This window comes from Erpetoichthys calabaricus, chromosome 1, assembly GCF_900747795.2.
Source record: "Erpetoichthys calabaricus chromosome 1, fErpCal1.3, whole genome shotgun sequence".
Lineage (NCBI taxonomy): Eukaryota > Metazoa > Chordata > Cladistia > Polypteriformes > Polypteridae > Erpetoichthys > Erpetoichthys calabaricus.
Genome location: NC_041394.2, coordinates 158,130,763 through 158,419,120, shown reverse-complemented (window position 1 = coordinate 158,419,120; position 288,358 = coordinate 158,130,763). Strand labels below are relative to the sequence as shown.

Sequence of the window (288,358 nt, the reverse complement as noted above, 5' to 3'; positions counted from 1 at the left end):
GGGTATCTATTGTCCCCCAAAAACAGCAACAATTTCTGGGTATTCATTGTACAATTTTTTTTCTTCTGTAGCGCTACTGTATCCCGTCCGGCCAAAAGCCTTCTATCTACATACTGTATCCCGTCCGGCCAAAAGCCTTCTAAATTTTTGGGCAAGAGCTTAACCATAAACACAAAGGGCTTCTCTGTATCCCTGAGGCATGACGGTCCATGTCCATCGGCGGTACCGCGTTTGACGAGATCGGGATGTACGGCGAAGATGCCAGCCTCTGCTTCGGGAGACAAAGGATATTGGGCACGGTGCGGGCGGAAGGAGGATTTCGGGTGGATCACCAGAGGCTCACAGTGGGCTATCCTTTGAAACACTACTTTAGTTATTAAATGGTCAGGAGTATCAAAAATACCTGGAGTAACTTGTAACCAGTCTGTTCTTTCAAGGCATTTTTCCACCCATGGCCCTATTTTCTCCCATTAACAGTGTGTGATTTAGCTAAGGAAAAATGAGGCACTATGCTGCCAAGATAATATATGTGCTGTGAGCATGTAAGATGAACAGAAGCAGCTGCCTTTGTGGATGAAATAAAAACACAGTAGATGTGAAGGGTTTCGGGGCAAGTACCAGAAATAAGGAAAGATTCTAGCCAGGTGGTGTCTACTTCTATAGGGAAGTATTGGGCAGTACAGTGTAAAATGTCAGGGGCCTGTAAATTGGGAAAAAGACAAGGGGAAAATGAATGTAGGGCTTTGAGGAGAATGGTGTGTGGGGAAAATATCTAAAGTCCATGCTGCAAAAGAGGGTTTGGGGTAAGGGGTAATTTGACACAACAACTTTGGGGTTGAACAGAAAAAACAAAGCTGATTCAAAAGAAAACGATGCAGTAAGGTATGTCCGCCAGGACGTGACTGGACTTGAAGAGGTTTTGATACTTGAAGAAGATGAGGTTGTCCAGAAGCAGTAAGCACAGTAACAGTTTTGTTCGAGGTAGGGACCTTTGCCAGCAAGCGAGTGGCACCAGTATCGATTAAGAAAACAGTCTCAGTGCCATCAACAAACAATGTCAGTAAAGGATCAGTCTCTGAATTATGGGTGAGCAAAGGTAGTTGAAAAGAGTGGCTGGAGGTCCCAGTGTTTTCCTATGGCCAGTATTGTTAGTCAGGGGTGTCAGAGGAAACAGATGGAATAAGGGGAGGTGGGGGCTGTTGCTGTCTGTGAGGGCACTGTCGATGAAAATGTCCAGTTTCACCACAGGCGTAACAAGAGTAGGAATTAGCATTGGAAATAAAGGGAGAGGGAATAAAAGGATTCTTAGTGTGGTCAACAGGAGGAGCTCTAAAACCACCTCGTCCTCTTCCTCGTCCTCGTCCCCTTCCTTTTCCTCGACCTTGGTCAGGAGCATTCCTGGTATAATAGTTCATCTGTGCTGCCAATAATTTGGCATGAGAGTCCGATTCGGCCTGTTCAGCATGTCGTTTGACTTCATCAAACGTGGCACTTTCCCACTCAATACAGGAAGTGCGGACTTTGTTTTGTATATCAAGGCGCAAGCCGGAAACAAAAGGTGGAACTGCAGCTCGGGTGCGGTCATCAGCATTTCCCAAGCCCGAGTGATTAGCCATAAGGTCTTGAATCCTATGTGCCCATTCATCAACTGTTTCGTCTCTCTTTTGTTTTGCAGCAGAAATAAGAGACCAGTCCGTTCCTTTTTTATATGTTTCTGCAATATTTTGTCTCAACGCCTCCCATTGTGAGTTAAATTCGCCTTCTCCACCTATCCCCTGTCCTCGAGTTAAAGCTGGGTTCCATACCCATGGAATGTCATTGCGGACACCCCTGCTAACAGTGGCCCATGTGGTCCCAAACTTTCGACGAAGTACCTGGGTCCATTCAGCAGCATTAGGCTTATACATGCTATCTAATTGATCAAGTTGTTCAACAAATTTTAGTCCTCCTACTTCCTTTGGATCTGGAAGTGCATTCACGACATCTTTTAGTTCTTGGATGTCCCAATTCCGATTTATCATAACTGTTGTGGGATTTTGGGGTCCAGCTGGATGGGCAGGGTTATAATGGGGATTGGGAACTTCTATTAAAGGGCAAGTAAGTGAAGGATTAGAGGAGAAAAAAGTTGGAGCTGGTTTGTGAGTGGAGGTTTGACTTCGAGTGCATTTGGAGACGGGGGTTTGTCTAGTACAGGGTGAGTCTGTGCCTGGGGAATCATCAGGGGAAACTTCTGCTAGTTGTAGTGCAGGGGGGGACAGTCGGAATGGGGAATAGAGGAGGGGATAATAGAGGTGTCTGAGGTCGGTTCTGAGGAGGGGAAAAAAATAATAGGATAAATCTAAACCTGTCTTCTTTTCTATAAATTTTCTAGGAGACCCATTTTTACGGAGCGTCTGTTGATCCTCCGAAAATAATCCCTCCAGCACTAATGATTTTGATCCCCCTGTGCGGCGATTAACAGGCTTACTGTTATAAATTCCCATTATGTCCCCTTGCTCTCCTGGGTTCTGTATTTAATTTTCCAACTATACACTGATTCGCCTAATCCCTTGTACGTATGAATCAGCAAGGCATTAAGTGTGCCACTCACTAAACCTAAACTGTTCCCTTCTTAGTCCCAAGGGGAGACACCTAACTATCGGTCCTGTCCCAGTTCCCAGGAGAACACGGTTTTGTTGCTTATTCTGTATGTAGATTTATTTATTTCGTCCTAACAGCAATCCTGTAATCTGTGCTCTTTTCGGTTTATATTTCCATACCACCCCGTTACTCGTCCCGTTAGCCTGTCCGCTCACATCCCTGGATTCCAGCTCAGGTGACTTCGTGTCCGATTCGGTTCAGCAGAATACTACATCAATACGTCCAGCCGAGTCTAGGATATGGGTGAGGCCAGTATCCTTTCGTCAGACCTTTCGTATGCGTCAAACTGCTTGGGTCAAGTCTCCATCACCTTAAGCAACCCGTTGAGATATGAGTATGACTAGACGGTCAACAGGAAACTCGCCCTCCCGTTATTTAGAAAATAAAAAATATTCGGAAATCCCCCGGTGCTTACCCCAGCCTGGAAATGTGCAAGCTCTGTCTGGAAATCCGTTCAGTCACCGTGGATGTAGCAAAGAGGAGACCAGGGGCTCCTCACGCAAGAACTGTTTCAGGACAGGGCAGTCCTAACTTTTGCCGGAGCTGCATGCTCTGCTGCCGGATATCTCAAGTTAACGGCAGTCCGCTGGTAAGACGGATCACTGAAATGGTCTCGCTGGAGGAGTCGACCGGCCGTCTCTTGCCCCACGTTGGGCGCCAAAACTGTGGACGATTTTTGTGACTGAAGACAGAGAAGAAAATTAAAATTAGTCAAAACCTTTTATTAATACATACCAAGCAAGGGTAAAATGTCAGAGAAACACAGTCCTAGGACACCGCACTTCATCTGCCTCGAGCGCAGATGTCCTTGTTCTTTTATACCTTTCTAATCTCCTGATCGTTGACCACGTAAGCAAAAAATAGCATCCTGACTCATTGTACTTTTCCAATTTTGTAAAGTCATTACCCTAAAGGTATATTTTCTTGTCACACACATCATGAAAAGAAACTTCCAGAAAGTATACATGCTTCTTGTCACGTACGCAAAACACAAACAAGTTTCATCACTCTGTCCTATTTTCTATACACACATACATTTTGTTCAATTACATCTTTTTTTATTTCCACAAACCCAACTCAAATTCCCTCCAGCTTATAACCCCCTCCTCTGCCATTTGTACATACTTATAAGGAACAACCCTCACCCCACCTCCCAAAAATTTTTTTTGCTGTGTATCATTATACCAGTGACTGAAGGAAACTTCTCAAATTTTAATTGGTGCAGAACTGTTTTATGTCTTCTTGCCAATTGACACCTTTGTTCACTGTGTAAACATGCACAGTATATGTATAAACTGAAAGTAAAAATATCAGTCTGTTGCCATTGATGCACACACATTGTACCTCCATCAACAATAGCTTTTCAAAGTGAACAACATAGACAAAGAACTTCAGCAATTCACATCCATTACTAGTTTGCAATAAGAATTTGCTCCACGTTTCTCATGCCATCTTGTAAACAGGCCCAGTTTTCTTTGCTGTGAATGTTAAAAGGTGAATATTCCTGCCTCCTTTCCACGTGTTATTCTTAATATCTTTCTTTGTTGTCTGATTGTGACTTGCTAAGTACAAGTTTGATCCATTATCATTAACAACATATGTGTCTGAAATACCTAATAAAGCATTGAAATGTGTTTCGCTCTTTACTTTATTGACAAAAATGTTTCTTTCTGTCTTTAGTCACTTTTTTCACATTGCTAAAAAGTAGAAATTGGAAAGGCAAAGTGATGCACAGAAGCGATGCCCATAAAAACCAAAAACAATATGCATAAGTACATGGGTTTTTCACCAGGTACTCAAGTTTTCCTCCCATATGCCAAAGGTATACAGTTTATGTGGACTAGCAGATCTAAATTGATCAGTATGAATGTGCATTGAGGGTATGCATGAATGGACCCAGCAACTGACTTTGAGGTTTGGTTTCTGCTCTGTGCCTAATGCTACCAGGATAGGCATTGGAACCCCACAACCATGACTTAGGATAAGTGGTTTAGAAAGTAGGTGATTATTTTATATATCTTTCATGTTTTAAGTATATTATATTTAAAATGTTTACAGCATTCTCAACCTGTACAGTTCAAGTCATTATTATGAATTGCACATCTGCTTGTAAACATAATGTGATAATTTTCAACAAAATGCACACTGCATAATATAAATAACTTTAAAGTGATCAAGCATGTAGCTTATGAGTTAGTGACTTGCAATAAATAGATTTTTTTTAAAACTTGGATGCACCGGAAGATTTGTGGTCTACAGCAACGTTAGTACTGAGGTAATCAATCTTTTAGTATCACCTTTCTACATAAGCTACAGTATATAGCTAGATAAATGAGTCTAATAAAGAAGGGTCTGATATGGGAAATATCATACAAGACATGTGATGTGTACCTCATAGGCTCAGATGCTCTCAATCTTGTGCTGTCATCTTGTGCACAACATCTTTTGAACCATACCAATATATAGCTTGGTTTCTGCTATGTATGTCTAAAGGAATTTAAATTGGTGAGAAAAATTAAAGCTGTTGCTTATTTTAAGCTTAAATTGACAGTATTATCAGCCACACTGGTAATAGAAACCATAAAGTATAACGTGCATGTACTTTAAGCTTGTTAACTGGCTTTGAAAGATTTTGAATTGGTTCCGAAATATGAAAAGCCACATTTGTAAAGAAATTAAGAAAGGCACTGTGAACTGAAATTCTGATTTGGAGGTTTGTTGTAAGGTAGGTTTACTCCAATGGAAAAACTGGCATACTGCTCATCATGAAACAAATTTTTAATGTAAAAGGAGCAGAATGTACATAACCCTAAAGGTTAGGGTAAGGCAGAGATTATTCTGTAAGTCAGTTTTCTGGAAATGTTCTAAAAGTGTTTTAGAAAAATATTTTTATGTGAGTCTTTTCAAGATAAATTGTGTGCTTCAAATTGCTTATTACTTAATTGTTTTTTGAGAGTGATCATTTCCCAGAGTGAAAGCTAGACATAATTTTTATTTCAGCTTTAGAAGATGTATAATATGTCTGATATACTGTAAATGTCTTAATATTCTGAATTGTATGTGTGCACTTCTTACTGTCCCATTAAGGAACCATTCCTTAATGGGACAGCAGGACATTGCCACACTTGCATATTCCAGTTTAGCATTGGTAGTTGAGGTAGGATGCACATCTTCCAGGGGAGACTAGGTAACCAGAGAAAGTGCACATGAATCTGCAAAGTTCCTTCCTGGTACTGTGTGGCAGCAAAACTGTGTAATCATTTTTATATTCATTGTAGACTTGTCTGTTTCTTAATTTGCATGTTTTCTTTAGCCTTGGCCAGACAGATGACATTATATTTGTAACATGACTCAAAAGTAGAATATTCATGTAAAATGTTTTTCCACCAAAATATCATACAGTACAGTATTCAAATGGGGAAAAAGAGAATGTTTAGATATTTTAAAATGTGTAAATCATTTTGAAAGACAAATTGGTGCTGTGGCCTAATGGATTCAGCATCCTGGGTTTAAATTCCACACCCAGTCTCTGTCTGTATGGAGAGTGCACATTTCCCGTTTGTCTGTGTTGTCTTCTCTCTGGGTTTTAACATTTAACATTTACATCATTTAGTAGACGCTCTTATCCAGAGCGACTTACAACAGTGTTTGTTAGTTTTTTCGCATACCCCTTGGGGTCAGAGCGCAGGGTCAGCCATTGTACAGCGCCCCCTGGAGCAATTACAGGTTAAGGGACTTGCTCAAGGGCCCAGCAGAGTAGGATCTCTTTTGGCAGTGACGGGGATTCGAACCGGCAACCTTCGGGATACCGGCGCAGATCCTTAGCCTCAGAGCCACCACCCACGTCCTAAAGATGAATGTGTTACTTACATAGATTGATTGGTGATTCTAAATTGGCCAAGTTAATAAGTGTTTGTAGTTGTCATGTGGTGGACTGCCACCCTGTCCCTGTTTGGTTCCTGCCTTGCACCGAGTACTGCTGGGATAGTCTTTGACCACTCTGGATCTGAATTAAATTAAGCAGGTTTTAAAATGTTATGTTGTTATGTAAGTATATTCAAAGCAAACAGTTTTCTGTGGTAAATGCAAAGGTATTTTTTTGAAATTCTATCCCTGTAAAACTGCTTATATTAGAAGCATTTTTATAATATTATTATTTTATATTCTTATTGAATCTTCATTATTTCATATATTGACCAATTCCTATGCTATTTCTTTTTTTTCCACTTGTATATCAGAGTGCAATAGCCCTAAAATTTCAGAGCAGAACTCTCTACCTTCCGATGGAAACACACTGAAGACAGATTGCCTTGCTACTGGGAGAAGAGATGCAAAAGGTATAAATGGAAGGAGTCCAGTCTGCAGGCTACCCCAGCAGCTGTCTGCCTCTAAGCCCAGTGGTGAGTTTTTACATCCTGTAATAAAAGGTCTTTTCTGGCATGGTTCAGTTTTAAATTAATCTTCACTTTATATACAATTCAGAGTAGTACAGTAGTACCAGCAAAAATTACAGGATAATTCATCCATTTTCCAATCTCGCTTATTCAGAGCAGAGTCACAAGGAAGTTGGTGCCCAGTAAGCACCGGACAAAGAAAAGGAACAATCCCTAGATAGGGTGCCTTCCCATCATAGGGTGAAAACACACAAACACATACACACTCCATAACTAATTTAGCATCACAAGTTCACATAAGTCCATTCAGGGAGCACCAGGACCTCAACCCCAGTTTTCTAGTTGCAAGGCAGTAGTGCTACCACTACCCAACTATGTCACCCTAATGTAATTCAAACACAGGGAAATAGTTAAAATAGTGAAAGTTATAAAATTGATATATTATATCAATATATATTAAATTGATAAATTGGCAGCTGACAAAGCATCAGCATGATAGGTTAAAAAAAAAAAAAAAAAAAACTGATTTAAAAATGATATACATGAATGACAGGTTTGCAATGCAGCAGATATTCAGTGGCATTCAGGCAAGACTTCAGTGGCAATGGTGCTACAGAGACTGACCACCTGAGGAAGTTTCATTGATTAGGTGCAATCAAGATTAGAATGACACATGACATGGTGAGCTGTGTCTATGGAAGAAGTTACTGAAAAACGTTTGATCATTTTTAAGCATGCTGGCTTGTTGCAGGACAAAAGACAACAGTTGTGGTCAAGGCTGTGAAATCGGAGTCATGAAGCTGGAGTTGGAAGCTATTGTTCACAAAATTGCCCAGGAATTTTCATGTTTTTGATAGAAATTCATACCTTTTTTTTCTAGATACCATGAAATTGATTAAAAAACATAGGCAAGGCATTAATAGACTGTATAATGGCCTTTAGTGTTTGAAATTATTGATTTTTAATGTATTATTCACTTATGGCTGCTAAACCCCATTTTCAACAGCAATTCCTTCATTGTCCTAATGGTAAACTTCCTTTCATGTGCAATGCTACTTCAGTATGTGAATGACTTTAGGTACGGGTGGAAGCTCCCGTCGCACTTTACACAACTGTTGTTACAGTTCTACCTTTGTCCAGAAACGGTTTTGTAAGCTTTATGACCTTAGTCTCATAAAGTCTTTCTCCCGTGGGATGACTGGTATCTTTTCCTGAATAAGGAGTGGCATTGAACGTGTACTTTGTCAGCATTCCCGTGTTTATCAAACACAGGAATCTCTGCAGTCTGCTTGTGACTTTATGCTGTAGGTAGATAAGTAAATAAATCAAGGTAAATAACATTCGATCTGGCTTTTATATAAGTAACATATAAATGTTTTTTTATATAAAGACCATCACAAAACATAATTGTAAACAGGAGTTTGCACAATACCTTGGAAAGCTCTGTAAACCCTGCAGTTTCGCTGAAGGACATGCATGCGTCAGATTCACTGGCAGGATGATGCCCAACCTGTTGCTGCATCCAAACGGTGGCATCTTTCCCCTTTACGCCTGGTGCAGCTGCATTGTTCTTATATGCGAGTGGATGTTTCTTGCGAGGAGGATTTTTGTTCTTCTTCTCCGATGTAGAACCCTTGTCCTCATCTGAGTTCACCTCTGTTATTGCAGTCTTTATTAGAAAACTAGCAGTGTCAGATCGGGGGGAGTGTGAATGTGACTGAGAATAAAACTGAAAAAAAAAAAAAAACAAAATGGTCATTTTTGCAAGTACCATAAATTTACACAGGCTATTACAGATTCAATTTAAATGTATGTTTTTATTATATAATAGTAATAAAAATAGCAGTTCACTACTCAAAATGGTAAATGTTGGAGGACCACCAACCTCTTGATTATGAGACAGCGGTTGTTACTGCTGCACCAACCAAGCGGACGTATCTACTTTGTACCCAAAGCCAACTTCTTTTTCTGCGATTATATTCTTGAATAAAAGCACACTTGTTTTGTTATACACTATTTGTACCTTTTGTGAAAGCGTTTATTTGATATTTGGAATTCAGTCTTCACACATTATACACTATGTGTCTACATTTTGTCAATTATTACTAAAACCTCAAAAACATAACATATTTTGGTTATGTGTTCAGTAATTCCTGCCTCACATTTCCTGTCATCCTACATTTACATAGATCATTGTAGACACAGAACACACATCAAATGTATGTATTCCAAATGACAATATATTATTTACCCTATACAGCTCCAAGCACTTCACACCCAGGAAAAAATTACTTGAGCTGGGAGAACTTGATGTGCAAGTAAAACTGAGTCGGTAGGGGATAGGATAGCAAGCTGCTTGTGCTGATCGAAACATTTGCAAAACAGAAGACGCTGATGGAGAGTTGTGAAGGAATTTAAGGTAGCCCAGGATTACGAGTTTTTTCATAGGCTTCAGTGATTCTGGTGTTAAATACACGTCAAATACCAGTGTCATCTTCAACAGAGATATCACGGCTCTGGGATGCTGGCCTTAGAGGTAGTGCTTCAAAGAAAAAGCCATTTGTGAAACTGGCAAGTAAAAAGAAAAAATTAAAATGGGCGAAAGAACAAGACATTGGACAGAAGATGACTGGAAAAGTGTATTATTCTCAACATCCTGGAGTCATTTTTCTCTGTTGCAGACAACAGTGATACATTACCAGTCTGAAGTTTTACAACACCTCAGTTTTTTCAGTTTTTCTTAAGATGTAATCAGTTGAAATACAACCTTTACCTAAAATCGTGAAAAGGTAAGGAGTAAGTTGGTATGCAGGTTATGTGCTGTGTATTTATGTTAGTTAATATGAGTTGATAACAATTACCTTAATGCAAGGGTGGGCAAAGTCAGTCCTGGAGGGCTGCAGGTTTTTGTTCCAACCCAATTGCTTAATAAGAAGCCCTTATTGCTCAAGTAACACTTCTGCTTCATTTTAATTGTCTCAATTGCTAAGATTTTGAATCTGTATTACTTGTTTTAGTCTTATTTAGCTGTATTTTGGTTTTTAATTGCTTCTTATTAGCAATAAGATACAAATAACAAAAGAAACCAGCATTTCTCCATTTAGTTTGTTTCCATTTACACCTGTGTGTATTTATCATGCACTATTTGGTTTTATTAAATACTTGGTAGGAAATTGAAGAGAAAAAAAGTGAAGGACTGAGAATTAATCTGTTTTGAACTTCAAATCATTTAAGTGATATCCTTAGAAAGGAAAAAAAAATCTAGGATTTGAGAAAGACCTGACATGGCAGATTTAAAGCACTGACAAGTCATGAAATTAAATTATTGGTACAGATTGTTTTCTAATTAAGCAACTGGGTTGGAACAAAAACCTGCACCAACTGCGGCCCTCCAGGACTGACTTTCCCCACCCCTGCCTTAATGATTAAGAAAAGATATTTAAGTTCAACAAATTTTATGTCATCTCCCCAATTTGTGCCCATAGCAAAGTCATTTATAATCTACCCATTGATGGTGGAGCCATTACACTATGCTCCTGTTTCATCCGTAGAAAGTTTTGAAGATTTTCTTGTTTCAGTCAGGATGTTAAGGCTCCTTACAGACACTAAATGTTCAGCAGTGGCTTTTACTTTTCATGCAAGGCCTATCCCATGCCACTCTCTTAAGTCTTTTCACCAAGGGGGCGCTATACAGTCTTTTTAGTCTAATAAAGAAAAACAACCAATGAACAGACATTTTCTTTTGATGAGCCATAATTGCCTCCTTAATTGTATTAAGTTTTTCTTTGCTTTGCTTTTCTTTGCAGAGTATGGCCTTAGCTTCTGGCATGACCTGCAATATCTCTGGAATTTCTTTGAGTAAAGGCTGATGAAAACCATCCAATACAGAGTCACGGAAACATTAAATGAAAGTCAGGAAAAGCCCTGAAGTTGGTAATACATTGCAAGGCACACACACACACACCCAAACTCACACTCACAAAAAACCCATTAGGAGTCACCAGCCAACTCTCCCTCCTTGTTTCTTTTTCTGTGGAAGGAAAATCAAAATACCTGGAGGAAATTCGAAAACACACGCAGACTCAAGGAGAGTATGTATACTACACATAAGCATGGTCCAGATGTAAGTTTTGATCCCAGGTGGCTAGATCTATAAGATGACAGTGCTACCCACTGTGCTTATCAAATACAGTATTATTAAAGAATACCAAAAACAAAACACAATTTGTTAGGAGATTTGAAGTGCTCTGCTCAGAAATGTAGTGTAGCCTTATTCTTTTCATTTTGCCTTTCTTATTTGCTTATTTAAGAGAGAATGAAAAAGCTGGGGCCTTGTGGGTTCCAACTAAGCTTCCTTCAGATTGTTGCTTAATTGGATTCTCTGAAGCCTGTTCTGTACCAGGAGACAAACTCTGCATGCTCGATTAGTCACAGTATGTGTGAAGTTCAACTTACTGCAGAACACAGGAGTTTAGAGAACACAGAAGAACCAGCCTGCTGTGAAAAGTCTTACATAATATATACAGAACAAATCGACACTCTTCAGGCTGTGAGTACCAGATATGCTGACAAACACATTCCTACCCTGTTCGCTGCTTCCTCCAGTGCTATGTAAACTGTTTGAGTAAAAGAACACAGATACTCTTCATAAGACTGGCAGGGCTCAGACCTTTCACGATACAAAATAGAAATGAAATGCTTGCTTTCAGTGCTTTGAAGAATGCCATTCTCTCAAGACATACTAAAAGTGCTAAATTGTCAAATATACTAATTCACTTGTTGCTGAAAATTGGAACAAATTCAACCACACTTGCAAATGTGCCCTTATATGATGTACAGTAGACCTCCCGTGAAGACGTGGTTCAGGGTTTGCGGATTTTTCCTTAGAACCTAACTATTAATTGTTAATTAATAGCGGAAAGTGCAAATATCCTCTGCAATTTTTTATGGCTTTTTTCGTAGCAATACTGTGCTGTAGAGAGAACGGGAAGCAACCGCTGAGGGAAACGTGTGTATCTATGTATAATATATAAAATAATATACAGAAGGACGGAGGTTAAGGGAGAGGAAGGCTGGAGAAGTGGGGAGCCAGTGCGAGCGAGCGAGCGACAACAGGCTCGCTTGAGCAAAGGCAGGCAGCTGGAAGGAGAGCCCTGAGAGAATGTTTGGCCGACACTCAGGGTGGATGGATTGGGTCACTCCTGCTGAGCTTTTCAGAGGAGCAGGTGTGACCAGGATCATGGATTGCTCGCCGTGTAAGGCCAAGAAGGCAGTGGCAGTCATGGAGGCTTTTGGTGTGTTGAGCCCCAGCGTGAGCACCCTGGCCGCTGGGGGAAGAAACCCAAGTCTCGGTCTGGCTGGAGCCCGACATAGCGAGGGATTGGAGGGCTACCGGACCAGTATTGAAGGAGCTGCATTTTGCTGGTAGGGCGACTCCCCTGTTGCGGGGCCCGGAAGGGAGAAGCAGGGGAGTAGCCGGGGTAAAGAAGTATGCACCGAATTTTTTAAAGAAAGACTGCTTCCAGCCTTTATTTTAACCTCGTTATTTTTAAAAGGATGTATTTATTGGATTTTAACCTCCATGGATTCACATCTGTTTTAATGGATAAGTTATTTAAATATTTTTGATGCACTGCACTTTAATTTGGACACCTTGTTTTTGTTTGTTGATTTTAAATAAAAGCACTTTTGCACTTTTTGCACCATCCCCTTGCTTTGTTGTGCCTCACTGCCTAGCTCATCGGTGACATTACCAACGGTGTCGGGTTCAAGAGCTCCCAGAAGTCAGATGGGAGCATGGAGCGAACCTGCATCGTCACAAGTCTGACAACCAGGCCTTAAAGGAAAAGAGATATCATATATTTTTTTTACATTTATTATATTCCCTTTCTTCAACAGTTGATGCAGCTAGTGCATTATAAAAACATGCAGACACAAAGATGCAGATATGCTTTAAAATACACTCTTTTCTATTGATGCTAATCCAGAAGACATAAATTAAACATCTAAGACAAATATTTTTCTAAAGTGCCTATAAAATATATTTATGAGTTGAGACACAAAAATAACCAGATTGGGAGAAATAAATATTTATTGATGAATTAAATTACAGCATTCTAAACATTGTCACCTTCTATATACTCCTTCTCCCGATCTCTACACCACTCCATACGTATCTTTCATTGATTGAAACAGTACTGGAAGTCTTCTTGCTTGAGGCTCTTTAACAGGCTTGCCGTTTCTGTCTTCACTTCATCCATTGAAGAAAATGTGTTCCCTTCAGGTCACTTTTGATTTTCGGGAACAAGTAAAAATTACAGAGAGCTAAATTGGGCGAATAGGGAGGATGGTTGAGGACAGGAATGTTTTTGTCAATCAAAAACTGCTTTACGGAAAGAGCATTGTGTGTGGGAGTGTTGTCTTGGTGTCACCCCCCTGTTGACCTGGGCATTGAACATTTTCTTGTCCTTCCTTGAAGCGTTTGTACCACTCAGAAACTTGTGTGCGAGACAAACTGTTATCACCATACACTGTTTTTATCATTTCATAAGTTTCTGTGGCCGTTTTGTTCAATTTCGCGAGTAATTTGATGTTAATTCGCTGTTCGATTTTTTTTCACCCGACATTATAGCGGCAACTCATGTAGCAATTATTGTGCAAATACTGACTGGGCTATTTACAGGATATAGCTGGTCGGATGGTTTGAGAGGGCGTGTAGGATGGGATGTAGTTCTATGATTCATGTTCGGCCAACCTCCATTTTTTTGTGTCTCACCTCGTGTGTGTATATATATATATATATATATATATATACACCCACACACACACACACACAATAGAACCCCGTGAAGATGCGGTTCAGGGTTCGCAGATGTTTCCTTAGAATCTAACTAATAATTGTTAGCGGAAACCGCAAATATCCTCCGCAATTGTTTATGGCTTTTTCGTGGCAATACTGCAGTGTAGAGAGAACAGGAAGTAACCGTAGAGGAAAACACAGCATAGGATGATGAAAGTAGCCAATCCGAGAGCGTGCTCTACTAGAATTTGAAACTGTAATTCCCAGTAGTCCCTGCAGTGGCTCCGATTGGTCTTCTGCTGAGGGTGCAGGGGCTGTTGGGGTCAAAGGATGTCAGTGCGGCTTTTAAAAAGGGGGCCGGTGACCAAAAGAAAAAAAAATTTTTGTAATTTGTGTTTCAAGTTCGTGTCTCTCTGCCTGCCTTCTGTTGGGTTACCTGTACTTATTCGTTTTATCCTGGATCGTTTCGTGGTTGGGGTCTGGATTGTCTGCCTTCTGCCTGTGTGCATGAGGACTATAAGTGGATTCATTGCTACATGCTAAATTTTTCATGATAACTTATATTTAAGGCATTAAACAGATCCTAGAACATTTCAGAGAAAATCATATATATATAAAGTAACTAGCTGTGTAAGCCAGTGCTGCCCAAGGGGAGGAAAAGTAAAAGGGATACTGTTTTGCCAATGTGCTTGTCTCGCTTCTGTATTAGTGGCTAAGTGAGCGACTTTCTTTGGAGGTTTCGTTTTACCGACGTGCTGGACTCACCCATACCCCCACTCCACCTCTCACTTCCGGGCCAGACAGACATACTTCCACGTGTAGACGTTTCAATACAAGATGTTCGTAAGAAGTAATTGTATATACACAAATTATATGGAGTCAAATGTCCATTCATCTACTTCCTCCATAATACCACATTATTTTTTCTTATTGCTATATTACATAATCATCATTTCCTCTCCACTCCTGATGATGGTTGTGGTGCAATACAACAAGCTGTACTGACCAGGCCACTTTTTCCCTATAGCCTGGTATAAAAAGTTTTCCTAGCTCAAGCCTTGATTATCTGGGAGTGAAGTGCTGGTGTTTTAGAGGGTATATCGTTATTTGGAACACATGCATTTCATGTGTGTTACGTGCCTACAACAATCTATGTAAACACATCATTAAAATAAAAATATTTTTTATGTTTTTTATACATGAAGTGTATAATGTGTGAAGGCTGAAGTCCAAATATCAAATAAACACTTTCACAAAAGGTACAAGGATAATATAACAGCTTCCGTGGTGCAGCGGTAAGAACTGCTGACTTGTAATCAAGAGGTCGCGAGTTTGATACCAGCTGCCTTGCAAATTTACCGTACTGAGTAATGAGCTGCTCTTATTGTTAATATTATACAATAAAAACATACATTTGATTTGTGTCTGTAACCGCCAGTGTAAGTTTATAGTACTTGTAAAAGTTAGCATTTTTTTCCACTTTTTGTTCTCTCAGTCACGATCACAATACAACAAGCACACCACCCCCATTCATCCAAACCCCTTCCATCTTGCACTTGTAATCAGTGACTGCATTTTTTTTTTTTTTTCGATCTTGTCAGTGTCCACTTTTTGTACTCCAGAGCATGCAGAGGAAAGAATAGTACAGAGAGGTCAGTTCCGCGCTATAGGCAATCATCAGATTCAAATGTTAACAGTTCCCACACACCCAGTAACATCAATGTGTATACACACACACATACTGTATAAATGTATGATACTGTATATTAGCTAGAAGGACATACCCTCAAAACAACTCGCCAGAATAGATACTTGAGAAGTCATGATCACGATACAATCCCCCACCACCACCACCCCAGATCTGATGCTGTTAGTTTTTATTTAAAACTGAGAATAATTGTAGATGTGAGTGGTGTTTTGAGAAAATGGAATTGGAAATTCTCTGATCTGGAGGGATTAAAAGCTGACACACAAACGCTGGTGAATCATGCCATACCCTATACAACTCTAGGTAGCTCACTCCCAGATAATCAAGGCTTGAGCTGGGAGACCTTCTCGCCCTTTCTGTGGCAGTTGGGGGGGTTGGTGGCTTGGAGATGGTATAGCAGGCTGCTTGCTGCTTGTGTTGATCAACATATTTACAAGACAAAAGTTGCTGACAGAGAGGTGCAAAGGGTTTAAAGGTGGGCTGGAATTACAAGTTTTTTCGTAGGCTTTGGTAATTCTAGTGTTAAACTGAAAGAAGAATCAGAATAACAGGATAAGTCAAATGCCTTTCTGAGCAATTTCTATGAATTTTTTTTTTTATTTGAGTGAGCTGATCTCATTAATTTAGGGAGGTAGTTTTGTTCAGTGCTGGGGTAACGTCAGTGCAACTGTGTGAACAAATTTTATGTTTTCTGTAAATATGACTAAAATAAGGGTTAAGATTTGTTTATGTTCTAGAGAGTGTGTCTTATAATTTATGACATGCACTGAAGCATTTTTAAGGTGCAAGTTGTCATTTGCCACTGTTGTCATTATCTGCATTTACTTCCAATTAAAAACAAAAATTGTATTGCTTACTTTTTCTGTTAAATTACCTTTTGTTAAATGACAAACATATTTACATTGGGTATGCTTTCTGACTTACTTTTGATTCCTGTCTCATTAAAAGATATTTTCAAAGGTGACCATTTTCATTTACACTTTTATAACAGATGAGAAAGCACAGATTTAATTTTATGTGTATATGTAATATATATTGTTAATTTGTCATTTACTGTACCTTTGTAAATATTAATTTTCTTGTAGCCTATTTTAAAATTGCTCTGTATTCGATAATTCTTTTGTACAATTTATTGCAAATGTATGAGTGTGTTTGAATTCATCATTGTTATTAATAAAGCTCATATGTTATGATGTCCTCTGTTGTAGTGCCTCCAAAACCTTCTCACCTGCTTAGTCCGGCAACAGAGCCCTTAAGTCACCCAGCTGTCTTAAGACAACAGTACGCTGCTAGAATCAGAATGGAAGAACTCACTGCACTAGGAACTTCCAAGGTGTCCAGCCTCATCAGCCACTTTGAAGGAGGCAGGTAGGAGTGCAATGTTCTCTGAAGGGCACTATTATGGTTTTATCTGATGACACTTTAACCGGGTATGATATGAGTGAGACTCCTGCATATTATTTCTTTACAACCTGGTTATTTTAGTATATCTTATCTTTTACCATTCAAGAACTGTTTTAATGTAGCTTTTTGTGTTTATGAAGTAAGTCAAGTGAAGTAGCTTTATTGTCATACCATCCATATACAGTATTTCAACACACAGTGGTTTGGAATAACACTCTCCAGGACCTCAAAGCAACGTATACATAAACAAAGGACAAATCCAAGACAAGTAAACTACTATACTATACTATAAATACATAATAAATAAATAATAGGTAGTACTTAGAAATAGCATTAAATAAATGTATAATAACAACAAACAATAATAAAAACAACAGTCATAAGAAATTTACTGCATATATTGGTTCAGATGCTATGATACTTTCTGCCAAATGGAAGTGTGACAGAGGCCATGGGAAAGGTGGGAGCTGCCCTCCATAATGCTGTAGGCTTTGTGAATGCAACACTTAATAAAGATGTTTTATTGGAGGGTAGAGATGTCTTAATGATCTTTTCTGCTCTGTATATTATCAGTTGTAGGACCTTGCACTTAGAAACACTGCAGTTCTCAAACCAGGTGGTGATGCAGCTGGTCAGAATGCACTCAATGGTGCCCCTTTAATGTGTGATGAGAATGGGAATCAGGTAGGCATGCCTTCCTCAGCTGCCAAAGGAATTGGAGATAACACTGTGCCTTTTTGATTATTGAGGAATTTGTTGTTCTTGAATAATTCTTCCACAGAGCCCTTGATGTGCAGTGGGATCCAGATAACATGGGCCTTTCTGAAGTCAACTATCATATCTTTCATCTTGTCAATGTTAAGAAACAGACTGTTGCACCTGCACCAGTCTGCCTATCGTCACAACTCCATTCCGTTTTGCCTAAGTTTTAATTGACGTGACTCAGACCCCTTAGTTGTTTCTTTTTCCTTAATGAGCAGCCAAACAATAATGAGACACAAAGCTAGCTGCCACATGACCAGCTAACCAGAAAATAAAGAAAGGTGAAGGTCTCAGTCATGTTGGTCTGCTCAGGTCACCAAAACATCTTTATGGTGGTCTTACAAAAAACAGAAAATCAACAGTCTGCTGTGGCAGAATGAGAGCAGCAACAAGTCATGATATTCCATAACGACTTTAATTAACAGCAAGAATTGGCTTCTCATTAAGAAACTAGTTGGAGTGAAATTGGCAGGAGTTTGACGTTCCAATTTAGTTGGTCATCTGTTGGCTCGTTTCACATCTTATTTCTGTTTGGCTGCCATTTAATGAGGAAAAGAATAAATTCAGAGGACTGAATCATTAAAAACAGGGCTATTAAAATGAAAGGAAAATGAGTTAATTAGCAGTGAAAACTGTTCACTGATTAGGAAAAGGGTTAGAATGAAAACCTGCAGCCACTGCAGCCCACCAGAACTGGAGTTGGACCCCCTGTTCTATAGCCATCACTTTTACTGCAGTTATCTGTGTCACTTTTTAAATAAATTACATACAGCAAAGCTGTTCTTCTTGATGATTTACTCCAATTACACTCTCAGTTGCATCAAAAATGAGGAACCTTGTATTTGCACTCTTTAAGGCCCAAGTCCATCATATCCAGCCTAAACTCTTTTAAATGTTTACTGACTTCAGCATATGCTTAGTCATATTTACTTTCCAATGAAAATTGGTAACCTGACTATGACACAAAATGATATAGTGTTAAATGAGCCTGTGTTCATTTCCTGTAACCATCATTCTTTTATTGATTTAAGCCTGAAAATCAATCCTTGATACAGGTATCATACAGTATAACAGTAAAATATTTTAGCAGTGAGTACTATTAATAAATCTTAATAAATACATTATACCCCCAAAGGTACAATGAAATACAAATCTTTGCTGATTATGCATTCCATTTAGGTGCTTTACAGTGGAAAATGCTAATCCCAAATGTCCAAATGATGCACTTAAATTGCAACTTTTTGATACCAAAACCCTTTTGCAAGCTAATGTTTAGGAACACTGAACATGCTGGGTCATTTCTATGCATTTTGTCATACTGTAAAGCATATTCTCAGTTTAACAGACCAACTGGGTTAAATTGTAGCGGGGCTACATAGTAATAGTGTTTTTAATGTATGTGCTGAGTGCGTTTTGTTTCCATCGTCCTGTTTGCTGTTTTTAATGTGTGCGTCAGTGAATGTTGTCCCCATAAATACAGAGGGGACAGATGAGGGAGAGAGACCGCAGCCCCAAGATGGAAAGCACCTGTTCACAATCAATTACATCCGGCTCTTTACTATTTAAACCAAGAGTTCCCAAAGTGGTCGATATTGACCCCCTGGGGTCGATTTGAACTTTCTAGGGGTCGATAGTTTCAATGAAAAAATTTGGGGGTCAACGACAGCAAAAATAGACCCCCTTACTACTGCTATTTGTTTGTTACTTCAAAATATCTATGATTCCAATAGGTACCTAATTAAGAAGTAAAATCATTTAAAAAAAACACATTACATACCAAATATGCGAACGAAAAGGTAAAATGTGTCATTAAAAGAGTCACTCGTAAGAATGCATGAAAATACATGTAGCACAAACATGTCTGTTCATTGTCTTATCGAACATATCAAAGCAAGTGCGGATATGAAAAACCATTGCATGTAATTAGGGGGTCGACGGTTTTAAAAGTTTTTGGTAAAGGGGTCTGCGGCTGAAAAAAGTTTGGGAACTCTTGATTTAAACGATCAGGAGGGAAAGAAGAGTAGGAGAGAAAGGAGAAAGACGGAGATTCCAATTAACAACAACGAACCACCATTACCTGCTATTTTTCACATAGCGCTTTGTATCCAGTTTGTTTTTCATTCCGCTGGATTTACTTCAGTTCAATCATCGCCAGAGACCCCGGGGTTGGACTTCATTATCCACCACACACAGAGGAAACATGGTGAGATTGTTCCATTTTTCTGGGAGATTCAAACACATCCATTCTTTGTTGACCAGTCATCCGTATTCAGGACAGTAATATACCTGGACTCAAGTTCACGATCATTGTCATTTCCGTATTCATCCATTATTGTTATTTGTGTTGTGTGTGTTATGCGTTACAGGGGCAAGGGAGGATTTGTTATTGTATATATGGTGTTTTCACGTTGTTGCTTTGGTTGTGGGATATACATATCTATATACATATATTTTCTATGTGGGAAATGTGCAGTATTGTTTTATTATTGTGTTTAATATATTTATTCACTTATTTGACATACCTGCTTTTGTGTGCTTGTGTTTAAACCATCGATTGAGGGGAAAATATTATTTGTTAGAGGCACGGCTTGGTATATGTAGATTCATCTCAGGAATTTATCCAGGCCACAGGTCTTGGTAGTGTAGCTGCTGGCTGGGTAAGGGGTCGGCTGTTACAAAAGGGTGTCCAATATTAGAACATTAGAACAATCTAGATGAGAATTCACCATTCAGCCCAACAAAGCTCGACAGTCCTATCCACTTAATTCTTCTAAAACAAATATCAAGTCTAGTTCTGAAAGTCCCTAAAGTCTTACTGTCTACCACGCTACTTGGTAGCTTATTCCAAGTGTCTATGGTTCTCTTTGTAAAGAAAAACTTCCTAATGTTTGTGTGAAATTTACCCTTAACAAGTTCCCAACTGTGTCCCTGTGTTCCTGATGAACTCATTTTAAAATAACAGTCTCAATCCACTGTACTAATTTCCATCATGATTTTAAACACTTCATTCGCGTCACCTCTTAATCTTCTTGTGCTTAAATTGAAAAGGCTCAGCTGTTTTAATCTACTCTTCATAATTCATCCCCTGTAGTCCTGGAATGAGCCTAGTTGCTCTTCTCAGGACCTTTTCTAGTGCTGCTATGTCCTTTTTGTAGCCTGGAGGCCATAACTTCACAGAGTACTCCAGATGAGGCCTCACCAGTGCGTTATAAAGCTTGAGCATAACCTCCTTGGACATGTACTCCACACATTGTGCTATATAACATAACATTCTATTTGCTTTCTTAATGGCCTCTGAACACTGTCAGGAAGTTGATAGCGTAGAGCCCACTACAACTCCTAAATCCTTCTCATAAGTTGTACTCTTTATTTTCAGACCTCCCATTGTGTATTCAGACCTACATTTTTTACTTTTGATGTTAAACTTTACATTTACTGACATTAAATTTCATCTGCTACAAATCGGCCCAAACCTGTATGCTGTCCAAGTCCTTCTGTAATGGTTTAACAGATTCCAAATTATCTGCCAATCCACCTATCTTGGTATCATCTGCAGACTTAACCAGCTTGTTACTTATATTCTTATCTAAATCATTTATATGTAATAAAAGTAGCAGCAGCCCTAGCACTGACCCCTGTGGAACACCACTCTTAACATCAGCCAATTCTGATAAAGTTCCTCACAACATCACCCTCTTCTTCCTGTGTCTGTTTCAATTCTGCACCCATCTAAAAACATCACACTGAACTCCCACTTCTTTTAGTTTAATAATAATAATAATAATAATTCTTTCCATTCCCAACCACTCATGTGGCACCTTATCAAATGCTTTCTGAAAGTCAAGATAAATAATATCACATACTCCACTTTGATTATATCCTTTTGCGGCTTCCTCATAGAATTCCAGCATTCTAGAAAAAATTGACCTCCCTCTTCTGAACCCATGCTGACTTTTCAGAAAAACTCCTGTACTTGCCATGTGCTGCTCAATCTTATCCTTAAAAATTCATTAATTTCCCTGTGATGCATGTTGAGCTTTACTGGCTTATAGTTGCTTGGTCACCCTTTTTATGCAACGGGATAATATTTGCCATTTTCCAGTCCTTTTGGAATCTTCCCAGTGTGCAGTGACTTCCTAAAAATACGTGTCAGGGGTTTATGTGTGTACACACTAGCCTCCTTAAGAAGTTGAGGGTAAATATTATCTGGTCCTGGTGATTTGTTTGATTTCAGACTATTTAATTTGAGCAGCACTTCTCCCTCTACAATTTCTACATTACTCCGAACCTCCTTAGAAGTCTCATTTACCGCTTGGAGGTTATCCACTTCCTCACTTTTGATGGCCTCCTAATAATGCAAGTTTAGAGCATCCACTGTTTCACTGTCTGTATCTTTTAATTCCCTTTTACTATTCCTGATTCACTTTACCTCCTCCTTGACTGTTCTTTTACTACTAAAATACTGAAAGAATCTCTTAGGGTCATCTTTCGCCTTATCTGCTATATTCCTCTCCAACTGCCTCCTTAATATCCTTCTTTTCGGTTGCCCTCTTGTTCTCATAAGCCCTGCGAATCACTTTGGAATTATTAGTCTTGTATGCCTTAAACAGCTGTTTTTTTCCTTTGCAGTTTCTTTTTTAACTCTTTATTAACCCATTTCAGAGTTTTTAAATTTCCTTTTACTTCAAAATTTAGGTATGTACCTGTCTTGCATTACATATAAAACATTTTTAAACCTGTTCCACTGCTCCTCGACTGTCTCCACACTTAAAAGCTTATCCCAGTAAATCCTCCTTAGACTTTGCCACATCTGCTCAAAATTTACCCTACCAAAGTTAAACCCCACAATTTTAGTCTTTGCATCCACACTCTTACAAAACACTGAGAACTGTATTATATTATGCCCATTTGATTCAAGTGGTTCAATCACCTTCTCTACACCCTCAATTATATCCTGATTATTACAAAATACTAAATACAGATAAGCTTCACCCCACGTTGGTGCTTTAACATACTGGGTTAACAAACAGTCGCTGATTACTTCTAAAAACGCTTTGCCATTTGCAAGGTTATCCCAGTTAATATTCAGATAATTAAAGTCCCCCATGGCTATAATAGCCCCCTGAGTACTTGCCTTTTTAATATTACTGAAAAGATGTGTGTTGAAATTACTGTCCGCATTGGGTGGTCTATAACACACTCCTAAAATAAGGCTTCTTTCCCTAGTGCTTTCCAGGCGAAGCCACATGTCCTCACTAAGATGGGGTTCATCATCCAACTGAAGAGGACTTGCATTTAAATTCTTTTTGACAGCAACCCACCTTCTTTTCTGTTCTGTTTATCCTTCCTAAAAAATGTGCACCCTCTATGTTATACTCATTCCCATCTTTGTTATTTAGTCAGGTTTCCATTATTGCTATAATATCATAATTATGCTCTGTTACATTCAAACTCCAACTCACTTGTCTTGTTTTTGATACTCATAGAATTAAGGCAAGCTATTTTTAATTTGTTACTTCTTCCACATTTCAATGTTGGGTTAGAATTTACATTACTGCGCATTTTTATTTCTACACTATTGTTTGTTCCTCCATGTATAGTTCTAAACCCAACCCCCAATCCCTAGTTTAAATAATCCTCGACTAAAATACACATACGACTTCCCAATACATTGGTGCCCCTCCGGTTCAGAAGTAACCCATCACGGCAGAACATGTCCCATCTGTTCCAAAAGGAGTCTCAATACCCCATAAACCTCTATACCCTTCTACCCTGCACCAAAATTTGAGCCACGTGTTAAGCCTTCTAATCTCCTTAGTCTTACCTGGATTGGCACATGGGACAGGGAGAACTTCAACAAAGACTAACTTGTCAGTTCTGCTCCTCATCTTGGCACTTAACTCTTTGAATTTGGATCGCAGAACTGACAGACTACCCTTATGTATGTCATTTGTTCCAATATGGACAATGACAACTGGATTCACCCCCGCTCTGGCCAAGAGCCTATCCACCCTTTCAGGGAGGTCTCCCACCTGTGCACCCAGAAGGCAACACACCGTTTGGAGCAAACCTGTGCTTCTGTCCCCTAATGACTGAGTCCCCAACTATCACTACCTCTCTCTTTCTGGGAACTGGTTTTGAGGTGGCCCACTGGGGCTCCTCATTCCTACCTAGCACCTCAGAATCATCAGAGACACCGTCCAGCTCTGCAAGGACCTGAAAATGGTTTGATACTTCTAATTCTGGGGTTGATGCCCCAGGACTGTGTGCACCCTTTACCTTATACTTTGTGACCGTGACCCACCTATCCCACATAGACAATTGGCTCCTCTAAGCCATCATCTAAAAAGTCAAACATCCAACAGGGCTTGAATTGCATGGGACTCATTATTATAATTTGATTTAGGATTTCTAAAACTGCTTTAAGGTTTTCTTTTTTTTAAAATAAAATTAAATGATGTAACTTAAATGGTAAAACTGAAAAAATAAGCCAAAAAGTGGATTATAGAACTGCTACTGCTATTTTACACCTTCTGGCCCCTTAAGCACCTGTAATATTCTCCCTATCATCTGCCTGCTGTTTGTCCTTCTATGAGGTTAACTTTTCTCTTGCCTGTTTTTGTAACTTTGAGCTTCCCTTATTCCTTACTTAAAAGCTCTCCACTTGCACTGTTTGTATTTCCCCATATAAATGAACCCTTGCACTGTCACCCACTTAACTGTTCTACCTCCGTACCGCTCAGAACTGTTCAATCTAAAAACAAATGAATAAAACTTGCTTAGTGAATATCTTCCGCTCGTTAATTTCTTACTATTTTATCTGCTCCTACAGCCCTTTTTGCCTGATCGGGCGTCTTAACACTTGCTGCTTACCTACACACCCCTGTTCCTTTCCCTTTTTTTCAGTTTCTGTTTCAGTTACTTATTAACTATGTGTTGCTATGACATAGTTATTTATTTACAGATGCAGATATAAATTACTGCTGCTTTCTGCCCTGCCTCTTCAACGCTAATTCAAATACAAATAAAGAACAACTACACATACAAGTACAAGTAACTTTTCCAAGTGCACCTTCCAAACACCTAGCGACCTTTGCTCCTGTGTGGGTGAAAAAAAAAGCCTTCTAAAGGCTTTGCTTGCAATTTCTGCAACTCTCAGCAGCCCCTCTCATTCGCAAAATATTGCTAAATATCAATTAAATCCAAATTTACATAAAATTAGGTCTGTATGTACACATGAAATTAAACCTGTATGTAACCTATATATAAGTCTGTTAAATAACAAATGATGATTTTTTGAACCACAATTCCACCCATATTTATCTGTAAACTGACTACTTATTTCAAGTATTAACTGGAAAATCCCAACGAGATACCAATATATGAACTGTAGACTTTTTGTCTATTAATTTCAAAATCCATTAAAATCAGGGTCTATTAAATCAAAGATTTACTGTGCTGTAGTGATTTTTGTTACACTCTAAACTACACAATCCTGTACAACAAAGGAGCCATAATAAGGTTTATTGTGTTGTCTTGTATATGCCTCACCAAAAATAATAATACTCACTTTCCTTAGAGCTGCTTGCTACAACTACCCCCGGCTCTAATCACATAGTGAATTTCATTGCAGTATGCAGCACTCAGGATTAATGGATCAAATTCAAAGATAATCAATGTTAAAGATTCTATAGATTACTATAAAATGAAATTAAGTTTAAATTACTATAAACACAATATCCTGGTAAAATTGGTCAGACTAAAAGATGTCAAAACAAAACACTAACAAAATGGTCTAAATAGCATACAACCAAAAAGTAGCCAAGCTCTACAATACACATAGTTTGTTTTATACTGAATATTGATGGAAACTGAAGGTCAAACAATCAGACTAGTCAGCAAAAATAAAGCATGATAGTAGTCTGCTTGTCAGATTAGTGGAGAACAATTTGACTCAGAAGTAATTTGTGGTGTGTGTGTGTTTTTTTTCTTTCCTGATATTGCTCACCTGTTCATACTGATAATTTTTTATGCAAGAATATGTGCATAGCTAAAGTAAAAGAATGCTCTTGAAGTACTTTCTTCTATTGGTAAAAATATTTTTTTCACACCACTGAATTTTTTTTAATCATGTGTTATGTGAACAAAAAAACAGTTTATCTTCACAGTTGCTCCCACAAACAAAACAAGAAATTCAGAAACAAAGTATTAAAAGACAGTACTTAAGAAACATGGCCCAAGTAACATTTATAGTATTTACTCATATTTAAAGTTTTTTGTCAAAAATCTGTGTTTAAAGACATCCTTAGATGATAGCTTCCCACAGTACCAAGGGTCTCATGGCCCCTTGCCTCATTTTCATGTTCATTCTTTCTAAAGTGTCAATATTGTTCTATCAGTCATGCTTTTCATTCAGTCATTAGGAGGACAAAATTCTTCTAGTAGTTGTTAATTCAAGTTCAAGTTCAAGTAGGCTTTATTGTCACTTCAACCATATACAGTTAGTACACAGTGAAACGAAACAACGTTCCTCCAGGACCAAGGTGCTACATGCAACATAAATTTACAACATAAATTAACAGAAAAACTAAACTAGCTAACTAAGAGGCCTAGTTAGCTGGCTAGCAGAGACAAGACAGATTGACCTAACATAAATTACCTAACATGAATTACAGCATAAATCAACAAAAACTAACTAACTATCTAAGGAAGACTTTTTTAACCAGACAGCAGACAACAAAGTGCACGTGCAATGTGCAAACAAAAGCAACAAGTGACAGTGCGACAAAAACACAAACGTAACATAATAATATGGTGTTGTGGTGATGAGTTGAGGTAGTGGAGAAACAGTAAACATTCCTTAGTTTAGCAATGATATCCCAGGCAGCTAATGCTGCTCATTTGCTAAAGGTATTCCCTGCATGAGATGGGGTCTGCCATCAGCTGAGACTCATTTCTCTGGTACCCTCCACTACAGGGCTCTCCACATTTGCTCTGATAATTTTATTGTCCGGAAGCTTGTTGGAGGTTAGTCATGCTGTTTAATGAAGCCACATACTGCTTCACAGTACGATAAAAAGGCAGCATGATTTCCCTGTCAATTTTAAATAAGCTTAATTAAAAGAAATAATGTCTGATTTAAGTTAGAGTTGTTTGTAGTAATATTTCAAATAAGGGAATTAATCTCTGAGGCTTCCCATATATTTATATTGAATAAGTGTTTCCACCTCCACTTCCAGAAGCATCAACTATGAGTATTACAGATTTGTCTCTGAAATTCAAATAGACATTTTTTGTTAAAATTTGTTAAAAAATACATTATTCCACTAGACATTAATGCTTCATGATATCTGTTGTGATTTTCCACTGTGGAAGCTAGTTGCATTCAGTGCATTTGATGTGACTTGGCATTTTCTTTTTCTGCGCTTTTATTTTATTTTCTGCACAACTTATTCAAAATTGATTGCTAAATATCAAAACACAGAAGTTAGAAGTCTCCTGGGGCCCTCCTAGTAACCATTTTTATTAATCCAAATGGCATATATGAAGTTGCTAGTTTAATTATTCAGTATACTGTAGTTGACTTGGTGAAGTCTTCGGAGAGTTTCCCATTTCTTTTATTTCTTTGCAAAGTCAGTTCAACTTCTTTTTCTTCGAAAGCACCTTTATCAGTGATGGCAGTCTATTTCTTACATTTTACACATCTATAACACTTTTGTTTCTAGGCCCATCTGATCTATTCTTTTTGTTTCTATGTCCTATTCCATTTGCAATTAACAGTATGTCTGATAGATCCTCAATTGTTTTCACTTTATCTCTTTCTGTTATCTTCTACTTTGAAATATAACTCTCCATTTTTACATTTTTACTGGCTAACCATTTTGCTGCTATTTTATCTTGATTCCATTATGCCAGTTTATGTTGCATGCATTTTGTTTAATTGTCACTTATTCTTCCATTTTTCAGACATTGTTCCTTTCTCTTCCTTTCTTTTATATACATTCTCTCAGACACTTCATCGTTTTCAATACTGTATGCTGTATTACTGTATGCTTGTATTCTACATTTCTGGTTTTCCACCCTATTCTTAAAGGTGCACTGAGAACTGCCTTCTCAAACTGCTTGTTTTTCAGAATCAGCACTGCTTACATCAGTTCTATAATAATGCTCTTGCCTGATATTAGCTAGTGTACTTTTTCAGTTTGTTGAACTAATATGCAGCCATGCTGCTGATTCTCCTCTATTACAAGGGCTTTCCTGCTGTTAGTTTTTATTGCATAAAGACCACTCTGTCTCCTATTGTTTCTTCTTTGGTTATATCTGCCAACATCTTTGACATCCGTTACCCCCTTAGACTCCTCCATATTGACGCTCCTGATATTTCTTGATTTGGTGCTACCCCCAGCAGACCAAAGCATACAACAGTACATGAGCCATTGTACATTGGTGGAACATCTTTAGTCTGTTGTAATAATCCTCTTTTTTGCTTGAACTACTCAGTACATCATTGATTTCATATACTGCTTTACCAATAATGTGTACCACCCACAAACAGTTAATATTTTGTTAAGCCCCATTCAGAGTGTGTAAACTTGCAATGCATACAAAAAGAAAGGTCAATATATTTACACCTGAGATGTTACAAACATCCTATTTATTATAAAAGAAATCTAGATGAAAGACATGTATGTGAAAAATAGTGTTAAGTGTGTTATAGCCTGAGGTTTGAGTTGTATTTTTTTTTTATAATCTGGTAATGTTTTAAATGTTTTCTACATCAGATTCACTACTTTATATCTGATTTCTAGTTTACATAACTTCCCATTATGTTCACGTTGGTATAATATACATCTTTGTAAAAGTTTACCATCAGATCCTTCATATGATATAATCACTAATGTTAGAGTTGATCTGGATCTTTCATACAAAGACATGCTAAAGAGCAAATATATGCTGTTGGCAGGTCTGGAATAATCTAGCATTGGTGACAGGTTTTAAACATTAGGCTTTGCTGTGTACTACAAATGTGTAGCAGCATTACTAAAAAATGGTGTTCAGTTCCTAGTAGCCCCAGGAGTACTAAGCCATTGGGCAGCTTCAGGGGTTGCTGATGGAAACAAGGTATGGCGCAGAATTTTAAAGGGAGCCATAAGAAACTGGTGAGATCAGAATCATTGGATGTCTTTTTGTTTCAACACTTCACCCTGCCAGTAAATTACAAATACTATCACCCATTGGATTACAGTTTTTTCTGGAATGATTATTTTATCCTGTGCCTAGTGATACATGTGAATATTGTCTGTTTTAGAAAATGTCTTTGCCTGGGAAGCGCTCTCAATCATTATAAATGTTCACTTACATTGGCATTATGGCAGGGCAAAACTTTTCATTTCATTCAGGGGTCTGTTGACAGGGGTTTTCTTGCCAATCATCACCATCATTTGCATCTATTGGAAAGAACTCTTTGTGGACTTTGATGTGGGTGTTTATCATTTTATGCTTAGTGGTTTTTCATGCATCATTTGTTCTGTGTTAGTTAATCAATTATCGCTGTTGGGGTTATTTGGGTGGGATTTTGCATTTACAATACTTGTTTGTCTTTGCTTCATTATTTATTCAATATATTCTTTTTCAATTTGATTGATCTGTTGTTTGTGTACTTGTGTTTGTTAGGATGCAGTCTGATTCAAGGGTGTGTTCCTGACATCCCCAAAATAAAATAAATAAATCACTGTTTTAAAGACAGTGATAATGTCAGTGCCTCATGGCCGTCACATGTGAACTTATGTTTAATGTACATACGTTTTTTTTTAAGGCAGGTTCATGTGGCATAAATGACTCAACAGAAAAGCCCATGGCACACTTCTGCTATAGATAGGAAATCTTTCAAGGAAAACTAGAAATCCTACATCATTAATAACAGGTCTTGAATTGTGGTAGGATTGCAGAACCAAACTGTGGTCATATAGTATCTCATGATGTATAAAACTATTCTGTGTAGATTTCTACTTCAATCTGCCTACTATCCTTAGCAACAGACTCTAGATAGTTGTATGGAATTCCCAAACACAATAAAGACAACCAGGAAATACTGTTAGTCTTGCGTGTCCTGGGTTTTCCCTCAGCAGGCCTTGTCCCTGTAGAACTGACTCAGGCGGCATCCTTATCACATGCCCATGCTGACACTCCTCAGTATAGAAAGGCAGAAGGTTTACTCTTAGCCACCTTACAACTGTACGGTACCTAGCATGGAGATATCTGCTCACCCTCTCACAGCCTCTCCCATATATATCCACTACATCCATTAAACAGTGTCATCTCCAGACAGAGGAGCAGTTTCAGTGACAGACTGCTGTCACTGTCCTGCTCCACTGACAGACTGAGAAGATCATTCCTCCCCCAAACTATGCGACTCTTCAATTCCACCAGAGGGGGTAAACGTTGAACATTATTCAAGTTATTGTCTGTTTTTTTATCTGCATTTTTTTTTTTTTTTTTTTTTTATTACTCTTTAATTTAATATTTTTGCTGCTGGAATATGTGAATTTCCCCCTGGGATTAATAAAGTATCTATCTATCTATCTATCTATCTATCTATCTATCTATCTATCTATCTATCTATCTATCTATCTATCTATCTATCTATCTATCTATCTATCTATCTATCTATCTATCTATCTATCTATCTATCTATCTATCTATCTATCTATCTATCTATATAACAGCTTCTAAAGAATTCTGGTTCCACAGGCAGTGATGTGTGTAGAGACACATGCGGCTAGGTTCAATCTGTAATTTTCACTCTCTTACATAAATTCCCATTCTGCCAGTTCCTATGGCAAAGATACTAGCAGATACAATCACAGGTGAAAGACTGGACTATGGTTCCACTTTTTAAAGCTGATTCAATTACAGAAAACAGACACTTTCAAACAGGTAACAGTTTGACAGTGTGAGATAAATTTCTGGCAGCTGTAGGGAGGCGTGTGCAAAGTCACATATCTCATGCAAACTGGAAACTTACTGTACAATCTGTTTATTACCCGGCTGAGTTTTCTGTCCCAAAGAATGTAATGTGCTCCATAGATTGTTCACGGAGCACATTAGGGCTGATGAAGACATCTGTGAATTCTCTTAATTTCCAGGAGGAGAGAACTAGAGTCAAGTTTTTCATGTTTGTGGTCTGCTTTTAAAAGACTCCAATATTGTTCTTTCAAGTTCAAGAATAAAAGTGTTTAAAAGGACATTTCTGAGTATTCTTTGTGTAACTTATATATAAAATCTAATATCCATCTGTATGTCTATCCGCTTTTCATATGAGAACCTCTTAATGGATTTAGTTCAGGTTTTTTGTACAATTTGCTTGAACATTCCGGTTGATTTTGCGACTTCTGTCATAGTTCGCTTGCAGGAGCAATTTATTTTCGCTAATCCGAGACAGAGTCTGCGGGTCGTGGGGAGGGGAAAGTGTGATGTCAGGAGTGGGTAGCTGGGCAGGACCCTCCTCAGTCACGCACCAGCCTCCGTTCAAGTCAGTCTGCTTGTCACCACGTTTTGGAGCGTACCTTGCCTCCGCTTAGCTAGCGATACTGGTTTATTGATTTTTAGTTATATATGTAGTGTGTGTGTGTGTGTGTGTGTGTGTGTATATATATATATATATATATATATATATATATATATATATATATATATATATATAGTACTGTAGAGTCTTGCTTATCCAAACTTCGCTTATCCAACAATCTGTATTATCTGATGTCCCACCGCAAAAAAAAAAACAAAAAAAAAACGCATCAATCGGCAACAAGAACTGCAAGTTGCGAGCATGAGCGTAGTCTTTTTTGTTGCTAAGTTCATTTTTTCAGTTACATTTTTCTGTTGTTTTGTTGTAAAACATGATTACAGTGGATTATGTAGCTGGCCATCTCTGGCGTGCATGTTTGCGTGTGCGTGTCTCTCATGCGCATGTGTGTGCGTGCGTCTCTTTCTCACGCGTGCATGTGTCTCTCTCTCACGCGTGTGCGTGTGTGTGTGTCTCTCTCGTGCGTGTGTGTGCGTGCGTCCCTCTCTCGCACGTGTGTGTGTCTCTCTTTCTCTTGTGCGTGTGTCTCTCTCTCTTGCGTGTGTGCATGTGTCTCTCTCTCTTGCGCGTACATGTGTCTGTCTGTGTCTCTCTCTCGCGCTCTCTCTCTAATGCTGCACAGGGAATGCACAGGGAGAGACTGAACACGTGCGGAAACCATCGGCGCGCACAAACCGAAAGGGAAACTGGCTTGTTCCTATACCGAGTGTGTGGTCGTGCACAGAGGCAAAAGTTTGGCAAACTTTTTGGTCATAACTCGATTTGTACATGTTCAGAGATGTTCGTGAACTGAGGTTCCACTGTATTAAGCTCGTAATGTGTGAAATTATAACATAGTTTGACGTTTAATAGGCTTTTTCTTAACACCTCCCATTATCCGACATTTTCGCTTATCCGATGTTCTGCCGGCCCGTTTATGTCGGATAAGACTCTACTGTGTATATATATATATATATATACTGTATATATACAGTGGAACCTCGGTGCACGAACGCCTCGGTACATGTACAACTCGGTTTACGACCAAAAAGTTCACCAAACTTTTGCCTCGGTTCACGACCACACACTCGGTATACGAACAAGCCAGTTTCCCTTTCGGTTTTTGCGCGCTGATGATTTCCGCACGTGTTGCATTGTTCTCGGTCAGACGTGAACTGCTGAACTGCTGCAATGTAAGAGAGAGAGAGAGCAGGCAGGCTCGTGTGCTGATGAGAGATAGAGAGAGAGAACAGGCAGGCTCGTGTGCCGATGAGAGAGAGAGAGAGAGAGAACAGGCAGGCTCATGTGCTGATGAGAGAGAGAGAGAGCAGGCAGGCTCGTGTGCTGATGAGAGAGAGAGAGAGAGCAGGCAGGCTCGTGTGCTGAGGAGAGAGAGAGAGAGAGATCAGGCAGGCTCGTGTGCTGATGAGAGAGAGAGAGAGAGCAGGCAGGCTCGTGTGCTGATGAGAGAGAGCAGGCAGGCATGTGTGCTGATGAGAGAGAGAGAGAGAGAGAGTGAGAGCAGGCAGGCTCGTGTGCTGATGAGAGAGAGAGAGAGAGCAGGCAGGCTTGTGTGCTGATGAGAGAGAGAGAGAGCAGGCAGGCTCGTGTGCTGATGAGAGAGAGAGAGAGAGAGAGAGAGAGAGCAGGCAGGCTCGTGTGCTGATGAGAGAGAGAGAGAGAGAGCAGGCAGGCTCGTGTGCTGATGAGAGAGAGTAGGCAGGCTCGTGTGCTGATGAGAGAGAGAGAGAGAGTGAGAGCAGGCAGGCTCGTGTGCTGATGAGAGAGAGAGAGAGAGCAGGCAGGCTCGTGTGCTGATGAGAGAAAGAGAGAGAGAGAGAGCGAGCAGGCAGGCTCGTGTGCTGATGAGAGAGAGAGAGAGAGAGAGAGAGAGCAGGCAGGCTCGTGTGCTGATGAGAGAGAGTAGGCAGGCTCGTGTGCTGATGAGAGAGAGAGAGCAGGCAGGCTTGTGTGCTGATGAGAGAGAGAGAGAGAGCAGGCAGGCAGGCTCGTGTGCTGATGAGAGAGAGAGCAGGCAGGCTCGCGTGCTAGAGAGAGAGAGAGAGAGAGAGAGAGCAGGCAGGCTTGCGTGCTAGAGAGAGAGAGAGCGCGTGCAGCTGAGAGCGAGCCTGTACGGGCAGCTGAGCAGGGAGCCTGAGTGTTTGTCAGTGTTATTCAATGTTTTTACATTAGTTTACTATTACACTGTGCATTCTATGGTGTAATTAACTATATTTGTGCTTAAAAATATTTTAAAAAATATATTTACATACAGTTCGTATGGACTGGAAGGGATTAATTGTATTTACATACAATCCTATGGGGGAAATTGCTTCGGTTCACGACCAATTCGGTTTACGACCAGAGGTTTGGAACGAATTATGGTCGTGAATCGAGGTTCCACTGTGTGTGTGTGTATATATATATATATATATATATATATATATATATATATATATATATATATATATATATATATATATATATATATATGTAGTATTCTATTTGCACATCATGACATCATTTTAAGTTACCGTAGATACTCGCATATTAGTCGATCTCGCAGATAAGTCGAGTGTATTGTTTAAGACGAAAATTACGAAATTTGTTATGACCCGCGTATAAGTCGAGGGTAAAACTTGACAGCTATCAGAGATAGAGGGCGACAATCAGCTGTTAATGGCGACAAAACTCACTGTCACGTCACAGGCATTCCCTCTGTGCTTGGAGAAATGCTAGACTCGTTGACTTGGCAACTAATTCTTGCGTGTGCGTGAGTTGCGAAATGTAAACAAAGGCAAGATGGCGTAGATATGTCACAAGGGAGCGAAGCGAGTGCAGAAAAGAAAACACTCGGCAGACGATGTTTTGCACATTATCGCTGAGTCGGACTCTGATTTTTCAGAATCGGATTTTATTGAAAGTGATCAGGAATCGAGCAAGAGAGTGAGAAGCCAGCATCAGCTGATCGGACACCAGCCGATGCCGCGCCAGCTGATGGGCTGCCAGCTGAACGCATTCGCGCAGCCGATGCAGCTATGGCAAGGTTCGCGTGGGAGGAATACCCAGACATTGATCCGTGGGAGCCGAACTGGCTACCGGACTTCACAAGACTGCATAGCATGGCTTGCTGTTGGACACGACAGATCACCCGCTGCTGGACTACTTCAGGCTGCTCTCTCCTGATGCTGCTTTTCAGCCACTGTCAGACGAGACAAACAGGTAGGCAGAGAAATTTTTTGAATCGCGGGCTGCGCTTGCATCGCATTGATAGCGTGCGTTGCCTTGGTTCTTTTGATTCCAAATCTGGTTGCACGTGGCAGCTAATGGTATGTTTGTTATCCAAAACCTGCAAAAGCCAATGCTCAAATTCAAGTATTTCACAGTTTAAAGAATTATTTAATGAAATTAGAAAAAAACTAGCTAATTAGCAATAGTATTGCTGGCTTATAATTATTTCAAAGACCATGGGAAACGGCAGATGACCAGTGACTTAACACCGTGAAGCGTTGAGTGTACAATGTCATTACCCAAATTCTATGAACATTTGTGTTGCCCCGCGGATAAGTCGATCCTGTTTTTTTGAATGAATTTTAAGGCATAAATTTTTCGACTTATACGCAAGTATCTACGGTAATCTTAAAAGTAAGTTGAGAATGGCACACCTATTCTGGGTAGCGCTGCTGCCTCATGCATCAACCGTCCTATTACAGTGTTAACTGTGTGCACTGTGTATATTCTGCATATGTCTCCAGGTTTTCCTGTGAGTACTATGGTTGTTTTCCTCCCAGATTCCCAAAGGCATGTGGCTGAGGTTAATTGGCAATTCCAAAATGACCCCCTTTTAAGCATGAGTGTGTGCAACAGGGGGCACAGTGATATCCTGTCTAGGGCTGTGCCCTGTTGAGATAGGATTCAGTGCTGCATGCCCCTGAATTGGATTAAACAGGATTGAGGTTATTAAGACCAATAACACTATTTCCATTCTTGTTAGTAACATTTTTCTAATGTAGCTAGACTTTTTTCACATCCTAACTTTGGTTTCTTCCCTTTTCTCCTCTTCCAGTGCCTAATGAGGTATAGAAAGAACACACCCGCCATCTAGTGGCTGTTTGAATCATCAAGTACTTTATTGCATAAACCTGAACAGCGTTATGTCTAAAACAAGCAAAATGAAATGATAAAGTTGTCGTTAAATTCAGGTCAGTCAGTAGACTAAATCTAAAAATACCTTTACAGACACGCAAAACAAAAGGTGCATATGTGTGATTATTCTTTCTAATTCTTACTGGATTCTTAAAGCATTGATTTAGTCTGCCTTATCACAAGTCTTACTCTTTCTACAGTTTAGTCTCTTTCAGGCCCAGTGCCACATCAAAAAATGTGATGCCCTAGTGGCATCCTGCTATACTTATTTACTACTCTTACTTATTATTTGGCTGATGCCTTTATCCAAAGTGACTTACAACATTTGAGATACAGTTGGTTCCATTTGTTTTGTTTTTCCATTTGGAGCAAAGGCAGGTGAAGTGACTTTCTCATGATCACACAAATTCAGTAGAGAGATTTGAACCCACAACTTCAGGGGTAGAAGATTAAAGCCTTAACCACTATGCCACACTACCATTGTAGCACCATTGCATTATTAGAGCAGGCTACCATCAGCCTTACTGTAGCAAAGGGGCTCTTAACCTGATGGGTTTCAGGGGGTCTTTGAGGGTCAGATAAAAATTTAAATTAATATTCAATATACAGCCCGGTACTGTGGATTTAGAGTAGATGTTGTAGTAGTAGTAGTAGTAATGGTAGTAGAAAACGTAGTAGTAGTAGATCTGTTTTAATTTGCTCAAGGGGATTATATTTCATAATTTTAATGAGTGGTCATTACTTTTTGCATAAAAAGGAGTGTTTTTTTAGATTGTTTACTTTAAACTTTAATAATACTTTGTGTATGTCATATATGTATGAGACAATCAAATCTCGATAAATAAAGTACATTATATTCATTGCATGCAAAGTTGTGTTTATGTGAATATTTCTGGGGATGGGGTCCATAGCATACATCAGGTTATTAAAGGGATCTGTGACTCAAAAAATGTTAAGAATCACTGCTGTTACAGCAGTTCCTACATAAATTATAAGAAACAAGATAACACCCTGTCCAGGCTCCACAGAAGAGGACAGTGTCCAACCAGGGTTTAAGTTTGTATCTAAGACGTTGAAGACATTGATTATTTAAAGCAATGTCACATTAGGTAATGATTTCATTTTTGGTTATGCACAGTGTATGTGACCATACCACAGCTAATTTAAAAGCGATAGGTAGCCATGTGCACCATAGCATATTACATATGTATACCTGGTAAATGTTCTTGGAGGAGATTTAGGTTAAAGAATTTTCTAGCAGAGTTTTTTAATATTGATTCACAAGTTACCTTTTACAGACCTTTTATTTCTCCTAGGGATTAAAATGGCTTAATAGTGATTAATGTCTCACTACAATAAATGCCTGCTGTGTGTTTGTGTGCCTTTTTTTGGCTGTTATGCAGTTTTGTAAGTAGGCCAACCTGTCCCAGAGGATTGCAGTGCTTATCATCTGAAGGTGCAGCTCATGAAAGTATTTTACTGCTTCACTATTGCTGCTATACCAGGAAATGTTTCAAACAACTTCCTTTTTCTACTGCAGCTTTCCAGTTTAAGGCTTAGTACCGTATTCACCTTCTCTCTCTCTTTTTGGTTTTATCTGCAGTGCGTACGAAGCAAAAAAAGACACCACTACTATTGCAAACACTTCCTGGCACCCAATGAAGTCTCCAGGCAGCGTTTCCCCTAGTTCCAGATTCCGGCAAAAGAGTTCCAGTGACAGGCTGTCTTCGGCGGCACCCAGTGGAGGCACAAATCTGTCACATACTCTGTCTGCTCCTGATACACCCAGACCCATGGCAAATGGAATGTTAGCGCAGCCAGAGAACCCAGCAAACAATTCCCCACCACAAACTTCTGAGAGAACCACAGACTCAACTTTGACCTCTGAAGACAGCAGTATTGTACATGGGGGCAGAGGGGACTTTCCATTACCAGCGGAAAACAGCATTTGTTCAACATCGGAAGAAGAGACTGTACTACCCTTGACAACAGTCTGTGAGGAGAGTGTGGCTCACAACAAGAAAACCAAGAATGACATACAGCAGGTGATGGAAATCAAGGTAAGACACATTAGGGCCATTGGCAAATAGACCCTTCAAACAGTGATGCTCAGTTTCTAATGCTTGCAATTTCTTAAACATACAATGAGCTTAATTGTATTTGTTTATTATTAGTTGGGACTTGAAGCTTGTCATTTGTTTCTGACTCACAGTTGACACAGAGGAACTGTGCTTCCTTATTAAGATAACATTGTTACCTATCAATACAAAATTTTTATTTTTGTTAAATTAGCCCTGTTGCAAAACTGAGGGCTCTTCTCAATCTGGCGTATAGTGTACATGCTATAGTCTCTGAAAAGGAAGGGCATCTACTAAATATTCAGGTAGACTAACCCCCCTTCTAAAGCTGTTCTGACAGCATAAAGAGTTCTGTATCACACTAGCAAAAGTAGTTATGGGGAGTATTAGTCCAATTAGAAATGAACAGCATCAGTGGTTCTTCAGCTGAATGAAAATTAATTTGGTATGTGCTTGTTATGTTAAGCAGAAACTCACTGATACAATTAGTATAATTAGTATAAGCTAATAGGCAGGAATGTGTTATTGTTTAGAAAACATACAGATGTCTAAAATGAAGAGGATTTTCAACAAGGTGCAGAAGAGGACCTTTGTTTTTGTTACTGGTGTGAGTTCTCAGTGTCCTGAATGCCATACCCTCCAGCCTCTTTATCCAGATTATGTAGATTTTCATTGTGATTATCTTGGTTTTCATTTTAAAGATTTGAGGGGAGAGGGCAGAAAAAGGCCATGCACTACTTTTGTAATGCATCACCAATACAGGAAGTGCCCTTTAGCATTTAGACTTTTGTGAATGAGAAGTACAGTGAGCCATGGTATAGTTGCTAAACATTTTTTTCCATTTTTTCCATTGCTCTTGATTGTTTAGTAGTATGTAGACCAATTAACGTTTTGCCATTTTAATAATAATATTATTATTATTATTATTAATACATTTTATTTATACAAGGCGCCTTTCAGAGAACTCAAGGACACCGAACAAACAATAAATAAATAAATAAAAGACACAATTATAAACAACTTAAAACATCAGAAAATCTAAAAATTAAAACCAAACAAAACCACTATAATCAGGAGGAAAAAGAAAAAGCCATTTTAAACAGATGTGTTTTAAGTTTACATTTGAAGGATGAATAGGATTTGATATTTCGGAGATCCACAGGTAATGAATTCCAGAGCTTGGGAGCAGAACGGCTGAAAGCTCTGCTCCCCATGGTGGTTAGACGGGCGGGAGGGATGGTCAGTTGGGTGGACGAAGAGGATCTAAGCTTACGGGATGGAATGGCAACATGAAGACAGATATGGCAAAAGGTCAGACAGATATGGAGGGACGAGGTTATGGATGGCCTTAAATGTTAATAGCAGAATCTTAAAATCAATACGAATCAATACGAAACTTGATCGGGAGCCAATGAAGCTGCTGCAAGACCGGAGTAATATGGTGAATAGATGGGGTTCGAGTGATGATACGTGCTGCAGAATTCTGGACTAACTGAAGCTTATGAAGAGATTTATTAGGGAGACCAAAGAGGAGTGAATTGCAATAGTCCAGCCGAGAAGTGACAAGACTATGAACAAGAATGGCAGTGGTATGAGGAGTGAGGGAGGAGCGAGGGAGGAGCGAATGCGATGAATATTACGTAGGTGGAAGTAAGCAGACCGGGTGATGTTATTAATGTGATATTGGAAAGATAGAGTACTGTCGAGGATGACACCCAGACTCTTGAACTGAGATGATGGGGAAACAACAGAGTTATCAATAATAAGAGAAAGATTATTGGTTTTGGATAATGATGATTTTGAACCATTGAGGAGAACCTCAGTTTTGTCACTGTTTAATTTAAGAAAATTCGAAGAAAACCAGGATTTAATTTCAGCAATGCAGTCAATAAGCGAGGGTGGTGGAAAAGAGTAGGTGGGTTTACCAGCAAGGTAGAGCTGGGTGTCATCAGCATAACAGTGAAAATTAATGTTATATTTGCGAAAAATATTGCCAAGGGGAAGAAGGTAAATAATAAAAAGAAGAGGCCCCAGGACAGAGCCCTGGGGCACACCAGAAGTAACAGCGGTGGGTTGCGATGTCCAGGTTTTAAGCTGTATGAACTGAGTGCGGCCTGAGAGGTAGGATCTAAACCAATCAAGTGGAGTGTGAGTAATGGCAATCAAAGATAATCTATTAAGGAGAGTGGTATGACAAATAGTATCAAAGGCCGCACTCAGATCAAGGAGGATGAGAATAGTGATTAGACCAGAATCAGCAGCCATAAGGAGGTCATTGGTAATTTTAACAAGTGCCGTTTCTGTACTATGAAGGGGGCGAAAACCAGACTGGAACTTTTCATATAGATTATTGTGAGATAAGTGGGTGTGAAGTTGGATAGCTACTATTTTTTCAAGAATTTTGGAGATAAAGGGCAAGTTAGAAATAGGGCGAAAATTATTGAAATTAGTAGGATCAGCACCAGGTTTTTTTTAGTATTGGGGTTATAGCAGCAGTTTTGAAAGATGAGGGAATAATACCAGTAGTAAGAGAAGAGTGAATGATGGCAGAAATGAGAGGGACTAGAGAGGGGAGGCAGGCTTTAACCAGAACTGTAGGCAGGGGGTCCAGCTGACAAGTAGATGACTTGGATTTGCAGATGAGATTTGAGATTTCAGAGGAAGTGGGAAGCTGGAAAGAAGAGAGAGTGAATAGGCGAGTGTAGTTCAGAAGGAATACAGAGAGGATCTGGACCAAGGTGCTGATGTATCTTTTGGATTTTCTCATTGAAAAAAGACATAAGAGAACTGCAGAAAGCAGTTGAGTAAAGGTAAGATTGTAAAGAGTCTGGAGGTTGTGTAACATTATTAAGTAAAGAAAACAAAGACTTGGTGTTACTTGTATTTCGAGTAATTAACTGAGTGTAATAAATAGATTTGGTTTGAGCTATACAATCCTTGTAATAGAGAAGATGATTTTTATACATCTCTTTGTGGACAAAGAGTCCGGATTTTTTAAACAACCTTTCAAGTTGCCTGCCCTTAGCTTTCAGAAGCCAAAGTTCAGGCGTAAACCAAGGGGCAGAAAAAGAAAAAGAAACAGATCGGGTTTTTAGCGGAGCCAGAGAATTAAGAATTCCATTAAGACAAGTGTTATAATATGAGACCAGTTCTATGGGAGTGGATAAATTATAAAAGTCCATTTGGGAATCAATTCTATTAGACAGCAAATTCAAGTTAATATTCTTAATATTGCGAAAGGCTATGAGACGTGGAAGCTTAGGAACAGAAAAGGTAAGTTTGGCATTGAATGAAAGGAGAAAATGGTCGGTTATAGTGAGTTCATCTGCTATGAGATCAAAAGGAACAACACCAGAGCAGCTGATCAAGTCCAAGATATGTCCTTTACAATGGGTAGGAATATCAGTGTGCTGCTGGTATCCAAAACTCTCCAGGCAAGATAAAAAGTCTGTGAGAGGGATATTGATATTGTCCAGATGTATATTAAAATCCCCCAGCAGAATTATATTTGGAGTAATTACAGATAAATGGGTAAGGAAGGTAGCAAGATCGTTCAAAAAATTGTTGTTTGACTTAGGAGGACCGTAGACAGTTGCAATGATGGTAGGAACTGGCCCAGACAGTTGACACACAGTCGATTCAAAAGAGCTAACAGCAGGAGCAGACAATGGCAGGACTTTCCTCTTCTCTCGATAAATTATCGCGACACCTCCTCCACGGCCAGAGGCATGGGGTTGACAAGTGTAAACAAACCCTGGGGGGGGTGCATTCATTAAGTTGTGAAAAGTCTTGAGGTTGCTGCAGTTAAACAGAGAAAGTCAAACTTACGGTCAATGAGGAGATCCTGAATGAGATGTCCCTTGCTCGTGAGTGAACGGATGTTCAGTAGACCAAAGCTGACAATGTTGCTGTCGCATTTGACAGTGGTGTTAGTTGACCGAGCTAAGCTGGCCAACACGCTATGGTCAGTGTTCCTATCTGTGTTATGTGGAGGGTGCCGAAAATCAGACCAAAAGGAGTTAATTCCTTTTGAGACATCCGTTTGGAATCTCCGGCGGGACCCACGGTGGATGTATCTCCGACGAGGATGAAGTATGACGTCCGGGTTGAAATACAGCACCGACAGCAGAGGCACAGACTGGAGAAGACGCAGTCGAAGAAGCTCAGCAGCTGGGTACTGGAGGAGGCCAGTCGCAGGTTGGATAACGAGCGACAAAAGACTCCAAACAAACATTAACCAGGCGAATATCCTACCAGTCCACATTGTAGGCGAGGAGGCCACAGGCAGCTCAGACGTCCAGAGAATAAGCCAGTAAGTTTCAAACGAAACGGAGGTTAGGCTGAAGCTAAATGCATATACAGCATATACAGCCACGCAGAGATGTCAGCAGAATGGCAAAAAATACCATCAAAATCACTAGTCTAGCAAAATCACATAGTCTAGTTACCGGCGAGCAGCGGCGACCAGTCCCGCCAGTGTTCACTTAAACCGGAAATCCTGAGGCTATAATTCAATTTTGGATACATATTGGAATCACCTCCTATGTTAGGCCTCAAAGAGCGGTGCAGCAGTCTACACAAAGATGTCCAGACATCCATTTTCCCTTGCCTCTTTTTCCAACGGTATATACTAAGGCTTTTCCAGGCCAGTTGAAAGATATAATCTCTCTAGCATGTCCTGGGACTGCCCCGAGGCATCCTGCTGGTTGGACATGCCAAAAACTTTCCCATCAAGACATCCAGGAGGCATTCTAATCAAATGCTCAAACCACCTCAACTGGCTCCTTTTGATGTGGAGGAGCACCAGCTCTGCTTTGAGCTCCCCCATAATGCCTGTGTTTCTCACCCAATCACTAAGGCTGAGCCCAGACACCCTGCTAGGGAAGCTCATTTCTGCCACTTGTATCCACAACTTAATTCTTTTAATCACTACCCTAGCTCCAGACCATAGATGACGACAGGGGCACGGATTGACCAATAAATCATGAGCTTTGCCTTTTTGTCTCAGCTCTGTTTTTTCAATAGCCAGCTGATACAATGCCCACAAATCTGCAACTGAGAACACCGCTCCAGTCTATCCATCAATCTCTTGCTCCTGTCTTTCCTCAATTGTGAACAAGACCTTGAGATACTTAAACTCTTCTGTTTGAGGCACCAGGCCATCCAAAACCTGAAGAGGGCACACCACCTTTTTCCAGCTGAGAACAATGTTTTCAGACTTAGAGGTACTGATCCTCATCCTGGCCACTTCACACTTAGCTGCAAACTGCCTCAGTGTGCATCTGAGGTCACAGGTTTATGGACCAATAGGACCACACTATCTGCAAAAAGCAGAGGCACAATTTTGAGGTCACTGAACTGGACACCCTCCACTCCTTGGCTGCATCTAGAAATTCAATCCATAAAAATTATGAACAGAAGTAGTGACAAAGGGCAGCCGTGGGGGAGTGCCACACTCACAGGTAATGAGTCAGACAGACTGCTAGCAATGTGAACCAAGCTTTTGCTCTGGTTGCGCAGGGACCCAAATTACCTTCCCACTGTTCACCCAGAGGTTGTATGCCTTTTCCAAGTCCATAAAACACATGTAGATTGATTGGGAATACTGCCCCGAATGCTGTAGAATCCTTGAGAAGGTGAAAAGCTGGTTCAGTGTCCTGCCATGGGAACAAAATCTTCATTGGCCTTCCTGGATCCAAGATTCAACCAACAGCTGGACCCTTCTTTCCAGAAACCTTGCATAGGCCTTCTCAGAGAGGCTAAGGAGTGCAATTCCCCCTAAACTTGTAACCCTCCAGTCCCCTTTCTTAAAGATGACAACCATCACCCCAGTTTGTCAAGCCGGAAGCACTTTCCCCAATCTTTATGAAGTGTTGAAGAGGAGCCAAGACAGCCCAACAGCATCAAGAGCCTTCACGAACTCGGGGAGAATATCATCCACCCCTAGAGCCGTGCCACCAAAGCGTTTTTTTAAATACCTCGGTGACCTCCGCACCAATGATGGGTGAGTCCACCTTCAAATCTCCTAACTCTGCTACCTCAAAGGAAAGTATGCTAGGTAGGATTTAGGAGGGCCTTCCTTTGCCTGAACATATCCACATTCGAGTTTAATAGCACTCCGTGCCAGCTGTACACTGGATGGGTGAAGCACTGCTTCCCCCTCCCATGTTGTCTGACAGTTTGCTAGAGTCGCTTTGAGTCCAACCAAAAGTCAATTTCCATTGCCTCACTGAACTCTTTACACACCCAAAGAGAAAGACAAACAGAATAAAGCCAGCAAGCACACATTTAAGATAGAAACCCCATGACTACAAAGGTTGTCCTTTAATAATACATTTTGGAGTCTTTAGTTTCCCACATGGAATTCACATGAATGTTTCCGTTTAGAGGTGTGTTATATCTGTGTCTTTTACAGAAAATTCACAGTCAATATGGTCAAGTCTACATGTACACAAAAATTTGGAAGTATGTATTCAGCTGTCCAGATGAGCGGAATTGTAGAGTGTATATAAACTGTTAGTAGACCTACTTGAAACCCCAGGGTTTCCTCTCAAAGCTGATTTTCTTTGTGAACCTTATAGAGTAGTATGATTAGGACTAAATGTGAAACTTGTTTCATTATTGATATAAATTACTTTCAGTGTTGTTTACTGTAACAGGTCATTTATAAGAATTTGTTATTTAAACTAACTTCACTGATGGTCATCAGGGACTATTTTCTCTTGACTGTGAGCATTAGATGGCATCAGCAGCATTTGGATGCCATTTTGTCTGTGCTAGAGGTATCTGTCTGTCTGTCTATCATAGTATCTATGTAAACTGTTTTTCCATCATAAAGTAAGTAGAAATTATATTTTAAGATTTCTGCTTGTAAGATACAGGGAGCTATAAATGAAATGTTTCTTCCTCCCACATGTATTTCCTTTTGCCATCATGGGTGTAAACACTGTCAAGAGAAATGGCTGTAACATTAATAGATCAAAACCCAGCTTGCCTCCTACACTCTGTGGTTTTAAAAAAGTTCTTTTTTAATCCAGAAAGGTAAAATATGATCAAATCTGTCAACCAGTATGTTAAATAGTAATTTTTATAATATTGTTTGTATGTAATGTTGTAACAGAGTTTAAAATCTGCCTGATGAGCTCTTGAATCAAGCAAGGTACAAAGTTGTAGTTGATTCATACTGTGATTATCCACTTTTTTGTTTGCCACTTTCTTTTCATTGCCATGATCTTCATGGAAAACGTTAGAACAAGGTGAAATAGTTTGTTTTATGGTGTTTTGTAAGTTCTGAGAAGGAATACAGCTTACAGTGCAGGATCTCAATTCACAGTAAAAAAAAATGAACTTAACAAATATCAGCTTCTGACAGCAGGATCTAGTAGTAGAGGTGCATTTTCTTTATAATTTTTTTCTTTATTTTCTTCCTTATTGTAAATGTAATTATTATATTTTTCTGTAATTTTGGATAGCATAGCAGAATTTCTTAAAAGTAAATCTCCTATCTCCACCAAAAGTAAGACAATTAACATAACTTGGTTATTTGATGCATAAGTACTAAATAGGTTAAGTCATTATATGTCTTTAAAACATTTACATTTATTTAAATTCCCTTTGCTGTTTTCTGATGTTTGGTTTCTGATTTATAAAACACATTTAATCTCTAGTGCTAAATTGTTTTTGTATAGACATGGTTATTACAAGAAGCACAAAGTAAAAGTATAAATGCCAAGGAGTGGTGAGAAGTAGGTAGTTGGTAGGCAGTAAACATTTTTAATGGAATATGTGATGGTAGTTAAGTTTACTGGTGACATTAAACTACTGGAATTAGTTGATAACCTGAAGTAAACAAAATGGTTACTGTACATGTGACTCTAGACAAATATTTATAGTTGGGTAAATAAAAAAGGAAGACAGATGGGTAAATTAATTCAGTTCAATTTATTTGTTTGGCACAGAAAGTAAAAATATGTACATATTATTTTACAGTGGGGGAGGCGCAAACCTAGTAGATTACTATGTTAGTGTCTTAGTTAGATTGGTCACTGGTCAAAACTACAGTGGACAGTGTACAAAAACAATGAAGAAGGGCTAATAGGATGTTTAATTACTTATATTGACTATATACCAAGAGAGGGTATGCTTCTTTGAACAAAGTAATTGTGAACCCTTTTTTAAATAGTATGCCCAATCTTAGACACTGTACCATAAACAGACATAACAGTGTTCGAGAAAGTCTAGAGATGAGCTGAGAGAGTGATGCCAGAACAACAATCTGTGAAAGAATAGAAAAGATATATCTTTTAAGTTTAATTGGTTCAAGATTAAGAGATGGCATGATAGATGTTTTTCACATTATGAAGGAAGTTTGTAATTTAGATACAAGCTCACCACAGATGAAAGCTGGTAAATTTTCTCACAGATATTCGAAGGTATTTCCTCTCATTGAGAAAAAAACTTAGAATTACTAAGTAGTGTATTAGGTAATATTACTGTACTTTGGATAATCCAGATTTTTTTAGGTGATTAGAGTTCCATAAGCAAGTTTGTGCTGAATGTCCTGTTCTGGTCAAAGCTTTTCTTATTTTTCATCTTGTAAAGACTGCCAGGATAATGTGGATGCACAATCAGGCACGAAACCAACAAATAAAATTGAAGGGAAATTTTTAGAAGGCTACTTTTACTTGGGGAGCAGTCAATTTGTATTTCCTATATGAGCAAGATGACACAAAGAAGTACCAGGAGGAAGATTCAGCTAGTTTAAATGAGAGGGTTGGGGAATAGTTCAAGGTCACTGGCTACGAAATGCAGACCCGATGCAGAAGATCAAAGAGCTATTAAACAAAACATGCCCACTGATTTCAGGACCGTTGATTGATTGGATGTCAACCACAGAACAGAATGTCCTCATTGAATCTATGAACATGAGGTGGCTTTGGCCATATGCTGCACAGATAGACAAGTAGGTAATGAGACTACTGATAAACAGATGCAGACAAAGATATTTGATTTTGTAGATGTGTCGAGGTAGCAAATATTCTTTTTTTTTTTTCTCACCCATTATGTGAAATCCATGACCATTTTCCAAAATATAGAAAATACATTTTACCTTATCAGAAAAGTGAAAGTGACTTTTTTAATCCCATCAATGGCAGAAATAATTAGAAATTAAGCAGTTTATATGTTCAGATTCTGCCCTTTTATTAGTTATTAAAAGTAATAAAGTATTTTTTTCAGTTTCTTATTAAAAATCAAAAATAAGCAGTAAGCAATATATTGATTAAATTAAAAAAAACATGTTTTGTCCAAGTTAGTACTGTATTTAAAGTGTTTCAGACTGAGGACCTATTTGCCAAGTAAAAGATATAGCAGACCAACTATGGCCAACACGGTCCCTTGTTAGCTTAATTCCACATTTCACAGATTGATCAAAATATGACTAAAGGTTTTTATTTGAAAAAATACCAAAATTCTAACCCTAAGCTAGATTTTTCATTTTAAAGCCCTAGATTTTATCCAGTGATTCATAGTAATTCCCTAGCCATAAGTATAAAATCAGACAGCCTGATAGGACTGATTTAGAAGTAGCAGTGCATGTCACCGGGCATATAAAATTGAAGGATTACAGTTCTCAAAGATGGACTCTCCTGATTGAATTCAAATATTAAATTTAAAAAAGAGACCTCCGTAGTGACTGGAGGAGGACTTAGTTTGAAGAAGTGTACAGCGAGAGATTAAGAGGATGTAATCACAACAAGAAGACAGAAGTAGGGCAGAAAGGAACAACACTGAACTAAAAGTTATATATATGGTAGTGTATTATTTTACATTTGCATATACTACTGGTAATATAGCAGTGTAAAGCTTACTATAGGAATTACAGTAACATGGAGTGTTGTCTGAAGTGAGTGCTGGCATGATGAAGGAGGCATGCATACTGTGTTCCTGTTGTTTAGTAATAAAGTTCTTAATTCTTGTTCATTAATCGTGTTGGTTCATTGTGAATCCCTTACAAATTCCCATGCTCAGCAAATTAAATTTTATAGGTACTGCCTCCAAGAAAATCAGGTGATGACCTGATTGTTGTTTTAGATCTGTGCCTCATGGACCTCATTTCATTTTGTAGTGTGGAACTGGAGGAGCAGCCAGGTAGTTATAAATAAATACTTATGTATATAATGAACTGATGTATTTGAATGATTTAAAAATCAATTTACTCTAGTACAATGACATGTCATCTTGCAGACCACATATCTAACACTCATGGACCACAGGTGGTTAGCAAACCACATTTTCCGAACCATGGACATAAGTTTTCCAACCTAGTTTGCTAAGAATGTTTTAGCTAACTTAGTTAATTAAATTGGCCCATTCATAAACTATCATCAGAAAGATTAAACATTACTTATTTTATGCAGACTTGTGATGCTTGGACAATTGTTAATTAGTGCCAGAAAGCCTTGTATTTGTTTTTATGGAATCCATGCAATACATTAGAGGTATTTAAACAGCATGAATTTCTATTTTGAGACCATCTGGCATCCATTTCACAGTGGTTGGTATAATGGCTTATTTAACAGTTATGGGCTTTGAGCTGGTGGTAGCGTTATTGTGCAGTTGCTGAACGTGCAAAGAAGTGATCAATTTTAAAAATGAGACCGCTTATGTAGTCAGTGCATGAATGTGGGATGGGGGAAAGAAGGAAAAAATTGGAATTGGAGAGTCAAAGCCAAGTTTTAATACAATAGTGCTAGTGTTGCCTATTAAATTATTACTAACTAGACAGAGCCCGTTTCGACAACGTAAGATAAAACGGGCACGAGTGGAATAATAAGTATAAGCACCACAAACCTGATATAGGTGTATTGAATGAATGCATAATTAGGCCTGGAGCTGTAGTCGAAATCGCCTTTCAGGCCTCTAGAGCTTTAATCGAAGTCGCCTTTCTCTTTGAATTTTTGTGGCCGTAAATCCGCCGCCTGCCGCGATGTTGGCCGAAGTCACCTTTCCCTTTGAATTTTTGCGGCCGTAAATCCACCGCCTGCTGCGATGTTGGTCGAAGTCGCCTTTCTCTTTGAATTTTTGCGGCCGTAAATCCGCCGCCTGCCGCGATGTTGGTCGAAGTCGCCTTTCTCTTTGAATTGTTGTGGCCGTAAATCTGCAGCCTGCCGCGATGTTGGTCGAAGTCGCCTTTCTCTTTGAGTTTTCGCGGCCGTAAATCCGCCGCCTGCCGCGATGTCGGTCTCATAAGGTTTTTCAGGCAGCTGCGCAGAAGGCGACTGCACATTCGGCTTTGGACGTGCGCAGAAGGCAACTGCGCATTCGGCTTCGGACAGGAGTGAGTGAGTGAGTGAGTGAGTGAGTGAGTGAGTGAGTGAGTGAGTGAGTAGACTGGCGAATTATATATAAGATAATACAGTATTATTTGTAATTTAGGGGCATTTTTGCTCTTGATTATTTCAGATTCAGGTTTAGATGGGCTTTCTGATATTGTGTTCAGTACATTTGATCATTAGTTTGTCGTGTGGTGGGTGCAGCAACCCGCTGTATCAGTGCATGCTTCCAACTTCCTCCTCCCTTCCTTGGCTCATAAAAGAAAATCCCTTTTGATAAATTTCCTTATTTTTGCCCTAGGCTAGGGAGGCATAGGGGTGTGTTCTCAGTACAATTACTATATAACATACACATAAATACTTTAAATCGTGACGTAAGAGGCTAAAAATAAATATGGTTGTAAATGAGTTTTTGTGAATCATGTAATTGTATTTTGATTGACAGAAGCAAATAGGGATTAACCCTTAACTGCTAACACCATTTCTCATCTCATAAGTACTCGCATGGTGTACTTTATGCACATGTATTAAAGTGGCTATTTATATGCACACTGTGAGGTAATAATATAACATATTGCAGTAATTTTAAATTGTACATGTTTTTAATGTAATTTAATACTATATTACTGAGTATGACACAGTCTAGGACTATCTGAAAATAAACCTGATCCACTTCTCCAGTGCTCATTTATCACCAGTCACGCTTTCATCCACTGCAGGATCTACACAGGTATCACATTTCACTTCAGTTCTTAAATGTTCTTTGCAGACAAAGTCATTGCAAGAAGAACATCTCATTGTTGTCATACATATGTAAATACCTGCACCGTGTACCAAAAGCACCATATGTAACTTGCAACTGTGCATCCACTAAAAAATCTGGCTGGGAGCACACTGGAAGGAAACCATTGCAACACTGTACTTGTAGTGAATCAAGCTAAGGATAAATGGCGGATGCTGCTGGTAGGTTCAAGTTGATACCACACTGCAGCTAACTGGAAACTTGGAAGCTTCTGTTTGTTTACCAATCCTAAATTACTTATACTCCATAGAGCAGAACATAATAATAAAAAAAGATGTAAAAGAGAGCATTATTGGAGGGGACAAAGACCAGAGAAACCTCTAAAATGAATAAAAAGCCAAATCAGAAAGAAGAAGTTTGAAATAAATCTAGAAAATTAGTTTAGCCTCTTATTTTGTGTTCAAGGGTATCGTTGACTTCCCATGGGCTCACCACCTATGGGAGGGGCCAAGGAGGTCGGGCGCAGTGTGAGTTGGGTGGTGGCCGAGGGCAGGGACCTTGGCGGTCCGATCCTCGGCTACAGAAGCTGGCTCTTGGGACGTGGAATGTCACCTCTCTGAAGGGGAAGGAGCCTGAGCTTGTGCGTGAGGTTGAGAAGTTCTGGCTAGATATAGTCGGGCTCACCTCGACACACAGCTTGGACTCTAGAACCAATCTCCTTGAGAGGGGCTGGACTCTGTACCACTCTGGAGTTGCCCGCGGTGAGAGGCGCCGAGCTGGTGTGGGTATACTTATTGCCCCCCGACTTGGAGCCTGTACAGTGGGGTTTACCCCGGTGGACGAGAGGGTAGCCTCCCTCCGCCTTCGGGTGGGGGTACGGGTCCTAACTGTTGTTTGTGTGTATGCACCAAACAGCAGTTCAGAGTACCCACCCTTTTTGGAGTCCCTGGAGGGGGTGCTAGAGGGCATACCTTCTGGGGACTCCCTCGTACTGCTGGGAGACTTCAATGCTCATGTGGGCAATGCCAGTGAGACCTGGAAGGGCGTGATTGGGAGGAATGCCCCTCCCCCCGATCTGAACCCGAGTGGTGTTTTGTTATTGGACTTCTGTGCTCATCACGGATTGTCCATAACAAACACCATGTTCAAGCATAGGGGTGTTCATATGTGCACTTGGCACCAGGACACCCTAGGCCTCAGTTCGATGATCGACTTTGTGGTGGTGTCGTCGGACCTGCGGCCACATGTCTTGGACACTCGGGTGAAGAGAGGGGCGGAGCTGTCAACTGATCACCACCTGGTGGTGAGTTGGCTCCGATGGTGGGGGAGGATGCCAGTCAGGCCTGGTAGGCCCAAACATGTTGTGAGGGTCTGCTGGGAACGTCTGGCAGAGCCCCCTGTCAGAAGTAGCTTCAACTCCCACCTCCGGCAGAACTTGGACCATGTCCCGAGGGAGGTGGGGGACATTGAGTCCGAATGGGCCATGTTCCGTGCCTCTGTTGTTGAGGCGGCTGACCGGAGCTGTGGCCATAAGGTAGTCGGTGCCTGTCGTGGCGGCAATCCCCGAACCCGTTGGTGGACACCGGCGGTGAGGGATGCTGTCAAGCTGAAGAAGGAGTCCTACCAGTCCCTTTTGTCCTGTGGGACTCTGGAGGCAGCTAATAGATACCGGCAGGCCAAGCGGAATGCGGCTTCGGTGGTTGCTGAGGCAAAAACTCGGGCATGGGAGGAGTTTGGGGAGGCCATGGAAAACGACTTTCAGATGGCTTTGAGGAGATTCTGGTCCACCGTCTGGCGTCTCAGGAGGGGGAAGCAGTGCAGTGTCAACATTGTGTATGGTGGGGATGGTGCGCTGCTGACCTCGACTCGAGACGTTGTGGGTCGGTGGGGGGAGTACTTCGAAGACCTCCTCAATCCCACTAATATGCCTTCCAATGAGGAAGCAGAGCCTGGGGACTCGGAGGTGGGCTCCCCCATCTCTGGGACTGAGGTCACCGAGGTGGTCAAAAAACTCCTTGGTAGCAGGGCCCCGGGGGTGGATGAGATACGCCCGGAGTTCCTCAAGGCTCTGGATGTTGTAGGGCTGTCTTGGTTGACACGTCTCTGCAACATCGCATGTACATCAGGGACAGTGCCTCTGGATTGGCAGACCGGGGTGGTGATCCCACTCTTTAAGAAGGGGGACCGGAGGGTGTGTTCCAACTACAGAGGAATCACACTCCTCAACCTCGCTGGAAAAGTCTATTCGGGGGTTCTGGAGAGGAGGGTCCGTCGGATAGTCGAACCTCGGATTCAGGAGGAACAGTGTGGTTTTCGTCCTGGTCGTGGAACAGTGGACCAGCTCTACACCCTTAGCAGGGTCCTGGAGGGTGCATGGGAGTTCGCCCAACCAGTCTACATGTTTTTTGTGGACTTGGTAAAGGCGTTCGACCGTGCCCCTCGGGGAATCCTGTGGGGGGTACTCCGAGAGTATGGGGTACCGGACCCCCTGATAAGAGCTGTTCGGTCCCTGTACGATCGGTGTCAGAGCTTGGTCCGCATTGCCGGCAGTAAGTCGAACCCGTTTCCAGTGAGAGTTGGACTCCGCCAGGGCTGCCCTTTGTCACCAATTCTGTTCATAACTTTTATGGACAGAATTTCTAGGCGCAGCCAGGGTGTTGAGGGGGTCCGGCTTGGTGGACTCAGGATTGGGTCACTGCTTTTTGCAAATGATGTTGTCCTGTTTGCTTCATCAGGCCGTGATCTTCAGCTCTCTCTGGATCGGTTCGCAGCTGAGTGTGAAGCGGCTGGGATGGGAATCAGCACCTCCAAATCCGAGACCATGGTCCTCAGCCGGAAAAGGGTGGAGTGCCCTCTCAGGGTTGGGAGCGAGACCCTGCCCCAAAGTGGAGGAGTTCAAGTATCTCGGGGTCTTGTTCACGAGTGAGGGAAGAATGGAGCGTGAGATTGACAGGCGGATCGGTGCGGCATTCCGCAGTGATGTGGGCTCTGCATCGGTCTGTCGTGGTGAAAAAGGAGCTGAGCCGTAAGGCAAAGCTCTCAATTTACCAGTCGATCTATGTTCCTACCCTCACCTATGGTCATGAGCTATGGGTAGTGACCAAAAGAACGAGATCGCGAATACAAGCGGCTGAAATGAGTTTTCTCCGCAGGGTGTCTGAGCTCTCCCTTAAAGATAGGGTGAGAAGCTCAGTCATCCGGGAGGGGCTCAGAGTAGAGCCGCTGCTCCTCCGCATCGAGAGGAGTCAGATGAGGTGGCTCGGGCATCCCAGGGAAGACCCAGGACACGCTGGAGGGACTATGTCTCCCGGCTGGTCTGGGAATGCCTCGGGATTCTCCCGGAAGAGCTAGAAGAAGTGGCCGGGGAGAGGGAAGTCTGGGCATCTCTGCTCAAGCTGCTGCACCCACGACCCAACCTCCGATAAGCGGAAGAGGATGGATGGATGGGTATTGTTGAACCCCTGTGAAGGAATATAAATAATTTTAACAAAGAGCTGTGATTAATTTACCAATACAATAATAAATGTGAGATGTAAAAATAATTTATATGAAAATCAGTCAGTCAGTCAGTCATTTTCCAATCTGCTATATCCTAACACAGAGTCACGTGTATCCAATCCCAGCCAGCACAGGATGCAAAGCAGGAACAAACCCTGGGCAGGGTGCCAGCCCACCACAGGACACACCAAGCACACACTAGGGACAATTTAGGATCGCCAATGCACCTAACCTGCATGTCTTTGGACTATGGGAGGAAACCAGAGCACCCGGAGGAAACCCACGCAGACATGGGGAGAACATGCAAACTCCACAAAGGGAGGACCCGGGAAGCGAACCCAGGTCTCCTTACTGCGAGGCAGCAGCACTACCACTGCACCACCGTGCCGACCTATATGAAAATCATTAATACATAAACATAAATTTACAGCACATTTACAGTTGAAGTCAGAAATTAAAGTGAATTCTTTAAAACTCACATTATAACCCCTCCACATAAAATTGACATATCATTTAAGACATTTACTTTGTACAGGGCAAAAGTTGTCTTTACCAGCAATGTTCACAGAGAGAGTATTTCACTTTTTATTGGCTATATCACAGTTCCAGTCGGTCACAAGTTTACATACGATTTGTTGTTATTTAGTAGCATTGCCTTTAAATTGTTTAACCTTCTACAAGGTTCTTATAATAAGTTGATGGAGTTTTGGCATATTCCTCCACACATAACTGATTTAACCGGAACAGGTTCGTAGGCCTCATTGCTCACATATGCTTTTTCAGTTGTACCCCCCAATTTTCAATCAGATATGAGGTCGGGCCTTTGTGATGGTCACTCCAATACCTTGATCTTGTTGTCCTTAAGCCATTTTGACACATCTTCGATGTATGTTTGGGGTCATTGTCCATTTGGAAGAACCGTTTGCAACTGAGCTTCAACTTCCTTGTTGAGATCTTAAGATGTTGCTGTAGTATAACTACATCATTTTGCTTCCTCATCTATTTTTTGAAATGCACTAGTCCCTCCTGCAGCAAAGCACCCCCACAACATGATTCTCCACCCACACCAAGATGGTGTTCTTTGGCTTGCAAGCCACACCCTTTTTCCTCTAAACATAATGGTGATCATTATGGCCAAACAGTTAGATCCAGGATTCATCAGACCAGAGGACATTTTCAAAGTCAAAGTGAACTTTATTGTCATCTCAACCATATACAAGTATACAGATAGATGAAATTGCGAAGCTCAGGGTCCACAGTGTAACAACATGACGTGCAATAAATAAATTAAAAATAGAATTAAAATTTAAAATGTAAAAATTTTAAAATTAAAAGTTAAAACACAAACAAGACATTGTGCAAAGATAGGACAAAGAAGTAGCAGAAATATTGATGTGTAAGATATGTAATATAATAAATAATTTCTGTATTTTCTATATCTATTATTTATTATCATCCATCCATCCATCCATTTTCCAACCCGCTGAATCCGAACACAGGGTCACGGGAGTCTGCTGGAGCCAATCCCAGCCAACACAGGGCACAAGGCAGGAACCAATCCTGGGCAGGGTGCCAACCTACCGCAGTATTTATTATCAGTGTATGCTAATAGTTGTTTAAGACATGTGTAAACAATGACCGGTCAGAATGTTTCACAGCAGAAGGATAACAAGAGTGTCAAAATACTTAAAGGTCAGTATGAGATTTTCAGTTCTTTTCTACATGCACACTCGTCTTTGCAGGAAAGTGGCTCGCATGTATAAAATTTCTGTTTTTAGCGGTGGTTGAGGCTGTGTGGAAGGTCCCAGGGGGCAGCCTGGTGTTAAAGAGTCTAACAGTTTGGGGGTAAAAACTCTCCTGCACCCTGGCAGATCTGGCTTTGATGCTGCAGTATCTTCTCTTGGATGACAGAAGTGTGAAAGTCCATGTGAGGGGTGTAAGGGGTCCTGCACAATGCTGCAGGCGTTGCAGACACTGCATTTGTAAAATATGTCCTGTAGTGAAGGGAGAGGCACCCCAGTAATGTTCTCTGCTGTCTTCACTATCCTTTGCAGGCGCTTACGTTCAGATATGTTGCAGTTGCCATACCAGACAGTGATGCAGCTGGTCAGAACACTCTCAATGGTGCCTCTGTTGAACATGGTGAGGATGGAAGGGGGAAGACTTGCTCGCTTCAGCCGCCTCAGGAAGTGTAGTCTCTGCTGGGCTTTCTTGATTAGTAATGACGTGTTATGTGTCCACGTAAGTTTCTCAGTTATGTGCACACCAAGGAACTTGGTACTCCTAACAGTCTCCACATCTAAACCGTTGATGCTGAGTGGGATGTGCGCAGGACGTGATCATCTGAAGTCTACGATTATCTCTTTTGTCTTGTCGACATTGAGAGATATATTGTTGTCTTCACACCATGCAGACAGCCATTCCACCTCATCTCTGTATGTCGTTTCATCATCCCTGCTTATCAGTCCCAGCACCATCATATCATCCGCAAACTTGATGATGTGGTTGGTGTTGTGCGTGGCTGTGCAGTCGTGAGTCAGCAGGGTGAACAGCAGTAGACTAAGCACGCAGCCCTGTGGTGCTCCAGTGCTCAATGTGATGATGCTGGAAGTGTTGCAGCCCATCCAAACTGACTGGGGCCTCTCTGTCAAGAAGTCCAGGATCCAATTGCAGAGGGTGGTGTTCAAGCCCAACCTGCTCAGTTTTACAACCAGCTTTGGTGGGATAATTGTGTTGAAGACAGAGCTAAAGTCTATGAATAGCATCCTGACATATGTGCATTTCTCCAGAAGGTAAGATCTTTGTCCCTATGTGCCATTGCAAATTGCAGTATGGCTTTTTTTGTGGTGGCTTTGGAGCCATGGGTTTTTCCTTGCTCAGTAGCCTTTCAGGTTATGTCGATATAGGACTTGTTTTACTGTGGATATAGATGCATGTCTGCCTATTTCCTCCAGTATCTTCACAAGGTCCTTTGCTGCTGTTCTGGGATTGATTTAAACTTTTCGTGCCAAAGTACGTTTTTCTCTAGGAGATAGAATGTGTCTCCTTCCTGAGCGGTATGATGGCTGTGTGGTCCCATGGTGTTTATACTTGCGCATTATTATTTGTACAGATGAACATGGAACCTTCAGGTATCTGGAAATTGTTCCCAAGGATGAACCAGATTTATAGAGATTCACTATTTTTTTTTCTGAAGTCTTGGCTAATTTCTTTTTTGGCATTATGTCAAGCAAAGAAGGAATGAGTTTGATGGTAGACCTTAACATACATCCACATGTTGACTCCAAGTAGGCTAATTGGCTATCAGATTCTATTGTCTATTTGATTAAAGGCTTGACAATGTTTTCTGGAATTTTCCAAGCTGTTTAAAGGCACAGTTAACAAATTGTGATATAGTCAATAAAAACTTAAATACTTTGTCCGTGAGCATTGCTGGAAAAAATTACTTTTGCCCTGCACACAGTAGATGTCTTAAATGATATGTCAAATTTATAGTTTGATAGTATAAAATCTGTGGAGGGGTTATAAAGTGAGTTTTAAAGAATTCACCCTGTTTGTAAGCTTAGGCTTCAAACAACAAGATTTTTGTGAAACATGTAATTCATAAAATCCTCCATACATTTCTGAAAGCTGTTGCCTTTTCATTTCAAATCCTACAGTCATGCATGTGCCTTTGGATTCTGTCTTGCTAAACTTTATAAACATACCCTAAGTATAGTTTCCAGAGACCACTTAGGTTAGGTGCTGTGGTCAAAAAACTATGCAATATTTTTACAATCTACATCCCCAATATGCCACTATTAATAATTATAATAAGAATATCACCATAGCTTATACTGAACTTTTCACTTTTGATATAAATGAGGTGATTGTACCCTGCTACCACTAGTAAGCCATTACAGAATCATTACTTGCTTGTTGTACAAATATGCTCATTGATTTATTGGGTTTCATCTTCATTGACAACCTAAGCAATCATCTTTTGATGCTGTGTTTTATTCAGTTTTCCTTCCATGTATGTCAGCCAGAATTGTCTCAAGTGGTTACTCCAAGTAAATCAATGGGTAAGCCATACAAAAACTGGTGTATATGGGGTTCTGTGCCATCTTAGGCTCCTTGTTATGTACTATATTGGCAGAATACTCTGAAAAGCAGCATAGAATTATTAAAAACTTTTAAGTACTGTATGTAGGTAAACATTTTAAACAATTTATGAATGACCCCACTTTGTTGTCCATTAGCATTTTCATTTTGGAACTGCTCCTCTACATGCCACAACTTGTGTTCCACACTAGGTCAATCAACATGACAATAAAGAAATATGTCAAATAATTGCATACACAGCATTACTGATGTGTATTTAAAATACACCAGTTTCAAGACCAGTTTTGAGAGTATATCCTCTACACCAGGGGTGGGCAAATTCATTCCGTAGATGGCCGCAGTGGCTGCAGGTTTTTGTTCCAACCCAGTTGCTTAATTAGAAAACAATCCTTGCCAATAATTACATTTCATGGCTTGTTAGTGCTTTAATTCTGCTATGTCAAGTCATTCTCATATCCTAGCTTTTTTTTTCCATTCTAAGGATATCATCCAAATACTTTGAAGTGTAAAACGGATGGGTAATTCTCAATCCTTCACTTTTTTCTCTTTTCTTTCCTTCCAAGTATTTAATTAAACCAAATAGTGCACGATAAATACACACAGGTGTAAAGGGTAACAAGCAAAATGGATAACTGCTGGTTTCTTTTGTCATTTGCATCTTATTGCTAATAAGGAGCAATTAAAAACCAAGAATGCAGCTGTTTAAGACTTAAATAAGCAATAAGGGTTCATAATCTTAACGAGGGAGATAACTAAAATGAAGCAGAAGTGTTTCTAGAGCAATAAGTGCTTCTTCTTAAGCAATTGGGTTGGAACAAAAACCTGCAGCCACTGCGGCCCTCCAGGAATGAATTTGCCCACCCCTGCTCTACACACTAATTGAAAATGAAATACTGTATGTAAGATATGACAATATTATGAGTAAATTGGACATACATTTTATTTTTGTCAGATTTCATGATTCTATATTCTTCCATTATGAAGGATTTAGGGTTTAAACATGGTGGATAAGAATGGGATGAAAACTCTGCAGGGGCAAAATGGACTCAGCATTTGAAGTAACTTTCCCCATAAAGATTAGTATGATTATAACCCTGTTCAAGATAAGCGTTTTCAAAACGGTTGAATGGATGCTTTGGAGATTAGAAATTTAGAGAAATGGAGTTAGATAGATGTGTTTTTTTCTGACCTCCTCCTTGAAATGGTCTGATAGTCTCCTACAAGTTTCATATTTGTAAATTATTCTGTTCTTCCTGCAAGAAAGTTATTTAAAGTGATTCCTGGAAAAGTATATGTGAGTATTGGTCATTTGGAAGTGGCTACAGGGAGCACATGGTCTTGTTGAGAGCATATTTATATACATAATATAATATTTATTTAATATTTAATGAGATTTAACTGTTAAGCTATGCTCATGTAAAACTGTTGCATATCTACAAGGATAGCTGAGCTGAGGCACGATATTGAACTTAATTTCTTCTGTTCATGCTTGCAGAATGTATTTTTATTTATATGTAGATGGTAATTGATTTATTTACATTATGTTCAATGGGTGCTTTTTTGCTAGTCTCAGGTGGCTAAAGATGTGCTGTTTATGAAGAGATGAAATAATAGAAAAAAGATAAAAGAACTTAAAATAAGAGTACATTGCATAACATAGGCATGGATCAGAAAAAGCAAATTCACATTAGGTTGGCTATAAAAAATAAATGCATTCCTCTGTAATCATAGCCCTGCTTTTACAGTATACAGATTTGCAAACTTTTCTAAGCATAATGGAACCATGTGTTTTTTCATGAAGTTCTCACTGAGATTTTTCCATCCATTTGCAAACACCTATTGCTTGGTGGTGCCATTTTAAAACGTGCCATCCATGCCTCTGCAGGGTTAAATTTGGCCCATTTCATTCATCTCCAGCTACCCCAGATGAAAGCAGCGTGTATATACAGTAAAATAGATAGAACAAACAAATTTTATGTGTCCCCATGAGATTTTATATTTACATCTCACTGAGCTCATAAAGATATCAATTATGTGATCAGTTTATTTAATTAGAACTTCTTAAGTGTGGCCTTCAGCTTAAAACACAGCTGCATTTTAAGATCTCAGAGTATGAGGCTGAAATATTTGATGAGAAAAAATAGAATTTAATCTTGCGATAGTCCCTTTAGGCACCAGACGTCTTGCCCTGCTTTTGTTGCAAATGTAAGCATGTGCCATTTGCCATTTTATTTTTATGAGGGTTTCAGGTGCATTCTGTATTACATTTACAACTTGTGTGGTTATTAACAGTAAATCAGTGACTCCCAAAACCATGTAACGGCAGTATTCTGAAACCTGCCTGTGCTGTCTGTTTTTCCTGATTCATCTGGTTAGCCCTCCAGCATTGTGGATACCTGTGGATTAGACTGACTGTAAACTCTAAACACCATATGAGGGATCGAGGGTGCATGCATGAGTGTGTTCTCCATTCGGGTTGAATGCTAGCTCCCAAATTTAGAAACAAATTTATGAATAGGTAAATTATAACTATTGTTTACTGTCATAGCTAACAAAGGATAATTTTTAAAAAATCAAAAGTAAAAATTTTACAGCAAATTTGAAATGTAAATGACAAACAAGAGTATTCTGCCACTACAGGACAGGCAATTGCAAAGTTTTATGAACTGTTTCAACTTGTGTTGTCAAAAATGACATGGCTCTTTTAGAGTATGCAGAGTAGAGAAATAAAATAAGTCAATCTCAAAGAATGGTACACCTTTAAGATTTCAATCCATTATGGTCATGCAGTATGTTGTTATAATTAGGTAACAACAGATTGTGTACTGTAAGTTATGCCGTACTATATCACCTCATTTCCCAGTATTTAAGTATACATAATACATATCATAATAATGCATGGCACAGCATGTCTCTGGGATGCGAGTTGTAGCAAGAGCCTCTGGATGAACACACAAACTCCATATTCACCAGTGCATCAGTTGCTTTTCCAAGATCCGTGAGAAGGCACCCACTGAGCTCCTTATTATTTTATTATGCCATCGTTTTATGTCACATATTTTGTTTTATTTATTTATTGTTTGGCCTTTATGCACATTTTTCCTCAAAACATTTAAATGAGGTCTGTGTTCTTTAAGTCACAGATAATTAAATTTTTATTAATTTATCCTAAATTATGTTATTTTAGTAAATACTGGAAATGTAATGTTATACCGTACCTTGATATAAAAGTGAAGTTCAATTTATTTTAATAGTAATTATGATTGTTACTTAAAAATCCTTTTTCTTTGGTAATATTTATTAAGGGGTGCTTTAATTTGAGCTGTGCCACTGCGTTTGTGTGCTGTTTCTTCAAAAAAGTGTGGATTTCCTTCCTGAGTTCAAAAATAGGTGGACTGAATATTTTAAATTGCAACACCAGTTTTCCAGTACAAAGTGGGGGTGAGGAAGGAAGAGGAACCCCCCAATAATGTATTGAATAACTTCTTTTTCCTAGTGTGTTTATTGTAATGTTCTAAGTTTTACCACTACCACTCATTTCACTCCTGCTTCAGACTACTACCATGTTTAATCCCTTCGGACATTTAAATAATCTCATCTCATTTCACTTTAAATGAATTAAACTTTTTAAAAAATTTTATATTATGCCATGTTATGTTTTGTAATTTTAATTACTTACACCAGGTGCAGTGTTGGTTTTGTTCTATTTTTGACATCCTTTCATTGGGCTATTAGGAGTATCCCCCACATGTTATGCTGTAGATTCCAACATCAAGTCAGTGTAGTCTCTAGTATTCACATTACCCAGATGAAGATAGACCTGTCCTCCATTACATAAATGTTCAATGTGTACATGTTAGATGTTCTTTGTTTCATCTCACAAGTAAGTTATTCAATTAGTATTGTCAAATATTGTGTTAGTATACTTTGCTGCATCTAATAGCCAACTGTGTTTGAACATGTTGCCTCTGTTATTATGAAACACTTAAGACTTAATTTTATATTATTTTATGTTACAGTATGTATGTGATTTATGTTATGCCTACTTAATTAATAAGACTTAATTTTATGTCAAAAACCTCAGTTAAGATGTAACCAAGTGACTTCAGTTTCTTTTTGGTTAAGTGCTTTGTGTGGTCTACACTTTTCTATAAGAGAAAAAAAAATCCTTTTTTTTTAACGCTGTAGTATAGGATATTCCATTTTCAGGTTCCCTGTTTCGCTATCTTATTTCCTCTTTTACCTCTTTACATTTTTATGTGAACAAGAAGGCTTCTTCTGCATTGTTTCTATCTAGTTCTCTAAATTATGGTTTGTTGCATTAGTTCTTAACATTTAAAGCATTTTCCAGGTCATTCAAACTGCTTCCTTAATTTACTGTTTCACACTACTGGGTTAATTTTTTATGTTTCTGTGTTAAATTGTCACTGAAAACCCTCACATTTTTCAGCAGTGTTAACTGCCAAATTTGGCTCCACTTTCAGTTCCTAGCTCATGCTGCATTTCCGTAAATAGCTTAATTTTTATTGTTTTATCTATTTTTTAAGTATAGGTTTTTTTTTAACACAGTATTTCTCCACAGCTTTACAGTGATAGGAACCATTTACACAGAGATATAACATCCAAAGTGCTTATCTATATTGCCAGCTGTCTGTTTTTAGTTGCAGCCATAAGCTAAGTGCAAGTCTCATTGGCTCCTGAAGCTGCCTGCAGGCGCTTTCTACATATGCTGTAGACATGCTGCAGCCATACGCAAGAATTTTACTTTGTGGTGTGGTGATGATCTAACTCTTCATACCTAAAGTAGATTAGGATAAGAATGTTGTATAGATTACATTTTAAGATAGTCTTCTTGATTCATAAGAAAACATTAAGGTTATTTATGAATAATGTATATTAATACAACATTTTAAAACCCTCTTTATCCAATTAAGGTCAGCAGCTTCTGTATCACAGTCTATTGTATGACCCACTCATGCACACACTTATATTCCCACAATGCCTGATTGTACATCTTTGGGGATGTGGGAGGGAAAGCAGGGAAGACAACTGCATGGGTGATTTGCACCCAGGACTCTGGATTCATGTGGCAGCAGCACAGACCAACGCACCACTGTATTTCCACAATTTTACCATTTTGTATTAGTATAAAATGTCATGTGTGTCAACATCAATTGATGTGTGTGTAATTCAAGAAAATGACTTGTTCACTAGCACTAGGTTTAAGAAATAGAAATAAATTGTACCTTTGGTTTGTCTTCCAGTGCTAAGAGTTACCACCAGTGTCTTTGCTGCATGTAGTAAACTGCTTTAACCAAGATTAGAAAACATTCAGGGATTGAAGGGCTAGGCAAAATTGTGTGTTTTTTACATACTGACTCACTGAGTAATAAGACAGGAAAAATTTGAACTCACTGAATGGTTTCAGAATTATGGCATACCTTGTGCTTTCATGCATTTTAAAAGAGTCACATGAAAGCCCACTGTTGGCGTGAGCGTGCTAAAACATCAGATTATTTCAAGTTTTTCCACTTATAAGCGTTCAGTATGAAAATTCATAAGATAAGGAGGTTCATTAATCCATTCATTAATTTTTTTTTTTTTTAACTTGAATTTTTCAGTTCAGTTGACAAAGTAGTTTCTTGCTAACAGTTATTTCATATAAAAAACAAGACATTTTGAAGTAAGGTTGTCATATTCTTTAATTATTGCAACTTGTTGATTTTCTCGTGTAAGTAAGAATTTCACTGTACTCTGTACATGTGAAAATAATGACCCTATCAACATTTAAAGCAAGAACAGTAAATGACCATTTTTACCAGGGCTGTACATAAACACACCCACACTCGCTAACATCAGGCCAGATTAGACTCGCCAGTCCATCAGACCTAATGTATTTGGATATTTGGAGCATCAGAATTCAAACAGACACCTGATCTTGATAGGTAAAGCCACACAGATTCATACAGTACAAGGGTGATATAGATTGAACAATCAACCTAACAGTGCTCATGTTTAGGATGTGGGAGGAGAACTCACACAAACATGATTGAATATAAAATGACTGGGCAACATTCTATGTACACAGAAAATCTCTGTTAAAAAAAAAGTATGCACACTCATTATCAGTTATGTGGATTTACATAACTGGCAGTCTCTTCACTATGCCCTAAACTAAATAAATCTAACCTGTGGTGACTACAACACATAACAAATTCTATTTTTGCATTATGTAAGCCAACATGCCGAAGGCATGTGTGAAAATGTAGGTACATGTTATAGAACTATCTTTAGCAGGAATAATTAAAAGTAATTGTTTTTCTGTATGAGTCTCTTTTTTACATTGCATTAGAGAATAATAATGCTGCATTATTGCATTGATGTTTAAAGACAACATTCTTAGGATTCACCTCGGTATCTCAATGAAGATGAGGCATGATTTTGACTTGACCATTGATTCCTTTGTTTTTAAGATCAGTTTTATCTGCTGCATTATCTAATTACCAATGAGTTTTACTTCCTAAAAAGATGACTACACATTTTCACCTAGAATACTATGGTTTTAACAGGAGTTCATGGTGGGAGGACTCAGTCATTGTAAGGTTTTAAGGTTCTTTGGATGCAGATCAACACCATTTTATCACTATCCCAATAAAGTGAATATTGGTTGGTATGAGGTGATACACATTGTGTTCTCTGTGATTTGTTAGGCCATCATATAATGTTGTCAAGATTATTAATTATCTTAAAACTGATGAGCAGCAGCAGTAGTTGCTTCTTCAGCCTCATATAGTCATTGAGTCTTATTGTCAATAATCCATCCATCCATCCATTGTCCAACCCGCTGAATCTGAACACAGGGTCACGGGGGGTCTGCTGGAGCCAATCCCAGCCAACACAGGGCACAAGGCAGGAAACAATCCTGGGCAGGGTGCCAACCCACTGCAGGACACACACAAACACACCCAGACACCAAGCACCCACTAGGGCCAATTTAGAATCGCCAATCCACCTAACCAGCATGTCTTTGGACTGTGGGAGGAAACCGGAGCGCCCAGAGGAAACCCACGCAGACACGGGGAGAACATGCAAACTCCACGCAGGGAGGACCCAGGAAGCGAACCCAGGTCCCCAGATCTCCCAACTGCGAGGCAGCAGCGCCACCCACCGCGCCACCGTGCCGCCCATTATTGTCAATAATTCCTCACTGATATTAGGATTAGTTACTTTTGTTACAATAAGTTTAAAAATGCTTGACTAAGAAAGCACTACATCCCTTTTAATGTGTGTCTGGCCAGTTGTGTGGGTTCAGTTATCCAACAGTATTATTAGCCTAACTTGTTTAAACACTTATTTATATTGTCAGTTTGCCTTCTTAAAAATGAAGATTGGTGGGTACAAATATTCTTTTTGTACTGTAACCAACCAAGCTAGCTAGCTAATACAGTTAATCACTAACACACATTTATCTTTCAGGCAGCTGTCATTTTGCTACTTGTGTATAGTACAGTATCTGAATTCATGAGAAAATCTATGATGAACAAGCTTAGCTAGCTACACAATTATTCAAGGAAATTATTTTACCGTAGTATATGTAATGGTCCCTACCTAATCTGCTTTACTGTGGTATGATGTTAATCCCTGCCTTGATGTTAAGTTACAACCTGACTCACTGAAACAAATTTGTACTATTTGTATTTAAACAATAATCCCACTGTCCAAAAGAGTAGGTTAAGGTCCATTGCTGTGATATCTATGAAATTAATACTGCCACTGCTGAACAGTAGAGGTGACCAGCTATCACAAGTAGTCCTGTCAGGCCAAGACTACTGTGGTCAGGCGGTGGAAGGACAGACTGGAAACAGTCAGAATGTTGGGATGCCAACTGGGTCATCCCTTTTAATCATCGGGAGACAAAACAAACAAAATAAACAAACGTAACAAAAATAGTGCCAATGCGCTTTCCCAATCAGGGATTTCTTTCTCTGGAGGAATTTTTTTGAGAGTCACGTGCTCCATTGTGTGGCTCATTCTGGTCTCCTGGCAAAAGACACCTTTCTCTTTTCCGGCGCTTCTTTTATAGCGCCACATCCAGAAGGGGCAAGATTAAGTGCCCTTACTGGGCAGCTTCTCGGTGCTGTGAGGGAAGAACAACAACAGGACAAAGTCAGCGGTAGCCCCCCCTCTTATCTAGGCGGTTACTGTGTACCTTTCCCCGGCTCTTAGAGGAGTCCTCCAACGCCCATGCGTGACACTACTTTGGGGGTGCACCAGTTGAGACCTTTGTGCCATTGATCATGATCAGCATGTGGGATACTTGGTTATTATCCTCAAAGGATAACTGGGACTCTGCACTGATGTGACCCTATACCAGTCCATGGCAGAACAAGCTGCATGAGACAAGCCACAGCTGGTGTCAAGAAGGGGTTAATGGCAAATGTCCTTATACAGTATGTATGCTGTGCTGTGTGTGTTATCTGTGAATAGTGCCCAATTTCTTTGAGTGGTAGAATCTTTGACGCTGGTGCTGTGATGATCTCAGTCATCCTAGTGAGGTATTCCTCTGAACGTCCTGTTTCCTTCCTCAGCAATGTGAGTCATTTTTTTTTAACCTCATCTCCAGTGCATTCTCACTGCCATTTACAATATAGTCAAAAGGTGCCACATTATGAATCAGGTTGATTACATGGCTTCACGGGAATCTCCAGTTAAGCTTGTGTATTTGTTTGATCATCTCATGTCAAAGTATCATTTTAGTGAAGTACAGTTGTCATTTTAACCAGACTGTTCAGTTTTTACTAATTTAGTTCATCTCTATAGTGGCACGATACAGAGATACAAACCTAATTTTTTACTTACCTGGCAATATTGTCATCTTATACCACTGTTCATGCAAATCAGACCACCTGTCCTCGTTTCTTTTCTTTTTTTTTTATTTCCAAAAATATACATTAGAAAAGAAACATTATAATATGACAATCAATTATACATTTAAGTGAAACAAAATAGACAAAGTAATAATCTATTAATTTAGAAATACAGTATAGTCAATCACATGCAGAAATAATCAAGAATTGCAGTTATAAACTGCATTAAACCCCTGTTCAACCAAAACAGAGTTAATTAGCAATAAAAAGATGGCAACTTTGTTGTACATAAAACAACAGGAGTTTAGCCAAGGCACTGGCAAGAGTCCAGCAGATTTATTTAACAATAATGGATTCTTGCCAAATTCTACAGAAGCTCTGCAGTTTACACAAAAATATACAGATTTTTTATAGATTTAGATTAATTTCCAATTGGGTTACAGTATGAAGGGTGCATTAGTATTCTTGCACTAAAAATGTAGTGTTGGAAATAATGGTAAGATTATCACTAGATAAATGGTCCCTGAACACGGTGTCTGTCCTAACATGCTACTTGTTGGAGGTGGTTTACAATCATTGTAACCCAGATTTTTGATCAATTAGAAAAAGTTTTAACAATATTAGATGCTTTTCTAGTATAGTTCATTAGTTCTTTATATCTAGTGTTTCTAAAATGCTTCTGATATTTTACGTTTCCTAAAGGTGCTGTTTTCAAACACATTGTTATATGCTAGATTGGAAATTTGTGCATTTTCCATTGCGAAATGTATTTTTCTGTGTTTTTGTGTAGAATATTTATGACTTAACTTTTGTTAGATTAGGTTAAAAAGACACCTTTATTTTTTTTATACGAGCTGTGCTTATACCTAGGTTTTTCATATGTTATGTTAACAAACACAACCAAAGGTAAGATGATTATACATGATACCTAACTGCTAAAAGCTGTTTCAGGGGGGATATTTGTCTACAACAACAACAACATTTATTTATATAGCACATTTTCATACAAAAAGTAGCTCAAAGTGCTTTACATAATGAAGAAAAGAAAAATGAAAGACAAAATAAGAAATTAAAATAAGGCAACATTAGTTAACATAGAAAAGGAGTAAGGTCCGATGGCCAGGGTGGACAGAAAAAACAAAAAAAAAACTCCAGAAAGCTGGAGAAAAAAATAAAATCTGTAGGGGTTCCAGGCCACGAGACCGCCCAGTCCCCTCTGGACATTCTACCTAACATAAATGAAATAGTCCTTTTTGTAGTTAGGGTTCTCACGGAGTCACTTGATGCTGATGGTCATACAGACTTCTGACATTTAATTCATCCATCATTTTTGGAACATCATGGTACTTAGAGTAGATGGTGGTGGCGCAAGCCACCACCAAAAGGACACTGGAAAAGGAAACAGAAGAGAGAATAGGGGTTAGTACAGATTTTAGAGCCACCATGAATGATTATTATAATGAATTGGATATACAGAGTATCAGGATTAAATTACAGTGAAGTTATGAGAAGGCCATGTTAAAGTAATGTGTTTTCAGCAGTTTTTTAAAGTGCTCCACTGTATTAGCCTGGCAAATTCCTACTGGTAAGCTATTCCAGATTTTAGGTGCATAACAGCAGAAGGCCGCCTCACCACTTCTTTTAAGTTTTGCTCTTGGAATTCTTAGGAGACACTCAGTTGAGGATCTGAGGTTGCGATTTGGAATATAAGACGACAGACATTCCGATATATAGGATGGGGCAAGATTATTTAAGGCTTTATAAACCATAAGCAAAATTTTAAAGTCCATCCTGAATGACACAGGTAACCAGTGTAGTGACATCAAAACTGGAGAGATGTGCTCGGATTTTCTTTTCCTGGTAAGGATTCTAGCAGCTGCATTCTGCACTAGTTGCAAACGACTGAAAACAAACGCATGAACTAATTTCTCAGCATCAATGATATAAGAGGTCTGACTTTTGCTATGTTTCTTAAGTGAAAAAATGCTGTCCTAGTGATCTGATTAATATGTGATTTAAAATTTAGATTACAGTCAACAGTTACCCCTAAGCTTTTTACCTCCATTTTGACTTTTAATCCTAATGCTTCCAGTTTATTTCTAATAGCCTCATTGTATTCATTATTGCCAATCACTAAGATTTCAGTTTTCTCTTTATTTAACTTGAGAAAGTTACTATTCATCCATTTTGAAATACAAGTCAGACATTGTGTTAGTGAATCAAAAGAATTGGGGTCGTCATGTGCAATTGTTAAATACAGCTGTGTGTCATCAGCATAGCTGTGGTAGCTCACGTTGTGCCCTGAGATAATCTGACCTAATGGAAGCATGTAGATTGAGAAGAGCAGCGGACCCAGGATAGAGCCTTGTGGAACACCATATAGGATATCATGTGTCTTTGAGTTGTAATTACCACAACTAAAAAAGAATTTTCTCCCTGCCAGGTAGGATTCAAACCAATTTAAGACACTGCCAGAGAGGCCCACCCATTGACTAAGGCGATTCTTAAGAATATTATGATCAATGGTGTCGAATGCGGCACTCAGATCTAAGAGGATGAGAACAGATAAATGGCCTCTGTCTGCATTTACCCGCAAATCATTTACTACTTTAACGACTGCATTTTCTGTGCTGTGATTTGTTCTAAAACCTGACTGAAATTTATCAAGAATAGCATGTTTATTAAGGTGCTAATTTAACTGCATAATGACTGCCTTCTCTAGAATTTTACTTAAGAAAGGCAGGTTAGAGATGGGTCTAAAATTTTCAAGAGCAGAGGGGTCGAGGTTATTTTTCTTAAGTAGGGGTTTAACTACAGCAGCCTTAAGACAGTCTGGGAAGACCCCCGTATCTAATGACGAATTTACTATGTCAAGAACATTATCAATTAGCACGCCTGATACTTCTTTGAAAAAATTTGTTGGTATTGGGTCAAGGACGCAGGTGGAGGGTTTCATTTGAGAAATTATTTTATGTAAATCAGGTAAATCTATCCTAGTGAAAGAGTTCAATTTGTTTATAACAGAATACTGGGGTTTAGGAGGATCCTTAGTGTTGGGGAGATATACTATGTTATTTCGAATATCATTAATTTTTTGATTGAAAAATACAGCGATAGCCTCACAGGTTTTACCTGAAGTACTTAGGAGGCATTCCTTTGAGTTACTTGGGTTTAACAGACGATCAATCGTTGAGAATAAGACTCTGGGATTACTAGCATTGTTATTTATAATCTTAGAGAAACAGCAGCGCCTCTCAAGATGGACTGTGTTATTGTATTCTGTTGTTTTAACTTTTAATATTTCATAGTTGATAGTTAGTTTTGTTTTTCTCCATTTACGCTCAGCTCTACGGCATGCTCTCTTTAAATCAGACACTCTTTGGGTCTTCCATGGTATAACAATGCTAGAAGATTTTTTAACTGTCTTTTCAGGTGCAACTATATCAACAGCACCTCTTACCTTAGTATTAAATCTTTCCACCTTACTATTTACATTATCCTCGCTATTATAGTTGGCACTATAAACGGACTGACTGCTTAGAATGTTTGTAAGTTTTAAAGCTGCTGATGAGTCAAAGAAGCGTTTTTTAACAATATGCTTCTCATGAGTGTTTTCTATCATTATTTCTATATTAAAAAGTCGAAGAAAATGGTCTGATAGACCAATATCAATGACCTGTTTTATATCAACTTTTAGTCCTTTAGTAATCACTAAGTCTAACGTATGACCTGCTTTATGTGTAGGCTGATTAACGAGCTGTCTCAAATCAAAAGAGTCCAGAAGGTTCATAAATTCTTTTACTTTTTGGTCACACTGATTATCTATATGAAAATTAAAGTCGCCGACTATTAAGAGTGTGTCATAGTTCGTAATTAAAATTGACATTAAGTCAGAGAATTCCTCAAAAAAAGACGCGTTGAATTTTGGAGGTCTATACACGGATAATACTAGAACGTGAGAATCTCCATGGATAACAACGGCGAGATACTCAAAGGACTTGAATTTACCAAAACTGATATCTTTACATTTTAACTGGCTTGAGTAAATGTTTGCCAAGCCACCGCCTCTCTTTCCTTGGCGATCTGCACGAGTAAAACTGTAATCCGGAGGCGCAGATTCGATTAAAACAGCTGCGCCATCTGAGCTAAGCCACGTTTCACTTAGTGCAAAAAAGTCTATTTTTTTATCACTAATAAGATCGTTGATAAAAAAACGTCTTGTTAGTTAAAGCTCTAATATTTAATAGTGCCATATTTAATGTTTCAGAGGGGCAGAGATGAGTACTATGTACGTTATTGATATTTGGAACAGGAACTAAGTTATTTCTATTAGCACCGTTCTGTTTGTATTTTTTGTTTAATCTATAATCTGTTTTTATAGTTTTAATACATTGTTCATCTAAAGTAGTAATTTTAATTAAATTATTGGTGTTTATGCCGTATTGCCTAGATTTTCTATGTGCATCGAGATTGGTAACTACAGTATTTATGTTGTGCACTTTAATGGAAGATTTTATTAAACAATTATCATGCCCTAGCACAGCAGTAGCATTTCGGAAGGGGTTAAGAGCAGAGATGGATATTCAAGATAAACGAATTACCTTAGATATATTTTCGGAGAGGACCCGGGCGCCGAAACTGTTCGGATGCAGGCCATCTCGCTTGAAAAAACGCAGTCTTTCCCAAAAGAGGTCCCAGTTGTTGATGTACCCGATGTCTTGATTCTTGCAGAAGCCCTGCAGCCAGTTGTTTAAACCTAGCAGACGACTGTAGTACTCGTTTGATCGTCTGACGAGAGGGAGTGGACCCGAAATGAAGATCTTTGCTGATGGGGTCCTCTCCTTTGTGTCTTTAATTAATGCTGTGAAGTCTGCCTTGAGGATCTCCGACTCTCGGTGCCTTATATCATTTACGCCAGCATGCAAAACAATTGCTCCAACTGCCCTGTTCTTGTGCTTCTCGTAGATTGCCGGCACACGTCTCATCACACCTCGGACACGAGCACCGGGAAAACAAGAAACAAAAGATTTTCTATTAGGGCAAGTAATATTAAGGTTTCTAACAATAGAATCACCTACCACTATTACATCACCAGGAGCTGAGGGTCGAACCGGTTCTGAGTTACGATGCTTGCCTGTGCCGAGGAGGTATTCTGGCCTTGAACCCCCGCCTGCATAGCTGAAATACACCGAGGTCATCATCAGTGTCGCTCCTACGAGGCGCGGGGGTGAAGTTGACTTGAGCGGCACAACGCAGGGTTGATGTTACGCCGATAACAGATGGCGAGGATGGTTTATCCAACAGCCGAGCCTAAGAAAATGAAAGAATGGTTCTTAGACTTGTCAATGACAGCTAGATCTGAAATCTCACAGAAATTAGCTAAAAATATGTTATTTTTGTGTGATATTCTTTGATGTAATTTCTGCATCTTCGCCTAACTTTTGGAATTTACACCATCCTTTATGCTTTCTTTGTTTTCTAGTAGGGAGAAGTTATTTGAACTAATTGTATTCTCTGGTTGTAAAATTTTAAATAACTAGAATCAAATCTGCCATTACTGACAATCCACCCATTTCCCACACGTCTTTATTCCATTTATGAGAACTATTGTAGCTGCTTTGGATGCAAGGCAAACTTGTAATGGCACACCTTGCATTGGCAAAAAAACACACTAAAACTAAATATATATATTCACCAATTACCCTAACAAAAATGTGGAAGGAAATGTAATGTCTTTTTTTTAATCACAATGCAAACAGTTTGTAGAATAATTGTATTTAACGGTGGTTTTCAACAGCAGTATATTCTCTGTACAATAGCTCATGTTCTAGCATGCAGCCTCTTAGACTGCCTCAGAATATTGAAATGTTTGTTTATGAGGCATCATTTCACAAGCATCTATATAAATTTTACAATGAACATATTAACTAAAATTAGATTAAAATGTCAGGTTATATTTTGGATGGAGTGTTATGAGATGTAAAATATGCAAAGCCACAAAAGTTATTAGTATATTTGACTGTGCAATTGCTAATATGTTAGCTTACATGGCTCTAAGAAGAACTCTTACAATAAAGCTGAATGATTCAATGATAATTATTAGTATTGTTTCTTTTGCTCTGTTTTTAATTTCAAGATCTTTTTTTCTCAAGGAATCAAATGAGCAGAAACTTTATAATATCGCCAATGAACTTTTACACACAGAAAAAGCTTATGTGAACAGGCTAAATCTCCTGGATCAGGTGAGTTCTTGTTTTTCAAATTCATGTTAAAATTTATTATGGTACATGGATCAATGATATTCATATCTCCTACAGACTAGAGATAATACTGTAATGCTAAAGATAGGCAATGAATCTAACACGGACGATAAATAACACACTTTTGAATAACACACAATTGCTAAATGCAACACTAAATAATACTGTATATATAAAAATTGTAATTGTCAGAATGAAGGAGAGGGAAAAGTGACTGTGAAGGATGCCAGAGCTTCTTAATAATACTGTATGCCTTTTCAAAGGCAGTGTGTATTGTATACAGTATGTCCTAGACAAAAGGCAGCTGCGTCCCTGTAGTATTCTGTACTGGCTTCATTATTCTCCATATGTATTTTTTTTTGTTCTGGTTTTCTTCTAAACAACAAGAATGGTATGCACGAAGACAGTTTTGCTCTAATAGAAGTTAGTATTATTTGCATAGATCGAGACATCCGTGCTTCCTCTATATATCTGAGAGAGTACAGGCATTGGTGTACTTTTTTGATGATAGTAAAGATATCTTCTGCACACTTCAGGTCAGCAGTGATGACACCAAGAGACTTTAAAGCTGTTACCATCTGCACAGCATCACACCTGGAGTGCATTCTGCCTTCTGTTTGCTGATATCTATAACCATTTTCATGGTTTTGTTAACATGAAGGATGAAATTATTGTGGCACCTCTGTGTCACTTAGAAGTCTGAAAACCTACCCCTGTTGCTTTGATTTACTGGTCAGTCTTACAGTCATCTCTGCATTCACTCATGTACCTGGCCCTGAGGTACCTAAACTCATTAATTTGAGGCAGCTGTTCACCCTTCACCTAACGAAAGGAAGCCATTCGTTTTCAGAAGAGGACCATGTGCCTCCAGTATGAAGGTGCCCAATCCTTAAATACCTAAATTACATTATTTCCAATCCTGTTCCTTATGTCAATAAAAATTATGAACAGGAGTCAAAAACACACCTAAAGAACACTTTGAGTGGATTTCCTAAAACATGACTTCACTCTGCAAATACAGGAGGTCAATTTTACATGACAGTGGCTTGCAAACTATACTTTAGATTGCAGTACAGTGGAACCTCGGTTTGCAAGTAACTTGGTTTACGAGTGTTTTGCAAGACAAGCTAAAAATTTTTAATAAATTTGTACTTGATAAACAAGAAAAGTCTTGCAATATGAGTAATATGTATACGCTTTGTCTGCTGAGTGTCGTGTGATCACAACTGAGCTGATGGTTCTTCTCTCTCTCGCTGCAGGATTGTGGGTAATCGTCTCCTATTCTCTGTCTGAGTCAGCTTGCCTCACTCATATAGTCAACATCCATACGAGCGTAAACTGTTTACTGCAGCATTGTGACTGTGTGTGTGTGTGTGCTGTGATGTGCGAGTCCCCACCTTGCACCCCAAAACATGAAGCTGAGTCTCAGTACTTTAGCAACACCAGCTTTATTCAGCTTGAAACAGCAACAGCACGGTTATTTATTGTAGCGGGATTTGCCACTCTCCTATACACAGACACAGCAGTCAGGCAGGGTCGTGGCCAAGTAGTACTGTGCCCTGCGCATTTATAATGTTCCTTGTTCCTTGTATCACCCATCGACGGCATGCGTTTATAGCATGTCCGTGATCTTTTCGGATTCACTTTTACGGCAAACTGCTACAGCGCTGGGAGACTGCGATTGCTTTGGGACGCTCTTCCGCGTGTCGTCTCATTGGGTGGAATCCCACAAGAGTTTAGAAACTCACTCACACCAGCCATGATTCTTTTCAAAGGTAAAGTGCAGGTTAATTTGTTTTATGTATTTTTACTTTATATTTTGTATTAATCATTTTTATATGAATAGTTTTGGGTTGTGGAACGAATCATCTGAGTTTCCATTGTTTCTTATGGGGAAATTCACTTTGATATACGAGTGCTTTGGACTGTGAGCACGTTTCCGGAACAAATTATGCTCACAAACTGAGGTTCCACTTTATTTGGTTAAACAACCCTTCAAATTTATGAAAGGGTAAAGATTAGCTCAAATGTTCCAAAGCCAGCACACTGTAGAATCTGTATTTCTGTATTGTTCCTTCTAGATATGATGATCACCTTGTCAGTCTTCTTTCTAATACCACTGCATAGGATTTCCTTGGGAGGCAGAGGAATGGAATTCCATGGTAATTGGAATATTCCCTCTTAACTCCCATTTAAAAGTAGGAACCACCACTCTAGAATGCCATTTCCCCACAACTCCACAATATTCAGTATGTATAGCATTTCTGATCTGATCTCCTTCACACCTGTGGCATTTGCCCCTGCAAAATCTTTCTATCACTTTGGCCACAAAAATCATCTGAATCCCTGCCAGTGCTTCTAGCACTATCCCCTGTGTGGACCAAAGATCCACTGAATTGAGGAATTACTCAAAGTGCTACTTTCATCTCTCAACCTTATACCAAGTTGAGGTTAACATTACCATTGCCGAGAACAACCTAAGTGACATCCTGAGTAATGAAATTGTTTGTCAAAATCTCTTCAAGGCTGTGTAAACGTCAGTTTCCATAGGCTCACCAAACCACCCATGCAATGTCTTTCCCTTCAGGCACTGTTGTACATTCAACATTTTGGCCTGCCTTTACACAAACAGCCTCGGTTTTCTAAATTAATCGCTTCCCTTACCGTTGGTGTTCACAAGTTGGTCCTAAGGTTGCCACCATGACAGCCACTAATAATCTTCTGGTCATAGCTCCTTACTGTTATTTCCACTATTGATATCTTAAACATTATTCATTCAAACTCCGTGTTCTTGATCTCTCTCAAGATGCAGAAGAAGCTCTTCTGAAGGTAAAAATTGAACTCATCCCATCCCACAGGGATTTACTAGTTGTTCCCAACAAACCCTTAGTACCTGTTTAGAAATTCCAGGTCTGTCCAAGGGTGTATCATCTGTCTTAACCACCTCAGCACCAAGCTAAGATCAGTTGGCAGCCCCACACCTGTCTTTGCTCAAGACTGCAGAACATTCCGCCTCAGATCAGATAACACAGCTATGAAGTCATTCACTGACTTTTGGTCCAAGGTACACAGATACTGTTATGAGCATCCTTATGTATGAATATGTGTTTGTTACGGATAAATGGCGATTAACACAGAGATCCAACAACAATTCACCCCTTGGCTTCAGATTAGGAAAGACATTCCTCTCAGTTACATTCCTCCAGGTATCTTTGTCCTTTCCCATGTGACTGCTGAAGTCTCCCATTAGCTCTATACCTTCAGTAGTTAGTGCACCTTAAGCTGAATGCATTGTTAATTGTTTGGTGCATATATGAAAAAAGTAGACAGACTTTTCCTTTTTTTGATGTGAATGGACCTAGAAAAATACTTTGTGAATTGAGTTATTGTTTAAGTTAGTTATTTGGTTTTAATATTACTTTATGGTGCATGTTCGCTGTAGCTTCAGCGTTTTTTGTTAGGCTACTCACACTTATCTTTTTTTTATTGCGTGGTCTCTTTTAATATTTGGACATAGTGTTTTTTCTGTGGCAGTATTTTAGTGATCCTTGTTGCTTCATATTATAGCTGCGATTGCAGAGTAACAATTTTAACTTTTTTCATGGGATGAGGACCAGCATGCAGATAAAGATATGGCAGCATGGTACTATTTTGGACTCTTACCTGCCTATGGATGTTTGCTCTGATGAAGCTAGCTTTACTCTGTGTTGTGTAAGATCTCCCTGCCTGAGTCCCATTTTACTTGCTTATCCTGCCATGCCAGTTGTCTGCTTGTGGTTCTGGGTGAGTTGACGTGCAGTTCACAGAGGGAGGAACACCACTCTGTTGCAGGAACATTCCCGTGCTCCAGGACAGGCTGTTGCTGATCTCCAGTCATCTTCAGTTATGATGGCCATTTCAGGACACTCTCTGTTTCCATGACTTATTCTACATTGAGAACCTGAATTTTATGTTTGTGACTGAGACCTGGCAGAAGGGCATGGTTTTTATTTATATTAATGAACTCTGTCCACCAGACTGCTCGTCTGTCAGCATACCATGGTTATCAAACTGGAAAAAGTGATATTGTTTGGTGATTTCAATCTTCATGTTGATGATCCTTTGTGCAGTGTAGTTTCTAAATTCGTGAGTATCACTGAAGACTTTAATTTTACACAGCATGTTTCAAATCCTGCTCGTAGAGGAAGGCATATCCTCAACCTCATTTTTCCCATGGTGTAAATATTGAATGCATTGTGTCCTAAGATATCCCTTTCAGTGATCATAAGTGTACTTTGTTTAATCTCTCTTTCAGTCTTGACCCTGCTCAGTCCAAGCTGGCAAGACAAGCACATATTAATAATGAAACGATGGTTGCACAATTCTCTTACATGTTTTGCAATACTGCTGTTGTGAGTGACAATGTTAAGGTCCTGGTTCAGTCTTTTAATGTTCATTGCACTGATAAACTGTTGCTCCTCTAAAATTGAGACATGGGGTTACTGATAACACAACACCTTGTATGGGTGATAATATCCATAGTTTTAGACTTAGTTGCCGGCCGATTAAGTAATTATGGAAATCCACTAATTTGGAGGTGCATCGCCTCCATCTTAAAGATCTGCTTTATATTCATAACAACACGATGACAGCAGTCAGGGCTTCCTGTTTTGGTAATGTCATATCTAATAACGAGCGCAACCCCAAGGTTCTGTTTGATACAATCTCCAGCTTTATTTCTCCAACCCCATCTAATATTTTGGTATCTTCAAACAGTGATTGTGATGACTGAAATATTTTGTTCACAAAGTCACAGGTGGTAGACCTGCTTTTCAATGTCTTATTATTTTGGAGGTGGTTCTCCATGTTCCTTATTTTTTTTAACCTTTTACTCTAGTGTCTCCTGATAAATTAGTGTCTCTGATCAGGAAAATAAACCATCTTCCAGCATTGTAGATGTTTTACCAGATGCTTTGTTTTTAAAAGTCCTTGACTGTATTGGCCCCAGTCTGGTGTCTGGTACCCTTTGTTGAAAAAAACTAATTTTGATCCTTCCATTCCTAAAAGTTACAGACCTGTTTTTCTCAAAAATTTTAGAAAAGGTTGTTGAGCAACAGCTGGCTGCTTTCCATGAGAAACATAAGCTTTTGGATCCCTTCCACTCAGGCTTTTGAAAGAATCACTCCACAGAAATAGCTCTCCTTTAACTGACCCACAATTTATTAATGGCTGTAGACACAGGCGAGTGTTCCAGGTTAGTAATACTTGATCTTACTTCAACCTTTGACATGGTTGATCGTAAGACCGTCTAATGAAGGTTTAAATGACACTGTGGGTTTCACTAGTTCAGCCTTGGCATGGTTTACCCTATATTTATCTGATAGGAATTTCTCCATCTGTGTGAGCGAGTGTATTTCTGCTTCTTCCTCTTGGACTTGTGGGTTGCCCCAAGAATCTGTTCTTGGACCTATCTTGTTTTCATTGTTTTGCTTCCTCTAGCACAAATTATCAATTATTTTAATGTTACCTCCTAACATTTTTATGCCAAAGATATTCAGCTTTATTGTTCTTTTAAGCCACAACTACTACACAAGTTGTCTTCTTTGGTTGACTGTCTGAAGGAGGTTAATAAATGACTACTTAAAGTTAAATGCTCAGAAAACTGAAGTTTTAATTTTGCACTAAAATAGCAAATTGCACCCAGAAGTGCAAAAACTTACTATCATCTCTACTTCTTCACATTTAAGTGTCATATATGATAAGTCTCCGAGTTTTGAGGCTCACATCAGGGTATCTCAGTTGCTCTCGTTTTTTCATTTTTCATCACTTGTGGATTATTGCAATTCCTTCCCTCTTTACCTGTCTGAGTTTGTCTTGTCTTCAGTCTGTCCAAAGGGCAGTGGCCAGGCTTTAAACACATTCACGCAAATGGTATCCCATCTCCCCACTTTTATTCTCTCTACCAGTGGAATTTAGGATCCAGTTTAAAATTCTGTTACTCACTTACAGAGTTCTGCATGGTCAAGCTCTCCAATATACTATGAACCTCCTACAGCATTATACCACAGGCCACGCTCTGAGATTTGATGAGTTAGATCTCCTTTCAGTTTCTTGTTCCAGACTAAAGTCACAAGGGGATCACACATTCCACTCCATTACTCCAATTTTATGGAGCAGTCTTCCATTGACATTGAGATCAGCAGAATCTATTGAATTGTTCGAGTGTCAGCTGAAGACACATTTGTCCATTCAAGCATTTGGGTAGCTTTGCCGTCTGTGGTCAACTTTTATATTGTCCTAGTATTTTATATTGTTTTTATTTTTTGTTTTTATTATTTATTTTATTATTCAGAGCTTTGTAACGTTTGTCTGTGATAGGCACTTTATACATAACTTTTCACTTACTTCCTTGTAAATATATAAAATACAACTCTTAATGAACTTTAAATTCAAGATTTTGCATTCTTTATGATGTGTGGAAATTGTAAAAGTATGCTTTAGTACTTGTTTATGTTTGTTTGATCTTCAATGCACCTACCGAAGCATACCAAATTGTAGCTTAATTCCTTATTGTCAAATATGAAATTATAAAAAAGTTTAACTGCTATGTATATATATATATTGCATCTGATAAATTAGTTTCTTAAATTAGCTTATTATTTTTTGCCCATATTTACAGGTATTTTGTTCCAAGCTAACGGAAGAAGCAAATAAGGGGAGTTTTCCTTTGGAAGTAGTAAAAAATATTTTTTCCAACATATCATCAATAACTGCTTTTCACAGCCAATTCCTGTTACCAGACCTTGAAAAACGAATGGCAATATGGTAATGGTCACCTGACTTTTAACATTAAACAGTAAAATGTACTTTTTTATTCAAGTGTTTATTAATGTACTTAATTTGACATTTTATAAATAATAAGAATTGGATTTGAAAAACATCAATCGGATAAATAGAAGCATGTGGTTGAAAATAAATAAAAACCTTCTATTACTGTTCAAAGAACTTTATGATTACAATAGGATGCTATGGTAAATAATCCAGTATAAGTATTTTATTTTGTTGCTGTTCTTTTCGGTTGCATATATTTTTATATCATGCCACTCTTTTGATTAGTAAAGGCTTCCCTTTGTACTGAAATTTTATGTATATATATTAACCAGAAGGGTGTGTCACTGAGCCCCAAACCTCAGACACAATATCACCCAGCATAACACCAAATTTAAAATATTTTTATTTTCACCAACCTATTTTATAGTGCACGCAGCCACAAATGCCCCAATTATAAATAAATGTGATTCCTGTCCTTCCACTCCTTCTGGTGAGTTTTGCCTGCTGCCTCCTTACTCTGATTTCATGATATGAGGCAGTGGCCTCATTTTCAAATAAGACCATGGAATAGTCTTCATGTTCAGTATTCATGTTCACCCAGTCCATTCACTATTCCATGATCCCAGGCAGAAGCAAGATTACAAGGCATTCCAACCAGGTTGTGTCTCCACTCTTGCTGTCCTTCCATTATGGCCTTCCGGCCGGGATGGAGGTTTATGTCTTGCCCGTCTATCCTCCATGGCACTTCATATAAGTGTATGTGTATATGGTGTGTGTGTATGTATATATATATATATATATATATATATATATATATATAATGTTGCATAGTTTACTGTCAAATAATGCAGAGTATGCGACACGTGTTTTGCCCTTATTTGGGCTCATCAGGCGTACACACTCTGCACCCCACATATATATATTGTGGCAGGTGGCCAGGTCCCATGCCCGGCCAGGACGCCCCTTCTACATATGTTCCGGGGGAGCAACCATGGGTGTCTCAGTACCTCCCCCCGGGACGCTTGGTGGCAGCCTCCCTGGCTGACGATGGTGCCTCAGTTTCCCGCAGGGCTCCATGGGAGATGGAGTTCTCCACAGCCCTGTTGGGATCTGGGGTGGCCGCCAAGGGATGCTGAATGAGTCCCTGAGTCGGCCTGGAAAACTCTACAGCCCCGCCCGGAAGTGCAATCAGAAACAGGTGATCAAGCACCTAGAGCACTTCCGGGTGGGCTATAAAAAGGGCCAGCAACCACCACTCAGGAGCCAGAGTCAGGAGGTGGAGGATGAAGCTAGGTGGGAGGAGTGGTGGTTCCAGGAGAAGAGTGTTTGGTGGTGGTGTGTGCTTATTTGGACTGTGTTATGCCTGTGGGGTTCACGGGGAAGACGTGCCCCACAGGTGAAGAAAAATAAAGTCTTTCTTGGATTTTACATGTGCCTTAGTGTGAGTCTGTGCCGGGTTGGGCGCTATACAGCGTCTAATTCACAATATATACAGTATATATATGTGTGTGTGTGTGTATATGTATATATAATATATAAAAAATCCTAAGCCTAAAAGTGCAGTGGTGACATTTTTTGTCACACTTTAAATCGGGCTTATTTTAAAACCTACATATATATGTTTGGTATCATTCTTTTCAGAATTTATTGAACTTTAATGTGATGTTAGATTTTCAGATTCTTATTACGTTTTTAAATTATAAACTAAAAAATATCAAGAACTCACATCCTGTGAGATGAGACTTAGAGATTTAACCACACCCAGGGCCGTAAATAAAAGACAAAGAGTTGGACAGCTGCTGTATAGGCTTTTAAATGTTTGAAGCGCCGTGCAAGATGCATATCACGCAGCACAGCAGCAAGCCAGCAGCTGATCAAGCAAAGAGGAGGTAAAAAATAAAAAACTAACTGGTGTGTAGCACAGGCCGGGGGGTTGTCGAGCAATGTGAGTAGGGGGCGAACCCCCTAGTGTGTGTGTATGTATGTATGTATATTATATATATATATATATATATATATATATATATATATATATACAGTTAGGTCCATAAACATTTGGACAGAGACAACTTTTTCTAATTTTGGTTCTGTACATTACCACAATGAATTTTAAATGAAACAACTCAGATGCAGTTGAAGTGCAGACTTTCAGCTTTAATTCAGTGGGGTGAACAACACGATTGCATAAAAATATGAGGCAACTAAAGCATTTTTTTTAACACAATCCCTTCATTTCAGGGGCTCAGAAGTAATTGGACAAATTAAATAACTGGAAATAAAATGTTCATTTCTAATACTTGGTTGAAAACCCTTTGCTGGCAATGACAGCCTGAAATCTTGAACCCATGGACATCACCAGATGCTGGGTTTCCTTCTTTTTAATGCTCTGCCAGGCCTTTTACTGCAGTGGCTTTCAGTTGCTGTTTGGTTGTGGGCCTTTCTGTCTGAAGTTTAGTCTTCAACAAGTGAAATGCATGCTCAATTGGGTTAAGATCAGGTGACTGACTTGGCCATTCAAGAATTTTCCACTTCTTTGCTTTAATAAACTCCTGGGTTGCCTTGGCTGAAAGGTTTGTGTCATTGTCCATCTGTATCATGAAACGCCGCCCAATCAATTTGACTGCATCTAGCTGGATTTGAGCAGACAGTATGTCTCTGAACACCTCAGAATTCATTCGGCTGCTTCTGTCCTGTGTCACATCATCAATAAACACTAGTGTCCCAGTGCCACTGGCAGCCATGCACACCCAAGCCATCACACTGCCTCCACCGTGTTTTACAGATGATGTGGTATGCTTTGAATAATGAGCTGTTCCACGCCTTCTCCATACTTTTTTCTTGCCATCATTCTGGTAGAGGTTGATCTTGGTTTCATCTGTCCAAAGAATGTTTTTCCATAACTGTGCTGGCTTTTTTAGATGTTCTTTAGCAAAGTCCAATCTAGCCTTTCTATTCTTGAGGCTTATGAGTGGTTTGCACCTTGCAGTGCACCCTCTGTATTTACTTTCATGCAGTCTTCTCTTTATGGTAGACTTGGATATCGATATGCCTACCCCCTGGAGAGTGTTGTTCACTTGGTTGGCTGTTGTGAAGGGGTTTCTTTTCACCATGGAAAAAATTCTGCCATCATCCACCACTGTTGTCTTCCGTGGACGTCCAGGTCTTTTTGCATTGCTGAGTTCACCAGTGCTTGCTTTCTTTCTCAGGATGTACCAAACTTGTAATATTGTAGCAATTTCTCGGATGGGTTTTTTCTGTTTTCGCAGCTTAAGGATGGCTTCTTTCACCTGCATGGAGAGCTCCTTTGACCGCATGTTGTCTGTTCACAACAAAATCTTCCACATGCAAGCACCACACCTCAAATCAACTCCAGGCCTTTTATCTGTTTAATTGATAATGACATAACGACGGACTTCCCCACACCTGCCCATGAAATAGCCTTTGAGTCAATTGTCCAATTGAGCCCCTGAAATGAAGGGATTGTGTTAAGAAATGCTTTAGTTGCCTCACATTTTAATGCAATCGTTTTGTTCACCCCACTGAATTAAAGCTGAAAGTCTGCACTTCAACTGCATCTGAGTTGTTTCATTTTAAAATTCATTGTGGTAATGTACAAAAAAGTTGTCTCTGTCCAAATATTTATGGACCTAACTATATATATATATATATATATATATATATATATATATATATATATATATATATATATATATATATATATTCTCTTTCCATATGCGATATTCCAGGGATATTACTTGCAATTTAGTAGTGTACAGTGCTTTGATCTGACTCTGTTTTCCTATTTACTTTACTTAAAGGACATCCACACCTAGGATAGGTGACATCCTACAGAAACTAGCACCCTTTCTGAAAATGTATGGAGAATATGTTAAAAATTTTGATCATGCTATGGACCTACTGAAGGTCTGGAATGAGAGGTCGCCACAGTTCAAAGCCATTATTCAAGATATCCAGGTATCTTTTTTCAAGTAAATATTAATATTTGTTCATTTAATGTGATTTAAGGAAAAAAGTCTTGCATGTTAAAATATTTAGATAAATAAGGTGAATTCAAGTTGATAGTGTATTTAGAACAGGCTGTGTGTCTTTAATGCTTTTCTTCAGGGCAAGTGTATTTTATAAAATTATACATCTTGAAGCTACTCTAAAATGGACAAATTGTCAAAAGTTAAAATATACTCATAATGACATAAATATTTTGAGCATAATATTGATGAGTTCTTCAAACAGTAGTCTCTTCTTCTTCTTTTTACTCATTTCAATTCTTAACTATTTTTCTTCAGAAACAAGACATATGTGGGAGTCTGACGCTACAGCACCATATGCTTGAACCTGTGCAAAGGATTCCCCGATATGAGATGCTTCTCAAAGACTACCTGAAAAAGCTGCCTCGGGATTCCTCAGACCGCAAGGATGCAGAAAGTGAGATTCAATTTATGCTTACTTGGACTAAAATTTTTTTTTTGATAGGCAGAAGTGAAATGCTAAGATTTTTTTCAATCTCACTCATAAATTTCCAAATTTGCATAGCTCTAATGTGCAGATTCATTTAGTTCTGCTAATATAATGTGTTTCCATTGTTCTCATGGGCTTCTAGAAGTTATCGACGACCATGTCATGCAGGTTTAATTATTGTCTTTATTGTCTGCATGCATCTTCTGGTACTTTTCACCCTCGAAGGTTTAATTGATACTTTTACAGCTGAAGATGATTCTACTACATGGGAAATGGTTATTTTAGACACTCCATTTATCAACTTCAGAACTCTAGCATCAGTAGTTTTACATATTTAGGGTTTCTAGGTAAATCTTTTTTCACATTCTTACATTAGCTGAATCTAAATCATATAAACAATTTACTACAAGCTGCCTTTAACATTTGAAATGACTAAGTTATACTGCGTTTTGCCATTTCCTTTCTCATGTTGTCTTCCTTGGATTATATTATTATTATTATTATTATTTATCTTTGCCAGTGTTTGCTCACATGGATTTTCATTGTAGCTCAGGCCACAAAGATGAACTTTGGCTAATCAGGGCAGGGGAAAAAATTCCCACAAAGCAGGTGTGAACACTGTCACCCAATATGATAAGTTGATTTCACTTGAATGTGTTTTTTTTTTTTTTTAACACATCAGAGCTAACATTAGAAGAGCAGTGACTTTTGTAAAATAGAAGAAATGCATTTTGTTGTGCTTATATTTGTACTTACATAACAGATATCTAATTAGTAGAAAAGTTGAGTCCTTATATATAATATTGTACTGTAAATCTCTAAAGATGAGTACAATGATAAGGTCAGGTGTCAGGGAGGATAGGGGGGAAAAAGACCATCCAGCCCCCACTGGCCATTCTGCCTAACTTAAATGTTCTTAAGTCATTCCTCCTTTTTTCCAGGCTTTGTCCCAGAGGATTCATTGCAGTAGGTCTGGTGGATAGTTGGGGCACCCGCCTTCATTTGAGCAACACAGACAGCTGCACAGGGCCATGATCAGGTGGTGGTGGTGCAGAACGCTACCACAGAAAAAAAAAGAAAATAAGCGGAGAAAAGTAGATATTGATAATGATTGCAAATCTGTGAACAATATGATAATTCTATGCATCTACAATTTATTACAAGTAGAACTTCGATGCTTTGTAGCTATGAAAAATGCAAATTAAAAAAAGTGTGCTTTTCAGGGTTTTTTTAAAATAATCCATGGTGTTAGCCTGGCGTATCTATATTGGTAAAGTGTTCCAAATTTTGGTGCATAACAGCAAAGAACCACATCATCACTTCTTTTATGCTTGGCTCTTGGAATAATAGGCAACCCGCTTTCAGACAATCTAAGGTTACAACTTCGAATGTAGGGGGACAGGCACTCCAAAATATAGGAAGTCCAAATACTTGTCCTCCATGTGTTTTTGTTGTTGTATCATAATGGAAAGTATTGTAATATACTGTATTAATTTTTTCCCTGCTTTCAGTCCATATGTACATTCAAATCTCATTATATTTATTATCTCATTATTATTACAGTCATCCCTCCTCCATCGCGGGGGTTGCGTTCCAGAGCCACCTGCGAAATAAGAAAATCCACGAAGTAGAAACCATATGTTTATATGGTTATTTTTATATTGTCATGCTTGGGTCACAGATTTGCGCAGAGAAACACAGGAGGTTGTAGAGAGACAGGAACGTTATTCAAATACTGCAAAACAAACATTTGTCTCTTTTTCAAAAGTTTAAACTGTGCTCCATGACAAGACAGAGATGACAGTTCCATCTCACAATTAAAAGAATGCAAACATATCTTCCTCTTCAAAGGAGAGCGCGTCAGGAGCACAGAATGTCACATAGATAGAGAAAACAATCTCTAGCAAACAAATCAATAGGGCTGTTTGGCTTTTAAGTATGCGAAGCACCGCGGCACAAAGCTGTTGAAGGCGGCAGCTCACACCCCCTCCGTCAGGAGCAGGGAGATAGAGAGAGAGAGACAGAGTTTGTTTTTCAGTCAAAAATCAATACGTGCCTTTCGAGCTTTTAAGTATGCGAAGCACAGTGCAGCATGTCGTTTCAGGAAGCAGCTGCACAAAAGATAGCAACGTGAAGATAATCTTTCAGCATTTTTAGACGAGCGTCCGTATCATCTAGGTGTGCGAACAGCCCCCCTGCTCAATCCCCCTACGTCAGGATCAGAGAAAGTCAGCGCAAGAGAGACAGAGAAAAGTAAGTTGGGTAGCTTCTCAGCCATCTGCCAATAGCGTCCCTTGTATGAAATCAACTGGGCAAACCAACTGAGGAAGCATGTACCAGAAATTAAAAGACCCATTGTCCGCAGAAATCCGCAAACCAGCAAAAAATCCGCGATATATATTTAAATATGCTTACATATAAAATCCGCGATGGAGTGAAGCCGCGAAAGGCGAAGCGCGATATAGCGAGAGATCACTGTGTGTGTATATATATATATATATATATATATATATATATATATATATATATATACTTGAAAATAGTAAGATACAATATCATATACAGACAAAAATAGTATAGTGATCAAAAAGTAATAAAAACCAGTCGAGACAGTTACCAACACTGTAAAACTAGGTTTTCTCAGGCAGTTAGTTATTACAAAAATAAAAAAAAAATGTCTCTCTTGCCCATTCTTTGTAGTTATTCTGTATTTTATTTAATGGATTTTTGACCTGATGAAAGCTTGTTATTCCTGAAGCATATTGACAGTTCCTATTTTTCATAATTTTCTGTTTTTAACTTTTTATGTCAAGTTACTATTATTGGATTCCATTTTTCCTTTATTAATATTCATTACCAGCTTGCATTTAGTTGATACAGACCATGAAGACGTGTATATTCTGAATTGAACTTTCTCTTTAAAGTGAGTGTATGTTACTATTAAAACTTTCTTTGCTAAAAGTAGAACAACCTGTTTTATGAGTACATTACCCTCATTAGTTTAATCCTTAAATACAATGGTTTCCTCATTGTTATACAGTAGTTCTTATCAGTGCATTTATCATCAAATACCATAGTATATTTAAACCAGTTAAATGATGATCTGAAATGGCTACATCTTACAGAAGAACTATATATATTTTTTGAATGTTAACACTGAGTGATTATTAGCACTGCCGTATACAAGTAGTTATGAGGAAATATGGGACTTGTAAAAAAAAATCTTACAAACTCCATCAGACATAGAAAATATTTGCAGAAGGTGTCAATTTGTCGGTGTCTCACCCATCCAAACTAGGATATCATAGTTCTGAGGTAATTGAAATAAAAGTTGCTAAAATGAACAAGGCATAGGGACTGTTGTTTACAAATAATAATATGACTATCTGTGAATTGGCATTTTATGTCCAAAATTAGGAACTCAAGACAGAAACATCTCATAAACTTTCTGGAAGTATTTGAAGTTTATAATTACAAATAACTTCAAATTTGCCTTAATGGCTAATAGTTTACTGTTCATGAATGAAGGAAAAACCATCCAATAAGCCTTTGCCTAAGAGAATGGTAAATTGTATGTTAATTTAAAGTAAGAAAAGACTGTATCATGGCTGCTTTACAGCATTTCGTCTAGAAAAAATGCTTATTCTTTGTGAAATGTAATCTATGAAATAGTAAAAAACTATAATGGTCACTATATCTGCACCCTAGATGGTGCACAGTTTTATTTCATGTCATGGATTAAAACAAAACAAAAGATCCCCCACCTGAAAGATCAAAAGCATCTTTCTTAGAAAGGTTAGATTGTGAATAACTGGGAAAATTTCTGAGATCATACAATGTTTACCACAAACACTATAGGTCTTTAGATGCAGCTCTCTGTGAACAGTACAGCAAATAACCTTTGTAAAGGAACAGGAGCAATGAAGTTACGTTTTCTTTTTGCCTGTTTTACATATGTACATTAACTTCATCTTTTAATAACTTTCATTTCTGAACCAGAATATCATTAATGCTAAAGTGCACACAACATTAGAATGAAGACTACTATGTATTGCTATGATGGCTGTCAAAATTAGCTACAATGAACAAAATGGCTCTAAGAAAGAATTTTCGGCAAACAGGCAGCTTATAGAGCATCTCTTGTAAAACAATGTCTAATCACAGTCAATCTACAGTTTATCACTTGTGAACAAACACGTGTAACCACTCTTACTCCTGCCTAACTAGGGTGATTAGACTTCATGGTTTTGACACATTTGTGGACAGACAGTATTAGAATAAATGTATTTTAGATGTGCAGGTTTTAACCAAATAACAGGAAAGCCAAGTCTCTCACATTTTCAAGTATCAAAAATATAGTATTTAAAATATGTTCATCTTAAATCTAATAATTCTCTCATATATTCTTACAGGAATATAAAATATTTCTCAACACTTACACATTATATTATTAATCTGAATGCTGAGATCTATTATTGTAGCCAAAAACAACCTGTCAGCTTTCATATTCTGTTAGTTTTATAAACATTTATTTTTTCTCATTATTCTATACTCCCCAGGAGCAAAGCGTTTCACAGCTTCACAGCTCTCACTTACGAAGTATTCATAGCTGACATCTTAACTGCTTATCTTACAGAAGAATGCAAATGTTAAAGCTTCCTGTTTTTAAGATTTCTATTTTTATTATCAAAGCAGACTTCCATTTTTGTTCCTGTCTGCAGTGCTCTGAGCTATGTTTGCCCATTTTTGATTTCCTCTTATTGCAAATTTCAATGCTAAATGATTTCAGATCATCAACCAAAATGTAATATTAGATAAAGAGCAATTTAGTGAACAAATAACCTTTTTCCTAGTATTATTTAATAAATTAACATTTAATTTATAAATTATCAAGACTGGCAATATGTGATTGACTAATTGCTTACTTACACTTAACTAAATGTGCCATTTTTATCTCATTTAATGCAATTGTACACTTCCAGTAATTCAATATCTGCCATTTACATTACTATAAAGGAATTTTAGTTGTTATTTGCGGAACTGCCTTAATTAAAAAACATGTAGGTTTTTGAGCATGAAATGCTCGGGTTCATGTCCTCCCACAACACCTATTGGGTTTCGATCTGGATTATGAGTATGCAAGTTCAGGATTTTAATATTGCTTCCACAACTTAACGTGGACATGCTTTTGTGCTTTGATCATTGATATGCTGCATGACCCAACTATACTTCAGCATCAGTTCATGGATGGATGACTAGTCATTCTTCTTAAGAATATTGGTATACAGGTCAGAATTCATGGCTCCTTCAACTATAGCAAGTCAACCATGTCCTAAGACAGCAAAGCATCCTCACACCAGCATGATTTGTCATGATATTCTTATTGTGGAATAATGTGTTTGTTTTTATGCCAAACATAGAGGGATCTGGGATATCTCAAGAGGTTTGCATTTTATTTCATTAGCCTGTTGAACATTTTTCCAAAAGTCCTGTGAATCATCCAAGTGCCTAAAAGACAAGCATTTATGATGATCTTGGTTAGCAAATTTCAGAACAACATAAAATCGTTGTTGGGAATGATTGGGCTAATCCTTTTTCACAGTACTGTATATCCACAGTTTAGATGCCTGTCCTTTGGTGGTAATAGCATGCTATTGTGAGAATTTGCCCCACTTTAATATTTTCAATTCAAAATGCATATAATATAATTTGTAGCAGTCACAACCTTCCATGTAGGAAATAATACACTATTCTTATAAAGGTTTTTGCCAGGAGCACAGTGTGCCAATCTAGAAAGCATTTACACGTTTCATTTCAACCAATTAATTTCAAAACTCTCAAATAATTACAGCCAGTAGTGGGCTTTTAAAGTGTGTGTGTGTCTTCCATTTCTGACTACATTTTCCAGTTTAGCCTATGGAGTGTACAGCTGATATTTTTGTGTTTGCCATATAACTACCCTGGCACCTTTTTATAGTGAGTCAGGCAGTTGAGTTTTTGTCTGCTGGTATATCTTTTTACCTTTAAATACAAATACGTTGGTGCCTAATAATGAAAACGGTTTTCTTTTTAAATGATTTTTTATACATCATTATGGAGTGTTTTTGATCAACTGTTCCACCGCATCTTTATTGTTCATCTATTCTTGCTTTTTTAAATAAAGTATCCTTTTCTTTTTAGAGTCACTAGAAATTATTTCTACAGCTGCCTCACATTCCAATACTGCAATTAGGAAAGCGGTGAGTATTTACTGTAGACGAACAGGAAAATGGTAAAAATGGTATTAGGGGGCCTAAAGTAAACTGTGGCAGATTGTGCCATTTCCAATTAAATCCAGAGTGTCTCATACACTACCGGTGTAATGCTTAGATTAGTTGTTTAAAGTATGGAGTAATAATCATTATTTGTGTCACAGGAGAATCTGAAGAAACTGATTGAAATCTATGAGATGCTGGGTGAAGAAGAAGACATTGTCAACCCTTCAAATGAATTTATCAAGGAAGGTCAAATATTAAAGCTTGCTGCACGTAACACTTCTGCTCAGGAGCGCTATCTGTTTTTAGTAAGTACTTGGTATACTCCTTGGTAAACTAATTTGTACTTGATGATGTTTGTACAAAAATCAGCAAAAACTTGGGGTGAGGATTTCAGTGCACTCAGTAGCCATCTGGAAAAGAATACACTGCCATATTCAAAACTTTAAAAAGTAATCTCTCAATGTTTTAGTCTAGATGACAGTTTTATTAATGTGTTGTTAACTTATACAAAACCAAATGTGTACTAGGATAGGGAAAAACCTGGTACAATGCACATTGCCCCCCCCAAACTTCCAAAATTCTTCCTGAAATGACCCGTAGTCATAGCACTGCTTAATACTGCAGCAGACCTCAGATTTAAATGGTGAGGCTCCTTGTCACTAGAATTACCAGAGCCTACGCAAAAACTCTTAAATCCATTTGCACCTCTCCGCCAGCGTCTTTTGTCTTCTAAATGTGCATATAAAGACAACCTGCATGCAGCCGGCTATTCCATCCCCCCACCGACTTAGAACGTGCATGAACTTCTCCCAGCTCATGCCTTGATTGATTATCTGGGAGTGAAGTGGAGTTTTAGAGTGGAAATAATAGATTGTTATTTGGAACACACGCATTTCATGTGCGTTCCGTTTCTACAGTAATCTGTGTAAACACTTTTTTAAAACAGAAACGTTTTTCATATTCTAGTAGTAAATGACAAAATGTAGGCATAAACTATATAATGTATGAAGCCTGAAGTCCAAATATAAAATAAACACTTTCACAAAAGGTACAAATATAACAGAACAAGTGCGCTTTTATTCAAAAATATAACTGCAGAAAAAAAAAAGCCACCTTAGTGTGCGACATTGACACACATTTACTACGACTGCTGCCGTGGTGCAACAGTATCGATTGCTGACTGGGAATCAAAAGGTCATGAGTTCGACCCTACACGACTCCCTTTTTGAGAAGTGAGCTGCTCTTATTCTTACTATTTTAGAATTAAAATATACATTTGATTTCAGTCTGTAACAGCCGGTGTAATTTATGATACTTGTAAAGGTTAGCTTTTTTTTTTTTTTTAATAATTCACTTTTCATTCAGTTGTGTTCAGGATTAACCCCCCCCCCCCCATTTGAAACTGCTGTTTTCACATAAAGACGCGCTATAGCTCTGCAGTATATCACGATACATCAGTGTTTCCCAAACTCGATCCTGGGGAACCCCTGTATCTGCACGTTTTTGTTCCAACCAGCTTCTGTTTTTAATTGAACTCCTGGACTAATTAAGTGAACTGATATTTCTCAAGTTCTGTGTTTAGGGAACAATATAGAAATGAGAAAACTAGGTTTGCTAAAAAAAAAAATATTAAAATGTACCAAGCAGTTATATAGGAATAATGTATTTTTTTTTCATTTTAACAGTATTTTCATCTTGATTTTCGTTCTACTTTTCTAGGTCTTCTAATTGTTTAATTAATCCATTATTTACTAATTAGTGGGTCTGACTCTAAAGTAGTTGCAGCCTTTGATTATTCAGTGTTGTTTGCCTGTGTGTCTGATCTGCTCGTTTTAAATTGTCATTATTAAGATACAACAAAGGGGGAAAAACTGCACAGAGAAAGGGCAAAGTATAATGAAATCAACAAAAGAGAGTTAAGCATTTAAATCTATAGTAAAAGCAGAAATATTTCTAAATGTCTTATAAATGTGAAAATCATGCTGCTATGCTTTTCTGAATGTCGAATAAAAGAAAAAAAAATACCAGCTAATTAAATGAGATCAGTGCTATCAGGTGTTGTCACTGATAAGGAATCCGGTTGGAACAAAAACCTGCAGCCACAGGGGTTCCCCAGGAATGAGTTTGGGAAACACTGCGATACATACTATTGCCCCACCACCACCCACGGATCTGACACACAAACGCTGGTGAATCTGCCTTCTTCGTATCTCACCGTCACTTGATTTTCTATTTATCAAGTTATGGTCCATGATGTCAAAAAAAAACAGAGACATAGGTATGTATGATATTTGGAAATATTCGTTTTATGACCTGTATAGTACATTTCGAAAACGTTTGTGGCACAGATGCAACATTATTCATATTATTCATATTCATTCGCATAACATCTTGTGGTTTGTAATCAGTGACCGCGTGTTTTTTTTTTTCCCCGATCTTGCTAGTCCCCACATGTTGCTGTATGCTGTTTCTTTTGTACTCCAGGACATGCAGAGGAAAGAATAGTACAGAGAAGTAACTTCAGCGCTATATGCAATCATCAGACACTCCCCATCTGACACTGCTGTTTTCACATAAAGACGCGCTATAGCTCTGCAGTTTACTTGTGACTGCATTCTCGTACCAATGCTTGCGAACTGAAGTGTCTGCGTGCACTTTTCGTGGCATTACACGTTTATTTTTTGTATCCAAATGGTGCCATCTTTTGCCTTTATGCCTTGTGCAGCTGCGCTATTCTTATGTTGGACTGGACGTTTCTTGCGGGGAGGGCTTCTGTTCTCTTTCTCTGATATAGAATCCTCATCTGGGCTGTCCTCTGTGTCTGTCTCGTCGTCTTCCTCGATATCAAAAATAAGCTCCTCGCCACAGTCTGAGTCACAATCATCCATTTCTTGCAGCAGAGCCAAAGCCTCAGAAGGGGGACAACCTCCTCTTTCGTGACAGAGCTGTGGCCATTGCGGTGTCTTGTTTGCTCAAAATAATAATCAAGCACAACTGATTCACCTATGTTTGTGTGTCAGGTTTTATCTCGCCACATCAGAGAATTCCACATCTGAGAATTCCCTGTAATTTGCAGCTCTATTCATTATCTCAAAACACCACTCACATTCACAGTAATTCCCAGTTATGCCCAACACTCACACCCACGCCCACAACCATACAGAACTGATTCCACATCAGAGAATTTCCAGTTCCAGTATAAATTCACACCCGATCTGACGCTGTTCATTTTCAAATAATATTGCATTAGTGCGCTGATATTTTCACATATATTGTCTCTTTCTTTCAGGTGTGTAATAGAAACCACAGCATAGACAGAAGTGTGTACATTGTAACAGGTACACACGTTGTAAATGTAGGAAAAACGATCCTTGCGTGTGTGTGAACTGTTAACATTTGAATCTGATGATTGCATATAGCACTGTCTTATTCAGTGCGCACAAGAACATGCAGGTGGCCAGTTGCTGTGTGCTACAACATGCTGGCAGTGATCAATGCACATTTTAAAAAAAGAAAGAGACAAATATATGTGATGTTTTGAAGAAATCATTTTATGATGCGAATAGTACCAATCAGAAAACATTGTCGAAGTAATGCAATATTATTTGAAAACGAACAGCGTCAGATCGGGTGTGAATTTATACTGCCGTTGTTAGAGTCAGATCAGAAGCTGAATAAGCTCCTGTTCTGACTCTAAGTAAAAAGCATGAATTAATCAACAGAAATAACTGCGATCAACATTTTAAACTTAACGATTTACAGTGCATATTAATATATAAATTTAGTGTCCGTTTGAGGTTAAAAAGAAAACAAAATTACACTTTCTCCCCAGTGGGGAATCGAACTCTGGTCTCTGAGTCACAGCAGGGCTGCTGCGCTTTGAGTCAGCAAATCTTAGCGTTACCCCACAGAAGGTGTTGTGCTGTTCTTGAACCTTTTGTGAAAGTGTTTATCTTTGCACTTCAGGTCTCACACATCATATAGTTTATGCCTACATTTTGTAACATTTATTACTAAAATATGAAAGTTTCTGTTTTAACAATGTGTTTACACAGATTACTGTAGAAACGGAACACATATGAAATGCGTGTGTTCCAAATAATGATCTATTATTTCCACTCTAAAACTCCAGTTCAGTCACTCCCAGATAATCAAACAAGGCATGAGCGGGGAAAACTTAGTGAACGTTCTGCATTCTGCGTCGGTGGGGGATGGAATATCCGGCTGCTTGCTGTTCGTCTTAATCGGCACATTTAGAAGACAAGGTGAGAACGGTTTTAAGGTGGGCCGGATCTACGAGTTTTTTCGTAGACTCTGGTAATTCTAGTGTTAAAGATTTTAGTGTTTGCATTTTCACCTCATGGAGTCTCTTCTCGTAGTGAAAGGTATTGTAAATGTTTTTCCATCTTTTTTCCTGAGGCTTCCATTTGCAAGGATTTTCTTTCCAAACTAAGCTTGTCAATTAAATATCCTACATAGCACTATTAGGAGAATAATCTAATAGTTCAAAACCAATAGAAATTTGGTTAACCATTCAGGAGAGGTACTACAGATGAGTATACTAAGGAAGGCAAAAAAGAATTTACAGTCAGGTCTGTACAGTAAGTATTTGGACAGTGTCACAATTTTCATAATTTTACTTCTGTATGCCACCACAATGCATTTGAAATAAAGCAATCATTATGTGAGTGAAGCATAGACTTTCAGCTTTAATGTAAGGGGTTTACCAAAAGTATTGTTTAGCAGTTTAGGAATGGCAGCCATTTTTCTGCATACCCCCCTAAATTTCCAGGGGCAAGTATTTGGACAAACTAACATAATCATAAATATAATGGTCATTTTTAATATTTGGTTGAAAATCCTTTGCAGTCAATGACTGCCTGAAGTCTGGAACCCATGGCCATCTCCATATGCTGAATTTCCACCCTAGTGATACTTTGCCAGGCCTTTACTTCAGTTATCTTCAGTTGCTGCTTGTTTGTTGATCTTTCTACCATCAGTTTTGTCTTCAGCAAGTGAAATGCATGTCCAATTTGGTTGTGGTCAGTTGATTGACTTGGCCTCTGAAGAATATTCCACTTCTTTACTTTGAAAAGCACTTGGTTTGCTTTCACGGTACCTCCAGCTTTACAGCATTTAGATGAATCTGAGCAGATGATATATCCCTGTACACTATGCCAACAGTCATATCTGTTATAAACTGCCTCCACCATGTTCACAGATGATGTATTCATTGAATCATGAACCTTTTCTTCTCTTCTCTATACTCTTCTCTTTCCAACCTTCTGGTATATATTGATCTTAGTTTTTACACCTTGTGGCAAACCCTCTGTCTTTATCATGAAGTCTTCTCTTGATTTCAGACTTTGGCAATGATAGGTCTACTTCCCGGAGAATGTTCTTGGTTTGGCTAAGTGTTGTGAAGGAGTTCTTCTTCACCAAGGACAGAATTCTGCAGTCATCCAGCACAGTTGTCTCCTGTGGTTTTCCAGACCTTCTGGTGTTGCTGAGTTCACCAGTGTGTTCCTTCTTTTTAAGAATGTTCTAAATCAGGGGTACCCAATATGTCGATTGCGATCGACCGGTAGATCGGAAAGGTAGTGCTGGTAGATCATGTTGCATTCAAAAAAAAATTTTTTTTTAAATGTTAGTCTATCATATATTCTCCCTGTGGCATTTGCCACTTGATTGACATACATGGCGGCCAGTCTGAGATCTCTTTTCTTCTAACACAATGGTCATCCCGCACGCACGATCAAGCACGCGAGCTACTGCAAAACACCGGCTATCTAAGTGATCTAGTTAGCCTTCTAATTTATATCGACTAAAGAAGGGATATGAAAAAAAAAATTGGTGTGGGAGGGCTGGATGTGGAATTGGAAGAGGATTTTTTTTCTGACTATGTCACAATCGAAGTGCGTTTGTCTGATCTGTCAATCTATCATTGCTATTCCAAAAAAGGAAAATGTGGAAAGGCACTTTTGAACTGTTCATAAAAACTATGAAACTGACTTCCTTCCGAAAAGCGATCTGAGAAAGAGAAAGGAGAGGGAACTAAAATCGCAGTTAATCGGACAGCCGTCATTTTTCACTCGGCTGAATTCAAAAGTAAAGTCAAACACACCGTAGCATTGTTCTGGGTGAGTCACTCGATCATTAAGAATAAGAAGTCCTTCCAAGATGGAGAGATGATAAAAGAGGCCTTCGTTGAGACAGATGGCTAGGAAGAAATTCCTGCTGAGATTTCGAGACCCCTGGCCAGAGAAAAAGGAGTTTCTCCTTGTCATTAAACATGCAGAATACAAGCAACTTAATAATGATCAATGGCTGCTAGACTTGGCATTTTTTTACCGATCTGACCAACATGTTGAATGAGCTTAATTTACAGCTGCAAGGAAAAGACAAAAACCATGGTCAATATGATTTGCTCAGTTAATGCTTTCAAACGAAAAATGCAACATCTGTCCTCAAAGCTGCAGCGCCTTGATTTGGGGAACATCCAAAACCTCGCATCAGAACTGGAGACGCGACAGAAGGTGTTTGCGCAACTTGACAGCATACGCTACACAGAGCAGATTGAAAATTGTCTGTCAGACTTTGACAGATGGTTTCAAGAATCAGCTTTACTTGAGCCAATCGCTACATTTAAGTGCTATCCATTTAGGGAAGATGTTGAGGGTAATTCACCCGCATCAAAAATTGCAACACTGTTTCACCTAAAACTCCTCTACAGTGGAGGATGAGATTTTGACACTACAGGATGACATTCAGCTGAAGTCTGGGGCTCTTGGACAGTTTTGGAACTTACTCACAGAGGAAAAGTACCCAAACATGAGGAAATGTGCTACCTCCTTCACTGCATTATTCGGCTTTACTTATTCATGCGAGTCAGCCTTTTCCCACATGAAGATTATTAAATCCAAATACTGTAGTGACCATAATATATATATATATATATATATATATATATATATATATATATATATATATATATACCATTTTTAATGTAGGTAGAGCGTTTTGACCTGGTCATTTTAAAAGTAGCTCGCAAGCTAAAAAAGTGTGGGCACCCCTGTTCTAAATGGTTTATTTGACCACTCCTTGTTTTTTCTTTAAAGGGTTTATTTTGTTTTATCTGCCTAATGATGGAATGTTTTTACTTACTTGGACAGCTCTTTGGACCTCATATTAATTGTTCATAGTGACTGCTTCCAAATGCAAATTCCACACTTAAAATCATTTCCAGACCTTTTACCTGGTTAGTAGTTAATTAAATAATGAGGTAACCGCTCCCACTTACCTGTGGAACAACTTGTCAGTCAAATGTCCATATACTTTTCAGCCTATGGAAATGGATGGAGGGAGTGCTATTCAGAAAAATCATTGTCATTCCTAAATTGCTCTTATGACATTATTGGTAAACCACTTAAATTAATGCTGAAAGTCTACACTTCAATCACATAAGGATTGCTTTATTTCAAATCCATTGTGGTGGTGTACAGAACTAAAATTAAGAAAATTGTGACACTGTCAAATACTTATGGACCTGACTGTAAGCGTTACTGCTGGAGAACTGCAGGGTCTGTTAGCATACTGAATTCAACAATGTCTTAATTTACAATTAGATTGAAAGTCCATGATGACAGGATATTTGGAAGAGGTTCTAGAAGAAAGTCCTTACTAAGGGGTACCAGATGTCATCAGGACTTTATTGTTGTAGGGATTACAAAATTGAACTTTGTTCCTATCTCATCTTCAACATACAGTATTTTCCATCAGAAGAAAGAGAGAGACATACAACAAAAATTTCTTGTATTCACTACTTGTCAACATCAGTAACATCATGAGTTATACTAAGCATCTGGATATTCTCTCCAAATACCTTGTCACTTGTGCAAGAAAACAGCTTCAGAAGAACTCTTAAACACCTCAGGCTTAACAAAATCATTAACTGAAAACAAAATCAGCTTTTCGTAATAACTCTTTCACACTTTGGAGTTAAACTAGAATGAAAAGCTGTAGTCTGAATTGAATAATGCAGTCCCTAAGCACATTAAGGATCTGGAAACTTTCTTATTTAGAATGATCCATGATACCTCTCTATTATCATCAAGTATATGTGACTTTCAACAAATATTGCACATGTTTTATATTTAAATCAAGCCACAAATATCCATAACAGTCCAAACCTTTATTGAAATATCTTCCCTGAACACTTGGCTTCTTTTTAAACTAATTTTAATACCTAATTACTTTTAATGTTTAATATTAATCTATAATTACGCAATTATATTCTACTACTTAGCACAATAATCCCAGACCACTGTTATATTTTTGTGGACATTGCAGTGTGGCACACACTGCAGCGATCAACTGTTTTGCACTCCAGTGATATGGAATATATGTGGCACCCACTGTGTTATTTGTCCACTTTTACTTCTGTAAGTAGCTGCTTCAGGTGCTGTGACTTATGCAGTTTCACTCGGTTCAGCTGCAACAGCTCTTTGTACCCTTTTCTTTCATTGTCCTCATCTGAGCTCTGCTTCTCTACAGTTTCCTGCCCATAGTTTTCATGATTTGATGGCCTCTAAAGTATTACTCTGCACTACGTTTCTGCTGTGCTGACAAGCATGAGGCACTTCCTATTTCTTACGTTTCTAAACTCGTAAATGCCTACATAAACAGTAACAAGATAGAAATGCAGCTGTAATGAACATACAGAAATACAAATAAATTCTGAAGAAAAACTGTTTTTGTTCAAGTGCTGTTTACAAACACAGAACTTAAAATGAGGTGGTAAATTGTTATGTGTTCAGTTTATCATATGACCACCCTCAAAACCCCCTTCCCCCTACCCCATCCCCTGGTTTTGTGCTCTTATCTGTAATGGAAGAGGTTACACTTAACATTAAACTCAATCAGTTCAATTATTTTAACACTTATGTTCTTGTGAGAAAATCTCTTTTAAAATCATTTGCTTTAACACTAGAATTCCTGAAGCCTACGAAAAAAACTCATAATCCCAGGCCACCTTAAATTCCTTCACACCTCTCAGTCAGTGTCTTTTGTTTTGCAAATGTGTCGATCATCACAAGTAGCAAGCAGCCTGCTATCCCATCTCCCCCACTGCCGGAGCTGAGTCCATCGAAAAATTCTTAGAGTTCAAGTCTTTTTATCTGGGAGTGAGGTGCCTAGAGTTGTGTATGGTAAATAATATAGCGTTATTTGGAATACATGCATTTCATAATGTAACTGTAGGATGACAGGAACTGCTGAACACATAGCTAAAACAGAAACTTTTTCCATGTTATACTAATAACGTGAAGTATATAATGTGTGAAGACTTTAGTCCAAATATCAAATAAACATATGTGCTTTTATTCAAGAATATAACCAAAGAAAAGAAATCACTCTATTTTCATGTTGCTGTCAATGAGCTAAAAACCCAAGCTCAACTGTTAATTGACAGGAAGTTGACATGTATTCTTTAATGGTGTAGAGGTAAGAACTGCTGCCTTATACCTCAAAGGTTCTGGGTTCAAGGCTGGGCACTTCACATTTTGAGTAGTGAGCTGCTATTATTATTACTATAATATAATAAAAATGTACATTTGATTTGAGTCTGTAAATTTTGGCTACTTGTAAAAGTTAGCACTTGTTTTTTTATTATTCAGTTTTATTCTGTCAGTGACGTTCACATGGTACAATGAACTTGCCTCTCCGTCTCTGAGTTGATGGCATTTATTTCCATTCTTTTCACAAGAGCAGCAATGACCACAGTTGGTGCTGTGATTGATGCCTTCTCAGAACTATTTGTTGTACCGGCAATCAAAGATACAATGTCCTGTGACTGCTATCAGACTACCATGTGGCATTTGCACTTTGACAACAAAGACACCCGTGCAGAACGTGTAAAAAACAACAAATTTGCTGCAATCTTGAAAATCTGGCAACATTTTGTTGAGAACTCTGTTTTGAGTTACAACTCAGGGCAAAGACTTTCCGAGTCTGTAATCATAAGGCTTATGGAGCCGTTTCTGGACAAAGGCAGAACCATAACAACAGACATCTTCTTCACAGTGATTTCGCGCAACTCTGCTTGGCACCATAAGTAAAATGGGATTTCCACCCACAGCTAAAGTCACTTCAGTATGTGAGCAATTCACCACGCTAGTGTTTAGATCTCATAGTGCCGTGCTGACGGTGTATGCGCCCAAAAAGAAGAAGCCTTTGATTTCAGTCTGTAACAGCTGGTGTAAAGTTTTGCGCGTACAGGCAAGATTGAAATAAAGAGGAGAAAAAAAAATGTTCAAATAGATAGATAGATAGATAGATAGATAGATACTTTATTAATCCCAATGGGAAATTCACATTCTCCAGCAGCAGCATACTGATACAATAAATAATATTAAATTAAAGAATGATAATAATGCAGGTGAAAAACAGACAATAACTTTGTATAATGTTAAATGTTAACGTTTACCCCCCCCCCCCCCAAGGGGTGGAATTGAAGAGTCGCATAGTTTGGGGGAGGAACAATCTCCTCAGTCTGTCAGTGGAGCAGGACAGTGACAGCAGTCTGTCGCTGAAGCTGCTCCCCTGTCTGGAGATGGTACTATTTAGTGGATGCAGTGGATTCTCCTCTGCCACAGATGTTAAACTGTCCAGCTCCATGCCAACAATAGAGCCTGCCTTCCTCACCAGTTTGTCCAGGCATGAGGCGTCTTTCCTCTTAATGCTGCCTCCCCAGCACACCACCGCGTAGAAGAGGGCGCTCGCCATAACCGTCTGATAGAACATCTGCAGCATCTTATTGCAGATGTTGAAGGACGCCAGCCTTCTAAGGAAGTATAGTCGGCTCTGTCCTTTCTTACACAGCGCATCAGTATTGGCAGTCCAGTCTAATTTATCATCCAGCTGCACTCCCAGATATTTATAGGTCTGCACCATCTGCACACAGTCACCTTTGATGATCACGGGGTCTATGAGGGGTCTGGGCCTCCTAAAATCCACCACCAGCTCCTTGGTTTTGCTGGTGTTCAGTTGTATGACAACTCATGTTCAAATCGCATAGCATTTTCAAATAGTGACGTTTTCATGTATGAATGTGTGTGTGCGTGAGAGACAGAGACAGATTCAATCTTATTCAAGTAGTCATTGGAATACAAAAAATAAACACTTTCGCAAAGGTATAATGAAACAAGTGTGCTTTTATTCAGGAATAAAACTGAATAACACAAAATTCAAGTGACAGCAAGATACCAAGAAGACATGATTCACCAGTGTTTGTGTGTCTGCTTCTATCCCTTCAGTGATATCTTTTACAGGTAGCAAAACTTTACACTGGCTGTTATAGACTGAAATCAAAGGCTGCTGCTTTTCGGGTGCATACACCATAAGCATGGCACTGCCAGATCTAAACACTAGCATGGGTAGTTAGGGTAGAACTCGCATACTGAAGTGATTTTAGCTGCAGGTGGAAGTCCCATTTTACTTATGGTGCCAAGCAGAGTTGTATCGCAGTGCAGCAGTCTATTAGCCAGTGAAAGCTCTGTGAATAGGCTGTCTGTTGTTACGGTTCTGCCTTTGTCCAGAAATGGCTCCATAAGCTTTATGACCACAGACTCGGAAAGTCTTTTCCCTGAGTTGTAACTCGAATCACAGTTCTCAACAAAACGTTGCCAAATATCTGAGATGGCAGCAAATCTGTTGTTTTTCACACATTCTGCATGGGTGTCTTTGTTGTCAAAGCACGAATAGTGGTCACGAGACATCATATCTGCGATTGCCGGTACAGCAAATAGTTCTGAGCAGGCATCAAACACCGCATCAACTGTGGTCATCACTGCTGTTGTGAAACAAATGGAGATAAAATGTCATCAACTCAGAGAGGGAGAGACAAGTTCGTTGTACCACATGAACATTACTGATAGAATAAAACTGAATAATAAAAAAAACAAGCACTAACTTTTACGAGTAGCTAAAATTTACAACGGGTGTTACAGACTCAAATTAAATGTATGTTTTAATTATGTTATAGCAATAATAATAGCAGGTCACGACTCAAAACACGGAACACTCGGCCTCGATCCCAGAACCTTTTGGTTATAAGGCAGCAGTTCTTACCTCTGTACCATTCAAGAATACATATCAACTTCCTGTCAATTGACATTTGAGCTTGAGTTTTTAACTCATTGACAGCAACATGTAAATCGAATGATTTTTTTTTTCCTTGGTTACATTCCTGAATAAAAGTGCATGTGTTTATTTAATATTAGGACTAGTAAAGTCTTCAAACATTATACACTTCACGTCATTATTAATATAACATGGAAGTATCTGCTTTAGGTATGTGTGCAGCTTTTCTTGCCTCGCATTTCCATTCATCCTACACTTACACAAATCATTGTAGACACGGAACACACATGAAATGTATGTATTCCCAATAACAATATATTATTTATCCTATACAACTCCAGGCACCTCACTGTCAGATAATGCGAACTGAGCTTTGAAAATTTTTCAACAGTCTCAGCTCTGTCGGTGGGGGGGATGGGATAGTAGGCTCCTTGTGCACGACACATTTGCAAAACAAAAGATGCTGATGAGGAGAGGTGTGAAGGAATTTAAGGTGGCCCGGGATTACACGTTTTGTCGTAGGCTTCAGGTATTCTAGTGTTAACCTAATTTTAAGCTTAAAAAAGTATGAAAGTCTGGTTTGAGAGAGGATCTATCTAATTATATATTTGTTTATGTCATGCTGATTTTTTTTTTTTTATTTCATCTTTATCAGTGGTGTTGTCTGGCCAGGTGGTCCCATTGAACATCCAGGGATGGCAGAGACTGAAGAAAAAATCATCTAGATTTTATATCTTATTTCTTTCTCTTCTATTTTTCTGTCTCCATTTTCTGCAGTTTAACAACATGTTGCTGTACTGTGTGCCAAAATTTAGTTTAGTGGGCCAAAAGTACACTGTTCGTACAAAAATAGGCATTGATGGGATGAAAGTTCGGCAAACAGGGAACGACGACTATCTACACACATTTCAGGTATCTGGGAAGGAGAGGACCCTGGAGCTACAAGCTAGGTAAGATTGTACTGGTGGTCATTTTTAATAAGGACACACAGGTCACACATTTAAGTTCTCCATACTGCAACATACATAAAAGCTAAAAGAAAGCAATCTTATTCCATCCATCCATCCATTTTCCAACCCACTGAATCCGAACACAGGGTCACGGGGGTCTGCTGGAGCCAATCCCAGCCAACACAGGGCACAAGGCAGGAACCAATCCTGGGCAGGGTGCCAACCCACCACAGAAGCAATCTTAATGTCTTTGTGAAATAAATAGAATATATTTTAGTTGGTTTATTATATATCTATTTGTTAGTAAAGTTTCTATGTAGCCCTCCCCTTTCCACTCTCAATTATATTATATGAGCCTCTATATGAGCTGTAATATATTTATAATATTTGCCACAGCACAATATAAAAGAGTGATATTTATACCTGTGGGTAGATTAAAGGAAATACAAACATAAAGACTAGAGTTTCAATTCATTCTCTCTATCCCTGGTAAGTTCTTTTTGTGCTCACTCCAAAAGTAATTGCTGTAGTCCAAATGATCACCTGTTATTAATGTGGTCCACAGTTTAAATAATTATTTTAGCCACATAATCAAGATTTTTAATGACATTTATGTCAGTATCACCCACGTGGTACATATACTATAATGCAAGAATAATTAAGGCTGGAAAAGATACAACATTCAGAAACCAAAAATGCCATGGTAATCTCATGAAATTTCTTTTTATTTGATACTTCATTTCAAAGAAGAAAATAAGATAGGAGATATAGTCTCAACATCATTAAATAATTAAATGTGATTTTAATTAAAACTATTTTTTATTCCTTATGCTGTCTTTCTTTTTGCTAATTTTAGTTCAGAACAGGACAAGTTGGACTGGATCAAGGTAAGCTTTTCTGGTTTTATCTTTGTTTACTTTTTTGTAATGTGTATAGCTAAAATTATTACTGAAAAGCAGGATAAAGGCTGCAGTAGCAGAAGTCAAACATTTGGAAGAGTAATAATGGATAACACCAAGGCTGATTTGTCGAAAAGTCCTTAAAATTGTGCTCTACTATGAATTTAGCGATCAAAGATTAGTATAAACAGCCAATAATCATTCAGCAACTGGGTAAACATAGTGAAGAAAAACAAATTTACCTCTTCTAGTTTTCAGGTGTGAGAAAAACATAAGTTCATTGAAAAAAATAGATGCTTTTACTAAATAATATATTTAATAATGCTTTTCAAAGAATGTGTAAAAAAGATTATTAGGTTTTTGAAGTAATGTTAATGCTGTGGTGGTGGCTGAGCATTTGCTAAATTGTGATTTAGCATTCACGTAGCATGACCTACCTCAGTGAGTGTGATCAAATCTGTTCTGCGCAATCATTCAGATCATATGTTTTTAAATAATGAACTGAACAGTCCTCATATAACTCATTTACTTCTTTCATGTGAAACTATGAGACAGACTATAATGGCTATTGTAATCTTGAAATACCTTTTGATACCTCCGTGTTTGTAAACATAATATGAATTACAAAGAGCCAAAATATACCAACTTAACCTACTTGACATTAACCCAGAGCATGATTTGAGCCTGGAATTCTGTGCATTTATGGTAGCCAAGAGCCACACTCGGGGTGATGTGTAATGTCCCACTTTGCATTTTTAAGCCGAAATAATGATTGGGACAATATACTGCTGGTATCTAGTAGATAGAAAAAACATTTTGATGCAAAAAATCATATTTCTATGTGTTTTGCCACTTTAAGGTAACTCCAATATTTATGAGTATAGCAAAAGAAGATGCAGTTTGAGATAGCATCAGATGATTTGTAAAAAATGATTCTCACCCCAGAGGATTCCAGAACCGTGAAGAGGCAATGTAAGGAGCAGAAGAGAACCCACACTAGCAGGAATGCCTGATGTCAAGGCAGTGCGGAAGGTTGGGCAACAGCAGAGGATAGTGCTAGAGATATAAAGGCTATAAAGAGAAACCATCAGCTACTATTTGTGGTTGAAAAAACCTATCCAGCAGCAGGAGTTGGTTCAATTTTCCATTTGTATCTGTACCTATTAATCATATTCTTTTATAAAAACCAACTTGTAATCAGATTAACCTCAGTGCTAGATATGAGCGTTACTCGGGCTGCGAAAACTGTGCTAAAAGTTTTAGTCCCGAGTGTCAAATGCATCTTATGTAGGCGTTAGAACCAAGAATCACTCGGGCTGTAAAATTGCTGTCGGCATAAGTCCAGAACATTACTCTGGCAATGTTATAGGCAGGCCGTGTGTGAGCGTTACATCCAAGCCTCACATGGGCAAAGGGGTCAGTGCATCTTTTTCTCTTACCTGTAAGTGTGATCAGTAACCTCCTCTGTAATAATGCCGTCTCGGAAGAAACGTTTTTCCAGAACCCCAGGTGCTGCATGCTCTTGCTAGTGATACAAGCAGTGATGCTGAGGATGCTGAAGATGTTGAGGAGCTTCTCACCAGCAGTGACGAGGAAGTGAATTTGTCCTCAGGTGGTTAAACTGAAATGGAAAGTGAGCCCAAAAGTGATTCTGATGAATCCAAAAGTGGCCCTTGCATCTGGCTGTCTGTTGACCCTTCTTCAAATAAACCAGTGCCACCTCGTTTTGATTTTGTGGAGCAGCCAGGAATAAAAGTGGACATTGACAGCCAAGATCCACTCACTTACATGAAGTTATTCCCAGATGATGACATGATCGACAGAAATGTTGTCGAGACAAATCATTATGCTGAACAGTGTTGGGCAAATAACCGTATACCTAAGCAGTTTTCCCTTTCAAAAAGATGGTAACTGCTGATGATATCTGGACTTTTTTAGGCTTATTGATATTGCATGGACTTGTAGTAAAATCTGAGAAGCGATGGTACTGGTCCATGAACAAAATTTTGGCAACACCGTTCTTTGGAGAAATTATGTCTGAGTGTAGGTTTTCACTAATTATGAAATACAGTAATCCCTCCTCCATCGCGGGGGTTGCGTTCCAGACCCCCCCGCGAAAGGTGAAAATCCGCGAAGTAGAAACCATATGTTTATATGGTTATTTTTATATTGTCATGCTTGGGTCACAGATTTGCGCAGAAACACAGGAGGTTGTAGAGAGACAGGAACGTTATTCAAACATTGCAAACAAACATTTGTCTCTTTTTCAAAAGTTTAAACTGTGCTCCATGACAAGACAGAGATGACAGTTCTGTCTCACAATTAAAAGAATGCAAACATATCTTCCTCTTCAAAGGAGTGCGCGTCAGGAGCAGATAATGTCAGAGAGATAGAGAAAAGCAAACAAATCAATAGGGCTGTTAAGCTTTTAAGTATGCGAAGCACCGCGGCACAAAGCAGTTGAAGGCGGCAGCTCACACCCCCTCCGTCAGGAGCAGAGAAAGAGAGAGAGAGAGAGAGACAGAGAAAAACAACCAAAAATCGATACGTGCCCTTCGTGCTTTTAAGTATGCGAAGCACAGTGCAGCATGTCGCTTCACGAAGCAGTTGCACAGAAGGGAGCAAAGTGAAGATAATCTTTCAGCATTTTTTGACGAGTGTCAGTATTGTCTAGGTGTGTGAACAGCCCCCCTGCTCAATCCCCCTACGTCAGGATCAGAGAAAGTCAGTGCAAGAGAGAGAGAGAGAGAAAAGTAAGTTGGGTAGCTTCTCAGCCATCTGCCAATAGCGTCCCTTATATGAAATCAACTGGGCAAACCAACTGAGGAAGCATGTACCAGAAATTAAAAGACCCATTGTCCGCAGAAATCCGCGAACCAGCAAAAAATTCGCGATATATATTTAAATATGCTTACATATAAAATCCGCGATAGAGTGAAGCCGCGAAAGGCGAAGCGCGATATAGCGAGGGATTACTGTAACTGCACTTTACCAACAATGAAGACTCTGATGAGAATATCCAAAATTTGAGAGATATACCAGGCCATTGTAGCAAATTTTCGGAGCGTTTACATTCCAGACCGTGATGTCAGCATTGATGAAAGTCTCATGGCTTATAAGGGTAGACTCATGGATACAGTACATCACGTTAAAAAGAGCAAGATATGGCATACAGTTTTACAAGCTTTGTGATTCTAAAATGGTATATTTTTGGAATTTGGTTCTGTACACAGGGAAAGGAACAGTGTTTGATCTGAAAAACAATCAGTACAGCATTGCTATGTCATTAGTATTGACTTTGATAGATGCTCTGCTGGATCAAGGTTACTGTGTAGCCATGGACAATTTTTATACTTCGCCAGAGCTATTTGACATCTTGCTGCAAAGAAAGACTGACGCGTATGGAACACTGCGTCCCAACCATAGTGGCATGCCTGAAGACTTTCGCTAAATTACAGCGAGGTGCGCTAATAGCTTGGCAAAAGGGTAAAGTGCTTGCACTGAAATGAAAAGACAAGAAAGATGTTTGTCTTCTTACCACTGTACATAATGCAGCTACTGCCACTTTACAGGCAAAAGGCAACACGAAGGTTATGAAGCCTTGTGCTGTGTCGACTACAATAGCACAATGGGCAGCATAGATTGCACAGATCAGGAATTGACTTTCTGTCCCGTTATGCGGAGGCAACAAAAGAAATATTACAAAAAGGTATTTTGTCATCTGGTGGAATAATGCATTTGGAATGCATTCGTGTTAAACAAACTAAAAGCTGTCAAAACTGTATCTCATGCAAACTTCACATGTCAGCTTGTAGAACAAATCATTACCGCACATCCACCATCCACAGTACCACTAAAGAGATGCAGTCGACACAGCACATTGTGGATCAATCCAGAGCGTCTTATTGGTAGACATTTTATTGATTATATACCTCCAACAGAAAAAAAACAGAATCAAACTTGTACCTGTGCAGTGTGCTCTTCAAAAACTGATAAATCTGGAAAGAAAATCTGAAAATAAACATGCTATTATTGTCCTGACTGTGATTTTAGATTGTGTCTTTCACTGTGCTTTAAGATTTACCACACAAAGTACTCATTTTGAGATTATATACTGTTTTGGCATCATTAGTAGTAATATTATTGCTGTTGCTATTTTTGTTATTATTGTTCATTTCATATTTTTATTCATCATTACTATTATTATTTGTATCATTATTATACTTTTGAGATTTAATACAAATATAATTTTGTCATGCCAAAAAAATGCTACACTTATGTTTTTTTGGAATGAAATGCAGTGCTCAGGAGGTTAAGTAGCACTGACACAAAGTGAAAGATTACAAGGAAACAACAGTTCGATTTTACAAAGAACAATTAAATATATTTTGAATAATAATTCTAAAGAAAAACCGGGAAGGCAGGTGAATATACATTAGAAATGTAAATTATTTTCATAGTGTATGGGTCTGACCAACATGGGCCGTGTCATGTACCAAAATATACTGTATATATAGATAATTAGTGAGAGCTCCCACACAGGTGTGAATTTCCACACACAGGAGTAGCACCAACTTTCCTTTTTGCAAATATTTTACCTGTCTCTGAAATTATTAACAAAATATATGGCAAAAGAAATAAACTTGTTTTGCAAAGTTTTATAAAATCAAGAGCATTCTCTTAACCTCTACAAACAGTTTTGAGTGACATTATCCTAACTTTCACAGGCCTTCCAAAATGTTATTGATATCTATCAGCAGAAGAATGAAACCTTCAAACTGGCAAAGGAAATTGAGCAACCTTGTGAAGTTTCGGTAGGTTTTGGAAGAAGCCTTGCATAATGCAAAGTATTAATGCCTATTCCAGTTAGAGCTTCCTCTGTAAAATAGCTATTTGCAAGATCTTTATTTTCTCAGCTGTTATCTATATGGCTTATCTATACTGTGAGTATGATCATAATCTAAATCAAGGGTTTGTCATGTGAAGCAATAGAAACAGTTTAATGAACATCGGCATGTATTGCTCACACAAGTTATAGCACAAATATCTTTTTCTCTTATTTTAGTCTTTGCAATGTTAAAACATGTTTTCATTTGAAATTGTCTTTCTCTACCTCTTTCCAGAAAGAAGAGCTCGGTAAAAGAGCTCCACGATGGATCCGTGACAATGAGGTGACAATGTGCATGAAATGTAAGGAGCTGTTCAATGCTCTAACACGGAGGCGGCACCACTGTCGGGCCTGTGGATACGTATGTTCCTATTTAGTCCACTTAAATTCATATTAGACTGGGATTTGATCGAGGGATGATCCGATCGATCAGCTGATGAACAAATTTAGCTGATTTTAACTAAAAAATGAGACTTGATCAGTAAAAAGGCAGATCTCCAAAACTGATATTTTCAGCCCCTACTTTTCCAAGCTTTATTATAATTTAGTTGCAGTGCTCCTTTACGCAAATTAATACAGTAGTTGAGCCAGCAAACCACCTTTATTTTTTTTATTTTTTTTGTTTTGCAGCAAACGTCCTGCAGTATAAACAAAGGGCAGCGAGTGGAGACTTGTTTTATCAGTGAATCAGAGGCAGTTGATATATTAGTCTTTATAGTCTTTACATTAAATAAAGTGAAATAATAAACTAGGGGAAAAAAGGTAATCAGCAAGGTCATCTTGTGCAAATAGCAAAATGGCAAGAAAACCTACTTTAAGGAATTCACACCTTTAGCAATTATGACCTTTATTTTGTCCTTTAAATTAAAATGGACACTGCTTGAGTTTGGACAGCGAGCTTGTTTAATTTGCAGAAGCTTACACGTTTTAATTGGAAAAAGAAAAGATAAAGACAAATTTGAAATTGCTACTTAGTAAACCGTAGGCTTTTTTTTAAAGATTTGTATTGTGTTTATTATTTGTTGCTGTGTGTTATACAGCATAAGTTTTGGTAAGAAACAAGTATCTCATAATTAACATATTAATCCATATTTTATAATTACACCTCAAGAATTACAAATGTCTAGCTTGATACACTAAATGGAAAAAAAACACACCTGTATAAATATTGTGCGGCCTGTAGGGAGTGCACCAGCCGCCCAAACCTGACACAAGCAGACACCACGCACAAGTTTTGCACAGGGGACAGACCTGTCACATTCCCTGGACAAACCATCCCAGGGACTGGCACCTACCTCCTTGTGAATCCTGTCCTCCGGAGCTTCCTTCCTCCGGGTGACCTCTTTTGCTGGCAAGCCAATCTGTCTGTGAGCTATGGCGGAGTGCGTCGAGCCACCTGCTGCCTTTAGGCTGCATCTGGCCTTTTTCTTCCCCATCCAGGTGGGAACGGTGTTTCCTCAATTCTCTTATCTGAGGCTGTGTGTGTGCTGCCACACTTTTGTGAGTTGGCACTGTTGTGTCGGGATGGCCATGGATTTTAATGTGCAGGTCCCTGCCTTGCAGACCACCAGGATTCCTGCTGACTACACCACTTGTGGCCTGCAGGGTGGTGTACTAGTCACCTAAACCCGACACAAGCAGACACCAACCACAAGTTTTGCACACAGCATGCATTTTTAATTACGTGGGGAAGCGCTTTCCCTCACTCCCCACAGCAGCACAGTACAGTCAAGCACCAATACACAGTTCCAAAGCACTTTCTTTGCTTTCTTCTTCCTCTCACCCAATGAAGCAGGGGTCCACAGCCCCTGCAGCACCCCCTGGCAGCACCCCCAGAACCCAAAAGGGCTGTCCCGAATTCCATCTCCTATGAAGCTCTGTGGGGTAGTGTGAGAGACAGATGTGGGCCTTGCCCGGTTGTGACACCCTTCTGATGGAAGAACCGGGGGAGAGGATATGGCCACAATGATACCTCCCTAGGGACACAAGAGGACAAACCACAGGGCGCCTGGTCAGTTCCAGAGCCCTGGACTGCAGCACTTCTGCAACACTCAGATAATCGTCAGAGGGCACATGGAGTGCTTCTGGGTACAATATAAAGGAGGTCTCCTTACCCTGCGCAGAGAGTGGAAGATGGAGGACAGAGCTTGCGGGAGAGGAGTGGAGGAAGCAGAAGAGAAAGGGAAAGAGAAACAGAACAGAAAGAGAAGGGACAGAGTCTTATATTGGGAAGAATTGTGTGCTTAGTGTGCTGTAAGAACAAAAGAAGAAGTAAAAGTGTGTTGCTTGCACTTGTGACTCTGTGTCTGTCACATGGTGAAAACTACTTTATTAATTAAGCCTGGTTTCAGATAGATACATTACAGGAAAAAATAAAACAACATGACAGCTTGTAATTGTGAGAAGCATTTTTTTTCTTTTATGCCATATGTATCATGGATAAATATTTTTGTACATAATTTATTACTTAAAAGTATGTATAGTAATGAAATGTTTTATTTTAATATTTTTTGGTCACTGAACAATAAGCCTACAGAATTTCATTTTGTTAATAAAAAATGAACAGTTAACATCAGTGGTCTATAGTTTAATTATAAAAATACACTTTAATATAGGACATAAGGCTTCTAAGTGACTGGTTATGCAAGAGCTTTGTGTAAAGAAGTTTTTTCAAAGGATAAAGAAAAAAAAAATCAGAATCGGAATCAGCTGATCAAGTAACAGGAATATCATTGATACTGCCTTAAAAAACCTGATCGGAATCTCCCTACTTTGATCCCATAGGGTATAAACTTAATCCATATTCTAGCATCACTTTTTAACCCTTGCAGCTGCTCTTTGTCTATAACTTAAATGAAAATGTGCAGTTATTTAATTATTTCTTTCTAGTAGGTCGTTCTGACACACTGCTTTATGTTTTAACACCAGAATTCCTGAAGCCTACAAAAAAACTCGTATTCCCGGCCCACCTTAAATCCATCAGGTTCTTTTGTTTGGTAAATGCATCGATCAGCACAAGCAGCAAGCAGCCTGCTGTCCCGTCCCCCGGGTTGACGGAACTAAGCTCAGCAAAAAGTTCCACCAGCTCAAGCCAAGTCTCCTTATCTGCGTGTGAGATCTGGAGTTGTATAGGATAAATAATACAGTATATCGTTATTTGGAATACATGCATTTCATATGTGTTCTGTGTCTACAAAGATCTGGGTAAGTGTAGGATGAAAGGAAATGCAAGAAATGCTGAACACATACCTAAAGCAGAAACTTTTTCCATGTTATACTAGATAATGACGTGAAGTGTATAATTTGTGAAGACTTTAGTCCAAGTATCAAATAAACACGTGTGCTTTTATTCAAGAGTATAACCAAAGAAAAAAAAAAGCATTTGATTCACATGTGGCTATCAATGAGTTAAAAACTCAAGCGCAATTGTCAGTCGACAGGGAGTTTACACGTATTCTTGAATGGTGCAGAGATAAGAACTGCTACCTTATAACCTGAAGGTCCCAGGTTTGAGACCCAGGCGCTCTGTGTTTTGAGTAGTGAGCTGCTTATTATTATTATTATTATTTCTACAATATAATAAAAACATACATCTGATTTGAGTCTGTAACACCCGGTGTAAATTTTAGTACTTGTATAAGTTAGCACTTGTTTCTTTATTATTCAGTTTTATTCTCTCAGTGACATTCACGTGGTACAACAAACTTGCCTTTCCCTCTCTGAGTTGATGGCATTTATCTCCATTCTTTTCACAAGAGCACCGCTGTGGCTGATGCCTGCTCAGAACTATTTGTTGTACTGGTAATCAAAGATACGATGTCCCGTGACGCTATCAGACTGGACAAAGGCAGGGCCATGGAAACAGACAGCTTCTTCACAGTCCTTTCACCGGCTAATAGACTGCTGAAACACAACGCAATTTATTTATGAAGAAAACTAGTTATGGCATAGACTGATACAGTATGTAGCATCCATCAAAAAGGCATTGATGGGATGGCGTTAACAGTAAGAAATATTACTGAATGCTACAGACTTTGTCTCCATTTTGAATCATTTTATGCCCTTGTGTCCCAGCCTGTTTTACAGTTTAGTAGTTGGTTTTAGTAGCTGGCTATTTACCTAAGCAGCATAAGCCACAGCTTGTAATTTCTGTTCAAGCACAGGGGTGTTCATATGTGCACTTGGCACCAGGACACCCTAGGCCTCAGTTCGATGATCGACTGTGTGGTCGTATCGTCGGACTTGCGGCAACATGTCTTGGACACTCGGGTGAAGAGAGGGGCGGAGCTGTCAACTGATCACCACCTGGTGGTGAGTTGGCTCCGATGGTGGGGGAGGATGCCAGTCAGGCCTGGTAGGCCCAAACATGTTGTGAGGGTCTGCTGGGAACGTCTGGCAGAGCCCCCTGTCAGAAGTAGCTTCAACTCCCACCTCCGGCAGAACTTCGACCATGTCCAGAGGGAGGTGGGGGACATTGAGTCCGAATGGGCCATGTTCCGTGCCTCTATTGTTGAGGCGGCTGACCGGAGCTGTGGCCGTAAGGTGGTCAGTGCCTTTCGTGGCGGCAATCCCTGAATCCGTTGGTGGACACCGGCGGTGAGGGATGCTGTCAAGCTGAAGAAGGAGTCCTACCGGTCCCTTTTGTCCTGTGGGACTCTGGAGGCAGCTGATAGGTACCGGCAGGCCAAGCGGAATGCGGCTTCGGTGGTTGCTGAGGCAAAAACTCGGGTATGGGAGGAGTTTGGGGAGGCCATGGAGAACGACTTTCAGATGGCTTCGAGGAGATTCTGGTCCACCGTCCGGCGTCTCAGGAGGGGAAAGCAGTGCAGTGTCAACACTGTGTATGGTGAAGATGGTGCGCTGCTGACCTCGACTCGGGACGTTGTGGGTCGGTGGGGGGAGTACTTCGAAGACCTCTTCAATCCCACTAACATGCCTTCCAATGAGGAAGCAGAGCCTGGGGACTCGGAGGTGGGCTCCCCCATCTCTGGGACTGAGGTCATCGAGGTGGTCAAAAAACTCCTTGGTGGCAGGGCCCCGGGGGTGGATGAGATACGCCCGGAGTTCCTCAAGGCTCTGGATGTTGTAGGGCTGTCTTGGTTGACACGTCTCTGCAACATCGCATGGACATCGGGGCAGTGCCTCTGGATTGGCAGACCGGGGTGGTGGTCCCCCTCTTTAAGAAGGGGGACCAGAGGGTGTGTTCCAACTACAGAGGGATCACACGCCTCAGCCTCCCTGGAAAAGTCTATTCGGGGGATCTGGAGAGGAGGGTCCGTCGGATAGTTGAACCTCGGATTCAGGAGGAACAGTGTGGTTTTTGTCCTGGTCGTGGAACAGTGGACCAGCTCTACACCCTTAGCAGGGTCCTAGAGGGTGCATGGGAGTTCGCCCAACCAGTCTACATGTGTTTTGTGGACTTCGAAAAGGCGTTCGACCGTGTCCCTCGGGGAATCCTGTGGGGGGTGCTCCGAGAGTATGGGGTACCGGACCCCCTGATAAGAGCTGTTCGGTCCCTGTACGATCGGTGTCAGAGCTTGGTCCGCATTGCCGGCAGTAAGTCAAACCTGTTTCCAGTGAGAGTTGGACTCCGCCAGGGCTGCCCTTTGTCACTGATTCTGTTCATAACTTTTATGGACAGAATTTCTAGGCACAGCCAGGGTGTTGAGGGGGTTTGGCTTGGTGGACTCAGGATTGGGTCACTGCTTTTTGCAGATGATGTTGTCTTGTTTGCTTCATCAGGCCGTGATCTTCAGCTCTCTCTGGATCGGTTCGCAGCTGAGTGTGAAGCGGCTGGGATGGGAATCAGCACCTCCAAATCCGAGACCATGGTCCTCAGCCGGAAAAGGGTGGAGTGCCCTCTCAGGGTTGGGAGCAAGATCCTGCCCCAACAGGCAGATCAGTGCAGCGTCCGCAGTGATGCAGGCTCTGCATCGGTCTGTCGTGGTGAAAAAGGAGCTGAGCCGTAAGGCAAAGCTCTCAATTTACCAGTCGATCTACGTTCCTACCCTCACCTATGGTCATGAGCTATGGGTAGTGACCGAAAGAACGAGATCACGAATACAAGCGGCTGAAATGAGTTTTCTCCGCAGGGTGTCTGAGCTCTCGCTTAAAGATAGGGTGAGAAGTTCAGTCATCCGGGAGGGGCTCAGAGTAGAGCCGCTGCTCCTCCGCATTGAGAGGAGTCAGATGAGGTGGCTCGGGCATCTGATCAGGATGCCTCCTGGACGCCTCCCTGGTGAAGTGTTCCGGGCACGTCCAACCGGGAGGAGGCCCCGGGGAAGACCCAGGACATGCTGGAGAGACTATGTCTCCCGGCTGGCCTGGGAATGCCTCGGGATTTTCACGGAAGAGCTAGAAGAAGTGGCCGGGGAGAGGGAAGTCTGGGCATCACTGCTCAAGCTGCTGCCCCTGCGACCTGACCTCGGATAAGCGGAAGAGGATGGATGGATCATTTAAAGTGTGGTAATATTTCTGCACAGTCATTTTCTTTGAAGTTTGAACTGTTTTTCTATAAAACAAGGGGGCTCCGCCCCCTGCTCGCTTTGCTCGCCTACCCCCGGCGTTTTGAACCCGTGCCCACTGGTCAGCTGTAGTTTCAGACGCGTGTTGTAGGAGCTTGCGTTGTTTTGAACCCGTGCTTGCCCTGCTTCTGCGGTTTGAGACGCGCGTTGTAGGCGTATATCCGTCAGTTGAGCTCGTTCGGTTTGAACCCGTGCCTGTTTTGCCTCTGCAGTTTCAGACTGTGGATAGGAAGTAAAGAACACATTGTATGGTAAATCACAAAGATTTATTGGAATATCTCTTTATATACAATATTTGTAGTAAAGATGGTTTGTTGTCCTTGAATGATTTTTCCTTGGTATTGGAGTATTTATAACTTTAAGTTTAATGTCAGATGAACACCGAACTCCTGAGAAGGCTACATAAAGTTGTCCATGTCCAAATATGCGCTCAGAGAGGTATATGCCAACTTTGTCCATCGTCTGTGCTTGGGATTTGTTGATTGTCATGGCATATGCAGGTTTACTGGGAAATTGGCGTCGCCCAAGTGTAAATGGCAATTCAAGGGCAGAACTTGTAAGGTCAATTCTAGGAATTAAAACAGTATTGTCAGTATGTGATCTTGTAAGTATTTTTGCTTCAATAACATTGTTTGTCGTGGTGTTGATGACTAAACTTGTACCGTTGCATAATCCCTGTTTAGTATTAAGGTTTCTTAATAGCATGACAATTGTTCCGATTTTAAGGTTTCCGGCTGGGTTAATAGTGTTCAGATATTGTAAAGGGAAATTAAGATGTTCAATGTCGTCTTCAGAATCAATTTTGTCAGTACTTAGAAAGAGGTGGCTTTCTCCAGGAAGTAATGCAATGACTTGGTTATTTATGTGATCAACATCAATATTCTTTGGACATAATATAGCCTGTCACGTTAACAGTGGTATCTGGTCTATTGTTTTGGAGGCGTGAGCGCAACTCCATTAGTTCTTCCTTGTTTAGTGTTAGTAATATGGATAATGGATTGCACTTACTGTTAATACGTAGTGTTTTCTGTGGTTGAATTGTTAAAAATGTATGACTGTAATGTGATGATTAACTTATGCTGTATAGTCTTCACGTGTGAGGATGACGAACCTTTAATACGGAGTGTTCGTTTATTCTTATTACCCATCAGGTGTTGTGCCTGTGTCTTGTGTGGTTGCACTGTTAATATTGTATCACTGTAATGTGATTCAAATATGTTGTGGAGTCCGTATTTGTGGAGTTTCTGTACTATATCGTGTTTTTGCTGGCGGGTTATTAGAGGTGCGTGGATCATGCATGTGTAGTGTGTTTGCGTACTGTCTGGCGCTTTCTGTACTCCAATTGATTTGTGACCCTTCCTGGACTCCGTAGTCTGTCCCGTTTTACTTTGGGGTGGCGTATCATGTCGAGTTTGATTTGTGAACCTTTCTCGACTCCGTATTCTGTCCCGTTCTACTATGGGGTGGGGCGCTGACTCCTGTTGTTTGTGTGGTTATGTCGTTTGTAGTCTCCATGGACTCCGTAGTCTGTGGGGGGGTTTGTGTGGCACACCAAGCAGCACATTATTCCTAACTTTACTCAGCAGTACTGCCACGCACAATATGGCGGTGACGCCTGCGCCCTCACTACGCATTAGTGCCACTCACAATATGGTGGCAACGCCTGCGCCTTCCGTACTATGTCAGGTTTCACTATGCTGTGTAGGCGCCTTTGCCTTTCGTACTTTCCCGCGCCTTCCGACGCACGATGTAGGTGCCTGCACCTTCCGGGTCTGCCTCCGTTGTGTGGTGTGGACGTTTAACTGTCGTTGTTTCCGCCTTTATATTCTGTCCCTCGGTGTGCATGTGTTTTGTGCCTAGGTTTTTTTGAAGCTGTTGCATTCCAGTTTTCATCATCTGTAACCTGGTCTCCATGTGTTTGGCCCTGTTCTGTAACCTCTTTATGACGTTTTACTTTGTTTCCTACTCTGTCTTTTATTTCTGACCTCGCTTTATCCTGCTTGCGGCATGTCAGACGGTTCGTAATCTCTCCCATTTCACTCTGGGGAGGGGGGCTTTGTGTGGCGCCTGCGCACTATGTCTCCTGCGTCCACGGGCAGGTCCCTGCGTCCATATCCGGTTTACCATTCTCTTTTAGTAATATGGATATGTAATACAGCATTATTGTATATACTTTTGCCAATAATCCCATCAATGGAGATCTGCATTTCAGTTTCCAACTTACAAATATCTATATATAGTTCCTATAAAATGTATTCACTCCCTTTGAACTTTTCACATTTTATTATTACACAACATTGTGTCACTGTAGTTTGTTTTTTTTTTTAACATTGATCAACAGAAAAATACTTTAATGGCAAAGTAAAAACAGAGGTCTAAAATTATTTTTAAATATAAAATACAGCCTTTTTCCAGTCCATCCACACATTTTGAATTGGATTGAGATCTGGACTCAGACTTGGCAACTCCAGGACATTAACATTGTTCCTTTTAAGCCATTCCTGTCTAGCTTTGGCTTTATGCTTGTGGTTGTTATCATGAGAATTTGTGAATTGAGTTGAAAGTCTGTTCACTTACGATGCCCAAGCAGTCTGACAGAGCTTGAGCAGTTTGGCAAACATGAATGGGGAAGAATTGCAAACTTCCGAATAATGACTTAAATGGGCTGATCACTTGGCAGAGGTATCTTTTTAATTTGACATTAAATAGTTTTTTTTTCTGTTAATTTGGGATTTTGACACTGATCAAGTCTATTGTGATTCAATGTTGTACAACAATAAAATGTGAAAACTTCCAGAAGAGGTGACAGGCACTGTAGATGAAAAAGAAAAACAAGATTTAATGCTAACAGTTTCAGAAATATTTCTGAAACTGATCAAAAGCAAAATGGTTAGCAATCATTTTTGTGCTTTATTTTCAGGTTGTATGTTGGAAATGTTCAGACTACAAAGTGAAACTTGAGTATGATGGCAACAGGTTCAATAAAGTGTGCAAAGATTGTTACTTAATAATGACAGGTGGTCCAGACATTGAAGAAAAGAATGACAACAAGAAGAAAGGAATCCTTGAGGTAACAGTATGTTCTGCTGCAATAAAAGAAATGACAAACTTTACAAATTCTACAACAAAGTATAAAGTAACAATGTTAGGTAAATGTCAACTGATTTTACGTGGAGCTCTAATAAAGGGATGGAGGCTCACCTTTTAAATGATAGGATGATTCTGTCTGAGCATTCAATGCAAATAAGCTTAATTTCATATTGTTTCACCCAGAACTTCTCTGATTTACAGATTGGATCTGCACAAGTGTCAGAAAACAGTGTAGTCTGTGGCTTTTTGCAGTATTTGGAGAAAAATAAACCCTGGCAGAAAGTCTGGTGTGTGGTCCCAAAAAATGAGGCTCTCGTTTTGTATCTGTATGGAGCACCACAGGTAAGGAACCTAGCTGTCTTCTCCTTTAGTGCAACAAAACGTTCAAATCAGTAAATTCTATGTAATAACTTCAAAGATGGATGAGCATAAGTAGAATCAATTGAGTATGTAAAGGCCAAAACATCTGCAGATTAACTAATCCCCTGGACATGTTCTCATTTGATCTTATAAGCGTTGGAAACTGGCTTACTTTAGCAAAACAAACATATAATTGGGAACTAAGCGTCACATTTAACAAGAACAACTAAACAAATTCTTAAATTTGGAAAACAAAAACCTGAATTCCTAAAGCTCAAATTCTGTGACTGAATGAAAAGACATACACAGAAATTTCTTACCCAATAATTCATTGTACAGGCCTAACCGTTATAAGAGAGGATTCCCAAACCAAGCAATCAATAACAGTAAACACAAAGCACCCACTAATACAATGCACTTTTGTTTTTTTTAAAGTAGGCAGAGGTGGAAGGTGAAGCCAATGCCCAGCACAGAGCTGAGGCTTCTCTTTATAAACGACTGCACCTCTAAAAGCTGCAAAGCCATTTGAAGGCCTGAGTACTTTTTGGCTCCAAACTAAATTTAAAACAATGAATAATAATCTTAAGGCGCTAGATGAAAATTCATTGGATGTCAGTATAAAAAGAAAAATTTACGGGTTTTATGTACTCGTTCATGTTTGTCGAATTCCTGTCAGCTGAGACAGCTGAAACCTGAGACCCATCTGTATGCAGAAGTAATTCCTAAGTATATGCAAGAGTTAATGTAATGTTTGGGAAAGTTGTTCAGGAATGATACAATTGCCTAACATATACTGTATATATACACAACTTCTGTTTCAAAGTAAATTAAAGAAGAGTTTTTTTTTTTGTACTTCCAGGATGTGAAAGCTCAGGCCACCATTCCGCTTTTGGGCTACACTGTAGAAGAACACCAGCGTATTCCGGAGATGCCCCACAGCTTTAAGCTGACCCAGTCTAAATCTGTGCACGGGTTTGCAGCTGAAACAGATGAGCTCAAGCAGAAATGGTTAAGGGTGATCAAAGCTGCAGTAATCGGAGAAATCTGTCAACTTGAGCACAAAACTGAGGCCCCTCCACAAGAGAATTCCGTACCAGAGAGTGTATAAAACTATGCTGGGTACCACCACTACGTTAGATCCATGGAGCCTCTCTTTAACTAGCTGGACCTGGCCTGCCAAGGAGGATGCCATTCTCATCATGCTCCCCATTTACAAAGGAGTGAGTTCATTAAAATTGTGTAACACTATTAATAGGTTAAAAAAATGGCCACCTCACATGCACATCACAGCTCAATTCACTGGCCTACAGTGAAGGTATCAGTTGCTGCTGTATTTCAGAGAAAGCCCCATTGACAAGTGCAGATTTGGCATTGTTTTTGTAAAACTCTTTGACCCAGGAGAAGATAGTGAGAACTTAATTTCTGTGTACTCAACAATTTTTTAATTTGGTTGGATACAAAAGTACAATGCAATGGATTATCCACTAAGTAAGACCCAAAGAGCCTGGTTTTGTTGGAATTGAGAATTACCCAGGAAAACGGCACATCAGGAATCCATGACTTTTGATGTAATGCTGCCTTCATCATTAAAGCTGCAACTACATTACCTGAACTGTGTACGCTTCAAGAAAAAGCAAGTCCAACTGGAGCTAATTCCTAGTTTGACTCCAGATAGGAGTCGCCATAAGCACAATAGTACTACTTTGATAGAGGTGGATGTCATTAAATTGCTAACTCTGTTTTTGTACTTGACACCAGATGCACGTTTCTACATTTAAAACTGCAAGATACATTCAGACTTGAATATTAATAAATGCTAGTAATGTTTATCTCAAGGAGTCAATTTGCATCAGGATTACAAACTATCAATTTTGCAACTGTGAGATTACAGAAAGCAAGGATAAATAAATCGATAAGAAAATAAATTCTTGCAATTTAAAACTTTATTAATTCATCTCTTTCAGCAGAAAGTGTTTTTGTTTTGTTTTAAATTGTATGTCTACCTTAATTATTTTCATGTCTTGTAAATTTAATCTTTTTTGAAACTGAAGTAAATTATAGAATGTTTGACTTGTGTGTAATGTATTTAAATTTTTTGTTTTTTAACAGACGCACCATATCATATGTATGGTGAAGATCTAAGGCCAGGAATATACTTAATGCTACTCGACACATGCTCTTTGAGGACACTACTGCTGCACAAGCAGAGCACTGCCTATAATTGCGTGTGCAATTTAAGTACCATATATACTCGCGTATAAGTCGGGTCTTGAAACCCAAAAAATCGATCATAAAATTAGACCCCGACTTAAACGCCCATTCAAAAATGCAACATTTTTTTTTTTTTTTATATATCTTCTTGCCTCCCCCAATCTCGAACCAGTTTCTCAGATGCATCAAATTTTGTTGCAGCAGCGCAGTTACCAATTTCTTTTGCTACTTCAACAACATTTAATTTAAAACCAGCTTCATATTTTCTTCTGATTGAACGCTCCATCGTAGATGAGGGATGCTTTTACGATAAAGGTGTATGAGGGTGTGAGATCCAAAAAACACAAATCATTGCAAACATTGCTTTGGAATAGTTCGAGTATTACCGTGTGGTCACGTAGGCACAATAGAGAGAGAGGGGTTAGGAGCACACACTAATACAGCGCATTGCTGCACCCACATAGAAAAAAAAACAGTGTGCTCCATGGTTACTCTCTCAGGTGAGCGTTAGCATATCATAATCTCTTGGACCAACTGCTATTGGTCCAAGAGATTATGATATGCTAAAACCAACCTGAAAGAGTAACCACCTTTTGTTTCTATGTATTGTGCCTCATTTGCTGCCCCAACCTAGACCTCACACCAGCCTGATATAATTCATGAGATGATGCACTTAATCCACACACACTACTATTGCGATCCAGTTCTCAAGATACAATGCATCCTCATAAATACACTTGCACAAAGTCAGGGATTTTGTAGGATTATAGTCAGGCGTATGATCAACCAATTATACCAAACAGGTGCTAATGATCATCAATGTCACACGTAGGTTGAAACACAGTCATTAACTGAAACAGAAACAGCTGTGTAGGAGGCTTAAAACTGGGTGAGGAACAGCCAAACTCTGCTACCAAGGTGAGGTTATGGAAGACAGTTTCATGTCCTCACAGGTGGCGCAGTGGTAGTGCTGCTGCTTTGCAGTAAGGAGACTGTGGAAGATTGTGGGTTCAGTTCCTCCCTGTGTGGATAGCGCTCTGAGTACTGAGAAAAGCGCTATATAAATGTAATGAATTATTATGTCATGGCAAGACTGAGCACAGCAACAAGACACAAGGTAGTTATACTACATCAGCAAGGTCTCTCCCAGACAAAGATTTCAAAGCAGACTAGAGTTTCAAGATGAGCTGTTCAAGCTCTTTTGAAGAAGCACAAAGAAACGGGCAACGTTGAGGATCGTAGACGCAGTGGCCGGCCAAGGAAACTTAGTGCAGCAGATGAAACACACATCAAGCTTATTACCCTTCGAAATTGGAAGATGTCCAGCAGTGCCATCAGCTCAGAACTGGCAGAAACCAGTGGGACCCAGGTACACCCATCTACTGTCAGGACAAGTCTGGCCAGAAGTGGTCTTCATGGAAGAGTTGCAGCCAAAAAGCCATACTTCCGACGTGGAAACAAGGCCAAGCTACTCAAGTATGCACGAAAAAATAGGAACTGGGGTGCAGAAAAATGGCAGCAGGTGCTCTGGACTGATGAATCAAAATTTGAAATATTTGGCTGTAGCAGAAGGCAGTTTGTCCGTCAAAGGGCTGGACACTCAATAATGAGTGTCTGCAGGCAACAGTGAAGCATAGTGGAGGTTCCTTGAACGTTTGAGGCTGCATTTCTGCAAATGGAGTTGGAGATTTGGTCAGGATTAATGGTGTTCTCAATGCTGAGAAATACAGGCAGATACTTCTCCATCATGCAGTACCATCAGGGAGGTGTATGATTGGCCCCAAATTTATTCTGCAGCAGGACAACGACCCCAAACACACAGCCAGTCATTAAGAACTATCTTCAGTGTAAAGAAGAACAAGAAGTCCTGGAAGTGATGGTATGGCCCCCACAGAGCACTGATCTCAACATCATCGAGTGTGTCTGGGATTATATGAAGAGGCAGAAGGATGTGAGGAAGCCTACATCCACAGAAGATCTGTGGTTAGTTCTCCAAGATGTTTGGAACAACCTACCAGCCGAGTTCCTTCAAAAAGTGTGTGCAAGTGTGCCTAGAAGAATTGATGCTGTTTTGAAGGCAAAGGGTGGTCACACCAAATATTGATTTGATTTAGATTTCTCTTTTGTTCATTCACTGCATTTTGTTGATTGGTGAAAATAAATGGTTAACACTTCCATTTTTGAAAGCATTCTTTGTTTACAGCATTTTTTCACACCTGCCTAAAACTTTTGCACAGTACTGTGTATTAATAGAATAATTTTTAGAAAAACAAATGTGACAAAATTAAGATTAAAAATAATAAAACGTACAATGCAGGCATTTGCATACTCCCTTCAATGCTTCTGTTTGATCCCCTTCTCCAGAACGCTTTCATTTAGTTTAGCGATTGCGAAATTCCATGTGAAAAAAATACTTTTGTTTATCTCACATGCTTCTTTAAAAGGTGCCTTTGCTTTTTAATTAAAAAGTGTAGTCCAAATTTTAAACAATGCATAATTGACATTGTACATGGACATGCTTTAACAACATTTGAGAAATTAACAAAATTTTACAAAAATTACCTAATCAATAAATCCACAGTACGATTGTAACAACATAATGTAGCGTCAAAATGTGTGTTAGCTGTTTTAAACCTGAGAAACATATGGTGTGCAAAATTTTAAACTTTAAAATGAAAATATTTCTCTATATGTTTAAAAACATTGTATAAATTTGTCATTGTAAATAATTCTTATTTTTTTTTTGTATAGTTTTGCTTTTTCACGTGGGTGTCTACAAGGACGATATCCATCAGGGAGCCTTTACAGGACAACTGTGCAGCATCCAGAAGCCTTTGGCAACAACACAAACTTTGTCAAAGTGGTCAGACGGTGCTTTACAGCCTGCTGCTCTAGCATCTGGTACGAAGCGCACTGGACAGGCGTTCACACCCCAGGTCTGTGACCAATCAACAGTCCCGCACTCCTCCTGCTCATGACAACTAGGAGAACTGTGCTGTAATTAAAAATTACCTTTGAACATAGAAATAACCAAAGGAAACCCTCAAACTTTCCTGGTCACTGCAGTATTATTTTTAAAATTAAAAAAATATATATATATACTGTTGTATCAAAGTGTGGCCTGAGGCATTCACCTCCTTGCCTCACCTCACCCATGAGCCCTGAGTAAAATTCTCCTAAAGATGGAAAAAAACAAAGCATAGGTCTCCACTGTTTAGGGTACTTCTCATTAATATTATTATTATGAAGTTCAGACTGCACATTTAGAAAATAAAAGAATTTAAACATGCTCTCCTCTATTATAAATTTTGAAGTGGGAAAAATGAAACATACAGGTTCTCATTTTTAAAATTTTGTGCCCTTTAATTTTGGTAATTGGTCAAAATGGTCCTACAAATAAACTCTTAATTGAATTAAAAGTATCCTTAGATTTGCTGTGTTTTCCCCACCACTTTGTTCACTATGCACATGAATCTAGAAGGTAGGTTCATGATCAGTGTTGATTAGTCCAGGACAAGGTATTACTGTATTTAAATAGCATCACTGTGTCCATTACAGAGTTGCGGCACGGTGCAGATCAGAAACTAACCCAAATCCATAGACAGTCAGGCAAAACAGAAAAGGCCAGGCTGCCAGTCACGTGTCAGTTTATTGTTGAATGAGCCAACAACTGAAGATGCATGATCAATGACAGAGAGAGAGCGATCACACTTGATTTGTCTTCAGGGGGAAATGCAGCTTTCTACAGAAGCACTATAAATCGATAAGTATAACAAATGAACTATAACCCACTCAAATACACACCAGAAGTGCTCAAAAGTAATAATAATAAATAGTAATAAAAAACTTCTGCCTTGGCTAAAGATAAAATGAGCAGTTGCAGTCCCAGTGAGGCATTAGAAAGGCATATTGTCATTGGTATAAAGCAGCAGTCTCCTCTGCCCTTTCTTATATAGTTCATCAGTGTAATGAGACCAGTCCATCATGTCACTGATGTGGACCCCCAACCATCTGTAACAATGCACCACCTTTGCATCCACTCCCTGAACAGTGACCGCGTGGCATTGAGGCTGTCGATAGCCAACCACTTAGTGTTCCTGATGTTAACTTGCAGACAATTCTTTCTGCACCAAGAAACAAAGTTCTCCACCTGACTCCTCTCGTCTTGTCTCATCCCCCTTATCGATGATCGTGAAGACCTTTTCTGTTTTCTCACTCACTTGGTCTTTTTCTGACACTCTATCCAGTCTGCTGCTGCATTCAAGGACTGTGGGAATTTTGTGTTTTATTTTTCATAACATCTCACCAGCCCACTTTGTTGTGTTCACAAGAATGTTTGGTTGCTGTTAACAAAAACCAATTAAAGGTGTGAGAGAAAAAAAAAATGAACTTAAAGCATGAAGTGTGTATCGCATCTCTCCAAACACAGTGTGACCACAAAAATGCTATTTCTGTCTGGTTGCCATTTTATAAATTAAAATAAGGTGAGGAGGGTTAACATTTCATGACAATTAGGTGAATTCTGATGGCATTTCTTTCTACGAATTGTCTTATTGGGGATACCACTTTGAAAGACATTCACATAAAATTTCCCAGAGTGTGCCATAGCAAGCAAATGCAGCATGCCTCCCATTGCCATTCTTTCAGAGAAATCCTTGTCTCTGACGTCATTTTAGAGATGAACCTGTGGGTGAAGTTACAGGCGGCCTTTTTCTCTGAAGACAGGAAGAAGTGCTTACATATGTGTTGGCCTTAGTCAATGCTGTCTTCCCTTATCATATGTCGAATTGTGTGAATGTGTCCTGCACAGGGGTTGAGGAGGGGACTTTACCAGTAAGCAGGACTCATTTCAAAGGATAAAGTGCAGAGTTGAAGGATGTTCAGAATTTCAGGCAGAGAGGGGCATAGGGACTGTGATTTAGGTGGAGAAACTGCTTCATGCCCAGAGAAAACCAACCTGATGGGAAAGACAGCAATGTCCATGCCAAGCAGAAGATCCGTTCAAAAGGGCTAGCAGGCTTTGATGATGCTGTGCTTCTTACTGAGAAATTAGCCCACTTCTAACTGTGCTTCACCAGTTTTTTGATTTTCCTAATTTCAATAAGACAATAATATTGTGGGACTGCTAATAAGTTTTGTGTGGTTTCCTCTGTGTTGTGATTCTCTTGTGTGTGTGTGTGACTGATTACTGTCCATTTTGTCATGGCAGGCCTTGGCTATGGCTTTATTTCTACAAACTCACTTTAATGGTTTCATATTGTTCTGTTTTATGTGTTATTGGCACAACAAAGTAAAAACTGTACTAAAGGGCAATCACTCAATGAGAGAGGCAAGAAGAACTCAATAAGGGAATGCCAGGCAAAACCGGAATTTTCTGTAACATAAAGCAAAACTAAGATAGAATAAATTCAAGCAATTAAAATATATACTGTATATACTAGACATTAAGCCCATTACAATAACGGGCGCTAGAACAGTAGTCCATAAACATTAGTAGGAACAGTCTATATTAAATGGCAAGAGACCTTTTACCTCATTAAATTTTTTCCGTAAAATGCCTGTAATTTTCTCTGACAGTAATACTGGCTTTGCTGTCCGTAATATGCGTTTAATTTTCTGTCACAACAGTGCGCAATCAGCAGATTCTCCCCAGCAACTGATGTAATGTGCGCGAAAATAAATCTACTTTTACTTTACACTTTATCGGGCCAAGCTTCTTAATTGCAAATCTGACATCCTCAGAGTGAACACTTGCACAACAATAAACACTAATCCCACCTCTTTGGGGAAGCTGGTCTCCGCGTCTCAGTACCCGATTGGATTTTTCGTGTTTTCTGTTTTAGGTCTTACCTCATTTACCGAAATCCGATTGGATCTGCTGCGCGATATTTTATAGGTCCCACCCTCTCTGTCTTGTGTGACGCATCTGGCGCCCTTTGAAGCAGCGCCCCGTGCATGCACACCTCACCAGAAGACACACACACACGCACGCACGGACACACACACACGGACACAGGACGCACACAGGGGTTTTATTAAAGAGGATATGTTCTTTGTTATGCATAAGCATGCAAAGATACCTCAAGTAACTCCTCTTTTTGTATGTTCAGCTACCTTGTGCCCTTGCCCTGTATAAGAGGGCTTGGAAGATGGATGGATTATTATTATTCTGCTTATAACAGAGAAAAAAATATGAATGGATTAATGAATGGAAGGTATTGAGGACTGCAATTATTACCTTCATTGGACAGCACAGTGGTGCCTCTCGGTGAGAGAGACGTGGTTCTTGTCCCAGGCGTTTCCTGAGTGATGTTTGCATGTTCTCCCTGGATGTTCATTCGTTTTCTCCCCTAATTCAAACACTTGCCATTGCTAAAGTGGCCCTTAAAGTGCGTGTTTGTGTGTTTGCTCCATGATGGACTGGTACCCTGTCTGGGGATTGTTCCTGCTTTGTGTCCAGTGCTCAAGCAGTACTGTGGTCCCACCCTAGTTAAGCAGGTTTGGAAGATGGGTGGATGCCTATAATGTCTGTTTACCATCGCCAAATCCCTTAACCTTCATTCCTTTAAAAGGAAACTGGAGCACACCAAGGAAACCCAAGAAGAAAGTGTGCACAGTTCAGGCAGTGAACACCCAGGACACGGCCCCCTTACTATGAGGCAGCAATGCCACCGCTGTGCCAATACACTGCCCACATGTTTAATTATCAACAGTCTAAATTATTAGCTTGCTTTAATGCATGTCATCATCAAAATGATATCAAGTATACATCTTGGTATTCTAAATGTTCAGAGAGCTGTAATATCATGAATTTAATGTACTCTGTGTGGTGATCGCTGCCTGCGGCTCCTGTCAGCACAAGAGGAAGCCTGCAGTGATTAACAACTGGATCAGGGAGCACCTAGAATATGAAGCATTAAACATGCTGCTTTAGCTACGGTGGGGTTTAAGACATTCCAGCAAATTAAACATTGATTTTAAGATGGAGATTTTGACATTTTACCTTAATGACAAAATAAGCTTTAACGTGAAATGTCAAGATTAATGTTGAAATGTTGTCATTAATGATGAAATAAACCTTTAAAGTGCAAATTTAGCAGTTAAAGCTGAAATTTCGACTTTAATCATGAGATAGTGAAGAAGGAAAGAAGTCTATGTCCCTAATACTCTTCCTTAATTTTCGCTGTGGTCTGTGAAAACTGGAGTTTAGTTTTTCTTTCCATTTTGACAACTAACTTTAAGTAACCTTCACTTACAGTGCATTTTCATCTCACATGAAGCAAACTAAAAGGAAAACTATCTATCTTCTTGTTCTTCTTTCTCCTTTCCCACTTACATTTGGGGCCTATATGATTGATCAATATATAATGCAAAGTTGACTAACTCATTCACTCACACACACTTCAACAAAAACCCTGTTTCCCGTTTAGCTATAAAGCTGATACGTGGCAGGATGGTACATCTTGGGCAGTAGCTATCTGCTAAGAAAGGACAGTTTGATATATCAATATTTAGAGGTAACCCCACCACTGTGGCATAGCAATGGATTATGCAGATTGTGCAAACCACAAGGACCTATGAGCTTGGGGGGCTCACTTGTGGCATACAGAAAAAAAAATTGAATAACTTAAATCACTTGCACAGTTCATTGCGTTAATAATTCACTGTTTCAGTGACATGTTTGCACCATCACAATGCAAGTCCAATTCAATCCATGATGATATTACGTATTCAGCAGGCCTACAGTTTACACAAATTTAGACTTTGGGAGTTCAGAGGCTCGAAGCCTAATTGGAGGCACAACACATCCCAGTCCACCTTACAGAGAAGTGCACATTCCCAAATTTGGCGACTTTGGCATGCCATAGTGGACGTGAACGGAAGTAGTTTTGAAGGACGTCACATGAATAATGTAAATATACATCACCAGTAATGGTGCACTGCGAATACACTTGACTTAAGCATTCCTAGTTTTCATCCTCTTTCTCTGTCTGTTTAGCATTTGTTTGCTCAGAGGTTGATGTGCTTGCTGTTTCCTGAGCAGCTCTTCTTTTCTCCACCATAGCGGCCCACTTCTTCCCTTCTTTCATCGGTATCTTTTCGCATTAAAACTGATGAAGTCAGTGTTTGTGTTGCAATTACTTAGTACGTTTCCTTTAATTTTTCATTTAAGCTGACACTTAAGTCTTCAATCTGCCTCAAGAATGGTTTAAGATGTGAAGAGGTAGGGGAAGTGATGGCAAAGGTGGTAGGAATGAGAACGGTGCCCATACACATAAGCTGCACGACTGCCCTGCAGGCCACTGCCAAGAGTTGATTCTACATTAAAATAAAATAAAATAAAAATAAAAAGATAAATAACCTTGGAGGTCAATCATCACCCTGAAAGCAGATAGTAGATGTCACGTAGTATATGTGTACCAAATTTCAGGTCAATAGGTCAAACGGTTTGCGAGCTACAGGTGATTTAAAATCCCGGACAAACAAACAGACAGCCATGGTAGTGTATTATATAAGATTATCGTAAATAATTGTTACTTTTGTACTTTGATTTGATGTCAACAGTTTTTGAAATTCGAACTCGTAAACGGTAAATCATAGCAATTCTGTTGTTAAGTTATGGTCCCCGTTAGTTGGCAAACGCTGAATATTTGAATAATTTGATGCTTTTTATACTCGCATGTCTGCTAGTATCAGCGGATCCAGCAAACATTATAAGAGTGGTGCTGCTAAACATTTTGCACGCCTGCAACAGGAATTGAAGAATGCTAAGCTTACCAAGATTTCTACCTTTCTCAAAACTGAGGAAGGGCCAGCGGTGGTAATGCTGATGATGGTGAATTGTTGCAACGGCCGCAAGCAGATTAGGCAGACAGTGCAGCGAGTGAAATAGTTGCAACTACCGAGTCTGGAAGTAACGATACAAGGCTTCAGATCAGGTGCTATCTGCTGAAACCGTTCAAACCAGAGAAACTACTGAAGACAAACAAGCAATATACTGTACATGACAAAGCAATTTCGTACCAACAAGGTAAATTTCTTGGAACCATCGACAGCTCACTTTATGATTTTCTCAGAACGTGTATAAAACAGGTCGATTGTGTAGTAGTATCCTGTCAGCTGGTGTTGTCATTTAATTTGTTAGAAATTGAAATGGCTTCATTTTATAGCACAGAACAGTTTCTACTTTCTAGCTTATGTTCCATTTTAATCATCTTCCCTCACAAAGTTGTCTTGGAAAAATAAGCGGGTCCACGTCTTACATATATTTATGTACTACTACCCACACCTCCCACATTCCATCCCACAATTTATTTTATTTTTGCTAACTTAGAGCTGCTGTATTAAAGCGATTAAAAAAGTTATTACAAATTCCATTTGGAGAGCCGGTTTGTTTGTCACAAGCGTGTGATCTGATAGTGTCGCGGTCGTGGTCACCAATGCTCAGCCGACTCCTAGGATCTCATTGCAAATAAATTACTAATAGTTATACCAGACAGGAGGGGGCACTGCATAGGGGCCTTCAGCAAGCTAGCTATGCCACGCCACTGCCCCACCCCCTGAGAAACTAAATACTCAAAATAAAAACACTTTGACTGATTTGAATGAAATTTGGTGACATTATAGAATAAAGAACATTTGTTCACCTTTATGGGTTTATTTTTCCATATTTGTCAATAATAAAACTATACCAACTGTACCACTATGCTAACGTGCCAAACAGCACTAATAGAAGCTGGGAGACAAAGAGTAGCAGCGTCCTGCTTGTGGTGTGCACATTGAAGTCTGATACGAGTCCAGGGTAGTAAGAAAGAGGGCCACAAAGATCATTGCTGATCCGACTCACCCAGGGCATCACCTGTTCCAAAGTTTTTCCTCTGTCAAATGTTTTTGTGCAGTGAAAGCTAAAACAACACGTCACCTAACCAATTTTTTTCCATGTGTAATTAATCTGACTAAACAGATCAGAGTTTCTACTCAATATCTGTGTCGACCTACAGAATGCAGTACCTGGACTTTTTTTTTTATCCTATTTTGTCTCTTTATATATGTGATGCGTGAGTTGTGCTTTGCACCCAAAGGGCGAGGCTGAGTCGGATTTCAGGAAAATCAGCTTTATTCAGCTTGAAGCAGGAACAGCAAGGTTATTTATTGCTGCGGCAGCTACCACTACCACACACGGACATGACAAATGGGCAGAGCTGGGGCCAGGTTAGTGACCAAGTTATAGTGTTCCCCGCATCACCCTCCGGACGACAGACGCGTTGTGTGAGGAGGTGGTGAGCTCGTTGTTCCCTCTGTGGTGCTGTGAACCTGCGGTTGCCTCTGTGATGGACAACCAGCCTTTGACGGATGCATCAATTGCATTTAGGCATGTCATCCCATTGGGGAGGGTCTCAAAAGAGTTAAAAAATCTCACATTCCCATTCCTCTGCCTTAACCGGTGTGGGCAAAGCAACTGCCCAAGGAAGGCTCCACTAGGCATGAGGGAACTTAAGCATTGATGTGCACAGGCCCGGGCTGGTGGTGAACATCAAAAGCAAATGGCTGTAAACTAAAACACCACCAAGTGAGCCGGGCATTCGCATTCCTTCTGGCTGTAGAGCCACAGGAGTGGGGCAGGATCAGTCACCAGGGTATACCACTGCCCCACAAGTAGTACCAGAGGGCCTCTACTGCCCACTTACTCGCTAAACATTCCTTCTCTATTGTTGAGCAATTGCGCTCCCTGAGAAGGAATTTCCGGCTGAGAAACATGCTGGGGTGTTCTTCCCCCTTGAAACACTGAGAAAGCACCGCTCCTAAACTTAAAAAATTTGCATCCGTCTGCAGAACAAATTCCTTCAAAAAGTCCAGATTCCGCAGAATGGGAATGAGGATAAAGCAGCTTTTAAGTCTGAGAAGGCTCTGTCACAGGCACCGGTCCAGATAATACTACAGATCTTTCTGCCCTTTGTCAAGTCAGTAAGGGTGGTCGGGGCCCAATGTTCAAAATTGGGAATGAACTTCCTGGTGTACCCTGTAAAACCCAAGAAATGCACTAACCTGCCTCTGCATTTCGGGACGTGGATATGCAAGCTCCTCTCCTACCTTGTCCATCTGAGGCTTGAGCAGACCCTTCCCCATGGAATACCCCAAATAATGGGTTTCCGACATACCCAGCCTGCACTTCTTAGGGTTAGCTGTCAACCTTCCCACGATCAAACTGTCAAGCACTGCCCGCAGGAGGTTGAGGTGAGATCTCCAGTCTTTAACGTAAATGACCACATCATCGAGATACGCTCCCACATATGCGGAATGGGGGTGTGGGCCCTGATCCATCATGGATTGAAAAGTCAACGGAGCCAAACTGTTCTTGGATGGTTGGGAAGAGTTGCTCTCGAAGGATGAAAAAAGGGCCAACACTGCAAATATTGACTCTTTGCGTAAACTTAATTTAATTGGCAATAAAAAGCCTTTGAACTTATGAAATGCTTGTACTTATACGTCAGTATACCACAGAAACATCTGACAAAAAGATCTAAAAACAGTGAAGCAACAAACTTTGTGAAAACCAATATCTGTGTCTTTCACTTTTGCCCATGACTGTATGCTCGCTTGGCACCACCAATTGCTTGATCTGCCCATCCTCCATGCAATCAGAAATCACACGATACAAGAAACCATTCTTAATTGAAAAGCGTGGTGTTTTAAAGTTCGGCTGCAGATAGTAAGAGTCATTCACAGCGTGGGCTTGTTTGAGTGCAAAATCCAAGTTGCAGGCGGGCAATCTCTGTTTGAGTGGCAGTTTCTGCTTCCTCCAAACCCGACACAGCATCGCACTCTCCCCCTGCTGCTACTTCGACAGGGTCTGTAGCGGGTGTCCAGTCTGGGGGGGTTGTTGGCGCAAGTGACAGGGGGGGTAAAGTCTGCCAGCTGTCTGGGGTCCTCACTTGAGGATTTGTCTCCCATCTCACTGGGCAAATGAGGTTAATTTCAAACCAGGCTCCTTGATTGATGTTGCCAGCATCTGGCCCCTCTCTATCTACTACAGAGGGAGGAGATCTGCAGGTGGCCAAGACCCGTGGGAAATGGGCATTCCTCTTTTCCATTAAGAGGTCAGGGTGAAGTGTCTGATATGGCAGTCCAAACCCTAAAAGTTCTTCCCTTTAAAGTTCAAAGAAAGTGAGATAGTCTCATATGCTTTAATGTCCCCATGGATGCAGTGAAGTTTCACCCGGTCTGTGCTCCTATAAGGGGTCTGCTGGAGCAAGTCACAGCGAACTAACTACACAGAGGTCGCTACCAGAGTCCAACAGTGACAGGATTTCACGTCCAGACAACTTAAAAGAGGCCTTAAAATTGTCCTTGACTAACAACTTTGTGGAAACTTGCAAGCCGCATACCTGGGCCAGAGCGATGTCCATGGTTTGTGCAGGTGGGAGGTAGCAGTGCTGAGCCAGATTTCCCAGTTGATCACAGCGAAAGCACCTCCGCTCAGTTCCCACTATGGAGCTCTTATGATGGCATCTTCCACCCGTGGTGTCAGCGACCCTAGGAGCCTCTACTGTTTGGATCGAAGTCGGGGCCAAGCCTGGATAGCCTCTCTGCTTCCAGATGGCTTAGGCGCCCTCCAGTCTGCGGGTCAAAACACAATATGAAACACTCCGGGTCGTCCGAGGGAGTCATCTTCATCAGCACATTCTTTGGGCACGCAAAGACATCAGTGCCCGCAGGAGTCTCACCTTGCTCTGCCGGTATCGGGAAGTTATGTGCCCCTTGGTGCGAGTGCCCACTTCTGGTACCATGTGACGCGTGAGTCGCTGCCTTGCACCCAAAGGATGAGGCTGAGTCTAAGGATTTCAGGAAAATCAGCTGTATTCTACTTGAAACAGGAACAGCATGGCTACTTATTGCAGCGGGAGCTACAACTGTACTACTACACACAGGCACAGCAAATGGACAAAGTCAGGGCCACGTCAGTGGCCAAATTGTAGTGTTCCCCACATCAACCATCGAGCATCAGACGTGTTGCGTGTGGAGGCGGTGAGTTTGCCTTTGCCTCTGTGGCGCTGCAAACATGCGGTTGCCATGGCAATGGACAAGCAGCCCTTGACAGAAGCAGCAACAACGTTTTGATGTGTCTCCCCGTTGGGGAGGGTCTCAAAAGGGTTAAACACTCTCACAATATATTGTGTTGCCCATGCCATTATGATGATGCATCATAATCTATCTTTTTATATTTATCTTTCCGCATTTTGTGTTGTCCTTGTATGTTGCATCAATACTATCAAGGCAAAGTCCTAGTAGACAATAGTGTATCTGGACAATAAAGTGAATTCTGATGTTGACAATATATTAAAATAGGAACTAAGTTAAAAATCTGAATTGTTTGATCTAACACTTTAATAAACAAGCCAACTCTCAGGACCACCTGAACTTTTAACCTTTTGGAACTATTCACAGACCAACTCTTGAGTACCTTTTAAAGGACTGTTATAGATGGATTTAAACTTTGTATCTCTACTGACATGAACCTTGCATAGTTTAGATCAATCTTTGAGAAAAAATCCTCTTGATTATTCATATAATGATAGCTAATTCCATGTGAAGTGAAGTCTTTAAGTTTGGGGTGCCCGGGTCTGAAGATAACTGTTTGGCCTGCTTGTGCTGAGCTAGTAAGTCTCTAAGGTGGCTGTCCAAATGCAGGTAACACGCAGGGCACTATAATGTAGATATACCTAACACATATTTACACAATATAGTAACTATGGTGTAGGTGAGCCAAAATAACAAACATAGGAATCTCCATGATCATATATTCAAGGCATAGTGATATGAGAACAAGAGGGGCTCATTTACAAAGCTTATGTACTCAGAAAAAGAGACTTGGCATCTTCCCATGCAAACGTTGGGATTTATAAAAGAAAACTTGACGGGAGAACGTACATATATTTACAGCAACTGTGACCGATACGTATGCACCATTTTGTAGAAACTGGGAAATGTCAACACCTTAGATCAAGTAGAGAAAAGAAGCGAATCAGCTAAATGATGAATCACATGTATAACAATTCATATCACTGTGCAGTTATAGGGATATGCATTGATGTATTTTTAGTCTGCATTTTACTTCCGTTAAATGGGGCCAATGCTGCGTATTTGCACCGAAGACCTTTTTATCTATTTATTTATTTATTGCCAAATATCACCTACCTGTTGTCACTTCTCATTTAACTGGACAACAGGTCAGGAATATCTCGGCCCAAGCGTCACTCCGTCATGCCGGCTGTGCTGGAAGTCAGGCACTACATCCAGTTTTCGTATGGTGTGGGTACACATGCACAACACATAACATGTTGTTACCAACATCAAAAGGCAATTTGCACCCATGTTCGTTTTCTAAACATAATCAGAGCACTTTTACACGCTAACATTGTAAAGCTGCTTTTTTTTAATCTGTAAGCAGTTCATGCAACTCATCTGTGATGCCAAGATGAGAATGACAATGGTCAGGACTGCTCTGGCTTAAGTAATGGCAAATAAAATGGCATCTTCAGTTATAGATTAGTGTTGGTGCGTTTTTTTTTTTCTCCCTTCCATTCACACTCTGCTGATGACTAGAGAGCCAATTTGCTGCAGAGATCATATCTCCCACCACCCTTAATCTCAGTCACAGTTACGGCTGGACCTGACAGCATTTACAGCAGCAGTAACATGCTGCCATTAAACATATTTGCACTTGTTGCTGACACCCATGCTTAGGCCACCATATAAAGGCTCCTTGCATGCCTCTAATTTGGAGAAGAAAACTTATATGTATGTTTTGCTACTGCCTGTTACCGGCTGTTTTTCTTAAGAGTATTGATTAAAAAGCTCACTTCCCTCGACAGGTGTTGCTGACCTACTACTGCTGCACCACCGAGAGCATTTTAACCCATTCTATGTGTGGGTGGTATCACAGCAGCTGATCAGAAAGCTCTACAGTGGGTTGTGTCAAGAGTGCAGAGGATTATCGGGATACAGCTCCCAGCCCTGGAGGACCTTTATAGAATTCACTGCCTCAGGAAAGCCACCAGCATCTGCATGGATTCCACTCAGTCATGTGACAGTCTGTTTCAACTTCTCCTATCCTGCAAACACTTCATAACCTTTCCTGCACGGACCTCAAGGCTCAGAAACAGTTTCATCAAAAGAGCTCTAAACGCACTCAATCATTCCATCAAGTGCTCCAGTAGAATTGTTTATACATATAATTACAATTATAGTAGAACCTCTGGTCCCGAACGTTTCCGAATACGTTCAAATTGGGTTACGATCAAAATGTTTGCCAAAATTTTGCATCCATTTACGACCACACGCTCTGGTAGCGAACAAAAACACTCCTTTTCCCATTTTCTTTTGTTTGTGTATACTGTATTTGGCCTAAAAAAGCAGCTGATGTTGCAAAAGGAGTTACAATGTTAACCAAGTGGTGCTGGAAGAAGTGAAAAAATTGTTGCTAGTGTGGTTGAACGAGAAGCAACTTGCAGGGGATAGCGTAAGCGAGGCGATCATATGCGAGAAAGTCAGGAAGATTCATGGCGATTTGCTGAAAAAAAAAATCCTTCTTTGAGTAGCGAACGTAAGGAATTTAAAGCGAGTAGAGGATGGTTTGAAAAGTTTCGCAAGAGAAGTGGCATTTAATTTTTTTCCCTGTGCTTAAAACTCATAAAAAAAATGTTTATAGCGAGCGGTTTGTAACGGCCTAGTGCGAACTCTTACAATGTTAGTTTTCTCTGTTGTTCAAGGTTTTCAGTGTTATTCAATGTTTTTGTATTTAGTTTACTATTACACTGTGCATTCTATGGTATAATTAACTATTTTTGTGCTTAAAAAATATATATATTTACATACAGTTCGTACAGTCTGGAACGGATTAATTGTATTTACATACAATCTTATGGGGAAATCGGGTTGCATCCAGAGTTTTGGAACGAATTACGGTCATGACCAGAGGTACCACTGTACCTCACTGTAAACTTGCACTACAACTGTAATGTTGTACAGCATGAGCCACTTTATGGACTATCTGCACTATATGTACATTGTACTTATGCTTTTATATTGTATATTTTTCATTGTTTTTTATTGTATTATTTTATAGCAGAATTAGTTTATGGAGAAGTTGCATATTGAACCTCATTGTACCATACAATAACAATAAAGGAATTCAATTCAGTTCAATGTAGTGGGCACCTCTACCAGTTAATGAAGGTCTGCAGCATCATGATTGTGTATGTACTGTATGAGGTTGATTAGCGTGGTCCATATATGGTTGTTTCAGGGTGTAACCGGTGAGGTTTGAGACACATTTGTGAACGCACAATTACAAGAAGAAATATGAAGAATTGTGAAGAAATGTGCAAATGTACAGTACATTTTTTTTTTGCCTTATGTGCATTTGAACTCTCAAAATCACGCACTGTAGCACTGCCACATAAATTTATGTTCTGGTTTGTCTTTGGTCTCTCTATGTGAATACTGTCTCCTTCTGAGCACAACTGTAGCATTGAGTGGAGGTTGTGGGATATTTTTAGGTACCTGATTTTTTGGTATTTGTTTACTGTACTGTATATGTTGGGAGAGGAGAGGTGGGGCAGTTTCGGAATCAGCTTATGTCTGGGGAGTTTGGGGGATTGCATATAAATCATTAATTACATTTTTTCTCTGCACCTTTTCTCTGGGTCATTTCTGTAAAATATACTTTTATTAGTGGATGTAATTTTTGGCGCCACGGAAAGGGGTCTGAACACAGTTTGGGGTTGACATGCAATTCGTAGTTAATTTTTCACTATAAACTTTGTGAAGTGTCACAGTTACGATCGCTACAGCAGAGTTTTATGAATGAGGCCCCTGGTGTGGGTGACTGCCATATTCCAACAGGGGAATAGCAGCTGAGGTTTGGAGCGTGCACTGATACAGGGCATTGCCGCACCCACCACATTGCAAACCACTGTGGCCTGCAATAAAAAGCAGCGCGGTGAGCGGGCACCTGCTTTGGTGACTGGCACGGGGGCTGCTTAACTGTTTGGTCTGCTTGTGCTGAACTAGCAAGTCTCTTTGCTTAAAGCAGATGTCCACGTGCAGGTAAGGTGTATACATGGCACACTACAATGCAGCTATATTAAAGAAGAGAGTTCCTTAACAATACAAATATATTCAGAAATGTCCAAAATGCTTTGAATTTGTCAATGGGAAGCGAGCCATATAAACTGGATAAAATAATTATATTAAAGTGTTTTGCTGAACGAATGAAGAAAAAAAAGAGAAATTTTGGGAGAAGTGCAACTTTAGAAAACATTGGTTTCCAAAGAATTTTTAAAATATATATTATTTTTGCATGGGTTTAATCCCAAAGGTGCATATATATATATATATATATATATATATATTCACTCTCGCAGATTGTCTGGCTGACGTCCTCTATTCACGTTCATTTGTAGCAGATCTACAGCCCCCTACCCCAGAGTCAAAATCCTCATCCCTGTACTTTTGTTGAGCAATCAGGACAAAATGGAGTACACTAAGAACCAACAGCCTCACCTCCAGGAGATGTTCCACGAGAAAAACATCAATAGGGTGGATAAGCCTGCAGCTGACCAGAAGGCACTGGCATGTCCAGTAATGCCCAGCAGGTATGACATCTACCTGCAAGTCTGATCAAAGGGCTGGTGCTGTTTTTTGGTGTGAACTGGACTAATGAGACGATTTTTTTTTTTTAGTGGTCTGTCAATAGGAAGCAGATGTGGTCGTCCTCAATGGCAAGCCAAGATAATAATCTGACGGTAGAAGTTAGCAACATGAAAAGAGAAGTCAGAAAGCCACAGCTGAGCTGCATATGTGCAGTTATTTCCAGAGCTAATGAGTCAGAAGTCTGAGGTCTAAAGATTTTATCAGCAGTGAGTAAGATACTCTCGGATGGCCAGTTAGAAAGCAGATACAAGTCCATCTTTGGTATCTTAAAAATAATCAGCCAGCAATTCTTTTTTTTTTTTTTTTTTTTTTCTCTTTTTTTATTAAAAAAGGTTCACATTCATGAATCCCTAGTCTCCTTGCAGTTGCTTACTAGTTATGAAAGAGCTGTCAGAGTCTCCTGTGCAGGTTAATTCAAGAACATTAAAAGGTGAGACCAGTGTGTTGTAAATTGTTATTGCGGCCCTTTCTGTGAAACAGGCTTAGACTGTTGAAGCATGCAGTGAGTGATCACAAACTCAGTGTATTTGTCTGGCTTGAGGTCGTTATAATTGTTAGGAAAACAAGATGCTAACATGCGCTTTGACCACAACTCTTTATAGGCATCACAGTGAGAATAACGTACACCGCTCGATCTCTTTCCAGAAGAAGACGATAAGGGCAACCTCCTCCGGCAGAAGGTGCTAAATTCTAAAAACCCACCAAAGGACATGAGACTGACGTGAGCTAATTATTCACACAGCGCTGTGGTAACTGCAGGAAGAAACACTTTTTTTTTTTTTTTAAGTAATAAAAGCCTTCACTTGGCTGCCCCTCTACAAACATTATCAGATATAAATAAATGTGACCTGCATAGTTCATAGTTATTAGCCTACATGCCAGACAGCAACCAGACAAGCTTATGCCACTCACCTTTGAGTTTGTAGTGGGCGTCTCCTTTTCTTTCTGTTTTTAGTGGAGATCAAAACATCTATCAAGTAACATAGTATTCTGCTTGCCCTTAAATGGAATCAGACTGTATTTATTTGCAGCAGCACATAACCATTGATACTCCTCTTAATACTTTTCCAATGTTGTTCCCATTTTATTGCTTTAATTGAATCCTTTTTTTGATTGCCTAGAACTGCAGCAAGTAACACAATACGACTTTTCTCATCAACGCCGCACTCTCAATCTCCTTGACTGCTGAGGATTTTGCAACCATTTTTTTCAAGTAAAGGTGGCCGTCACCAGTAGTTAATTCATCTCATTTCCTTCATCACCAGTACATCCTCCTCTCTCCACCACTGATGGTTCTAACCCTAACCCTCTCTAGTCACCCCACTACCTGTCCACTTGAGCCCATTCCCTCATGTTTCTCTCCATCACTCATCTCTACATATGTCATCAACACTTCACACAGCACAGGCACTTTTCCCACGTTGTAGCGACTCCTCTCCTCAAGAAGCCAACTATTTGACCAATCTCAAGCAGGTGTTTACAGACTAGTCCTTCTCCTCACCTTTTTATCCAACACACTGGATCAAGTGGACCAAGTCTCTTCATTTCTTCTACAGAACCGGCTGCTTGATCCCAATCAGTCAGGCTTCAAGAAGGGTCATTCCACAGCAATGGCTCTACTTACCATTGTCAACACGTTACAGCAGGCCATGCCTTCTGTCCTCATCCTGCTAAATTTCAACTTTGCCTTTGACATGGTCAACTACCAGATACTTCTTACTGTTCTCTCTGACCTTGGCAGGTGCCCTCAGGTGCTTTAAGACGAACCTCTTGGTTGGAGAGATGTCTTTTGGGTGGTTTGAGAGCACCTGAAAATGTCTTACTTAACCTGGAAATGTCTTAGTTAAATCTGGAGATTGGGCTAAGCAGGCCATGCCATCCTATGTGATGCCATTGAGACCATGACTGGGAAAAGCAGATTGAAAGTGATTGAATTTTGTGGCCATCAACAGAGGAGATGCAATTGCTAGGTTCAGAATTTGGATATTTTTCAAGTCTTGTCTGTGCCATGATCTCCTCTCTATTAAAGATTATACAACATGCCTTTTACAGTATCCTAGACCAACTGAAATGTCTTCAAGGTAGCAGCACATATGCAAAGAGTGCACACTGTGTTTAAGCCCCAGCCTTGAATATTACTGAACATCTGCAAGGAAGTTCCAGCCATGTAGGACAGACAAGCTGATCTACAGTAGGAATGTTTCTGAGGTAAAACAGGGGTGCAAACATTGTTAAGTAAGAACATAAGTAATTCAAATGAAACACTTAGAAGCTGTGACATCTGCCAGAAGAGCTGTAACTAAGGCTGACAAGGCTGCCCACGTCACTTGCGCTTTTTTAAATGCCACTTTCACAGTTTATTTCTTAGTCTATTGAAGTCAGCACATAAACAGTAATTGTGCATTAAACTGTGCAGAAATATGCCCGTCAAAGTTTATGTGAACGTCTTTACTCAAACAGGTTTAAAATTGCATACAATTTGAAGAGGAGTGCACAAACTTTGTCTACCACTTGTCATACATGTGCATATGGGAGGCAGTCAAAGGACTTAACTGAGGGTAAGATATCAGCTCGAGGGTTGATAAAGTGCACTAACCTCTCTTCTCCCTTTTCCACAGATTGCATTTGGAAGCTGTCACTGTGAACTCTCAATATGAGGTCCAAAGAGCTGTCCATTCAAGTAAAAACAGGCCAACAGGCTGAGAAAACAAAACAAACCCTTTAGAACACAGATGTCAAACTCCAGGCCTGGAGGGCCGCAGTGGCTGCAGGTTTTCATTCTAACCCTTTTCCTAATCAGTGACCAGTTTTCACTGCTAATTCACTTTTTTTCCCCTTTTATTTTAACAGCCATGTTAGAAGGATTCAGTCCTCTGAATTGATTCGTTTCCTCATTAAATGACAGCCAAACAGAAATGAGATATGAAACGAGCCAACAGATTACCAGCTTAAACTGGGGCTTCAAACTCCAACCAGTTTCTTTAATGAGAAGCCGATGCTTGCTTGCTGTTAACTAAACCCGTTATTTAATTCCACGGCTTGTTGCTGCTCTCGTTCTGCAACAGCAGACATTTCCAAAACTGATGATTTTCTGTTTTTTATAAGAACATCGTCATATTGTGTGATGTGGCGGCTTGTTTTGTCTCATTATTGTTTGGCTGGTAATTAAGAAAAAAAACTAAAGGGCCTGAGTCAAGTTAATTATAAGAAGTAATTAGCAGCAAAAATTGGACACTAATTAAGAAGATGTTTAGAATGAAAACCTGCAGCCACTGCGGCCCTCCAGGACTGGAGTTCGACACCCCTGCTTTAGAGAGATAGAAGAAATCAACCATCTGGAACATTCTTAAAAAGAAGGTACACACTGGTGAGCTCAGCAACATCAGAAGGTCTGGAAAACCGCAGAAGACAACTCTGCTGAATGACTGCAGAATTCTGTCCTTGGTGAAGAAGAACTCCTTCACAACATGTAGCCAAACCAAGAACACACTATGGGAGGGAGAACTATCATTGTCAAAGTCTACAATCAAGAGAGAACTTCATGAAAGTAAAGACAGAGGATCTACCACAAGGTGCAAACCACTGGTAAACCTCAAGCACAGGAAGGACAGATTAGACTTTGCCAGAAAACATTTTTAAAAGCCTGTCCAGTTTTGGAACAGTTTTCTTTGGACAAAGGAAACTAAGATCAATATATACCAGAATGTTGGAAAGAGAAGAGCAAGGAGAAGAAAAGAAATGGCTCATGATCCAATGAATACCTCATCATCTGTGAAACATGGTGGAGTGCGTTATGGCACAATCATGCATGGCTGCGAATGAAAGTCTGTCACTAGTGTTTATCAATGATATGACTGCTGGCAGAAGTAGCAAACCAAGTGCTTTTCAACACAACCACAACCCAACTGGACATTCATTTCACTTGCTGAAGACAAAACTGATGGCAGAAAGTCCAACAGACAAGCAGCAACTGAAGACAACTGCAGCAAAGGCCTGGCAAAGTATCACTAGGGAGGAAACGCAGCACTTGGAGACAGGTTTCATTAGAGCACTCATGGACTGTAAAAGACATTCAACCAGATATTAAAAATGATAATTATATTTATGATTATATTAGTTTGTTCAAATATTTTTGAGGCCCTGAAAATAGGGGACCATGTATAAAAATGTCTGTCTTTTCTAAACAGCTCACACAATATTTTTGTTAAGCCCCTTGAATTAAAGCTGAAAGAATATTCTTCAATCACATCACATTGATTGCTTTGTTTCAAATCCATTGGGGTGATGTCAAAGACCCAAAATTATGCAAATTGTGTCACTGTCCAAATACTTATGGACCTCGGTGTGTGTGCGCGTGTATATTATATATATTTATATATATATATATATATATATATATATATATATATATATATACAGTATATATATACACATACATATATACATACATATATACATATACACAAAAGCTTTAAAGAGCTTAAGAAACAATAGTAAATAAGAATGTTTCATATTTGCCTACCCGACACCCATATAAGTGAAGTCATACAATCCTGACTTGGCATCTAAAAAAAACCAAAAAGAAACATTTGGTCACTGTTCTTCTTGTGTCTGCTTGGGTCTCCTCCGACTGACCAAAGACATGCAGGTTAGGTGAACTGGTTTGCCCTGTGATGGACTGATGCCCTGTCCAGGATTTGTTCCTCTCCAAACACTGGTCTGGATTAAGCGGGTTAGAAAATGACATGACGTTGGCCACCTTAACCATTCCACAATGCTCTATTATATCAAACAAAAAAAAATCACAATTAAGCTCATCTGCTCAGTTGCTGGGCTTCTTCCATAAAACCACAAGCCTCTACAAAAACCATTTAGGAACTGATATTCACAGTTCAAATGAGGCAGCAACCCATTGGCAGTACATGTGGCCTATCAGGCATAGCCTGTGAAACTGCACTGGTACATTTTTGAACGTAAAGAAAACTTCACAAACTTGACACCACTTAATACAAATCCCCAAAATGCACAATTTCATCAAGCACATTGTCAAGGAAGTCGATCACCGCTGGGTGGACTGCTTTTTAATGGTGAGCAGTCAATGTATGCTGGTGTGGCATACTCTATGTGCACTTTTATGTACAATATGTAGTTCAGTTTTATTTTAGGGTTTGACCTCTTAAGAATCTAATTTTGGTATATTTTTTTTTTGTCAATGTGTGTTGAAATTTTTCTTTGCCACCTTGATTTTGTTTACGTGATGTTATTGGAATGAATAGGGTGACAGGATCATGACTTCACAGGAAGCAACACTATATATATATATATATAGCAGCATTTACATTTGGTGGGATCCCTTGGTGGATGTAAAAGCTCTTTCTTTTTAATGCTTGTTATGTTTATTACCACGTGTTAGATTATTGGTGTTTTGGTTTTGACTTTTCTTCAGTATTTTGACTTGGGATTTCATTTTGCTCCTGTTCTCGCTGTCCTGTTTTGATTTGCTGATATTTTGACCTTTGCCAGCTGCCAACTGGGAGCCTGAGCTGTTCTGTCGTGTAGTGGGTGCAGCAAAACGCCGTACCACTATATACTCCACAACCTAAGCTGACCTGACCTGATGAAACTGCTAGCCTTTTATTATCACAGATTTCTCACTGCTTTTGTCATCTGCTGGTCATTGTTTTGCACCCAATAATCCTCGGCACCCTGTGTGTCTTAACAGGCAGCTTCATGTCTAATTTCCATCCACACAAGGGAAATGAATAACTTTCTGTACTGTCCTGTCCAGCCATTTTAGATTTCAAAATACGTGTCTGTTCAACTGAAACTAAGCCTACTTTTTTAAAGGACGCTTGGTCAAAGATTTAAACGCAAAACGTTTGTTAAAATGCAAAAGGTGATCCAAGTTGTAAAGAAAAAAGAACCAGAGATATTATCATCAACAAAGTATTAATAGATTAACATGACGTTAACAGTGAAAATAAGTGCTCCACAATGTGCATATTTTTATTTACATTCAGTTCAGTTCATCCATTTTCAACATCACTTTTTCATATACTCATTTACAGAAGCTCCATATCACAGTCAAAACCAAACAAAAATGAGACTGCATTTACAGAAATTACTGGTCAACAATCCTGATCAGAAAATCATTACTCTCGGGAATTCATGCCACAAGCCAGGCAGTGGTCTTATTTTCTTGCATGCTGCTGCAGAACAATATTTGGATGAGGTATAATCCCATATTATAATATTTTTTAACTAAATTATTTAGTGTAATTTTCACAGTTGAACAGGACAAGAAAAATTACAAAAGATGGAAGCTGGGACATTGACTCAGGCTAGAAGACATATTTGGATTAACTGCAGGTATATGAATATAGAAAGCTATTTCTTTTCTCTGAACATGTCTACTTGTAATAACTACTTTAAGATGACCATTATATAACTAGCACCTCTGTTGGCAGTAAGGCATATCTTCTACACCTTACACAATTGTACTAATGGTTGGCAACCTGGTACATCAGACAAGTGGCACAAAAAAAATCTTGAAGATCAACTGTGTCCCTCTTAAATGATGCTCAAGTTGGCAGCAGAAGGGGCTTTTAAATGTCTAACATAAAGTATAATAAAACCAAGTTTACAGTTCATGTGGTGGACATAAATATGCTAGACCTGAAGTACTAAACGCCTTGGTTGTGTCGCAGTTGTGCAACCAGTCTTCACAGTTCAAGCTGCAGACTGGTACTTAAATTTCCAGGACAACAAGCATATATAAAAGACACACTTTTCTGGGGCCTTATAAGATATGTTCTATTGTCTACAAAACTCTGCAAGTTTACTGGGAACACTTCACACTAAACTCTAGGGGATTTTCTACCAACACTAATGTCTGCACATCCTTGAACCTTATCCACAGCAGAAGATGCTTCAATTCAGAAAACTGGTAACACAGAGCGACCCTGCATAACACTGTTCATACAGTAGGCCTCTGTGTTATCCATAAACACTGGTCATGATATCACACCAGGACATCACAAAAGAAGACAAGAGAATATAGGGCTTGGCACAAGAATAGTGGAGAAACAGGTAAGTGCAGCAGACTCGCGCTGACGCAACTACTTTTCACTGTATGAAACCTGAAACGACTGCACAAGGAGCAAAATTGAATACTTAATGACAACAACAGACTCTCTAATCTTTATCATGTTATTACAACAGTATGAAGGGTTCAAGTGTTATCCTATGTGAATGTGCACATAATGCATTTGCATATAAATCATGATGGACTCATAAATATCTACAGAATATTCGGAAATAAGTATCACTTGGAGAGTTCTTAACAAAACAGGATAAATTTGAAAGAACAAAAATCTCATTTGTGGCAGACTTTCAGAGATAGAGATAATACTCAGATTGGAATCTTTAATTGTTAACAAAGAAAATCAACACACAAAAGCATGTCTGCTCATTTTTCCTCATCATAAGAAGACCGTCTTGGGTTGCACAAATTTCTAAACTTTACATCAAACATCTTATTGCCATTTGTTTTTTTTTCTTGTTGTGGGCCATTTTTGTATCAAGGATATTACTCTGAATATTTTTCCAATTTTCCTCCAAGTTGATCTTTTTTAATTCACAAGTATTGCAGATGTATACAATATCATAAATCATTAGCTCCTAAAGCAGCAACATTTTGAAAGTTATTTACAAATAAACTAGTATACATCATAATATGGCAATGCTGTTAAGAATACCATAAATTATAGATTATTATGAACTTAGAATCTGTACAATTTAGGACGGCTGTAATTTGATATTTTTAGTTGACTTAAACACCAAATCTATATCTGCTCAGACACTGGCCAGAGTACATTTCATCTGATAAGAAAAAAGACATGTTTTTTATTATTCTAAATTTAAAAAGTGTAAAAATGGTTTCTCACAAATATCTTGATCTTCCAAAAAACAAATGACAATACATGCAGGCCATCTTAGTATAATCATCACCCAGACACACAATTAATGTAGTCTGGAAACATACTCTCCTAGAAGAGATGCTCAGGGACAAATATTCAATCTAATATCTGGACTTAAATATAAAATATAGTTAGCAATATTTTTTTTCTCTCAACGTACAACATTATGGCAAAGGTTAAAGGTAAATTATGAATACTTGCAATTTTGTGAATAAGATGCAACATTAGCACCACTGTCCTTAAGCAACAGCTACATAACCAACATATTCATCAAGTGGGAAAGTCAGAATCAGTTTCTTCTATCAGAAATGACCAGTTTTGCATGTGCTCTTAGACCCTGATAGTCCTGGTGACATCATGTAATGCTTAGTGTGCCTTTCACTTGCAGTACACACCATTGCCACTAGAGGGACAGCTACAAAACAATGTCGGTTTACGGCTGAGGCTCAGAGTATCTTCCCAGACACCTCCACTCTCTACTACCATAGGTGTACTTGTCTATCTGTGATTCCACAAAAGACCCTAAGCCAGGTTAGCACTTACTTTAGATCTGCTCTCCCGTCAGCTTCTAGATTTACTGCATACTAATACAGCGTATACAACTACATTATCTCCCAAAATCAAAACAACAAAAAAAACGTGTTGCATCACCGTATCTTGGTTCCACTACTACCTGATCGATTTACACTTTTGCTTATCTGTGGAAACTGCACACTGGGTGTTCGAGATGTAGGCCCATAAAGTCCAAGGTTACGAGCTGCTGCTGATTTCCTGGGGGGCTTGACACTAGGAAAAGGGCTGAAGGCTGTAGCTTTTACAGAGCCTGCTGTGGACAGCTTTAGAGAGGAGTTGCTTTCAGAGCCTGATGAGTCCGACACCTTCCTCTCACTCTTTGACATGGTAGACTCTGTGTTTGGCAGTCCCTTGGGCTTCAGCTCTAGGGCTTCAAGTTGACACTGTATCTCAGTGATATTGGCATTAACATCCTTGTAAACTTGTTCTGGTGATTTGCTTTCAGCCTCTTCTCCAGAATTCTCTGGCTTCTCCTCCTCCACATCTTCCTTCACCACCTCATTCTCCTCCTCCTCCTCCTCTTCCTCTTCCTTCTCATCCTTAATTACTAATTTTTCTGTAATATGAATCAAGTCTGCTTTTGGGCTTTTTTCTCCCTGTTCTTGAATTAATCCTATTGTATCTCCATAGCCAAGCTGACCTTTTGCCCGGGCCAGATTTTTTCTATGCACCCTCACATGGGTGCGCCATGGAGAATTCAGTTTTGACTTCAGGTCTTCATGGGTGCCAGGCATGTGCACAATGGTATTCCTAGAGCCTCTCTGATTTGATTTAATCTTTTTGCCCAAAAGCAGATGATTTATAACTGGGGTCTGGTGAATCTGAGAAGGCAGAAGACTTGTGATGGGTCCTTTATCTGTAAAATATAAAAAAAATACATATATATAGTAATTTTTTTGATTCTTGCCAATAGACATTAAAAGAAACAATGATTTACATATACTGTATATTAATGTGTGTGCATGTGTTATGCTTAGTCATCACAATTGCCCAGGCAAGTAAAAATAGAAAAAAAAACAAAACAACCGTGACCTGTTCCAAATGCATACTATCCAAAAATCAAAATAGAAAGGTTTTGTATTTTTCTAAACAATTAGCAGACATTCACAACATTTAATTAATGCCAGAACATAAAGCGTATCACTGCACCACTGAATTCAAATAAACACCGTTCCATTTAGAATTACCAATTTAACTGAAATAGCCATCACTGGGATGTCGGAAGGATAAATGCAGTGCCAGGAGAAAAAAAACAAGGAGACTTGTGGAGAGCATTCAGACTCCACACTGACAATAACTAGGGCAGGATTTGAAGCCAGTCTTCTGGAGATGGTAGACATCAGTGCTAATTGCAGTAACTGACTCTGCTGTATAAGATTTTATGATTCAGCATATTTAGACATATCTTGCCTTCACCTAATCCTTATGCAGAAGTGTTGTCTTTAATTATAAATAAAAAAAACATACATTTAATAAATGCAGGCTTTTTAAAAGAAAAAAAAGACCCTCGAAGACCCAATCAGGCCCTTCTGGCAGGAATTCAATCATGGTTTTCTTTACAGGACTGTGAAGCTTGACGGCTTTTTTCTATACACAGCTCTCCTGCTATAGGATATCTTTAGTATTTAGGTATGGACTTTGACTTGACCATTTCAACTTACTTACTTGCTTTTTTTTCAGCCTTAAGAAAAAGTGTCTTTTTTATCTTTGCAAAATTTCCTTTTGTGTTCTGAAATAATGTACAATTCATAGCAGTAATAATACTAGCAAAGCTTTCAGATTCTGTCATAGGAAACATACTCTGCAATCACATGATGCAAGTCTTCATAATAAACCAAGTATAGGATCTACAGGCCTTAGATGTATGACCTTAAAACTCTTAAAACCTTAAAACGATCTTATCATTATAAGTCAAAGCAGAAGACTCATAATTTTAGTATGGCATACTGGAGCAGTCAGTGAGGCATTTCATTCACTGGGCATTACTGTTATTTTAATCAGGTTATCCCTGTAGGCATTGGAATGACACCTGGGTCCATATTTATCAAGTGTTTCTTAGAATCACTCACTCATGGCAATTGCACTAAAAGTCAAACTAGGATAAGATTTCGTCCTACCACAGAATAGGAAATTAGAAATATTTATGAATATCCTACACTTATTCCCAGCTATGAGTAACAATTTGTATTTGAGAATGAATGACATCACAATTTTACGGCAGCCCAAGCCACAATGTGCAACTCATGATGACGTTTTTTTAATTTACTTGGAAAATCATGATGATGATTTATAATGCTCTGGTACTGATTTTAGGGCTATAATAACAACAACAATAATAAAAATATTATTAAAAGAAGGAAAACATAAAAAAGTGGGAAATTGCACCACGTTGTGCACAATTGTTTGCCACTTTGCACCATCATCATAAATAATACTGCAACAGTCTCGGAGATCGCGACACACACTCAGAGTAAGAGTGTTTATTTAACATTGAATGATCCACCACCATACTTGGAGAAGAATCAGCTTCATACTGTGATGGCCAAGTGAAGCACCTTGTAAGATAACACCTACAGTATACTGAAACTAGCCACAGCTATAAGTCACATTCACTATTCCAGTGTACTGTGGTGTGACATGCATCTCTCCTTGATCCCCCTTTATCTTCTGTGAGTCTATGCCTGCTTTCTTGAACATTTCTGGACTTGTAAAATGTAATGCTAATGTTATGGGGTAAATTTAATGCAAAGCTCTGCGTACCTATGTGACATTTCGTCATCAATCACTCATCCTGCCATGCATATTTTCAAGGTAATATGCTGGCTCTATGATACAGTCTGCATATATAACCACCTGTGCATTGATACTGTGATATCACTTGTGATTCAAATATGTTTGTTCACACTTGGTGTAATGATCTTTATACGTATGTCAACATGCACGCACGCACGCAGCTTGCTTTATCATTATCTCACAAAAAGTGCTGGGGAAATATATGAATCTGTGTATTAACACATACATTGCAAGGTCATTCAAAGTTTGGTGCAAAATTCAAGAAGCAGTTGGTATTACTATACCTAATTCATTAAAAAATTGAAAAGATGCATTTTACAATAATAGCAAAACTTTAATTTTAGCGGACTGTGCATGGCTTCTCTGAACAGATGAAGTGATCACGTAATGTAAAAGATTTGATATGAATATTTTCTCTCTGTCAAATCAATATCTATTTACAAGTTCATTGTTGTCCAGCGTTTCCAAATTATTCTGCCTTTCCTGAGATGTGTATGCTGCTATCTGCCTGAAGCTAGAAATATTTTCCGAAATTAGGAAAAGAGTAGGATCAAATTTATATCATTCTGATATATCTGAGCCAGTTAGGACTATTTTCCTAGAAGAAAAAAAAAAAACAACTAGAAATTACAATTTTGTGAAACTAATTTGTATATTATATGCACTCAATAACCCATAATGACAATGGTAAAAGAGGTTTTCAGAAAGGTTAACAAACAATAAAAACAAAAAAACAAAAACTGAAATCTCTCATTTATGAAAATAATCATAAGCACCTATAATTCAATGCTTTGTAGAAGGCCCTTTAGCAGCATTTCCTGCTTTGAGCCTTCTAGGGCTAATTTCTACAACCTATGCACATTTGGATTTGTGCAGTTTATCCCACTCTTACTGGCAGATCCTCTCATAGCTCTCTGTACTTGGCTGCTTTCATCTCTCTCTAAATTCTAACCAGTCTCCCTTTAGTTCCCTGCTGAGAAGCATCCCCCATTGCACGATGCTGCCACCAGTATGCTTCACTGGAGTGATTGTATTAGGCAGTTGGTAAGCAGTGCCTTGCTTTCATTAGACATAGTATTTGGAGTTGTACCCAAAGAATTCAATTTTAGTTGCATCAGTTATCAGATCGGGAAATCTTTTCCTTATGCTCTCTGAGGCCTTTAAATGTTGTTTGGCAAACTCTAACCGGGGTGTCAAATGATTTTTAATCAAGAGTGTCTCCTGTCTGATTGATGAAGCACACTCATGAGATGATCGTCCTTCCTTTACTTTTGCTTTGTGCTTTTAAGTGTTATATGTGTTAATAACATATTAAAAAAGAATATTAATATAGTGTACTATAAGACTATCCTGAGGCCTAGAAGGTCAAATATGCCTAAATATTTTAAACCATAAAATCTTATGAAATGGAAAAACTCTATACATACACACACACACACACACGCACACACACACACCTTATATACAGTATATATACAGTTTAACATTTTCATGTTAAAGGTGAATTTTACCCCAAGGTTTGTTGACTTTTTCATCAAAAAATGTTAGTTGTAAGAAAAATATTAGTAAAAGTGGGATGCAGGTTTAGATTACATTCCTGGATAGGCAAAATAATTATTAAAAATGGAAGATAGAATTAATAAGCAAGACCGGAGCATTTTCACTAATATAAATACTAAATTATATTTTTATTAGTATACCCTGCCAAATAATAATATGTCATTATGCTTGTAGAAATGCATCACTGAACAGCAATAATTTGCATTATTAAAAAAATCTATTTCCTATTGTAAAGACCAGTCTCCTAGCATCCTTTCATTGGTGCATTCATTCCCAATTTTTCTTGCTTAAAGCAAAATCAGCTGCCACCAAAAGTTAAAGCCCCATCTCAAGCACATGAAAGATATTCTCAGTACCATGATTCAGCTGGCTCCCAGGACCACTCATGATCCCAGGATTTTTTTTCTCCTCAGCTCCTAATAAAACAAAAACACAAATGATAAAAACATTTAAGGAAAGAAAAAAAAAAACACATTATGAAATGCCGGTGCCTTTATTCTTCTTTAATTCCTTTTTATTTTGTCTTCAAAATTAAATTTTATAAAAATGGGGTAAAGGAATTAATGATAAGTAACACTTGAAACAAAAATCAAACAGAGCATGGGCCATTTATTTACTTTAATTTTAAAAAATCAGTTTTTCTTATATTTCTGTTTCAATGGTGCACATTATTTGATCACAAGGTTGCAGTTCCATTGTGTGTCAGCAGATGTTGCTGTATATTGACCTTTACTGCTAAAAATAAGCAATGCCATCAAGTTTACTACTACTCGATATGGGGGCGTGTTTAGTTCTTATAAAGTACAATGACCTAGATAACTTCTTATTTAATGCCAATGTCAGTTGCACACAAGCTGATTGCCGGAATACTTTTACTCATCTAATTAAATTTTTGTCAAAAAAGTGATGTTTGCTTTCAGATTCTCACTAGTGTGACAGCCTCACATGGCAAGCTCCCTTGTGGTGACAGGATAATTGTTTAAAATGAGGACAGCAAGTATGGTGGATATCAGCTGCTAGTTTAAAATAAGTTCAACAGGATTTTAGTTGCACAGACTGAAGCTGGTAGTGAATTTCTCAAAAATCTTATGAAATATTTCTTTACAAGTGTGTGGTAATGAGAAACATGTTACTGTGTAGTGTAGTTGAAATCTTGACTTGATGACATAGGTGAAGAGAAAATAATAACCTAAAGAATGTCAAATGGCCTGTAATAGTCAAAACATTTCTTGCGTGCTGTTGGTTTAACTTGCAACATGTTCTGTCACCAGGGACTAGTACTGAATCAATACTAAAATTTTAGCTTTGGTGCCAATACCAGCTTTTACACCACAGTACTGGTACCAAAATGATATTGAAGCAAATAATGGATAACTCCAACTACCCAGACTCCCAACTGCTTTATTTCCCCGGCCTGCACACATGCACACGACCAGGCTCTGCTGCACTTCGCATGTCCAGGGTCCAAGGAAACCTGACTGCCATGCTATTCCCTGGTTCCACCAGGGTCTGTCTGAGGCTGATAATTTCTTATTCAAGCTTTCCCCTTTGGACTTTTGAGTGCATGGATATAAGCATATTATAACACAAAGGTGGGGACCTTGGAGTTTTCAAGCATACTAATATACAAAAACTGATCTGATTAGCTGCGGTGGGCTGGCGCCCTGCCAGGGGTTTGTTTCCCGCCTTGTGCCCTGTGTTGGCTGGGATTGGCTGCAGCAGACCCCTGAGACCCTGTAGTTAGGATATAGCAGGTTGGATAATGGATGGATGATTTGATTAGTGGGTTTTTCGAACATGAGGTGCCAGTATGAGTTTAACATAATGCTAGTAAAGTAGCATTTTAAAAATCTAGAAATTATTTTTTTTAGTGTTGGTATACCATGTAACAATCCCAGTGAATTCACCAAGAACAATGCTTTGAAATACTGTATAAGATAAAAATGTTATTAATTTTTTTGAACTGTAATGGAGTTCATTGAGGTTGACCTGGTCATGGCCCAAACTAAACAAAAGAAGAACAGTGTTGCATTTTACATGTAGGAAATGGGATGAGATCAGGCATGAATCAGATGTTTGCACAAAGTCTCTCAGACTAACAGGGGACTGACAGAGACACCCCACCTTTTGAGAACAACTGAGCACTTAAGGGGTACCAGATTACAAGGAACTATAAGAAGGAGTTCTAGTTTGGTGTCACTGGAATAGAAGTAGGATCAATGCTGACCATGGATGGGGGTTAAAGCCTCCTCATAGTTAAAGGACAATTAAGTGAAATGTCGACAGGTAAGTTTGGGCAAACACTCTTTGATGAAAAGAAGCCAGGGCTGAAAGGGGAAAAGGAACCACTTTTGGTACAGAAATAGTGGGCAACTGGATATGCCAAACCTCCAATAGATAGGGGGAAAGTCCAGAAGGACAGCAGGTTCATACGTTTTTTTCTTTATTTTGTACTTTGTATATTTGTTCTATCCATCATCTCTTCTGCTTTAACACTTTTAAAAAAGTATCATTCTATATTTTGTCATTTGCCAGATCCTCTCTTGTTCACAGTGTATTGAAACTTTTAGAACAGATCTATATTCATGCATTATTTGATTTTGTGGCAGATAACTCATTAAATATTTACAGAAAATTCACTATACAAAAAAATACATAGATAAAAAAACACCAGTAATTCATGTCAGGATGCAGGAAACACACTGTTTGTCAGACTCTGCACTGTGGTATAGGTCAGAAATAAATTGAGCTGGTAATCCATCTTGCATGTAACAACTATTCCCATACAATAAAATTATAAACTTATAAACAAACAACTCAGGAAAAAAATGTAAAAGAAACTAAAAACAACACTGTTATGCCTTATGTCCTTTCGACTCTGGGGAAAAGCTAAGAAATTGATGGGCCCACTGCCAAGATTGCACCTCCACACAACTTTGTTTCATAACTTGGCCTTGACTTCCTTCTCCTCGTGGTCCCATAGTAAGGAATCTCCACTCCAGTCCTTCTCCTACTTTTCCTCTATGCAGTTGAGGAGCTCAGAGTTTGTGAAGTCTCAGTATCTCGTCCCCTATATTCATACTCATCACTTGTATTCATTGGCTTCAACTCAAGGTATGGTTTCCATTCCCTGCTCTGCAAAGCTTCCTTTGGACCTCAATCGTATGTAATTGTCTTACTGATCTTTCTCCAATTCCCAAATCAGGATATTAAATCATTTTCAAATCTTCAAATATTGTTTCACAAATCATAATCACCAGCTCATGCAATTTAAATTTGTCTGCCTTACCCCCACGGAGACACCACCTTATAGGTTTAGAATGAAGCCTTTTAAGTCATCTCTGGCCTTTTCAGTTCCTTGGCATCTCTCTCTGGCACTATGGCCAAATCCTTTTCCATGATCCTTTCCTTCCGTTTCCTTTGTCTCCTCAAAGCTGTCTCCTCAAGGACTTTGCCCTACTCTCAACCCAGCAGAAGAATCTAATGTCTTGCTGCTTCTTCAGTCTTGAAATCTTCATTTTATAATGTTTGCCTTCTTGAATTCTGTGGATTAATAATGCTTCCAGGTCTACCATCCAAAATTGGCTTTGTAATAAAGTTTGTGAGAGGCTGGTCTGTGATGTTTTTTTCTCCTTTTTCACTATTTTTTACCTCTTTTTCTCATTTACTTTCCATTGGGCACCCTTTGTGGGGTGCACAAGCCATTACTGCCTTCAGCCTGGTTTCTGTTTCCCTTTTTTTTTTTTTTTTTTCACTGTCTCAGGGTGAAACTGGAAGCCAGCGGGGTAGGGTGGATTATTAATAAGAATTTGATAACAAAAAAATGTAAAAACTACAAATGAAAAAAAAATTATAGATATCATGGTAGAACTGATTTCTAGATATGAATAAACTCAAAAAGCAAAATCATACTTCTGATATTTTGAAAAGTAAAAAAAAGTATAAAATACATCAACATGAAAAAAATATCACTTTCATCAGAGAATATATTGGATGAATGTGTAATTGATAAATTCAAAAATATATATTACTGGTGATATGTGATCATGTAACTTAACTGTCTAATACAGACTTAACTCTAGTTTACATACATTCTTAATTTTTTATCAGATTACATTGTCTTTAGTCAATTTTTGCCAGCAACTTCTAAATGCTACTTTTAGAAGTCTGGATTTCATTTCCCAGGTGCTGCCAAGTTCAGTGCATGAGGAACACCTACCCTAGTGTACTCACATTAAACTCAAATGCATGTTTATAGATTACTCCTGTATTCTCTGAAATCACTTCTCATGTACTAAATTCTAAATATTTTTTAAATACTTTAAAAGTTGCAAAAATAAGGTGAAGAAGTGACTTTTGTTTTCTCTACCTGCTTTAATGTAGATAAGGTTGGCCTGCTGTTGCTGTCTCAGTTTAATCCTAGAGTACTGCCTCTTGAGAGCGTTGATATCTGTGGTCATCCTCTCCATCATCATGCTATTGAAAGTTGCCTGGTATTCACTGCGACTAGAGTCAATTGCGCCTGGACTCAGCTCTGCAATGTTACTGCTCCGCACACTGTTTTCTTCTGCTTGGTCTGAGAGGAAATAAGAACACAAAGGTTCATATATTACATTATTCCCTAGCCAATCACACTTATTATTATTATTAGTAATGTGAAGACTTCTACTGCATCACTGTGAGTTTTGTGCCAATTACAGCGCTGTTGCTGGGCTCCCCTGCATTTTGAAAACCTTACTCAGGTTAGTGCTACAAGGTTGTGATGCCTACTACAGATAATCTGTTGCTAGAGGCTGCCTGGGTATGAGTCACACCAAGTTCACATGAGTGATGTCAGGAGTGTTTTGTAAATGACAAACTTAATAAAGGTACATCTACATCTTTGAGATGAACCTTTTCTATCCTAAATCAGAATATGGTCTAAATAAAATCTTTTTATTGTCATTGTAGGTAAATATATTCTTGTTGCTTTAAGCCCTGAAAACTGGAAATAAGGATGTAAGTCAAAGATGTAAAAGAGTTTGAGCAAACACCAGCCATCCAGGTCATCTTTATAGTATACTGTGATGAGTTTGAGTACAATGCGTCTTGGGGAAAAATTTCCGGAGACGACCTTAACAAAAGACATCATTATAACTGATTGTGCTAGGTGGAAATATCTAGGAACGTTCTTCTACTCAAAGCTCTCTAAACATCACTTATAGTTTGGTACGTACTGCTAAGGAGTGACATCAGCTTATAAAATAACAAATGGAAGGAAATTATCTTAGAAAGCGACAACACACAAAATAAATATTCCTTGTCTTACCAATATCTTCTAACTTGTGAGGAAACAAGCTCAAAAAGCGGAAAAACACCTGAGATTTACCAGGTGTAAGGCCAGCATTTGATGCAATCTAATTACTTTAAAACTGTCACATATTGTATGCTAAAGTGCAGACATCATGCTCAATTATTTACAAACATAGAATTCCTCAGGGAATTATTTTTTTTAATATAATGACCTCCCTTAATTAAAAAGTATGTGTGTTATATGGCAGTTTCATGGCACAGTTTATTAACCCAGTTTAAAAAAACTTTAATTATTAGTTGCCATGCTTTCCTCAAATGATTAGATTCTTAATTTTATTTAGTCAAGCATCTCCTTTAAAGTCACTCTATACCAGGGTGCCCAAACTCATCCTGAATGGTAGCAGTGGCTGCCAGCTTTTACTCCTGCTGAGCTTTCGAATTTAAAATCAGAATTCACTTTATTGAGCAGGTACACTAATGTGTACTAGGAATCTGTCTTCATAGTATTGGTTCAACATACAATGACAACACAGAATACAAAAGATAAACATAAGACAACAAAATGTAAAATAATAAAATATAATAATCGAACCTCGGACGTCAGCGTCAGAGATGAAGCCTCTTACGTTGCACCACGGCGTGTGGTTCGTTTATTTGACAGTATGTAGATCGGGGTAATTACATTCATGGCATTCGTAGTCTGAATCACAATCTGATTGTATGGGTGGTTACCTACCAGGTAACGCTTGTGGTTGGTCAGCAAGTTGGCTAACATCCGCCACGGTGCCCTCTTTCAGTTGCGAGAAGCAGATCATAGAATGGTTGAAATAGTTTACTGTCAAATAATGCAAAGAGTACGCGACACCCCCCTACTCCCCCACCCCACAACCCCCACACCTGGGGGCGTACTTAACGCTAGCCACTTCGCGTCTCTGCCACTAGCATTGTGAAGGGGGGGCCTGAACGCTCGTGAAAGAGATGCGGACGGGTCAGCTGCTGGCTGTCTGCTAGCTGTTACCGAGCTGCGTGATCTGCATGTCGCGCCGCGCGTCGATCATTTAAAAGCCTGTATAGCAGCTGCCGCTGCCGGTGCTGCGTGATCTGCATGTCGATCATTTAAAAGTCTGTACAGCAGCTGCTGCGTGATCTGCATGTTGCACTGCGTGACGATCATTTAAAAGCCTGTACAGCAGCTGTCCTTTAAGCCAGCTGCTGTTACTGTGCTGTGTGATCTGCATGTCGCGTTGCGTGTTGATCAGCTGTCCTTTTTGTCTCACTTCATTGTCATGCTGGATTTTAAAGTGTCTCCGAGAAATTGTTTGTAAGTATGGCGGACGTGCAAGAAGTCTCATGGGACTTCAAAGTGTCTCTCCGAGAGATGATCACATCTCGACACAAGATTTTTTTATATAATAGATTGATATACAGTACTTTGCAGAAGTTTTAGGCAGGTGTGAAAAAATGCTGTAAACAAAGAATGCTTTCAAAAATGGAGGTGTTAATCATTTATTTTCATCAATCAACAAAATGCAGTGAATGAACAAAAGAGAAATCTAAATCAAATCAATATTTGGTGTGACCACCCTTTGCCTTCAAAACAGCATCAATTCTTCTAGATACACTTACACACAGTTTTTGAAGGAACTCTGCTGGTAGGTTGTTCCAAACATCTTGCAGAACTAACCACAGATCTTCTGTGGATGTAGGCTTCTTCACATCCTTCTGTTTCTTCATGTAATCCCAGACACACTCGATGATGTTGAGATCAGTGCTCTGTGGGGCCATACCATCACTTCCATAGTTATTAATGACTTTGGCTGTATGTTTGGGGTCATTGTCCTGTTGCAGAATAAATTTGGGGCCAATCATACGCCTCCCTGATGGTATTGCATGATGGATAAGTATTTGCCTGTATTTCTCAGTATTGAGAACACCATTAATCCTGACCAAATCTCCAACTACATTTGCAGAAATGCAGCCCCAAACGTTCAAGGAACATCCACCATGCTTCACTTTTGCCTGCAGACACTCATCATTGTACCGCTCTGCAGCCCTTTGACGGACAAACTGCCTTCTGCTACAGCAAAATATTTAAAATTTTGACTCATCAGTCCAGAGCACCTGCTGCCATTTTTCTGTACCCCAGTTCCTATGTTTTCGTGCATACTTGAGTCGCTTGGCCATGTTTCCACATCGGAGGTATGGCTTTTTGGCTGCAACTCTTCCATGAAGACCACTTCTGGCCAGACATCTCCAGACAGTAGATGGGTGTACCTGGGTCCCAATGGTTTCTGCCAGTTCTGAGCTGATGGTACTGCTGGACATCTTCCAGTTTCGTAGGGTAATGAGCTTGATGTGTCTTTCATCTGCTGCACTAAGTTTTCTTGGCCGACCACTGTGTCTACGATCCTCAACGTTGCCCGTTTCTTTGTGCTTCTTCAAAAGAGCTTGAACAGCACATCTTGAAACCCCAGTCTGCTTTGAAATCTTTGTCTGGGAGAGACCTTGCTGATGCAGTATAACTATCTTGTGTCTTGTTGCTGTGCTCAATCTTGCCATGACATGAAACTGTCTTCCACAACCTCACCTTGGTAGCAGAGTTTGGCTGTTCCTCACCCAGTTTTAAGCCTCCTACACAGCTGTTTCAGTTTCAGATTCAGTTAATGACTGTGTTTCAACCTATGCGTGACATTGATGATCATTACCACCTGTTTGGTATAATTGGTTGATCATACACCTGACTATAATCCTACAAAATCCCTGACTTTGTGCAAGTGTACCTATAAGAATTGATGCTGGTTTGAAGGCAAAAGGTAGTAACACCAAATATTGATTTGATTTAGATTTTTCTTTTGTTCGCTCACTTTGCATTTTGTAAATTGATAACAACAAACAATCATTATTTATATTTCTGAAAGCATTCTTTGTTTACAGCATTTTTTCACACCTGCCTAAAACTTTTGCACAGTACTAAACATCTAGATAGATAGAACGAACATGTGAGTTGATAGATATAGATATACATATATAAAATGCTGTTGTTTAATTACTTAAAGAATACTCAACATTAAAGTTCCACAAAACTATATTCAAGAAAATAATACCTTTTAGGTGCTTCTGATATCTCAGGAGCTCTGGTGCCAGTAGACCACTCAATGGTCCCAGACAGCCAACAGTACTGACAAGTGCATCTTCATCATCCATGTCAATCTCATCATCACTGTCTCTGGATTTATTTAATTTTCTGAAATTATAATAAGAACAAAGCCAATTAGTTCAGCATTGTACATCACATCACATTCCTTGTCATTTTATGAGTAGATAAAACTGTGTTCTTCTTTATATCAACCTATTGAAAGTAGTATTTGCATCAATTTTTAAAGGATGTGTTAGGTTAATTGTTGGCAACAGTGGCCACAAGAAAGAGACCAACCTTCATGTACACACCTTCACACGTACAGGTCCAATTTGGATTACCAAACAATCTAACAAAAATATCTTTGGATAAGTGATTAAAACGGAATACCCTGAGAAAAACTAGTGGAGACACAGGTAGTACATGGGACAGCAGCTGTGTGCACAATTCAAATCCATTTTGCTGGATCAATAAGTCAACAATGCTAAACACAAGAAACAGTCTTATTAAGTTAGGGTTAAATTCCCGTTAGTATTTGTCTAGCTTTGCATTGATATATAGAAAATTGTAGCGAGCACCAAAATGGGGAATGCATACACAGGGAAGAGACACATTATGTTGGATGAGCAGTTTGAGCCTTACGAAAAATAGGTGTATTTATTGTTTTACTCCATGACATGTAACAAGAAGTTAAGCAAAATGACACCTTTTATTGGCTAACTAAAAAGATTACAATATGCAAGCTTTCGAGGCAACTCAAGACCTTTATTTAGGCAAAATGTAAACTGAAGAATGGGCCTGAGTTGCCTCAAAAGCTTGCATATTGTAATCTTTTTAGTTAGCCAATAAAAGGTGTCATTTTGTTTGACTTCTCATAATATCCATAATGGCTAACATGGTACAACACCGTAGTTCTACTCCATGACATGTACATTTCTGAACACTGGTGTGCCTTTGCAAACATCCCCACTATTATGGGCCTTCAAAACAACAAATATGCACCTAAACAAGTCATGACTCACTTTGTTCCTTATTTTGTTCAATGCAAAAACTAAGTTGCTTTAATCATTTCCAAAAAATACATCCTATAATTTAGCCCAAGTTTATAGCATAGTAACATATAGGAAGTGTTTTCACTGTGACTGTACTGTTCAGACAAACAACATAGCTATTACAGTAATGCAAACAAATGCTACATCTCTCTTTGATGCAAAGGATATCTCATTATCTATTGACTGTTTTAAGTCCGCTATTTTTAGATCATTTTCCAGTCTTGTGCGGCACCAATGAGTTACATTTACCTTTCTTAATGTGGTTGTCACCTGCAGCCACATTATAATTGTCACACAATCTTTTTCAATTTACTATGCAGTCAATACTCAGTACTGCAGTTGTGTGATAACAACCATTTGTTATACAATACAACACTACTTTATACTGAGAACAATATGTTAGTGATTCATAGATGGTACATTGAGGACTTCAGTAAAAAAATAAATAAAAAACAAATGTTTGTCATAGATGAATGAAAGTCAGTTTTAAAAATAACTGAGAAAAAATAAAGAATTTTTAATTTAATAATATATCTGTAAATGGCAAATATGCTCTGAGATTTTTCAGGTAAGGAAAACAAGCATTAAGGTAAGACAGAGAGTCATGGGTTGTTGCATATTTATTAGAATATACAAGTAAGTATTCTTATTGTACTCTGTTAAATAAGACAACAATGGTTCTATGTTGTGTATATACACACATATTTTTGGTTAAGAGTTAAATTATTACCATTATTCTTCTCCAGTTGCCTTTTAGTACTTATTTATAAGTCTTAACTGTGAATTTCATTCCGTTTTAATTATTACAGTCATGATAGTTATTTTTCTAATGTTAAATAGCAATTTTGTCTTCAGATGTTTTCTCTTATTGTGCTATTCCTCCATTTCAGTGATAATAGTTATATTTTAATTTTCAAGTAAAAACATTATGCTCTTTTTGACAGATTTTTTTCCATTTTTAAACTTATTAAGTATCTGTCCTCTAATCATTTCACCTTACCTGTCCAGGATGTAACATATGCCAACCACAAGGAACAGCCACAGACAGTACAAAGTTATAAACATATTTACCAGTGTATCTTTACACTGTGGAAGAAAATGGGAGTCTCAAAAAAAGTTTATGAAGAAGCGAAGAAGTTTATGAAGGGAAGAACACTGTAACTCCATAAACTGAACCCTTACCTGAAATCAAATCATGATCAGTGGCATTTTGGGTATGAATATTACAGTGGACCTACTTGAATCTGGGAGAGAGACACTGTCAGAACAAGTACAGCCATCCTGAAAAGGGTGTGCATGAGACACAGAGAGAGAAACAGATATAATCAAGCTCCTCTGCTTAAATCCACTGGCCTAGACATGTGGCTGACAGCGATCTCGGGAAGGATCCTGGCTTGTATTGGTTCAGCTCTTGCAGCTGAGAAAAGTGAGTGCAGATGGTGTAGTCTTTGACCCCAAGTAAGCAGTGTAAGACTGAGAAAGCAGCGTGAATGTGCAGACAGGGGCCACAACAGAAAATATATAATTGAAGGATCACTAAAGCCACATGGAAGAAGTTGTGGAAGATGGGTCATGTGAGGGACCAAGGGATAGACACTGTGTTTCACAATATATTAAGCTACTGGCACCAGTATTTGATAAAAAGCAAATGAGTATTCAAAAACCTCCCAATTTTGTTCAATGGACAAAGTGTTAAATAATATTGAACGAAAGTAATCAATGTGATTAATGATAATGATGACGAGTACACTAAAATAACGGGATGCACAAGTTCACAATGCTTTAAATTGTGTCACCAAATACAAAGAATACAATGGATTGCTTAAAAAGGCTCTAGCATTCAAGCCTAAAGGTAGAACTGAAAAGTTCAAGCTACACACATTTATAGAAGGCCAAATGTATGTTGAGAGCACTACAGGGTACAAGGGCCAGCCCAAACAACACAGAAGCAGTCTAGCAGCACTGTTTTGCAAAAAAAAAAAAAAAAATTTTACCAAGGTGTTTAGATTATTTATCCAATTTACTACTTATTTATTTTTTGCACAGCAGTGCCAACTACTGTGAGTTGGAGGGGTCAGTGCCCAACTCCCCCCTACATTCAGAGATTCCACTGATCAGCATTCAAACTCTGAGACAGCAACTTTACCAAATGAACTCAATCCCTCAAAACCTTCCATTATGAAATATTTTATGAATTTATTTTCTTCTTGATGATTTACACTGCTAACACACTGAAAAACACTGGTTCCTTGGGATCCGAAAGCTTCAAATCAAATCTACATAGACAACACAACAAAAGCTCATGCATATGCTCTGCAATGTTATAATCTAGCATAAACTTCCGCAACATTTCCATCACAGCCAAAAATTTTTCTTTACTAAAACAGCAAACGAGGACATCTTAAATAGTTCTGAAAATATGGCCAGTTTGTGTTATGCTCTACCATTACACTGTATACTTATTACTGAGTAATCTAATAAGATGTTCTTATTTCAGAAAAAGAATAATAAACCATTGAACCTGTTGCTCTGACAATTACAAAATAAAGCAAGGTACAATATTTATAGAAACAAATATTGTGTTACATAGATACCAAGTCTAAGTATGTGAGAAATTCAAAACCTGTTAATAATATGAAGACTATGCAATTAGTACCTTGTGTTTCATACTGCTTGGCACCATTACAAATGTGTTTAAGTTATGTGCTTAAAGATTAATTAATTTGTCGCCCAAGGCTAATGCACTTTATTTTAATATCTGCAGATTTTCAGTGTCGCTATTTATTCCAACTGATTGACACATAACTTGGAAAAAGTATCAATGTGCATATAACAGACTTGCACAGAGCTGGAGTGCACTTCTTCCTCTTGCAAGACAGAGTTGGGTTCCAGCTGTCTTGCTCTTCCCTACTGGGCACAAAAGACAAGTCTCATAATGTATTGAGCTAAAGCAGAATCCGTTATCCTCTAAAGGTTTATTTGAGTTTTGATATAAACAGTACAAACACTACTAATGGCTATAATTTGGGACCAAAAGAAGCACAAAAATGGATAGGAGGCCTCCAAAAAGGTCACACCTTCTAAAAATACAGGTCTGAAACACCTTGGGTAAGGCACTACTCTAGGCAATGTAGCTCCAACTCAAAAATCAGGGTTTGGCCTGGGGAAGTTCCAGAATACAACAGGTCTACGCACATTACAAGAGATTTTAAGGGAATCAAAAAAAAAAAAAAAAAAAAAAAACCCCAATGCCAAAGCTGAAAAAAGAATTTCACCTTCTCCTTAAATACCTGATAGGGCAGTCCCTCAGCTGCACAATTATGTGTCCCTGACTCCTTGGTTACAAGGCTGATAACAAAAAACATTAACATGGAAACTTAACATAACACTAGAAAATAAAATGAAATAACATATTAAATAAACAAAACAAACACAAAACAAAAACATAAGATTCTTCTTTTTCTTTCAGCTGCTCTTGTTAAGGGAGAAGATGATCCACAGCGGATCATCTTCTTCCATGTCTTTCTGTCCTCTGCATCTTACACCCATCACCTGCATGTCCTCCCTCACCACATCCATAAACCTCCTCTTAGGCCTTCCTCTTTTCCTCTTCCCTGGCAGCTCTATCCTTAACATCCTTTTCCCAATATACTCAGCGTCCCTCCTCTGCACATGACTAAAACAATGCAATCTCGCCTCTCTGACTGTGTCTCCCAACCGTCCAACTTGAGCTGACCCTCTAATGTACTCATTTCTAATTCTATCCTTCCTCGTCAGACCCATTGCAAATCTTAGCATCTTTAACTCTGCCACCTCCACCTCTCCAGGGTCTCCTCAACCTGCTCCGTACTATCGCTACAGATCACAATGTCATCAGCAAACATCATAGTCCATGGGGACTCCTGTCTAATTTCGTCTGTTAACCTGTCCATCACCATTGCAAATAAGAAAGGGCTCAGAGCCGATCCCTGATGTAATCCCACCTCCACCTCGAACTCATCCGTCACTCTTACTGCAGACCTCACCACTGTCACACTTCCTTCATACATATCCTGTACAACTCTTATGTAGTTCTCTGCCACTCCCGAATTCCTCATACAATACCAATACCCTGTCATATGCTTTCTCCAGGTCCACAGAAACGCAATACAACTCCTTTTGGCCTTCTCTATACTTCTCCATCAACATCCTCAGAGTAAACATCGTATCTGTGGTGTTTTATCTTGGCATGAAACCATACTGCTGCTCACTAATCATCACCTTACTTCTTAACCTAGCTTCCACTACTCTTTCCCATAACTTCATGCTGTGGCTCATCAATTTTATCCCTCTGTAGTTACTACAGTCCTGCACAACCCCCTTATTCTTAAATATCGGCACCAGTACACTTCTTCTCCACTCCTCAGGCATCGTCTCACTTTCCAAGATTCCATTAAACAATCTGGTTAAAAACTCCACTGCCATCTCTCCTAAACACCTCCATGCTTCCACAGGTATGTTATCTGGACCAACGGCCTTTCCATTTTTCATCCTCTTCATAGCTGTCCTTACTTCCTCCTTGCTAATCCGTTGCACTTCCTGATTCACTATCTCCACATCATCCAACCTCTTCTCTCTCTTGCTCTGTTCATTCATCAGCCTCTCAAAGTACTATTTCCATCTGCTCAACACACTCTCCTCACTTGCGAGTATGTTTCCATCTTTATCCTTCACTAGCAAAATACCCGCGCTTCGCAGCGGAGAAGTAGTGTGTTAAAGAGGTTATGAAAAAGTAAAAGGAAACATTTTAAAAATAACGTAACATGATTGTCAATGTAATTGTGTTGTCATTGTTTATGAGTGTTGCTGTCAGATATATATATACATATACACACACATATACAGATATATTATATATACATATACACATATATTTTTTTATATATATATATATATATATATATATATACCATACATACATACATACATACATATACACACATAGATGCACTAACAATAACATAGAAATCAATATAAACAACATTAACATCATTATCATATGAGAATATGAAGTAATATATAAGAAGCACATTTCATATAAATTTAAAATAATTAAACAGTAAAATCTTCTTTATAATTTTGCTACCGTGGCTTTTCGTTGGTCTGTCCAGGATATTTAAATCACCTGTAGCTTGCAAACTGTTTCACCTATTGACTTGAAATGTGGTACACATATAATACGTCACGTCTGCTATCCGCTTTATGGGTGATGATTGTATTACTGTTTTTATGTTTATTTTATTTTAGAATCAACTCCTATCTGCGCACACCAGGGCGGCCATGGGGCAGATGCGTATGGTGTATTCACTCCATGTTATCGTGCATTGCGCTGTCACTGGTAATTTTGATAAAAGAATTTGAACAATATATAAGAAGCGTATAAATTATTAAACAGTAAAACATTAACATTTAAGAAGTAAAGTTACATTGAGTACTACTGCAGTGCCTTCGGGTATACCTCATTTTTTCTTTGCCCATTACATGCTTAAATGTATACATTTTTGGTGTACCTACCCGAGAACACGTGACATATAACCGACCGTGGGAGAAGCATGGATTTTAAAGAAGCGTTGAGTTCATCTGCTGGTCTCCCTCGTGGAATAACTGGTAATGTTTCACTAAAATCTACAGCGAGTAAATCGACATTACCTCCTTTTTTTTTTGTACGATCTCTGAGATGTTGCTTTTTTCGGTTCAAGGCTTCATAAGCTCTTTTATGTTCCATGGTGTACTTAATAAGTACTAATTATCCCAATCCATCATCTTTGAATGTTGCAAGACTTTCGCCTTGTATGGAGATCGGGGTAATTACATTCATTGCATTCCTAGTGGTGAATCACAATCTGATTGTATGGGTGGTTACCTGGCACTGTAGGGTTGCCACCCGTCCTTTAAAATACGGAATCGTGCCGCGTTTTACAATGAAATTGCGCGTCCCGTTTTGAATCAATAGTGGACGGGATTTATCCCGTATTTTTGTAATCATTTTTTTTTTTAAAGCAGCGTCTCATGCAAATCATCCCACACGCATTTTGATGAAGATGCCTCCTTTCCTACTTTTTGATTGGGTAATACTTGATGTCATCGTTAGTTTGATTGGTGTTTTTAACTGTCCAGTGAGGAGGGCGTGTCTTAAGTACAGTCTGCAAAGTGTTGGCACTGAGATGTGGCGTCAGCACCATACTTGAAGCCCCTAACGTTGCGGTCAGCAAGTCGGCTAACATCCGCCATGTGCCGTCTTTCAGTTGCGAGAAGCAGATCATAGAATGCTTGAAACTGTTGCCCCTAACGTTGCGCCACGGCGTGTGGTTCGTTTATACCTCGTGTCTTCTCATTAAACTTTTATCTCGCGAATATGTTATTGCAATCCTTAACGGGAGCGTTTCAATAAACTGATTGAAAATAGTTTTGCATTTACCTTTTTAGTAAAAGGCGAGCTTTTATGCCTGAGAAATCACCCCGTAAATGCACACGTTTAATTGCACATGTGTTAATATGTATGATTACACAGTATTAAAAGACAGTGAACACGTCAGTTACCTTTGTTCCCCGCGTTTGATAAAAGGTGAGCTTTTCAGCCTGAGAAATCACCCGTAAATGCACACGTTTAATTGCACATGTGTTAATATGTATGCTTACACAGTATTAAAAGACAGTCAAAAATTAACGTCAATTTACCTTCGTTCCCGCGTGTGACTCGTGCTGTAAATCTCTTCCTTGTTTTTAGTTCACGTGATTACGTAGGAGGCGTGATGACGCGATACGTGACTCCGCCTCCTCCATTACAGTGTATGGACAAAAAATATGTTCCAGTTATGACCATTACGCTTTGAATTTCAAAATTAAACCTGCCTAACTTTTGTAAGTAAGCTGTAAGGAATGAGCCTGCCAAATTTCAGCCTTCCACCTACACGGGAAGTTGGAGAATTAGTGATGAGTCAGTCAGTCAGTCAGTCAGTGAGTGAGTCAGTCAGTGAGGGGCTTTGCCTTTTATTATTATAGATTACCCTAACCTGCTGCACATCGTTCCTAGCTCAGTCCCTTTGTCTACCCAATCTGTACATGTTCTTTTCTCCCTCCTTAGTGTCCAACCTCTCATACAACTCATCATATGCCTTTTATTTAGCCTTTGCCACCTATCTCTTCACCTTGCACTTTATCTCCTTGTACTCTTGTCTACTTTCTGCATCTCTCTTACTATCCCACTTCTTCGCCATCCTCTTCCTCTGTATACTCTATTGTACTTCCCATTGCACTACCAGGTTTCCTTTTTCCTCCTTCCTCTGTCCAGATGTCACGCCAAGCACCCTTCTTGCTGACACCCTTTACTACATCTGCTGTAGTTGCCCAACTGTTCCTGGCAACTCTTCACTACCACCTGTGCCTGTCTCACCTCCTCCTAACTCAATCTTGCAGTCTACCTTTTTCATTTTCCACCATTTCCATCCTTGGCTCTGAACTGACTCTCTTCTTCTTCTTCTTGACCTCCAATGTCATCCTACAGACAACCATCCTATGCTGCTTAACTACACTTTCCCCTGCCACCACTTTGCAGTCTTCAATCTCCTTCAGATTGACTCTTCTGCCTAGGATATAATCTACCTGTGTGCATCTTCCTCCATTCAAGATTGTATTTAAATAAAATAAAAACACTAAATAAACAAACAATAAATTTAAGCCAGGACAACAATTCTGGATGAACCCTAAGAGTACCAAGACATTTTTGTATTGTTTGATTATTTTTCATCACACAAACACTGTCACCAACTCAATTCATTTGGCTGAGCACCATTTTGTCAATTCAACTACTCTGGATGTGGAAGACTTCACTGAAGAAGGGAATGGAGTGATGTGTGTAAGTATATTTCTCTCTCAGCTCTGCAAGCTGTGGAAATGGAAATGCTGCCATTGAATAAATTGTCTGAAATAAAGAAGCAGTAGAACAAAGCAAATATTAAATCTCTGTTTACATTAAAATAGGGAGTGATAACCTTTTAAGTCTCATAAAAAAGCAAGCAAGAGAACCAGTAATGGCAACAAGTTTGTGGATACCATTACAAGCCTCTGTCATCAGTAAAACAGCAAGAGCCTAAAGTTTTTGTTAACAAGCTCAGCAATTTTAGGCAGGCACCAAACCCAATCTATTATAGGAAGTACTCACACACCTATTCGCACTTAAACCAGGTGCCAGGTATCCTAGCATGATGTTGCTACCTTTAAGATGTGTAAAAAAATGGAGTTCAAAGTGATCACTAATGCAAACACTAGAAGAGCATATAAGCTCCATAGAGTGACCAAGCTGGAAACCAAACCCAGGATCCCCAAGTCCAATAGGCAGCAGCACAAATCCTTGAGGCCATCAATATACTTGGATTAAAATACAGAGTAGCAGAAGGTTGCACTCATAACACTCCAAGTTAATTAAAATTCAACACCAAGAACAATAACTGGAATGATAATTTTTATTGGTATTTTTTGTTTAAATAAGAGGGAAGAAACAGTCAGAATAGGAATTGGGCAGTCAATGGCTTATTTGTTAAAGTGATTCTTGCCATTTAGTGCATGTGTTTAGTCTTTAATTGGATAAATGTTTTAGTCTTTATATAAATTTTGAATCTTAAGTATACTCTATGTACTATGGATTAGCCCTCTTGTGAGCAGAATTACATATTAAAAGAACACAATTAAAATTGATTGATTTGAACTAACAACATTAACAACTGATTTTAAAAGCATTATTGGCATGACAATTGCTTAAGTTGTTAAAATATCAATAATAATAAATGATTGTGTTTACTGCAAAACAGTTTTCCACTTTTAATTGGATTTAAATATAATGCACAAAACACCTGTTTTAACAGCCATATTTGTCTGTCTTTCTGCATGAAACAACTCCGCCTCTGTGGACTAATTTTGTTGAAATGTGGCACCCTTATTTTTTATGGAAATTTGTTGAGTTTAATTTTCATTTTGATACCATGCATACATCATGATGTACAGTTTTAGAATTTCAAAATCTTTCATGGAAAAGCATCGGTGAATTTGCAAAGTCATCCATCTTAAAATGAGAAACATTCTGTGCGACTTCTACTAAGAATTACTTTACTGTTTCAATTTTACTTTGACAGTGGCCACACCAATTGTTATATTTTCCTCTTTTTCACCTCTGATATCCGCTAATGACAGCGAACATATTCCCAACAGAAGTTAATGAAACACCAGCGGACTGTGTTTGCAGGTAGGATATCACTGTCACTGGCTGCTTAAGCATACATAGGACTGCAATCCTCCATCAACCAGTCCTGCGAGATGTGAATGGAAACCTTTGTATCAGAAAGCCGAGTCCACTTTATGAAATCTCTCTAAAGGCCTGAGTGCAAGCAGAAGAGAATTAGTCCAGCAGCACCTCAGTCCTACTGATTATTTAAATTATTACAAATTAAAGCATCAGCCTAACCACATAAAATGCAAGCAATGACATCAAAAAGATATCTAGCTATGAATGAAGTATCCTGCAGTGTTACGCACAAGAGTAAATACACATTTACTCCTTACACTAAACCCTTACAGCACCATTTTCTGCAGATTACAACAATTTACTATTTCACTGTCATTATAATTTACTAGGGTAAATTACAGGGACTGTCATGATTTCAGGCTATATGTCCCGTAACAAAATAGCAATATCTAATGTCCTGTGACGGTGCAGGTCAGCTCCTGGCTCCCACTTTTGCTTTGGGTGCCTTATGAACCCGACACTGTCAATAGTCATGACCGGGATGAGCTGGCAGATGAGGACAAACACAAACCAAGCAATTGGGAGGTGAAAAAGTGCTTGAGTGCTTTAATTGAAAACAATTCCACAAACCAAGGTGCCCAAAAGTGCAGTGCTGAAAACATCAATAAATAAATTATTCCAAAAAAAGGTGTTTAGTGTAGGTTAAAAATCATATAAATCCATTAAAAGTGAGGTAAAAACTCCCAAGCAGAAATGTATTCTTTAAAACCAAGTCACCAGTGCTTTCCATTATACTGACGTCTCCTTCCCTTATCCTGAATGGACCTTGCAGGAGGAGAAGATGCCAAACTGACAGGCACTACAAACATTCCACAGGTCCGGGTCCCTGCCACTCCATGGCTGCAACAGGACTTCACCCCAAACAAACCCATGGTCCGGGTCCCCAAAGGCCATAGCACTCACTCTGGGGGTTCCAGTCTGAGCCTCTGACTCCCACTGCATTCCCAGACTTCTGCAGGGAACTATCTGCACTGCCTTGTCACTCCAACTCCCTATATCCCTCAGCTGGAGCAATCCTCCACAACAACCTCTGAGCAGTGGCCAGCCACTCCCTTGAAGGGCTATCCTCACAGCTGCCTGCCTCCTCATTCAATCTCTCTCACACCTGCCCTGGCTCTCTCTCCAGTCTTCCTGCCTTCTTCTCTTTCCATCATTTAACCTCTGCTCTGTTCTCGTCCACTCACACCGGCTCTCTGTTGCTCCTGCCTTCTCAATCCCTCCTTTAATCTCCTTTCTTTTTGATTCTCTTTCAATTCTATCCAATGAGCCTGTTTTGACCTTTTGATTCTTCCTCCTTTTCTCGTGCCAACTTGTTCTTATAAGGCTCCATGGGTGTAGCGTCTCAATCGCATACCGCAGGAAGCCGATAAAGCAATTGAGACAGACTGCACCTTCAAGTGCAGGTGCATCTCGCCCCAATTACTCCACCAATTCCACACAGTTGCATGAGTGTGCACACCCATGGAGAATTAGGCAGCCAATTAATTATTACCCTTCTTGGATTGAGGCCTTGCCATGGCAGAAGGGCTTGCGTGGTCTAGTGATCCTCAGAGCTTTGTTGTCGGGAGCTACATGCTCCTGGTAGGGCTTCCCAAGACAAACAGGTCTAAGGTGAAGATCCAGACTAACTTGATCCTGAGAACCTATATGGCTTTAAACCAAGGATCGGCGTTTCCCTTGCCTGGGAAAGGGTACCTGGAGCCCCACCCTGGAGCCAGGCCCGGGGGAGGGGCTTGTTGGCGAGCGCCTGGTGGCCGGACCTTCGACCACGGGGCCCAGCTGGGCTCAGCCCGAAGGAGCAATGTGGTTCTGCTCTCTTGTGGGCCCACCACCTGCAAGAGAGGCCATAGGGGTCGGGTGCAATGCGATATGGGTGGTAGCCAAAGGCGGGAACTCCGGTGTTCCGACCCTCGGGTGCCGAAACTGGCTCTTGGGACATGGAATATTACCTCTCTGGAGGGGAAGGAGCCCAAACTGGTGCGTGAGGTTGAGAGGTACCGGCTAGATATACAGTGATCCCTCGCTATATCGCGCTTCGCCTTTCGCGGCTTCACTCCATCGCGGATTTTATATGTAAGCATATTTAAATATATATCGCGGATTTTTCGCTGCTTCGCGGGTTTCTGCGGACAATAGGTCTTTTAATTTCTGGTACATGCTTCCTCAGTTGGTTTGCCCAGTTGATTTCATACAAGGGACGCTATTGGCAGATGGCTGAGAAGCTATCCAGCTTACTTTCTCTCTCCCTCTCTCTCTCTCTCTCGCGCTGACGTAGGGGGGTGTGAGCAGGGGGGCTGTGTGCAGCTGCTTCCTGAAGGACATGCTGCACGGAGCTTCGCATACTTAAAAGCTCAAAGGGCACGTATTGATTTTTTTTATCTGTCTCTCTCTCTCTCTCTTCCTGCTCCTGACAGAGGGGGTGTGAGCTGCCGCCTTCAACAGCTTTGTACCGGCGGTGCTTCGCATACTTAAAAGCCAAAAAGCCCTATTGATTTTTTTTTTTGACTGCTTGCTTTGCACTCCTTTGAAAAGGAAGATATGTTTGCATTCTTTTAATTGTGAGACAGAACTGTCATCTCTGTCTTGTCATGGAGCACAGTTTAAACTTTTGAAAAAGAGACAAATGTTTGTTTGCAGTGTTTGAATAACGTTCCTGTCTCTCTACAACCTCCTGTGTTTCTGCGCAAATCTGTGACCCAAGCATAACATTCTAAAAATAACCATATAAACATATGGTTTCTACTTCGCGGATTTTCCTATTTCGCGGGTGGCTCTGGAACGCAACCCCCGCGATGGAGGAGGGATTACTGTAGTCGGGCTCACCTCTATGCACGGTTTGGGCTCTGGAACCATTCCTCTTGAGAGAGGCTGGACTTTGTTCCACTCTGGAGTTGCTGTGGGCAGGAGTGGGCTTGCTTATAACCCCCCAGCTCGAGGACTGTATGTTGAGGCTCTCCCCGTTGGACGAGAGGGTTGCTTCCCTGTGCCACTGAGTTGGGGGGAAGGACTCTGACTGTTGTTTGCGCTTATGCGCTGAACGACAGTTCGGAGTACCAGGCCTTCTTGAAGTCCCTGGAAGAAGCACTGCGAGGTGCAGCTCCTCGTGACTCTATCGTCCTGCTGGGAGACTTAAACGCTCATGTCGGCAATGACAGTGAAGCCTGGAGAGGTGTGATTGGGAGGAACGGCCTCCCTGATCTAAACTCGAGTGGTGTTCAGTTGTTGGACTTCTGTGTTGGCCATGGATTGTCCATAACGAACACCATGTTCAAGCATAAGGGTGTCCATAAGTGCATTTGGCGCCAGGATACCCGAGGTCGTAGCTTGATGATTGACTTTGTAATTGTGTCATCGGATCTGCGACCTTATGTCTTGGACACTCGGGTGAAGAGAGGGGCTGAGCTGTCAACTGACAGACCAGGCAGATCCAAACGTATAATGAGGGTCTGCTGGGAACGTCTGGCAGGGGAACCGGTCAGAAAGATCTTTAACTGCCACCTCCGGCAGAACTTCAACCTTATTCCGTGGGAGGTGAGGGACATCGAGTTTGAATGGGCCATGTTTTGAGCCTCCATTGTCGAAGCAGCAGAATGGAGCTGTGGCCGCAAGGTTGTCGGTGCCTCCCGTGGCGGCAATCTACAAACCCGGTGGTGGACACCTAAGGTTCGTGAGGCCGTCAAGTTGAAGAGAGAGACCTACCGGGTCTGGTTGACCAGCGGGACTCCAGAGGCAGCTGAGGGGTACCGGCGGGCCAAGCATGTGGCAGCATCGGCTGTTGCGGAGGCAAAAACCCGGGCATGGGGAATTTGGGGAAGCCATGGAAAACAACTTTCAGTCAGCACCGAAAAGGTTCTGGCAAACCGTAAGGCGCCTCAGGAGGGGAAAGCGGTGCTCCATCAACACTGTGTACAGTGGAGATGGGGCCCTGCTGACTTCAACTGCAGACATTATTGATCATTGGAAGGAATACTTTGAGGATCTTCTCAATCCCGGGCGGCACGGTGGTGCAGTGGGTAGCGCTGCTGCCTCGCAGTTAGGAGACCCGGGTTCGCTTCCCGGGTCCTCCCTGCGTGGAGCTTGCATGTTCTCCCCATGTCTGCGTGGGTTTCCTCCAGGTACTCCACAGTCCAAAGACATGCAGGTTAGGTGCAATGGTGATTCTAAATAGTCCTTAGTGTGTTCTTGGTGTGTGTGTGTGTGTGCCCTGCCCGAGGTTTGTTTTCTGCCTTGCGCCCTGTGTTGGTTGGGACTGGCTCCAGCAGACCCCCGTGACCCTGTAGTTAGGATATAACGGGTTGGATAATGGATGGATGGATCTTCTCAATCTCACCTGTATGTCTTCCTTAGAGGAGGCAGAGCTGGAGGACCGAGGGCCGAGGTTGCCAAGGTAGTTAAAAAGCTCTGAGGTGCCGGGGCCCCTGGGGTGGACGAGGTTCACCCTGGGTTCCTCAAGGATGTTGTGGGGCTGTCCTAGTTGACACATCTCTGTCCTGGTTGACACATCTCTGCAACAATGTGTAGACATCGGGGGAAGTGCCTTTGGATTGGCAAACCGGGGTGGTGGTCCCCCGTTTTAAGAAGGGTGACCGGAGGATGTGTTCCAACTATAGGGGGATCACACTCCTCAGCCTCCCCAGTAAGGTCTAATCAGGGATACTGGAGAAGACAGTTCAGTCGATGATTGAATCTCGGATTCAAGAGGAACAATGCGGATTCCGCCCCAGCCGTGGAACACTGGACCAGCTCTACACCCTGGCCAGGATCCTGGAGGGGGCATGGGAGTTTGCCCAACCAGTCCACATGTGTTTTGTGGATTTGGAGAAGGCATTCGACCATGTCCCTCAACGCATCCTGTGGGGTGTGCTCCAAGAGTATGGGGTACAAGGCTTGTTGTTATGAGCCATTCAGTCCCTGTACAGGAGGAGCAGGAGCTTGGTCCGCATTGCCGGTAATAAGTCTGACTCATTTCCTGTTGAGGTTGGACTCTGCCAGGGCTGCCTTTTGTCACAGATTCTGTTCTTAAGTTTTATGGACAGAATTTCTAGGCGCAGCCAAGGAGTGGAGGGGGTATGGTTCGGTGACCTCAGAATCTCATCTCTGCTATTTGCGGATGACGTGGTTCTGTTGGTTTCATCGGACAGCGACCTCCAGCTCTCACTGGAGCAGTTTTCAGCAGAGTGTGAAGCGGCAGGGATGAGAGTCAACACCTCTAAATCCGAGGCCATGGTTCTCAGCCGGAAAAGGGTGGAATGCTCTCTCCGGGTTGGGAACATATTACTGCCTCAAGTGGAGGAGTTCAAGTATCTTGGGGTCTTGTTCACAAGTAAGTGAAGAATGGAGCAGGAGGTCGATAGACAGATCGGTGCGGCATCCGCAGTAACGCAGGCTCTGCAACACTCTGTTGTGGTGAAGAGAGAGCTGAGCCAAAAGGTGAGGCTGTCGATTTACCAGTCGATCTACGTTCCTACCCTCACCTATGGCCATGAGCTTTAGGTAGTGACCAAAAGAGCAAGATCGTGGATACAAGTGGCCGAAATGAGTTTTCTCCGCAGGGTTGCTGGACTTTCCCTTAGAGATAGAGTGAGGAGTTCAGTTATCCGGGAGAGACTCTGAGTAGAGTCGCTGCTCCTCCGCATTGAGAGGAGTCAGTTGAGGTGGTTCGGGCATCTGGTCAGGATGCCCCCTGGATGCCTCCCTGGGGGGGTATTCCGGGCATGTCCCACTGGGAGAAGGCCACAGGGCAGACCCAGGACACGCTGGAGGGATTATATCTCCTGGCTGGCCTGGGAACACCTCGGAGTCCTCCCAGAGGAGCTGGAGGAGGTGCCCGGGGGGAGGGAGGTCTGGGCTTCCCTGCTTAGGCTGCTGCCCCCATGACCCGACCTCGGATAAGCGGTGGATAATGGATGGACGGATGGATTATTAAAAAATGCCCCATTTTCTGAGCAGCAGACTCACTATACCACATGTCCTGATTTTAACAGGCTACCCACCTAATAAGACATTGCACCTCCAAAAGAAACACTATTACAATAGACAGCCCGTACAAAACTCCAACAGGAACCCCTCGATAACCCCCTTCCATATAATATACATATTACAAAACTCTGAGAAGGAAAACTTGATTAATAACTGATACTAAATTTGAACAGCATTGTGAGCAGAACCAGACAGAAACAAGAGTTCTGCCACTTATTTGTTTCCACATAAAGCACTGTGTGGAATCAAATGAGTTCATTTGTGAATGTGTTTTTTTCCCATGCTCTGATCCCTCTCTGATGATAATGAGGTAAAGCAGGCATTAAACAAATGATGATGGGCTTTATGTGCAGGCATTGTAAACGCCACAGGGATAACTGGCTTGTGGCAGCCAAGCGTTCATAGCGATGTCGCTTTTTGATTTTTTGATGTCGGCTCATCCTATCATTGTGAAGCATAATTCACCAAGTGTTGGATTGTTCACCCACTAATAGAAACAGAGCTGGGAGGATGTAGAGCAACACTCAACTTAAGGAGGGCAGTGTGGTGGTGAAAGGAGAAGTGAATTGTAGAGACAGAGAGAGAAAGGATATTGGTGCTTGTGCTTTTTGTTACTTTGTGGAAGTGTGTTGAATAAATACTTCTTTATTTTAACCCAGGACTCTGTGTGATCATGTTTGGGGTTCGTTGAAGCCCCGGGTTCCATCACAGCATACATTAATAAAGTATCTATCTATCTATCTATACTACACAAGTTTCCCGGCTTGGGACTTTGAAAATCTTGTCACTCTATAAATTACCATCAGAGTGCCATATTCACCTGATATCCTTAATGGTTACACTCTGTAATAAAGTTTTCCTTTCACTTACATTATTCCCTAACATTTTTCATAACTAAAGAGCTTTCCTGAAGGAATAAATTACAAAAAGTTTTTTTTTTTTTTTTAGGTTATGTTAATTGTCAATTGTCACTGTGTATGAATATGGTGTGTGTGTGTGTTTGAGTTCGAGTGAGCCCTTCAGCCTTTTGCTCGATTTTGGTGAGACATCCTTTGGCCCGTGAAATCCTGAAATTTACTGAGAAGGTTCCAGAGCCTTTCTACTGTGCTCAGTCCATTGAGGGATGAAGTGCCTGCACAGTCCTCAGATGCACCTGAATGTTACGCCATGTGTATAATTTCTAACTTGCTGGAGTTGCCGTCTCTCATTCTGATACTTCAATTGTCCAATTATTTTATTTCATGTTACTGCATTCTTCTTGTCTAAGAAACAAATTACGAGTGCCATTCTACACAACCTTTCACATGCTGAAACCAATTAATCTAACGCTATGGCTAAGTGCCAGGCTATCCCAAAAAACATCAAGTGCAAAGGTGGAATCCCAAAAAACATCAAGTGCAAAGGTGGAAAATAATCTAGTAACGGTGCTAGTCCACTGCAGAGCACACACAGACATGTAAAGACAGGGCTAACTTAGAGATGCCAACCTAACTTAACATACGTATCTGCACAAAAAACATAGAGAAAATAATCAAACAAGTACTGAACAGTATTTGCATCTTATTATATACTAAATTAAAATATACTGTATTTACAGACACATTTTGTTTTACATTTTAAAATTGGAGAAGGCTTACTTCATAACACCCCATGCAAACCAGTTAATGACATTTTAAATAAAATGAGTGCTATAAAGCTTTTAATTTTTGGCAAAACATATATTGAGTAGGTCTAATGTTGAAAGAGCAGTGTCAAAAACTTTAAACCATTCAGCTACAAGAAAAGTCAGTTGTTTTGGATAAATGGTGACTATTTACCCTACTTAAGAGATTCCTAGAAAAATCCACAGTTGGGCATGATGCTATAAGAAATACTTATGTTTGGAATTTGACTACTGTTCAGAAACATCCAACAACAACAACTCAGGTTTTCATTGCTCAGGGTTGATAGTTGGTCATTGTTTCTCCATATTGTTGATAGGAACAAGAATGAAAGTGCCTAGAGGTCAGAAACAATTTATGACAGGGTTGCACATTCCCCTCATTTCCACATGGCCGTCCTAGCTATTAATGTGCAAGTTAGCTTAACTGGTTATTCTAAATTTGCCAGCCATGAGTGAGAGGGAAACCTTGTGATATACTGACACCCTGTTCACAGTCAAAGTCTGCCTAGCATTTACTGGTAGTGATTAATACTAGAATTACCAGAGCCTACGAAAAAATTTGTAGATCCAGCTCACCTTAAATCCGTTCGCACCTCCCTGTCAGCGTCTTTTGTCCTGTAAATGTGCCGATAAAGACAAGCAGCTTGCTATTCCATCCCCCCACAGCTGCAGACCGTGCACACATTTCTCCCAGCTCATGCCTTGATTGATTATCTGGGAGTGAAGTGCTAGAGTTTTAGAGTGGAAATAATCGATCGTTATTTGGAACACATGCATTTCATGTGTGTTTCGTTTCTACAATAATCTGTGTAAACACATTGTTAAAACAGAAACGTTTTTCATATTTTAGTAGTAGATGACAAAATGTTGGCATCAACTATATAATGTGTGAAGTCTAAAGTCCAAAGATCAAATAAACACTTTCACAAAAGGTTCAAGAATAAAACGACAGCTTCCGTGGTGTAGCGGTAAGATTTGCTGAGTTGTAATCACAAGTCCCCGGTTCGATCCCAACTGCCTATCTGTGTTTGCCCTTTTCAGTAGTGAGCTGCTCTTATTGTTAATATTATGCAGTACACACATACATTTGGTTTGCGTCTGTAACAGATGGTGTACATTTATAGTACTTGTGAAAGTTACCGTTTTATTTTCACTTTTATTCTCTCAGTCACGATCACAATACATGCTACCACATCCTCACCCAAGAATCTGACGCTGATAGTTTTTATTTGAAACTGGGAATAACTGTAGATGTGAGTGGTGTTTTGAGGCAAATGAACTGGACATTCTCTGATCTGGAGGGATAAAATCTGACACACAAACGCTGGTGAATCTGCCTGCTTCGTATCTCACCATCAGTTGATTTTTTTAAATTCAGTTTTATTGAGTGTTCCTGGTCACGCTGAATTAGTATGCACCTTATGGTCTATGATGTCAAAAAAAAAAAAAAAAAACCAGAGACATAGGTATATATGATATTTGGAATTATTCATTTTATGACCTGTATAGTACATTTCGGAAAACATTGTGGCATGGATGCAACATTATTCATATTATTCATATTCATTCGCATAACATCTTGCACTTGTAATCAGTGACCACGTGTTTTTTTTCTTTTTTTTTTCTCTGATCTTGCCAGTCTCCACGTTGTTGTATGGTGCTGTTTCTTTTGTACTCCAGAACATGTAGAGGAAAGAATAGTACAGAGAGTTCAGTTCAGCGTAGGGAATCCATTCCCGGGCTCCAGATTACCCAGAGCCCTGGATTTCCGGACATTTTTCATTCCCGCAGCATGGAAAACTGGAACGGCCAAGCTTGCATATATCGGTAGTATGTATCGTGATCGTGACTGAGAGAATAAAAGTGAAAATAAAATGGCAAATTTCACAAGTACTATAAATGTATACCATCTGCTACGGACGCAGACCAAATGTATGTGTGTACTGTATAATATTAACAATAAGAGTAGCTCACTACTGGAAAGGGCAAATACAGGAGGCAGTCGGGATCGAACCAGCGACTTTTGATTACAAGTCAGCATATCTTACCGCTACGCCACGGAAGCTGTCGTTTTATTCTTGAACCTTTTGTGAAAGTGTTTATTTGATCTTTGGACTTCAGACTTCACATATTATACAGTTGATGCCAACATTTTGTCACTTACTATTAAAATATGAAAAACGTTTCTGTTTTAACAATGTGTTTACACAGATTATTGTAGAAACGGAACATACATGAAATGCATGTGTTCCAAATAACGATCGATTATTTCTACTCTAAAACTCCGCCACTTTACTCCCACATAATCAATCAAGGCATGAGCTGGGAGAACTTTGTGCACGGTCTGCAGCTGTGGGGGGACGGAATAGTAGGCTGCTTGCTGCTTGTCTTTATCGGCACATTTACAGGACAAAAGACGCTGACGGAGAGGTGCGAACAGATTTAAGGTGGGCCGGATCTACGAGTTTTTTTGTAGGCTCTGGTAATTCTAGTGTTAAAGGATAATGCCTGGCCACCTGTAATCCAAAACTGGATTAAAATGCAGCAGTTGAAGTATTAAACTGATGGAAGTGGAAAATCATTAAAATCATGATTTTTTTTATATGTAACAAATCATATCTGACAACTTCTTTCGATCAAATTTAGGTAAATGAGGGGTACATCTAGAGCAGTTAATGACAAGCTAAAAATTGGTTGTTTTTAAAAACAAACATAGAAGCATTACTCAACAATATTTTGTACATGCTTTTTAGCTATCTAGATAAAATTACAAATAATATTCTTTCTATTAAACAATATTTATTATTGATATTAACTACCAATGAATTTCTCAGTTGTTTTTCTATTGACTGTAGAAGGTACCATATTTGTGATATCTGCAAACATGGGAAGAATGTGCTGCTCCTTATCAGCCTGGAGGATTTATATAGATAACATTGTTTAGTAAGACATTTTTCAATTTGTTGTAAATTCTAAATTACAACAATTCTAAAATTTCACCATTTTGTTATTTGGGTATGAGCTACTCTACTGTAATAAAATAAATGTAAACTATTCATACTGTATTTGTAAAATTGATGTTGATGTTGTGGTGGAGGGCTGGGGCCCTTGCCCAGCCTGGACACCTCGATGATGGAAGGACAAGGAGAGAGACAATACCTCCCCCGGGACACTAGAGGGCATCGGGGCCACTGCCAGGGGGTGCCTGGGCAGTGTTGGAGCCCTGGACTGCAGCACTTCTGCCACACCCAGAAGTGCAGCCAGACAAGGATCTGGGTGCACCACTTCTGCCAGACCAGGAAGTGATGCTGGATGATCGTCGGTGAGCACCTGGAGTGCTTCCGGGTGCAGTATAAATGAGGCTGCCTCACTCCATTTGAGAAGCCAGAGTCGTGAGGTGGAGGACAAAGCTTTCGTGGATGAGTGGAGGCGGCAAAGAGAAAAAGAAACAAGAGAAAAGAAAGAGGGAAAAAAAGAAAGAAGTGAAGGGACTGAGCCTCATTGAGAAGATTTGTGTGCACTGTGTGCTATAAAGGCAACAAAAAGATTAAAGGGTGTGTTGTGCTTTTGGATTTGTGTCTCTGTGCCTATCTGTGTCTGGGTTAGGGGGTTGTGCTTAATATTGAAAACTTCTATCTCAAGTTTGCCAAACAATAACAGGAAATCATTGAAAAGACAAAAAATGACAAGTCTACTATTAATAATGACTAATGGGTTACTATTTATGTAATGTGCCTTAAAGGATGCGTTTGGTATTTTGTAAGTCAAAGTTATTTGTTTGCAAACCTGCCATATGTGTATTGCCACGTAAAATTGTGTTCTAAACTTAACCACTTTCTGTGAATTTTTAAAAACTTATCAAATACATCCTCAATAGGATCCGTGATCACTTGCTCACCTACCAGCGACCGGAGCAGTTTGGTTTTATGCCTAAGAAGTCTACCATTGACCACATCTTGGCACGGAGGGTGCTCATAGCGTGCAAACGTGAATATCAGCAGAGTTTCTTAGCATCCTGATCGAGCTGCCCTGTGGGACATCCTGAAAATTTGCGGGATCCCCTCAAGGTTGCTGGATATCATAGCCATCCTGTACACTGGTACTGTGAGTGCTGTGCAGAGTGGAGGCAGAACCTCTGCATTTTTCCCAGTTGATTCTGGGGTTCCTTAGGGGTGTGTACTTGCTCCTACTCTGTTCAATGCGTGCATGGACTGGGTGTTGGGCAAGGTCGTGGGGTCCAGTGGCTGTGGGGCATCTGTTGGCAAAGAAAGATTCACTGATCTTGACTTTGCTGACGATGCTGTGATCTTCATGGAGTCAATGGAGGCTCTGATCGGGTTCTCGAGAGACTGAGCAAGGAGTATGAGTGTCTGGGCTTGTGAGTGTCCTGGATAAAAACCAAGATCCAGGCCTTTAATGACCTTTTAGGCACAGCCATCAGCAATGTGTCTCTGCGGAGAGAGTGTCAACCTTGTCGAGAGTTTTACTTAACTTGGCCGCGACATTCATGTCTCTGGTGACTCTTCCTATGAAGTCAGTAGACGGATTGAGGGGGTGGAGTCATGAGATTGCTGGAAAGGGGTGTGTGGCACTCCCGATATCTTTGCAAAAGAACGAAGGTCCAAGTCTTTAGAGTCATGGTGCTTCCTGTCTTTTTTAAATATTTGCGATACATGGACACTATCCAGTGACCTGAGATGAAGACTGGACTCCTTTGGTACTGTGTGTCTTCAGAAAATTGTTGGGTACCGCTGTGGTTTGACTTTGTGTTGAATGAGCGGTTGCTCAAGGAGTCCCGAATGAGGCACACTTCCTGCATTGTGAGGAAGCATCAGTTATGGGACTTTGGCCATGTGGCGTGATTCCCTGAGGGTGACCCAGCTTGCAGGACACTCATTGTTGAGGACCCAAGTGGCTGGACCAGGCCAAGGAGACACCCACGTAACACCTGGCTGCGGCACGTAGAGGGTCGTTTCCGGAGGGTGGCGTGTCTGCCTGGGGGTTTGCCAGCCAGGACCCTAAGCTGTTTTGTGGTGTGGTGGGTGCAGCGACATGCTGTACTAATGCATGTTCTATACCCTGACCTGACCTGAAATACATCTATTTTTCAAGCTAAGACAGTTGTTGAGTATTGCTCTGAGCCTTCTGTGCTTCTGATGCATATTTGTCACAGTGAAAGAGATCTGGAAATAATAATTTTATCACATATTCCTGGTGCTATTTTTTTCTTGTGATAAGGATACGTTTTCTATTTGTGTGTGTGAATACTCACGTAAATACGAAAGTAAGTCAAAACAAAAACCAACCACGTGGCATGAAAAGTTTACTTTAATTTTGTCCATCGGGCGGGGGTGAAAGGTTGATGCAAAAGACTAAGTGATGTGCTACTGCGAACAGCTGGTCTTCATTTAAAATGGCTGAATCTCATAATACTGGTGTTATTTTGTTCAAAAATGACATGTATAAAGTATTTTACAATGTGTGTGTGTAATTGTAAGACATGAATCAATACTCATCAACTTATTTCTTGTTGAAAAATGGACATATTTGGTAAGTTTTTGAGCTTTTCCTCCAAGTTCCATAGACTACAATGTAAACAGCCAGTGTGGGCAAGATATTTTTTTAAATTTATAGAAAGTGATTAACTTTAGAACACGATTTTGTGTGGCAAATGCATATACAGCTTGTTTGTGAAGAAATAACTCTGACTTGAAAAATACCAAACTTCCTAAAGCATGGGAAAGGTGCTACATAAATAAAAAATATATCTCAGTATTTTTATTAAAGTGCCCACATAATTCAATTAAAAAATAACTAAAATATTTTATTTGGCAAATCCTGGCTGATATCTCCTAAATTATCCAGTGTGTGTGCTTGGTGTATGGGTGTGTGTGCCCTGTGGTGGGCTGGAGCCCTGCCCAGGGTTCGTTTCCTGCCTTGCGCCCAGTGTTGGCTGGGATTGGCTCCAGCAGACCCCCGTGACCCTGTAGTTAGGATATAGTGGGTTGGATAATGGATGGATGGATGGTTGATATCTTCACAATATTTTAAAAGCCATGATAAAATTATTTTTCTTGATGTCAAATTTTGCCATATAACGCAAAACGTGACTAAAGGGAGCAGACAAACCTGAAACATCCTACATCCACTCTTTTCCTAATGAGGATTATGAGCCCTTCCAAAATAAGGCATGTGAATGTAATCTAGGGATCCTGAAGCTGTCTGAAACAAGACCAGCATGAAGAAAGCAAGAAGTGAGAAAGAAGTGTCTCTATTACTTGTTGTTTGGATTGCACAAGAGTTAACTATGCTCCCTTTCAAGCATATACATGAGAAGATGTCTATGTATCTATGGGCCTTAACTTGTTTGTTTGTTTGAATTTACAACATACTTTACAAGAAAACACTGAAGTCCCAGGTGAAACTATGGTAGGTTTTATCATGTGTTTTATTTTGCTTATCTGGCTTATTTGACTTATCCTCTTGATTTCATATCACTTTTTAAGTACATCCAGCAGTGACAGACAATGCTTGAGTAAAACACCCTACCATACTAAGAAACTTGCATAGATCGAAAGACAGTTCAAGCCACTATTTTTTGTTGAACTGTGACAAATTTAGGTAATAATAATTACTACTTTTCAGTTTTTAATCTCTTTAAATGCACCATGTTTGTACTTGTTAAAAGTCAAATAAATCAGTTTAATTTAGTTGTTATGAGCATCGATAAATATTAATTCCATCAGGACTTCTTAGCCTACAGTCTTGGATATCAGAAAGTAATCAGAGCCAATAGAGGGGAGTAAAAAATGTAACTGGTGCATCACTGTTCTGACACTCTCTGTCCATGGTTTGAGGTATTCCTGGTGATGATGACGACTATTTATGAGTGGCAGGGATACTGACCGAATAATACAGAAAACATATACAGTAGTCATAAGAAGGTGTAGACAGAAGACATGTGCAAAAACAATATTTAGTTCTTTGGTAGAGGATGGTCCCAAATTGATTCTTGAAATTGTATTTGAAAAGAAAAACTCATATTATTTAGCCTTCTCTTTGAAACAAGGTTTATATGATTTAATCATACAAAACGTGTGATTAAAAAAAGATTGTTAACACTATATGACATACTGATGTATACATGCAAGTAAACTGCAAAGACACCGGTGTCCAAGCAAAAGTATTTATGATATTTAGGGGAGGTGGGTGGCATGGAATCTATAATGACTTTCACAACGTAAGGAAGTTTAGGTGATTGGAAATATTTTTTTTAGGTTGGGTAATAAGGAAATATGAAAAAGACTATGGGCTTGCCAATTTACAAATGATCCATATGTTGGTTTGACCAAGAGTCCTACCAATGACATTTTCTTAGCCAGATGTGGGAAGAACAAAGTGTATGTTGAATTAGAATATACATTATGACGTGCTGAAATATCTGGGGCAAAAATATTAGTATTTTTAACAAGATGTACAGATGGTTCTAAAGACCTAGTTGCTACTCATGTACAGGTAAGCTTAATGGTTTTTATTCCCTCTCCTTGACTGTAGAATTGGGAAAAGACTCTTAGATAGATTGGCAGTGTATTCAGTGGAAACAGTGGCAATAATATTTGATCTGCAGTAGACTGAAGAAATTAAACCTGAGAGGTATTAATAGGTTTAAATTCTGTATCAATTTTAAAACGCCTGAAGACCAGCTGATCATGTACACAAGATCACAAATGGAAATTTGTTTGATTTATATGCAACATCCAATTCATATTTTACAGTTTTTCTTGGATTTCTGCTTGTGCAAGGATAACTAGGAATGAAAGGGAGGACCTTATTGCAAAGGAAGGACTTTAAAGGTAAGAACTAAACATGGATCTCACAGGTGGTGCAGTGGTAGTGCTGCTGCTTTGCAGTAAGGAGACTGTGGAAGATTGTGGGTTCACTTCCCGGTTCCTCCCTGTGTGGATAGTGCTTTGAGAACTGAGAAAAATGCTATATAAATGTAATGAATTATTATTATTACTATCAAATTGTAAAAAGAAGTAAAATTATTGATTGATATGTAGGTGGTGTACCATAAAGCAGATGATATTTGGAATTTATTAGGAATTTCGCAATTCAGTAAAATCTAAGTACTTACTGGTAGATCCAGAAAGGAGGAAATAAAAATACTCAGACTGAAGTTTGGACATATGGGTTTAAATTCTATTTTAGCAATTCTAAAGAAAGATGAACATTGACTTTGTGAATAATGTACTCTTTCTGCAAGTATACACCATTCTTGGGATTTGAATTCTTTCCCCAACTCATTACTATATACCGCTCTCAGAACCGGCACGATTATAATACGCGCTGCCCTCTTTGAGAGGCAGCAAAAGAAAAAAATAAATAAATAATCCGGGGCGCGAGTGACCAACACTACTTTTCTACTACACCACTTCAAATTATGGAGAAACGCCAGTTAAAGCAGGGTCAAGTCAAAATGATTATTGAAAGACAATACACATTATCACCGTGACAACAACAACAAAAAACCTTTATGCATAATATCGAGCTGCAGCGCTTCCCATCCCCACACAAATCACAACACAAACACTAGAAAACATACATTACTAATAAGAATTTGAGCAAAGGGAAACACAAAAAAAAAGAAACAATGGATTTATAGTTTTTTTTGAGTCTTATCTGTACGGTAGCGTTGAGCTCAGTCTATCGTGGGGAATGAGGCACCAACCATATCTCTTATTCCGGGAAATGTATTGATTAACTGTTCCTAGTGCTGGTCCGTCAAGTCCTCTCCCGTATGCCTTCCTCCCGAAAGTAAAAATAATTTGACGGGCAATGAACCCGGGTTCACCTGACGATATCCAAGAGGTGTTAATCCTTTCCCTTGTGACTTTTCCTCCTTTCTCCTCGCTCCTCTTCTTTTTTCCCCACCACCTATTTATATACGGATAGCTCCTGCCCGTACAGTCTGTTGGCCCTCCAAGCCAGGTGCTCCCCTCCCTCTGTATAAAGGGCCGGCCCTACACATAAAGGCGAACCACTAAAACAGGTATGAGAAAAGGTACAAACTTACAGGTACATACACATATTCCGGTTGACCGTTACAACTAGACTACCGACGTCACCGATCTGCTCTTATTTGTTGATCTGTATGAAAACATATGAAACATGTTTTAAATTGCAATTATTTCGAAGATCCTGCATGAAATAGTACTTGTCAATATTAAAAGATAGAAAAAAATGTGACTGTTCCCCTTTAAGAATGTTCTTACTGCAGAAGCTTTGTATTATTCTGGGAAAGTAAGTATTATATATTTATACTATATGATAATAATAATATAATTAGTGTTGGGTAGTTCCTGATGGTGCAAATCAGTAATGTTATTAGAACATTAGAACACTCTAGACGAGAACAGGCCATTCAGCCCAACAAAGCTCGCTAGTCCTATCCACTTATTTCTTTCAAAAAAACATCAAGTCAAGTTTTGAAAGTCCCCAACGTCTTACTGTCTACCACACTACTTGGTAGCTTATTCCAAGTGTCTATAGTTCTTTGTGTAAAGAAAAACTTCCTAATGTTTGTGCAAAATTTACCCTTAAGTTTCCAACTGTGTCCCTGTGTTCTTGATGAACTCATTTTAAAATAACAGTCTCGATCCACTGTACTAATTCCCTTCATAATTTTAAACACTTCAATCATGTCACCTCTTAATCTTCTTTTGCTTAAACTGTATAGACTCAGCTCTTTTAATCTTTCCTCATAATTCAACCCCTGTAGCTCTGGAATCAGCCTAGTCGCTCTTCTCTGGACCTTTTCTAGCGCTGCTATGTCCTTTTTGTAGCCTGGAGACCAACACTGCACACAGTATTCAAGATGAAGCCTCACCAGTGCATTATAAAGGTTGAGCATAACCTCCTTGGACTTGTACTCCACACATCGTGCTATATAACCTAACATTCTGTTAGCCTTCTTAATGGCTTCTGAACACTGTCGGGAAGTCGATAGCTTAGAGTCCACTATGACTCCTAAATCCTTCTCATAAGGTATACTCTCGATTTTCCGACAGCCCATTGTGTATTCAATCCTAACATTTTTACTTCCAATGTGTAATACTTTACATTTACTGAAATTAAATTTCATCTGCCACAAATCTGCCCAAGCCTGTATGCTATCCAAGTCCTTCTGTAATGACATAACGGATTCCAAATTATCTGCTAATCCACCTATCTTGGTATCATCTGCAAACTTAACCAGTTTGTTACTTATATTCCTATCTACAGTAAATCATTTATATATATTAAAAATAGCAGCGGACCGAGCACTGACCCCTGTGGAACACCACTCTTAACATCAGCCAGTTCTGATGAGGTTCTTCGCACCATCACCCTCTGCTTCCTGTGTCTGAGCCAATTCTGCACCCATCTAAAAACATCTTCCTGAACTCCCACTTCTTTTAATTTGATGCCCAACCTCTCATATGGTACCTTATCAAATGCTTTCTGAAAGTCCAGATAAATAATATCATATGCTCCACTTTGATCGTATCCTTTTGTTGCCTCCTCATAGAATTCCAGCATGTTAGTATAACATGACCTCCCTCTTCTGAACCCATGCTGACTGTTCAGAATAACTCCTGTCCTTGCCAGGTGTTGCTAAATCTTATCCTTAATAATTCATTCCATCAATTTTCCTGTGTTATGTTAAAAGCCTTTTTTTTAAATTGTACAACATCTTGTAGTGCACCTCCTGGTAATGTCTACAGTCTCAATTTATGAGTGGGGTTTAGACTCCGACCAGGCCATGTTAGCTTTCTTTTGGTAACTGTGTTTGAGGGCAAGTTCTTGCCCTGTGACATAAGGGATTATTTTTATTTTACCCAAAACTATGCTCATCTGCATTTTTTACTTGATTGTACCATTAAATGTCAGTGCATGTCAGAAATAGTTTGCATATTAGTCTAATCAAGGCTCACATGTAGGATATTTGAATATTTTAGGACACTAAATGGCTGTTAAACTTTCTGATACTTGTATCTTTTTATGAAAATTTTACTAACAGCTAATGCAGCAGTGTCATTTTTCAATACATACTTCTCCAGTTTGCAAGTTTATCAACATAATAGGATCAGTTACCTGCATAAGATCATTGCAGTCAATCAGGTTGTTTTCAAGCATTTCTTGGGTTAGGCTTCCCATGGTACTGTAGAATTCATCTGCACTTTGACAAGTCTCAATCCGCCTAAAAAGACACATAGACAACAAGATAAGAACTTGGCCAAAAAAAAAGAGAAATTAATTTGACCTAATTAAGTACTATAAGTGTTTTATTTGAATCACTCAAGGATTTTTTGCATATAGAATGAAGAAAAATTGTTAATTGTCTTTTATACATCATTTATTATATTATTATATTATCATTATTATTTATTAAAAAATGTTTTTATGAAGAATGATTGAACATTAATTTATGTCTCTAATCCAGTCAGGATGCATTGCATGATGCAAACAGTATTGCTGATTTAAAACACAATTATTTAATTATTTTACAGGCATTTGAATTCCAGCTACCTTTGAGACTTGTATGTAAAAAGCGTTAAACAAGAGAAGCTTCAGTCTACCAGGTTTATGTCCATAACTAAATAATGTCAATATTCCAATTGATCTTAAATAACAAACTAACCAATAGTACATCATCTATTTAATCAGACTGTGATTCAGACCTATGGATATAATATTTTGAATTCTACCCTTTCAAGTAAGCGAACCAGCTTCCGTGTCGCAACGACTGAGGCTCTGCCTCGGGCGCTAATGTCCGAGGATCATTCCCCCGAAAGGGGAAGCATAGGTGCATACACCTGACGAGCAGAGTGGACAAAATGCATGTACTCTTTGTATTATTTAGCAGGTACTATATGATATATATGTGTGTGTATATACACACACACACACATATATGCATAATATATATATACTGTATATATGCACACAATAATAAAAAATAATCATAAAATAGTAATAATAGAGGTGATATATATTAATCTTGGGAATACAACAAAATTTTAATCTGGTCACTGCCATGCGGTCGACTGAAGCTCATGTGATTATTCATGTCTTGGTCATGTTGGCTATCCCATTCAGTCGTCCTCTGATAGTGAGTGTCTGGCAGCGTTTCCAGACATATGATAATTATCGTACAAGTAAAATAATTTTGCAGCATCTTCAGTAATACATAACATACTATTATCGTTCACAATTTATATGTTTAAAAAAAAAAAAACTGTACAATAATTTTATACCATGAGTTTTGAATTTACACACAGAGATTGCCCTTATTACTGTACACACAGTGCTGTCGACAGATAGAGCCATTTATAAACAATTTCACTCTTAAAAATAAAATGTTATTTTACGGTTTATTATTATTCATATTTTTAATTAGATACAGTGTATATGTGGGCACCAAAATCTTTTAAGTACTTTGGGCCTCTAAAAGTCTTAATCCAGCCCTAGTTGTCTGGCTTGGTGATGCACTATTCTGATATCCAGTGCCTTAATATCATCTTTAGCACTCAAAAAATATTCTAAAGTCTGCAATGCGTTTATTAGCTGATTTTATTATTATTTTGGAGGCATCGGCTTAAAGGGATTCTTTTAACTCGGTTATGTGGCGCCTATGCATGCAGTCTGATGTGAACTTGACTGCTGCTCAAAGTGTCACCTCTCGTTACAAATTATCTTTTCAAACTATTGCTTAATTGATTAGCACATCAGCAACTCTGCTGTTCATTTGTTTTGAAATCAGTGCTTTATTTAAAAAGTGCAATAAGAATCAATTTATTTAAAATTACAGTAGAACTAGTACAATGGGCACTTCAACAATAATAAAACAAGTCCGCCTTCGATCTGCCTGCTCTTTTACATCATTCATTGTTCTCACACTGTTGCTGTCTTGCTAACTGACTGGCCCATATTTCTCTTGATCCTTGTCAGGCCAGCGAGCCATTAAAGTAACTAAAAGGGACCTATACCCTTACAAGACACATGTGCTGGCATTACGCCTCGCTACATAATTATATATTATATATATATATATATATTTATATATGTACACATATATATATTATATATATATCCATCCATTATCCAATCCGCTATATCCTATCTACAGGGTCACGGGGGTCTGCTATTATATATATATATATATATATATATATATATATATATATATATATATATATATATATATATATGTATATATATATATATGTATATATATATATATATATATATATATATTTATTACTTGTTTTACTGGTAAGCCTACAAAGTATACATCGCTTATAACAATGTCGCTTGGGTCTTGTTTGTAGCACCCAGCTTACATATTGTGACGTGTCTTGCTGCTGCTTGGACAGCTATGAGGAATGAAAAGCAGGGCAGTGGTGGAACCCACGGGAAAGCACTTTTTGGGAGTGTACAGGACACGTCTGCAGGAAGAGCTAAGCGAATCGCGACTGCGCTGTGTGGGATAAGATTGTGCTTTCGCGCCAAACAGGTGGTTTAAACTTGCGCATCTGGTCGCCCGTTGTAGACTGAAAACAAGATGGCGGTGGTGTTGCTTCCTTTTTATAGGGTGAAGTTGCATGGGATTTTGATTTCCCATATCACTTTCACATATTAAAAACGTACTGAATCTCTATGAAAACTTAAAAGTATAAGATGGCCACACATGTAAGCTTACATCCGACAATTTCCCATTTGTTCATATATTTAGATATTAGAATTACACAAAAGGCTGAAAATTGAGATGGAATAATATGTTAAAGAAGACCTCACTAACTGGATGAGTCTTCACCTAATACTATGCAGAAGAATCAATATTATTAAAATTTATATTCTACCTACACCTTTGCATCTTGTCTAGTTAATTATTCAAATTTATATATTTAATTCCTTCTTAAAAATAGCTTCAAAATAACATTTTTTTTTGGAATTCAAAGAGATAACATGGGAAAAAAAATCTTCAGAGACCTACAATATGAAAGAGTATACTTGCAATGTAAATTAATATAGCTGAAGAAGTTATCATGCAAATACTGTTATATGAATAATTTTCCAGAAACATAAAGGGCAATACAGAGAGTACCGCTGCTGCATCATGTATCTGGTGTCCTTAGTTTGACTTATGGGAGGTTAGATTGGGTTAAGTGACAATTCCAGATTGGCCTTCTGTGGGCATTAATCTGAATACTCCCTGCAATGGACAAGGTACTTTGTTCAGAGATGCTGCCAGCTTTCTTTCCAATACTGCTAGGATAGGCTCCAGCACCCAATCTCCACTAATCACTCTGAATTCAATTTTGGGAATTTCAGCATTGCATTAAATGTTACACTGATGGAAAATGCTGGATTACTTTGAATCATACTATAGTAAATGACTCCACATATATTCAGTATTCACAAATACCTGAAAAACCTTCCTAGGTTTGGTGAATAAATATGTTACCAGAGGTTATTCTGTTATTCAAGTAAAATAGTTTATAATCAGGACCATAAAAACTGAAGAGAAATTACAACATTTTAAAGATAACTTAAAATTTCACACTGGTAATAAACTCTAAGAAAGAAATTTATAACAATTAATATTTCTATGTCATGGGTTATAACTACCAAGTAAAATGCTTTGAAATTATGTAAATGCTATAGATGTTGAAAATTAAATTATTTTTGGATTCTTTACAAAGCCCTGGGATCTCCTTTGCACTGTAATAAAATATATCAAACAGTGGGAAACTCTGCACCACTGAGAAGCTGATCCTGTTTAGAATTAATACTGTTCTGAGCGCCCTTTCATGAGCTCTTTCTTAAGTCTGGTTCCCATTATTTCTTGAAAACCAATTACAGTGACTACAGTTTTCAAGTGTGGGTAGCAACCAGTAAAGAGTATCAAAAAATAAATCAGCCTAGCCCACTATACATGTTGCTGCCACCCACTATACTACATCTTATTAATATTTATTTTGTATAACATTTTGTATGGGATTAGTGTAATAAATCATTTATGCAGCAAATTAAGAAACAACAATACAAAGCAGTGATTTACATGAATAATTCTAATTTTAAGAATTATCTGGAATCATTTAAAAACAAATCAATGTGGAAAGAATGTTTTTTAAAAAAATACTAATATATCGGATGACATAATTAAAGCTCTTCTAATAAATTCTAACCTCAGGCTTTGTACTATTTCTGTTCAGAAAACAGAATGTCACATGTAAAAATGGCACTGTTGTTTCTGTTTTGCAAGAAAACCTAGGAAAGACAAATTTCCTGTTAAATATCAAGGTATCAGCCTCACATTAACAGCATAAATGGAAAATGATGAACTTACTTGTTCCAAGCTGGTCTTGCTTAACAAGATGGAAAAAACAATCTAAAAGCACGATCACAGTTCCTTAGTTACATAAACCCTTTTGCTATGGTGGCTGCAGAGTGCACATGAGGTGCCTTCATTACAGTGCAGAGATGCCCGCAGACATAAAAGGAAACAGCAGTTACCACGGAAACTGTGCAAAGCCACAGTATCTTTTAAACTCTCAAATTGTGCTTTGCTCATGTTGGAAGCATATAATTTTAATTAGGTATTGGTATTAAGGTTCATATGATGGAACTTGCTTAATTTTACAAATGTGCTGTATATGCAAAACACAAAATATTAGCTGGGGTGTGTGACTATTTCAAGCTAATCTAAACTACTGCTTAATAGAGAACAGGTGTTTAATCTAAACTTTTGGAGACCTTTGATTAATGCACACTTATACTATAATACATCCATGCATTTCGAAAATCTGCCATTTCCACTTTTAAGACCACAGGCAGCTGCAGCATATCCTGTCAGTATGGAATCACAAGTCTTTCAATTGCACTTTCAGTCACATAACCACACTCATTCATAGCAGATCTGCAAACAACATAAAAGTATTTTTGTTGTGGAATAAAATTAGAGTACCTGGAGAAAACTGAGAAAAGTTTTAGCCACTATGTTATTTTGCCTGTCAATATGTAATAGCACTCTTGTTATTTAAAAAATACAAATGTAGTTGTTTTTTAACTGAATGATTCTTTACACAGTGCATCTGGCCTGAGACAGAATTTGGACTTAAAACCACTCTGAATATACTGTAGGCATATTTTTGCATATATTTCATTAGTCTGACTAGCTTAAGGGCAGGGTGTTTGGTGTCAGCTTTGGTAATACATCATCTCCTACAGTCCCTGTTACCTGTGGTGTACTATAAGGGTCTGTTCTAGTACGGGTTCTTTTTTCTTTGTATATGCTGCCACTTTACATTATTCCAAATAAGTTTAACATCCCTTGTCATGTTATGTAGATGATATACAATTCTATTTGTCTTTGAAACTTAAATAATAAGGATACTCTCACTACCCTATTTAGCTGTATTGAGGGTAACGATTGTTGGATGTCCTCAAACTTTCTTAAACTAAATGAATCAAAAACATAGATTATACTTTTTCACCTTTCATCCTTGGTTAATAGTATCAACGGCAATCTTGGTTCACTAACTACACACACAAGTCTTACATTAGAAACCTTGGTATTATCTTGACTCAGATTTCAAACATGATTAACAGATAAATGTTGTGCTCAAAACTAGATTTTGGTCATTACTAAAGTTAGACCATTTCTTTCTTTTAATGATCTGCAAAAGCTTACTCATGCTTTTGTTTCATTCCATTTAGACTACTGTAATTCCCTCTATACTAGTGTTTGCCACTCATCTCTGTCCCAACTACAACTAATTCAAAATGCTGCTGCCAGAATCTTGACTGGCACTAAAATAGACACCACATTTTGCCCATGATAGCTTCTCTTCATTGGGTTACTGTGTGAAATACAGGAAGGATTTTAAGATTTTGATTATGTTCAAAAACTTACATGGGTCTGCACCGGCCTTTCGTGCTGATCTCCTCTGTTTCTATTCATCCACCAGCTCTCTCAGATCCTCTAGTCATTATAACTGCCTGCATTACGCACACATTTGAAGTTGCTGGGTGATTGTGCCTTCACAGCCCTCAGCTATGAAACTGCCTGCCCCTCCCCAATAAGATCAGAATCCACAACTGATTATTTTAAATCATTGTTAAAAACAATTTTATTCACCTGCTTTTAGTTCACATTGACAGTCTAGTTTAAGTTTGTGGTTTTAACTGTCGTTTTATTTCCTAAATGTATATATATTTTATGGCTGTTACCAGTCAGGCATTGCTCTTAACTATGTGTTACTTTTGTCTTGATTTTTTAATCCTTTTATTCTAATGTATTATGTTTTTTACTTCTTTTTCATATCTGTTGTTGATTCTATTGTTGTAAAGCACTTTGGTAATTTTTTTGTTGTTTTAAAAGTGCTATGTAAATAAATCTGGCAGGATATTTATTTGTTTATGCTTGAACATTGTATTTTAATTTATATTGCGCTTCATGTTTTCATATTATACTTATAAGCATTACATTGCATCCTGGGTTAATACACTGAAGTGCCTAATAATAATGAATACAACTGAACTGATTTTTTTTTTTTTTTTAGACCAGATGCAGGCCTCTTTAAATTTCACAGAAACATAAAACTAATGAAAAAGAGAGAGTTGTAGGGGCCCTAAACTGTACAATGATCTATCTACCAACATTAGAGAAACCCAATTGAGTCTCAGCATTTACAGTATATTAGGGCTGTGGACTCATCATTTTAGCATAACATGCTCTCATCACAGTTACAAAGGTTGTTTCATATTGCTCTGTTATACTGATTTTACTAAATAAGTTGAATATGTTACAAATTTATTTTTTTCCCACTTGTTCTACCTTGGAGTTAATGTATTGTCACATATGGTGGACCTATCTTCAGAAGTCTTCTGTGCAAATTAAATTGTCCTTATTTGCCTACAAAATGATTAATTTTAGAATGTGACTGATTGAGGACAGTTTGAATGTGATGTCTTTCTTTTAATCTCTGTTTCAAAATTTTTGTTCATGTTTGTATTGCATTTTTTCACTCATACAATTTCTGTAATTATTCTATAGAGCTCAAAGCTTTTTAATGGAAGTGTACTTAATAAAAAAATACATTTTGATTGAATCATTTTTAATTTTGGCACACTGTTATGCATATTGGTTTTAGCTTGATTAAACTTACATATTAACTGTTAGTTAAAATGACTAAATTGGTATTTTCACTTTTTTACTAAAGCATACTTTGCCTATTTATACAGAGTATATTTATTATAAAAGCTGCTTACTCTCCAAGTTTAGCCCAAATAGCAAGGGCGACCCGTAGCAGCACCTCAGATCCTTCAAAGAACACGGAGTCCCAGATCTTTAGAACAGTGTGTTTGGGAAGACAAGTAGCAAACATGGTCAGGAACCACTGCATGGTGAAGACGTTGGTAAGTGGTGGCTCATAACTTCCTAAGAAAATGGAGGGAAAAAAAACTGTTAGCTATTCAGCACCCTGAGTTTTTTGATTTACAGTTACATACACTTATAAGTATAAAATTCACCTTACCAGTAAAATATATAATAAAAATACCTGCACTCAGTTTTGACTATTACCTGTCAAAATGAAGTGACTAGAATTCAGGAGGATAAGATTACAGTATCAGAGTTATAAACAATGCCAGTAAGAAAATCATAGTTCCATTTAAAGAAACTGTGACCTGGACTGTGGAAGCACAACAAGTCTTTAGCCCTTTAAATTATATACATTTAACTGTAAATTTGAGAATGAAGGGTTTTAAACTCTAAACTCAAGGGTATAGCAGCTGTCAATAACAACAATAGTTTACTTTATGTAATGCCCAAAATCACACAAGGAACACCTCAATGGGTTTAAATGGGCCCTGTTTTTTGACAGCCCCCCAGCCTTAACCCCCTAAGAAGATAAGTAAAAAACTCCTCAAAAACCCTTGTAGAAAAAAAATGGAAGACATCTTGGGAAAGGCAATTCAGAGACAGATGCACTTCTAGGTAGGTTGGGTGTGCAATGTTGCACAGGTTTTCATGTGAACCCACAAGGGATTTAAAAAGATGGCATAAAATTGTCATAAAGAAGTCAGTTTAAAAATTTGTGTATAAAGTTTCAAGCAAATAAACTACACACTTTTTGGTTTATGTGTTTCCCAGCTTGTGTAATGCATTATGTATATTAGCAGGATTGAACAAATCTGTAGTCTGGATGCCCGGGACAGCCACTTTTTAATTTTTAACAACCAAACTACAGACTCACAAAGCCCAGCGGGCTACCAGATGTTTCAGATCTTTGTTTCATGCAATATTTTTCTCAAAAACGATCTTATAAAAACAAAAGACCCAATTCTTCTCACGTGATTTTAACTTTAGTGTCACTTTTAAAGGCAGCTGCTTTGAACTGCTATAACCACAGTCTAACATGCACACAACCATTACTGAGCATTATAACAAGTTTGTGCAGCAAGTCCAAAAAGCAAGCACAAAAAAACAATAGCATTAGCTTTACAGCAACTGAGACAAGAGGGCAAGAATGCCAAAAGTTAACTGAATCCTCTCACCATTTATGGCGAGTGTAAGCACACTTTTTCAGGCCTAAATCTCATCTTTAGTAACATGATGACTCACTTAATAGTCGAAGCGTGATACATTTTAATGAAGAATAACCCTGAAGGTCAAACTGATGATGTTTTTGACAAAGAAAGTAATTGGTGTGGTCTGGAAACATAATTTGAGAATACACTGTTAATGCAGTATTCAGTTCATTTTTGATAAAATATTTTTGTCTACAACATGACAATCGAAAAAAAAAGATCATCTTTTTACTAAAATATTCCCTTCCAAGATAACGTGTTTATATTGCAGTAGAAGATGGAGTGCTATGCATTCATGTACAAAGCAAAATAAATTTATAAATAAACATTGTTATAGAACGTTGCAGTTAACCCTCAACCCAATATATATAAAACTGGACTACCAGAAAGCATAGCTGAACTACTAGGTTTGCAAAGCAAGTAGCCCAGCAGACTACAATATGCATTTGCATTTTGTCCACCCCTGATCAGAGTCCTTATTATGAATATTTATTTGTTCTGGCATATACTGTATGTGTTTAGGATCCTGCATGTTACTATCAATAAAGACGGCACAAAATACATTCAGCGACATACTACAAGAATGTAAGAAAAAAAGAACCTTGCATCAAGGAGAAACACAAAACAAATTATAGCATTTAATTACAGCTATGGCAAGCTACCAGTGGTTCAAAAGATTAAATATATACTTAAATTCATATGATGCTCCAGATTTTCAGGACAGAAAATTAAAAAAGTCATTTTTAAGCTAAAGGTTCTCATGGATTCTTTTATAATACAAATTACTTACATAAAGGGTGTTGATGAACCTGCTGTTAAAGTTAAGGGCAAGAAACAAACTTAGTATTGCACTCGAGCTGGCAATATTAGTAAGAAAAATGTTTAATCAATCACTTGTTGTAAAGACAAAAGCAAAAAAGCATTAAGGCAACCTCAAACATCCACCTGTAATAACAGTCCCTAAATATCTTACACTATTTGGAGACACAAAAGGCTGTTCATCCAGAGTGACTGATTAGGTTTAAAGAAGGATAAAGATGGCAAGGATTAAGTAACAGAAGAAATGCCTGCCAAAGAGTCAGAAAAAAGAAACTGGAGTTGAAGAATTGTGGATAGAGAGGCAAACAAATTGTTCCTTCGGTTATAAGGCTAATATGGTAAGAATTCATCAAGTTTGTTCAAAAGCAGTAATATAATCTATGTGGAAAAAATGAGCTTTGCTCTCTGTTTATTAGATTAAGTCAGAAAAACCCATTTGATACACATAGTCACCTGGAGGGCAGCAGCACTGCTGTAGTACTATGCCATATCAACACTGACTTTTGTCCCATAAGAACAAAAAAATATATATACAAATTAGGAATTCCTAAACTAAATCTAATTAACCCTTTTCTCACTTCCATATTTTTTTTCCCCAGGAGGCATCATTGTCAGGTAAACTGTCTGCTGGTTACAGAATCACAAAAGAAGAGATCTTTTCCTGAATTTCAACAGCTTTCCAAATGATGAAACTTAGTAAAGTTAACAGATCCAAACAATCACGAGTTAAAAGGCCACATGTTTTATATGCCATTGCAGCATTTATGTTTGTAGCCAGCACTTTACATTTGGTGAGTGCATAAAGTTAACATGTGAGAGCAGGTGCATTCTAAATAGAATAGGCCTATGTTAGGGCACCTGCTCTTCGTAAGTATAGACAACTTAACATAACTTAAGTGTTATTAATTTTCTTTTCTGAATAACAGTAAGAACCATAAGTTTAAATGCTGTATGTCTGTGTGTTTTAGGAGAGGAACTTAATAACACACATACAACAATAATGAAAAAACTTTTAAAAACAATGCAGTGATAAATGGTTGCTAGGAACACATAGATCAAATACTGCATGATTATTTTATAAGAGTACAAATAAGTTACCTTGTATATTCATGCAGCTGCAGAGTGTGATTTATTCAACTTTACTTTTATAATAATTGTTCAATATATTATTAATTTGATTTGATTTGTTGTTGATGGTTCTTTAATGTACATAATATAAAACTATAATCGTTGTCTTGCAATTTACTCCTCAAATATCCACCCCCATATCTGAGTAGAAGTCTAGGGGAGACCACTACCAATTTTTTCTCTTCAACTTAATAGGTCTACAACTTAAGATAATTAATTAGTCAAATATCCAGGATGTTACATGAGGGTTCAATGAAATGGATATTAAAGAAAAGGCATGAAGCTACTATACATTGATGTATTCTAGCAGCCAATAAATTCACTGAACCTCTTCCACGTCTAAACATTTCAATGGCTTCCAGGACTTCTATATACTTCTCTTGATTCTCCAGGCAGGGCTGGCTCTGGGAATGCTAATATTCCATTTCCTCAACACACTTACTATAAGTATGCCTCAAGAAATGTTGTGCTTAAAAGGTGCTCCTTATTCATCATAGTAGCTTGTCCTTCCATTAGGCCTTACCCAGCATTCTATTCCATACCTCTGCACACTTTCCAGCTTGATTTCTTCCAAGATATAATTTGTAGTTAATCTGTCCCAAACCTCTATGCAACACTTAAGGTTTATTTCTTTTCATAGAAATCTCTATCAGAATTTTACACCAAAACATCTTAGAAGTCCTAAAAGGCAGTATATAACTTAAAATCTGCCAGCAGGTCCAATAAACATAACATTCTACAATTCCTAACATACCACACAACCTTAATGTTTGTAAACCTGCTGCAGCTTTTGTAACTCAATGTTTCAATAGGAACCTTTCTTACAAATCATATGTTCTACCAAAAAAGGTCTCAATCACTGCAGGTTTATATTACCTGTAGTAACTTTCATATATTCATTTTCTCTTATAATGTTATGGACAAGCCCAGATCATCCAGTTAAAAACAAACATATGTCAACAACTGACTGGATTCCAGTCCATCGCAGGGCCCAGTGATGTTCACATTTTTCCAGTTTAATAATTCTATCTAACAAAAATCTTTGTGATAGGAAATTTGAGTACCAAAAAACATTGCCAACACAGGGACAACATGCCATCTCCACAGAAATAGTGACTGAACTAGCAATCAAATTTATATCCCTGAAGCTATGAAGCAGAAGAGGTAGCTCCCATACCATCATGCTATAATCTACCTACAGTATCAGTTTTTCTATCCATTTGCCTTAGTCATGGTCTTGGTGACAATGAGGTGGTCAAATTACATTTGGCTTTCCCTCCATAGGTATAAATTCTTATTTTTCCACAGACTATCCACAGTGTTTCCCAGATGAGCTTAAACATTCCCTCTCATTTGCCCTGTTGCTGTTCTGGGCTCTATTCAAAAGTGGTCTCCCACATGGCCAGATTATTCATCCTAGTCTTCTTCATCCAGAGGATCACCAGTTTGATTCAAAGTTTATCACTTTTTTCCCAAAGCATAATCCCAACAAATCTTTTAAGAGGTGTTATTTCTGCCTCAAGTGTCTACTTCACATTATGGAACACAATTTATGATAACAATTTTCTCTCCATTCATTTTTTTTTATTTTCTGAAGTAACTTTCTCCAGGACAAGGTTACACTAAGTACAGTATAATACTGTTCAGCATGCTTTGATCATTCTGTTTATTGGCTACTTGACTCACCTCCACTGTCTCTATTGGCAGCCCGCTGCAGATTATCCAAATGCTGTGAGAGATCGGGGAGCCTGACACTTAGTAGGTCTCGGAAAACAGCCATATCGACTGACAGAGCCCTCAGGTTGTTGGCAAAGTAGCTGTCAGGAAGCACTTTGTCAATCAAATATATCATAACCTGATTTAAAAAAAAAAAAAAAAAAAAAAAAAAAGTATTTTTACCAGATTGCATTCTGAATCACAAATCATTTTTTTGGTTAAACATCAATGCATACAGTGCAAAGGAACAATTTTAACAGTTTCAACAAGAAAGGGGCAGTTTGCACAGAATAACATGTAATTTCCTATTTACCTCAACTTTCTAAAATGCTATTGTGTCAATATTTGAACGTTCCCAAGATGCTACTCTGAACTACCCTACTTATTATTTTCTTTTGGTTACCTACACTTTTCAAATACATTCTTGTTTATCATGGCACCAGAGAGTCATGACAGGATAAATGCAAGTAGGAATTTACCTGCACAGAACAATACTATTACTATTACTACTGTCTGTATAAAATACATCATTAGCTATCTTCTGTCAGTTCTTGCTAGAACCCACTTCACCTGTGATTTTAAAAAGGTGAATCAGATATATTAGAAGTACTACTGTATATATATACCTAAGTGCTTTTCTGTATACAATATTTGTATTTGTTTTTTTTTTTTCTCAACCATGGCCTAATATTTTTACTTCACTTGAGCTGCTTATTGTTAAACATGCTATATACATATACTGTACTTTATGATTGGTTCAGCTGGTTTGAAACAGACTGCAGCAGAACTCCATATTAAGCAGTATTAAATGTAATTCATTCAAAGCTAAAAAAAAAAACTGTTGAAATTTCAACCCTCCATTAGCATAAAAGTCTAAAATTAGTACTGCCTAAATATACTGTGGATCTGAATAAATGCCTACCAAGAAAAAAAAACAAACTTATAATTCCTTTTATTCACTCAAAACCACTGCATTCTGAAAAACAACACCTCCATCACCATCAGCTAACGGAAAACATCAGTCTTCATTCTGTTTAACCAGTGTTTGGCTCCACTGGTTAATTTGCAATGTTTTTTTATTACTTTATTTATTTTCTGTGTTTTTTTTTTTTTTAAACTTGCACTTAATGCCCATCGTTAGTTGGTATTGTAAGTTTAATGATGATATAAACTCAAGGCTATGCACTGATAAAAAAAAAAAAAAAAAAAAAGGAAATTAGTTCCTTTCAGGTTTATTGCCACATGTGATATAACCCCAGTCTGCCAAAGTGATCGACAATGTTGTGACATTTTACCCCGTTTCTAACTTCGCTTGTTTCACCAAGGCGACCCCCTTACCCCCGCTCTTCTAGCCATGCTCGATTCACGAAGAGGGGGAACCCACCCCACCAGGCTCCATACTTCAAATGTTGCCTGTAGGTTATCAATGAACCTAAAAAGGCAAAACCTGGTACCAAAGCCACAAATGTTGAGAAACACAGCTATAACATAAAAACTAATCTACAGAGATAATAAAATTGTTATCTCAACGTATTTAAGGATAGAAAAAAAAAACCCAGCAGTTGCTACATTTGATGGCGTGCCATGTTTGTCATTGCTCTTACTTAAAATGTCTGGAGTGCTGATTAAATTGTCAAGAGCAATGCAGTGGGCACTGGGAATTGTTACACTAGGCTCCAGATAAGATGTGGGGGGGGGGGGGGGGGGGGTATTTATGAAATACTTTTCTTACTGGATCAGTTGAGTGAAATTTAATATGCTTATAGCTACAGGGACTGACAAGCACTAGTTGAGCTTTGTCGAACTTGCTCCTTTCACTTTGATTCTGCAGACAGCCTTCGTTAGCATAAACCTGAATGCCCCATTTCTCCAGGACATTGCTTTCAGTACTGGGGTGAAACAAGACATGAGCTGCGTTAGAATGCCCTACTTTTCTTTTACCCCTAAATACCCATATATTGAAAAGTCCTTTCTTAGTGGATACCCACTGAATTACATGTACCATCCTGCCAAATTTTCTCATAATCATTATTATAAACAGGATGAGGCAATGCTTCCCAAGACATTTCCTCTTATTTTCCTGCAGTCATAGTGGGAGTGTGAAGATGCTCATTGCTTTGAAAAAGACAGAAACTTAACTGCTGATGTAAAGCTTCTTTTTCTTGGGTTTCAAGAAGCTTTGAATAATGAACTATAACAATGGTTCCTTATTTCATCAAAGAATTTTGACTACTGGACTGTTCTCAGTGCGTAAAAAATTTTTCTGAATGTCTAAATTCGTCATATTGACTAGAAATATAACAGTGTGCCATAAAAATAAAAAAGGAACCAATGACTATTTTGTTTTATTGATCCTGTGATCAACCTTTAAATTATCCAGAATTTTAAGCACAAATAATTTAAATCCTGGCACCTCTAACATACAAAGTAATTATTTAAATATGTATTGTCTTGGATCGATACAGCTATTTCTGTGTGAACAGTAATCAATAATGTCTCCTGGTTTCTAAAGTCTTGGACTGTACCACCCAGTTTCTACATGAATCCTTTTCATTAAGTCTGTTATTTGACCTTGTCCAACTCACCTAATTTATTAGTGCTATCACTGCAAAATATGAGAAAAATGTTAATATACAGTGGTGTGAAAAACTATTTGCCCCCTTCCTGATTTCTTATTCTTTTGCATGTTTGTCACACAAAATGTTTCTGATCATCAAACACATTTAACCATTAGTCAAATATAACACAAGTAAACACAAAATGCAGTTTGTAAATGGTGGTTTTTATTATTTAGGGAGAAAAAAAAATCCAAACCTACATGGCCCTGTGTGAAAAAGTAATTGCCCCCTGAACCTAATAACTGGTTGGGCCACCCTTAGCAGCAATAACTGCAATCAAGCGTTTGCGATAACTTGCAATGAGTCTTTTACAGCGCTCTGGAGGAATTTTGGCCCACTCATCTTTGCAAAATTGTTGTAATTCAGCTTTATTTGAGGGTATTCTAGCATGAACCGCCTTTTTAAGGTCATGCCATAGCATCTCAATTGGATTCAGGTCAGGACTTTGACTAGGCCACTCCAAAGTCTTCATTTTGTTTTTCTTCAGCCATTCAGAGGTGGATTTGCTGGTGTGTTTTGGGTCATTGTCCTGTTGCAGCACCCAAGATCGCTTCAGCTTGAGTTGACGAACAGATGGCCGGACATTCTCCTTCAGGATTTTTTGGTAGACAGTAGAATTCATGGTTCCATCTATCACAGCAAGCCTTCCAGGTCCTGAAGCAGCAAAACAACCCCAGACCATCACACTACCACCACCATATTTTACTGTTGGTATGATGTTCTTTTTCTGAAATGCTGTGTTCCTTTTATGCCAGATGTAACGGGACATTTGCCTTCCAAAAAGTTCAACTTTTGACTCATCAGTCCACAAGGTATTTTCCCAAAAGTCTTGGCAATCATTGAGATGTTTCTTAGCAAAATTGAGACGAGCCCTAATGTTCTTTTTGCTTAACAGTGGTTTGCGTCTTGGAAATCTGCCATGCAGGCCGTTTTTGCCCAGTCTCTTTCTTATGGTGGAGTCGTGAACACTGACCTTAATTGAGGCAAGTGAGGCCTGCAGTTCTTTAGACGTTGTCCTGGGGTCTTTTGTGACCTCTCGGATGAGTCGTCTCTGCGCTCTTGGGGTAATTTTGGTCGGCCGGCCACTCCTGGGAAGGTTCATCACTGTTCCATGTTTTTGCCATTTGTGGATAATGGCTCTCACTGTGGTTCGCTGGAGTCCCAAAGCTTTAGAAATGGCTTTATAACCTTTACCAGACTGATAGATCTCAATTACTTCTGTTCTCATTTGTTCCTGAATTTCTTTGGATCTTGGCATGATGTCTAGCTTTTGAGGTGCTTTTGGTCTACTTCTCTGTGTCAGGCAGCTCCTATTTAAGTGATTTCTTGATTGAAACAGGTGTGGCAGTAATCAGGCCTGGGGGTGGCTACGGAAATTGAACTCAGGTGTGATACACCACAGTTAGGTTATTTTTTAACAAGGGGGCAATTACTTTTTCACACAGGGCCATGTAGGTTTGGATTTTTTTTCTCCCTAAATAATAAACACCATCATTTAAAAACTGCATTTTGTGTTTACTTGTGTTATATTTGACTAATGGTTAAATGTGTTTGATGATCAGAAACATTTTGTGTGACAAACATGCAAAAGAATAAGAAATCAGGAAGGGGGCAAATAGTTTTTCACACCACTGTACACTTGTGATTTGAAAGTCACATTGAAAAACAGTGATGGCTAAACAGGTTAATATTCTTTAATTTTAAAGAACCTTTTTTCTCGATGCTAAACAAACATGCTGTAATTGTTTGTGGTTTGATTAAGGAAATTGAGCCCAGATGAAACGCTGCAGTGAGTTAAAACTTCAGTCAAATGTTTTATGAAATTCTCCTGATCCACCACCCTGAATTTTGTTTTTGTTATGGCCATAGAAAAGGAAACAATTATATCAGAGGTTGGTTTTGATTTCTACATAATACAAGGCGCTTAATTTATATCTTACTCTAAGCTATCAGTACTATGAGCAGGATGGGACAATATGGGGGGGAAGTGTGTCAAAAAAATTTGTACAGAAATAGACTTAGTGTACAGGAATAAGACTAACATAGTCAATGACAGGAAATTTGAATTTCTAGTCTGGACTGGCAACAAGTAAAATCAAAATTGCCTGGGAAAGTTACAATAATTCTAGATGGCCTCATGAAGACATTTTGAGATTTTTTTTTTCAACTTGTAAACAAAGTGATGTATAAATCACTAACAGATGAAGATAACATGATAAGATAACAAGTACTACAACATGAATACTGTGTTGAAACAATAAAATAGTACTGGAATGACTTTTAACCAAAATTAATTGACAAGTGTTTTTCTTCTTCTAATTCATTTAAGTAAATAAAAGCTTATAAACAACATGCCTCGATCAAATGCCTTGATCAAACAAATTTTGGAAGTTGAAAGCTCCAGAGCCCCTCATTCTGGACAAAGCAGTGAAAGAGAAGAATAACATTAACTTTTAAAAATATGAAGGAAGTTGAAAGTCTCTGTATTACTAGATAATTAAACAGAAAATCTTTTTTTTTTAAATCATTGTTGGTATAATAAGCAGAAAAAATACAAACCTTTAGTGCATCACCTTCATTTCCTTCCATAACCTCAAGAATAAGAGCAGCCAGGACATTAAATCCTTGGCAGTAGCCAACAGTTTTATTCCAGCGGGCATATGCTAGAAGCACCCGTTTCAGCACAACTCTGTCCTGTTCAGCTTCTTGTCCACAATAAGAACTATATCCAGTACGGTGGAGATCCTAGCAAAGAGGATAAAACTTAGCTGGGATATTTGGACAAACATAGACATATATATATTATATAGTGATTTGCTGGGGCATGGAGGCATAGTTAATAATTATGATGGGGAAGCAGTCTCTAGGACCATGTTTAAGGCCAATTTATTAGTACCACTGCATCTGTAATCTGTTTAGTCAGATTATTTTCCCTTTAGATGTTTCAACACTCCCTCTGCCATCTCACCTCACAAAAAGCACTACTGGTCAACTAAGTACAGTATCAGCAAAAACTGAGATCTCCTTTCAAGAAAAAACATACATAGTGTAGTGGTGTCACTACACTGAAAAGATGGGGGGTGACAGAAACAGAATTCTGCTGTTGTCTCCAGGAAGTGTTCTGCTCACAGGGTTCAGAGATAGTCTCTGCACAGCTGACTCAAGGAACTCTCCATTTAGCTCACACTACAAGGCAATCACTTCAGAGTCAGATGTTGCAGGTTTTTAGCTGGCCACTGACAGTTCACCATAGTGCAAATGTTACAACTGAGATGCTTTATTGTGCGAGTCAACAGCAATTCACATACAAACAGCCCACATTTTTCAAACCAAAATGTACACAAGGCATTAAAGTGGTAAATTTAGTGAAATAACTAAACTTCTCTTTCAATATGTTTCTGTATAAAGTAAGGCATACCTTTACTATCTGTATACCCATTGAGTCATCATCAGGATTGCTCCTCTCATTGAAGGTAAACCTCATAGTCTTGTCCCAGTCTATAGAAATGCTATGAAGATACTGATCTGCTAATGTCAGCCAAACCTAAAAAAGAAAAATTCCGAAAAGATAAGATATTTGTTATAGCCTGAGCCTCTCTGTATCGCAAATAGTCTATCTGGTACAACATCATTTGTACAAGAGACAAGAAAAAATGCAATGAAACAGGGCATCTACCAAAGCTATGACTAATTAAGTTATTACATCACCAACATATAAAAAGTATCATTTAGACATGACACATTTAGCAGAATGGTGGCATGGTGATGCAATAGATCATGCTGTTGCCCGACATATTTAGGAGTCTGGACTTCATTACTTGCAGAATCAGTCTGTGAGGAGTCTGTGCATTACCCAGTGTTCATATTTGTTTTCTTTAGTACTCAGACTTGAAGTATCTCAAATACGCGTGTCTCAGGTCAGTTTACTTCTCTAGTGCGAGTGTGTGTGTTATGCGATATGAAGAGACAAGTATCATTTAGCCATCAGCTCTTGAGTTTATATACAATATGAAGAATGTACATAATGTACATATACTTTTTTAAATTTGCCATTGAGTAATAATTTACAAATGTGAACACAATTTCACGTTTAGTATGTATTTTTATTATTTTACCATCTTTATTAAATAACTAGCTTTGTCAAATATGATCTATTAACTTGTTCTTGTCTATAAAGAATTATGATAATCTTTTATAGTACAGTACTGCAAAATTATATGATTATTCAATGCTTTGAATCTTATGATCTGTGATTTAATTACAAAAAGAAATTTCTTAAAATGCATAGCATCATTCCAATATACTAGCAACTTTGAAATTCTAACAATATCTGTAATTGTATGAATGGAAAGTGTCTCCATAAAAACAAGTTTAAGTTGAATTTAAACAGAAATTTCAACAAACTGGCTTAAAAACTAAAATATACAATGTAGTAACTTTTTACAAAACAAAAAAAAAATTACGTGAGCTAGCTGTATACTTCTGTGCTCTGTGTTAAATAAATACTGCTTATAATGTGAAACCAGGTAAGAGTGAATAGCATAATAGCACGAGAATGTGAGAAAAACTTTCAGAAAATTAAGATTAACACTATATGATATATCTACATAAGTGTATAAACTCATTCTAATTTGAATACTAAGTAAGATTTGCACAACTGAGTATACCGTGTTAAAATTGAGGGTAACTGTTAATGTGGCAGAAGAACCTTCCAGAGAATGTCAAAGAATGGATGTCGACATTGTGGGACCAATGGGCACTGCTAGAGATTAACCGTATTGAAACCACACAAAGGAAGCGCAATGGCGCCTCAAAACAGACTGATAAATTACTGTATGTATTTTTTCCACATTATTGTACAGTATATTGTATTTTATGCTGGACAGTTTTTCTGTACTACATGTTAGAATACTAATGTGAACAATGTGTTTTATACTGCTATTGTTACTTTTCATTAATACTGCATTTTTAAACTGCTACTAAGGGATAAATTGAGAATGTCATTGTATGTGTAATATGACAAAAAACTATAAAAATAAAAATAAAATATTTTATTTCCTTTAAAATTAAATGTTTTTAGCTAAGAATGAATACACTTTTATGAAACATCTGAACCTACTGTAATTAATATTAAGGTTGTAATTAATGTACATTAGTGACTACTCTTAACCACTTACATTAATATTATTTGACTTAAATAAAACACCTAAAATGTTTAGTACTTTTACATTAATTTCAGCCATTTATTTGGCTAAACTACTAAAATACATAGTGAAATAAATATTATAGTTCAAAGGAAACACAAAATAATAGGACAATAAAACAATGAAGATAAAAATAATAAGCAGGATGCTTACCCTTCGCCTCCATTCCTTCGGTATCCCTGTGGGCAATCTTGCAACAGCTTTAAGAGCATCGTACCACTAAAATTTGAAAAAACAATAAATAAATTGAGGGTTCCATGGTGTTGTTTAAAAAAGTTGCATTTGCTACAGTTTTTAAGCTAAATCAGTTTTAACATTAATGAGTGAAGTTAAACAGAAATCTAAAAATATTCAATTGATTTTACTGTAGGTCCACTTAATCCATTACAATGACATGGGTACTTCTGCCTACTGCTGCAACAACTGGCCTAAAGCATGAATCAGTTTTGAACTCTGAGCAGGAAGCCATCACAGGGTGGACTCATCCCATGAACTTCTTAATGATGATTTTGTCTGTGCCCCATGAGATTCTTAAAGCTTTTTGAGATCTTGTTATACCCACTTGTGCTTTTCCACAACTTTATTTTGAAGTTTTTTGAAAGCATATTTGCACCCATACTTTGTATACCTTTAAGATGTGGAAAGAAACTGGATTAGCTGTAAAAAATAAAAAAAAGAGGCATGAGGGCACAAGGACAATGTATGCACTCCTCAAAGACAGCAGTCCAAAATGTCAGACTTATCTCATCGCTGTAAGGCGGCAATGCTAGCCATATTAATTCATCCTATTTTTGTTTAAATTCTATTCAGGGAAACTGTTCGAAAGTCTTAATTCTCCTTAATTCAAAATAAACTGGACCTGATAATGTAAAACTAAGAGGAAACCATTATTACATGTCTATCTTAATGTCTTAGAATTAAAGACACAGGTTGCTTTTAAGATAATGTGCACAGATTGGTGATTTTAAGATAGGTGGAACATAGAAAACAGCAGCTGAAGGCTGCATTCGCTCACTGTTTCCACAGCAAGTGCGAAGAGTCCACGTAAAGTGAAAGCAAATTATGCAAACCCATTTTTATCCAGGACAAATTTCAACCAGAACTGAAGAACAAGAAGCTGGCTCAATTATGGTGGATTCTAAGGTTAATGTGATCAAGGTTGTGGTGGGTTTCACAGTTTTGGACACATGGCTTGTTAGCATTCTGGGAAAGACAGTCTGACACAAATGTTAGGTGCAGCTGAAAATAAACAATGCAGACTTTAGGTCTTTCCATACCTTCTAAAGCTGATGAGTAACCTGTTATTCAGTTAAATGTCGACTCAAAGGCTGCTCTATTTTTAGCAGACACAGATGCTACCTTTGCTCTGCTGACTTCTCTGACACTCTGCTAATTAACTTGGACTGCCACAGTTGTGGATATTTCTGGCATAAAATGAACATTAAATGAAAAAGCAAGTGAAACTTTATTGAAGTAATGTACTTATGCATAAAAAGTACAGTTAACCAATAGCGGACGTCATCATCCCACCTTTAAAATATCAGATAAATCAATACAACTTTAAAACCTGCAATAAAAAAAATTAGTGAAAGGTAAGTGAAACTTTAAGTAAGTAGCTAATGCACCGTACAGACACAGGTAAGATTACGATTATTGGAGGATTATCTTACTCAGGAGTAACAACTATCGAATGCCCATGTCTTGTAGTGGGTGTGTTGTGTAGTAGGAGCGCCATGTAGTGCTGCATCCTGGTTCGTCTTAGAATTTCCGCTGTGTAAATCATGTCACACAAACATATAACCAGTTTAACAAAGACACAGCAAAGACACAAACACAAAACAAAGTGATGAGACTCGGGACCCATGTCATATAATAAAAAAGTTGCTAATGAACTGGATAAAAACACCAGACCCACAATGAAAACACCTCTCAGCACCATGAAGATCATGACAAAGGCACGGAGTCTATTTCAAATGTTCAAAGAAAAAGGTGCACCTGATTATGATGTGCACTGTACTGCTAGCCCAGGGCTGTTCAAGCACTTTAAGAAGTGTTTTGAATTGTGCAACCTGAAGGTGAGTGGTGAGGCAGTAAGTGCAAATGTGAAGGCAGGTGAAGAATTTGTAAAAAAAAAAAAAAAAAAAAAAAAAAATTGGACAACTTACTACTGAGGATGATAGATAGATCTTTATTGTCATTGTCACTTTTACAAAGGAACAACGAAATTGAAGGATATTTGTATGAATTTTGTGGGTCTGTTTAATAATGGAAATCACTTTACAACCACCTGCTCGGAACCATATGTGGTTGTTAAGTGGTGCCTTCCTATAAATGTAAGAAAACTAGAAAGCTATAAAAGGAAGTAGCCCAGTCAAAGCAGAGTGAAGTAGATGGGTGCAGTGACCTGTCAATTTTGAAATTACAGTGGTCTGGGAATATTTGGAATTTTGAAATCTATGCCAAATTAGCAAAAGAAGCAGATTATTGGGATGCATATTAGTGATGGTCTACCTGTATTTGGTAAATTTTCCTTTGGATGGCCACACAAAGGAGTATAGGTCATAGAAGGAGTCATTCACATTACAAATATCTCCAGTGGCACATCAAGACACTATTTCACTGCTCCTACCAAGGTAGGTAATAGAAAAAAAAAAACGTAGTTAGCTTCCCAAAATGTCCTAAACATATTTTATCAAAGATGGCCCAGTAAACATGGTTAGAGTGGAGATTACAAAGGTAATGCTTATAGATGGCCACCGTGTATGGTCAGGTATTTTCTAGTTCAAGATTCAGTGCTTCATTGTCAGATTGCCTCTACCAAACAGCATAGGAAATCAAACCATGACAACTACTTTTTGAGAAATTTGTTTGGAGTGCAGTCTTATTTGTTTCATCTATCCATCCATCCATCCATTAATCCAACCCGCTATATACTACTGAGAAGAAAATGCCTCATTATATAATACTTATTTTTTTATTTATATTCAGATCTTTGCAAGCACTGTCTCTATAATGAAAAGAAAAAAAGGCACTTTTTTACTTACCACTTTGCTTTCCGAGTGCTCACGGGGAACAGCCGCATGTTGGTGGTCTTGAAATGGACAGTAAGGCATGTATTTCACCTTGATGGACCCTTGTAATGAAGCGTGCCTACCCAATGTGCTTAATTCTGTTGTTTTTTAGATGTTGCCAACTTGTTTAAGAATAGCAGTGCTCTAGAGAGGCTGACTGGCACATGAAGTGCGCTGTACCATGGTGAATAGGGTGAATGTTGGATGCAGGTTGCTGCAGGGAATCTGGTACAGGTGATGCTTGACCTGGGGTAAATGCCCATCTATTCACTAGCCTAGGCAGTTCAGGTCAGATCACTGTTGCCAAGTCCATAATTTTCCTGCTTAATTGGGCAATTTTTGATCTCTGTCTGCAAGAAAAGTGGGCTTTCATGTTATGCATTTTTGGGCTACTTTTGTAAAATCAATGGGTTATTTTGGACTATTTTTCAACCCCCTCCTCCATATTATTACCATGTTTTGCATTAATTTGGCACTCCTTCTCCTTCTATTCAATGGCATGTACCTAACCCATTAATCTTAATGCCGTTTCCCCAGCTTTCCAGTGTGTCACTTTGTCTACATCAAGTATTCAGCTATTTTTTTTGTGCAAATATGCAATTTTTAAGCTGTCCTTAAGCTATTAATTTTTTGAGGACATAGCAACCCTGGTTCAGACCAAGAGGAGGCCAGGTACATTCCTTTAAATATATGCAGGACTAAAGCAGCCGAAGGGTGATTCACATGTGAGTGAACAGTTATGCCTATTATGCCAGGGCAAGCCAGTTTTCCCTCCGAGTCTTTTTTTAATACATAAAGCAGGCAAAGGAGGATTTTTTTTTTCTTTCTTTAAACTTAAGGTAACTTTTTTTTTTTTATATATTTCTCTTTTTTTATGGGTGAGTGCAATGTGATGCTTATAATTGTTTTGTGCTTTTAATTAACATTCTTTTCTCTTCATCTTGTTTGCTTACTTAAGTATTTGTTTGCATTTTTGATATTGCTTTAAATGAACAGTATTTTTTTTGCAATAAATATAACTATTTACGTGTTGTACCTTCTGTGTCTGCCTCCCTTACTGTTACATTGACTCTCTGTCCCAATAATTCATGTATTGGAGTTCTTGCTAAAGCCTAAAATGAGAACATCTTCATGGTTGAATTTGGTGATCAATAATCCTGGAGGAGAGTAACTCATTACTGAAGACAACCGGACATCAATCCATTTTACCACTGAAAACATAAGCCTACCTACAATTCAGACATTATTGGTAGTGGTGAGCAGTCATTAGCTATAACAGCATCACAGTGAATCCATAAGCCAAACCTGAAAAATTATCTTTGTTTATGAAAGACTCAATACATTAAAATCCTCAAGCTATGAGTATAATGGATATGCAAACCTAACAATTTGCATATTTGCTCATCCTTATTTCCTATAAATGTTTTCATGTAAATTAGACCAGTGCTTCTGGATGCAATATAATATCAATCTTTGGGGCACTAAAGAGCTATTCCTGAAGACAGAACAAACAAAAAGGGGCTAGGAGATATGAAAAGTGATGTTATACTAACAAAATAAAAACATTGGAGTGTTTATATCCAGGGATGGATATAAAATAACAAGTAAATAAAGGAAAACAATCAACCTGTTTCTGGTCTGAACCTAGCTGTACAGATTGTCCTCACGCCCGCTGTGCAGGGTGCATATAGCCCTTACCCAATTCCAAAACCACACAAATAAGCTCCCTTCAAACCTCCCCATTCCTTCTGCAATTTCTGGCTTTTCTGCACAGACGAACCCTTGCCTGTTCTTCATGCCCGAATCCAGACTCATCTGACTGAGAAGTTGGCCAATTCAAGGAGTACTTCTGGCACAACCTAAGCTTACCAAGGAGTACTTCTGGGTCAGATTATTTCCCACAGAGACTGCTGCAGAAACTTCAGCTCCCAGGAACCTTTGCAAATATTTTATACAATGCAGCAGGCCCATGCTATTGGTACTACCAACCAGAAGGCTTCCTTCATTTGTAAAGTATTTCCCCAGCTGAGAACTTCTCTTGTTATCCTGGCCAGGTAAATATATCCTTCTCTGAATGTGTACTGGCCTGTTCTAACCATCATCCATATTCTCCCCTTCACCACATAAATACAGTAGGTTAATAAACTGCTTGACTGCACACAGATCATATGCAATACCACACATACCATCTGACAAACTATATACAGTTTTGAGATTTTGCATAAATATTTTATACTCTATAATATATGAATAATTTAGGTAATGAACTTGCCTCTAAAAGCAGCTGCACAAACACTGGAATCTATTATTACTGTACTTGATGAAGTCTCAGCACCAGTAAATGTTTTAATCCAGATTAGTAATTCCTAAAATACTTTCCCAATAAAATTCAACACAAAGGAAACATTTTTAAGATGTAGTAGTAGGCCAAGTTGCTAAGCACCAAAGGATCCACTGAAGTTAACATAACAAGAGAATTTACAGTAATACATTTCACATTTTCAGTGTAAACAAAACAGTTTACAATGTGTACAAAATTATCTGATAACTAAAGAAACACATCTTTGAAAAATCTTGACAGGACAGGTTAAAAGCATCAGTAAATCACTATATTAGTGAACTTTGAAATTGCACCTTTGAGTCTGCATGTGTTTCTTATAAAGCAAATTCTGTACTTAACAAATAAGGATTTCAAATTTCAGGCCATTTCCAATTTCACTGGAGCCAAAAAATCAATGGCAGATAAAGTTGTCACCTATAAAGCCTCATAGCAAAGAAGTTTCAGAAATTCACAAGATATTTTAACACTTTGTCTTATGTAATGAGAGTCCTATCTGGCACCTTCATTCTTGTTATTCTACCACTTAGATCCAGTCCTATCCATGAAGCAAGAAAAGCAAGCCAAGATCAAGTAACCATTCATCATCTTGCTTGACTCTGTTGATTCTCCAGAAGATTAATTACACTTTAATCTTATCATACTTATATCAGTATATGTCTCTTAACAATACAGTATGTTCTCTCAATAAAGATCAACCATAGCAATATCAACAAAAGTAATAAAGAGTTATAGTGAAATATCTGGTAACTCCAGCATCCACATTGTGCTATTAATTATTGGTTCAGTAAAAATATGTTTAAAAATCAAAATCATGCAAAACGTGCCAGACCTAAATCACAATCAAAATGCAGCTTAAAACCACCTACTCATATAACTCGCTCATAATCTGATATGTGACAAGAATGGAGCATTCTGAAGCCCCTCTGACCCAGAAAACAACTGTGCCAGAGCAGGTAACAAGAACAAATGTTGATTTATTAAAAGATCAAATACAGGTGGGTTAATGGAAGGAGATTTGCACATAAAAAACACACAAAACTAGTCGGTGGTTTTAAAATGCCTTGGCAAACACAACTCTTCTCTCTTCACTGCCCTCTCTGTCAGGTGAGCATTTGCCACTACTTCTTTCCCAGCGCTAGGCTTACGCAGCTGAGAAAAAGAAGCCCCTTGAAAATCCTAACTGAGAGTACCTCCAACATCATAAAAGCATAACATACGATCAATTCGGAGATAGTTAGATCCTCACAGAAACTGTGAAGCTACCTCCTGAGAACCACAAAGCCCCAGCAGGTTCAAAGCCATCCAAAGGAGCGGTCTGTTAAAAAAGTAACTGCCAGGAAACAGTGCTGGAGACCTGGCAGGAGCAACCAAAGAGGTGTGATGCCTCCTAATGAGCAAGGGGAATAAATTGTCCCAATGTTATGTTCATAGCAGTCCTTCCATCCTTCCATTACCTCACATTCCTGTCTGGGCTAATTACCAACAACTAATCTGGAGGGGTTGCTAGGCTTGGTGTAACACATTTTACAAATGGTATGGATTAGAAGAATTCATAAACAATGACATTGTATCTGAATGTATGCGAGCTGCTGAAATAGAATAATATAAAGCAAAAAAGCATCACAGTACCAGATTTCTGTACCTATACCTGTACCTATAGACTGAATCTGTTTCTTTACCTTATGTATACTAGGCCTTCAGCTGAAAACACTGTCTTACTGTTTGCCAATGTGTATACCATGCCTATTGACCTCCACAGTCATGCCCTTCTTGGTATCCTGAGCAGCTTGGCACCACTCCTATATTCAGTCCTGCAACTGTGCTTGGTATACTTTCAGACAGGCAAAATTATTCACACAATACAATCTTAATCCTGCAGATTTCTCTAAATTTTCTTTTAAAAATTCAAACATTGTCCAGATCCTCCAACTCTTAGATGTTTATTTTATCTAAATTTTCAATGGAATCATTTCCACATTTCTCTCTCTCTCTCTCTGCTCACACAATTCACTTATGTTAACACTTAATTTGGTAAACTGTATTAATCCCCAAGGGGAAATTGATATGTTTAAATCTAAAAGTTGTGCTGAATATGGATGTGCTTAGACATGAGAAGTGTGCTTATTTGCATAAAATATATTTATGGAATTTGGCAAAAAAAAAACAATTATCCACAAGTGTATCCGTGAAATAAATTTAGGATTGTTTGTATTAAATATCATCTTACACAATGACATCTACAGTATGTGTTATTCATGCAAATATTGTATATAAATCTAAACCTACAAAGTGATGTGGAAACTCATCTGCTAATAATATTTTTATATATTTGTTTCAGTATGAGAATCATGTATGATTAGTCATTTTTGCATTATGCTTAACAGTGAAGATGTATGTAGGCAGAATGAACTGCAAACTAAACTAATAAGAATCATTCTGTGGCCAAAGGCTTCAGCAAAATGTATGCATACTTTTTTAATATTGTTTCTCAGAATATTTCTTCAGCTCAACACAACAAAAAATACACTTATGTAAATAATTAATAAAGCTAATTACTTGGAAGCAGATATAACGAGAAACCATTTTTAAAATAAAAGATGGAAAAGCAACAGAGTATTTAATTGTTGTTCCATGTTAGGAACCAAAAAGAAAAATTGACCTTTGATGTAGATTAAAAAAAATGACATAGTCATTATGCACTATGTTGCCCAGCTAGCAAGCACTACAAGTCCAATAAGGTTATTCAGATGACAAAGGATAAGGAAATGTCAATTTATTTATATAGCACATTTAAAACAACATAGGAATGCTGTGAATGGCCTGCAGGAAATACCTTTGAAATATTTTTGCCTGCACAAGAAAATGGAAGATTTTTCCACATGCCAATGAGAGTAGACAGGAGTCAACACAAAGCATTATGCCATATATGTACACAGAGTGTTCTTGAAGTGAGCTTTACAGGATCCCCATAAATAGAGGGGTGTGATGATGAAGTGGGAGGATGCAAAAAGTATTTCTTGTGGATGCAAGAGCCGCAAGCAAGCCTAATGGGATAGCTGGCTTCCTGGGGATAGAAGATGACAGCAGATAGTTTTCAATTTAAGATGGGTCCCAGCTCCTTTAATCAAATGAGAGCATATGAGTGGTATTTCAATTAGGGGCTGCTAGACATCACTGGATATGGAACTAATTCCAGGAAATTCTTTAAAGTTATCTAGTTTAATAAGGCACTCTGTGCCTATAGCTAAACAGGAGGTGGGATGGGATGAAAATTACTAGAGAGAAGAAGACAAGTCACCAAAGTCACAAAGGCTAAAATGCTTTGGTATTATTAGGTGGTAGTAAGGTGAAGATACTTAATTAACTTGGTGGATATAGTAAAAGTCTTGGGTTAAAAGGCTCACAGAGTCAGTAAGTTTTTGTTGGTCTCCTGTTCAATTAACATTTTGCATTCTTCCTTGGTTCACCCATATATTTACTTTTATTGAATAAATCCAATCTTTGATATTTTAAGCATTTGAAACACTTCATTACAGATTGGATCAGCTTGTAGGCAGAGTACAGAAACATAAATGAAAACAGTACCACCAAAATATAAATGTAAACAGGTGGGCATCTTTAAAATAATGTATTTTGAAATTTACCTGCTGAAATCCATTTTTACCCAGAGATGGTTCTAGAGTAAACTTCAGCCTTGTATCCACTCCTAGAAATAAAAACACAGCAATAACATTAAATTCTGCTGCTACAGTTGAAAGCACAATTAACAAAAACACAGACTTTTTAAAAAGTCTGTACATCTATACATCTGTGTCATCTATACAAAATATACAAATTAATTTCTGTACCAACTTTATCCTGTGGTTATGTAGTCAGCCATGCTTTTACTTGTGTAGAAACAAAATGCTAAAAACAAACTTCATAAGGGCAGCTAGTCTTTACTGAGTGGACAGGTTTGTGTGATTTTTCACTAGACTGGCCAGCCAGCACCCTGGCTTTTTGAAACTGTGAGTGAACATCAGTAACTACTCTGGCACAATGCTGCCCCACAGACACATATTATAGCTAACATTTTCAGGTTTTAATGCTCTTTTTTAATCATTTTCTTAAATTTGAATTCAAAGAAAAGAACAGCATTGCAAAGGAAAACAGTTTAATAAATTTGAACCAGCAATGCAAAGTACAATAATAGTGTGGAAAGCAAAACCAAGTTACCTGAAAATTCATCCTAAATGTTAGTTTACAGAAAAGAGAAACTATGTATTTTTCTGCACCTTGCACTGTATCATTTAACCAATAATCAGTGGGGTTTTTTTTACTGGCAAATTTGTATTTATAGGTAGCATGGAGGAATTACAGTTAACTGCTGACTCAAGTTCAAATCTCAAGCTGGTCAATGTCCTCCTCTGTCTGTGTGGGATTTTTCTCTTCAGTAGTTTGGATTCCATCCCACATCCTAATGACATATGAGTTACAGTAGGTTAGTCAGTGATTCTAAACAGTCACTTAATGAATGAGTGTGGGTGTGTGTGACTGTGTCAGTGACAGCCTGTTACCTCTTGCTTCTGTGAAAGGCCCCATTCCAAATGCTGGATTAAACAATTTCAGGAGATGGTTAGATTATAACATATATTTACATTGCTCCTTTTTATTATTTTGTTATTTACTTTATATTTTGTTAATTAAGAATGATAACTCGGTATGCCGTTACTCTGGTTTTGTCACCCTTTCTTCTGTTAACCGTTTTAGCAGAATGTACTTATATTTTCATCCGCTCTATTTCTTCTTAAAAGCAAAGTTATTGCCTTGCAAAAGTGCGAATACTACCTTTCTATAAAATTTAGCGGTTTTATTGATAACGTTATCAATAGGATGCATAGCGCATAATAAAAAGGCACTGACCGATGAAACAATGCTTATTTCAAAAACCAATCAGATGGTCAAGGCAAGTGAGAAAAGCAAGTATACGTAACGCTTAACGACCAGTAATACAATGTCATAACCTCGTAAATACTCAGTGAAATTAATTAACAATCAAGTGTTCTTTAAGGTTTTTTCTTGACTTCCACCTACACTCCCAAATTCCCAGCCACCCCACAAAGACGTGGTGCGTCAGCCTCGCGTCACTCTGTGCGGGAGAGAAATTTCCTGAAGTCGCTATCCACGCTTTTGGTGCTGAACACGTTTTGTTTCGAACTGCAATCCTACCTATCGTGCACAGCGAACAGCATTTTAGGAACACCGCGACATTTTTTTTGTAAAATTGAACAGTTTTTTTATATATATATCAGTCATAATAACATATGAATGAAGCAATCGCAACTGGTCTGTAAGCTTCGAGACTGCCATGCTAAACATAAGCAAGCAGCCATTTGTTCCGCCTTTGTCAACAGAACACAGCGGCAGTAGCATCGGCAGCTGTTTAATACATATTATGTGAACACTACATGCAACGACGAACCGGTATACACAAAAATGATACTACCTGCATTTCTCAGTGTCATATCATATGCGGCTTTAAAAGTGTCCAGTAAGAACCCGAATGAGGTATGGTTTCATATTCTCTGCAATGAATTCAGGGTCTCACTCACGGCCAGAAAAGGATTAAAAGATTAAAAGCGCTGAACACTCCTACATGGGTGTGGAGGGAGAATGTTAAGTAGACTTAACGTTTTTCATGCGGAAGGAAAATTTGACTTAGTTGAATAATTAAAGCATTCATTGTTCCCACACTTCAATGCATGCACATAGGAGACTCTATTGTGTAAACAGATTAAAACGTGTCAATTATAGTAAAAACAAAACACCCAACTGCATAAAGCAGGCTCTTTACATTTATATCTTTATAAATGAAAGAACTTCACCTGGTTCTAAAGTGCACAGAAGGCGAGGCGCAGACCGCGAAATGCAGTTCCTCTTCTTAAGAACATTAAAGATAATATTGCTGACGCCACCTGTATTCTGCTTTTTTATGCAACTTCTTGACCGTTTCGTGGCGGACAACCTTTCTTGCTTCATTTGGCGATCGGTTACTCTGTTGTAACGTATACCCAAATGCTTGTTGAAATAAGTACTGTAGCAGCCGTCTTATTTTCCGTCCTCTATGATCTCGGGCAATTCCTGAGAAATCTTCATCCAAATCGAAGGCTGGTTTGCTTAATCCATCTTTATCATGAAATGATCAAATACATTCTCGAGTGTGAAAACAAAAGTCACGAGCATCACTTAACAAAAAAATAAAACGTTATATCTCAAAAGCTTTGGTTTTGGTTTCAAGTAGCATCTGCAGTGCAGCAACATAGGAATCCCAGGGTTACCTACGAACCCACCCACAAGTACGTCGTCATCTCATGGGGGAATCAAAGAACCACGTCAGGCTTCCAACAGAATTCCATTTGTGCTCAAATAAAATACCGTTTAGCTAGTTTTACGTTGTACTAGGCTCTCTTAGTATTTCATATATTCTAAATCTGTAAAAACAAACATATTCACCCTAACATTACAAAAAAAATCAAACACGCACAGAAATCAGGAATATCAGATAATCAAAATTTACATCATGCAGATACAAAATAAAAAACTGGATGATTACCAACGAGACTGTCATTTACCAAATGCAAACCACAAATTGCAAGTCTTCATTTTTAATTGAATATTATGAACAAAACAGCCTTTGACAGTTCCACACCTCATGGAAAGATGTTAGGAGCGGTAGGCATTAAAGAAAGAAACAATAAGACATCATAGTAAGTATTACATCATACCTGCTAGTATGAGAAGGTGTGGTTCTAGGTGATACAGGCTCTTGGTCATTAATGTACAGAACAAGCAGTGTGGACAGGAGTAAATGGAAGAACTGTATGTTGTATAATATCTGCCATAAAGTTCAGAAATTATTTGCCATCTCCAAGATGTACAGTAGACTTCTTACTTGCATTTTTTCAATTGCACATAAACACAACATAAAAAAAGGAAATTATGGATTGTATATATATATATATATATATATATATATATATACACACATATATATACACACATATATACATATACAGTAATCCCTCGCTATATCGCGCTTCGACTTTCGCGGCTTCACTCTATCGTGGATTTTATATGTAAGCATATTAAAATATATATCGCGGATTTTTTGCTGGTTCGCGGATTTCTGCGGACAATGGGTCTTTTAATTTCTGGTACATGCTTCCTCAGTTGGTTTGCCCAGTTGATTTCATACAAGGGACGCTATTGGCAGATGGCTGTGAAGCTACCCAACCACAGCGCGTATTATGTATTAAAAAAAACTCCTCAAATATATTGTGAGCACGGGGGCTGTTCGCACCCCTATAGCAGGGGTCCCCAACCCCCGGTCCGCGGCCCACTACCGGTCCGCAGCCGTCTGACAGCCGGGCCGCGAGAGAACTGCCGGCAACGGCGACTCACTGAGACTTTTCAGAACGCTTGCCGGGCGGGGCTTTGCAGCGGTGCAGAGAGAGGAGAGAGACTGAGGTGAGAGACTATTACAACAAAGTATTTTTATGGTCCCGACAGTTTCCCCATATGACATGAGTCTATAGAAATCACGTTACTACGAAGTACATTCAACAGATGCTTTCATTACAATGAAGTGACCTTGAAATGCTTGAACGAATCATCCATAGAGCAGTTAGATCTGTGGTCGCAGCTCAGTTGTGCACGTTTGCACAATGATCCCCAAACAGAAACATTGTAAACAAATCTCTTTCTTCGAACTTTCCTCGTACTGTTTTTTTTTTTTTTTGCTGTTTTTGTTGTCTGTGGTTTTCATTGATTCCTTTTGCTTATTGCTTGTCAACATTTGAAAAACATCCATTGTCACCCTCCTATAGAAACGGCAGACACGAAAAAAAGATTGCAGTGTTAATGTTTGTGATGTGCAATCTGTTGGATTGGCAAAAATGTAAAGCATATGTCTTTGTTATATGCAAAAAAAGAAGAAAAATCTCAGATTGCAAACGTATGTGAACTGCTTAATAACTTTAATAATAATAGAAATGTTATGTAAATTGTGTATAAAACTACCCCCCCCCCCAACCCCCCCCCCCCCCCCCCCCCGACCGGTCCGTGGAAAAATTTGCATCTAATTAAGTGGTCCTTGCTTTCAAAAAGGTTGGGGACCACTGCCCTAGAGGACACGGCCGCTCCTCAAAAAACGCTGAAAGATTACCTTCACACTGCTCCCTTCTTTGCTGGGCTTTCATATGGCTGCTTTGCAAGCGATATGCTTCCCACATGGTGCTTCGCATACTTAAAAGATCAAACAGCACGTATTGATTTTTGATTGTTTGCTTTCCTCTCTCTCGCTCTGACGGAGGGGGTGTGAGCAGAGGTGCTGTTCGCATACTGGCCTAGAGGATTCGGACGCTCCTCTAAAAAATGCTGAAAAATGCTTGCTCCCTTCCTCGCAGCTACTTTGTCCGGCGGTGCTTCGCATACTTAAAAGCCAAACAGCCCTATTGATTTTTGACTGTTTGCTTTTTTCTCTCTCTCTCTCTCTGATGCGCACTCCTTTGAAGAGGAAGATATGTTTGCATTCTTTTAATTGCGAGACGGAACTGTCATCTCTGTCTTGTCATGGAGCAGAGTTTAAACTTTTGAAAAAGAGACAAATGTTTGTTTGCAGTGTTTGAATAACGTTCCTGTCTCTCTACAACCACCTGTGTTTCTGTGCAAATCTGTGACTCAAGCATGACAATATAAAAATAACCATATAAACATATGGTTTCTACTTTGCGTATTTTCACCTTTCGCGTTGGATGTATGGAACGCAACCCGCGCGATGGAGGAGGGATTACTGTACATATATACATTAATATATACATATACATACACATATAAACACATATATATACATACATACATCTATACTAATAAAAGGCAAAGCCCTCACTGACTCATTGACTGACTGACTGACTGACTGACTCATCACTAATTGTCCAACTTCCCGTGTAGGTGGAAGGCTGAAATTTGGCAGGCTCATTCCTTACAGCTTACTTACACACACATATATATATATATATATATATACATATACATATCTATATCTATATATATATATATATATATATATATATATATATATATATATATATATATATATATATATATATATATACAGTGGTGTGAAAAACTATTTGCCCCCTTCCTGATTTCTTATTCTTTTGCATGTTTGTCACACAAAATGTTTCTGATCATCAAACACATTTAACCATTAGTCAAATATAACACAAGTAAACACAAAATGCAGTTTTTAAATGATGGTTTTTATTATTTAGGGAGAAAAAAAATCCAAACCTACATGGTCCTGTGTGAAAAAGTAATTGCCCCCTTGTTAAAAAATAACCTAACTGTGGTGTATCACACCTGAGTTCAATTTCCGTAGCCACCCCCAGGCCTGATTACTGCCACACCTGTTTCAATCAAGAAATCACTTAAATAGGAGCTGCCTGACAGACAGAAGTAGACCAAAAGCACCTCAAAAGCTAGACATCATGCCAAGATCCAAAGAAATTCAGGAACAAATGAGAACAGAAGTAATTGAGATCTATCAGTCTGGTAAAGGTTATAAAGCCATTTCTAAAGCTTTGGGACTCCAGCGAACCACAGTGAGAGCCATTATCCACAAATGGCAAAAACATGGAACAGTGGTGAACCTTCCCAGGAGTGGCCGGCCGACCAAAATTACCCCAAGAGCGCAGAGACGACTCATCCGAGAGGTCACAAAAGACCCCAGGACAACGTCTAAAGAACTGCAGGCCTCACTTGCCTCAATTAAGGTCAGTGTTCACGACTCCACCATAAGAAAGAGACTGGGCAAAAATGGCCTGCATGGCAGATTTCCAAGACGCAAACCACTGTTAAGCAAAAAGAACATTAGGGCTCGTCTCAATTTTGCTAAGAAACATCTCAATGATTGCCAAGACTTTTGGGAAAATACCTTGTGGACTGATGAGTCAAAAGTTGAACTTTTTGGAAGGCAAATGTCCCATTACATCTGGCGTAAAAGGAACACAGCATTTCAGAAAAAGAACATCATACCAACAGTAAAATATGGTGGTGGTAGTGTGATGGTCTGGGGTTGTTTTGCTGCTTCAGGACCTGGAAGGCTTGCTGTGATAGATGGAACCATGAATTCTACTGTCTACCAAAAAATCCTGAAGGAGAATGTCCGGCCATCTGTTCGTCAACTCAAGCTGAAGCGATCTTGGGTGCTGCAACAGGACAATGACCCAAAACACACCAGCAAATCCACCTCTGAATGGCTGAAGAAAAACAAAATGAAGACTTTGGAGTGGCCTAGTCAAAGTCCTGACCTGAATCCAATTGAGATGCTATGGCATGACCTTAAAAAGGCGGTTCATGCTAGAAAACCCTCAAATAAAGCTGAATTACAACAATTTTGCAAAGATGAGTGGGCCAAAATTCCTCCAGAGCGCTGTAAAAGACTCATTGCAAGTTATCGCAAACGCTTGATTGCAGTTATTGCTGCTAAGGGTGGCCCAACCAGTTATTAGGTTCAGGGGGCAATTACTTTTTCACACAGGGCCATGTAGGTTTGGATTTTTTTTTCTCCCTAAATAATAAAAACCACCATTTACAAACTGCATTTTGTGTTTACTTGTGTTATATTTGACTAATGGTTAAATGTGTTTGATGATCAGAAACATTTTGTGTGACAAACATGCAAAAGAATAAGAAATCAGGAAGGGGGCAAATAGTTTTTCACACCACTGTATATGTATATATGTATATATATATATATATATATATATATATATATATATATATATAAATCCCCGCGAAGTACTGGTTTTAAATTTTTATTAAGAAGAAAACCTTTTTAAATTGAGGGAAAATATACCAATAACAATTTGTTAAGGATCTGTTTTTTTGTGAAGCAGCCTTAACACAGCTTTTCTGCTGTTTTATAAACGAACGCCATATAAGGTCTTCCTTTTTCCTTGCTTCGCCAAGGAAGGAGCCTTTTTATTAAATCCAAGGGTTCTTCGCTTTTTTTTCTTCTTTTTTTACGATTGTTATAGTTCTGTTTGTATACCACATTGTCAGTTCAGCACTCCGGTTGTAATATGACCAAGCCGTGCAAGCTTACTGTTAAGAATGCAACATATAGTTGTACAGGAGAAAAGCAATCTTGCCTCAAATCAATGGCAACCTTTTGTAGGTCTATGAACTTAATTTAAACTTTAGGTTTACACGGTGCTTTCTTTCCGAAGTACTTGCACTCATAAATATGTCTGTATGCGTCAGTCGCTCAAATCCCTGCGCTTCGCACCGGCGAAGTTCTGCTTTTAAATTTTTATTAAGAAGAAAAGAAAACCTTTTAAAATTGAGGTAAAATATACCAATTACAGTTTGTTAAGGATCTGTTTTTTTGTGAAGCTGCCTTCACTCGAGTGATCACTTCGAGCTTTAAGCCTCAGAAATCACCCCGTAAATGCACACGTTTAATTGCACATCTGTTAATATGTATGCTTACACAGTATTAAAAGACACTCAACAATTACAAAGTATTAAAAGACACTCAACAATTAACGTCATTTACCTTCGTTCCCGCGTTTGACTCGTGCAGTAAATCTCTTCCTTGTTTTCACTTCACGTGATTACGTAGGAGGCGTAATACATGATGACGCGATACGTGACTCTGCCTCCTCCATTAGAGTATATGGACAAAAAACAGGTTCCAGTTATGACCATTACGCGTAGAATTTCGAAATGAAACCTGCCTAACTTTTGTAAGTAAGCTGTAAGGAATGAGCCTGCCAAATTTCAGCCTTCCACCTACACGGGAAGTTGGAGAATTAGTGATGAGTGAGTCAGTCAGTCAGTCAGTAAGTGAGGGCTTTGCCTTTTATTAATTAGCATAGATGTCAATGTATGTATGTATATATGTATGTCTATATATATATATATATATATATATATATATATATATATATATATATATATATATATACATATATATATATATATATATATATATATATATATATATATATGTGTGTATATATATTTAGATATGTATATATTTATATGTATATATATGTACATATGTATATATATATGTAGATGTGTAAATTTGTATATGTATATATATGTATATGTGGATGTGTATATGTATGTATATATATGTATATATAGATATGTGCATATGTAGATATGTATATATATGTTTACATAACCTCTTTAACACACTACTTCTCCGCTGCGAAGTGCGGGTATTTTGCTAGTATACTAATAAAAGGCAAAGCCCTCACTGACTCACTCATCACTAATTCTCCAACTTCCCGTGTAGGTAGAAGGCTGAAATTTGGCAGGCTCATTCCTTACAGCTTACTTACAAAAGTTAAGCAGGTTTCATTTCGACATTCTACGCGTAACGGTCATAACGGTCGACAACGTCCGCCATGTTAAACTTTCATATTTATGGCCCCATCTTCACGAAATTTGGTAGGCGGCTTCCCTGCGTTAACCAAAACCGATGTACATACTTATTTCGGAAGCTGTGAGAAAACAGTAAAAAGGAGTCGTGTCAGACGTCGTCATACATTTTCTGATGCAGCTAGACGGAAACAACTTCGTGATGCTGCCACCAAATACTCGCAGAAAAATCCACAAGTTCACAGACACCCTGTTGCTAAATACTCACAGACAAATCCACAAGTTCATAGAGATGCTGTCGCTAAATACTCACTGGCAAATCCACAAGTTAATAGAGCTTCTAAAGCGGCTCATACAAAAACAACAAAACAGTACACATTGGATCCATGGATGTTGACTGTGAGTATTATCAAGCTCATAGGTGGAAATGCGAGTCTCCTGGTTTGTGCTGTAATGGTGGTAAAGTCTCTCTCACTCCTTTACATAAGCTTCCTGACCTTCTTGAGGGCCTGTTAAATGGCAAACATCCTCAAAGTGAGCTTTTCTTGAACAACAGTCGAAAGTGCAACAGCACATTTCAAATGACGTCATTTGGTGCTAACCAAATCGTTGAGGGAAATTTTATGCCTTCATTTAAAGTCCAGGGACAAGTGTATTACTTGATTGGCAGTCTTTTACCTATGCAGACTGAGGAACACAAATTTTTGCAACTTTATTTCGTCCGGGACGATGAAAAGGAAGCACAAATGTGGTGCGCTAATAATAATCTCTTCATTTCCTTCCTTGTTTCGCCACGGTATTCATATCTCCCTGCTGATATCTGCACCTTTTTTATTTAATCCACGGCTTCTCCGCTGTTTTATTGTTAGTTTATTACGATTATAGTTATTGTGTAGGTATTTTAGACTTCGTTTACATTGTTCAGGTACGCATTTCCTTTATTGTTCCAACCGTAGCCCCATTAACATGTCTATCGAGGTAATCACCATTGATCAAACAACTGTCACTTACCGAGTAGTTTCCACGCCCGGAGATGGTGCCTGCCTTTTCCATTCTCTGTGTTACATATTGCACGGCCATATCAGGCTCACTCTTGATATCCGGAGGAAGATTGTGTCTTATGTATTGAATGACTGGGACAGGTTCAAGGTGTGGACTGATGACGGTACAGGAGATAATTATACTACACATGAGCACTATAACAGTGAAATGCTTAAGCCCTTCACCTATGGTTCTGCATGTGAATTGATGGCTGCCGCTGAATTGTTCGGTTGTCGCTTTCAAGTGTACCAAAATGGCCATATATTTTACACCTTTGGACAACCGCCAATGCCTCTTAAACATCTTAGATTCACAGGTAATGATTTGAGTAGTGGACACTTTGATGTTTATGAATGTTTCAACTCTCAAAAGCTGGATACGAAGTTATCGATGAAACCCATTTCAATTCAAATGCCTCCTATTTCCAGTAAGGCTCTACTTCACAATGACAATAAGTCTCAGGGACAGACCCTACAAAAGGTTGGCAATGATTTGAGGCAAGATTGCTTTTCACATGGCCAACTGTACGTTGCATGCTCAAGAGTGAGCTCAGTGCACAGCTTGGTCATATTACAACCGGAGGGCCGAACTGACAACGTGGTATACAAAGAGATCCTTAACAAATAATTATTTGTATATTTTTTATATTTTGTATATATTCCCTCAGTTTAAAAAGGTTTACTTTTCTTCTTAATAAAAATTTTAAGGCAGTACTTCACCGCTACAAAGCGCGGGTATTTTGCTAGTATATTATATATATATATATATATATATATATATATATAAATATATATATAAGAAGAAGAAGGCACAGCAGAGCAACAGCGCCAGCGGAAGTTCCATGTTTGTCATGGCCGACACTTGGGATGAGCGACAGGGCGGCTACACTGATCGAGAGAAGCCTCCGGACAAAGAGGACTTCAACAAGGTATGTGCCGGGGATATAATTGATAATATATTTAAAATAACTCATTTTGTACCGTGCACATACTTCAGAGAAGATCATCCAAAGGCTCTGCGGGATGCAGAAGAGAATCCCAAGGACGGTGTTGCGCTCTTGTTCGGGCAGACGAACAATACAGAGGACTTCCGCATATCGGGTTCCGGTGAGGGACACGTGACCCACCCCGAAGGATTGGAGAAAGGAGGAGGTACGCGTCCTACTACTTTCAACTTCGCCCACACAAAGACGGACTTGGTTTTTCCGAAGGGGAAAGGGGAGGAAAGCGAAGCACTGCTCTCCCTACAAAACAGTAAGAAGGTCTGGGAAATGACTGATCGGTCCGTTGATAAATTGAGACAGACGGATCGCAGTCAGCCAAAAGCGGCACCACGGACCTCCGAAAAGAACTCCAAATCCCAGGCTCCCTTGTGGAACCCATCAGAGCACGTGCCAGGAGCGGGTGTGCTCATTGGCTCCCAGCTGGAGGGTAAGGCTAGTGATCTCCTGAGCATACCTCTGGCTGAATTAAAAAACTTTCTGGACGTGTGTGAGCTGGAGAAGTTGCTTCAGCCCGTGCACAGTTTCTTGCAGATTGTGGCGACAATAAAGAAGATTGTTGGAGGGCTGGGAGCAGCGGCTGAAGCGCCGTTAAGAAAGGTAGACGAATACCTACAGCGATTTGGTCAGTAGCCTCCCATCATGATAAATGTGGTGGTACAGGTGAGTTCAACCGGTACCGTATATAATGAAATAGGGACGCAGTGTGAACCGGGCACGCGATTACTTAGTAGCGGGTGCCAAGTCACTGTCTGACGTCTGGTCTGAGGGTTCAAGGGGTCGACAGGGCCTCTATTTGTCACTAATATATATATATATATATATTGTGGCGGTCGGCTGGGTGACCACGGGAACGGAGCATGGAAGTTCAACCCTGTAAGGGGCCATGGCCACCGCCAGGGTGCGCCCGGAGGATTGAGGAGCCCTGGACGTCAGCACTTCCACCACATCCGGAAGTGCTGCCAAAAGGATTACCAGGGACACCCGGAGTGTTTCCGGGTGCTCACGCAGCACTTTCGCCACACCAGGAAGTGCCGCAGGAAGATGGTCAGTGGGTATAAAAGAGGTTGCCTTCCTCCAGTCATTAGCCAGAGTCAGGAGGAATAGGACAAAGCTCGGAAATGAGGTACGGAGGTGGTGAAGGAAGGAAGGAAGGACTGTTGGAAGGCCCGGACTTAAGGGTGTTTGATGCAGGAACACTGGGTTGTGCGCTGGACTATTGTAAATAGTGTAAATAAACGTATGTGTGTTTTGGAACTGCTGGTGTCTGCCTGTTGGTGTTCAGGCTGGTTTACCACTAATTATATATATACTAGCGATTTTCAGCCTAGTCGTTCATTTTTGTAGCCTGGGAACCAGAACTGTATGCAGTGCTTCAGATGAAGCCTCACCAGTTCTTTAGAAAACTTGAGCATAACCTCCTTGGACTCTATACATTGTGCTAAATAACCTAACCACCTTCAGTTAACCTTTTTATTAGCTTCTGAAAACTGTCTGGCAGTTGATAGTGTCAATTCCGCTATGACACCTAAATCCTTCTGATAAGGTGTACTTTAATTCTCAGACCTCCTATTGTGTATTCAAACCTAACATTTTTACGTCCTACACGCAATACTTTACATTTACTTAAATTAAATTTCATTTGTCACAAATCTGCCCAAGCCTGTGTGCTGTCCAAATCCCTTTGTAATTTTTCAATGGATTTTAAATTATCTACCTATCCACCTAGCTTGGTATCATCTGCAAACTTAACCAGCTTGTCATTTATATTCCTATCCAAATAACTTGTATATATTAAACATAGCAGTGATTCTAGTACTGACCCATGTGGAACATCACTCTTAATATCAGCCAATTTTGATAGGGTTCCTTGTACCATAATCCCCTGCTTCCTGTGTCTCAGCCAATTCTGCACCCATATACACGCCACACCCTGAACTCCCAATAATTTTAGTTTGATGCCCAACCTATCATGTGACCACCTTTTTTCTGAAAATCCATCCATCCATCCATCCATCCATCCTCTTCTGCTTATCCGAGGTCGGGTCGCGGGGGCAGCAGCTTGAGCAGAGATGCCCGAACTTCCCTCTCCCCGGCCACTTCTTCTAGCTCTGCCTGGAGAATCCCAAGGCGTTCCCAGGCCAGCCGAGAGACATAGTCCCTCTAGTGTGTCCTGGGTCTTCCCCGGGGCCGCCTCCCAGTTAGACATGCCCGGAACACCTCACCAGGGAGGCGTCCAGGAGGCACCCTGATCAGATGCCCGAGCCACCTAATCTGACTCCTCTCGATGCGGAGGAGCAGCGGCTCTACTCTGAGTCCCTCCCAGATGACTGAGCTTCTCACCCTGTCTTTAAGGTAGAGCCCAGACACCCTGTGGAGGAAACTCATTTCAGCCGCTTGTATTCGCGATCTCGTTCTTTCGGTCACTACCCATAGCTCATGACCATAGGTGAGGGTAGGAACATAGATCGACTGGTAAATTGAGAGCTTCGCCTTGCGGCTCAGCTCTTTTTTCACCACGACAGACCGATGCAGAGCCCGCATTACTGCGGATGCCGCACCGATCCGCCTGTCGATCTCATGCTCCATTCTTCCCTCACTCATGAACAAGACCCCGAGATACTTGAACTCCTCCACTTGGGGCAGGATCTCGCTACCAACCCTGAGAGGGCACTCCACCCTTTTCCGGCTGAGGACCATGGTCTCGGATTTGGAGGTGCTGATTCCCATCCCAGCCGCTTCACACTCGGCTGCGAACCGATCCAGAGAGAGCTGAAGATCACGGCCTGATGAAGCAAACAGGACAACATCATCTGCAAAAAGCGGTGACCCAATCCTGAGTCCACCAAACTGGACCCCCTCAACGCCCTGGCTGCGCCTAGAAATTCTGTCCATAAAAGTTATGAACAGAATCGGTGACAAAGGGCAGCCCTGGCGGAGTCCAACTCTCACTGGAAACGGGGTTCGACTTACTGCCGGCAATGCGGACCAAGCTCTGGCACCGATCGTACAGGGGACCGAACAGCCCTTATCAGGGGATCCGGTACCCCGTACTCTCGGAGTACCCCCCCACAGGATTCCCCGAGGGACACGGTCGAACGCCTTTTCCAAGTCCACATAACACATGTAGACTGGTTGGGCAAACTCCCATGCACCCTCCAGGACACCCTGCTAAGGGTGTAGAGCTGGTCCACTGTTCAGCGACCAGGACGAAAACCACACTGTTCCTCCTGAATCCGAGGCTCGACTATCCGACGGACCCTCCTCTCCAGGACCCCCGAATAGACTTTTCCAGGGAGGCTGAGGAGTGTGATCCCTCTATAATTGGAACACACCCTCCGGTCCCCTTTCTTAAAGAGGGGGACCACCACCCCGGTCTGCCAATCCAGAGGCACTGTCCCTGATGTCCATGCGATGTTGTATTTTGATGTTGTATGTGATGTGTTCTGAAAATCCAGATAAATAATATCACGAGCTCCACTTTGATCATATCCTTTTGTTGCTCCCTCATAGAATTCCAGCATGTTGGTAAAACATGACATACCCCTTCCAAACCCATTCTGACTGTTCAATAAAACTCCTGTTCTTGCCATGTGTTACTCATTCTTATCCTTAATAATTCCTTCCATCAATTTACTTGTGATGCACATAAAGCTTACTGGCCTATAGTTGCTGGATCTGCCCACTCACCCTTTTTTACATAACGCAATATTATTTGCCATTTCCAGTCCTTAGGAATTTCCCCAATACGCAGTAAAATATGCATGAATGGTTTATACATGTACTAGCTAACCTCTTTAAGAAATTGAAGGTAAATTTTATCTAGTCCTGGTGATTTGTTTGATTTCAGCCTATTTAGTTTAAGCAGTACTTCTTCCTCTACAATTTCCAAATCACTTAGTACCTCCTTAGTAGTCCCTTTTACTGGTGGGAGGTTATCCACTTCCTCACACATGAAGACCTTTGAAAAATGTGAGTTTGGAGCAGGGTACGGCAATGGCTAATACCAGATGTAAATGACTTGAAAAAGGTTGTAGTGAAGGTTGCTTGTGACATCCTGGTTAATGCCTTCCTGGAGTTCCTCACCCAGCTGGTCTGGCAGCTAGCATTTAAAAATATGGAAGCACTAAATGAAACTCTCGAGCATAGTCTGCTCAGCAAACTGCCTGGATGGGACGTGTCGCCATTCAAGAGCCTAGGTGAGTCTCATGTATCATCAATTACGGAGGTACCATACACTCAATCATGGTTGCAATCCTCCAAAATCCATCCTATCTGGTGATATTGGGGCGAGACTAGTCGGACATTAAAAGCGGCACGGCACAGTCCACTCCTGGGTGTTCTTTGGGCCTTGTTATGGATGGGGGAAGCCTATCCCAAGCTGTCTCTGCGCTGCGCTCACAGTCAACTTCATTAGGGAGTGAAGTGGCTACTCAGTATAGCGCAGCATCCTAGAGTGACATCGCTTTGGATGACAGTGAACTGTTGTGGTTGGACATCATTGTTACTAGTCCTGTGGTTAGTAGGTTACTACCGCTGGTTTGTTTTATGTTTCTATGAGAGGGTAGTGTCCTTGATAGACCTGTCCAAGGAGCGAGCTTCTAATACAGTGATGAAGGATTCCAAAGCAGACTGTGCATTTCATGACCTAAAGCAGGCCCACATGAACATCTATCTTAATGGCTCCTAAGTTCTCTTTGCCTTTTACCCTCCAGACAGACGTTTCAGACAGAGGACTTGGTGCCATGCTGAGACAAAGTGTTGATGATGTTGAACCCCTCCTTTACGTTTTTGAGCTGTAAACTGCTGGATAGGGAAAACAGGTAAGCGGCTGTGGAACGGGAGGCTCTAGTGATAAAGTGGGCTGTTAACCAACTGAGGTATTACTTCCTAGGTCATAAGTTCACACTCTTCATCAAACATGCCCCTCTCCAATGGATAGTGGTGCAAAAGGAATTGAATCTGTAAGTCAAAAGATGGTTCTTGGACCTCTAACCTTATAGGTTTACTGTCCTTCATTGTCAAGGTATCCTCCATTTCAATGCTGATGCTCTTATTGGTTCACGGCCTCTCATTTCAGGCTGCTAGACCCAACGGACCTGATGATGGGGAGAGCTTGGCGGTCATGTCACTCACGTGCACAAGGGAGACATCTTATGGGCTTGAATAAGTGTGAATACCCGCCGAGCCAGGGGCTGGCACACTTTCCTAATCCTTTCTCTTTCTCCCTTTGCTGATCAGCTGACTAATGACTCTTTCACTGCTGACTCCTGGACCCATCCCTTTCGGTCTACCCACCATATAAAACCACCACTCATCATTCCATCCTCAGTTTTGTTGTATCATGAACTTGTGCCTGAAAAGACTGTTTAGTTTCTTTTTGCCAAACTTCAAGTGTATGGGGTTACCAAGATTGTATCCCCAACTCTTTTTCTGGTGTTTTGTCTCCCTTATTCACAAAAGATAATAAATTAGCTCTAAAATAAAATGTAACACAAGTGTTTACATTTTGAACAAAAAAATGCTGTATTTTTGAAAGGCTGTAAATTATTTTACTTACGGTTTATTTAATGATTAATTGCAAAATATCTAAATAAACTTGCTTGTGACATTGCACTGTAACTGAAAACTAGGGAAAAAAACAGATTAGCAACCAACTTAATTCTGTTCTTAAAGCATATAGAACACCTCTGTGCACATAATTATAAATATTTTGTGCTTTACATCTCTCTGCTATAATAAAAAAAATCCTGGGACGAGACGTGACTTTTTCACAGAGATACTTTCAAGTCCCGCGAGACGAGACTTTGGTTTGAGAATGGATGAAAAAAAGGGAGTGTTCTTTAGTAAGTAAATAAATACAAGTTACTTCTAAAAGATTATATATATTTACATGTGATCATATTGAAAAAGCATTAATAATACAGAACATACAACTAATGAGTGGCATTGGTAATTTCACCACTTGACAAAACTACCTATTACATTACATAGTTGTGCGGACTATAAGATAGGAATCAACCCTGGACAGAATACCAGTTCATATCAGAACTTACACACTCACAGAACTGGACCAACACAGAGTTGTGAATAAACCTAAATTAAACATCTCTGAGATGTGGGAGCAAACTGAAATACCGACATGTATACAAAGAATTCAGAATTCATGAGGTCTCCAGCAAACTATAGCATTTTTCTGTTCCCTTAACAAAACCTAATATTTAGTATGGTTCCTGCCTTGTGCCCTGTGTTGGCTGGGATTGGCTCCAGCAGACCCCCGTGACCCTGTGTTCAGATTCAGCGGGTTGGAAAATGGATGGATATCATATTAAACATCCACCTTTCCATTAATATTAGAGTATGTGTGAGAAGACAACTAAGTAGTTCAGGTAAGGTCAATAACATCAAACCATATGTCCATGCTTCTCCTAGAGTGGCCTAATTCAATTCAGTGTTGTAGAACGTAGAAGGACACCCTGGCAGTAGAGCGCAAAGGTGGATCAGTAGAGATGGGGAAATTAAAACTAAAACACAATCAATAAAGCCTAGCCCATAAAAAGGGACACCCTGATCAGGGTTTTTTTTTTTTTTTTTTTTACTCACAGATTTCATGTTACTGGATCGGCTTTTTACACTAAGCTCCTGCATAACCAGACACATAGAAGACTTGTGTCCTATATTAAAGTGTTAACGTTGGTATTTTTATAATTAAAATATAGCCCACAGGTGTTCACTTATCTATTAACAAAATGAGATTCTACAGGTTTATTGTTCAGTGACCATAAAAATATTAAAATAAAATTTCCTTAAAATACACACTTAAACTAATAAAATATGTACAAAAATATTTATCCATAACACAAGACCATAAAAGAAAATAAAATGGTTCTCATATTTAGAAGCTGTCATATTTTAGAATTTCTTCTTAATTGTACGTATCAGAAACAAAACTTAACAAAAAAAAATGTATTTTTCACCATTTCTCTAACAAAAAAAAATTTCTCTATTATATAAAAAAATCTTTCGACGAGACGAGACTTTTTGGAAAAGATTTTTTCAAATACCTGTAAGACGAGACTTTTGCCTTGAGATTTTTTCAAGTCACGCCCTCTTCTCCACCATATACAACTACGCAAACGGTACTCTCACCTCATTTGTGTGAATGCTTTTGACAGACACAGTTCCTGCTCTGTCAGTTCTTAGATTATGGGTTCGCTTCCCGGTTCCTCCCTGTGTGGATAGCGCTTTGAGTACTGAGAAAAGCACTATATAAATGTAATGTATTTATAATTTATAATTTGTGTAACTGTACAGGATGACTACTCAGATTCCTTTTTCTCAGTTAATTATTCCACTTTTTTTAAACATAAATGCTAATATTCCAATATTCTCTCACACTCTGGTAAAACAAACCGTGATTTGCTACTCTTCATTTACGCTACAAAAAAAAAAAAAACTGGTGCAAAAGAGCGCACAAGTAACTTACTGACTTACTATGAAGCTTAGAAAAGCAGGGGCTGAAAAGATCAGTTTTTGTGATTGGCCAGTTTACCAACCACTGATTGATTAGAGAATCCCTAGAACAAAAGGGATATAACAAAAGAGCAAATCCAAAAATCACACTCCAGAACGAATACTAGAAAAGGACTCTGGTTCAAACACCATTACCAAAGGTACAGTATGTGGCTTACTAACACTGGAAGTTTGGGGGGCTACCAATGGATGTCCTTCAAAACAGAAAAAAGAGCAGAGGTATACCAGTACCCTATCTAATACCTAAAAATAGTAACTTCTTGAACTACATTCATGATTTTAAATCTCTTCATTTAATGAATACATTCTCAAAGAAAAGTGCCACTAAGGCATAATAAATGCCTTTAGACTAAAGGAAGGGAAAGTGCCACACATTTCTGACTGAATATCCAAATGTGCTCCATGCACATACTCTGTTAGGTCTAGACATGCTAAGAATTAAAAGGCCAGAAATACACAGTCAATGCTGCATGCATTTAAAAATGTGGATGCATATACTGTACCTGAGTATATATGGTGCTTTCAGGCTGCATGTTGATAAAAACAGAAATAGACAAATTAAATAAATCATTTGATCTAAATTATGTTAGAAGCAATTAACACAAAAGAAAATCCTGGGATCTGCTGCGCTCAGCCACAATATTCCACATCTTTCTTTATTTTGAATACATTTATTCCATATCCAAACAAGTCTAGAATTGCCCAATTGCCCGTGGCCTTTATTACTTATAACATGATAGACTAATCAATCACCCTAGTGCACCACAGCTTGAAAAATTGTTAAGAACCTTGCAGTTGCATTTAATATTTATGAATAAATAAGTACTACACACATTTAGAATAAAAAAGTAAACAGATAAATTATATGAAAGAAAAATTATTCTAGTCATCGCTATTTGAAGACTTAAAATCCTGAATGGGCCTGTAGACCAAAACATTTAAAGGCCAATGAAAAAAGAGAAAAGAAGAAATCCTGCACATTTATAGTACTAGGGTGTTGTACCGTGTTAGCCATTATGAATGTAGAGAAAAGCCAAGCAAAAGACACCTTTTATTGGCTAACTAAAAAGATTACAATATGCAAGCTTTCGAGGCAACTCAGGCCCCTTCTTCAGGCAAGATCTTGCCTGAAGAAGGGGCCTGAGTTGCCTCGAAAGCTTGCACATTTATGAAAACACAGCAAAGCTCATCTTTCGGCTACCACAATCCTTATTAGGCATGGCGAAGGCACCATGCTAAGAGCACACTTCAGTGCCGCACAGATTAAAATGCACATTAGGATTCAAAGAAAAGTTAGCAAAGTTACTAGAAAGCAAATTCGGTTTGCTAAAAACATGTATACTTTCACAGGAAAGATGAATGTCTTCGACTGTTACTTATCTGAAAATAAATTACCAAGAAGAAAGTTTTAAAAGGTTGTTAGAGACCTACCGAGACTAACCCCCAATCCAAACAGAACTGTGATTTAATTACAAAAAGTACCCCCAAAAATGCATAGCACAGAATATTTTAAAAACTGTCCAAAACAATATTTGTTATTTTCTTTAAGTTATTTTTTACCATACTTTACTTGATATTTTTACATTGCTTGTTTATTTTAGTTCAAAATAATGAAATAGCAGCATGAGCTGATTTTGCAGGCAACTGCTTTCAAGTTGGAGCAACTGCTAAAATTGTATTAACCTTCCTCTTGTGTTAGGGTCTGCACCGACCCGTTTTAAATTTTAAATGCATACAAGAATCACATAAATTTGTTTATTGCATCAAGGCTTTTTGACTTTGTCAGGAACCTCTATTTCAACAAAATAAAGCAAAAAAAATTTTTTTTACTAAATTATAAAATGCTCTGGTTGAAATTATGACCTTTGTGTTGTTAGGGTCGGTTTAGACCCAGTTATGATAATACGATGATAAAGCAATAATTAGAGCCAAAACTGAAATCCTAAGTGCACTGTCAGCTGACACACTGACAACCAGCTCCTCTCCGAATCATGTGAGCTTTCTCATTTTGCGTGGCTTTCCAGTATACCTGCACAAAAACAAAACAAACAAAGATGGGCATGTCCAGACATGTGAGGTGAATTCACTCATTTGAGTGGCCATTTGACTTGCAGAGTGCACATTTACAATTTGCAGCATGTAAAAATGAGAAGAAGATTTACAGTGAGCCAAGTTCTGGATCATATTTTTGGTGAAAATGAAGGAGAGGACACAGAGCAGCATAGCGATTCAGATGAGCAGGTTTCTGAGGAGGAAGACAATGTGGAGTATCATCCAGAAGACACAGACACATCTGATGAGTCGGATGAGGAGGTCACTGGTGCTGAAGCTGCTCCTGCTGAAAGATTCAAGTCCAAAAATGGTAAGATCTTTTGGAGCTCAGTACCTCATGATGTACATGGCAGGGCAGCTGCTGCAAATGTCATCAAAATGACCCCTGGAATCACAAGGTTTGCTCTGACCAGAGTCAGTGACATCAAAACATGTTTTGAGCTATTTATGCCATTGTCACTAAAAAGAATCATCATTACTATGACGAACCTTGAAGGAAAAAAAGTCCATGGCGACATGTGGAAAGACATTGATGAGGAATACCTGGATGCTTTCATTGGTGTTCTTCTTCTTGCTGGAGTGTACAGATCCTGCAATTTACCAGCTATGACCTCGGACAAGAACTTCTCAAGAGGAAACTTACCATGGTGGGAACACTGAAGAAAAATAAACCTGAGTTGCCTGCTGAAATCTTGCAGGTGAAGGGCAGGGCTCCACTTTCCTCAAAGTTTGCTTTTATAGACACCACCACTGTTGTCTCATATTGTCCAAAAAGAAACCGGAATGTGATACTCATGTCTATTGTTCACAAAGACACAGCTGTATCATCAGGAAGTGACAAAAAGCCGACAATTATCCACGACTATAACAAAAACAAAAGAGGAGTGGACAACCTGGACAAGCTGACAGCCACATACACATGCCAGCGAATGACCAGAAGATGGCCAATGGTTGTGTTTTACAACATCCTTGATGTGTCTGTATATAATGCATTTGTGTTGTGGAGCCACATCCACCAAGGGTGGAACTCAACCAAAAAAAACAAGCGGAGACTGTTTCTTGAGGAGTTGGGAAATTCCCTTGTCAAGCCACACATTAGGCGAAGGGAACGGGTGCCCCGAGACCCAGACGCTGCAGCCTTTGTCAGACAGCTGCAGAGCTCACCCAGCACTCCATCCTCACCATCAGCAACACAGAGAGAATCTGCATCAGCATCCTCCTCAGCCAACCCTGCCTCAACACCAACCGAAACAGCCCCAGCCCCAGTCAGGCCGCCTGATTCGAAAAGAAAGAGGTGTTAGGTCTGCCCAAGCAGTAAGGACAGAAAGACAAATGTATTGTGTTTCAACTGCAAGAAATATCTCTGCAAAGAACACTCAAAAAGTGTCACTTTTTGCCACACATGCCTCTAAACACACACATACACAAGCATGTTCTTGCACACAGAGGTTTTTACTCTGATTTAGCTTTGTATTAGTTTTGGAACTTGTAATTGATTTCTATTTGTTTGATTTTCTTGATTGTTTTTTGTTTATTTGACCATGCAAATATATATTTTGTGTCATGACCTGTTCTGCTTTTCATTTTTTTCAGTTTATATTAAAGTTCTATTGCTGAAAAAAATATTTTTTTGCCTTTTCTTGATGTAAATATCTATGGGTCGAAATTGACCCGTAACACCATAGATGTCACTTTAGTTATTAATATTAAAATGAAAAAATAAATAAAACAAATTTATTTAAGAGATGTGTTCTATACCCCTCAGTATTAGTCAGGTAACACAAGAACCTTTTATTTATTAATATGATTCTCTTGAGGTTCATTTTACCATTTTTTTAAAATTGAAATCAAGGGATATACTGACAAAAAAAGGCCCAGAGGCCCACACCAAAAGTATTAAAACCAACATTTTCATGGATAAGGAAGCCTAACAAGGTAACCAAGAGATGAGAAACAAACTGGATGATAGCTTATTGTTTTTAGTGTATTTTATAGCTGATTTAATACACGGGTCAAAACCGACCCGTTAACATAAGAGATGATAACAGAAAGCGAACACAAGAGGAAGGTTAAGCTGTGCACATGTACTAATAAATGTTCACTTACATTCACAGTTCGATGATGAATAGAGATTCCATACTTGAGACTATGAAGTACAAAAGCAATCCCTGAATTAAAAACTGAGGGCAAAGAAAGACATATTTGGGCACATTGCCAAATATTTCTTTCAGGAGTGTCCTCAAAGTGTACAACTAATCCTACTTCTCTAATCATTTACATAAGTGCAACAGGTACCACAGTGGTAGAGATACTGCCTCACAACAAGGAGACTGAGGCTCACATCCTGCATGTTATTTGAGTGGAACCTGGATGTTCTTCCCGTATCTGTGATGGTTTCCTCCCACAGTCCCAAAAATTATCCATATTGTGCATTTGTGTATGAGTGTGTTCACTCTGTGATAGACTGGCACCATGTCCAGGGATAGCACCTGCCTTGTCCCCCGGTGCTTTCTTGGGATAGGCTCCAGCTGTCCTAAAACCAAGCTCAGGATAAAGTAACAAGTACTACTCTACAAGTTTAAAAAAAGCTCAAGCAAGAAGCCTACCTAAATGAACAAAAACCTGTGCACATGACCAATTTGACCAATTTCAAAGTGCCCAGTGGAGAATTCCACATTAAATTGCCGCTTAGCATAGTAGATAACCATATCAACCTCACAGACAAGCAGAATCTGAATTGTATATTTTATTCAGCATGGAGTTCTTATACTACTGCTTCAATACTGATGCCATTCTTTATCTTCTTGCATTTATTCATAAATTGCAGTTCTTAAAAAAAACAGATGATAATGCTTCATATTGCTTTTTTCAGTATACTCTGGACTTCATTTGGTGTTTTTACAAACTGGGGCACATCACTGACCTCCTTGGATTGCACTTTAACTTGTGTTATTACAGCGGGCTCTCTATCCCATTTTTCATCATTTTAAGTTAGACTTGTAAAAGTCACTATAGTTACAGCTTAACTAATATGATGGCAACATCCAGGGGAAATAATAACCAATCACATCCTACACTGCAATTTAATTTTAAACCTTTTTTTAAACTTCTTTTATATTATAGAAAAAATATCTCATTTATGTACAGTAATCCCTCCTCCATCGCGGGGGTTGCGTTCCAGAGCCACCCGCGAAATAAGAAAATCCGCGAAGTAGAAACCATATGTTTATATGGTTATTTTTATATTGTCATGCTTGGGTCACAGATTTGCGCAGAAACACAGGAGGTTGTAGAGAAACAGGAACGTTATTCAAACACTGCAAACAAACATTTGTCTCTTATTCAAAAGTTTAAACTGTGCTCCATGACAAGACAGAGATGACAGTTCCATCTCACAATTAAAAGAATGCAAACATATCTTCCTCTTCAAAGGAGTGCTTGTCAGGAGCACAGAATGTCACATAGATAGAGAAAAGCAAACAAATCAATAGGGCTGTTTGCTTTTAAGTATGCGAAGCACCGCGGCACAAAGCTGTTGAAGGCGGCAGCTCACACCCCCTCCGTCAGGAGCAGGGAGAGAGAGAGAGAGAGAGAGACAGAGTTTGTTTTTCAGTCAAAAATCAATACGTGCCCTTCGAGCTTTTAAGTATGCGAAGCACTGTGCAGCATGTCGTTTCAGGAATCTGCACAAAAGATAGCAACGTGAAGATAATCTTTCAGCATTTTTAGACGAGCGTCCATAGCGTCTAGGTGTGTGAACAGCCCTACTGCTCAATCCCCATACGTCAGGATCACAGATAGTCAGCGCAAGAGAGAGAGAAAAGTAAGCAATCTAGCTTCTCAGCCATCTGCCAATAGCGTCCCTTGTATGAAATCAACTGGGCAAACCAACTGAGGAAGCATGTACCAGAAATTAAAAGACCCATTGTCCGCAGAAATGCGTGAACCAGCAAAAAATCCGCGATATATATTTAAATATGCTTACATATAAAATCCGCGATGGAGTGAAGCCGCGAAAGGCGACGCGCGATATAGCGAGGGATCACTGTACAGGTATCTTAAAAATTTTCCTTTGCTAATAGTGAATAAAAAGGCACAGATCTTTAAATTTATTAGTGAATCATTACATACACGTGTGCTCAAATGTACAGTATGTAAATCTTGCCAGGCTTTATATTTTTCTGCTAGTTATATATATTAAATAACTGAAATATTATTCTCTTTGATATTTGTATTTTAATATATTATATTGATATAATGAGGAAATAAATGAGGCATATAATTAACAAATATGGATTGACTTCCAATTTAGAAATTGGCTGGAGTGAGTACCTGAAGCCAATGTAGTCCTCCAAGAAACAAGTTTTAAAACCCATCTTTAAAGTGTCTAAGTATCACCTTCCCTACAAATTTAACCAAGTTACTGCTCCAGAGCTTGAAACTGCACCTTGACATGGACATGGGGGCCTCATGTATAACGGAGTACAGTATGTAGAATTCACACTAAAACATGGGGTATGGACAAAAGTGGAAATGTGCGTACATGCTGTGTCGAGCACATCTTTGGGCGCTGGCTGCACACAAACCTCTGCCTCGGAAACCACTGGGAGGCCATCTGGCTGTGTGCTGATGGATGCTGTTCTGGAGTCACAAAATGCAATAGTGGATGCTGTAAGAGAAGTGGCAAATGAACTAAGGAATATAATGGCTGTACTATGTGAAACTGACCACAAATTAAACGAATTGGTTAAAAATAAATGCTGCATCTAATTACCTGTTTTTACATTCTTCTAATTACATTCAAACGAAGCATATCTCTTCAGGTACATGCTTGCACACTGCGACACACTTTCTGTGCACTATAGAGTAGCACATTAAATAGAGTGGAAATGCTTTCTATTTCCAAAAGCAAATTCATTCTCTGAAGGTGCCTTTATAGTGTAGCAACAGCACAGAGTGCCACAATGGATTGACTCTCTGCTCTTTATTTTGAGGTAACTCACTATCATTAAAAGGACTGCTTGCCTTTGCCGCACTACTTAGAAAAAGCACCTGCAACTGTGTGGAGTTGCCTTTTTCATAAGCTCTCCCCTGCTATAGATGATGTAATGCCAGCTCATTCTTTTGGTGATACCTCCCTGGCTGATATAACTTGTCCAGCACCTTTATAAAATGTGCGTGCAGGTGACCGCTACCATTACATTTGGAAAACCAGACGTCACTGCGAATTCCGTTTTTGTTTTCCAGTTCAACCACAGTGTAAGGAAATCTAATCTATCTGGATGATATGCAGATAATAACATCCTATACAATTGGCCTGGCATGAAATACCCGATTGTCAGCAAGTTCACTTTGAAAAGCTCCTGTGGCTAAAAATCTGAGAGTACGCAGAACTTGTGAAGGAGAAAGTAGAACAGAATTCCTCAAGGCCTGCCTTTGTAAAGTTGGCGCTAGTCCAGCACACAGCTCCATAAAGATACGTCTTGGAAATCAAAATCGACTTAGAAGCCAATCATTATCTGTAAATACGGACTCTCTTCTAATTCTTCCATTTGCAATGTCTTCTAACAACACTAAAGCAGCCGTGGTAGTTGGAATAGTCTGGCCATTCTGTGTAGCATTATATTGTTACAGAATTAATACAATCAAGTGAATTAAATTTGTAAATAATATGCAATTAATTTCGGTACATTTGATAAAACCGGCATCATAGATGTGAATCTAAAAAAAGAAAAGCAGACCACAAAAACAGTTTCACTACTCTGACACTGGGTGCCGCCAGTTTACAAAACTAAGCAGAAACATGCGTACGCAAGGGCTGACCTAGCCCTGAAAATGTGAGTGGCTTTATGCTATGTTCAGTTATTATACATCTCGAACTGACTGGAAACAGGCGTGTGCAACATTTTTGTGCGTACACACCATTTATACATGAGGTCCCAGGTGATTTGCAACTTATTCTAAACCACATTGAGCAAAAAAAAAAAAAAAAGGACTTTCAAGCTAATATTAAACACCAAAGGAGTACTGAGAAAACAGATTCTTCTTCTATTTTCCTTGTAGCATCGGATAACTTCAGGCTGGTGAGGCTGCAGGAGTAAGTTATATATGGTAATAAATACAGTTCTATACAAGCTATACTATGCTGTGTCTCTCAAAGTTCCAGTTCTTTTCGATTTATGAATGGTCCACTGAGGTACTTAGTAAATCTCCTAAGAACATAAGGAGTCTGACAAAGGAGACACCACCATTCACTCCATCAAGCTTGTTTGATTACTTAAGATACAACTTATTCCAATATCTCATCCAGACACTTTATAAAAGCTGTCAAGATTTCTGCCTCAACTATATGACTTGACAAGTTTTTCAGGTTCCTAAATACTTTCTGGATTATTTCTTCACTGCTCTTCCCCTTAATTTTCACCAGTTTCCTTGAGTATGTGATTCACGATTTTATACATAGTAAATCTGCTGGAGCCACTTTATTCGTGTCTTTTACAATTTTGAAGACCCATACACAGCCTTTCTTTGTTCAAGACTAAAGAGGTTTAATTTCTTTTGCCTCTCAGAGTAGAACAGGTCTCAGAAATGCATTTGGTTGCTTATGTGAAATGTAGTGATTACAGCATACTGGTACTTCAGATATAGTTCCACTAGTGTGTTAAGAGTGTATATATAACATATTTATTAATAATTTTTGCAACGTAACCTAGCATTTTATTTGCCTTATTAATTGTTTCTACACATTGTTTTGAAGATGCTGTGTCAATGGAAACCAGCAACTCATTTTTTTTTAAAGGTACTTCTAACAGGTCAGTATTACCTGACTTATATTTGTATACTTTTTGCCTGCATAAACTGTTCAACAGTTCAGGTAAGAGGCATTTTGCTTATAGTCTGAAGTCTTATCTAGCTGAACAGAAGTATAGTACATGCTAGGGAAGCTGGAACATAAATCAGGACTTTTGAGTAGTTAGTTGGGAATCCTGGAGACCTAACCTTGAATTTTTTGATAACAATGTCTAAAGAAGTGTCTCCTAACAAACAGCATCAGTACATAGAATACTTTTGCCAGTCTGTGAAAAATCAATGTATTCTCGGGTCTTGTTTTTTAGCCATTGTGAATACATTTCAGATAACATTTTGAACAAAAAAATTGCATCATGTTCAATTCCATGTATCAGGTTTACTGTAAAAATGGCCACTGAAAACCCCAAGGGTATACCAACTCCCCCAACCCCCTCTCGCTCTGTGATCGAATCATATTAAATGTGGACCCTCAAAAATTTGTCTCCATTCTCTGTATCTGGCCTATAAACCAGCTTTGAAAAGTCCAGTTTCAGAAGTTTCCTTGTAGCCCAATCATGCTAGGCCTTTGCAACTGAAGGATCTTGCATATAAGACCACTGCCTTATCATAAAGTGATAGATTAATTTAACAAGGACAGGCTAAAGTTTAGCCAACACAAAGCCTCTAGTTGATTTAGTACCTCACTGATTCAAACAAGTGACTATACATGGTGCACAAACAATAAAATAAACAAAAGGAAAAAGAAAAGAAAACTCCAATCAATTCTGTGATTTTACATATCATGATAGAACTTATATGGTCTCGGTCAAGTTCTGAAATTAGACAGATATAATCTCGCATAAATGACAATATATAACAGATTTGATTTTCTCAATTTTATGACAATAAAAATGTCACTGTCAAAATTTTATTATTAATAGCTAACCAAGAGGATAAAATCCAGGTAACTGCTGACATTACAACTGCATTAAACTAAAATAGGCTAAAATTATAAATTAATGTTTTCTTCAATTAATTTGCCAAATTTTATAAAGTACAATATAATTATGGTGTATTTGCTAACTTATGTTAATAATTTAAACTAGAAAAGAAATGCAAGAAGCAGTTGAAAAGGCAGCATAAGCATACAATGCCTAAGTAGACAAAACCTATTTCAGCACAGAGAGTATTATAAAACTAAAATACAACAGCCAGCAAACAACAAAAAACAAAAAGTATGCATTAGGTATGCACTGAAGATTTGCATTCAAGGAAACCAGAAACAGCTAAACATCTTGAATAGCTAAACAAATCAATAGTCACCACAGCCCAGTATCTGTAATTTAAAGCATCTTACTAAATCCAACGATTTGGAAGACACTCACTAACTTCACTGTTACTGATCAGTGCTCAATTAACTTACTTCAGTTCTTGAATTAGGCTAGCAACATCCAGAAAGGGCTTTCACATTAGACTGTAATACAAGCCTTCCAAATTAATCAATAATTATTATACGAGATCAAGTCACTATGTGGTACCTGTTTGCACAAAATAATCGAATCTTTTTTGAGATCAAGTTAAATTAATATGAAAATATGCATTAAACTGGGATGACATTACTCACTTCTTTTCTGTGATACTGCTTGTAAACAGGCTGTTACAATATCACTATTTTTCTGCACTTTATTCAACAACCGGTCCTTCCTCTTCAGTTGGCGAATAAGCTTTGCAGATTGAACTCCAATGCGATAGTTCATTTCCTGTACAATTCTCTTCAGTTCATCAATGTCTGTATAGACAAAAGGCAATAGATTATTCATAAATTAGTTCTATAAAACAAAGATTAACTCATTTAAAAGTATGTTTGATTTAAAAGAATAAAGCTAGAAACCAGTGGTATAAAAACATGAGTTTGCCTTATATCATATGCTTGATGCCATTGTTGTTTATTGCTTTCTGAAGTATTTGCAGTACTATAAGATTCAAAAAACACCCTTGAAAAGTTTTGCATCTTTTATCTTCCATATGTGAATATCTATAAGTATCATTCCAATGCTGTCAGTATATTCATATAACTTAATCTAATAAATAATATTAAAAGAATATAGTTTAAATTATTAAATTAACAGTGAAACATCTTTATATTGGCATAACTTATAACTGCCCATCAGCAAAGAGCAATAAAGAACAGCTTCAACCTTGTGTCTGAGCATTTTTCCAACCCTCTCTCTATCTGCACATATTTCAAAATGTTTTTAATTTAAGTTTTGACTGTGTCAACACAAGATCTCATTTTCTTCTTTTTGAGACATACTGTTATGCATTTGCTTGTGTTTTTTGGTCATCCACCAAATGTAAAATCCATTACAGATGATTTTCAGCTACTCTGCTCAAATTATTAATTGCCAAGATATCGGAAAAACACCCATCAGAAAGGCACTATAAGCCTTCAGTAATAAAATAAAAAGTACAATTTGGGAAGCCTCCTTTCCCCATTACAGTGTTACAGGACAAAAAAATAACACAAATATTGGATGGAAATCTGAAATAAATTGATGATTCCATTGTTCCTTTATTAGGGCCACTTCATGAACAGACTGACATTCACTCATAACTGGACAATTCAGAGTCACCAATCAAGATAACATGCACATCTTTGTTGTACTGAAGGAAGAAACCACAGGACCCATAAAAATCAATGGTGACAATCCATGTCAGCATAAACAGAGGAATGGGTTTAATTAAAGAAAAATGTAATATTCAAAATTGAAAATATTTCATCTTTATATGCTTCTCTAAGACTCAGTGAATACAATTATTAAAATCTGTGCTTTTTTCCCCCTATCAATCCAAGTCAATAACAAAAAAATCCAAATCCAAATAGGGAGATATTCCAGTAGATTAACTTCTGACATCTTGGAAAAAAAGGTTTCTAGTAGGTTATATTTCATTCTAAAGTACCTCTTGTATTAATTCATACGTCTTTTCAGCTACATTGCTCTTTTTATTAAAATGCAATGTCCTTGAAAGAACCTGTTTTAGCTATCCAGGCCTTTACATCCACTCTGCTGGTCTTTCCACCTGTCGCCATACTTTCACAGTTGTCAACTGGAGTGTTACTGGTCGTCACTGAATGTTCAGTTGTGAATTTACGTACTTACAGGAGAATGATACTGCTGCTACCTGGCTAATCATTATGTATTATAAATAACTCAGATCCATTACTTCCCTAATAAATTAATAAAAAGATGGCTTTCTTAACAATTGCCTAAGTTCAGCAAGTTGTGCACACTATGACATTACCTGAAAAAAAGTGTAGAAACGCTGGAAATATTTTTCAATATTACTAGCTAATACACATTCCATTGTGAATACTGATGTTAGATTACGTAAATTAGGCAGTTTTCTCTAAACAAAGTAGGAAAAAGTGTGTCAGGAGGGAATTCTATATTTAATGGATAGCTGATCAAAGGGTGTACCCGCACTGTCAATATAGAGGTGTCTGAATGTTCCGATACCTAATGACTATTACGAGCGAAAATAATATGTATGTCAATTAGGGTAAAAATATAAAATAATCCATTGGAGAAGCAGTTCATTCGTTTCTTACATTAGTTCCACATTTTGAGTAAATTATGCATTTTGGTAAGAATTTTGTTTCCCCAAGCTAAAGGCCTGACCAATAATTTACATCTTTTATGATGCTTTCCATCATGTTGCAAAAACTTGTCATTTTCAGGACAACAGATGTCCCAAGCACGGTCATGCTTAAGTCATCTTTCGACTTCCCTTCATACACATGCATCTGGTGACAATAGCCTGTTTGTGAACAGCAGAACGCCCATTGTTTCAATCCAAACCTTACGGGCTTACCACGCATAAACTGCTTAAGATAGTGATGCCTGTAGTATAGAACCATTTGTTCATCGATGCTGAAATTTTCAGAGAACATGCCAAATTGCAGAAAGCTTTTGCTAAGTTTGTCGATCAATGGGCGAATCTTGAAGAGCTTCTAGAATTCCTTCGAGCTCAGAGTTGTCGCTGAGATGGAGGTACCGCTTGATTTCCAGATACCTGTTTCAACTCATGCATTTTCTCATGCATTGGAAATCCATGTCCTCATCTTCACACCAATGTAATTGTTCTTGAGGAAGAGAATGATAGCCAGTGAAAAGAAGAATTCCAATAAAATTTCCTGATGTACTCATTTGAAAGCTGAAAGACATTTTTCTGTGTGGCATATGTCACAGTCTGACGGACAATATTTGAGACAAATTCGGTCATCAAACGGCTTCTCAAAACACTCTACTGGGCTTTTCCCCTTGAGTTCACTAATGAGATCAATCGTTCTTGCATCCACAGAATCAGAATTTGGGTACACTTTCGAGTTACTGGATTGTTTTTTCAACCAGTTTGAATTCAAAGACAGCGTTCTCATTTTAGCAGGTGGTGGGGGCTATATCTTTTGTAACTATACTTGTTGATGGTTCAGCCAGATCCATGACAGCAGGTTCATCTGTCGCACAATGAATTTCAACAAGTTCGGGAACATCTGCTGGTTCTTCATCATAGATAATGTCGTCATCGATATTTTCATCGTCAGAAACTACCGGTTCTGGAGGAATTTCCACAATATCTATAGGACCACTGTCGTCATCTTCATTGTTAGAATCAAAAAAGTCATCAGAATTTATAATATTATCAATTTCTTTCAAAGAAAAAAGAATATGTCTAGCCATTTCCTATAAAACGCAATCACGAAATATTTGACGAAATTCTTGTCAGTATCCGCTGTGAGCCCCAAACAGGGCATGAGGTATTTGGGTCCATTGTACCCAACCAAATTACAGTGACATGAAAAAAGTGCTATTATTGCATTCAACACTCCCGAAGAATCAAGATAAATTCATCATCACCAAAATTAGCCTCGGTGAGTAATGTCTTTTCTTGCTTTCAAAAAACTTGTTTCACTTTTCTGATGAAAAGCAGTGACTGAACCGGAAAAATTAGCTTGTGTGCTCAACACACTGCAAGCAAGTGGTCACTTTAGGGTCCCTCTCACATTCAACACTCTTCTGGAGCACGCAGACATCCTGCATTTCTACGTGACTGACAGATGGCATTACTAGGTGGGTTAAAAGTACATGATTCCCAAATGGGGATTGCAGTAGTTAATGCATGCTTATTGTGATGTGAGATTTTGCATATAACTTGATAAATATTCTGTACTAGCCAACCTGCGGCGTATGCCGCATAATCATGTCGCATTTTTAATGATTTTTAAGCACAGGGAAAAAAATGTACATTTGAAAAATCCATCATTTAATAAACCACCAAGAAAAGTAACATTGCAACAATGCACACTACAAACCAACATACAATCATCATTCAGTACGCACTGCCTGCTCATGTGCCCACCCCCAACTCCTGCTTTTCTATATATAATCCACCAAGTCACCTGATCATGGTAGTAGCGGGGGGGGGGGTTGTATGGGGGGGAGAGTACAAAGGGCAGGGACGTAATCAGTGCGAGCGTATGACCCGCACATACTGGGAATTCCTCGTACGTGGGGAACAATTGCAAGCTCCGGTCCCCATCACGAATGGGGTTCAACGGCTTACCCACGCCTGTCGGCACCGGGTAGACACTCGTTGATCCGTTCAGTGTAGCGCACGTGCAGTACCGGACATCCAAGGGCATCACAGACCTGTTAATGCTCAATCTCACGTGGCTGAAAGCCACTTGTCCCTCTAAGAAGTTGGACGCCGACCACCTGGCAATCGCGTAACTATTTAGCAGTAAGGAGTCTCATTCATTTTCGGAATTAACCAGACTAATCGTTCCACCAACTAAGTACGGCCATGCAACACCACGCACAGAATCGAGAAAGAGCTATCAATCCGTCAATCCTCTCCGTGTCTGGGCTGGGTGAGGTTTCCCGTGTTGAGTCAAATTAAGCAAAATTTGTGTGTGGTGAGTTGTTGCGTCCGGGCACATGAGCAGGCACTGTGAATGCCTTGAGAGCATAGGTGGACGCGTGCCAGGGAATATGCCACATAATTATGTATTGATGGGTGAACACTTCCTCAACGACACAGTTGTCCAAATGGGGTGGGTTTGAGGATACGACTGTGAGTGAATGAAAAGATGGACCTCTGGAGAGAGCAACATACAATTGTCCGTGACTGAAAGCAGAATTGTCTGTGACGATGGAGGCAACGCTGGTGAAAGTTACTTCATCGGTAGGGATAAGTGTCAGTACTTGTTCATTAAGGTGTAGCGAGTCTTCGTTGTTGACGCTTAATATAGCTTGCGTACTGAGTTGTTCCACAGTCACAGTTGAGAAACACTTTTTTAATGTCTTTTAAGCACAGGGAAAAAAATTAACATGTGAAACATCAGTAATGTAATAAGCAACCAAGAAAAGTAACATTGCAACAATGCACGCTACGACCCGATCGCTGTAAACAGAAGTGAAAACAAAATCAAGCCCGGTGCATTCTTTAACTGCCTTCTCTGCCTTGTGGCGCAGTGGTAGTGCTGCTGCTTTGCAGTAAGGAGACTGTGGAAGATTGTGGGTTCGCTTCCCGGTTCCTCCCTGTGTGGATAGCGTTTTGAATACTGAGAACACCGCTATATCAATGTAATGAAGTATTATTATTATTATTCTTATGCGTCCAGTCCCCTCTCTCTTTCATGTGTGTGTGTGTGTGTTGCTGTCGCTCTCTCTCTCTCGCTACACGTGTTCCTGCTAATGAAGTATTATTATTATATAGATTCTTATGCGTCCAGCCCCCTCTCTCCCGCGTCTCTCTCTCTCTCTCTCTGTCTCTCTGTGTTCCTGCAGGCATACGCCGCATAATTTATTGATGGCTGAACACTTCCGGAAAGACACAGTTGTCTAAAAGGGGTGGGTTTGAGGATACAACAGTAAGTGAATGAAAAGATGGAACTCTGGAGAGAGCAACATACAATTGTCTGTGACTGAAAACTGGTTTTGGCAGATACATGCATATCTTTTTGAAAGTTTGGCCCTGTGCTTTATTAATTGTCATCGCAAAGGTCAATCCAACAGGAAATTGTCTTCGTGTAAAAGTAAAAGGCAAATTATCCGCGGCAAACAAACTGTTTTACACGCTGCATACAGCGATTCACATCCGCAACAAACATGCCTCTTCTTAGATGGTCCTGCAGCGTCCACCCTCGTTCTCGAAGCATACACACCGCCTGGTCATGTGCCCGCTCGCAAGAGCAACTCACAGAGACCTGCCCACCAACTCTAAGACCATGGCGTGTAAAACAGTTTGCGATGGTGGACGCGGTCGTGCGTCGTAACCGAAAAGAAAAATGAAAAGTCAACGTGGCTCAGAGGTGCATGTGGACTGTAGCTGAAACAAACGCGAATGACGCCGTGTTTTGTGAGTTGCCGCGTCCGAGTTGGTGGGCGTGGCTCTGAGAGTTGTCGTCGTATCCAATGGTCTTAGAGTTGGTTGATGTGGCTCCGTCCTGCGTGCTCCATGGGTGTCTTGCTCGCTGGCGGCTTAGTGAATTATATATATATATAGATGTCTTTATTTGTAAGTTTGGCAAAGCAATGTAATTTAGTGTTACTTTGGCAAGACGCATTCGTGTTTGCCCCCCCCTTTACGACTGAGTCTTTTTGAATTTTACGACAGAGTTGGGGGGGGTGTGCCTTAAATCAGTTTGGCAAGTGTTTCTCTGCTAAAGTCTTTCAACCCCCGCAAAAATGCCATAAAGACATATGGTCTTGGAGGTGGCAGGTTTTAAGATGTTATATTCCCCCATTGGCCTGAAGTACGGCAGTTTGGAATTGGCTTGGATCAGAAGCTTTTAAGTATCATGATGTCCTATTGGCTGTAGGGGTTGGACAGAGAATCTATAAATCTGCTTGTTAAACCACATTCTCTCTCTCTTACCAACCAACATATGATGAAGAAGTATCTCTCTTACTAACCTCTGATGATGAAGACAACACAATGAAGAGCACAGCTTGGCAGCCATATTTTAACAGGCTTGTGGCCAGTTCTGAAGAAAGCTGAGCACCAATGATGCCTTAACTAGAGACATTTTAAATAACTACAAGTCTGTGTGCCGCCTGAAACTGCACATCACCATTTAATCAGGTTGTATGGTTGCCAATATTCAAATGTACTTTGCATATTGTTATTATTTATGATTATCATCAATAAATACATTATTTTAAGTTGTAACTTAACTCCTGCTTGTCTTTTTACTATACCTAATTGCCTATAGATATAGAAGGGAAGGTGGGGATAAGTTATATACTATAATCCCTTATAAACAGTGGTAAGTCTGTGAGATTAGGCATTCTGTCAAAGGCTACTTATTAATAATACAATAGGGGAAAGTAGAGCAATATATTACTCTACCAAGACAAAACAATGCTGATGCAACTTAAGCCAGTGTTGTGTTATTTTGCAGCATGAAAAGCAAACTACAAAAACTTTGACTTATTTTTTGACTGGAAAAAAAAATTGCAGGGTTTAAAATAAGACTCTTTTTGCCTTTTAAAATGAAACTGCATTAGGTTAACCCCCAAGCTGAAAACTCTCACCAAGCATAAGCAGATTTGACTGCAAAGGGGATGGCCACTAAATAATATGCTCTTAATGTTAATTTTTCAACCATAACCTAAATTTACGGTCATTGTTGTAGTTTATATTCAACACTCTTTATCAAATGTTTTCCCAGTTTCTCCATCTATTTTGTCCACACTGTGCATATTAAAAAAAATTAAAAAAAAGGATTATCACATACCGTACACGCCAAAGTTTGCGGGAGTTACGTTCCTAGAGCACCTGCGAATGGTGAAAAACTGTGAATTTTGGATGAGGTTAAAAAGAATGCCTATTTTTATAGTTTAAACCCTAAATATGCCCCCAAAACACTTTAATTTCAAACTCGGCTTAATATATTACCTAAAAAAAGAATGTAAAGGTAAACCTGTATACTGTACTGCTATGTCTCCCACAGTGCTAGAATGTAAAATACCAATGTTACCACTATATGTACTGTAACTCATGCAAGCGTGTTTTCATTGCCAGAAGCCTTAGAAGGTGCAGGGCGTTTTGGTGGCATCTTGGGGCTTTAACCCTTAAACTGCCACATACTTGGGGGTTAATGCATCCCTGGACGTCAAATACTTTTTTGCTGCACTTTAAGTAAACGTCACAATTCACAAAGAAAAAGTGAAATTTTAATGGAACACATTTTTTTCATGCAAAGAGCATCACAATTATTGCAACACTGATCATTTTACACACTGCTAATGAACTGCAAAAACTATTTAAAAAACTACTGGAACAATATGTACAAGGTGCAACTGACGCCATGGATGAAATTAAGTAAATCACCAAGCCAACTGCGCTTGAACTGGCAGCACGCAAGCACACAGAGGTAAACGCTGATGCTGACAGGCTAGTCTAGTGAAGTAGCTCAATCCCAGAGACAGTGAGGCTGCAGTGCTGCAGGGTGTCACACTTGGTTCACAGAATTGCACAGAAACACAGGAGATTGCAGAGACAGGAACTTTATTCAAACACTTCAAACAAACATGTCTCTTTCAGAAGTATAACTAGGTCAGTATGCAGTTAGTTCTTGATTAAAGAATAGACAAACACCATAGGAGAGCACAACGGGATCGGGACCCCCAAACAAGAGCAGAGGATGTCTGGGAGAGGAGAGAGAAACAAAGCAATCAGCCAAAAAGGACAGGTGCTGTTCAGGCTTTTAAGTATGCGTAGTGTCGTGCGAGAAGCATATCACGTGACAGAGCAGCCGCAAGTAAACCCAGCAAGTAAGGGAGCAATGTGAAAGTAGTCTATCAGCATTTTTTAAGAGGGGTTTTTATGAGGAGCGTCCGTGTCTTCTAGGGGTGAGTTCAGCCACCCTGCTCACAAGAATGTATGGCACGGACTGATCAGCTCCTGCGTGCTCGCAAATGGCACTGGGAAACGACTATAGCTGGTTGTGGCAGTTTAAGGGTTAAGAGGAACAAAACGGAAAACACAAGAACACTCAGCTGGAGATGCATCACAGTCAATCAGCAGCAAGGAGAAATGAATAACGTTGCAGACGTCCGGTGCCGCTAAGATTCACACCGTCGAGAAGACGGTGATTTATAATAAAGAATGTAATGAAAACAAATTAAATAAATGAAAAAAATGATACCACCACTGTTCCTTACAGCGATTACACATTAAATACAACAAAGCACCAACAAAACACACACAGTAAATCATGAAAAACGTTCATGAAAAACAACATTTATTTATATAGCAAATTTTCATACAAATAATGCAGCTCAAAGTGATTTACATGATGAAGAAAGAGAAAAAAAAGACAAAGTAAGAATTAAAATAAGAGAACACTAATTAACATAGAATGAAAGTAAGGTCCGATGGCCAGGGAGGACAGAAAAAATGGAAAAAAAACTCCAGAAGGCTGCAGAAAAAATAAAATCTGCAGGGGTTCCAGGCCATGAGACTGCCCAGCCCCCTCTAGGCATTCTACCTAACATAAATGATCAGTCCTCATTGTATTCTGGGTTCTCATGGAAGGACTTGATGATGACGGTCACATGGACTTCTGGCCTTTAATCCATCAATGTAGGGACATCATGGTGCTTTGAATAGGTGGTGGCAATGGATGAAATGTAATGATGAAAATAGATAGTCCTACTGCTAGTTCCTGAAATGGTGAAGACGGGTGGACGGGTTCAGGAGTGCTTCTTTCTTTGCAGGATGACCATGAATCCACTTACAGTCCTCATGTACACAGGCAGACGGCAACCACAAAATGATCCAGGACAAAACGAATAAGTACAGGTAACCCAACAGAAGACAGGCAGAGAGGCAGGAACTTGAAACACAAATTACAAAACTTTTTTTTTGCTTTTTGTCACCGGCCCCCTTTTAAAAAGCTGCACTGACATCCTTTGACCCCAACAGCCCCAGCACCCTCAGCTGAAGACCAATTAGAGCCACTGCAGGGACTGCTGGGAGTTGTAGTTTCAAATTCTATTGGCTACTTTCACCATCCCAAGCCGCGTTTCCTCTACAGTACAGTACAGTAATCCCTCTTCCATCGCGGGGGTTACGTTCCAGAGCAACCCGCGAAGTAAGAAAATCCGCGAAGTAGAAACCATACGTTTATATGGTTATTTTTATATATTTTAAGTCCTTATAAACTCTCCCACATGGTTTATAAATATTCCCCGTACAGTTATACAGCATAAACCCTTTATATTCTCTTAGTTATTAGGTAAGATTCGTTGAAATTATGTATGTAAACACAGTTTATATACTACAGTACTCACAAACATACGTATCGTATATCATTGAGGAGTTTTATTTAATATGTAACAGTTTTAAACATATTGTAATTGAGTAGGTGATATAAAAATACGTGAAAAATCTAACATGTAAATGCTGTACATAAAACCAAAATGCTATTTTAAAGAAACTCTAGAGAGCGTCTCCGATATCACATTTGTTACAGCCAGGCCACCGGCAATAAATACCTACAATGCAAAAAAAAAATGCAATGCAAAAAATTGTATAAAATGTGTGCACAGTTACAATAAACGTACATACATGTACTGTACTAAGTACGTAGAAAAATTGTTTTGGGTACTCACCAACTTGTCAGATAACGATGACATTTACTGCACTGTCGCAGCTGTTGTACAGTAGCCTCTTCACGCGACTGTGTAGCAGCACCGTCGTCTTCTTCCACTGAAGGCGTACTAGGCAGTGTTTTACGTGTAAGGAACATCGTGATGGGCAGTTGCTGGCGCTGCTTTTTCATTTGTGTAAAGAGGTTCCTATACACTTCCGTGGCACCGTCAAGAGCATTTTTAAATTTCAGAGAACGAATCATTTGCGGGTCCCATTCTTCAACGGATGTCTGCAGATCTTTTGCCATTCGTAGAATGGTCGCGGGACGCTCGAGAGTTAGGCCTGCGTCTTCTTCCTCTGCCGGGTCGTCTTGATCTTCCTCCTCGCTCGCTGACTTGGTCATCTCGGCCAAATCTTCATCGCTGAGCAGCCGGAGTGGGCATCGAGCAGCTCATTGATGTCATCACTGGTCATGTCGTTGAATCCCTCTCCTCCTAGCAGTTTTGCCAGCGTGACTGCCTTGTCAACCGCTGAGTCATGAATTTCTTCTGCAGAAAAGCCCTTCTTTTCACACACAATTTCTGGCCACAATTTCTTCCAGCAGGCATTAACCGTGTCTTTCTTCATATCATTAAGGGCCTTCTGCACGTTCACCATACACAATGTGATCATGTACTTACGCCAGTACTCCTTCAGAGAAAAGTCATCGTCCGTGTCCATTGCCTCGACCATGTGCTGCAGGCTGTTCCTTGTGTACAATGCCTTGAAAGCTCAGATAGCTCCTTGATCCATTGGCTGAATCAGTGATGTCGTATTTGGTGGCAAGAACTCAATTTTTGCACCTCGGTAGGATAGATCCAAGGGATGACCTCCAGCATTGTCCAGAAGTAAAAGGACTTTGAAATCCAGCCCTTTATCTGCCAGATAGATCTTTACTTCCGGGATGAAACATTGGTGAAACCAATCCGACGTTAGGCGTTTCGTAATCCACGCCTTCGGATTGTGCATCCAGTACACAGGCAGCAGGTTTTTATTCTTATTTTTCAGGGCTAGGGGGTTTTTGGACTTATAAATGAGCCCAGGCTTTATCATAAAGCCCGCAGCATTGGCGCACATGACCAGAGTGATGCGATCTTTGTGTGCCTTAAACCCCGGGGCTTTTGCCTCTTCCTTCGTGATAAAAGTACGAGACGGCATCCGCTTCCAAAATAGTGCCGTCTCATCCATATTAAACACGGTTTCAGGCTGATATCCGCCTTCCTCAATAATCGTCTTGAACGTGTCGGCGACAAACTTCTCGGCTGCGGCTTTGTCTGCGGAGGCAGCCTCTCCTTGCAGGTTAACACTGGCCTAGTTGAACCTTTTCTTAAATTTTTCAAACCAGCCCTTGCTGGCAGTAAATTCATGGCTCTCGCTGGGGGATTCAGCAGAAGTTCCAGGTCGAGGGTCGTCATCGTCTGGAGCATCTCCAGCATCCGCAAACCTATCAAAGTTGCTTGGCCTTTTGTCGGATGATATTGGTGTCCAAGGGGATGTTTTTCTTCCAGCAGTCTTCGATCCAAATCCCCAACGCAGATTCCATCCGGACTACCGCCTTACTACGTCCACTTACACTTCGTTTCGCCTCCTGGTTAAAGGACACTGCAGCCGTAGATCGTATGTTCTTTTCCTCCTTCTTAATATAACGAACCGTGGACTCGTTGATACCGTAGTGGCGTCCTACAGCGGCGTAGCTTTTCCCTTCCTTCAACATGTCCAACAATTTCACCTTTTCAGCAATTGTTAGCATCTTCCGTTGGCGCTTCGGCACGGCCCCAGTAGCAGGAGAAGATCGCTTTGTAGACATAACGAAGCGCTTGACTACAGTACACACAAAGCAAAACGTTGATGCTGAATGAGTGAGATGAAATGAGATGCCGGCTTTAAGTGAAATCGAATTCTGCGCTCCCTGTCGCTGAGCCAGTCAGCTTAACCGCGTCCTTCTTAGCCATCCGCCAATAGCGTCCCTTGTTTGAAGTCAAATGCGTCCCTTGTTTGAATTCAAATGGGCAAATCATGAGGAAGCGCACGTACTGTAGACCGCAGACATCCGCGAAGCAGTGAAAAATCCGCGAGACACATTCACATATGCTTACATTTAAAATCCGCGATGGAGTGAAGCCGCGAAAGACGAAGCGCGATATAGCGAGGGATCACTGTATTGCCATGAAAAAAGCCATAAAAATTGCGGAGGATAGTGGCGGTTTACACTAACAATTATTAGATAGTAATGCGCAGATTTTTCCTTAGAACCTGAGGCCGCGAACTCTGAACCGCGACTTCGCGGGGGGTCTGCTGTATATGTTCACTTTACTGGGCCAACTGGGACATGGTTTTCAGCTAATCTCTATCCTGTCAGGGGAAAACAATTAATAAATTAGAATAATTTGATATTGTCATTTTAATGGGACATTTTCTGATCTTTCAAAAAGCACTACACTGTATAAACCCAAATTCCAGTACAAGCAACCTAACATTAGGAGAAGATGAATAAATAATGTACAGTTAGGTCCATAAATATTTGGACACAGACAACTTTTTTCTAATTTTGGTTCTGTACATTACCACAATGAATTTTAAATGAAACAACTCAGATGCAGTTGAAGTGCAGCCTTTCAGCTTTAATTCAGTGGGGTGAACAAAACGATTGCATAAAAATGTGAGGCAACTAAAGCATTTTTTTCACACAATCCCATCATTTCAGGGGCTCAAAAGTAATTGGACAATTGACTCAAAGGCTAGTTCATGGGCAGGTGTGGGCAAATCCGTCGTTATGTCATTATAAATTAAGCAGATAAAAGGCCTGGAGTTGATTTGTGGTGTGGTGCTTGCATGTGGAAGATTTTGCTGTGAACAGACAACATGCGGTCAAAGGAGCTCTCCATGCAGGTGAAAGAAGCCATCCTTAAGCTGTGAAAACAGAAAAAACCCATCCAAGAAATTGCTACAGTATTACGAGTGGCAAAATCTAGTTTGGTACATCCTGAGAAAGAAAGCAAGCACTGGTGAACTCAGCAATGCAAAAAGGCCTGGACGTCCATGGAAGACAACAGTGGTGGATGATCGCAGAATCATTTCCATGGTGAAGAGAAACCCCTTCACAACAGCCAACCAAGTGAACAACACTCTCCAGGGAGTAGGTGTATCGATATCCAAGTCTACCATAAAGAGAAGACTGCATGAAAGTAAATACAGAGGGTGCACTGCAAGGTGCAAGCCACTCATAAGCCTCAAGAATAGAAAGGCTAGATTGGACTTTGCTAAATAACATCTAAAAAAGCCAGCACAGTTATGGAAAAACATTCTTTGGACAGATGAAACCAAGATCAACCTCTACCAGAATGATGGCAAGAAAAAAGTATGGAGAAGGCGTGGAACAGCTCATTATCCAAAGCATACCACATCATCTGTAAAACACGGTGGAGGTCGTGTGATGGCTTGGGCGTTCATGGCTGCCAGTGGCACTTGGACACTAGTGTTTATTGATGATGTGACACAGGACAGAAGCAGCCGAATGAATTCTGAGGTGTTCAGAGACGTACCGTCTGTTCAAATCCAGCTAAATGCAGTCAAATTGATTGTCCATCTGTATCATGAAACGCCGCCCAATGACCCAAAACATACAGCCAAAGCAACCCAGGAGTTTATTAAAGCAAAGAAGTGGAAAATTCTTGAATGGCCAAGTCAGTCACCTGATCTTAACCCAATTGAGCATGCATTTCACTTGTTGAAGACTAAACTTTAGACAGAAAGGCCCACAAACAAACAGCAACTGAAAGCCTGGCAGAGCATTAAAAAGGAGGAAACCCAGCATCTGGTGATGTTCATGAGTTCAAGACTTCAGGCTGTCATTGCCAGCAAAGGGTTTTCAACCAAGTATTAGAAATGAACATTTTATTTCCAGTTATTTCATTTGTCCAATTACTTTTGAGCCCCTGAAATGAAGGGATTGTGTTAAAAAAAATGCTTTAGTTGCCTCACATTTTTATGCAATCGTTTTGTTCACCCCACTGAATTAAAGCTGAAAGTCTGCACTTCAACTGCATCTGAGAAGTTTCATTTAAAATGCATTGTGGTAATGTACAGAACCAAAATTAGAAAAAAGTTGTCTCTGTCCAAATATTTATGGACCTAACTGTAGTCATTTGGGTAATTTGCAAGTTGAACTGAGAGCAGGCAAAAAAACAACCAAGTTTTTCATACTGACAGCTTGGAACATTTACAGGAGAATGGTACTGCTGCTACCTGGCTAATCATTATGTATTATAAATAATACACATTTACTGTATTCACTTGTGAAATATGATAAATATCCAATAAAAGTATATATACATACAGTGGATTCAGAAAGTCTTCAGACCTCTTTACTTTCTGCATATTATATAGTGTTATAGATTTAATTTTAAGTGGATAAATTTGCCATTTTGCCCAAGAATCTACAATCAACAACCTATAATGACAAAGTGAAAACATGTTTTCAGAAAGGTTTCCATATTTAATAAAAATCAAAAACTGAAATCTCTCATTTGTAAGTACTCAGAACCTTAACTTGGTACTCTGTAGAAGCCCCTTAGAAAGCAATTACAGCTTTGAGTCTTCTTGGTCAGGTCTTTACAAGCTTTGCACATGCAGATTTGGGAAGTTTATCAAATTCTTCTTGGCAGTTCCTCTCAAGCTCAGTTCAATTGGATGGAAATTGTGGAGAGACCTGAAGACGGCAATTTACACACTGAGAATTCTACGGAGTTTAAGTCTAGGTTTTGGTTGGCCACTCAGGGAAAGGCAAGCAATCATCCCAAAGCCATTTCAGGGTTTTCTTGGCTGTATACTTTGGTCACTGTAATGATGAAGGTGAACCCTACTCCACAGTATAAGGTTATGTGCACTCTGAAGGAAGTTTTCTTCAAAGAATTATCTGTATTTGACTGCACTTTTACTTCCCTTAATTCTGTCTCTGCTGCTAAGAAGCACCCGCATAGTATGATCCTGACACCCCCATGCTTCACTGTAGGCAGGTGATTAGCAGTGCCTGGTGTTCGGCAGACATAATATCTGGAGTTCCACTCAAAGGTTTCAATGTTTGTCTCACCAGACCAGAGAACCTTTTTCCTCATGCTCTCAGAATTCATTAAATGCCATTTAGCAAACCTTTATCTCTCTCTATCTATCTATTATTGAAGAGAGAGAGAGATAGAGATAGAGATACTTTATTAATCCCAAAGGGAAATTCACATTCTCCAGCAGCAGCATACTGATACAATAAACAATATTAAAATTAAAGATTGATGATAATGCAGGTAAAAAACAGATGGTGTATTGCTGAAAATGTCAGGCTTGTGACAGGTTCTCTCTCAGCATAGGACTACTGGGTTCTTGGTCTCCTCCCTGCCCAAGGCCTTTCTTGTCCAGCTACTCAGTTTTTTTGGACAGTCAAAAGTCCTATGGTTCCAAACTTCTTCCATATTACTGAGGCCACTATGGTCTTGGGAACAATTAAAGCTTTTAAAATGGTTTTATACCCTTGCAATGATCTGTGTCTCACCATAGTTTTATCAAATAGGCCCACAGAGAGTTCTTTGGGCTTTATACTTTGGTTTTTGTCCTAAGATGCAGTGTGAATTGTGGGACCTTACATAAACAGATATGTGCCTTTCTAAATAATGTTCAGTCAATTCAAATTGCCATAGGTGGACCCCAATCTAGTTTTAGACACATCTTAAGAAGAATCTAAGCAAACAGGATGTATGACTATAATTTAGAGTGCAGAAGTAAAGGCTCTAAATACAGTACTTATATAAATTAAGAGATTTCAGCTTTTTAATTTTAATATAATTTTAATATATTTTCATACCTTTCTGAAAACACTTTGTTATTATGGGTTTCAGAGTGTTGATTGATGGCCAAAAATGGAATATTTATGTATTTTAAAATTAAATCTACATTACAATAAGTGTGCAGAAAGTGAAGCTGTCTGAAAACTTAATAAATCCACTGTATATCATTCATTTGCTTGAATATATTCTTGCCAGTTCACTGTTTACTAATTTAAAACCTAAATGCATGCTTTCTTCAAACTCAAGCCATTGCACAATTTGTTGCCAAAGCATAATTCCCAAATGGATGAAGGTGAGCTCCATATGGTCATCACATTATGAAAAAGCTTATTTGCTTTATCAAATATTCACACCCTGTGAGTTCAACATGACAAACAGTATGACTTTCATTGCACTGCTGAGTATTGTATGTCCTTAATGTCCTTACTGTATGCCCTTGCATGTGCTTTATTATGTTTAAGCCATGGATACTAACAGTTTCATAATTATGGGTTACTGTACTTTAGTCCACATGAAAACTAAACCACCATAGAAAACAAATACAAACATACACCAGTTTTAAATATCAATTATGGCAATAAACAGTAGAAACTAATCACAAAATTCAACACAGTGATGCAGTATTTAACTTTACTGTCTCAGAACTCCAGATTCCTGGATTCACGTTTTTGTCTCGGCAGAAAGTGCACCTCTTCCTAGTGTTCACATGTGTTTATTCCCTTTGCAGTCTGTATTTTTCCAATATTCCATATATGTGCAGGTTAGACTAATTGGCAAAATAGGCCAAGTATGAGTGAGTGAACTAGACCAAAGAGTGGCAACATGCCCAATTTCAGATCCAGTCAAGCATAAAATTCTGTTATGATAAGCTCTGGCTTTCCAAAGAATTTTATTATGAAACAGCAAGTTTGGTGTATAGACATACACAATTGCATAACTTTGACCAAAATTTTTAAATACAGTTTAATATTATTTAAAAACAGTTTATATTTATAGAATAACTGATAAGAGTACACAGCTCAAAAATCCCCTCCCCCTCAGAAATATCTGTATATTTCAAACTTGAGGCAGCTCCTTCACTTGTTTGATTTCTGCCATACTGCAAGGATATTCATGCCTATTGCTGATACCATGGAGGATGGCAACTTTACATTCTACCCTTCAAGAAAATGACTGCAATTGGCTAACTACAAAGTACAATTATTTTTTAAAAAACAAATAAAAATGACCTACTGACAATGTTTAGGAAGAAGCATATATGTGTTATAGTTATGTGCAAGACAGTTTGATCACAGTTTAATGCTACACACAGCAAAATGAAAATCATTTTCCCTTTGTGAGAGTAGATTTTCTGATATGTGAGGGTGGAAATACATTTACAAAAATATTGACAATATTTGATAAAAACAAGGAGATGCAAATAGATTAGATGACCTGGTGTCAATTTGAACAGTGAAGGCTGTTTTGTAGTAACTGGCAGCCAGAAGTACTCCAGCAAAAATGCTTTGGTTCTTCAATGAATCTGGAGGCACAGAGGAAACTTGGCTGCTGCCTTCAAAGGCAATACATGATTGTCAGCTACTGTAATATTCTTTTTTTCCCTCTATTCCTCTCTTTCACATGGGTGGGGTTGATTTTAGTTTTCTTAAGTTTGACTTGATTGTATGGAAAGTTACATGCTTTTAATAAATTCAATAAAAAAAATTTTAAGAAAAGACACAAAGGTTTCCATGTTATAGATTTTTCTGTTAAGGAATCTCTTCGTCAAGTGTAGTTATACCACACTGAGTCCTCAACACCAGCCTCTCATCTATAAAGTTTTACATTTTTTGTGATAAAACTGAATAATGAAAGACTGTTAATAAGAGTCACTTTTTTAAAGATGTCTCCCAAGCTAATATTAGTTTAAATTAGTATTGGATAATATATATAAAACGACATTTACACTATAACTTGACCAATGTCTACCCCATGCAATCTTTCTTTCCATATTTTAAATGCTGCCCATTTACTAGAGTTGCAAAACAAAATTCTTAGTAGGTAAAAAACCAAAAAAAAAAAAAAAAAATTAGATCTTTGTTAACAACGTCAAATATTGGCCAGTCTGTCTTGAGTCAGTCTATTGTGAAGCGCATAGAATTCAAAAATGTACTTAACTGATGCTCTTGAAGTGTGTTACAACATATGACATTGTTTGCAATTTATGCCCTTTCCACGAACGCAGGAACAAATCCTGGACAAGATATTAGTCTTACAGAGTGCATACATATGTACATACATTCTTACACACACACACACACACAAAATGAAATTGTATGACTGACTATCCAGAGAAAAACTGACAGCAGCAGAAAGGGATCATTCAAAATTCAAATAAACAGTAACCAGGCAGAAAATGTAATCCAGTGTGTGTGTTTCAGTACTGCCCAGTTTCCATTTAATTGAGTAGTCAAGTAAAATGACAATCATTACATCTTGCCTGAACAAAGGGCCCGAGTTGCCTCAAAACCTTGCATATTGGAATCTTTTTTTAGTTAGCCAATAAAAGTGTCATTTTACTTGACTTCTCACTACATTCATAATGGCTAACACGGTACAACACCCTAGTACTACTTGAGTTTATACTGTAATTTTAAATGCATGCATCTTTAGAAAGTAGTTTACATAACCAATTATCAACCTGTAGTACAAGTAGAGACACAAGAAACTGACACTAAGAACAAAAAACAATATCTTCTAAAAACTCTCAGAATAATGGAACAAGAAGGCTTTTACACAGTGGGGTAAAGGGCTTTTACCACTTTGGGGTAAAGGTTGATTTTGAGACTTCCTTTAAATGTTGTACCCAACTAAACCTCACGAACTAAGTGAGACCTTTTCATTTGCTAGCGATCTTTGTAAGAAAATGAAGCAGTTTAACCAGAACTAAAATGCAAGACTCGTTTGCAGCATTCATTATCCTCTTAGTTCTTGTTTAATGTACTTGCTTACCCTAACTATAGCTCAAACGTGTACCAGTTCAGGATCAGAAGCCAGGAAAATGATTAAATTTGCAAAACAAAATGATTAAAATATCTATTTTTAACTGTAAAATGTGTTTTAAATGGAATGAGGAGGACATAAGAAAACAAAATAACTGGCTAGACACGGGTCTTTTCCTACATAATCAAAAACCAGTTGCCTCTGGCTTGCTGTTATGTGAACAATGATTCAGATACTTTTTTTTTTTTGCTTTAACACTTTAAGAGGCATTTCTTTAAACAAAACCATCATTAAGAATCATTAGTGTGGAGATTAGCTTGTATTACAGGCAAATTAATAAAAGCAATTATAAACTATGACAGAAAACACCATCTCTCCAGTACAGATCACTTAGAATGCAAGCCAACATGGATTCAGATGAAAGAGACTGCGTTTTACTAACACGGTACAAATTATATTAGGGACCAACAAGAGTTATGATTTTAGGGACTTCGATCATTTTTTTTTCACGCCACAGATTTTTTTCTTATTGGCATTCAGAATTGTTTTCTATATTTTTGAATATGATTAAAAATATTTTATTACTTTTGTTATAAATATGCTTTAGATTAGCCACACCACCATTTTCTGGTCCATTGCCATGACGTGGTGGCTGGGTTTTGGGCTGGGTTGTGTGCTTTGCAAGTCGAATTGTATGACATCACGACCATAAATAAACTGGCACTTTATCCAAGACTGTGGGTACATCCTCAACAGTTTAGTGTGTGATAGTTAATGATAAGTAACAAGCAAATCTGCAGATGTATCACTGACTAAGACTTTATGTATACGTTCTGGTTTTGATGAATGATCAGCTTGATTTATTTGTTTGAACTTAGGGATGCTGATGACTTACATTTAATCTGCTGACTCATTATTCTTTGTTTCTTTCAAAGTGCAATTTATTACAGTACAATATTACTGTACAATATTATTAACTATTGATTTCAAAAAGATTTTGATAAAGTACAAAACAATATGATTGCCTTTAGACTAGAGATAAATGAGACATTATAAAAGATAATGTGGCCAGGATGCACTATGCAGATGGCTACAAAAATGGCTTAGATTCAAAAAGAAGTCAGAAAATGTTTGCACTGCTGAACATTCAGGTGCGTTTGGCGAGTAAGTTAACGGATATGAAAGTTGGAGCATTTCACATTTTTATTTACTTCACCCAAGTGTTAGTTATTACATTTTTATTTATGAAATAGTTTTGTAACAATGAGTTAATTCAAAAGTAATAGCGATAATAGAATGCCATGTGTTAGCAGACTACATTAAATACATGCTATTTAACAGTACTATACCATGGATTAATAAACAGATACCAAACTGATTAATGTTGGCTCAATATCTTTGATACAGAGCAGGCTGTAATTCAAGTGATATAAAAATGGCATTGATTGATGTTTGTTGGTGGTGAAGGTTCTGTGACTAATTGCTATTTGATTTTCTTAAACATGACCAATACTAGCTTAAAATCAGTATTAATATTACACTGTGAAGGGAGAAAGGGAACTGAAATAACTTCCCCATCTAGCTATTAACATTAGTTAAAACACCATAATTTAACACTGTTATTGTATAACATGAATTTCAATGTTACACGAAGGGCATGATGATCAGGGGCTTGCCATGATTGTTCATGTATACCTGGGGCTGAAAGATCAGGGGCTGTGCATCAGAGATTAGGGGCTTAATCTACTGAAGTCTCCCGCTTCCTAAAGCTACAGTCCATTTTCAAACCTGTCCTATGTTTATATCTGTTAGGGCAGCAGCACCTTTTCCATGTTATTAATAGTTCAAACACCATTTATCTGCTTGGGAAATTGTTGGTTCTTTACAATAATTGTATTAGTCTGAAAATATACAAGCTCAGGAAACCACTAACAAGGTAAAACTGAAAAGGTATACTCATTCCTAGGTGAAGTCACACAGAATGCTTCTTTGTTTTAAGATGGACAAGTTTGCAAATTTGCTAATGCTTTTCAACATGAGATTTTGAAATTTTAAAGCTTCATTCAGCATGATCTGTTTGCGATATCTGAACAAAAATTAAACCATCTCAACAAATTTCTTTGAAGAATAAGTGTACCACAACTCAACAAAATTGGTACATGGGGGGTCAAACTTGTGCTTTCACAATGGGTACTTTGCAAATTATATGAGAATGCACCTAAAAGGGTTATTATACAAGGAACCTTTCCTGAATTTGGTGAAATCCAAAGCATAAGCCTGTAAAGCTTATTGTTTTTGTTCTGTTGCTCTTTATAACCAACAAATAAGGTAATAACAATGAAGATGGGGCAGCAAATAGCCTAGAGTTTGCAAAATAAACCTAGTAAAAATTCAGATATATATTGTTACAAGAAAAATGAAGTCCAGTATAATGAAGTGTATTATTTCCCCATTGAACATAAATATATGTAATATAATTAAGCAATGTACAGAGGAAGAGGCAAGTCCAATGCCCACACAGTGATCTTGACTTACCAACAAGAATGCAAACAAAACTCTTGCTATGCATACATAGTCCTTACATCTGTATAAAGTCTGATTTCCTTTTATTTGCAAAATGTTTTTGTTCTCATGGTATGCAATATCCAGCATGCACTTGAAGGGTTCATAGTCTAGTATGTTAAAATAAGAACTGGCACTTACAATACTCGGGTCAAGATCCTGTCATGGAAAGCAGTGATTATTCTCTTCAGATAAGTGGTGAACAGATGCCCTATGTTAAGTTGTTTGGGGTCTTAACTACGTGTAGGGGTAGAACTGATTGACGAATCTTTGCAGCAGTGGCAATTTAACAGATATTTTGCCAAACCATGATGGGCAAGGGCGGCACGGTGGCGCAGTGGGTATCGCTGCTGCCTCGCAGTTGGGAGACCTGGAGACCTGGGTTTGCTTCCCGGGTCCTCCCTGCGTGGAGTTTGCATGTTCTCCCCGTGTCTGCGTGAGTTTCCTCCGGGCGCTCCGGTTTCCTCCCACAGTCCAAAGACATGCAGGTTAGGTGGATTGGCGATTCTAAATTGGCCTTAGTGTGTGCTTGGTGTGTGGGTGTGTTCGTGTGTGTCCTGCGGTGGGTTGGCACCCTGCCCAGGATTGTTTCCTGCCTTGTGCCCTGTGTTGGCTGGGATTGGCTCCAGCAGACCCCCGTGACCCTGTGTTCGGATTCAGCGGGTTGGACAATGGATGGATGGATGGATGATGGGCAACAAAAGCTAAATCTTCAGAAAATGCTTTTGATTTACTGGTCAGTCTACATTCCAATACTATGGTTACAGGCTCTGAATAATGCCCACAAGAATGAAATTGTGAGAACAAAAATGGCTGAAAAAAATTTCTTGTGTAGCACTGCTGGGATTATAGTCCATGGTAAGGAGAGGAGTGTGGCAGTATGTGAGGGCCTAAGAGTAAAACTACTGCTTCTCCAAGAGAAGCTAGTCGATGTGGTTTGAGCAAATAGATAGGATGAATTCCAGCTACCTGTTTTGGGAGATGAATAGCCCACTTTGGGATGACTCAGAACAAACTGGAGAGATTACATCTGACAAAAGCTCCTGGACGAATGTGGGAAAAAGGACTAGAATAAATCCTGCAAATTACCAAAGTTGATACAAATCAGCACAAGAATTAAAATGAGTGAATAATTATGCAGTTGAGAGTCCAATTCCAAAAAGAACTCAATATACGAAAGTGGACTTGACATGATAGACATTGAAAAGCCATATGATTAATACTGTGTGCAGTATTGGCTTCATTATTGCAAAAAAAACATAGAACAATGTTTCAAGAAATACTACAGGTGAACTGCTATACTTATAACATGATGAAAGGTGAGGAACTATTAGAAAACACTGAAATAAAGGGATATTAAATGGTGACTGGCTATTATGAAAGAGGGCCCTGTATTTACATGAAAATATATTTTTTTTCAGCAAGGACAGATAGAAGCTGGCTATGGGTAAATTTTGCATTAAGAATTATGAATATTCATTGACTAAAAAAACTTGTTACAAATTGGACAGAACAAGTTATTAAGTGCTGTGCACTCTAAAAAATAATGGTTCTTTAATGACATTTTATGGTTCTTTACTGGATTATGTGGTTCCTCATAGAGCCATTGCTTGACAAGGCAACATTTCACTCTGAGACTGGTTCTTTTCATGTGAAGTTCGTTCTTTTGCTTTGAAAAACTTAAGGAAAAAACTGAAATGTTTAATGTACGGTAGGCTATCTAGGAGGAAACTAACAGGTTAAGAAAACCTGGACTTATGTTATTGTAAGCAGCATTTAAATCAGGACCCAAAATCTGTTACAAACTATGCGTGGTTATTCTGTATGGAGCATGTTACAAATCTAAATAAATAAAGATTCTTTCTGGAACCTTCATGTGGATGGGTCTTGGAACCAAAAATCCATCACTCTGTAGAACCAGTCTGCCACCTTTATTTTTAAGAGTACTTGTGAAAGCATCACCTTGGAAACTCTTAGATGCCTGCTTTACATTTTGGAAGTATTAAGTGTATAGAAATAACCAGCTATGCAGAACTGAATGGTCTGTAACTACTCCTCAAAAAGTGTATGTTCTTATGTGTCAGTCTGTGTTTATATTTACTTTTTTAAAGTTTTACAGATAGTTTTTAAACCATAAGTATGTAAATACATTATTTAATATTAGTTGGACTTGCACTCGATGCATCCTGGATTGGTTCTCTTTCTACTTGTGATTCCAAGTCAAACAAATAAGGGAAGCCTACCCTACCAGATTTAGGATAAAGAAAAGAACTATTGCTGCATGAGGTACCAGACCATTGTGGGAATTGTTTATTGGAACAAATTTGTGTTAGAAAATAAATTTAATCAGGATACTTGGGTAAAAATTAATAAGCGCTAACAACCTGAGACTACTCCCACAGAGTATTTAATATACAGAACCTGATAAACCAAACATACAAATTTGCAGAATGCCAATAAATGTTGTTTCATCTCTGCAATCAGCTGTTGGTGTGTGTGTGCAGATTGTCAATAAGTGACAAGTCGTGTAGATTGACAGTACAGCACAACGATTCATGGCCAGAACTTCAATTATTACTATATACAGTACTTATGTATTGAGTTAAAGATACTATTAAATAGCAGAAACCACTTCGACCGCCACTTCATTTGAGTTTATATAGTGCATCGTCACCCCTGAAATGCCCATTTTCCTTATAATTATTCTAAAAATAGGTAGATGGTAACATACCTTTCTGAAGTAAATAACGTTTCTGATGTTTCTTGGTCAGCCTTTCCTGTAACTCCTGCACAAACGTGGACTCTGTGTTGCTCCTGCCCAGAAAGGCGTCCGAACTAGAAGCTTCAGTCGAACTGTCCACACTATCCACGCTTTTTGCGCTGCTGAGTGTATACGTGTCATACAGCTCAATGAGGAGATAGTCGACGATGGATGCCCTAGCCAGGTTCGTGTTTTTAACATTTTCAAGGCTTTCGGAGTTGTAGCGATCACACTCCGGAGGTACAAAAGATGAGTTTGACGGATACGTTGTCCCGGACTGGGATTCGCTGGCTTTAGAGCTGACAGACCCCGACGGTGGCGCTGCTGGGATCCATTGAGGAAAGACAGATAGCACTTCGCCGCGAGATCCAGCAGAATTAACGAAAACGTCGTTTTCTCCATCGGAATAATGGGCATCGTCAGCAATGTCAATTTCCAGAAGTTCATTATGACTGTATGGCTGCAGTGTCGCCATTTTTTTCCTGTTCACATTGCTACAGGTAGCAGACGCAGCAGGTGCGACGAGAGAAAAAGTTGGCAAGTCGTCCGGGAAAGTCTGCTCCGTTTGTTTCACATGGCTGTAGTTCCGGGTGGATTTCACTCCTTTGCGCGAGTGGACTTGTGTCTCAGAGGCAACCCCTGTTTCCTTCCTTCCTGCAGGCCAGGCTACTGCGAGTACGCCCCATTTACCAGCGAACTGCTCTCCGCCTGCTGGCTCGTACTTTCTCTGGCTCGACTAGTTTGGTAAACCCGAGCCTCACCTGAGCAGGTAAATCGTGACGCACGGCGAGCGCGAGCACACCTCACACTGACTCAGCGGGTAAATACTTTTCTCCTTGCTTTATTCTCTTGAATGGGTTACTTGCGTCAAGGTCTGAATCATTTGGCATTCAATCCTTCTGTAATACCAAAGTTTAAATATCGATATCGAATGTTTAGATTTTTATACCAGACTTTAGAAACGTGACATCAAAAAAGTTAACACTAACCTAAGTTTATCCTGCAGCCAAAACAACCTGAAAAAGCGATCACGGTTATAAGATTGAAAGGTGAGTATAGTTTTAATGTTTCCACTAAAGAAGGTGGTTAGCCTAACTGTTAACTAAACACTGTAAAATAATTTAATCCTGTCAATTTTCTTTTAAAGAGCTTATCCCCACCAAACATGCACACTGTGGCCCCCTGCGGGCAGACTATTGGTAGAGTGGGTTTGGGAAACCTGAATCAAATACCGCACTGGCCCAGTTTGGGGGCTGCTACAAGGGACCTCTTAGCAAAGTTTCACTAGTGGTAGTGGGTCCAAAATGGGTTAGCAGCTGGAAGAACAAGCTCAGTAAGACCCTCGTTGGCCCAGAATGGTTTGGTAACGCTGGTCAATGTCATCACTATCCCATTGTTTCTCACTTTTTAATGTTGCCACAGAGATATGTAATGCTTTGAATGAGTATTTTCAGTAGGTTTTACTTTTTGATTGTACAGTTAAAAATAATAATATTAAACTACTTCAAAAAGTATTATATTTATATTGGCTAAAATTGCACTTTTTTATATAATTGTTAAGAAAAAACTGGACTAGTACCAATAAATGCAAAGGCATTTAGTGTTTTGTAAGAATAAATAGTTTAAGAGTAAATAAAAAATAATAAGGTATTTAAGGCCACATTAGTATTACATTTTTTTATTCTTTTGCTTAATATTTAATAAATTGTAAATTTTCATAATTACACATAATATAATTAAAGAAACAACAACTAAACACTTAAAAAAGCTTCAAGGAAAGGTTCAGTAAAGGATGACACAGTTGTAGCACATCCTGGGTACTTTCCTGTGTGGTGTTTGCATATTTTCCCTGTATCCATGTTGGTTAAATCATGGTGATCTGGTTTCCTCCCATATGTTACGAGGGCTGGTGGTGCTACTTTGGCTCTATGCTGTGTATGTGAGAGTGTTCACCCCATGATGGACTGGTGCCCTTTCAAGGGATTATTCCTGCCTGCACCTATTGCTGGCTGGGAAAGGCTCCAGGTGCCTGGCAACCCAACTCTGAATAAGTTGGTATAGAAAATGGCTGGATGGACTAGTAGAGTATTGACTTTTTCAGGTTAATGACCAAATTTGGACTCCATGTCTGTTTACTATCACTGGGCCAGTGTTTTGTGGCCAGTGTTGCCCCAATGTGCAAATACCAATTGGGCCATTGTTGGCTGCACACGAAGGGCCAATATGTTTACCCACACTGGGCCTACACTGGTCCAATGTCAGTTTGTTTGATGGGTCTCTTTTTTATTGATTCATTCTCAATACTGACTCATATGTCCATCCATTTTCCAAATCTACTTATTAATTTTCAAATATATTTTTCCTTATTTTTTTATCTTAATGTTTTTAGGTTGTTAATATTGTATTAAAGCTCATAGCAAATATATTTAAAGTAAACAATTGCTGGTTGATGGCAGGGATTGTATGAAAAAATCTAGTTATTTAGAGGTGTGACCAAACGATAAAGCCATTGGACTGTAACACTGATTATTTACACATTGGGTGACATTTAGGATACAGTATATCGCTTAATCTGTCAATGTTCTAGTTTTATACATTGTACTCTAAATCAGTGACTCTGAAAGTCACTTTGAATGAAAGCACTAGATTAAAAAATAAGTGAATTTAATCTTAACACACCCTACAAGTGTGTCTGTCTGTTGTTTTTTTCATCCATTTGTCCACCTTCTGTTCTGGCTTGATCTAGTTTTAGAGCTTGTTCAGCTAATATTTGGCTCAAGACAAAAAAAAAAAAGCAGCACTTGAACAAGTACCAGTTGGTACGCATTAAATCACTCTCAATGGATCAATTTTGAGTTTCAGTTTAACCCTAACCTACTTTTCATTGGCATGTAGAAGGACAACCTTAGTGTTGTTTTCTTAGGCGTCTAAAATAGCAATAGAGCTTGTGCACTGCAGCACTGAAATATGACAGATGTATGAAAACTTGTTAGGTGTGCTTTTATAGAAGGAGCTCCAGGAGGAACAATCCCTGTTTAGGTCACCTTTAAAAAGGTTTTAATTGGAAATGTAGGTAAGAAGACAAAGACCACATTTACTTAGTTTTCTATGCATTATATAACACCTTGAGACAGACTGTTTGCTGCTGGCCATAGAACCAGGAGACCTGTAAGATGCCCTCTGCTCTCATTTCCTACACAACCTGACCCTATGCAGTAGCAGGACAATGCCAGGCCACACACAGCTGCTGAGGTCATAACCATCCTGATGAGCACTGGGTTGCAGCTGCTGCCTTGAGCTGCCTCATTATGAAACCAGAATCACTGCTTCAGTTGTTTTCCTTTTGTTTTTCTGCTTTGTAGGTAAGATAAAAAGATTAGTTACAAGCACAGTGCAAAAATAATAAAAAGCCTGCAGAATGTGATGTATAGCATGTCCTCCTTGCCAGTATGGGTAATAAATCAGTGGGAAAAAAGAAAACCTCATATTTTTTATTTTCTTTAATAAAAACTGCCAGTAACCAGGGAGATCAAGCTGAGGTTAGTTTTTGTTTAATTTCTAAGACTTTTTTTCCTGAAATTTCATGACTAGCTTGGTTCCTGTATATTAATTAGGAAACTGCCAGATGGGAACATGCTTAACAACTCCCATGATAATTTTATGGTCACTGATTAGTTTCAGCTTATGTTGAAGTGTTATTGTTATTCTGTTCTGTTTTTCCGGGCATTGCTATTAAATACTATTTAATTGTTTGAATTAATATTGTTTTGAACAATATTTGTCTTTGTGCAAAATGGACTCACAAGTACACAGAACTTAACCAAGTATAAGGAATTCTTGACAGGGTATATTGAGAAAGTAATAGTAAATATCAAAATATCTGAAAGAAACAGGTGTCATGTATAGTGTAAAACAGTTCTGACAAAAAGTAAAACCAAGCATGAGTTACAAAGCAGAAAAAGAAAATTAGGACCAATGTCAGTAAATATTCATGTAATTATTGAAGTGGTGAAAGGTTAAAAAATAAATTTGATGGTATGAGTTGTTTTTTAACTAGCTTTACAACATTCTGTATATGCTTTATTGTTGGTTAATTGCACAAATACAGTACATATTTAGCTTGCATGTATATACAGGGCTATTCAAAATGAAAGAGAAGATTTCAAAAATGTATTTCAAACAAACAGTATAAGACAGAAACACATTCCGCAAATCAGTGGATAGAGGAAAGTTCAAAGTTTGGTCCTATGGCTCTTGAGGTTGCATGCATTCAACATGAGCACCATGTGTAGCGCGACAAACATCAAAACGGTAGACCATTTCTTGCCACACATGAGTCAACTGGTCCCTAGTTACTGAATTCACAGCTTTCTCAATTTGATGTCACAAATGTTGAAGATTAGCAGGCATAGGTGGAACAAACACTTTCTTTAATGTACCCCCGGTCACAAGAACGACAAAGAGTCATTGGAAAGGTTTGTGGCAGCCACCCATATAATATTTCCCGGCTGCAAAAATGATTAAATAGAACAGACATGTTCACACGACTGAGACCAAAACAGAACTGACTGCTGCCTTAAGATGGCGGCTTTTAAATGCAAGTAGAGGAAGTGATGTCATCAGGCCCGGAACCGGACGTAACGTCGATGGTTGCCCCAGAACCAAGCGGGACTTCCCGAGAATGGTCTGCAAGGAATTGAGAGAGAGAAAATCAGTGCACTAGGGGTCCCACTATATCGGCCCCTATTCTCTCAAGCGGGACATCAATTAAGGGAAGGGGAACGGGAGGAGCACAGTCCTTCCTAGGAATTGGCTGCAATTGACACTCTGGGCAAGAGATACAAAAATAGCAAACCTCCTCGTTAATTCCCGGTCAATAAAATCGGAGCTTGATCCGCTCTTATGTCTTCTCGGTGCCCAGATGGCCTCCTAGGAGGTGGGCATGTGCTAACTCACAAACCTGCCGGCGGAAGGTTTGTGGAATTAGCAACAACTTCCGTACCTCCCCCTCATGCTCACTGACCCGATATAACAAATCATTTTCGATAACAAAGTGGGAGCCCTGTGGCATGGGCTGATGGGTGCGTTGGCCGTTGACTAGCACCACTGCATTCTTAACAAATTTCATGGAGTCATCATTCCATTGCTCCCTTTTAAACGAGGCCGGCGTTTCTCTAAATTGAAAATTTATTTCTGAGAGAGGATCCGGGCTGACCTCAAGGGACGGAGAATCATCCCGGTCTGTTGATGTAACAGACTGCAATGGACTGGGGACCTCCCCATCCGCCTGTTGGCCCCCCATACCTCTCTCTGTCAGCTGAATACACGGCTTGGAAACAACCTGCAACATATTATTCCCGTCTGTTACTAGGCCTAAATTAGGTTTGGGAGTGTTCAGTGCTTCACTGCTTTTAGTTTCAGACCAGTCCCGCCCTAGAATCACAGCGAAAGGTGGATTTGGGAGGACCGCTACAGGGATTTTTTTTTTTATCGATCCTCCCTGGCTGATGAAACATCGGGCGGTTTTATAGTGTTGGACATCTCCATGTACACAAGTTATACTGGTCTTTAATTTCATCCATTGTCATGGCAGTACATACTGGTGATCAGCAATGGAAATGTTGCTGCCGGAATCGAAGAGGGCTTCTACCTTAAATCCGTTAACAACTACCACTTCCGTATGAGGCATTGACAGGGGGTTTGAAAGTGCACACAATCCACCCTCCTGTCTGCACTTGCATTCCGCCTTGTCCCCAAGTGAGTGGCACGCCCGCGGACCCGGGGACTCCAGCACAAACTCCAGTTTATGCCGAGAGGGCAGATTAGTAGGGACGTAATCTCCATAGCGTCCGCTAAAGGACCGTTCTGCTCTTCTAGATTGTAAGGTTGTCTTAGATGTTTCCACGAGTCTGATGAGCTTGTTCATACTAGAAAATTCTCCCCAGACCGGCTGGGTGAAATGGTTGGGAAGATTATTCATAAAGATAAAGCAGACTACTTTTTTCACGATCTGAAAGGTGGAGCACTCTGAGGGTTCTAAGAAGTCCTGGAAGTAACTTTATAAGAACCCCCAGTTTCACAATCAGATGAGCTTGTACCTGACTGCACTTACCTGATGCTTCAGATGCAGAGCTCCTCGCAGTAGACACTGAAAGACAAGACCGTTTTAAAAGCAGCTGTGGAGGAAATACAGAGGTGTCTTTTTAAAGGCATGTTGCCAGAAATTTTGTAACCCAGCCACAGGGGATGCACAAACCAGTGTGTTTCTTCATGCCGGTCCCAAGCCCGGATAAATGGGGAGGGTTACATCAGGAAGAGCATCCGGTGTATAATTTTTCCAAATCAATATGCGGACAACAATATTGCCACGGGTTAACAATGACTGCCACCAGTACTGTTAGCCAACAGGGTGCTGGTGGAAATTGGGCTACAGTTGGCCGGAGAAGAAGAGGGGGAAAATGTGTCCAGAGACAGGAGGAAAGGAGGAAAGTAAAGAGAATGGAACTGAGGGTAGGAACTTTGAATACTGGCAGTATGACTGGTAAGGGGAGAGAATTAGCAGATATGATGAAGAGAAGGAAGGTTGATATATTGTGCATAAAAAAGACTAAATGGAAGGTGAGTAAGGCCAGGTGGATTGGAGGTAGATTCAAATTGTTCTATCATGGTGTGGATGGGAATGGGGTAGGGGTTAATCTGAAGGAACAGTATGCCAAGAGTGTTTTGGAGGTGAAAAGAGTGTCAGACAGAGTAATGATTATTAAGCTGGACATTTGAGGTGTGATGATGAATGTTGTTAGTGCATATGCCCTGCAAGTTGGGTGTGCGATGGAGGAGAAAGAAGATTTTTGGAGTGAGCTGGATGAAGTGATGAACAGTGTTCCCAAGGGACAGAAAGTGGTGATTGGAGCAGATTTCAGTGGACATGTTGGTGAAGGGAACAGAGGAGACGAGGAGGTGATGGGTAGGTATGGTGTCAAGGAGAGGAATGAAGAAGGTCAGAGGATAGTGGATTTTGCCAAAAGGATGGACATGGCTGTGGTGAATATAGGAACATAGGGTTATGTACAAGAGTGGAGGAAGATGCACACAGGTAGATTATATCCTATGCAGAAGAGTTGATCTGAAGGAGATTGAAGACTGCAAAGTGGTGGCAGGGGAAAGTGCAGTTAAGCAGCATAGGATGTTGGTTTGTAGGATGACGTTGGAGATCAAGAAGAGGAAGAGATTGAGGGCAGAGCCAAGGATCAAATGGTGGAATTTGAAAAAGGAAGACTGCAAGGTTGAGTTTAGGGAGAAAGTGAGACAGGCACTGGGTGGTAGTGAAGAGTTACCAGACAGTTGGGAAACTATAGCAGATGTAGTACGGGTGACAGCAAGAAGGGTGCTTGGCATGACATCTGGACAGAGGAAGGAGGAAAAGGAAAACTGTTGGTGGAATGGGGAAGTACAGGAGAGTATACAGAGGAAGAGGATGTCAAAGATGAAGTGGGATAGTCAGAGAGATGCAGAAAGTAGACAAGAGTACAAGGAAATAAGGCGCAAGATGAAGGGAGAGGTGGTGAAGCCTAAAGAAACGGCGAATGATGAGTTGTATGAGAGGTTGGACACTAAGGAGGGAGAAAAGGACCTGTACTGATTGGCTAGACAGGCACCGAGCTGGGAAAGATTTGCAGCAGGTTAGGGTGATAAAGGATAAAGATGGAAACATACTCACAAGCGAGGAGAGTGTGTTGAGCAGATGGAAAGAGTACTTTGAGAGGCTGATGAATGAAGAGAACGAGAGAGAGAAGAAGTTGGACGATGTGGAGATTGTGAATCAGGAAGTGCAACGGATTAGTAAGGAGGAAGTAAGGACAACTATGAAGAGGATGAAGAATGGAAAGGCCAGATGACATACATGTGGAAGCATGGAGGTGTTTAGGAGAGATGGCAGTGGAGTTTTTAACCAGATTGTTAAATGGAATCTTGGCAAGTGAGAGGATGCCTGAGGAGTGGAGAAGACGTGTACTGGTGCCAATATTTAAGAATAAGGGGAATGTGCAGGACTGTAGTAACTACAGGGGGATAAAATTGATGAGCCACAGGATGAAGTTATGGGAAAGAGTAGTGGAAGCTAGGTTAAGAAGTGAGGTGATGATTAGTGAGCAGCAGTATGGGTTCATGCTAAGAAAGAGCACCACAGATGCGATAGTTGCTCTGAGGATGTTGATGGAGAAGTTTAGAGAAGGCCAGAAGGAGTTGCATTACGTCTTTGTGGACCAGGAGAAAGCATACGACAGGGTGCCTTGAAAGAGCTGTGGTATTGTATGAAGAAGTCAGGAGTGGCAGACAAGTACATAAGAGTTGTACAGGATATGTACGAGGGAAATGTGACAGTGGTAAGGTCTGCAGTAGGAGTGACAGATCGGCTCTGAGCCCTTTCTTATTTGCAATGGTGATGGACAGGTTGACAGACGAGATTAGACAGGAGTCCCCGTGGACTATGATGTTTGCTGAGGACATTGTGATCTGTAGCGATAGTAAGGAGCAGGTTGAGTAGACCCTGGAGAGGTGGAGATATGCTCTAGAGAGGAGAGGAATGAAGGTCAGTAGGAACAAGACAGAATTAATGTCTGTAAATGAGAGGAAGGTCAGTGGAATGGTGAGGATGCAAGTAGTAGAGTTGGCAAAGGTGGATGAGTTTAAATACTTGGGATCAACAGTACAGAGTAATGGGGATTGTGGAAGAGAGGTGAAAAAGAGAGTGCAGACAGGGTGGAATGGGTGCAGAAGAGTGTCAGGAGTAATTTGTGACAGATGGGTATCAGCAAGAGTGAAAGGGAAGGTCTACAGGATGGTAGTGAGACCAGCTATGTTATATAGGTTGGAGATGGTGGCACTGACCAGAAAGCAGGAGACAGAGCTGGAAGTAGCAGAGTTAAAAATGCTAAGATTTGCACTGGTGGTGATGAGGATGGACAGGATTAGAAATGAGTACATTAGAAGGTCAGCTCAGGTTGGACGGTTGGGAGACAAAGTCAGAGAGGCGAGATTGCGTTGATTTGGACATATGCAGAGGAGAGATTCTGAGTATATTGGGAGAAGGATGCTAAGGATAGAGCTGCCAGGGAAGAGGAAAAGAGGAAGGCCTAAGAGAAGGTTTATGGATGTGGTGAGAGAGGACATGCAGGTGATGGGTGTAACCGAAAAAGATGAAGAGGACAGAAAGATATGGAAGAAGATGATCCGCTGTGGCAACCCCTAACGGGAGCAGCCGAAAGAAGAAGAAGGAGTTGCCAGCAAAATTTGTGCTAAATCTCAGTTGGATTACAGTTTACACCTGGATTTGCCTATTCATGTATTTGTCTTGTTTATATTGGTGTCAGGATTGATGCACGTGTGTTCCTTCATTCAAGGATTTTACCCTAACAAATGCATTACTACAAAGTAGTAGGACTAATCTAGTCTGCTTTTATAACTGTTCACAACAGATCATTCAGGATTATTTCATTACTGCAGATCTAGAGTTTATTCATGTATTCATTTGTTTATTTTTTTGTGAATTATTTGTGTGCTTTTATAAATATTTTATATTTTCAAATTATTATTGTTTATTATTTCATTACATGTTTCTTTCTTTTATCTAACATTAAATTTCCTCTTTCTGCCTGTAGTAAGGGAGTGGAGGCTGGACTATACTGGAGGTGAACCTGGTCAATACTGAAAAATTAATAAATCATAGTGCTTTGCTATGAGAATCCGCAGTAGACAGACCATTCTTTTGTCATTGCTGGAGTGTTATTTTGGATACAGAGTTTGCTGCAGAGTACCCTCATCCTCTCTCATCTGTTGTCATGTGCAATATTACCTGTCAATGTTTTGGTAGGACCCTGCAACTTCACCCAGAACCTACAGTGTAATTTTTCATTTTTATATCTGGAGATCATCCACTGTTTGAATTCTGGGGAGAAACTTAGCATACAAACAGGCCAGGATATAGCTCAAATGAACAACTACCAGCATTAATAAAACTTAACCAATGGCTGGGAGTGCAGCCCAGCCTGACATACCAATTACACCAGACCTTATTGTATGCTGTAATTGATCTGGTGTATTGTGATTCCTGCCAGTGCAAATCTCACTAATAAGGGCAAACCTTGAAAACAAACACAAAAAGCCAGATCTACTCTCTGTAAAGATCTAGTCCTTCTGCATACACCTTACCTAGACATCTTTGTTGCAGTCTCAAAAGACATGCTTCTGACCTGCCAAGGTCAATGGGGCTAAGGCTTTTTAAAGTTCAAAAATATAATAATGTCCAGAAAGGAGAAAAGATAAACTGTAAAGCTCTGATCCAAAGGACAGACAAAAACATGGTGCCTTTATATTGCAAGATATTTGTTTAAGGTATTCAACAAGGGGAACAAAAAGCAAGGAAAGAACACAAAGCAAAAAGTAAGTTTTGTCTAAGAATCACAAAACCAGTTTACCAGTACCTTAAGCAAGTGCCAGGGGTCAAAACAAGAAGAGAATCCAAGCATCAAAAAGTGATAACCAGGGTTCTGGCTTACCCACGTGTAATAACAAAAAGTGAAAGTAAAAAAATAATTGATATGTTTTGCTTAATTATTTAGAATTCACTGCAGTACTTGGCTATTTGAGATGCCATGAAACCTAAGAAGAGAGGTGTTTTTGTCAGAATTAACATTGTTGCCTTCTCGAAATATTACAGCACATCTTTGTTGTAGGCAGTATTTAGAAATCTGATCCACCACAGTTTCCTGAATTTATATCTCAATCCATAATACCTATAATTTTGGAAGAACTTTTCTTACAAATAAATAATAAAATACCCTTCATATGTGATTAGTTATAACTCCGCTTTGTACCCTGAGATTTATTCTTGCATGTATAACATTATTGCAAGCCTCTCATAATCTAGAAAAATCAGAGGTAGAATGAAAAAAGATAGGAATTATATTGCTAATTTTTCTCTATAGCATCTAGCTGATTTATTTTGAATTGCAGAGGTTAAGTTAACTGTTTAATATACAAACTCAGAATTAGTAATATTCTATTTTAAGATAGCCGAAATGCATTTCCAGATATGATAAAGTAACTTCCTCTGCAATTCAAGATATTTCAACTGCATTTCGATGTACCTTACAATATCAAGGTATCTAAATGACAGGAAGTCCTATTGAAAATATTGATAATTCTGTAGGAAATCATGATGAGAAATCTTCACTTGCAATTCAGATATCTCAAAATATAGAGTAATTTAAGATACTTTAAAATGTATGTGAAATATTTCAAAGTTAATTTTAAGATCCCATATCTCCAAATGCATTTTAAGATATCTTACAATGAATTATCAATTTCTGAAAATACGTCATTTCACAATATCTTAAATACTGTTTCCGCCCTCTCAAATGTATTTTGAGATATCCCTGTAATATGTTCTTCTGCCTTTCAAGTTATATCAAAATAACTCAAATGCAATTCAAGATATCTCAAAACAACTTCATATAAAACTGCCTGTCTTCATATATAACTGCCTGCCTGATTGGTTCTTGCTTTGAACCTTATGCTACTCAAATAGAGTTCACAGCCCCCGTGATCCAGTGTTGGATAAATTGGATTAATGAATTTCAGGGGATTGTCAGAACTGTGTAATTCGTTCATTAATATGAGCCTTTATTAGGCATTACTGTATTCTAAATGTCCAGATCAGTAGCCAAGATCACTTAATTTGTAAACTAGAAGTATTGTCTGCTCAATGTCTTTGGTCTAACATGTAAAGTTCAACTTGTAGCCGTTGATGCTTCTATTAGAGTTTCATTTCTGGAGTATCTGAACTGGCAGTTTTAAAGGTTATCCAATAGACAAGATTAAAGAGATTGATCAATGGCAGACTAATAAAGTTTCAACTGCATTGTATGTTAAGAAATTCAATCAGAGAATCACTATGAGACGATCTGTTGAATTGACTATTTTCCTAGTGGTATTGATGGTAATTATTCAGCACTGTATGGAATATCACACAAGTAGGAAATGTGATTGTTTTATTTCTGTTAGAATCAAGAAACCCTTACAGATAAATGGGTTTACACATAGTAGATGACTTAACTGTAAAAAATGTAAATGTTCCAGAACATGAAGAAATGGAAGAAAATGAGTTAAAAAAAAAAAAAGAAAAAACTGATTTTGTGTAAATGTCAAGTGAATAATAAATTGCCTTTGGCTAAGTGTGAAATGTATTGCAATAAATATTATTAATATACTGCCTACAGACACCTCTTTCAGCTAAAATGGAGAGTGAGATACGTTGCTAAATAATGTTGCTCTTCAATAAAGGAAGTTGCTAATCATAACCTAGGAATAGCATTATTTTTGTTTTTGTAATGCACTTCTTGATGCATCATGATCAACTAGTAACCCATCCAGATCCTGGGCTGGTTTTTGCCTTGAACCTTATGCTACCCAAATAGACTCCACAGACCCCATGATCCAGTATTGAATAAAATAAATTAATGGATTATGGATTGAAAGAAATGTGCGATTTGTTTATTAGTATGAAACTTTATTTAGCATCACTGTATTTTAAATGCCTAGATAAGTGCCTGAAATCACTTAATATGTAAACAAGAAGCATTGTCTGCTAATGATATAGATAGATAGATAGATAGATAGATAGATAGATAGATAGATAGATAGATAGATAGATACTTTATTAATCCCCAAGGGGAAATTCACATACTCCAGCAGCAGCATACTGATAAAAACAATATTAATTAAAGAGTGATAAAAATGCAGTGCAAGTTAAAAAATGCAAGGTGGAGAGTGCAGGGCAGGTATAACAGTCAATAACATTGTATAATGTTAATGTTTACCCCCCGTGGAATTGAAGAGTCGCATAGTATGGGGGAGGAACAATCTCCTCAGTCTGTCAGTGGAGCAGGACAGTGACAGTAGTCTGTCTCTGAAGCTGCTCCTCTGTCTGGAGATGATAAAGTTCAGTGGATGCAGTGGATTCTCCATGATTGACAGGAGCCTGCTCAGCGCCTGTCGCTCTGCCACAGATGTCAAACTGTCCAGCTCCATGCCTACAATAGAGCCTGCCTTCCTAACCAGTTTGTCCAGGCGTGAGGTGTCCCTCTTCTTTATGCTGCCTCCCCAGCACAGCACCATGTAGAAGAGGGCGCTCGCCACAACCGTCTGATAGAACATCTGCAGCATCTTATTGCAGATGTCGAAGGACGCCAGCCTTCTAAGGAAGTATAGTTGGTTCTGTCCTCTCTTGCACAGAACATCAGTATTGGCAGTCCAGTCCAATTTATCATCCAGCTGCACTCCCAGGTATTTATAGGTCTGTACCCTCTGCACACAATCACCTCTGATAATCACAGGGTCCGGGAAGGGCCTGGGCCTCCTAAAATCCACCACCAGCTCCTTGGTTTTGCTGGTGTTCAGGTGTAGGTAGTTTGAGTCGCACCATTTCACAAAGTCCTTGATTAGGTTCCTATATTCCTCCTCCTGCCCACTCCTGATGCAGCCCACAATAGCAGTGTCGTCAGCGAACTTTTGCACGTGGCAGGACTCCGAGTTGTCTTGGAAGTCTGATGTATATAGACTGAACAGGAACGGAGAAAGCACAGTCCCCTGCGGCGCTCCTGTGCTGCTGACCACAATGTCAGACCTGCAGTTCTGCAGTGAGCTGAGGTTGGATGGTGTTGAAGGCGTTAGAGAAGTCCAGAAACATAGTCTTACAGCACCACTGCCTCTGTCCAAGTGGGAGATGGATCGGTGTAGCATATAGATGATGGCATCCTCCGCTCCCACCTTCTCATGGTATGCAAACTGCAGAGGGTCGAGGACGTGGCGGACCTGTGGCCTCAGGTGGTAAAGCAGCAGCTGCTCCATGGTCTTCATCACATGTGACGTCAGAGCAACAGGCCGGAAGTCATTCAGCTCACCAGGTCGTGATACCTTTGGGACTGGGGTGATGCAAGATGTTTTCCAAAGCCTCGGGACTCTCCCCTGTTCTAGGCTCAGGTTGAAGATGTGCTGTAGAGGACCCCCCGGCTCCAATGCACAGACCTTAAGCAGTCGTGGCGATACTTCATCTGGACCCGCTGCTTTGCTGGCACAAAGTCTCCTCAGCTCTCTTCTCACCTGCACTGTTGTAGTTATGGGTGAGGATGTCTCTCCTATGCTGGTATCAGCAGAAGAATGTATGGAGGGTGCAGTACTCCGAGGTGAGAGTGGGTTAGGGTGGTCAAACCTGTTAAAGAAGTAGTTCATTTGGTTTGCTCTCTTCACGTCTCTCTCGATGGTGGCACCCCGCTTCGAGCTGCAGCCAGTGATGATCTTCATCCCATCCCACACTTCCTTCATGCTGTTATTCTGCAACTTCTGCTCCAGCTTTCTCCTGTACTGCTCTTTTGCCTCCCTCAGCTGGACTCGGAGTTCTTTCTGCACGCGCTTGAGCTCATGCTGATCACCGCCTTTAAAAGCCTTTTTTTTCTGGTTCAAAAGGCTCTTGATGTCTCTTGTAATCCATGGCTTGTTGTTAGCATAGCAGTGTACTGTTCTTACTGGAACTACAATGTCCATACAGAAGCTGATGTAGTCAGTAGTGCAGTCAACAACCTCCTCAATGTTCTCACTATATGACCCCTGCAGGATATCCCAGTCCGTAGTTCCAAAGCAGTCTCTCAGAGCCTGCTCAGCCTCAGGAGACCACTTCCTGAATGAACGTGTGGTTGTAGGTAGCTCCCTCACTCTTGGTTTGTTTCACTGTTATTAAAAATTGACAGAACATTCAGTGGTGGCTGTGTGGCTAAGGGTCAGAGCTGGTATCTGGAAGGCTGCCAGTTCAAATCCAAGAAGGGATCCTACTACGTTGGGCCCTTGAGTAAGGCCCTTGACCTGAAAATTGCTCCAGGGCGCTACACAATGGCTGACCCTGTGCTCTGAAACCTAAAGATCATATGAAAAGACTATCTCCCCTCGCTTTGTACTGTATATAGAAAAAGTGATAACATTCCCATGAATTCAATTCAAGACCAATGCCTAAGGAGCACTGCAATCTTGCATGGATGGGACTACACACCAGTCCTCGGTTCATGTAGCAGCTGGTTTGTGGGGTTTAAAAAAAAAAAAAACAAAACACTGGGAAAGTGATCAATCTCTATATAGACAGAGATAAGTTGTGGGATTTAAACTCGGGACCAGTATCAGGCACCACTGTACTAGCATGTTAAAAATACAAGCATAATGCCAAAAGTGAGTGTCTTTAAGCTGTCAAAAAATTGAAATTCTTACTCTCAGTTCAGTAGGTGTCAGTAAAGGGTAACAGAGTGAAACAAGTAGATATTGCTGCAGCCCAGAGTAAAATGGACATCACTGGTAGGCATGGCCAACCATCAATCGTTTTTGACTTTAACCAATCATATATTAGATTTTTGCTGTCACTCACTACTTCAACCAGTCACCTATTAGGGTATTATGGTCAATCACTTTGTCACTCAGCAAATAACCAACTGGGGTTTACTTGTCAATCATTTTGTATTTCAGTCATTTGCATAACTGATATAAGGTGAGAATCACAGAGAAATTTTGAATGGGTCGTATGGCAAGCAAAAACAGTCCACTTTGTTGTTTCACTGAGCAACAATACACAAAATGGATTGCTATATCATAAGGTACACTTATGACTGTAGCATACCAGTGCCAATATCTTACGGTATAACACTCTTTCAAGTATATTATTGCAATTATACCACAGTTTCACAATTTGTTATTGGAAAAGCATTGAAGATAACTGGATTTTTAATAAACTCATACACAAATCTGCTTAATTTCAATGAGTTCAGTTAGTCTTAAGTGTAGGCTACACTCAATTAAGTTAGTCAAATTAATGAAAATATTTCACGGTTGTTATTTGCTTGAAAACCCAAGTGAAAAAGTAACCTACATTTAACAAGGCACACTAAAAAACAGACAATAAAGTTACCACAGTTTTGAACTTTAGATACATTTCCAAAGTAAATCCTTCAGTTCTAGGATACACATGTCTTAAAAATTAGGATAATTAGTTTGATTACTATTTATGTAATATTCCACTGCATCCCCTTCTGTCTTATCTTCTGGTCCTTGTTTGCTAGGGAAGTATGTCATTTCTCAATTAAGCAACCATTGTACTGAGTGCATTGGTGTTACCATGGTTACGTTTTCTTATTCTAGTTCAAAACTTTGCGCTTCCTTTATTAATCTGTCATTTGGTGTTTAAAGTTTGATATTCGTTGTAGATAGATAGATAGATACTTTATTAATCCCAAGGGGAAATTCACATACTCCAGCAGCACCTTACTGATACAAAAAACAATATTAAATTAAAGATTGATAATAATGCAGGTAAAAACAGACAATAACTTTATATAATGTTAACGTTTCCCCCCCCCCCCCCCCGGGTGGAATTGAAAAGTCGCATAGTTTGGGGGAGGAACGATCTCCTCAGTCTGTCAGTGGAGCAGGACAGTGACTGCAGTCTGTCGCTGAAGCTGCTCCTCTGTCTAGAGATGACACTGTTTAGTGGATGCAGTGGATTTTCAATAATTGATAGGAGCCTGTATCCTGACACATTCCTTTTATCTTTTTCTGTGCTGTTATTCCTTTTGTGATCTTTGAATATTTGTTTTTATTCCTTTTGTACTCTTTAAATAGTACTTTCATAATAGGAAAAGTGCTATATAAATTTATTAATTTATGGTACTTACCAACTATTCTGAATCCCCATAACTGACGTTCATTTTTTCAACTCTGCAGTTTTTGTGACTGTGCATCTGTTAGTCATGCTATTCAATAATTTGACTTATCTGGATTTTTATTAGTTGTGGGAGTTTGTGTTTTAATACCTCTGTTTTTTAGGTCTAAGAAATTAATGTCTATTAACATAAAAAATAACATTACTTGAGCAAAAAGGTACATTTACAGATTAAAACAAGTCAGATGTTTCTTTGCAGTTCATCTGAGTCCATCAGGTCCTAATGTGCCTAATATATAATGCTATCTTTTGTGTCTCCATGACTATGTGAGGCCTTATTGCCAATAGTCAGATCAGATATTAAGCACTGATGTTAACAACTTTGAGATCCTGGATATTTAAT

The 288,358-nt window shown here is 39.1% G+C and overlaps 2 protein-coding genes across 6 annotated transcripts in view; one reads left to right on the top strand and one right to left on the bottom strand.

The window, feature by feature from the left end:
• fgd4a (FYVE, RhoGEF and PH domain containing 4a) overlaps positions 1-120,758 on the top strand; it is a 334,505-nt gene extending 213,747 nt beyond the window's left edge. For all 5 annotated transcript variants that reach the window (XM_051920352.1, XM_051920345.1, XM_051920360.1 and 2 more), the window contains 16 exons: positions 6,879-7,040; positions 16,750-16,909; positions 37,021-37,477; positions 72,192-72,281; positions 78,958-79,103; positions 82,928-83,084; positions 83,414-83,552; positions 89,766-89,824; positions 90,001-90,147; positions 102,758-102,930; positions 103,787-103,817; positions 108,557-108,643; positions 108,953-109,078; positions 118,162-118,311; positions 118,533-118,673; positions 119,551-120,758. In XM_051920352.1, coding sequence (XP_051776312.1) covers positions 6,879-7,040; positions 16,750-16,909; positions 37,021-37,477; positions 72,192-72,281; positions 78,958-79,103; positions 82,928-83,084; positions 83,414-83,552; positions 89,766-89,824; positions 90,001-90,147; positions 102,758-102,930; positions 103,787-103,817; positions 108,557-108,643; positions 108,953-109,078; positions 118,162-118,311; positions 118,533-118,673; positions 119,551-119,799 — 2,474 coding nt within the window. In that variant the 3' untranslated portion in view covers positions 119,800-120,758. The remainder of the gene's footprint in view (positions 1-6,878; positions 7,041-16,749; positions 16,910-37,020; positions 37,478-72,191; positions 72,282-78,957; positions 79,104-82,927; positions 83,085-83,413; positions 83,553-89,765; positions 89,825-90,000; positions 90,148-102,757; positions 102,931-103,786; positions 103,818-108,556; positions 108,644-108,952; positions 109,079-118,161; positions 118,312-118,532; positions 118,674-119,550) is intronic.
• Positions 120,759-146,188: 25,430 nt separating this feature from the next.
• Positions 146,189-272,036, bottom strand: tbc1d30 (TBC1 domain family, member 30). Its single transcript, XM_051920768.1, is given in 15 exon segments — positions 146,189-148,025; positions 155,892-156,098; positions 159,919-160,058; positions 160,341-160,351; positions 168,851-168,895; positions 168,897-168,962; positions 189,118-189,223; positions 196,300-196,468; positions 201,253-201,421; positions 206,460-206,645; positions 207,319-207,444; positions 209,258-209,323; positions 218,161-218,222; positions 246,991-247,155; positions 271,176-272,036. Coding segments are annotated over 15 exon segments (2,805 nt in total). The 5' UTR covers positions 271,681-272,036; the 3' UTR covers positions 146,189-147,243.
• Between the last annotated feature and the right edge of the window lie 16,322 nt (positions 272,037-288,358).